The sequence below is a fragment of the Ambystoma mexicanum genome, chromosome 1p (assembly GCF_040938575.1).
Source record: "Ambystoma mexicanum isolate Mex_15411 chromosome 1p, UKY_AmexF1_1, whole genome shotgun sequence".
NCBI classification, from domain to species: Eukaryota; Metazoa; Chordata; class Amphibia; order Caudata; family Ambystomatidae; genus Ambystoma; species Ambystoma mexicanum.
This window is the reverse complement of record NC_090921.1, coordinates 36,464,137-36,752,494: the sequence shown is the minus strand read 5'-3', so window position 1 is coordinate 36,752,494 and position 288,358 is coordinate 36,464,137. Positions and strand designations below refer to the sequence as shown.

Here is a 288,358-nt window from a genome sequence, read left to right as displayed (position 1 = left end):
AGTACCGCGCATGGTCCTCTCTCTTGCGGGTCTGGTTAGCTCCTGTAACCGTTTACTAGGAGGTCTGGGAGTATGCGATACAACTCTGAGAGTTTTCAAATCGTTACCCAACAGTACGCGTCCTGGTACCTCACTCTGTATGCTGACAGGTATCTTCACAGTCATGTCGTTACACTGGATGAGAACTGGTAATTGGGGAAGCATCTGCACAGGCCCTCCAGCTAACTTGGTGAGGCGTTTGGGTGCCTTAGCAACATCCTCGGCCTGAAAAAACGATTTGTCCACCACAGTTATGCTGGCCCCAGTGTCCCTAATGGCAGGAGTCTCCTAACCATTCACCTGGACACTGTCCTTATAATACTCTTTAGTATTATCGGGGATAGAATTATAGACATCTAAATTCTGTTGTTCCCACAACCCCAGAGAGACTAAAGAAACGCTGGCTGAGACTCCAATGGGTTTGTCAGCTAGCAGTAGAAAGTTTCCACTTGCCATTTGGACTTCCTCCTCTGGAGCGAAGGCTAAGGAGACAAGCTGGACCCCTGAAGGTTTACCCTTAAATCTGGGATCTCCTTTCACGTGGTCAGTCGAGCCACAAACAAAGCATTTACCGAATGCTTTCTGGAATGGTGGCTTGTTCTGACCTCCTTCCGGTTTGGCACCAGAAGACACACTATTCTGCGGTGGTTTTCCTTGTGGCTTACCCTTTTGGTTTTGTTTGGGGCCCTCTTTGGAATTTGAGTTATTAGAATTCTCTTTTGAGTCTTTTTTAGGCTGTTTTCCCTCATCCTTTTTCTGAGTTGCCCCAGAATCCTTATGAGTAGCCCTGTTGGCAACCCATAAGTCAGCAGCCTTAGCTAGCTTCTGGGAATCTAATTCCTTCGAATCAGCCAAGTGCTGTCTGAGCTCAGGAGAACAGGCATCATAAATAGACTCCAACATAAAAAGATTCCTCATACCCTCATAAGTGTTCACTTTGTAACCCTTAATCCATCCCTCTAAGTTGTTCAACCCTTCACTCACCCAGGTAGCCCAAGGGGTACCATCATGCTTTTTGAGGGTTCTAAACCTCTTAAGATACTGGGAAGGGGTCTTCCCGAATCTAGCTATCAAAGCTAGTTTCACACTTTCGTAATCCGTCTTATCCGCCTCCCCCAACTCCATTACCACATCAGTCGCAACAGGAGGGAGCCTAGAGAACAACCAGGGAAGTAAATAATTCCCGGTGATGTCCTGGAGCCCATGATTGTACTCAAACAGTTTTAACCAATCCAACACATCCAATCTCGGGTCATACATACCCACTAATTCCTTCGGCATCCGGGGTCTTTTGGGACTGGAGCTCCTAGAGGAACCAGAGGAGAGTGAAGCATTTTCCATAGACAACTTTTTCATCTCTAACTCGTGATTAAGTTCTATTTCCCTGAGTCTGAACTCAGCTTGCTTCTGCTCAACCTGGGCATTCATCCGTCTGAACTCGAGCTCTTGGTTTTTCGTTCAGATTGAGCCAAGAACCGTTTGTATTCTAATTCGAGCTTCATTTTTTCGAGTTCAAAATAAGCAGGGTTACATGTGGGACCTGGTATGGGCCCCGTAGGTACAGCTGGTAAGACAGGTAGAGGAGCAGGGGAGACAGTTTCGTTAGCCTCTCCTTCCTCTTCAGCCTCTTCATCGCTATCATCAGAATTACGATTTAGATCAACATCATCACTGTTATCTACATTTGCTGGAGAAATTGGTTCCTCTGAACCAGTACCTTTGGTTCGCCAGCAATCTCTCTATTAGTTCTAACTTCTTGCCTCTTACAGGAAGATTCCCTTGCCTACAGAGAGCTCGCAAACTCTCAGTATTTTCACCGGACAAGGACTCTTGACTGTAAGCTTCCATCGCAGACATGTTTTTGAAAGTTGCTTTTTAGTGCTAAACTTTGTGGTTAGTTATCCTAAAGTGTCAAAAAGCACTCTAAACTGTTGTTAGGGAGAATTCTCTGTTTAGGCTGAATTTCCCTACCTAGTGAGTCCCCCAGCAGCTTTGCTGGATTTCTGGGTTTATTTTTTCTCCCCTGCCCAGAGTGAGACTCTTTTACCCTCACTCTTGGACATGTTGAAGTGTGTTTTCTTGGTTAAACCTTGTGTTGAATGGGCTATGGGGTCTTTTACTCCATAGGGCCTCATGTATTTTTGTGATGTGGGTTACACAGCACCCTCTGTGCCGTGACCCAGGGGTGTCCTAGGGACTCCCCAACATAGACTCCATATCCTGGGACTGACTACTGTCTCCCAGGGCATGTAAAGTCACCAAAGACTTTGCTAGTCTTGAATCCTGAACAGAACCAGTACAAACCATCATATTGTGGACGTACTGGCTGGGGCAATTCGATTGCCCCAGGGTCTGTTAGTCAAGGGGGCACGTCTCCGTCCCCCCTGATCGAGTTTTGGCTGGTGGCAGTGGAAACTACGTTTTATATTCGACCGCGAATATTTTCCTATGGGATTTCCCATTGTTTTAGGCTAACACATTTAATTATTTATTTACGGTAGCCTTAAACATACCGCCGGTTTATATATTTATTATTATAACTCCGGTTGGGATTTTTTGCCAAAACTTGATTCTAAAAATGGCGTTGGTGTTCGCCTCTGTAACTCTGACCCAAAGTGGAGCCCTTTGTTCCACTTTTGGCGGGCTTCTCCACAGAAGCCCTCCAAAGTGGTGCCACTCTGTCTGGGGTACTTAGGAGGGGTGGAGGGGGATTTAGGCACCCTGGACTGAGTTACCTTGGTAACTCAAGTCGCACTCCGTCCTGATTGGCCCAAGTGGTGAGCCGGCCGGCTCACCACTTAGCATGTTTGAGTGACAGCTAGGCTGGGTGAATGGGGGTTTGCTGCATAAAAGCAGGGCTTTGGGGACTGGAACTTCAGAAGTCGCCACAGGACCAAGAATCCGACGAGGGAAGAGCTGAGCCGACCTGCTTCGACGACACCACCCGGTGGAGCCCTGCTGAACCGTCTCACCACTTTTCCCGACGACCGAGGAGAACCCTTAACGGAGTGGCTCCTTCCCTTGACTGGTGGGGACAACCAGTTTTCGCCTCATTTTCGCTTCTCGAGGTATCTCGTGGCCGCCTTGCCAGTGCCAAGCACCCCGGCAACCGGAACCCCACCACTTTTACCCCAACCACGAAAATCGGTACAACCCTTTAACCGGAGGACTCCGCGGCTGGTTTCTTCCCGGGCAGTGCAACGACCTTCTTCTTCTGCTCTTCAGCGAGAACTTCTTCTCCCCTGACCGACGTCGAGCCTTGCTGCCACTGCCTGGAACAACTGCCACTGCTGGAGGACCCTTTCCGCTTAAGGTACTGTGTTCCGCCTGGCTTCCCTTGCCACCGACTGTACGGGGTAGATTTAGCCCCCGGCTTTCGAACCTGGGAGTGCCTGGAATACCCTGGCTAAACTTCTAAGCCACTCTAAACTCTTTCTAACTCTTTGCAAGACTTTGAATCCCTAATAACAGTGTGATCTTGGGCACATTTTCGCTCCGGCTACTCTAAGAGTGGGCCCTGCCTAGTGACTTTTGCTCACCTGTGACTTTGTGCTTCTTTGAGTCTATTGCAAGTGTTCTGGACCTTAGAGTGGTGTGTTTAACCCATTTCTGTTTCTTTTTATCCCTTCCTTGAACCTACTAGAGTGTCATCTAACGTTAAGCGCTCACCTCTGTTTTAATTATGTGGTGTTAACCTAGAGTTGTCTAGATAGGAGTAAGGGTTGAAACTGCTTTCATTATAACTGTGTTGGAAGTGTTTTTACCATACTGTGCTAGAGTGTCTTCAACTTATGTGTTCTTGAAAATAAATAACTATATACTTTTGAAACCAAGCTCTGGTCAGTGTTTGCTTGTGCTATTGTGTCTGAGTACATATTGTGTATACTTTGCATACTGCCTAACTCTTCTTGAGGGAAGTCTGACTGCTCAGCCACAGCTACCAAGTAAATCTGGGTGGTGCGGACTGCTACCAAGTGGGTTTACTGCTATACCTGTAGTCTTAAATCTTTTGCAGTGTTCCCCAAGGGAACTGCACAGGTTTCTGCCTAACACTGGTGTACAGCGGTGGGATTTGTATTGAGTATACATTTTATTGTGCTCTAGATACCTTAGTGCAACTAACCACAAAGCTTAGCACTGTAAAAGTAATCCTCTAACATGTCAGTTATAGAAAGCTATAGTCAAGAGTCCCTTGCAGCCAAAACTGCTGATTGTTTAAGAGTGCTCTGTAAACATAAGGATCTCCTGACTAAGGGCAAGAAAATGGAGCTGATTGAAAGATTGTTAGCTAACCAAAGTCTGGGTGATGGTTCAGAGGAACCTACCACTCCAGCAACTGTAGATGACAGTATTGAAATTAACATGGAGCAAAATGTTGATGATTCTGAGGAAGAGTCAGAAGAGGAGGGTGAGGCTGTTGTGACTGTCCCCCCTAGGCCTCTGCCTGCTCTACCTGCTGTACCTACTGGACCTTTACCAGGTCCCACATTTAGTCCTCAGTACTTTGAACTGGAGAAAATGAAACTAGAATTGGAGTATAAGAAACTTAATGCTCAAACTGACAAAGAACTAAGGCTAAGGGAAATGGAGCTCAAGTATGACTTAGAAATGAAGAAATTATCTGTTGAAAATGCTTCTCTCTCTGGCTCATCTAGAAGTTCCAGTCCTAAAAGACCCCGGATGCCTAAAGAATTGGTTGGTATGTATGAGCCTAAGTTGGATGTGTTGGATTGGTTGTCTCTGTTTGAATATAATCATGGGCTCCAGAACATCACAGGAAATGACTTACTCACCTGGTTGTTCTCTAGGCTTCCCCCTGTTGCAACTGATGTGGTAATGGAGTTGGGGAGGAGGATAGGAAAGAGTATGAATGTGTGAAACTAGCTCTGATAGCTAGATTTGGGAAGATCCCTTCCAAGTATCTTAAGAGGTTTAGAACCCTCAAAAAGCATGATGGTACCCCTTGGGCTACCTGGGTGAGTGAAGGGTTGAAAAACTTAGAGGGATGGATTAAGGGTTACAAGGTGAACACTTATGAAGGTATGAAGAATTTGTTTATGCTGGAGACTATTTATGATGCCTGCTCTCCTGAGCTCAGACAACACTTGGCTGATTCCAAGGAATTAGATTCCCGGAAGCTAGCTAGGGCTGCTGACTTGTGGGTTGCCAACAGGGCCACTCACAAGGACTCTGGGGTAACTCAGAAGAGGGATGGGGAGAAACAGCCTAAAACAGACTCCAAAGAGAATTCTAATAATTCCTATCCCAAAGAGGGCCCCAAACCACAAAATAACCAGGGTAAGCCACATGGGAAACCTAGTCAGGCTACTGTACCTTCTGGCCACAAGCCAGAAGGAGGTCAGAACAAGCCACCCTTCCAGAGAGCATTTGGACAATGCTATGTCTGTCAGGGTACTGACCATATCAAAGGAGATCCCAAGTGCAAGGGTAAACCTGCAGGGATCAGCACAGTCTCCTTAGCCTTCACTCCTGAGGATGAAGTACAGATGGCTAGTGCCCACTTTGAACTCTTTGCTGAAGAACCCTTGGGTCTTCAAGCAACTGTAAACTTAGAGCCTATGGGTCTGGTTAGTCCCCAGAATAGGGTTGTGTATAACTCCCTACCTGTTAACTCTAAGGTATATTATGTGGACAGTGTTCTTGTCAATGGCCAGGATACTCCTGCCAGGAGAGACACTGGGGCCAGCAGAACAGTAGTGGATGAAAGCTTCTTTCAACCTGAGGATGTGGCCAAAGCACCCAAAGGTCCCACTAAGATGTCTGGAGGCCCTGCCCAAATGGTTCCTATTCTACCAGCCCTCATTCAATGTAACAACATGACAGTAAGGATCCCTGTCAGTGTTCAGGCTGAGGTACCTGGGAAGGTCCTGTTAGGGAATGACCTAAGAACTCTAGGAGTAGTGTCACATACCCCCAGGCCTCCCAGTATGGAGAAGCAGAACTTAACCAAATTGGCTAGAAAGGCTACCTTGAAGGACCCTTCTAAGCCTGTGGGACCCTCTACTGAGAACCCCACTACAAGCCCTGGTGTTAGTAAGTTGACCTCTAGCCCAGGCACCTTTCAGGATAGTATGCTAGGAACATGGGAGCCCCAACCAAGCTCCATCCTTGTTCCCCTAGTCTCAGAGTCTCTGACTCCCCCTACTTCTGAGGAAAAGGTGGATAGACCAACTAGGCCCCTATCTGGACCTGAGAGAACTGGTAATTCTCAGTGCTGGTGGAAAACCAGAAAAGAAAAGTCTAAGGCCAAAAACCTTCAGACTGTTGGACCTTCTACTGAAGACCCCAACTCAAATCCTAATATTAGGGGGGAAACTCCTAAAATAGGTAAGGGTAGATCTAAGAGGAAGGGGAAGCAGGTACATTGCCTAACCCCAACCCCTCCAACCAAGAGGCCTAAGACCCAACCTGCTCCCACAAGAGAGGTGGTGAGGAACCTTGGAGGCCCCTCTAGATCTAAGGGAATCCTTTATAAGGACCCCTTGAAAAAGCCTTACATAGGTTCAGAAGTTGTACCAACTTCTGAGGGACTGGTCAACCAGATCCCCTATAACAAAAAGACTGATGTTCCTCAAAGGGTCTGTAGGTCCGTTAGCTTGCAAAAGAAAACCTTTGAGTTCTCCATTGAACATAGGTCAGGGTGTCACCATCAAAATGCTGATGGACTCTCTAGGATGTATATCATCGACTAGAGGTATGAGGTTCATCCAGGAGTGGATTAAATCCTCCTGTCCCTTAGTCTGGGGGGGGCGAGTGTTAGGGAGAATTCTCTGTTTAGGCTGAATTTCCCTACCTAGTGAGTCCCCCAGCAGCTTTGCTGGATTTCTGGGTTTATTTTTTCTCCCCTGCCCAGAGTGAGACTCTTTTACCCTCACTCTTGGACATGTTGAAGTGTGTTTTCTTGGTTAAACCTTGTGTTGAATGGGCTATGGGGTCTTTTACTCCATAGGGCCTCATGTATTTTTGTGATGTGGGTTACACAGCACCCTCTGTGCCGTGACCCAGGGGTGTCCTAGGGACTCCCCAACATAGACTCCATATCCTGGGACTGACTACTGTCTCCCAGGGCATGTAAAGTCACCAAAGACTTTGCTAGTCTTGAATCCTGAACAGAACCAGTACAAACCATCATATTGTGGACGTACTGGCTGGGGCAATTCGATTGCCCCAGGGTCTGTTAGTCAAGGGGGCACGTCTCCGTCCCCCCTGATCGAGTTTTGGCTGGTGGCAGTGGAAACTACGTTTTATATTCGACCGCGAATATTTTCCTATGGGATTTCCCATTGTTTTAGGCTAACACATTTAATTATTTATTTACGGTAGCCTTAAACATACCGCCGGTTTATATATTTATTATTATAACTCCGGTTGGGATTTTTTGCCAAAACTTGATTCTAAAAATGGCGTTGGTGTTCGCCTCTGTAACTCTGACCCAAAGTGGAGCCCTTTGTTCCACTTTTGGCGGGCTTCTCCACAGAAGCCCTCCAAAGTGGTGCCACTCTGTCTGGGGTACTTAGGAGGGGTGGAGGGGGATTTAGGCACCCTGGACTGAGTTACCTTGGTAACTCAAGTCGCACTCCGTCCTGATTGGCCCAAGTGGTGAGCCGGCCGGCTCACCACTTAGCATGTTTGAGTGACAGCTAGGCTGGGTGAATGGGGGTTTGCTGCATAAAAGCAGGGCTTTGGGGACTGGAACTTCAGAAGTCGCCACAGGACCAAGAATCCGACGAGGGAAGAGCTGAGCCGACCTGCTTCGACGACACCACCCGATGGAGCCCTGCTGAACCGTCTCACCACTTTTCCCGACGACCGAGGAGAACCCTTAACGGAGTGGCTCCTTCCCTTGACTGGTGGGGACAACCAGTTTTCGCCTCATTTTCGCTTCTCGAGGTATCTCGTGGCCGCCTTGCCAGTGCCAAGCACCCCGGCAACCGGAACCCCACCACTTTTACCCCAACCACGAAAATCGGTACAACCCTTTAACCGGAGGACTCCGCGGCTGGTTTCTTCCCGGGCAGTGCAACGACCTTCTTCTTCTGCTCTTCAGCGAGAACTTCTTCTCCCCTGACCGACGTCGAGCCTTGCTGCCACTGCCTGGAACAACTGCCACTGCTGGAGGACCCTTTCCGCTTAAGGTACTGTGTTCCGCCTGGCTTCCCTTGCCACCGACTGTACGGGGTAGATTTAGCCCCCGGCTTTCGAACCTGGGAGTGCCTGGAATACCCTGGCTAAACTTCTAAGCCACTCTAAACTCTTTCTAACTCTTTGCAAGACTTTGAATCCCTAATAACAGTGTGATCTTGGGCACATTTTCGCTCCGGCTACTCTAAGAGTGGGCCCTGCCTAGTGACTTTTGCTCACCTGTGACTTTGTGCTTCTTTGAGTCTATTGCAAGTGTTCTGGACCTTAGAGTGGTGTGTTTAACCCATTTCTGTTTCTTTTTATCCCTTCCTTGAACCTACTAGAGTGTCATCTAACGTTAAGCGCTCACCTCTGTTTTAATTATGTGGTGTTAACCTAGAGTTGTCTAGATAGGAGTAAGGGTTGAAAGTGCTTTCATTATAACTGTGTTGGAAGTGTTTTTACCATACTGTGCTAGAGTGTCTTCAACTTATGTGTTCTTGAAAATAAATAACTATATACTTTTGAAACCAAGCTCTGGTCAGTGTTTGCTTGTGCTATTGTGTCTGAGTACATATTGTGTATACTTTGCATACTGCCTAACTCTTCTTGAGGGAAGTCTGACTGCTCAGCCACAGCTACCAAGTAAATCTGGGTGGTGCGGACTGCTACCAAGTGGGTTTACTGCTATACCTGTAGTCTTAAATCTTTTGCAGTGTTCCCCAAGGGAACTGCACAGGTTTCTGCCTAACAACTGTATACTCGATACAAATCCCACCAATGTACACCAGTGTTAGGCGGAAACCTGTGCAGTTCCCTCTGGGACCACTGCAAAAGATTTAGGACTACAGGTGTTTGGCAGTAAACCCACTTGGTAGCAGTCTGTACCACACAGTTTCACTTGGTAGCTGTGGCTGAGCAGTCAGACTTCCCTCAAGAAGAGTTAAGCAGTATGTGGAGTATACAATATAGGGAAATTCTTCACAGTAAGACAAGCAACCACGCAACGAGGCTCAGTGTAAAGATATTAAGGTATTTATTTATAACGAAACATCTATCAAAAACACTATGGCACTATCACGGCAAACAAGTCAAATACAATTACTCTACAAAGAAGAAACGATCAATCCCCCTAACAATATTTCGGCAAGTCTAGGTTCTACCGGCACCACTTATTTGCAGACAGAGGTGTATGCCTCAACCTAGATGACACTCTAATATTAGTTAGGACGGGAGAGAAAAATAAGCAGGTTACGAAATCAACACAGTTCAATACTTCACGGGAAAAAAATGCAAGGCAAGAAGGCAAGAACCACAATAGATCATAAAGTTCGTAGCAAATTGTTATTGGAAGATTGAACCAGTTCAGAACAATACGTGAGAAAGCTTGGAGGCGACCCACCGAAAAGGAGAGGATTAAGACACCTCACTCAAACCGATCGAAAGGGAAGCCAGGCGGACACGGTACCTTGTTGTGGAGGGCAGCTCCGGCGGGGGCAGTTGTTCCTGGTGGTGGATGCACGTCGGGTCTTTGCCAAGAGTAGAGATGATCTTGTCGTCGAAGAAAAGTGAAGTCCGGTGCACCACCAGGGAAGAGACCAGCCGCGGAGTGCTCTGTCACAAGGCACCACCTTTTGGTCGCGGTACAGGGGTTAGTGGCTATCCGGTTGCCGAGGTGCTCTGCACGGGCAATTCGACCACTGCGTCCTGAGGCGAAGAAAAAGCAAAGGGGACTGGTTGTTCCCACCAGTCAGGGGAAGAGACTCTCCGGCAGGGAGATCTCCTCTGTCGTCGGGAAGTGGTGAGTCGGTTCCGCAGGGCTCCACCGGAGGTGTCGTCGTTGCAGGTCGGCTCAGCTTTACCCTCGTCGGATTCTTAGGTCCTGTGGCGACTTCTGAAGATCCAGTCCCAAAATAACTGCTTTTATGCAGAAAACCCCCATTCATTCAGCCTAGCTGTCAATCAACACATGCTAAGTGGTGAGCGGGGAGGCTCACCACTTCGGCCAATCACACCAGAGTGCGACCGGAGATGGCAAGGCAACTCGGTCCAGGGTACCTAAACCCCCTCCCACAGCACTGTGGTAACCCAGACAGAATGGCACCACTTTGGAGGGTCTCTGTACAGAGGCCTGCCAAAAGTGGAACAAAGGGCTCAAACTTTGGTTTAGGAGTCACAGAGACGAACACAAACGCCATTTTAAAAACCAAGTTCTGGCAGAAAATACCATCCGATAGACTTATTTAAGATAAGTAGACCGGTGGTATGTTAGAGATTAACGAGAAACAGTATCAATCTCCAACAATGGGACGAATCCCATAGGGTTATGCTCGGGGTCGAACATAACAAGTAGTTTCCACTGCCACCAGCCAAAACTCGACGAATGGCGACGGGACAGTGCCCCCTCGAGTAACAGATCGAGGAGTAATCGATTTACCCCTACTAGTACGTCTACAATAGGATTGTTTGTACTAGTTCTGTTAGTAAATTTAGGTCTAGTAAAGCCAATGGTGACTTTACATGCCCGGGGAGACAGTAGTCAGTCCCCGGGTATGGAGTCTATGATGGAGGTCTGCTAGGACGCCCCAGTGTTACGGCACGTAGGGTGCGGTGTAACACACATAGAAAAACATATGAGACCCTATGGAGTAAAAGACCCCATAGCCCATAGAACACATTGACATTCAAAGGAATTACACACATTCATGTCCAAGAGTGGGAGAAAAAGAGTCTCACTCTTGGCAGGATGGAAAAAAACAAACTCCAGAAATCCAGCAAAGCTGCTGGGGGACTCACTAGGTTAGGAAATTCAGCCTAAACAGAGAATTCTCCCTAACAGCGTTCCCAGCCTGTTATTATTGGTCCTCATCTACACAGCCTTTACACTAATGCGCGTTCCCAGCCTGTTATTATTGGTCCTCATCTACACAGCCTATACACTAATGTGCGTTCCCAGCCTGTTATTATTGGTCCTCATCTACACAGCCTTTACACTAATGCGCGTTCCCAGCCTGTTATTATTGGTCCTCATCTACACAGCCTTTACACTAATGCGCGTTCCCAGCCTGTTCTTATTGGTCCTCATCTACACAGCCTTTACACTAATGTGCGTTCCCAGCCTGTTATTATTGGTCCTCATCTACACAGCCTTTACACTAATGCGCGTTCCCAGCCTGGTATTATTGGTCCTCATCTACACAGCCTTTACACTAATGCGCGTTCCCAGCCTGTTATTATTGGTCCTCATCTACACAGCCTATACACTAATGCGCGTTCCCAGCCTGTTATTATTGATCCTCATCCACACAGCCTTTACTCTAATGCGCGTTCCCAGCCTGTTATTATTGGTCCTCATCTACACATCTACACAGCCTTTACTCTAACACGCGTTCCCAGCCTGTTATTATTGGTCCTCATCTACACAGCCTTTACTCTAATGCGCATTCCCAGCCTGTTATTATTGGTCCTCATCTACACAGCCTTTACACTAATGCGCGTTCCCAGCCTGTTATTATTGGTCCTCATCTACACAGCCTTTACACTAATGCGCGTTCCCAGCCTGTTATTATTGGTCCTCATCTACACATCTACACAGCCTTTACACTAATGCGCGTTCCCAGCCTGTTATTATTGGTCCTCATCTACACAGCCTTTACACTAATGCGCGTTCCCATCCTGTTATTATTGGTCCTCATCTACACATCTACACAGCCTTTACTCTAATGCGCGTTCCCAGCCTGTTATTATTGGTCCTCATCTACACAGCCTTTACTCTAATGCGCGTTCCCAGCCTGTTATTATTGGTCCTCATCTACACAGCCTTTACACTAATGCGCGTTCCCAGCCTGTTCTTATTGGTCCTCATCCGCACATCTACACAGCCTTTACACTAATGCGCGTTCCCAGCCTGTTATTATTGGTCCTCATCTACACATCTACACAGCCTTTACACTAACGCGCGTTCCCAGCCTGTTATTATTGGTCCTCATCTACACATCTACACAGCCTTTACTCTAACGCGCGTTCACAGCCTGTTATTATTGGTCCTCCTCGGCACATCTACACAGCCTTTACACTAATGCGTGTTCCCAGACTGTTATTATTGGTCCTCATCCGCACATCTACACAGCCTTTACTCTAACGCGCGTGCCCAGCCTGTTATTATTGGTCCTCATCTGCACAGCCTTTAGACTAATGCGCGTCCCAGCCTGTTATTATTGGTCCTCATCTACACAGCCTTTACTCTAATGCGCGTCCCCAGCCTGTTATTATTGGTCCTCATCTACACAGCCTTTACTCTAACGCACGTTCCCAGCCTGTTATTATTGGTCCTCATCTGCACATCTACACAGCCTTTACACTAATGCGTGTTCCCAGACAGTTATTATTGGTCCTCATCTACACATCTACACAGCCTTTACTCTAACGCGTGTTCCCAGCCTGTTATTATTGGTCCTCATCTACACAGCCTTTACACTAATGCGCGTTCCCAGCCTGTTATTATTGGTCCTCATCCGCACATCTACACAGCCTTTACACTAATGCGCATTCCCAGCCTGTTATTATTGGTCCTCATCCGCACATCTACACAGCCTTTACACTAATGCGCGTTCCCAGCCTGTTATTATTGGTCCTCATCCGCACATCTACACAGCCTTTACACTAATGCGTGTTCCCAGCCTGTTATTATTGGTCCTCATCCGCACATCTACACAGCCTTTACACTAATGCGCATTCCCAGCCTGTTATTATTGGTCCTCCTCGGCACATCTACACAGCCTTTACTCTAATGCGCGTTCCCAGCCTGTTATTATTGGTCCTCATCTACACAGCCTTTACTCTAACGTGCGTTCCCAGCCTGTTATTATTGGTCCATCGCATCTAAACAGCCTTTACTCTAATGCGCGTTCCGATCCTGTTATTATTGGTCCTCACCCGCACATCTACACAGCCTTTACACTAATGCGCGTTACCAGCCTGTTATTATTGGTCCTCATCCGCACATCTACACAGCATTTAGACTAATGCGCGTTCCCAGCCTGTTATTATTGGTTCGCCTCGGCACATCTACACAGCCTTTACTCTAATGCGCGTTCCCAGCCTGTTATTATTGGTCCTCATCCGCACATCTACACAGCCTTTACACTAATGTGCGTTCCCAGACTGTTATTATTGGTCCTCATCCGCACATCTACGAAGCCTTTAGACTAATGCGCGTTCCCAGCCTGTTATTATTGGTCCTCATCTACACAGCCTTTACTCTAATGCACGTTCCCAGCCTGTTATTATTGGTCCTCATCTACACAGCCTTTACTCTAATGCGCGTTTCCAGCCTGTTATTTTAATGTGCATTCCCAGCCTGTTATTATTGGTCCTCATCCGCAAATCTACGCAGCCTTTACTCTAATGCGCGTTCCCAGCCTGTTATTATTGGTCCTCCTCGGCACATCTACACAGCCTTTACTCTTATGCGCGTTCCCAGCCTGTTATTATTGGTCCTCATCCGCACATCTACACAGCATTTAGACTAATGCGCATTCCCAGCCTGTTATTATTGGTCCTCACCCGCACATCTACACAGCCTTTACACTAATGCGCGTTCCCAGCCTGTTATTATTGGTCCTCATCCACACATCTACACAGCCTTTAGACTAATGCGCGTTCCCAGCCTGTTATTATTGGTCCTCATCAACACAGCCTTTACTCTAATGCGCGTTCCCAGCCTGATATTATTGGTCCTCATCCGCACATCTACCCAGCCTTTACTCTAATGCGCGTTCCCAGTCTGTTATTATTGGTCCTCATCTATACAGCCTTTATTCTAATGAGCGTTCCCAGCCTGTTATTATTGGTACTCAGACGCACATCTGCACAGCCTTTACTCTAATGCACGTTCCCAGCCTGTTATTATTGATCCTCATCTACACAGCCTTTACTCTAATGCGCGTTCCCAGCCTGTTATTATTGGTCCTCATCTGCACATCTACAGAGCCTTTACTCTAATGCGCATTCCCAGCCTGTTATTATTGGTCCTCATCTACACAGCCTTTACTCTAATGCCCGTTCCCAGCATGTTATTATTGGTCCTCAGACGTACATCTACACAGCCTTTACTCTAATGCGTGTTCCCAGCCTGTTATTATTGGTCCTCATCTACACAGCCTTTACTCTAAGGCGCGTTCCCAGCCTGTTATTATTGATCCTCATCCACACATCTACACAGCCTTTACTCTAATGCGCGTTCCCAGCCTGTTATTATTGGTCCGCATCTACACAGCCTTTACACTAATGCGCGTTCCCAGCCTGTTATTATTGGTCCTCAGACGTACATCTACACAGCCTTTACTCTAATGCGCTTTCCCATCCTGTTAATATTGGTCATCATCTACACAGCCTTTACACTAATGCGCGTTCCCAGCCTGTTATTATTGGTCCTCATCTACACAGCCTTTACACTAATGCGCGTTCCCAGCCTGTTATTATTGGTCGTCATCTACACAGCCTTTAAACTAATGCGCGTTCGCAGCCTGTTATTATTGGTCCTCATCTACACCGCCTTTACACTAATGCGCGTTCCCAGCCTGTTATTATTGGTCCTCACCCGCACATCTACACAACCTTTACACTAATGCGCGTTCCCAGCCTATTATTGGTCCTCATCTACACAGCCTTTACACAAATGCGCGTTCCCAGCCTGTTATTATTGGTCCTCATCTACACATCTACACAGCCTTTACACTAACGCGCGTTCCCAGCCTGTTATTATTGGTCCTCATCTACACATCTACACAGCCTTTACTCTAACGCGCGTTCACAGCCTGTTATTATTGGTCCTCCTCGGCACATCTACACAGCCTTTACACTAATGCGCGTTCCCAGACTGTTATTATTGGTCCTCATCCGCACATCTACACAGCCTTTACTCTAACGCGTGTGCCCAGCCTGTTATTATTGGTCCTCATCTACACAGCCTTTAGACTAATGCGCGTTCCCAGCCTGTTATTATTGGTCCTCATCTACACAGCCTTTACTCTAACGCGCGTCCCCAGCCTGTTATTATTGGTCCTCATCTACACATCTACACAACCTTTACTCTAACGCACGTTCCCAGCCTGTTATTATTGGTCCTCATCTGCACATCTACACAGCCTTTACACTAATGCGTGTTCCCAGACTGTTATTATTGGTCCTCATCTACACATCTACACAGCCTTTACTCTAACGCGCGTTCCCAGCCTGTTATTATTGGTCCTAATCTACACAGCCTTTACACTAATGCGCGTTCCCAGCCTGTTATTATTGGTCCTCATCCGCACATATACACAGCCTTTACAGTAATGCTCATTCCCAGCCTGTTATTATTGGTCCTCCTCGGCACATCTACACAGCCTTTACTCTAATGCGCGTTCCCAGCCTGTTATTATTGGTCCTCATCTACACAGCCTTTACTCTAACGTGCGTTCCCAACCTGTTATTATTGGTCCATCGCGTCTAAACAGCCTTTACTCTAATGCGTGTTCCCAGACTGTTATTATTGGTCCTCATCTACACATCTACACAGCCTTTACTCTAACGCGCGTTCCCAGCCTGTTATTATTGGTCCTCATCTACACAGCCTTTACACTAATGCGCGTTCCCAGCCTGTTATTATTGGTCCTCATCCGCACATCTACACAGCCTTTACAGTAATGCTCATTCCCAGCCTGTTATTATTGGTCCTCACCCGCACATCTACACAGCCTTTACACTAATGCGCGTTCCCAGCCTGTTATTATTGGTCCTCATCCGCACATCTACACAGCATTTAGACTAATGCGCGTTCCCAGCCTGTTATTATTGGTTCGCCTCGGCACATCTACACAGCCTTTACTCTAATGCGCGTTCCCAGACTGTTATTATTGGTCCTCATCCGCACATCTACACAGCCTTTACTCTAATGCACATTCCCAGCCTGTTATTATTGGTCCTCATCTACACAGCCTTTACACTAATGCGCGTTCCCTCTGGGACCACTGCAAAAGATTTAGGACTACAGGTGTTTGGCAGTAAACCCACTTGGTAGCAGTCTGTACCACACAGTTTCACTTGGTAGCTGTGGCTGAGCAGTCAGACTTCCCTCAAGAAGAGTTAAGCAGTATGTGGAGTATACAATATAGGGAAATTCTTCACAGTAAGACAAGCAACCATGCAACGAGGCTCAGTGTAAAGATATTAAGGTATTTATTTATAACGAAACATCTATCTAAAACACTATGGCACTATCACGGCAAACAAGTCAAATACAATTACTCTACGAAGAAGAAACGATCAATCCCCCTAACAATATTTCGACAAGTCTAGGTTCTACCGGCACCACTTATTTGCAGACAGAGGTGTATGCCTCAACCTAGATGACACTCTAATATTAGTTAGGACGGGAGAGAAAAATAAGCAGGTTACGAAATCAACACAGTTCAATACTTCACGGGAAAAAAATGCAAGGCAAGAAGGCAAGAACCACAATAGATCATAAAGTTCAGCGGCCAGGCCCACTCGGAGAGAGGCAAGGCGATATGTCCCAAAAGTCTCTAGTGGAAATGCGTTCGAGTCTTTGTAGCAAATTGTTATTGGAAGATTGAACCAGTTCAGAACAATACGTGAGAAAGCTTGGAGGCGACCCACCGGAAAGGAGAGGATTAAGACACCTCACTCGAACCGATCGAAAGGGAAGCCAGGCGGACACGGTACCTTGTTGTGGAGGGCAGCTCCGGCGGGGGCAGTTGTTCCTGGTGGTGGATGCACGTCGGGTCTTTGCCAAGAGTGGAGATGATCTCATCGTCGAAGAAAAGTGAAGTCCGGTGCACCACCAGGGAAGAGACCAGCTGCGGAGTGCTCCGTCACAAGGCACCACCTTTTGGTCGCGGTACAGGGGTTAGTGGCTATCCGGTTGCCGAGGTGCTCTGCACGGGCAATTCGACCACTGCATCCTGAGGCGAAGAAAAAGCAAAGGGGACCGGTTGTTCCCACCAGTCAGGGGAAGAGACTCTCCGGCAGGGAGATCTCCTCTGTCGTCGGGAAGTGGTGAGTCGGTTCCGCAGGGCTCCACCGGAGGTGTCGTCGTTGCAGGTCGGCTCAGCTTTACTCTCGTCGGATTCTTAGGTCCTGTGGCGACTTCTGAAGATCCAGTCCCAAAAGCCCTGCTTTTATGCAGAAAACCCCCATTCATTCAGCCTAGCTGTCAATCAACACATGCTAAGTGGTGAGCGGGGAGGCTCGCCACTTGGGCCAATCACACCAGAGTGCGACCGGAGTTGGCAAGGCAACATTGTCCAGGGTGCCTAAACCCCCTCCCACACCCCTGTGGTAACCCAGACAGAATGGCACCACTTTTCGACTGTGCAACTAACCCTGTACCTGCTCAGCCAGGGCAACCACAATCTATGGCAAGTGCAACTCATCACCAGTTAAGGAAGTGAACCAGAACACAGCCAGTAAAGGCATGGTCTAGTAAAAAATGTTATTGTCCCAACGGGTTGGCCATGTTTTTTTAAGCCTAAGTGGCTCGATTTTAGAAAACTTTCCTATGGACCGTACCCGAGTTTTCGTCCATTAAACGCACGCGAAAACAAGCACCAGGGAGCCGCCATTTTCTGATAATCCTATCTTTTCCCCGATCGCCCTGGCTGACCTGCTTTTGCGGCACTAAATCAATTCCCCCGCCCCTGAGCCTGTCATCAGCAGACTCGTACCGCCATTTCCCAACGCCAAAGCACATCTTGTGTCAACATTCGCTGCGCTTCAGCTAATGACGTGTCGCCATGGAAATTGCAGAACGCCTCTCTCCTCAATAGGTATAAACAGACCGTTTCACAACACACAGCAGCAGATTTTCGAATCCATTCCTCTCTCTGTGTTACTTTGAGTATTCTGTGACTCGTTTCAGTGCTCTGGTCAGCTACCTTCGCCGCTTGTAGCACGTGTGAACAGATATCAGTACTAACGCTATAAATTATTTTAGTTTGTTTAACACACAATGGATACAATAATGCCCTACATGTACGAGCCCGAGTATACCGAGGAGGAACTACTGGGAAGGGAAGCACGCGAAAACGATGGGGGTTCGGACGGCAGTTGGCAGGACGAATCAACAGATGAAGAGCCTGGGCCTAGTCGAATGGACGGCGTCTCCACCTGGTGCACATGCAATCGGTGCGAGCTAATGCCAACTGAGGACGAGAACTGCTGCTGCCGAGAAAACTCGGGATGCCTGGCCTACATTTCGGAAGGCGAGCCACGACCGCAATGCATCACCGAGCTGCCAGACTTCAGGGCAGCCTGCCTCACACGGGCCGTGTTGAGAATAATGATGGTGCTTATGCACGAACTTCGAGCAACTGTTCGTCCTCGTAATCCGAGTAACGAGTAAGTATACTCTGCTTGTCATGCCACTCCTATTTCATGTTCTTCTACTATATCCAAAATTACATCTACATATCATTGTAACGCATGTAAGTCATTCAATAGTGTGCATTGTCTAGATAGCATTTGTCCGTGTAAAATGCCATTAGTTACAAGAATTTTCATTGACAACAAACGTTTATTAAACTCATCTGGGTCATTTAAAAACAGTTTGTTTCATTCCTTTTCACAGGTGGTACAGGCTGGTGGCCTATCGTTCCTTTACATGGTGGCTTCACGGGAGGCTTGGACACCGCGTTCGAAGAGTGATACCCGCCTGCAACCTGACCTGTATAATCTTTAAAGTCTTGAATTTTTGTGTCATGAAAATAAGATACAAAATAAAACACCACATATATTTTAACAACGTTTGTCTCGATTTTTTAAATGAATCAAGTGTGTCTCCATTCAAGGATGGACGTCAGACACCTGTGCAGGGTGGTCACTATCTATCTAAGCTAACATAACATATTCTCGATAATGCATGCACTAAATAACACTTGTTCAAAGTCGTTCAGTCGGTTATGTCTCTATAAAAGTCACACATATATCTATACTAACAATTACCATTGGATTATACAGGCCCTAGGCTCTTGGCCACTATAATACACCGGTTGAAGTGTGGGTCTGTGCTCACAAGAATCTCCGGTATGTGGCATTTGTTAATGATAAGCATCGATATACTATCATTCATATAAAGGCGATATACTGTATATTGATATAAAGGCGGTTCGCGCCGGTGGATGCGCGCTGGCATGGGGGGCTGTGACGGGCGCAAACGGCCAAGGTGCCAAACTACATGTACACTTCAAAAGGTGTCCCACGCCAAGGGGCCATCGATCACATGGCCTCCTCAGACCCCGTGTCTCCAGGCAGGCCTCCCCTGAGGCAGGCCGCCCCCCTGCAATCCACATAAGTGTGTCTCCATTCAGCAGTCTTCCTGTGCCTTATCTGCACGCCCCAGGGCCATCCATCCCACCCCCCTCTATCAGAGGCGGTTCACACCCGGGGATGAGCGCTAGCATGGGGGGCTGTCCGGGGCGCGAAAGGCCAAGGTGCCAAACTACATGTACACTTCAAAAGGTGTCCCACGCCAAGGGGCCATCGGTCACATGGCCTCCTCAGACCCCGTGTCTCCAGGCAGGCCTCCCCTGAGGCAGGCCGCCCCCCTAATACCACAACATAGATACGTCATTCATTCACAAACACACCCCAGTTTCTAATACTTTAAAAACCACTCGATATGTCTCATGAGAACATCTTTGTGCTTTGCAAGTCAACTCTTGAACATGCTACCTGGGAACCACTGAGATCTATGCTAATCTGCTTGTCGTCGTGCTCTCCGTGAGCTCTGTGACCGACCGCTTCGAGCATACCCATCAGTGCGCTACCTGTGGCCATCCACCTATTCTCCCGCAACATACTGCTCTGCTTGCTGAACCCAACTGTTTGTTGGTCAAGGTAAGGCCATGTATCCTGGTTATATTTTGCAGACTTTTAAATTTCTATCTATTTTCCAGTAGAGTACAAAATAGTGCTATGTTCATTGGTCTCATTGGTATTGACTTCAGTTTCCATTGCTATGCTATCAATAGATCTATTTATTTTCATCTGTGACTATTGTGATTGAATTGCATCCTTCGGGGGTCCAGTCAATAATGTTAGCATGTTTCCTTCTCGTGCAAGACAGAACATCCAAGGGACGAGTCACATGTTCAGATTTCAGTCACATCAATTATACATTTCTGCAACTTATGCAAATACTTAGCCGCACATAATGAACTGGTATAGTTCCTGCGACCAAAACAAACCTTGCATTGATCATTGTATGATTCATTTGCTTTTGTATCAAATCTTTACTCTGAAGATTGCATAATAATGTCGATATTTACTTTTCAGATTCATCAACAATGCCTGCCTGTTCGATTAGCGGTTGCCCTTCGAAGACTCATGCGAAATCTGAAGGAACTACAATGCATGTATTCCCGAAACTGTTGATCGAATAAGAGAATGGGTCAGACATTGCGGATATCCACTGGATGAGCTGGAAAGTAGAGTCCAACAAGTCTTACAGGACAAGAGGGGTGATCGATACCGCATCTGCAGCCGGCACTTTTCCTTGGACATGTACACAACTTCTTGGGTAACGAAGAAGAATAAACGGCGAACGACACGGAAATTGCGCGAAAACGCTATTCCCACTCTATTCGTCCACATTCCGCCACCGGTGAGTCAAGTGTCCGGATTTAGCATTAAGCCTTGCGGTAGTGTGTAGCCGAATGGATTAATAGATATTGTAGGTGTTCTATCCCTTGTAATAATTTCGATATTGATATGAGTGTATACTTTTTTGAATAATGACATTTATCAATATATTCTTTTTCGATTTCATAACCCACAAACGCAATGTATATATATGGGGACAGGGAACTGTGCTGTATTGAGCATTTTTCAAGTATTCTGTTGGCTTACATGGCTATTTTTAATATTGGCATTTCATTATCAATCATTAATTGACCTTTACAACTTCTTGACTATCCCGTGAATCTGAAGCAAGAACATTCTACATCCTTGACGTGGTCGCAGTTATCAACCACTTCTAGTGCGTATCAGGTAATCTTACTAGGCTAATCCGTTACAGACTTGTTTTATGCATGTCAAGTAATAGTTTTATTCTATCGTGTAAATATTTTACAGAATGTTTGGTTACTGCTTTCCAATTAATATACACCTTAGTTATCGTCCACTGGTGTTTGTTTTCAGTTATAATTAGTGTTATCCATACTAATGCAAGTATTGTCTTTCAGGGAGATGCTGAAGTGTCCGCCACATCTACAACATTTCTAGATGTTCCTCACCAGCAGGAGGTATGGATACTGACAGCTCCATCGAGCGTCATCATCAGAGCTGGAATTCTTGTCGTTTGATTGTTCTACACAATGTTTCATTCGTGGTTAGCCATTGATATGTACCTGTGCTGTCGACCCCAGGTGTATTTTATGTTTTCGCAATTGTAATCCTCACTAATGCAAGTACTATGTTTCAGGCAGTTGATGGAGCGTCAACCCCTGCACTTGATGCAGAGCCTGACATTCAAGTAATTCCAGGGGAAGTGGAAGCGGGACCATGCGTATACGAATCGGCGCAACAGCTTTCGGAAGTGCGCACTACATTTGCAACATCCATAGATATTCTTCAGCAGCACGAGGTATGGATAATGACAGCTCCATCATGCGTGATCATATAACGTGATTCCATTTGCTATACTTTCTTCCCTATTAACGCAAGTGCTGTGTTTCAGGGAGACGACGGAGCTTCCACCACAATCACAACATCTCATTTAGATGATGCAGATGTAAAGGAATCGTTGAAATGTGATCATATCTGGATTTTCCTTGATTCTTTTGGACAATGCATCATTTGCGGTTATCTCTTTATATGTACCTGTGTTGTCGACCCCAAGTGTGTGTTGTGTTTCCAATATTGAAAAGCATACTAATGCAAGTACTGTGTTTCAGGGAGATGCGGATGCCTCCTCTCCAAAACAACCATTCATGGCAGTCCATGCAGAGCCAGAGGTATGGATACTGACAGTTCCATCGAAATAGATCATCACTGGTCGAATACTTGTCCTTTGATTGTTGCACACAATGTTTAAATCGTATTTGGCTATTGAGATGTACCTGTGTGTTCGTCCTTACGTGTGTTTTATGCTAACAATATTTTGATACATAGTAATGAAAGTACTATGTTTCAGGGAGACGATGGAGCCTCATTCCGTGCTGTCTATGCGGATACAGAAAATATAGTCCTTGCAGCGCAAGAGGAAGGGAGGACATGCGGAAACGAATCGGAGCTACAGCATGCAGATGTTGAAGGTCGAGTCAAAAAAGTTGCAAAGAAAAAAAAACAAAAAAAGGTTAGTTACAAACAGTTCATAACTTTAAAAACATTTTTGTGGTGGGGACTATTTTATGTTTTTTTCCAGTCAATTCTACTACACTCCATCTTGTGTTTAAACTGAACATCCCTTTTCCAATATCTCCTCCAGTTACCGGTGGGTGTCAGAACTATACACACACAGACAGTGAAGCGAATGAGAGATGTGGCTTGCCAGACCGTGTACACTATGGAGGAACTATTAATTGAGGCGAGGCGTGTTCAGGCTCGAGATGCTCATGTCCAATGGTCAGAACATGAATTAACTGTGTTTGGAGACTACAGCAAAGTTGCATTGGACCATAGCTACAGTGCGACCGGACCACCACAAGAAGATGTTATTGAATGTATTGAAGATAGCTCTGAAGTAGTTGCAGATCAATTTACACAATCTACACCCGCCAAAAATTTGCCACCAAAAACCTGTCGACATTGTTGTGTTCTCCCATCAATGTTGAAGTAATAGATGTTGAAATGACAGTGAATGAACCAGCCGCAGCATCCATAGACGCATCAGAACTTGATATCAGCGATATTACTTTCCAATGTGTTGAAATCTCCGCAACGTCACAGGCCGAAACAACGTTGACGCAGGATGACAGTCTAATGAAAGAGAGCAAATACATTGTATTCGACAGTTGTTTGATGGAAATTATAATTATGCTGAAATGTGTGCGTTCCATTAGAGGGAATGTATGTGGGAAGCCATTGATTAATGTGACTCGTCAAATAAAAGTAACGTCAAAATAAATGCCGCCTGTAGATTAAATCATAGGTTCTCATGGTCTGCACAACCAATGCTGGGGAAAAGCCAGCAGGCAATCTACTGTGTGCAGCTGCATCACATTTTAGTGGCTCCAGTTTTAGAAAGTTAGAGGCTTTCTTTCAGTTTGTGGGACTCCATTTCATTTCTAAAGCGCTGTACTACACATACCAATGTGATTATCTGTTTCCGGCCATTAGTGATGCTTGGAAAATTGAACAATTGTCTCTAGCAAGTACATTCGAAGGCAAACGATTCAGGCTAGCCGGCGATGGACAGTGCGATAGCCCTGGATTTTCTGCCAAGTACTGCACCTACCACTTTCAGGACATGGATAGTAAGAAAATTGTGAGTTCGGTGGTCGTGCAGGTAACACAATGTACATCGTCAGTGGCCATGGAGAAACTAGGATTTATAAAATCAGTGGAACATCTACAATCGAGGGGGATGCACACCGACCTCATAGCCACGGATAGACACGTTTCAATTGCCAAGACAATGAGAGAGCAGTTCCCACATATTAAACATCAATTTGACGTATGGCATCTTGCTAAATCAATCAATAAGAAAATCTCGGCTGCAGGAAAAAAAAAAACGGTTTTGAAAGTATTTTGCAGTGGTCACATTCTATCACCAACCATCTTTGGTGGAGCTCAAAAACTTGTGAGGGGTCAGTGGAAATACTACTTGAAAAATGGCGGTCACTGATGCACCACTGTACCAACGTTCACCGCTGGACAGCAAATGAACATTTCCACCAATGTGAACATGGCCCTTTGTCCCCAGAGGAGGCACAGAAGAAGAAATGGTTGATTCCATCTTCACCGACACACAAAGCCATGGAGAAGATTGTTTTCGACAAAACTCTATCAAGAGATTTGAGAGGACTGACAGAATTCTGTCACACAGGAGATTTGGAGGTGTTCCACAATATGTGCCTAAAGTACAGGCCAAAGCGCTTGCATTTTAGCTTTCGGGGCATGAAACATTGCACTCTACTAGCGGTCTTGGCCCATAACAGCAATGTCGGACGTGAACAATCTAGGACTAGGGGTAAAGTAAGGATGCCTCGCTACACTAAGGTGTTTTCAAAACGAAGTAAGCAATGGGTGATCAAACCAGTCTATGATGAAATGCAGTTCGACTTTGTGAAAGGCCTTATTGTTGCTGTGTTAGAGAAGCACAGATATGGAATTTTGGACGTTTCTGTACAGAGCAGTGATCCATTGCCACCGAACATTGCGACTGTGCCATGCCCCCCCGATGCACAGCTGATTGTGAAGTACAAATCCCGGTTTAAATAATTGCAATAAGATTGTCTTTTTGTAAATAAATGTTATTGTACAGTGTACCTGTAAACCTAACCCCTAACTTCACCATCATGGGTGGCGAACAAGCTGGGTGTCATCTTTGAATTCTCTCTATTCACCTCACATATGTGTATGTATATATTTTTCTCATGTCTCATCTCATGTAAATGTAAATGCTGCGCACTGTTAACAGAGGGGAGGCTTGTGTATTGCAAATAATAAAACAAACAAACAATAAATCTCACTTTTAACTCAACTCCTGTGGTACTTTATACTTTTCCTGACCTTCCGCCAAAAATTAAATGTCTCAATTTGGGCTGCGAAGCTCGCAGACAACGGTGACAAAATTGGGGCACTTAGAAAGCGCCAGCCAAGCGGGCGGTGGCATTTGGGAGAGAAGCCAGTTCCCATTTGCACATTGAGGCGCACTACATAGACGGATTCTAAACTTCAAGTTCTCATAGATGCCTATACTACGTGATGTTGCAAATAAAGAATGCGAAGGACAGCGCCCAGATGAGGCCCACAAGTCGCACTGGAAGTAGAAGGGTCTATTGTTTTTTGACCTTGAGACAGGGACCATGCCGAAAGAACTACATTTGAAGGGAGTGCGCAATAACGTAAGAGACGATAAGGCAGAAAATTCAGAAACTAGACCGAGTTTCAGTTTTAGGTCAGTATACGAATAATCATTGTTAAGAGCACGGTCCGTTTTACAGACTGCATTACGAAGAGACACAATGGAAATTTCAAATATAATTTAAGTAAATCTTTACACGCCTTTATACCGGAATGAAGATTTAATGAATGGATGCATGAATAAATGAATGAATGAAGAGCTAGGAAAAGCAAGTAAAACTGTTCGTAGTGGACACATGGGCATGCAGGTCCACTGGTCTCACCGATCTCGCTCCATGGCCCAGCCACTTTTCCCTGCACTACGGGACTGTCTCTGTATCCTTCAGCCCCTTCTCCCGGCATTTACCTTGCACTTGCCACCAGATGGCCCTATTATTTAATTTGTATTCAACTAACCTTGTACAGCCCATCCCCATGCGCGATCAGAAAGACACCTGGCCTAGTAGGATCGTTGTCTGTCTGCCCTTGTTCCCCACCTGCCTCGTCACGCCTTGAAACACTTGAGTATAGGCGCGTTACAAATGCCATATCATATCATTCCTCACGCATGTAGACTGTCGTTTATCATTGTGTGTTGGCCTCGATTTATCTCGTTACTTTTCGCATTGATTTTAGAGACGAACATACTCCATTGAACTACCCTTGCAAGCAAATAGTTTCTGATCGGCGGTAATAAATAAAATGAGTAATATTAATGAAGTTCAGCTAGCGAGACTAATTATCATTTTTTGTTTTCATAACAGGTATTTGATCCCTTACTGCCACTGCCATCTGTTTGAGACACCGGCGGATGGATTCTTCAGCAGACACCTGCAGATTTGTGTCAACAACTGGAGCACGATCACCATATTATGGGACGATCGCCAAGGGCCCACATGCCCTTAAGCTGTACTAGTGGCTAGAAGCAACATAACAACCTTTAGGCTGGACTAGTGCCTAGTTGATGGAACAGCCTTGCGGTTCACCGCGCTTCCAAAGTGATTCTTTTTACGAAAATGAACACACTGTGTACCATAAAGGAACACCGCGTGACTCAAGATGAAATGGAACAGTTATTGCGGATACAGATAAAAGAAAATAAATGGCTTCCGGAGTTCATATGGCAATTGCTGAATATTCTCTAAACATTTAATGCCAAATAAATGTACTTTACCAAATGTACTGTGTTGCTGTTTCATTTTAAAGTACAGTTCCATATTCTGAATTGTGGCGCGCTGTGTTGTGAGTTGATCTGTGTTGGTTTCCGGGTTCTGTGTGGAGTCGCGCAGAAGACGACTGGGCGCGTTTGCCTACGCAGCCCAGTAACATCACGGGGAGAGGCGGGGAATATGAATGTTTTGATAATGTCAGGCTCAGGGGCGAGGGAATTGATTTAGTGCCGCAAAAGCAGGTCAGCCAGGGCGATCGGTGAAAAGATAGGATTATCAGAAACTGGCGGCTCCCTGGTGTTTGTTTTCGCGTGCGTTTTATGGACGAAAACTCGGGTAAGGCCCATAGGAAAGTTTTCTAAAATCGAGCCACTTAGGCTTAAAAAAACATGGCCGACCCGTTGGGACAATAAAAATGTTTACTAGACCATGCCTTTAATTTCTTTTAAGTTCATCTTTATGCTGTAACAACTCTCTCTGTCCTCACCTTTACACCAACCACCGTACAACTTGCCTTGCATTCTCTACTAGTGTTCTCTGTTCGCATTCCACACCCATAACATTCCCCCTGCTGGCATTCCTAACACTGTACGGAGTCCCCCTTTCTTCTAGAGGACTTTATTCCCATGGCCACTTTCCGTATTCTAATATTACTCAACTAGTGTTGTATTGCCAAGTGTGAATAGTTCAGTTAGTCCCCCTCTAGTGCTCTATATGAGCATGGGTTGACCCTCCTAGGATTGATGACGCATTGGCCCTATTGGGCATGAAGATTTGTTTGCTCTCCTTGCCAGAAAGACCATTTGTCTGTCTTGGGCTTGTAGACAAAGATAGGCCCTTTCAGGGGCCAGAAACTGATGATGTGATGCATTGGCAGGGCCAGAAACCGAAGAGAGGCCCACTCAGCTTGGTGTTGAGAGTTAAGTTGGTTTACCCAGGGTACTGCACTCGTCCTAGTCTTTCCACTACCCCTCTCTACTTTTGATGGGGTAGTTATTAGGTTAAGATGTACAACCGGGCGCCAACCAGCATACTTCTTAACAGACTCAGGCCTTCTTCCACAGCATTTACCTTATTGCACTTCTTCCTTCCTCCACCTTCCTTTTCTTCCTCAGTACCTCTCCCAAAATGTTCCTCTTTTGGTGGCCCTCATCTTTCTACACTGATTTTGTCTGTACCTTTTAAACTGTTCTCCAAGTAATTTCCTCCTTTCTCTGGTGTCTCACCTTCCATCTCTCCTTTTCCCCCTTGCTAGTTTTCCCCCCTTCACACTGCTCTTACCTTTCCCCTCATTTGACGCATCTTCACCATCCTCTCCCATCCACCTCAAGTTTTACTCTCCTTCCACCCCCTTCGCCTTCCTTCTTCCTCTTTTACTCCGCTCTTTACTGCAACATTTTTTTGCAACTCCCATACTAGGCCTTCTACCAAAGCCTCCCTGTATAGTCCTGTCCCTTTTGATACTGGAAAAGGAAGTGTGTTAATGAATGTGCCCAAGTCCTTGTGTGTACGTGACAAAGTGATTGGCTTTCTGAGTAACTCACCATCTTCAGATCTAGCGATTTGTATCAGTTATAAATTGTCAGCTGCCAACTTGAAGTCAAGCAGCGCTTTCATGGTAGCTGCCTGACCCCATCATGGTGCCTCCTGCAGGCAGCTGTACAATAACTCTGCCAACCTTGAATCGCCTCATCTGCCAACTTCATTGCATACCCAAGCTCAAGTATGTCTTTTCCACAGTCCATCCTGCAGACTGTGTATTCAAATGTACTTTTAATGGGATCAAAGACGATACCCACAGATCTTTTGGCCTTCTAATGCAGAGTTGTTCATTCTTCAAAACTCTACCAGGTCCTGAATTACAGACTGGTACCTGGCAAAGGATAACGTGTATGCTGGCAATTATCTTTCTCAAGGTAGAGCCCCCCCCATGGTCTCGTAGCTCCATTCCTATGTGTCCACCTAGAAACATGGTCAAAGTTCTCTCCTTTTTTTTATGGCGTCACTCAGCTCATTGTTGTACTCAATATGTAATTCTTTTCATTGACAGTTTCATATTTTTAGTCATGTATATGCCATGAAAGTATTTATATTGTAAAAGTAGGCCTTATTTTCATTTATTATATTACTAGAGTTATCAGTTCATGGTTTAAGATTTATTATAGCCATTTAATTGGACCAAAGTGATCATAGCCATTGGCATAATTATGGATCTGTGTGTTCAAATTGAACATGAACTAGTTCAATTTTTTCCAAATGTTTTGGACCGAAGTTTTTTTAATGTCAGATTTTGGGGTAGGTCGCCCCGCCACCATCTTACACAATCCAATATGGCCTGACCCCAACCCACCATCTACCTTCGGTGGTTTAAAAAATGTAAAGAAAATGAGGGGAAGGGGCAGGGGATTTTCAACCAGTTGGGAGGCGGCGTGGGGGACAGTCGACCAAAATCCATAAACCTATAATTATATGGTTAAATTGTGTTATGGTCACTAATAGTCTTAATAAAAATCGGCCCCTAGGAAGGGGCAAATGTGTTTTTACTGGGGTGTGAGGGTCACTAGACCACCAGGGATGGCTTGAAAGGGGGCGGTGATCAGAGCGTGATAGTTATGATTTGTTTTTGCTGGGCTGAACATAGCTAATTAATGTTTTTTGTTTTGTTTGCAGGTTTCTTTACGCAAGGAGCTCCAACGTTATGCGAGTAGTTTTTTATTCTACGGGATTGGGCAGTTTGGGAGGTATTTTGCTGGGCTGGGACACAAATGCAGGGTCAGGCCACAAATTCCCCCCATGCCAGCAAAACATTGGTGTTTCCCTGGGAGCGGCTGTCTCCCATGTGGGTTGACTGTCTGCAAGCCCAGGCTGCACCTCTGGCTGTGCTGCGTTACAGATTTCGCCTCCGGGGAGGAATGGAGACCTTGCCAGGGCTCCCCAGAACTACAGCTGGACTTGGGGACAGCCACCCAAGGCCAGGGGCATCACCCCGACCTTCCTGGAGCTCTGGCTGGACGGCATTACAGCTTCTCCCTCTGTGAAAGGAAAGGGACCCTGCCAGGGCTCCCTGGGACAGCCGCTGTGCTCGAGGACGGTAGACCCACATGGGAAACGAATGCCTAAGGCCAGGGATAGCACCCCCAACTGTGCTGGAGCTCTGGCTGGGTTTGGTTACAGCTTCACCCTCTGGAAAGGACATGGACCCTGCCGAGGCTCCCTGGAACCCCTGCTGGGTTTGTGGACAGTCAAACCACACTAGGGACAGCCACCCATCGCCAGGGACAGCACCCCTGACCGTCCTGGAGCTTTGGGTTGACCTGCATTATACAATTTCTCTCCGTGAAGGGGAACCTGCCGGGCCCCCTACGGCTGTCACAGCACTTGGGGATGGTGGACTCACATGGGCGACAGATGCCGAAGGCCGGGGACATCACCTCCAGCCGTCTTGGAGTTTTGGCTGGGCTGCATTGCAGCTTTTCCCTTCATTTTGGAGGTATTGGCATACTGCCAGGGCTGGTGGGGGAAAGCTGTAACAGAGGCCAGTCAGAGCTCCAAGATGGTTGGAGGTGATGTCCCCGGCCTTGGGCGGCTATCTCCCATGTGGGTTGAATGTCCCACAGTTCAGCAGCGGTTCCAGGAAGAGTCCCACTCCCTCAGAGAAGGTGACCCTGTCAGGGCTCCCTGGGATAGCCGCTGCACTTTGGAGATAGTCACTCCATATGGGAGACAGCTGCCCAAGACCAGGAACATTACCCCCAACTATCCTGGAGCTCTGGCTGGCCTGTTACAGCTTCCTCCTTTGGGGAAAGGTTGGGGACCCTCCCGGGGCACCCTGGGAGTGCAGCTGCGCTTGGGGATGGTGGACCCACATGGTAGAGTCAGCCAAGGCCAATCACCCCGACCATCCTGGAGCTCTGGCTAGGCAGCATTACAGAATTCCCCCTCAGGGAACAGACGGAGACCCTGCTGGTGCTACTTGAGACTGCCGTTGGACTTGGGGACGGTCAACACTTTCTTTTTCACCCAGGTAAGTACACCCACACATGAGGTACTGTTTTCATCCAGACACCTGTGGGAAGGTAGGACATGTGTTGTTGGCGGTATGTTTCAGTAGTTTCCAGGTTGGAAATGTCTGAAAATTGTGTTTTTTCCCCTAAATTTCAGACTTTGCCAGGCTTTTGGGCAGTAAACTCTAGGGCAATTTCAGACCTCTGTGGGTTCCTATGGGAGTCTGCTCTCCTGAAACACTTGTGTTACCAGTGGTTTAGCCTTTTCCATTTGCACCCAGGTAGGTGCACCCACATATGAGGTACAGTTTTCATCAGGACACATGTGGGAATGTAGAAACATTTGTTTTCTCTTGGTTTTCATAACATTTTCATACATTTGCTACTGCACTTTGTTACACAACCCTTTCATTTCCCAAATGTGAACTACATGTAGTTGCTGATTTAGGCACTGTATGCTTCTGTAACCAACTCAAGTCACCTACCCTTCATAAGGTCTGCCCGTGCTCTTTCAAAAATGGTATGTTTGCCATTCCTCACATTAATTTTCCTTATTTACACATGCTAAGTATGTCTGTTTAGGCCGTCGGCATACAATTCCTGTGTACCATGGCTCAGTTTGTGGCTTGTAGTATTGCTTGTTTTGTGAAACAATACAAAAAATATGCAATTTCCTAACTGGAAAAGTCAGGGGAATGTAGCTGGGCATTGCTTTCCTCAATATTCACAGAAGCCATTACCTTACAGGTCCAACCATGTCCAGCACATACCTTCTTTTAACTGTTAGTTTTTAAACCTTTCCCCAAACTATGGGCATTTTCCCTACATAGATGTAGCCTGACCTGCACAAATCAGCCTTTCCTAAACTTGGAATTTGGTCTACTTTTCAGAAATGTATGCCTTGGTCTTCCCTTTGAGCTTTCCTACCCTCCTCTTCCATTTCTGTCCACGCATGGACTATTGGGGGGGGGGGGGAGGGATAAACCCGCATAGATCTCGGATGGTAACTTTATAAAAAAAATGTTTTTTGGTTTCCACTCAACCTGTTCTTGAAACAGACATCCTCATCAATTTCTACTTAACACTAACAAGATGTCCAGAATTGAAAAAACAATGGCACCATCTGTTCCCACTAGATCCAGAAATAACATCACACCAGACAATATCCTACCCTTGCTCCTCCCAACCATCAATGCCTTGCCATTTGATTCTGACTCAGACACCATGGTTAAAATATACAACGACACCATGGCCATAGCCATGGACACCATCGCCCCACTGAAAAACTATAAAAATAAACAACAATCCCACCTTAATACTTGGTTCACCCCCCATCTAAAAGAACTGAGACTGGGAAAAAGGAAGCTTAAAGCTGTATGGCAACACTCCCCTACAGCTGAAAATAAACTTAAACTGAAATTGTGCGCTACACATTATAAGAAAGCAATCATCCAAGCTAAAAAAGAATAACGACCGAATTTCCAAAGCATGCTCCAATACAAAGGAACTATTCGCAATCTTGCGAGAACTCGAATCCCCCGTATCACCACCTGATAACGTACCCAAAGACAAGCAATGGTGTACCAATATCCAAAACGCCCTCGCTAATAAAGTAAAAACACTACAATCAAAAATTGCTATAAAAAAAGCCTTGCTCCCTCTTAGTGAAATTACCAGCACGCCCACGCTCAAACCTAGCCTAACACCCTTCAAATTCTCTAAAGTTTCCACACATGAAACTGAAAAAATCATTGCCTCACTAAAACCATCCAATTGCAAAGGTGATCACTGCCCGACCCAGATAATCAAGGATGCCGCTAGAGACCTTGCCCCCTTTGTCACTAAACTCATCAATGCCTCCTTCTCATCTAGCACCGTCCCAAGCAGCTTCAAAGAGTCCTGGGTTCTCCCCCTGCTTAAAAAACAAACCTTAGACCCCTCCATCCCCACCAACTATAGGCCCATCACTACTGTCCCTTTCCTCCTGAAGATAATTGACAGAGTGGCCTATCTCCAAATCCAAAAATACCTGGAGACTTACCAACTCCTCGGCACTCGTCAATCGAGCTTCAGACCGCATTACGGCACTGAGACCGCCCTTATAGATCTCAAAGCCCAAATTGACGAGCTCAACGATAAAAAGGAAATACAGCTATGCTACTCCTCCTTGATCTGTCACCGGCTTTTGACCTAGTGGACCACGCAGTACTCTGCAAACACCTAGCATCAGCCGCCCACTTCTCAAGTGAAGCCATAGCCTGGATCCAATCCTTTCTCGACAACAGAAGCATGCAAGTCTTCTCCACCTTAGACCCGGCAGACCCTATCCAGACAACATGTGGAGTCCCACAGGACTCTTGTTTGTCGCCAACGATGTGTAATATCTTTACTAAACCTCTATTCGACAAATTGGACAGACTGGGTGTCACCTACACAAATTATGCAGACGACACCCAGATCCTCATCCCCCTTTCGGGAAATTTCACTATGGATACAGCTTTAGTAAACAAAATGTACACCCTCATTCAGGCATGGATGGCAACCCATGGCCTCTGCCTGAATGATGAAAAAACAGAGATCCTCATTCTAGGCTCACCCAACAACCTAAAAAAACTTGATTCCAACTACAGCTCCTTCAATATCGATGGCAATATAATCCCCGTCGCCAAAGAGGTGAAAACCCTCGGTTTCTATTTGGACTCCACTTTGTCCCTAAGGAAACAAGTGAACTCCCTGGCCTCATCCACAGCCTATACCGGTAAACTTATTAAAGCATGCAGACCCTTCCTCTCACCAGCTAGCTGCATTATCCTAGCCAATGCACTAATCCTCTCAAAACTGGATTACTGCAATGCACTTTTTGCAGGCACAAATAAATACATCATCAATAAACTTCAAACCCTACAAAACAATGCGCTCAGAACGGCCCTGAACCTCCCAGCTAGAGAGCACATCTCGAATGTGTGGAGAAAATACAACTGGCTAAAAATTAGCGATAGGATCACCTTCAAAATTGTCACACTAACATTCAAATGTCTGAACAATGCGCCCCCCGCCCCCCATACCTTAGGGATAGAATAATAAGAAAAACCATGACCAACCAGAACAGCCAGCTCTTTCTGCCTCCAAACCCCTAGATTCCGACTAAAAGAAACAGGAGGTAATAGCTTCCCCGTGCAATCAGTCCAGTACTGGAACGCCCTACCAGTTGAACTAGGAAGGGACCAGCCCTACAGCAGCTTCAGGCACAATACCCGCACCTGGCTTTGACGCAATGACCTTGAAACCGGTGACCCTGAGCATTGTGACCTGATGACACACATACCCCTCCACTCTTACATGTAAAATGTACATAATGTATTTACTGTGTTACCTTTCCACCCTTACATGTAAAGAATGTACATAATGTAATTACTGTATACAATTTATGTTACCAACAACCTGTAATATGCAACCTGTAACCAAGTTCTAAGCATTCTTGTTATTCTGTGCGCCCAGCTACCCAAGGGTTTTCGGGCGCCCTATAAATAAACAAACAAAAGCCTGGAAAATGGCAAATTCAGCAAAGCAAACCATTTCTTCCTAGCTCTTACAAGGAAACAACCACAGGCTTCTTTGTACATCATTTTATTGGAATTTTCTGAAAAAACACAAAATTTGCTCCCTTTTTGGTTATTTTCTCTAAACTAGTATTCCTAGGTGGCGTTATGGCCACCTACATGTGGGAAGAAAGGGGGCCAAATGTGGGTGAGATATCACATGTAAAATAAAGTTACAAGGAATTGAATGGTGACATACTGAAACCACCAAAAAAAGGCTTGGCATGGGGGGCATTGGCAGTTAAGGGGTTAAAAACAAAACACATTAGCTTAAAGAAATAAATAGACAATTGGGTAATTGAAGTGTTTTTATTATGCCAAGTGCTTACACTGTAAAGCAACAAATAATACATATACATGTGTAAACCAAAGATCAAATTGGTGGAGGCATATGGAGTGAACCTGCTTTACCTGGGGGACTGGAAGAAAAAAAAGCCGAACAGTGAAACATTTATGGAAAAACAGTTCTCATAACTGCATGTGCAAGAATTGGATATCAGAAAAAGTAAACTTTATTATTGCAAATGTTCACAATCTTTTGTCACAATATTTCCTGTAAGGGCTCAACAGATATCACGACTTCACACTTTCAGCAGGGGCGTGCTGATAACACAGTGCCAGAGGTTTGTGACGCAATTATCGATCTATACATTATTTTCTTTTCATAATGGTGCTGTAGTGTGAACAAGTACAGATAAACTATAGATAACTAAAGATCTCAGAAAGAACATTTCCAAGCTAACAATGTCACAAAAAATATGGATTTATAGGACAGTGAACATGAAAAGCAACTCACACTACCTAAAATAAAAAATGCGATTAGAGTGGAAGGAACTCGGAAACACTTGACACTTTTCTCAAGCACACCTGGCACTTTTTTAATCGCTTATACTCTGCACTTTAGTCTGCCATTTCCAATAGTTACGATTTGCCTTGAAGTAATATGGTTCTGCTTTCACTTTATGACGCATTTTGCACACACCACTTTTATATGGATGTATAATGGATTTATATGTACAAGGCAGTTTTGTCAGTATTTAATATCAGGCATTTAGCAACCGGAGTGGCCGAGCAGGAATGTACAAACAGAATTTGGCCTGTAGCTATTCTGCCCCCGTTCCATAAAAGGCATGATGAACTAGACATTAGCCCTTGATCTGAATGGGCTTGGCCACGGGTAGCCAATGAAGATGGTGCACACAGAGTAATGTGAGCACAACTAGGTGCAGTGTAAGTGGCTACTCTGGCTGCAGAGTTCTGCAGGACCTGAAGGTGCCATAAGAAGTATACAGTTTGTGCCAGAAATAGGGCGTTGGAGTGGTCCACAGAGGACATAACAAGTAAGGCCACAACAGGGGCACGTAACTGAGAAAGGAGTAAACAAAGAACCTTACTAAGGGGTTTTCAGTTGAAGATAGCCCCTTTGACATACTGGACTTATCAGAGATTCCGCAGACAGAAAAGACAATATATTTACCCCTAAAGATGGCCAAAAAGAGGAAGTCCAAAAGGCATAGGAAGGAGGGCCCAACACCAACACCTCAATTGTTTCCCCTGAAACAGATATTACACATCCATGCACCCACAGCTTCGATACAGGCCCTAAACCTGGTTGCTGTCTCGACAAGAGAGATCTAAATGGACCAGGATATGTGTCATCTGTTAAAAATAACATTGGAAGCCGTGAGAGCAGATAAGCTTGGTAAGAGGTTTCACGTACATGTTAAACAAAACCTGGAAGATGGAGGAAACCTGAGGGACTCCACATCTCAAGGCAGACGGCACAGAGTGAAAAGGGGGGATGGCAATCGACTGTTCGGTTAGAGAGAAACAAAGAAAAATCAGGAAAGAAAAGCACCAGAAAAGCCAGCCCAGATGACAATGGTCAACAGTATCAAAGGCGGCAGATAAGTCAAGTAATAAGCACCGACGCTGCCCAAGTCGTGCAGCCAAGCCACATCGCCAACATTGGAGACCAGCACCCCCTGTGTGCCATGTACTGGATGAAAAATTGATCGAGAAGTGAGGAAGAAGAAAGATTACTCAAGAAAGGGCAGACGAAGGCTTCAAGAAGCTTCATAAGAAGATTCCAAGATGGCCCCCGTGACCACTCCACCATGAGGAGCTCGCTCCTCCCCGGCCACCCGAAAAAGGAGCAATAAGCAGCGTTAAAAACAAGACCCTAGGGCAGCAAAAGCAAAGGGGATGACCCGTGAACCGAGTGGTCCCCAAGAAAACACCAACTGGAGCTTTTGGGGGCAGAGTGAGCGGACCCGAGGCCTCCAGCAGCGATGCCTGTGTGGGGACTGGCAGTCGAGCTGGAGGAGATCAGAGAGAACCCACAGGGGTGGTGCAGTAGATACAAGGTGCCCATTCAGTCACAGAAACATAGGCGAGACTGGGAGTGTGAGCGGACTACCGCAGGTCCCAGCGGCCGACCTGGGGGAGACAAAGCTGCCGGACCAGCGCGCCCGCCGGGACCAATGGCGCAAGCACCGTAGTGCGGAAATCCAGCAGAGCTGGCGCGGCACGGACACCCAGCTACAAATGCGAGGGAGCGGTTAGTATTCCCCTGAAATCCTGTGCCTGCCTCTGCCCCATACAGCAAGCCCGGCTCCACGCGGCGCAGGGCCACCATGAGCTGTGATGCGCCCCAACTGGCGGAGGATAAGCAGGCATAATTAAGGGAGTTGGCAGCCATGAAGCAGGCACACGCAAGACGCTCCCTTCCCAAACAATGGACATGGAGGTTTATGAAAGCATCTGCCCCAGCGCACCATAACCTACACTTGGAAGCGGAAGCCCTACGGCAGGAGACCCGCAGCATACCCGGACCCAGACAAAGGCCCAAGCCCATACCATTCAGCAACATCAGAGGCAAACTGCAGTAATAGAAGCGTGGCAGCACTAAGTCTCCTGCAGCACCCCCCGCTAACGGGCAGGGAAGGAACCCGGGGGAGGGGTGGGCGACGCATGCTCCCAACCCCCAGCATTTGACTCTGCAGGAGAGCGCTACTTCGCTTCACCGCCCACCCTTATGAAAACTAGCCCTGCCATGCAAGATTAACCAAGAAGGAACCTCCAGGGGGACAAGAGTGTACTTACAGGCTCAGGAGCGGTGGGAGCCCAGGGGCACCCCAGGAAGAAATTCAAGAAGCTCCTGGGCTCCAGGCCAGTGTGACACTGCGACCATGACCACTTTCACCTTTGAGCGTACTAGCCCCACGGCCCCCAGGGGGCAACCAACCCAGGCTCTAAAGGGGAGCTAGACCCCCACTGCACACAGGAAGGAGAGAGAAGCATCCCCTTCATACGGAACAACTGGCCAATACCCCAGGGTCAAGAAGAACCTCAGAGGCTTGGGAAGAAGCCCCCTACAGTATGGTGCAGGCAGGCACTCGCCAGCACAAGGCAATGTTGCACAACAAGCGCAAGGAGGCCAAAAAGGGCCCCTCAAGGGCCAAGATCTCAAGAAAACAGGAAGGGACCCTCAGCTATGGAGAAATGAGGGGGAAGCCCCGGAGGAAGAGGATCCAGCGGTGACAGGGAGGCAGCAGTCAGAGGAACCCCTGACGCTGACACAGGGGCAAGAGGTCACGAGTAAGGTACTGCAACAGTGCTTTAAGGCATTCAGTGACCAAATGATGGCTACCCTTCAGACACAATTAAGCCTAATATGCACAGAACTTGCACAATCCCTGCAGCAAATCGAAGGCGACAGTTGAATTGATACAAATGAAAACGCCATTCAAGAACTCAAACACCTGGAAAATAGATGTATTAGCGAAGCAGCAGGCCTAGCGACACACAACCTGGAGCTCCAAGCCAAGGGCTTGGAGAACCACTTGCAAAGGTCCAACATCAGGCTGAAGGGGCTGCCAGAAAGTGTGAGCGATGCCGACCTTAGGGAAACAATGCAGCACATGTTCAAAGATTTGCTGCACATGGCTGGGGGAGAAATTCTTATAGATAGATTTCAATGCGTGGGTCCGCAGCGAGAAGAACCCAGGGCCAGGCCAAGAGAATTGGTGATGGCTTTACAGCAATACGACCAAAACGAATTGATCCTCCAAGCGGCGAGGAAAGCAACCCTGATAAAGGTGAACAGCGCCGTCATAGAACTTTTCCAGGACCTAGCCAAATCCATACTAACAATGAGGAGGCAAATGGGCCCAGTGACCAAAGCCCTTGCCAAAGCCCAGATAAGATCCAGGTGGACATTCCCCTTTGGAATGGTCTTCAAGTGGGAAGGGCACCAACACCACATCACCACGTTGGATGAGGGACCCAAGTTCCTGAATATTGAAGAAGAAGGGGATGCAGGGGTAGGAAATAATAGGAGGCCAGAACATGAAGGCCACCAAGAGAAGCCATGGGAGTGGAGGAGAGTAGAGAGGTCAAAGACAAGGCGCAAACAATTGCGGGGTCCAGGTGGGCAGCAACCGAATCCCCAGGCTGAATAGACTGTCCACTTAACAGCAGCGGTGGGTTAAGACCCGATGGGGTTACAAGGGGAATGTCAGCCTAAGGGTCGGCTCCGGGAGACGGGTGGGTGACGGATCTTGGAAACAGGGGAGAGCAGAGGAATGGATCTCCCTGCACAGTTATTCTCCGGGATGGGAACTAGATCCGGCAACCTCGTCCTAGGTGTTACGGCCTGCCGATGTTACGGCCTGGGGAAGTTACGGCCTGCCGATGTTACGGCCTGGGGAAGTTGAGCCGAGTCCAGCCAGAAGGGGCGATGTTACAGCCTGGGGAAGTTTAGCCGAGTCCAGCCGGAGGGGGAGAGAGGGAAGGTAGGGTGGGGCAGGGGGCTTAAATCGAGGGGGATTGCTTCAACATGGTTACTCTCAGGGCATAACGAGGTATGGGTAGCGGGAAAAGGGATCCAAATACTAAAGCTCAATGTTAGAGGACTAAACACACCGACTAAAGAGACGTAAACTGGAGAACCACCTCCAGGATACCAAGCCCGACATTGTGACGCTCCAGGAGACCCATATCAGTAAGACAGACACAGAAAGAAGTTGAGAGGGTACACCCAGGTTCTGCAGGCCAACGACAAGAGCAAAGCTTGAGGGGTCCTCATAGCATTTAGACACCTACGTGAAGTCGAAATAATAGGCACAAATGCCCACAAGGAAGGTAGATTGCTCTTTGTCCAGCTACAATGGGGGGGCTTTCACAATCACCACAGTGTACGCCCCCAACTCAGGGCAGGACAGATACTTGCAGGGGGTTTTGGAGATGCTAGACCAGTTTACACCAGGCCAGCTAATACTGACAGGGGATTTTAACTTGGCGTGGCGTCCATCCACGGACAGAAGCATGGACAGGACACCCACATCTAAAGGCCCATCTAGTAAATTACAGGCTAGTATAACAGAATGGCATCAGCAGATACATGGCATGAACTAAAAGGGGACTCCAAGGGGTATACTTACTACTCACATGTGCACCGATCATTCTCAAGAATTTATTACATATGGGTTTTCGGTGACACTGCTTGGCCAAGTACGGATCATAGAAAGGGAATCCATAGCCATGCCCGACCACACTCCCATGCAGGAATCCAATGGAAGAAAGGGGGGGCGGGTTTCTGGAAGTGGCAGTTCCCCTGCTATCTGCTGAGAGATGAAGTAATTTGCGATTAGATGCACAAGTCCATCCGCAACTTCTTTGGGGGAAAATAAGACCCTGGACGTGCAGGAACATATAGTATGGGACGCCTTTAAGGCAACCATGCGGGGGATGCTCATAGCAAAGCAGGCATCTTGAGCCAAACAGGAGAAGGCCTTCCAGGTGGACCTAGAACAGCGCTTAAAAGGGGTAATGGAGACCGATACAGGGGTAATGATCAGGAGAGAGTATAGGCATATCAAAGGGCAAATCAATATCCTTCTAGCTAAACAAGCAGTAACAATCGTTCCTATTCTTGAGGCAGAAGTATTACCTCCAGGCAGGTAGGTTAAGCAGAAGGAGGTGCAAGGTACAATACGCCACATTCAGATGGTGGAGGGACAGGAAACCACACATACAGAAGAGTTCATGCAGGCATTCACAGAGTTCTATACGAGCCTCTACTCTACGGAGGCACCAGGGAGTGACCTTCAAAAGGCCTTCTTAAAATCTTGCAGGCTAAAAAGATTAGAACAGAGCCAGCGCGACGCTTTAGAAGGGACGATTACCTAAAACGAGGTCCGTGCAGCTATCCAATCACTACAACCAAATAAAGCCCCAGGCCCGTACGGGTACCACGCCACATTCTATAAAGCATTCCATACCACATTAGTCCCGTTAATGACATCCCTGTTCAACTCCTTCTCCAATACAGGCCACATCTCCCAGTCCATGGAGGAGGCCAAGGCAATTGTCCCTAAGCCAAACACGAAACAAACCCTCTGTAGCTCCTACCGCCCTAATAAACCTCAATGCCAAAATCTTTACAAAAATTCTAAGATCTAGAATGGATAAAGTAATCCCCGACCTGATCCACCCAGATCAGGCAGGCTTTGTCAAGGGGAGAAAAAAGTTTGACATTGTTAGGCGAATATCCCACCTGATAGAGTAGTCAAACAAGGCAGTCCTGAGGGCGGGGGTGTTAGCGCTAGAAGGCATTCGACCAAGTCAAATGGTCATTCTTGTTTGCTACCATGGAGGTTATGAGGTTTGGCCCGGGCCTTCTCCACCTGGTCAAAGCCAACTATAGAGCACCACTTATCAGGCTAGCCATCAATGGGCATGTCTCCCAGGCGATAAGGGTCATTAGGGGTACTAAGCAGGGCTGCCCATGTCACAATTCATGTACACAAACGTTCCCAAACCCTTCCTAGCTAGAATTAGACAGGAGAGGGAATAAAGGGGATTACGTTCGGAGGGGAAGAACATAAGGCAATGGCCTTTGCCGACAACCTCCTGGTCATGTTAACAGACATGGACACTTCCCTCCAGAGGTTAACGGCACTCCTAGGGGAATTTGGCAGAGTGGGAAACCTGAAGACCAACAACCAAAAATCTGAACTAATGGTGCTTCAAGAAGGCACGCCATCAGAATCATCAGATACAGGGCAATTTGCACAGGCAGAGGGATCCCTTCGATACCTGGGGGTGACAATAACCAGTACCCTAGAGGATATGTACCAATCAAACTATCCCCACCTGTTGGAAACTCAAGACCTGGCTGGGAGAGAGGAGGCTCCTTAACATATCATGTATGGGCCGCATGTCATTAAACAGATAATTTTCCCTAGAGCGTTATATTATTTTCAGGCTCTCCCCCCTGGCGGTCCCCCCAAAAAAATCTTCAAAACCCGAATAAACTAGTACGCAACTATATCTGGCAAGAGAAAAGACAGAGGGTGGCCTTGAGGGTCATGGTCCCTCCCACGGGGGCATGGGAAATGGGAGTTCCGAACTTTCAAATGGACTACCAATGAGCAGCTCAATTGAGGGTCATCCGAAACTGGTTCAATGGGCATCCCGACAGCATCTGGCAAAGGAGGGATAGGGCAGTGGTGGAAAAGGCCCCTAAACGAGGTCCTGTGGTGTCCAAGAGCAGACAGCCCCCCCCCCAACATGTACAGGAGACGAATTACAGCCCTGGTGGGGATAAATAGGATCTGATGGTTAAAAAAAAAAAATCAAAGATCATGCCCTACCCATCTCTGTTCACTCGCCTATTCCGCAACCGACGGTTTACCCCAGGGCTAGAGAAAGGAGCATATGCTAGGTGGGAAAAAGTAGGCAGTATTCGTGCAAGGGACAGGAGGTTAAGTCATTCCAGCTCTGCAAACAAACCATGTGTTTGTGGGAGAATATGGACTGCTATGCTGAACTGCGGCACTGGCTCTCTTCTTGAGATATGAAACAATCCACTACCAGAGAATTCACTCCTCTAGAAAGGTACTTGCTAACACATTTTGGTGATAGAGGAATGATTAGTAAAATGTACAAATTATTCACAATGCCAGAGGCACAGGTCCAGTGGCCCTATATGAAACAATGGGCAGACACACTGCCCCTCCCGATCTCTGAAGAACAGTGGTGGGAAGTGTGGCAGCGAATCCCCAAATTAATGAGAGGGATGCAGATCAGTGAAATGTAGACCAGGATACTGGTGCAGTGACACCTAATACCGAAGAAGCTACATAAAATAAACCCCTCAGTATCACAGATGTTTAGGCATGGCTGCAAAGAAGTAGGCACGTGGCTCCATGTCTGGTGGTCCTGCCCCATCCATAAACTGTTCTGGGGAGTGGTCAACAAAGAAATGAAAGCCATCTTTGGTCCCCCAATACGGAGAGAACATGGAGAAGCTATGCTGAGCCCGAGTGACGTGCTGAACACACTCCTGACTAAACCACAGAGGGAAGCATATGGTCCTAGCTGGTGGCCCTCACCCTAATTGTGCAAAAGTGGAAACAAACCACAATCCCCAGCGAACAGGAATGGATAGCAAAAATGTGACATTACACTTCACTGGAATGGGGGACATACACTAGACAGGGGGATTAAGCTAAATTCAAGAACGAGTGGGACACTGTCCTGAACTTCCTGCACAAAGACTACCGTGAACAATGGTGTCCTCAGAGAGTAAGACTATTAGGTATACTATAGACTACGGCCCGTTATACCCTGTACATTCGCCTCAGAAGATATGCAGCGCAGTGATCTAGAGGGAGAGGGGGGGTGGGGACAGGGGAGGTCGCCGGGAAGAGGTTTGTTAATGTTAAAAACTTTAAAATGGCAATACAAATAATGTAAAAAAAAACTCATACGAAATTGATGAAGCAAAATGGGATGAAAATTTGCTAGGACAAGAGGCCAGGGAGGAGGCAGTGCCGCCTGTCCTACCCGCAGCGAGACTGCTCAGTGCCCCGTCTAGCTTTCCCACTTGGGAGTCGGCCGAGACCATCAGGGATTTGAAAACGAAACAAAAAAGCAAAAATCCAAGATCTCAGCCCGGGAAGCCTGCTCGCCGCCTGCAGCAGCACGGCTTCCCATGGGAACAGAGGCAGGCAGCACCGCCGCCGGCCCACACGGCCGATCCCGCTCATCCTTCCCCGACCCCCTCCGCCGCTCCCCTTTCAGGGGCCGGACGGATAGGCGGGCCAGAGACAGCACATGCAGGGGAGTGGGGGGGGGGGAATCGCTATAGTCTTCAAGCCCCAGCCCGGCCGCATGGGGCTGATCTCCAGGTACCTGGGCAACAGGGAAGGTTGCCCGCTGTGCCGGCGGCCCTGGCCATTGCTCGCCCACGGACACGGGGGCCGGAACCTCAACGCCCTCATGCAACCATGGGTCACGGCTGGGGTGGTGTCCCTTGAGGACGGCCGGGCTTGCCTCTGCTCCCGGCTGCTCCTACTTGTGACTTTGCTGCTGACCGGAATGCGCTCATCAACGCCCGCCTGCTGGCGTTTCAGGATGGAGGAGCGTGCCCCTTCGGCTCAGGGGCCAGCTCGGTGAGGAGCCGCTAAGGACTGCCTCTCTCCGGTGGGGGGACGTCCCCGGCAGGCTAACCCAACCCATACGACTTAATTCCTCTAGATAGTCAAATTTGATAGTCTTCTTGCCGCTGCGCCAGGGCCATTGCCGACCCCGGTGGGCCGATCCAAGGACCTCACTAAATCATCCAATCGGTAGTAGCGATGGGCAGTGTGTACAAAGGGCAGGGACTTAACGCAAGTTTATGACCCGCACTTACTGGAAATTCCTTGTTCATGGGAAATCATTTCAATCCCCAATCCCTATCACAAACGGGGTTCTGCGGGTTAGCTGCACCTGTCTGCGAAGGGTAGACAAACGATGATCGGTTCAGTGTAGCACGCGTGCAGCCCCGGACATCTAAGGCCATCACAGACTTGTTATTGATCAATCTAGTGTGAAATGTCACTAGTCCTTCTAAGAAGTTGAACCCTGACCGCTGGGGGGAGGGGAGTGAGGGGTTGCATATCTAGTTAGCACGGAGGAGTCTTGTTAGTTATCGGAATTAACCAGACAAATCGTTCCACCAGCTAAGAATGGCCATGCACCACCACCCACGGAATCGAGAAAGAACTATCAATCTGTCAATCCTTTCTGTGTCCGGGCTGGGTGAGGTTTCCTGGTAGTGCCCTTTCGTCAATTCCTTTAAGTTTCAGCTTTGCAACCATACTCTCCGGGAACCCAAAGAGGCTGCTCAGCGGGTCATGGGAAAAATGCAGCCAGATCGCTAGTCTGCATAGTTTATGGTCAGAGCCTTCGAACCTCAGACTTTCGTTCTTGATTAATGAAAACATTCTTGGCTACTGCTTTCGCTTTGGTTCGTCTTGCGCCGGTCCAAGAATTTCACCTGTAGTGGCACAATACGAGTGCCCCCGGCCGTCTCACGGACCCAGTTCTGAAAACCAACAAAATAAAACCAGAGTCCTATTCCATTATTCCTAGCTGAAGTATTCAGGCAACCAGCCTGCTTTGAACACTCACATTATTTCAAAGTAAACGCTTCAGAATCCCCAGGACACTCAGGCAAGAGCTTCATGGGGGAGACAAGGAGCAGGGGCTGGGACACGCGGTAGCTCACCTCGCCGCAGACCGCCAGCTGGATCCCAAGATCCAACTATGAGTTTTTTAACTGCAGCAACTTTAATATATGCTATTGGATCTGGAATTACCGTGGCTGCTGGCCGTCCAATGGGTACTCGTTAAAGGATTTAAAGTGTACTCATTCCAATTACAGTGCCTTCAAAGAGCCCTGTATTGTTTTTCATCACTACCTCCCGGAGTCGAGAGTGGGTAATTTGCGCGCCTGCTGCCCTCCGTTTCTAAGGCTCCCTCTCCAGAATCGAACACTGATTCGCCATTACACATGGTCACCATGGTAGGCACAGAATTACCATTGAAAGTTGACAGGGCACACATCCAAATGCATCGTCGTCGTCATGGGGATGTGCGATCAGCCCAAGGTTATCTAGCGTCACCAAAGGGGCTGGCGAGCCGGTCTGATAAATGCACGCATCCTGGAAGGTCTGCACTCGTCGGCATGTATTAGCTTTAGAGTTCCCACAGTTATCCAAGTAACAGATGGGGCGATCAAAGGAACCATAACTGATTTAATGAGCCATTCGCAGTTTCACTGTACCGGCCGTGCGTACTTACACGTGCATGGCTTAATCTTTGAGACAAGCATATGCTACTGGCAGGATCAACCAGGTGGCCACACCTGCTGGAGAGTGGCAATGGGGGGGCTGCACGCCCGCCTCAGAGCCGACCTTCGCACCCTCTGGGTCTATATGCAGGACCAGAGCGTCAAAGAGGGTCCCGCAACACGTGCGTCAGTTGGACAGGTCAGTCACACAGGCGCCGGCGGCACGGCCTGCTCTGCCACGTGGTGGGTGGGAGGGACTCAGGCACAACTTGAAGCGGTAGGGGGTTTGGCGACAGAGGGGGTCAGCACCCCACGGAAGGTGTGTTCCAAACTGCTGGAGAAACATGCTTGGTGGAGGAGGGGCCGCGTTGTGGCTTGCAGGGGGACCCCATCCACTCTGATCTAACCAGTTGGGAGATGCCAGGCTGCTCTGACCACTTGGGAGCTGCCGGGCTGTTCGCCCTTTGCTCTGCTCAGTGGGGAGAGCCGCCCAAATGAGGGGGCCCTCCCAGAGGGGAGCATACCATTGCCACAGTCCCAAGGCAGGTGGAAGCGAATTGCTTGAAACAGCCGAGGCTGGCCAAGCAGTCCAACCCTAGACGGACCAAGTGCACAAAATCGATCCCATGGAGTGCTCAGAAGAGTGCCCCCAGCAGGACAGTCTCTGCTGGAGGTGCGGTAGTTTTGCCACAGACCCCGGGTCGGGCAGCGAGAACGAAGAGGAGCACAGACAGGTCCCCCTCACCCAGTCTATTAGTAATCCGGAGGAAGGTGACTAAGCTTTCTTGTAATTTGTGTACCCAGAGTCCCAGAGTGGGACCTCTCAGCAAAAGTGTCCGGGCTCCTTATAGACCCAACTGGGGAACATTTTTAAATTGACCTCCATCAGGACTTCCAGAGCAGCCCGGCCATCTTGTCCTTGCAGTCATTTCTATTGCCAACGACCAGATGGCCGGGCTAGGAGAGCGGCCATCTGGTAGGGCAATACATTCCAATGGGCCTGGATGGGAAGGGCCTTTGGCCCCCCGCCTGACAAAGGATCGGCAGGTCCCCAAGGGCATGGGCCAGCACCAATGGTCACCCTCGAGGTCTGGCCAGGACACCTTGGAGCTTTCCCCCCTCCACATAAGAGGTTTCTCGCCCGCCTTGGAACTTATCCCTCCGGTGAGGGACAGTCAACCCACACGTGAGACAGGCGCCCAAGGCTGGGGGGCAGCACTCTCCTGGAGCTCTGGCCAGTCCCCCCCTTTGAGCCTCTACCACCACATTAGAGGCTTTCCCTCCGGGACTAACACACACTTTGGAACTCAAGGCCAGCAATTGTGAGTGCATTTACCCCAACATGGAGGAAAGGGACCTGCTAAAGGCACCCCGTCTTGTACTTGACCCCTGGCTGTGGTTCCTAGGTAGGGACAGTGGGAATCTAGTTCATCCATTCATGCGCGTCACTTATTGGATGACAAGGCTTTTGGCTACCTTAAGAGAGTCATAGTTACTCTCGCCTTTACCTGCGCTTCATTGAATTTCTTCACTTTGACATTCAGAGCACTGGGCAGACATCACATTGCGTCAACACCCACCTCAGGCCTTCGCAATGCTTCATTTTAAATAAACAGTCAGATTCTCCTGGTCCACACCATTTCTAAGTCAGCTGCTAGGCATCAGCCTAGGCAGAATGTCAGGCCCGAACCCTGGGAGGGGAACGGAGAGAGGCGACCACTGCAGCTGTGGCAATCCACAGGCAGGGCCTGGCTCGCAACCAGAGTTGGCACCGCCCCCGGGAGGGGGTTAGGGGGGGAGGGATGAGACGCCTCCTCCAGCCGCGGCGCACGGCCTGCCCCACTACCCAGCCCGACCGACCCAGTCCTCCGAGCCAATCCTTATCCCGAAGTTACAGATCTGACTTGCCAAATTCCCTTACCTACATTGTTCCAACATGCCAGAGGCTGTTCACCATGGAGAACTGCTGCGGATATGGGTACGGCCCAGCACGAGATTTACATCATCTCCCCCGGATTTTCAAGGACCAGCGAGAGCCCACCGCACGCCACCGGAACCGCAATGCTTTCCAAGGCTCGGGCCCCCCTCTCAGGGCGAACCCATTCCAGGGTGCCCTGCCCTTCACAAAGAAAAGAGAACCCTCCTTGGCGGATTCCGACTTCCATATATCAAACAACACCTTTACTGGGGTCTGATGAGCATCGGCATCGGGCGCCTTAACTCTGCATTTGGTTCATCCTGCAGCGCCTGTTCTGCTTAACAAAGTTGCCCACTGGGCACTTGCATTCAATGCCTAGCTCCACGCCAGTGAGACGGGCTTCGTACAAATTAGGTTGAAATCATTTTTGCCCCAAGAGCTCTAATCATTCCCTTTACCAGATAAAACTGTGGTTTCCGTCTGCCAGCTATCCTGAGGGGAAACTCCAGAGGGAGCCAGCTACTAGATGGTTCGATTAGTCTTTTGTCTCTATTCCCAGGTCAGACGACCGATTTACACATCAGGACCGCTAGGGACCTCCACCAGGCCTTGATCACCATCTTTCGGGTCCTATCACAGACGCTCATGCTCCATCTCCCTGAGAACGGGCGAGACGGTTCAGTGGTGCGCCCCCCGCGACAGGATCCCACTGCAATCGGCACGCGCTGGCCATCACCTTCTTTGCACTACAGGGTTTCATTCGGCCCTCCTACTTGTGCACATGTTAAGACTCCTCAGACTCCTGGCACCCTTTGTGGGGCTCCCCATCCAGCAGCACAACGTGGTCGGTGCGCACTGAGGACAGTCCACCACAGTCGCATCGGGAGCCCCGTCTCGCGTCGCCGCACCAGCGACACCCAAAGGGGCCAGGACGGTTGCCGGAGAAGGGCACAGCAGCGGTCAATCTCCCTCAGCCCAGCAAAACTGCTGTCAGGGGGCTGTAACACTCTCTGCCGGAGCAGAGAGCCACCTGCCCCCTGGGGCCTTCCCAGCCCGTCGCGGTGCACCGCCACAGAGGAAATGTGCTCTGCAGGGGCCGGGTCTGCCCGGGCCACAGTCCCGCAATGGCATCCACCGTTCCAGGCGACCGACCTGCCTGCCATGTTGAATCCTGTGGGTGGACTGCACAGACCCCACCAGTTTACACCTCTACGGTTTCACAACCTCTTGAACTCTCTCTTCAAAGTTCTTATCAACTTTCCCTTACAGTACTTGTTAACCATCTATCTCGCGCACGTGTTTAGCCTTAGATGGAGTTTACCACAGGCTTTGGGATGCATTCCCAAGCAACCTGACTCCAAAAAGACCTGATCCCGGCGTGCCAAAGTCAGCTACCGGCCTAACAGCGTCTGCGGGGTGAGACTCGATCAGAAGGACTTTAGTCCCTTGAGCGATACCGGGGAGTCGATCCTCTGTACGCCACATTTCCCACACCTGCCGATGAACGGGGATTCGGCGCTGGGCTCTTCCCTTTTCACTTTTTTACTGAGGGAATCCTGGTTAGTTTCTTTTCCTCTGCTTAGTAATACATTCAGCAGGTCACCACATCTGATCTGAGGCCGTAGTCGGGGGGAGCACAAGGCTCAGGGCAGCTGGCCTCAGGCCTGTACGGGGGGTTATTCCCCAGCCCTGTACCTCTGGCGCAGCAGAGTGTGCGCTGTCCCGACCTCCGGCCGAAGCCCACATGGTTGCAAGGCCCGTGCTCCATGGCCATCCTGCGCCGGTAGTCGCTGGACACCAAAGACAGCCACACACAGCATGGCAAGGTGCAGGAGAGGCAGTCTGTGGCGAGACAGCCCAGTGCCCTGTCCAGCTCAGCCGAGACCATTGTGGTTTAACCTCGATGCCCGTTGTGTAAGCCTGCCGCGCCATGGCTCAGGGCTCACGCCATGGCTCAGGGCTCGCGCCTGGCGTGCTGGGCCCATGTCTGCCTGGGGAAGCGCCCTTTGAGAGAAGTCAGGTTTCCCTTGGCTCCCGGCTGCCCCCTTTTGAGGCTTCACTGCTGACCGGGGTGCACGTACCAATGCCCACCCACTGGCCGGTCAGAAAGTGGAGTGCATAGCCCCGGCCAGCGCAGCGGCCTGCTTGGTGACGAGAGGGGGCCGCACAGGGCTTCCTTTCTGGTGCATGGTTGGGGACATCCCCAGCAGGTTAACCCAACCCTGCCAGGTGTCCCCCATCCATCTGCTGGGTTGCGGTCTCCCCAATGGTGGAAGGGAATCCCCGCTCACTGGCGCCTGGTTGCCCACGCACCCCGGACCTATCTGCGAGAGGTGCCCCGGGCTGTGTGGGTGCACGCCTGGGATGCAACAGAGGTCGGGCCGCAGCTCTCCCTCCGGCTGCTCCGCTGTTCATGTTCCTTCATGCCCCCACTCACAAGCAGATACCCCAGCCCTACATGTCCCAATTCACACTCAAATGCCCCATTTCGCCTTCCAAACACATTTTCATCAGCTCTGACCAGCCGGCATCCTATTGGCTGCTGCCGGATTGACCCGCCTCCCATAAAGGCTGCCGTGCCTGCATGATTCCATCCAATCCGCTGGGAACTGTTGAGGCAATCACGTGACCCAAAATATGGTCGCGTTGGGTATGGGTGGGCCCTGGCTCCAGGCGTCTTCCAGCCGCGATCCGTGGCTCGCTGAAGGGCTGATCGCCCCCCTTCCTTGTCAGGGAGGGTCTCCGTTCCCCTCCCGTCCCTAGGCCTGGGATCTCTCACGGGCGAATGCGGCAGCGACGCGCCGCGTCCCCGAGCAACGGCCCGCCCTCCGGCAGGTAAGTGCAACGGTGACACGCCGCGTCGCCGAGCATCGGCTCGGGCTTCCCCGCTGCCGGCGCAGGCGACCGCCGCGAGAGGAGCGGTCGGTCCGCTGCCTCGGCTCTTGGTGCCCCCAGACCCAGGTGCGCCCATCACCCCCTGCGGGGGCCAATGCGCATCCCGACACCCTCCCTCCAGACCCACGCCACTGTGTCCCCATCGTTCCCTCCAGACCCAGACCACTGTATGCCATCCCTCCCTCTTGACCCACACCACTGTATGCCATCCCTCCCTCTTGACCCACACCACGGTGTCCCTATCCCACCCTCCAGACCCACACCACTGTGTCCCTACCCCTCCCTCCAGACCCGCACCACTGTGTCCCTACTCCTCCCTCCAGACACGCACCACTGTGTCCCTATCCCTCCCTCCAGACACACACCAGTGTCCCTATCCCACCCTACAGACCCACACCAGTGTTCCTACCCCACCCTCCAGACCCGCACCACTGTGTCCCTACCGCTCCCTCCAGACACGCACCACTGTGTCCCTACCCCTCCCTCCAGACACGCAACACTGTGTCCCTATGCCTCTCTCCAGACCCGCACCACTGTGTCCCTATGCCTCCCTCCAGACATGCACCACTGTGTCCCTATCCCTCCCTCCAGACCGACACCACTGTGTCCCTATGCCTCTCTCCAGACCCACACCACTGTGTCCCTATCCCTCACTCCAGACCCACACCAGTGTCCCTATGCCTCCCTCCCTACACCACTGTGCCCCTATTCCTCCCTCCCCACTGTTTCCCTACCTGTGAGGAATGAGGGCTGGAGGGGCACGGGAGTGACACGTTTTGTCTCCTAAACATCCTAAGGCAAGTGTGGAGGTAAGACTACAACGCCCACCAAGCCGCGGGAGGTTTGTAGTTCAGGCCACGGGCACATGTCACGTGCACGTTGCCAGCTGCAGTGATTACGGGCAGCATAAAGGGCAAGGGCGCGTGAATCAGGTGTGGCTTATTAATGATCTGGGTGCGGTTGGTGTGAGGAGCAGGTCGGCGGAGCACTGCGGAGCCGTGGACGGCAAGGCTCTGTCCCTTTGAATACGAAGCTGCTCCGCCCGATGGACCATTGAAGACGCCAGGGCTCGCTCACCCTGTACAGAGCAGGCCTACCGGTTGCGGCTCACGGCGTGCTACCAATACTCTGAGGAGTCCCGCGGGGTCCTCGGAGATCAGATAAGTGCTGAAACCATTGCTGGGTGGGGGCTCATTTATGTACGTGCTTTCACTCGCATTGAACTGGTGCTTTGCAATCACGGAAGGTCTGAGTTGATTGCTAACAGTTGGTTTTCTTAATATGATGCAAGGACTTCACGGAATGCTTATGTGGGCAGAATCTCCATCGAGTACTATTCACTCCGGGTCACAAGAGTACCCGCTCTAGTGGGAGATGAAGAGCATTAGCTTGCCTGTTTAAACTTCAATGATATGAATTTACATGTTTATGTATCGCAGCAAGCTTGCCCTACGGGCCATGTGTTTTGTCCTTCATTTATGGGGAAATTTCCCATGTCCTGTGTTCATCCCGCTTGCTACTACATGCGAATACTTGGTTCTCTGTGTTTGTTCTGAAGTCAAGTGCATACGTATCAAGGTGCGTCTTGGTCTATGCTACAGGATGTTCAGGTATTAGGAAACAGGTATCAGATAGGAAGGGTTTTTCCCCAGTGCTTCCCCCTACCTATCCAATTTAGGTTTGCCCTAACCCTTATCCGGTTTTCCTAACTTCCCCACCCCATCCACAACCTCTCTCTAACGCCTCTTCCCCCCATTGGCTGCCACGTGGTGTCCTGTGCATTACTTCAGGCACTTGTGCCAACCACGGTGGGTGGGTCGAATTCATTCGGCTTCTATGGTTCGGGGGAGAGTGTTGATTCCTCTCCTCCATCACTGTGTGTTCTGACACTATCCCTCCTTACGCCACTGTGTCCCCATCCCTCCTTACGCCACTGTGTCCCCATCCCTCCTTACGCCAGTGTCCCCATCCCTCCTTACACCACTGTGTCCCTATCCCTCCCTCCAGACCCACACCACTGTTTCCCTATTCCTCCCTCCAGACCCACACAACTGTGTCCCCATCTCTCCCTCCAGACCCACACCACTATGTCCCTATCCCTCCCTTCAGACCCACCCCTAGACCCGCACTACTGCGGCCCAACCGTCCCGGTCCCCAGACCAGCACCACTGTGCCCCAAGCCTTCCCGGTACCCAGACCTGCACCACTGTGCCCCAACCCTCCCTCCAGACTCGCACCATTGTACCCCAACACTCCCCCCAGACCCACACCACCGTGTCCCTAACCCTTCCTCCAGACCCACACAACTGTGTCCCTATCTCTCCCTCCAGACCCACACCACTGTCCCCAACCCTCCTTCCAGACCCACACCATGTCCCTATCCCTCCCTCCAGACCCACCAATGTGCCCCAAACCTGTCCCTAGACCTGCACTACTGCGCCCCAACCCTCCCTGTCTTCAGACCCGCACCACTGTGCCCCAACCCTCCCACTCTCCAGACCCGCACCACTGCGCCCCAACCCTCCAAGTCTCCAGACCCACACCAGTGTCCCTATGCCTCTCTCCAGACCCACACCACTGTGTCCCCATTCCTCACTCCAGACCCACACCACTGTGTCCCTATCTCTCCCTTCAGACCCACTGTGCCCCATCCCGCCCAAACCAATGTGCCCCCACCATGTCCCTCCAGAGCCACACCAATATGCCATCCCAACCCACACCGCCGTCCAGTCCCACTATGCCCCATCCCTCCCATCAAACCCACACAAATGTGCCCCTACCACCTCCCCCCAGAGCCACACCAATATGCCATACTACCCTCCCAACCCACAAATAGATGACCCATGCCACCCTCGAGACCCACTGTGCTCATCCCTCTCCCAGATCCACACCAATGTGCCCCATCCCAGCAGACCTACACCAGCATGCCCTATCCAACCATTGAGGCCCCACCAAGATGCCCCTTCCCCTTCCCCTTGCAACAGATGTTCAGCCGCAGTCGACCCCTCTAAACCCACCCGTCTTAAAGAGACCCTCATGAAAGATGAAATCACTCCATGAGCCCCCGCCACCACCTGTCTCCCTGTTCCTTTTCTTAGCCCTCCACACGTTTCATGATGAACAGCTGAACGTGATTTTAAAATAAACGTAATTTCCCGCTCCCCTGTGGGAATCTGGGGGTGTCTATCTCGGAAGAAAATGCTAATTGTATTGGCAGCCAGAGCCTTGCCCAGACAAGACCAAGTCCGACGCTCCAGGACCTCGTAGAAACGTTTCCGGCCTTCAAAATGAAATGCCCACCCCAAGCCGAGGGCATTCAGGCCGGCACCGGCACCGGCAGCCTTCCCGCACGCTGCATCCCCGGCCGGCCGAGCAGGAAAGCGCCCGGAAGCGCGTCACTGCTGCGCCCGGAACCACAGGGATGACGTCAGAGGTCACGTGAGGGAAGAGGGGGCGGGCCGCTGCTAGGGTCCTCCCCTTCCGGGTGTCCCCGCGGGTCGCAGGCTCCTGACGCCTTCTTCCCCTCCCTCCCTCCCAGCGCTGGAGAGGTAAGGAGAGCCCCCCCCCCCACCCCGCAGGGAGGCGCTGCCCGCCCGGGGTGGAAGGGGGTGCGGCCAGCGCGCCCCTCTGCCCGGCTGCCTGCCATTGGCTCTGCGTGGGGGTCTGGGGGCCGTCAGCCACAGGGCGCAGCGCTGAAGTGTGGCCCCTGCCCTCCACTATGGGCGTGCCTGGCGAGGGCCCCCCCCCCCAGCACCCCGAACGCTCGTGTCCACACACGCCTCTTCTTCACTCACTGCGCCGCCTGCAGACGGGGGGCCCCACCAGTATTTCCTCAACATATGATGTGAGGCCTCTCACTGCTGAGCATGTGCAGCGGCTCTAACGCCGCCCGAGATTCAGGGGGTGGGAGAGCTGCAGAGACCGAGATTCAGGGGGTGGGAGAGCTGCAGAGCCCGAGATTCAGGGGTTTGGGAGAGCTGCAGAGCCCGAGATTCAGGGGGTGGGAGAGCTGCAGAGCCCGAGATTCAGGGGGTGGGAGAGCTGCAGAGCCTGAGATTCAGGGGGTGGATGAGCTGCCGAGCCCGAGATTCAGGGGGTGGGAGAGCTGCAGAGCCTGAGATTCAGGGGGTGGATGAGATGCCGAGCCCGAGATTCAGGGGGTGGGAGAGCTGCAGAGCCCGAGATTCAGGGGGTGGGAGAGCTGCAGAGCCCGAGATTCAGGGGTTTGGGAGAGCTGCAGAGCCCGAGATTCAGGGGGTGGGAGAGCTGCAGAGCCCGAGATTCAGGGGGTGGGAGAGCTGCAGAGCCTGAGATTCAGGGGGTGGATGAGCTGCCGAGCCCGAGATTCAGGGGGTGGGAGAGCTGCAGAGCCTGAGATTCAGGGGGTGGATGAGATGCCGAGCCCGAGATTCAGGGGGTGGGAGAGCTGCAGAGCCTGAGATTCAGGGGGTGGGAGAGCTGCAGAGCCCGAGATTCAGGGGGTGGGAGAGCTGCAGAGCCCGAGATTCAGGGGTTTGGGAGAGCTGCCGAGCCCGAGATTCAGGGGTTTGGGAGAGCTGCAGAGCCCGAGATTCAGGGGTTGGGAGAGCTGCCGAGCCCGAGATTAAGGGGGTGGGAGAGCTGCCGAGCCCGAGATTCAGGGGGTGGGAGAGCTGCAGAGCCCGAGATTCAGGGGGTGGGAGAGCTGCCCAGCCTGAGATTGAGAGGGTGGGAGAGCTGCCCAGCCTGAGATTGAGAGGGTGGGAGAGCTGCAGAGCCCGAGATTCAGGGGGTGGGAGAGCTGCAGAGCCCGAGATTCAGGGGGTGGGAGAGCTGCAGAGCCCGAGATTCAGGGGGTGGGAGAGCTGCAGAGCCCGAGATTCAAGCGGTGGGAGAGCTGCAGAGCCCGAGATTCAGGGTGCGGGAGAGTTGCCGAGCCCGAGATTCAGGGTGCGGGAGAGCTGCCGAGCCCGAGATTCAGGGGGTGGGAGAGCTGCCGAGCCCGAGATTCAGGGGGTGGGAGAGCTGCAGAGCCCGAGATTCAGGGGGCGGGAGAGCTGCCCAGCCTGAGATTGAGAGGGTGGGAGAGCTGCAGAGCCTGAGATTCAGGGGGTGGGAGAGCTGCAGAGCCCGAGATTCAGGGGGTGGGAGAGCTGCAGAGCCCGAGATTCAGGGTGCGGGAGAGCTGCCGAGCCCGAGATTCAGGGGGTGGGAGAGCTGCAGAGCCCGAGATTCAGGGGGTGGGAGAGCTGCAGAGCCCGAGATTCAGGGGGTGGGAGAGCTGCAGAGCCCGAGATTCAGGGGGTGGGAGAGCTGCAGAGCCCGAGATTCAAGCGGTGGGAGAGCTGCAGAGCCCGAGATTCAGGGTGCGGGAGAGTTGCCGAGCCCGAGATTCAGGGTGCGGGAGAGCTGCCGAGCCCGAGATTCAGGGGGTGGGAGAGCTGCCGAGCCCGAGATTCAGGGGGTGGGAGAGCTGCAGAGCCCGAGATTCAGGGGGTGGGAGAGCTGCCCAGCCTGAGATTGAGAGGGTGGGAGAGCTGCAGAGCCCGAGATTCAGGGGTTGGGAGAGCTGCAGAGCCCGAGATTCAGGGGGTGGGAGAGCTGCAGAGCCCGAGATTCAGGGGGTGGGAGAGCTGCAGAGCCCGAGATTCAGGGGGTGGGAGAGCTGCAGAGCCCGAGATTCAGGGGGTGGGAGAGCTGCAGAGCCCGAGATTCAGGGGGTGGGAGAGCTGCAGAGTCCGAGATTCAGGGGGTGGGAGAGCTGCAGAGCCCGAGATTCAGGGGGTGGGAGAGCTGCAGAGCCCGAGATTCAGGGGGTGGGAGAGCTGCAGAGCCCGAGATTCAGGGGGTGGGAGAGCTGCAGAGCCCGAGATTCAGGGGGTGGGAGAGCTGCAGAGCCCGAGATTCAGGCGGTGGGAGAGCTGCAGAGCCCGAGATTCAGGGGGTGGGAGAGCTGCAGAGCCCGAGATTCAGGGTGCGGGAGAGTTGCCGAGCCCGAGATTCAGGGTGCGGGAGAGCTGCCGAGCCCGAGATTCAGGGGGTGGGAGAGCTGCCGAGCCCGAGATTCAGGGGGTGGGAGAGCTGCAGAGCCCGAGATTCAGGGGGTGGGAGAGCTGCCCAGCCTGAGATTGAGAGGGTGGGAGAGCTGCAGAGCCCGAGATTCAGGGGGTGGGAGAGCTGCAGAGCCCGAGATTCGGGGGGTGGGAGAGCTGCAGAGCCCGAGATTCAGGGTGCGGGAGAGCTGCCGAGCCCGAGATTCAGGGGGTGGGAGAGCTGCAGAGCCCGAGATTCAGGGGGTGGGAGAGCTGCAGAGCCCGAGATTCAGGGGGCGGGAGAGCTGCCGAGCCTGAGATTCAGGGGGTGGGAGAGCTGCCGAGCCCGAGGTTCAGGGGGCGGGAGAGCTGCCGAGCCCGAGATTCAGGGGACGGGAGAGCTGCAGAGCCTGAGATTCAGGGGGTGGGAGAGCTGCAGAGCCCGAGATTCAGGGGGTGGGAGAGCTGCAGAGCCCGAGATTCAGGGGGTGGGAGAGCTGCAGAGCCCGAGATTCAGGGGGTGGGAGAGCTGCAGAGCCCGAGATTCAGGCGGTGGGAGAGCTGCAGAGCCCGAGATTCAGGGTGCGGGAGAGCTGCCGAGCCCGAGATTCAGGGTGCGGGAGAGCTGCCGAGCCCGAGATTCAGGGTGCGGGAGAGCTGCCGAGCCCGAGATTCAGGGTGCGGGAGAGCTGCAGAGCCTGAGATTCAGGGGGTGGGAGAGCTGCAGAGCCCGAGATTCAGGGGGTGGGAGAGCTGCAGAGCCCGAGATTCAGGGGGTGAGAGAGCTGCCCAGCCTGAGATTGAGAGGGTGGGAGAGCTGCAGAGCCCGAGATTCAGGGGGTGGGAGAGCTGCAGAGCCCGATATTCAGGGGGTGGGAGAGCTGCAGAGACCGAGATTCAGGGGGTGGGAGAGCTGCAGAGCCCGAGATTCAGGGGGTTGGAGAGCTGCCCAGCCTGAGATTGAGAGGGTGGGAGAGCTGCAGAGCCCGAGATTCAGGGTGCGGGAGAGCTGCCGAGCCCGAGATTCAGGGTGCGGGAGAGCTGTCGAGCCCGAGATTCAGGGTGCGGGAGAGCTGCAGAGCCTGAGATTCAGGGGGTGGGAGAGCTGCCGAGCCTGAGATTCAGGGGGTGGGAGAGCTGCCGAGCCCGAGATTCAGGGGGCGGGAGAGCTGCCGAGCCCGAGATTCAGGGGGCGGGAGAGCTGCAGAGCCTGAGATTCAGGGGGCGGGAGAGCTGCAGAGCCCGAGATTCAGGGGGTGGGAGAGCTGCAGAGCCCGAGATTCAGGGGGTGGGAGAGCTGCAGAGTCAGAGATTCAGGGGGTGGGAGAGCTGCAGAGCCCTAGATTCAGGGGGTGGGAGAGCTGCAGAGCCCGAGATTCAGGCGGTGGGAGAGCTGCAGAGCCCGAGATTCAGGGGGTGGGAGAGCTGCCGAGCCCGAGATTCAGGGTGCGGGAGAGCTGCCGAGCCCGAGATTCAGGGTGCGGGAGAGCTGCCGAGCCCGAGATTCAGGGTGCGGGAGAGCTGCAGAGCCTGAGATTCAGGGGGTGGGAGAGCTGCAGAGCCTGAGATTCAGGGGGTGGGAGAGCTGCAGAGCCCGAGATTCAGGGGGTGGGAGAGCTGCAGAGCCCGAGATTCAGGGGGTGGGAGAGCTGCAGAGCCCGAGATTCAGGGGGTGAGAGAGCTTCCCAGCCTGAGATTGAGAGGGTGGGAGAGCTGCAGAGCCCGAGATTCAGGGGGTGGGAGAGCTGCAGAGACCGAGATTCAGGGGGTGGGAGAGCTGCAGAGACCGAGATTCAGGGGGTGGGAGAGCTGCAGAGCCCGAGATTCAGGGGGTGGGAGAGCTGCAGAGCCCGAGATTCAGGGGGTGGGAGAGCTGCAGAGCCCGAGATTCAGGGGGTGGGAGAGCTGAGGAGCCCGAGATTCAGGGGGTGGATGAGCTGCAGAGCCTGAGATTCAGGGGGTGGGAGAGCTGCAGAGCCTGAGATTCAGGGGGTGGGAGAGCTGCAGAGCCCGAGATTCAGGGGGTGGGAGAGCTGCCCAGCCTGAGATTCAGGGGGTGGGAGAGCTGCAGAGCCTGAGATTCAGGGGGTGGAAGAGCTGCAGAGCCCGAGATTGAGGGTGCGGGAGAGCTGCCGAGCCTTAGTTTGAGGGTGTGGGAGAGCTGCCGAGCCCGAGATTCAGGGGGTGGGAGAGCTGCAGAGCCCGAGATTCAGGGGGTAGGAGAGCTGCAGAGCCCGAGATTCAGGGGGTGGGAGAGCTGCCCAGCCTGAGATTCAGGGGGTGGGAGAGCTGCCCAGCCTGAGATTCAGGGGGTGGGAGAGCTGCCCAGCCTGAGATTCAGGGGGTGGGGGAGCTGCAGAGCCTGAGATTCAGGGTGCGGGAGAGCTGCCGAGCCCGAGATTCAGGGTGCGGGAGAGCTGCAGAGCCTGAGATTCAGGGGGTGGGAGAGCTGCAGAGCCCGAGATTCAGGGGGTGGGAGAGCTGCAGAGCCCGAGATTCAGGGGGTGAGAGAGCTGCCCAGCCTGAGATTGAGAGGGTGGGAGAGCTGCAGAGCCCGAGATTCAGGGGGTGGGAGAGCTGCAGAGCCCGATATTCAGGGGGTGGGAGAGCTGCAGAGACCGAGATTCAGGGGGTGGGAGAGCTGCAGAGCCCGAGATTCAGGGGGTTGGAGAGCTGCCCAGCCTGAGATTGAGAGGGTGGGAGAGCTGCAGAGCCCGAGATTCAGGGTGCGGGAGAGCTGCCGAGCCCGAGATTCAGGGTGCGGGAGAGCTGTCGAGCCCGAGATTCAGGGTGCGGGAGAGCTGCAGAGCCTGAGATTCAGGGGGTGGGAGAGCTGCCGAGCCCGAGAATCAGGGGGTGGGAGAGCTGCCGAGCCCGAGATTCAGGGGGCGGGAGAGCTGCCGAGCCCGAGATTCAGGGGGCGGGAGAGCTGCAGAGCCTGAGATTCAGGGGGCGGGAGAGCTGCAGAGCCCGAGATTCAGGGGGTGGGAGAGCTGCAGAGCCCGAGATTCAGGGGGTGGGAGAGCTGCAGAGTCAGAGATTCAGGGGGTGGGAGAGCTGCAGAGCCCTAGATTCAGGGGGTGGGAGAGCTGCAGAGCCCGAGATTCAGGCGGTGGGAGAGCTGCAGAGCCCGAGATTCAGGGGGTGGGAGAGCTGCCGAGCCCGAGATTCAGGGTGCGGGAGAGCTGCCGAGCCCGAGATTCAGGGTGCGGGAGAGCTGCCGAGCCCGAGATTCAGGGTGCGGGAGAGCTGCAGAGCCTGAGATTCAGGGGGTGGGAGAGCTGCAGAGCCTGAGATTCAGGGGGTGGGAGAGCTGCAGAGCCCGAGATTCAGTTGGTGGGAGAGCTGCAGAGCCCGAGATTCAGGGGGTGGGAGAGCTGCAGAGCCCGAGATTCAGGGGGTGAGAGAGCTTCCCAGCCTGAGATTGAGAGGGTGGGAGAGCTGCAGAGCCCGAGATTCAGGGGGTGGGAGAGCTGCAGAGACCGAGATTCAGGGGGTGGGAGAGCTGCAGAGACCGAGATTCAGGGGGTGGGAGAGCTGCAGAGCCCGAGATTCAGGGGGTGGGAGAGCTGCAGAGCCCGAGATTCAGGGGGTGGGAGAGCTGCAGAGCCCGAGATTCAGGGGGTGGGAGAGCTGAGGAGCCCGAGATTCAGGGGGTGGATGAGCTGCAGAGCCTGAGATTCAGGGGGTGGGAGAGCTGCAGAGCCTGAGATTCAGGGGGTGGGAGAGCTGCAGAGCCCGAGATTCAGGGGGTGGGAGAGCTGCCCAGCCTGAGATTCAGGGGGTGGGAGAGCTGCAGAGCCTGAGATTCAGGGGGTGGAAGAGCTGCAGAGCCCGAGATTGAGGGTGCGGGAGAGCTGCCGAGCCTTAGTTTGAGGGTGTGGGAGAGCTGCCGAGCCCGAGATTCAGGGGGTGGGAGAGCTGCAGAGCCCGAGATTCAGGGGGTAGGAGAGCTGCAGAGCCCGAGATTCAGGGGGTGGGAGAGCTGCCCAGCCTGAGATTCAGGGGGTGGGAGAGCTGCCCAGCCTGAGATTCAGGGGGTGGGAGAGCTGCCCAGCCTGAGATTCAGGGGGTGGGGGAGCTGCAGAGCCTGAGATTCAGGGGGTGGGAGAGCTGCAGAGCCTGAGATTCAGGGGGCGGGAGAGCTGCCGAGCCCGAGATTCAGGGGGCGGGAGAGCTGCCGAGCCCGAGATTCAGGGGGCGGGAGAGCTGCAGAGCCTGAGATTCAGGGGGTGGGAGAGCTGCAGAGCCCGAGATTCAGGGGGTGGGAGAGCTGCAGAGCCCGAGATTCAAGGGGTGGGAGAGCTGCAGAGCCCGAGATTCAGGGGGTGGTAGAGCTGCAGAGCCCGAGATTCAGGGGGTGGGAGAGCTGCAGAGCCCGAGATTCAGGGGGTGGGAGAGCTGCAGAGCCCGAGATTCAGGGTGCGGGAGAGCTGCCGAGCCCGAGATTCAGGGGGTGGGAGAGCTGCCGAGCCCGAGATTCAGGGGGTGGGAGAGCTGCCGAGCCCGAGATTCAGGGGGTGGGAGAGCTGCAGAGCCCGAGATTCAAGCGGTGGGAGAGCTGCAGAGCCCGAGATTCAGGGTGCGGGAGAGTTGCCGAGCCCGAGATTCAGGGTGCGGGAGAGCTGCCGAGCCCGAGATTCAGGGGGTGGGAGAGCTGCCGAGCCCGAGATTCAGGGGGTGGGAGAGCTGCAGAGCCCGAGATTCAGGGGGCGGGAGAGCTGCCCAGCCTGAGATTGAGAGGGTGGGAGAGCTGCAGAGCCTGAGATTCAGGGGGTGGGAGAGCTGCAGAGCCCGAGATTCAGGGGGTGGGAGAGCTGCAGAGCCCGAGATTCAGGGTGCGGGAGAGCTGCCGAGCCCGAGATTCAGGGGGTGGGAGAGCTGCAGAGCCCGAGATTCAGGGGGTGGGAGAGCTGCAGAGCCCGAGATTCAGGGGGTGGGAGAGCTGCAGAGCCCGAGATTCAGGGGGTGGGAGAGCTGCAGAGCCCGAGATTCAAGCGGTGGGAGAGCTGCAGAGCCCGAGATTCAGGGTGCGGGAGAGTTGCCGAGCCCGAGATTCAGGGTGCGGGAGAGCTGCCGAGCCCGAGATTCAGGGGGTGGGAGAGCTGCCGAGCCCGAGATTCAGGGGGTGGGAGAGCTGCAGAGCCCGAGATTCAGGGGGTGGGAGAGCTGCCCAGCCTGAGATTGAGAGGGTGGGAGAGCTGCAGAGCCCGAGATTCAGGGGTTGGGAGAGCTGCAGAGCCCGAGATTCAGGGGGTGGGAGAGCTGCAGAGCCCGAGATTCAGGGGGTGGGAGAGCTGCAGAGCCCGAGATTCAGGGGGTGGGAGAGCTGCAGAGCCCGAGATTCAGGGGGTGGGAGAGCTGCAGAGCCCGAGATTCAGGGGGTGGGAGAGCTGCAGAGTCCGAGATTCAGGGGGTGGGAGAGCTGCAGAGCCCGAGATTCAGGGGGTGGGAGAGCTGCAGAGCCCGAGATTCAGGGGGTGGGAGAGCTGCAGAGCCCGAGATTCAGGGGGTGGGAGAGCTGCAGAGCCCGAGATTCAGGGGGTGGGAGAGCTGCAGAGCCCGAGATTCAGGCGGTGGGAGAGCTGCAGAGCCCGAGATTCAGGGGGTGGGAGAGCTGCAGAGCCCGAGATTCAGGGTGCGGGAGAGTTGCCGAGCCCGAGATTCAGGGTGCGGGAGAGCTGCCGAGCCCGAGATTCAGGGGGTGGGAGAGCTGCCGAGCCCGAGATTCAGGGGGTGGGAGAGCTGCAGAGCCCGAGATTCAGGGGGTGGGAGAGCTGCCCAGCCTGAGATTGAGAGGGTGGGAGAGCTGCAGAGCCCGAGATTCAGGGGGTGGGAGAGCTGCAGAGCCCGAGATTCGGGGGGTGGGAGAGCTGCAGAGCCCGAGATTCAGGGTGCGGGAGAGCTGCCGAGCCCGAGATTCAGGGGGTGGGAGAGCTGCAGAGCCCGAGATTCAGGGGGTGGGAGAGCTGCAGAGCCCGAGATTCAGGGGGCGGGAGAGCTGCCGAGCCTGAGATTCAGGGGGTGGGAGAGCTGCCGAGCCCGAGGTTCAGGGGGCGGGAGAGCTGCCGAGCCCGAGATTCAGGGGACGGGAGAGCTGCAGAGCCTGAGATTCAGGGGGTGGGAGAGCTGCAGAGCCCGAGATTCAGGGGGTGGGAGAGCTGCAGAGCCCGAGATTCAGGGGGTGGGAGAGCTGCAGAGCCCGAGATTCAGGGGGTGGGAGAGCTGCAGAGCCCGAGATTCAGGCGGTGGGAGAGCTGCAGAGCCCGAGATTCAGGGTGCGGGAGAGCTGCCGAGCCCGAGATTCAGGGTGCGGGAGAGCTGCCGAGCCCGAGATTCAGGGTGCGGGAGAGCTGCCGAGCCCGAGATTCAGGGTGCGGGAGAGCTGCAGAGCCTGAGATTCAGGGGGTGGGAGAGCTGCAGAGCCCGAGATTCAGGGGGTGGGAGAGCTGCAGAGCCCGAGATTCAGGGGGTGAGAGAGCTGCCCAGCCTGAGATTGAGAGGGTGGGAGAGCTGCAGAGCCCGAGATTCAGGGGGTGGGAGAGCTGCAGAGCCCGATATTCAGGGGGTGGGAGAGCTGCAGAGACCGAGATTCAGGGGGTGGGAGAGCTGCAGAGCCCGAGATTCAGGGGGTTGGAGAGCTGCCCAGCCTGAGATTGAGAGGGTGGGAGAGCTGCAGAGCCCGAGATTCAGGGTGCGGGAGAGCTGCCGAGCCCGAGATTCAGGGTGCGGGAGAGCTGTCGAGCCCGAGATTCAGGGTGCGGGAGAGCTGCAGAGCCTGAGATTCAGGGGGTGGGAGAGCTGCCGAGCCTGAGATTCAGGGGGTGGGAGAGCTGCCGAGCCCGAGATTCAGGGGGCGGGAGAGCTGCCGAGCCCGAGATTCAGGGGGCGGGAGAGCTGCAGAGCCTGAGATTCAGGGGGCGGGAGAGCTGCAGAGCCCGAGATTCAGGGGGTGGGAGAGCTGCAGAGCCCGAGATTCAGGGGGTGGGAGAGCTGCAGAGTCAGAGATTCAGGGGGTGGGAGAGCTGCAGAGCCCTAGATTCAGGGGGTGGGAGAGCTGCAGAGCCCGAGATTCAGGCGGTGGGAGAGCTGCAGAGCCCGAGATTCAGGGGGTGGGAGAGCTGCCGAGCCCGAGATTCAGGGTGCGGGAGAGCTGCCGAGCCCGAGATTCAGGGTGCGGGAGAGCTGCCGAGCCCGAGATTCAGGGTGCGGGAGAGCTGCAGAGCCTGAGATTCAGGGGGTGGGAGAGCTGCAGAGCCTGAGATTCAGGGGGTGGGAGAGCTGCAGAGCCCGAGATTCAGGGGGTGGGAGAGCTGCAGAGCCCGAGATTCAGGGGGTGGGAGAGCTGCAGAGCCCGAGATTCAGGGGGTGAGAGAGCTTCCCAGCCTGAGATTGAGAGGGTGGGAGAGCTGCAGAGCCCGAGATTCAGGGGGTGGGAGAGCTGCAGAGACCGAGATTCAGGGGGTGGGAGAGCTGCAGAGACCGAGATTCAGGGGGTGGGAGAGCTGCAGAGCCCGAGATTCAGGGGGTGGGAGAGCTGCAGAGCCCGAGATTCAGGGGGTGGGAGAGCTGCAGAGCCCGAGATTCAGGGGGTGGGAGAGCTGAGGAGCCCGAGATTCAGGGGGTGGATGAGCTGCAGAGCCTGAGATTCAGGGGGTGGGAGAGCTGCAGAGCCTGAGATTCAGGGGGTGGGAGAGCTGCAGAGCCCGAGATTCAGGGGGTGGGAGAGCTGCCCAGCCTGAGATTCAGGGGGTGGGAGAGCTGCAGAGCCTGAGATTCAGGGGGTGGAAGAGCTGCAGAGCCCGAGATTGAGGGTGCGGGAGAGCTGCCGAGCCTTAGTTTGAGGGTGTGGGAGAGCTGCCGAGCCCGAGATTCAGGGGGTGGGAGAGCTGCAGAGCCCGAGATTCAGGGGGTAGGAGAGCTGCAGAGCCCGAGATTCAGGGGGTGGGAGAGCTGCCCAGCCTGAGATTCAGGGGGTGGGAGAGCTGCCCAGCCTGAGATTCAGGGGGTGGGAGAGCTGCCCAGCCTGAGATTCAGGGGGTGGGGGAGCTGCAGAGCCTGAGATTCAGGGTGCGGGAGAGCTGCCGAGCCCGAGATTCAGGGTGCGGGAGAGCTGCAGAGCCTGAGATTCAGGGGGTGGGAGAGCTGCAGAGCCCGAGATTCAGGGGGTGGGAGAGCTGCAGAGCCCGAGATTCAGGGGGTGAGAGAGCTGCCCAGCCTGAGATTGAGAGGGTGGGAGAGCTGCAGAGCCCGAGATTCAGGGGGTGGGAGAGCTGCAGAGCCCGATATTCAGGGGGTGGGAGAGCTGCAGAGACCGAGATTCAGGGGGTGGGAGAGCTGCAGAGCCCGAGATTCAGGGGGTTGGAGAGCTGCCCAGCCTGAGATTGAGAGGGTGGGAGAGCTGCAGAGCCCGAGATTCAGGGTGCGGGAGAGCTGCCGAGCCCGAGATTCAGGGTGCGGGAGAGCTGTCGAGCCCGAGATTCAGGGTGCGGGAGAGCTGCAGAGCCTGAGATTCAGGGGGTGGGAGAGCTGCCGAGCCCGAGATTCAGGGGGTGGGAGAGCTGCCGAGCCCGAGATTCAGGGGGCGGGAGAGCTGCCGAGCCCGAGATTCAGGGGGCGGGAGAGCTGCAGAGCCTGAGATTCAGGGGGCGGGAGAGCTGCAGAGCCCGAGATTCAGGGGGTGGGAGAGCTGCAGAGCCCGAGATTCAGGGGGTGGGAGAGCTGCAGAGTCAGAGATTCAGGGGGTGGGAGAGCTGCAGAGCCCTAGATTCAGGGGGTGGGAGAGCTGCAGAGCCCGAGATTCAGGCGGTGGGAGAGCTGCAGAGCCCGAGATTCAGGGGGTGGGAGAGCTGCCGAGCCCGAGATTCAGGGTGCGGGAGAGCTGCCGAGCCCGAGATTCAGGGTGCGGGAGAGCTGCCGAGCCCGAGATTCAGGGTGCGGGAGAGCTGCAGAGCCTGAGATTCAGGGGGTGGGAGAGCTGCAGAGCCTGAGATTCAGGGGGTGGGAGAGCTGCAGAGCCCGAGATTCAGTTGGTGGGAGAGCTGCAGAGCCCGAGATTCAGGGGGTGGGAGAGCTGCAGAGCCCGAGATTCAGGGGGTGAGAGAGCTTCCCAGCCTGAGATTGAGAGGGTGGGAGAGCTGCAGAGCCCGAGATTCAGGGGGTGGGAGAGCTGCAGAGACCGAGATTCAGGGGGTGGGAGAGCTGCAGAGACCGAGATTCAGGGGGTGGGAGAGCTGCAGAGCCCGAGATTCAGGGGGTGGGAGAGCTGCAGAGCCCGAGATTCAGGGGGTGGGAGAGCTGCAGAGCCCGAGATTCAGGGGGTGGGAGAGCTGAGGAGCCCGAGATTCAGGGGGTGGATGAGCTGCAGAGCCTGAGATTCAGGGGGTGGGAGAGCTGCAGAGCCTGAGATTCAGGGGGTGGGAGAGCTGCAGAGCCCGAGATTCAGGGGGTGGGAGAGCTGCCCAGCCTGAGATTCAGGGGGTGGGAGAGCTGCAGAGCCTGAGATTCAGGGGGTGGAAGAGCTGCAGAGCCCGAGATTGAGGGTGCGGGAGAGCTGCCGAGCCTTAGTTTGAGGGTGTGGGAGAGCTGCCGAGCCCGAGATTCAGGGGGTGGGAGAGCTGCAGAGCCCGAGATTCAGGGGGTAGGAGAGCTGCAGAGCCCGAGATTCAGGGGGTGGGAGAGCTGCCCAGCCTGAGATTCAGGGGGTGGGAGAGCTGCCCAGCCTGAGATTCAGGGGGTGGGAGAGCTGCCCAGCCTGAGATTCAGGGGGTGGGGGAGCTGCAGAGCCTGAGATTCAGGGGGTGGGAGAGCTGCAGAGCCTGAGATTCAGGGGGCGGGAGAGCTGCCGAGCCCGAGATTCAGGGGGCGGGAGAGCTGCCGAGCCCGAGATTCAGGGGGCGGGAGAGCTGCAGAGCCTGAGATTCAGGGGGTGGGAGAGCTGCAGAGCCCGAGATTCAGGGGGTGGGAGAGCTGCAGAGCCCGAGATTCAAGGGGTGGGAGAGCTGCAGAGCCCGAGATTCAGGGGGTGGTAGAGCTGCAGAGCCCGAGATTCAGGGGGTGGGAGAGCTGCAGAGCCCGAGATTCAGGGGGTGGGAGAGCTGCAGAGCCCGAGATTCAGGGTGCGGGAGAGCTGCCGAGCCCGAGATTCAGGGGGTGGGAGAGCTGCCGAGCCCGAGATTCAGGGGGTGGGAGAGCTGCCGAGCCCGAGATTCAGGGGGTGGGAGAGCTGCAGAGCCTGAGATTCAGGGGGTGGGAGAGCTGCAGAGCCCGAGATTCAGGGGGTGGGAGAGCTGCAGAGCCCGAGATTCAGGGGGTGGGAGAGCTGCAGAGCCCAAGATTCAGGGGGTGAGAGAGCTGCCCAGCCTGAGATTGAGAGGGTGGGAGAGCTGCAGAGCCCGAGATTCAGGGGGTGGGAGAGCTGCAGAGCCCGAGATTCAGGGGGTGGGAGAGCTGCCCAGCCTGAGATTGAGGGTGTGGGAGAGTTGCCTATCCCGAGATTGAGGGTGTGGGAGAGCTGCCGATCCCGAGATTGAGGGTGTGGGAGAGCTGCCGAGCCTGCGATTGGGGGTGTGGGAGAGCTGCCGAGCCCGCGGTTGGGGGTGTGGGAGAGCTGCCCAGCCCGAGATTGAAGGTGTGGGAGAGCTGCCCAGCCCGAGATTGAAGGTGTGGGAGAGCTGCCGAGATTGAGGGTGTGGGAGCGCTGCCGAGCCGGAGAATGAGGGTATGGGAGAGCTGCCGAGCCCGAGATTCAAGGTGTTGGAGATTTAGGGTGTGGGAGAGCTGCCGAGCCCGAGATTCAAGGTGTTGGAGATTTAGGGTGTGGGAGAGCTGCCGAGCCCGAGATTGAGGGTGTGGGAGAGCTGCCGAGCCTGAGATTGAGGGTGTGGGAGAGCTGCCGAGCCTGAGATTGAGGGTGTGGGAGAGCTGCAGAGCCCGAGATTGAGGGTGTGGGAGAGCTGCCGAACCCGAGATTGAGGGTGTGGGAGAGCTGCCCAGGCCACACGTGCCCCTGCTGATGAACCGTAACTGTTCTAAATCCACCCAAGTAGAGACTGGACACCTGCTCTTTCTTTACCCTACACCGAAGGAAGTCACACTTGCAGTAAACCTGATGACCCTGCAGCACATGCATTTCATGTCTGTGCACTTAGCCCATGGGTGCACAACATACGGCCCGCCATGCCATTATGTCCGACCCGTGAGGCCGAACAACTTTCCTAATGGAGGGCGTCCCGCAAGCAGCACCGGCCACCCTCCATTAGGAAAGTCTTTGTTGTCTTCCGGGCCGGACAAAACACTGGCCCTCATTGGCTCAGCCCACACGAACCACGCAGCTCCTACGAGCCACATAGTGCGTGTGTGCTGCACCAATGGAGGGCCAGCACTACGGCTGGCGTGGTCTATAAGGCTTGATGCCGGAAGGCATTTCAGCCTTGCCAAGCCAGCCGTGGTGCCGCTCGATTTACCTCGCCAGTCTTCCAGCACGTCTCCGGTAAGTGGTCTGTTTGCTTGTGTTTGAGTGTCGGGTCTGTTCTGCTGTATGTTTGTGTTGTGTATGTTGAGATGTGGGGGGGTGTCGGGAGTGCATGAATGTTTGTTTTTGAATGTGTTGTGTATGTTGAGATGCAGGGGTGGAGGGTGTGCATGAATGTTTGTTTTTCAATGCTTGTGTTGTGTATGTTGAGATGCAGGGGAGGGGGGGGTGTCGGGAGTGCATGAATGTTTGTTTTTGAATGCTTGTGTTGAGATGCGGGCTTGGGGGTGGTGTCGGGTGTGCATGAATGTTTATTTTTGAATGTTAGTGGTTAGTGTTGTGTATGTTGAGTTGGGGGGTGTCGGGTGTGCATTAATGTTTGTTTTTGTATGTTTGTGTTGTGTATGTTGAGATGCGGGGTGGAGGGGTGTCGGGTGTGCTTGAATGTTTGTTTTTGTATGTTTGTGTTGTGTATGTCGAGATGCAGGGGTGGAGGGGTGTCGCGAGTGCATGAATGTTTGTTTTTGAATGCTTGTGTTGTGTATGTTGAGATGCAGGGGTGGAGGGGTGTCTGGTGTGCATGAATGTTTGTTTTTGTATGTTTGTGTTGTGTATGAGATGCGGGGGTGGAGGGGTGTCAGGTGTGCATGAATGTTTGTTTTTGAATGTTTGTGTTGTGTATGTCGAGATGCGGGGGTGGAGGGGTGTCGGGAGTGCATGAATGTTTGTTTTTGTATGTTTGTGTTGTGTATGAGATGCGGGGGTGGAGGGGTGTCAGGTGTGCATGAATGTTTGTTTTTGAATGTTTGTGTTGTGTATGTCGAGATGCGGGGGTGGAGGGGTGTCGGGAGTGCATGAATGTTTGTTTTTGAATGCTTGTGTTGAGATGCGGGCTTGGGGGTGGTGTCGGGTGTGCATGAATGTTTATTTTTGAATGTTAGTGGTTAGTGTTGTGTATGTTGAGTTGGGGGGTGTCGGGTGTGCATTAATGTTTGTTTTTGTATGTTTGTGTTGTGTATGTTGAGATGCGGGGTGGAGGGGTGTCGGGTGTGCTTGAATGTTTGTTTTTGTATGTTTGTGTTGTGTATGTCGAGATGCAGGGGTGGAGGGGTGTCGCGAGTGCATGAATGTTTGTTTTTGAATGCTTGTGTTGTGTATGTTGAGATGCAGGGGTGGAGGGGTGTCTGGTGTGCATGAATGTTTGTTTTTGTATGTTTGTGTTGTGTATGAGATGCGGGGGTGGAGGGGTGTCAGGTGTGCATGAATGTTTGTTTTTGAATGTTTGTGTTGTGTATGTCGAGATGCGGGGGTGGAGGGGTGTCGGGAGTGCATGAATGTTTGTTTTTGTATGTTTGTGTTGTGTATGAGATGCGGGGGTGGAGGGGTGTCAGGTGTGCATGAATGTTTGTTTTTGAATGTTTGTGTTGTGTATGTCGAGATGCGGGGGTGGAGGGGTGTCGGGAGTGCATGAATGTTTGTTTTTGAATGCTTGTGTTGTGTATGTTGAGATGGGGGTGTCGGGTGTGCATTAATGTTTGTGTTGTGTATGTTGAGATGCGGGGCTGGAGGGGTGTCGGGTGTGCATTAATGTTTGTGTTGTGTATGTTGAGATGCGGGGTGGAGGGGTGTCGGGTGTGCATGAATGTTTGTTTTTGTATGTTTGTGTTGTGTATGTTGAGATGCATAGCCATAGGATGAGAATATGTAGGCAGACAACTATTTGTTGGAAGGGGGAAAAGGTACTTGGTTGTAGTGTCAAGAAATAAGCAGTGCACTATATCCCTACTAGCTGTGACTGTTAAGGATGCTGGCGAAGGTCAATGTGCTTGGTTTCAACCTTTCCTGCCACTCTTCTGTAGCAATCCTAATGCTTTCCAGTCTGATTTCTCCCTAGATCATATAGGGCATGGGTCTACAACCTGCTGCTCTCTACAAGTCTTGGACTACTTCCAGGATCCCTGCCCCTTCTCTGATTCGCATGAGACCGTCTAGTCCAAACCCTCTGGAGAGCCAAAGGTTGCGTACCCCTGGTATGGGATTTCTCCCCACACAACGTGCCATCCTAATCCTTTCTAGTCTGGTTCCTTGTGGTACTATAGGATGTCATCCCACCCATCTTGACGCTGTTAATAAAGGTGCTTGAACTATACTTCTGAAAGTCCACTACAGCTCCCAACTTACCTTCTGAACAGCTGCAATTCCTTGATCGACAGGCTGATCTAGGGGTTGTTGAGCGTTAGATCAATCGCTGGGCCTCCATATGCCACGGCCGTCCTATTCTGGCAAAAGTGAGTGGTCCCTACCAGACTGTGGAGCGGGAGGCCAACAGGACCAGGAGCTGTGGCAGGTGGTTGTCAGCCTATCTCCAGTATGTCAGTAGATCATCTCATTCCCCCTGTGGAGGGAATACCGCAACTGATAGTAGTAAACAACTGGCTATACACGCTGCACAGAAACTGACCCCAAAGGCAGGGCTTAGCACCATGTAACGTAGGCAAGGCTCTCCAGATTCCGCACCATGTCCTGTAAGTATTCTGTAAACATTGGGGTCCAGACACTGACCCCAAAGGCAGGGCTCAGCACCATACAACACAGGCAAGGTTCTGTGAACATTGGGTCCAGACACTGACTCCAGAGGCAGGGCTAAGTTCCATTTTCTGTACATATTCTGTAAACCTTGCTGCCCCGACTGACCCAAGGCACAGGACTCTGCAACCCTTTACCAAATAAACAGATGGGCCCTCTGCAGATATTGCTACAAGTCCTTTAAGTTCAGGTGGTTCTGATCTACGTGAGAAGCTCACAGAAGAGAGCACCTTATGGCAATCGAACACTAGATCTCTCCTTTCATTTCTGTCTTAACCTATGCATGCTTTTGCTTTGCCTGTACACTTGGCCTTATTGTTCTTTAAACATCTTTTGAACCCAGGGGTGGGCAGTACCACCATATTTCACCAGATCTCTTGCATGGATAATCGGGTGCAACATTTGCATTTGCAGGAGAGAGATAAAACATAGGGACACATGAACAGCAATTATCCATTGTCTTTATTTAATGATTACAAATGCCCCTTGTTTCTCTGGCCCTTCTTTTGCCATAATTGTAATTGTTGTATCTTTTCCCCCCATCCAGAAGCCCGAGTTTGGACAGCAGAGTATTTACATGGAGAGAAGGAACGCGCAGCGCTCGTCTGAGCTTGTGGGAGCAGCACCACCAGCCGGTCGTGTTCGTAGCATGTCTGCTGTAAGAGCCATGCCCGAGATTCTCTTCCAACCTAAAGACTCTGAAAGGCTGGGGGCTGAAGTCTGGGGAGGGGCAGTACATCAAGAGCTTGGGAAGCTTCCAATGTCAGAAACTATAGCTCGGGATCTCTCCCAAATCCCACAATGGATCAGTAGGTCCGTGCCCCCTACAAGGCATGTCCCCAATACAGATATCTTACCCACGCTGCAGCAGCTACATGCAAAAATGGATCACTTGCAGAATACCATGCAGGACATACCCCTTAAAGTTGCAGAGGTTATGGAACAAATCTGGCGAACAAAGGGCCAAGAATTCCTGAAAAACCGTGTAACATCTGTGGAGATGGTGAGTCCAGCAATGGACAGAGACTATGATCGACATGCATTTCCTCCAGCAGGGGAACCAAGCATCTGTCTTCAACAAGCATTTAATTGGCCTTTCCAACCGAAGCAGTGCTTAAAACCAGTGATTACTGATGAGCAGAGCCAGAAGAAGCAGTGCATGCAACCAGGGATTACTGATGGGCAGAGCCAACAGAACCAGTGCATACAACCATCTGTTGCCGATTGGCGTTGCCAACAAGAGAGCCACGCTATACAGCCAAGATTTTCTGGTGGACACAACCAAGAGGAGAATCTGTGTACTCAACCAGTGCTTACTGATGGGCAGAACGAACAGCACAACCAATGCATAGAACCACTGTTTGCCAATTTTGATTGTCATCAACCGAGCCAGGCTGTAAAGCCAACCCAAGCAGCATTTACAGATGGGCAGAACACTGTTCAAAGGCTCAAGCTTGAACCATTGAGTCCTGAAGAGAAGTGGCAAGAGGAGAAACAAGCCCTACAACAAACCTTTCAGTATGAACAGGGTTCAGATCATATCTACGAGTTGGATCCATGGTGTTCTAATGAACAGGGTCCAGCCGAGCCTTCAAAATCCCTGGGATCTGAAACTCTTCCCGCTGATGAACCTACTTTGATAGACTCTTTGGCAAGAAGAAATGGAAACCTAGGAATGCCCCTGTTGAAAGCCACCCCAGGTATGTTTCTATTCCTCATAATGATGTCAACAGAGGCTGTAATTGAGATTGTTGCACCTTTAACGCACCTTTCTGGCTTTAAGAGTGTTATCCCCTGAGCTTTGCAGGCACAGTCCCCTTATCCCCAGTCTTTCTTGACAAAGCAACAGGATCCAAAGCACGGTATGGGAGGTAGACATGGGTTCGGCGGAATGTAGAGAACAAGGGGCTCACAGGAAGGGTCTGTGGTGCTTCATGGAGAGGATATGGGGAAATATGTGCCGGGTACAGGGTAGTCTAAAGGCCAGATAGGATTTGCAGTGTTGTAGGGGGCAGGGCAAAGTACAGACATTCAGGTAATTGAAAGATTGTAGGGTGAACACTCCTGCATCAGGTATGGAATTGTCTATTGCTGATTTGATACAGGCAGACAGTTGGCGTGCCACATTTTCTGGTGCTAACAGCGTAGCTATTGTCATGCTATATTATCATATTTCGTAGGAAACCCAAGTCTGAGTGGGTGGGTCCTGAGCCTGGTCACACTGCCCGACATGTTTTATGGTAAATATATATCCCTGTTAAACTGGAGAAGCAGGGTCTCAAGTCTCCGTTTTCTCCCCATGATTTCTCCGGATGATTTGGGTTTTTTGGTATGGATATGTGAGGGTGAACTGAAATGATCCATCAAACCAATTGGGGGAATGTCTTCCGCTTCCCCAGGCAATGATGGTACGACTAAATGAATCCTTCGGTCAAGAAAGTCCCTCGATGTGATTTACAGGATGTGAGGTCTGAGCCCCATCAATCCAGATCTGGATACCAAAATCTGTGTTGGCAGCATTAGACAGCAGTGTGATGCTGATATAGCTGTTAAGTAATAATGCTAGTCCAGAGGCCTAGTATATGTTGTCCTTTGTTACCCTGAGGAGGAAGGCCTTAATGTCCTCTGCCCTGATTATCCCATTTGTAAGGCTTTCCATTGCAGCGGCATGCTATTTTGCATTGTGTTATGTTGTGAAACATTATGAAAGTCCTCAATAAACACTGATGCTGTCCTCGCCCTACTGACGAAAGCTAAAATGTCTGCAATACTGAAAAGGGCTGAGCCCTCACCATGGCCGTCTAGTGATCGATGGGCAACATTCCTGATCGTCCTACGCCAAATCCAAAGGCACTCCGAGATTACCCTGATCCTTCTCATTTGCCAGTCTGGCGACAGACCAACTAGAGAAACGCAGACCACCGTAATTGATATCTTTGAAACCTTGGACAATAGCATTTCTGGTGTACTATTCCCATTGAACTTGCCAGCTGCCTATGACACGTATCATGCACAACACCTTTCTACTCTCTACAAGTGTAAGCTAAACGGCCCTTAGTTGGTTCGAATCTATCCAAGTAGAATATGGAAAATTGGCCCCTAGATCTCCATCCCACCAACTTCACTACACGTGGGATCCCCAAGCATCTGCAATATTACCTGGAACCCGTAAGCAAGCTCCTTGAATATTTGCCCTCCATATTCCTGTGCTTAACTTCTGGCCCCTAAAGAGCCACCTAAAGCCCATTCCTCCTGCATATCCCGGATCCAAGATTGGATGTCAGTCTTCGTCTCAACCTTCCCTTCCTCTGACATTCGGCTTCTGCCCAAAGCCCTACATCACAAAGCTCCTCAAACAGCTGCAGATGGACCCGAGCAGACAAGCTCACCCTCTGGGTATGAACACGTCACGCAACACTTTACACCCACAAGTGGATTGCCATAGATCAGCTGATCAACTTTACGATTCTTTGCCTTACCCACCCAACCATACTTGGTCTCACCGTAGAGTACACAAGGAAGCAGTTCAAACCCTGAGCACATCCAAGAAAGCACAGATCAAGAATAGTCTGATCACCATCTCCAGAGTCCAGACGTCCAGAAAAGGTGTGAAAAGGTCCTCTGTCAATCGACCGAGGAACAGCCTCCCTGAATGCACAAAATCCCATCAGAACCACCATGGGAAATTAAGAAAAGAGCTTTAAAGCCACCTTCTCAAGATGGCCTTCATGCCTGCACTCGTACCAATGAGTGAGGTAAGAGCAGGGCACCAGACCTAACCATGAGAGCCCCGCACTCACTCACCTCCTTAACTCAACTTTTGCCTGGAGCGATGGGTCGCAGGTTGCCATGTCCTGGACAGTGATCAACAAACCAGAGGTCCTGCTCCATAGTGTTTCTATACGTCAGTCTGCCACGGCCGGCAAGCAAAACAATGACGCAGTTGCCAAGGTCCCAGATGGTGCGCCAGGTGAGGCTGTTAGTCTGAAAACAAATCTACCTTTGGCCTAGTCTCCGGATCTACCTTGGGGGGGGGGGGGGGGAGGGGTGGTGGACCACTATGCCCCCCCTGCTCTTGTATCTCAGGGCGATTGTGCACTGTGTTACTCCCAAATTGCTATGCTATGGACACACAAACATAACCTGTTACCATAACCCTAAGAATAGACGCAAGATACAACATACACAACCAACCAAACGCTAAGAAATGGCACAAGAAATAAGATAATGGACACAAACGTCTCAGCATTCCTCTCCAATCCACACCACACATCACTCTCTCTCTCTTAGACAATCCCTGTCTGATTTCCCCTTCTATCAAACCAAAAGCTCTGTGTGAATGTCTGTCCTAATTCCCCATTGCACGTGTCTTATTCAGATCAATTAGGCATATTCAATCAATCAGCAATACTCCCCTCTGCATGTGCAAGCTTCCCAATCTCGTGTCTCTCCTCTCCAGCTCCCTTTGCCAGTCTGGTCACTCGAACTGCCTCAAGCCTCTGCCAAGCTCATCTGATCTCCTGCCAACTCTCTGCCAGATCGATCTCATCAGCTCTCATCAGAATGCTTCCCCAAGCTGCATGTCAATACCAAACCAAACGTCTCCCTCAATGGCACTGCTTCCTTTTCATTCCCAAACGCCTCTCCATGTACATTTAATCACTCCTCAACCCTCACCCTTGGATATACTATTCAATGACGTACATAAATCTTTATGGTTACAATCTCTCTTAGCTAAGATTCACTCTTTCTGTCAACCAGCATTTCTAAATCCGGACAGCGCCTGGAAGTCTGTGTACGCATCTCTTGTTCTATCCCCAGTCACTGTGTGTTCTGTCATCGTGACATTTCAGCCTATCTTGTAAATGATATCTGTGTTACGTGTTACCATCCTCCCATATCCCATATTTCTCCATTCACTGTCAGCTCTCAGCTTCTGAAATCCCTCTATCCGTGTCTCTCTGTCCAAAGCTCCTCGCTCCCTGCATGCCCCCACCTTCATGCCTGTCTGCGAACCCAGTGCCTGATAAAGCCAGCACCTCTCCTGTGCTCTACTAAGGCAAGAGTCACGTAATATCTGTCTGCCAACCAAACTGTTTACTCATTCCTCGTACCAGTGTAACGTAAAACATTCTTCGCTGTGGCGCTGCTCTTGTGTCTCTTCAGGATGGCTTAAGAGCAATCTACATGCATTCTAGCATTTACTTTTTCTCTCACAACCCAAGCGCTCTACCATAGCTCCATGCATACTCTAAGTGCACACTCGTGCGTGTCTCTAGTGCATGCATAATAACATATGTCTTAACATGTCTCTACAAGGCACTTAATATATAACAGGCCTCTTCTCTAGCAAACCAAATGGCTGAATAATATGGATAACAAATGTCACTACTAATCAGAATGAATGATGGATATCCCTAAATGAGTCATTCATTTCTAATGATTCACTAAATGAGTAATGGATTACTGATGATAACATACCAGGCTTATTCATATAATATCTGGTTCACAAGGCAGGCCGAGGGGCAACTACACTAACTGACTTATTTGGAGGGTCCTGGATCTTATGCCCACCAGCCTGTCTTCTCCTCTCCTCTTTTCAACTCTACATGTTTATTCCACCTCCCTCACAGACTGGGGATAAACTCTAACCTATACCAACGTCAATATTAAGTACCTCACCTTCAAGTTCGTTAACCATGCTTTCATTCCAGCTTTCCCCTTGCTCTTCTTAACCTCTTTCTCAAGACTTCCCTCCATGATGTGATCCCCCCACCGCCAGCTGTCCCCCCGTGATGTGTGCCCCCTCTGTCCCCCTGTGATGCCCCCTCTGTCCCCCTGTGATGCGTGTGATGCCCCCACCCCCTGTATCCCACTGTGCTGTGATGCCCCATCCCCTCTGTCCCCCCATGAGTGTGATGCAGCCCCCACCTCCTCTGTCCCCTGAGATGCGTGTGATGTGCCCCCACCCCCCTATGTCCCCCTGTGATCTGTGTGATGGCCCCCCACCCCTTCTGTCCCCCCGTGACACGTGAGATGCCCCCACCCCATACTGTACTCCCATGATGCGTGATGCCCCCACCCCCTCTGTCCCCCATGATGTGTGATGCCCCCACCCCCTACTGTAATCCCCTGATGCGAGTGATGTCCCCCACCTCCTCTGTCCCCCTGTGATGCCCCCCACACTCCATCTGTCCCCTGTGGTGTGTTATGCACCCCTCTTTCTCCGCCCGTAATGTGAGTGATGCCCCCGCCCCTCTGTCTCCCCGCGATGCAAGTGATACCCCCACTCCCTCTGTATGCGTGCAATCCCCCCCCCCCCTCTATTGAGGCTGGCTGCTTTGTGTGGATTTTGGCACCATACGTTATCAGTTGTCACCATTCATTACGGTTCGAAAGCCTGCATCAGTATCAATACAATGCGTCTGCTCTGTTCTGTGGATGCCTGTAGTCACCATTCGTGCTCGCTGTGGGTTTAAAACAGTGATATTTTTTTCTCCCATAGACATTTCTGGTAACCCATCAGACCCCCATCCCCACTCTCTCCCTTACTTTACGCCGCGACACAATTCACTGTGTGCCGCCAACTCCTCCATTCCTCTGCGAGGCCGTTTCCCTTGATTTAATGTACATGAGAATTGGCGCTGCAGGGTCCTTTTTTAAAATTTTTAATTCTTTTGTACCTTTATTGTTTAGGTCGTGGGGTACACCCCCACAACCACTGATGCTATTATAGTGAACAAGGGTACTACCGCAATCCCCGCTTCCCTTGTTCACTATAATAGCACTGAATGGGATATATATTCAAAATCTTCGGCTGTTCATAATTTCCTTCCAGCCAACAATTCGAATAAATATCCCATTTGGTTTTGTTATTCCGTTCATTTATACGGATTCCTTTGTTCTTATACTTTCCTCCTTTGCACCATCACTCCACTTCAATACCCGCCCCATTAATGTCCCTTCCCCAAGATCTTCCTTTTCTACTCCCAACATTCTTGATACTCGCCAGCCCCCACACCCCCCAATCTCCTGTTTCTCCTCCACCTACTTTTCTTTGTGGATGTTTATTAACCTCCTTCACTATCTCTGCCCACCTCTCTCCCACTCCTTGCTTCACACTCTTTCGAACTCCTCCTTCTTCCTCTAGCCTTGTCAAAAGTCGCCTCTGTGCTTGGCAGGTTAGCGGGTGCGCCCTAGACTTGTTTTGTTCTACTGGAAAATTGGACCAATCTTACCACTGCATCCTCTGTTGTGTCGGGGCGCCTCCCATTGAGGTGAATGGAAGTGCCGTTCTACAAGTGTTGCAGCTGTAGGGAAACATTGGCTTCCTTTTTGTCAAATTGTTGTCTGGCTTCCTACCTTTGTATCATAACCACTGGGCTCACCTTTATACAGTGGAGCCCTCCTACAGTAAATGCTTCTTTGTTCCCTCTGATAGTGATCCTGGAGAGAAACGCAGACCAATTAACTTCACTTCAGTGGCTTTTTGAAGCCAGTCAACTTTGGCAAAAAGGCAAGAATGAGGTAGGAGTGGATGAATAACTTCCTTCCTTTTGGGGTTTTCCTGGGGGATTAAACTATGCTTTTCCTCTCACAGCGGCAGAAGGCAAAGGTGGCAATCACTGAGGCAAACCCAAACACAGTCGCTAGGAACGTCGGGGCAAGTGCATCCACCGGTGCTTTCATTAAGGCTGTGTCCGACTTGTTCTCCCGACCCTGTGTAACTGTAACCTGTCTTCCCTGCCTGTAACCCTCTCTATTTGCCCACTCCATGGCATTCCAAGAGTGTCCCTAATATGCTGTCCAAATTGAACCCCATCACGACATGCCCGTGATGTTGTTCAACGCTTCATTTGTGCTATATGAAACCCAGCACATGCATGCATGCATACATACAGGACCAGAACGCTGAAGCTTAGGCCCGCAACGCCCCATTGGTGCTATATGAAACCCAGCACATGCATGCATACAGGACCAGAACGCTGATGTGTAGGCCCACAACACTCCATTTGTGCTATATAAAACCCAGCACATACATACATAGAGGACCAGAACGCTGAAGCTTAGGCCCGCAACGCCCCATTGGTGCTATATGAAACCCAGCACATGCATGCATACAGGACCAGAACGCTGATGTGTAAGCCCACAACACTCCATTTGTGCTATATAAAACCCAGCACATGCATACGTACAGGATCAGAACGCTGAAGCTTAGACCCGCAACGCCCCATTGGTGCTATATGAAACCCAGCACATGCATGCATACAGGACCAGAACGCTGAAGCGTAGGCCCACAACGCCCCATTGGTGCTATATGAAACCCAGCACATGCACATGCATGCATACAGGACCAGAACGCTGAAGCGTAGGCCCACAACGCTCCATTGGTGCTATATGAAACCCAGCACATGCATGCATGCATCAGGACCAGAACGCTGAATCGTAGGCCCACAACGCTCCATTTGTGCTATATGAAACCCAGCACATGCATGCATACAGGACCAGAACGCTGAAGTGTAGGCCCACAACGCCCCATTTGTGCTATATGAAACCCAGCACATGCATGCATGCATGCATGCATGCATGCATGCATACATACAGGACCAGAATGCTGAAGCGTAGGCCCACAATGCCCCATTGGTGCTATATGAAACCCATCACATGCGCATACAGGACCAGAACGCTGAAGTGTAGGCCCACAATGCCCCATTGGTGCTATATGAAACCCAGCACATGCATACATACATACAGGACCAGAACGCTGAAGCGTAGGCCCACAGCGCCCCATTTGTGCTATAAGAAACCCAGCACATGCATGCATACATGCATACAGGACCAGAACGCTGAAGCGTAGGCCAACAACGCTCCATTGGTGCTATATGAAACCCAGCGCATGCATACATACATACAGGACCAGAACGCTGAAGTGTAGGCCCACAACTCTCCATTTGTGCTATATGAAACCCAGCACATGCATACATTCATACAGGACCAGAACGCAAAGCGTAGGCCCACAACGCCCCATTGGTGCTATATGAAACCCAGCACATGCATGCATGTATACAGGACCAGAACGCTGAAGCGTAGGCCCACAACGCCCCATTGGTGCTATATGAAACCCAGCGCATGCATACATACAGGACCAGAACGCTGAAGCGTAGGCCCACAACGCTCCATTTGTGCTATATGAAACCCAGCACATGCATACATACAGGACCAGAACGCTGAAGCGTAGGCCCACAACGCTCCATTTGTGCTATATGAAACCCAGCACATGCATACATACAGGACCAGAACGCTGAAGCGTAGGCCCACAACGCCCCATTGGTGCTATATGAAACCCAGCACATGCATGCATGCATACAGGACCAGAACGCTGAAGCGTAGGCCCACGTTTCTCCATTTGTGCTATATAAAACCCAGCGCATGCATACATACAGGACCAGAACGCTGAAGCGTAGGCCCACAATGCTCCATTTGTGCTATATAAAACCCAGCACATGCATGCATACAGGACCAGAACGCTGAAGCGTAGGCCCACATTTCTCCATTTGTGCTATATGAAACCCAGCGCATGCATACATACAGGACCAGAACGCTGAAGCGTAGGCCCACAACGCTCCATTTGTGCTATATAAAACCCAGCACATGCATACATACATGACCAGAACGCTGAAGCTTAGGCCCGCAACGCCCCATTTGTGCTATTTGAAACACAGCGCATGCATGCATGCATACAGGACCAGAACGCTGAAGTGTTGGCCCACAACGCTCCATTTGTGCTATATGAAACCCAGCGCATGCATACATACAGGAACAGAACGCTGAAGCGTAGGCCCACAACGCTCCATTTGTGCTATATGAAACCCAGCACATGCATGCATGTATGCATGCATACAGGACCAGAACGCTCCATTTGAAATAATTACCCATTACCATTTCTCGTCGTGAAGACATTGTTTTTCCCTGTATACTCTCCATTATATTCACAATTCCTCCCTTTGCTTCTTCATCACGCTCGGTCTCTTCCAGGAGTATATATCATTTCTATACGATCTGTGAATGTGAGGAACATTTTCTCAGTATGAACCTTTAGGGAATTGCTGTAGCACTCGGTGACAGCACCAGCAGAGACAGCAAGCGGTTACAGTTTCATTGGCAATTACATTTACTATGGTCCACATATGTGGGTCCACTCATTTGAATATCTGGGTGACTTAACATCGTAAATCCTTCAACATGTAAAGGATGACTCTTCCATGATCTAGCGCTTTTTCATTTTCACATGTTACTTCAGCGCATACAGTTCACGCCTGACATTCGCAATCTTTTGCATCTGAGTCTTCAGGTCTAGAAGCTTAATGAAACAATATAGCAGTATGCATGACCAGCGTGGTGATTCGCAAGGTGTCGTCACTTCCCCTGAGGCTAGGAATGTGCGGCCACTATTCAATACAGCAGCATGCATGACCAGTGTGATGATTCGCAAGGTGTCGTCACTTCCCCTGAGGCTAGGGATGTGCGGCCACTATTCAATACAGCAGCATGCATGACCAGTGTGATGATTCGCAAGGTGTCGTCACTTCCCCTGAGGCTAGGAATGTGCGGCCACTATTCAATACAGCAGCATGCATGACCAGTATGATGATTCGCAAGGTGTCGTCACTTGCCCCGAGGCTAGGAATGTGCAGCCACTATTCAATACAGCAGCATGCATGACCAGTGTGGTGATTCGCAAGGTGTCGTCACTTCCCCGGAGGCTAGGAATGTGTGGCCACTATTCAATACAGCAGCATGCATGACCAGTGTGATGATTTGCAAGGTGTCGTCACTTCCCCTGAGGCTAGGGATGTGCGGCCACTATTCAATACAGCAGCATGCATGACCAGTGTGATGATTCGCAAGGTGTCGTCCCTTCCCATGAGGCTAGGGATGTGCGGCCACTAAAACAATACAGCAGTATGATGATTCGCAAGGTGTTGTCACTTCCCCTGAGGCTAGGAATGTGCGGCCACTATTCAATACAGCAGCATGCATGACCAGTGTGATGATTCACAAGGTGTCGTCACTTCCCCTGAGGCTAGGGATGTGCAGCCACTAAAACGATACTGCAGTATACATGACCAGTGTGATGATTCGCAAGGTGTCGACACTTCCCCTGAGGCTAGGGATGTGCGGCCACTAAAACAATACAGCACTATGCATGACCAGTGTGATGATTCGCAAGGTGTCGTCACTTCCCATGAGGCTAGGGATGTGCGGCCACTATTCAATACAGCACTATGCATGACCAGTGTGATGATTCGCAAGGTTTCGTCACTTCCCCTGAGGCTAGGGATGTGCGGCCACTAAAACAATACAGCACTATGCATGACCAGTGTGATGATTGGCAAGGTGTCGTCACTTCCCATGAGGCTAGGGATGTGCAGCCACTATTCAATAGTCTCCCTAGGGGTGTTTAAGTTATTTATAAATGTTTGCACAGCAAACAAGCAGTTCAACATAAAAGAACACGAGGTGTAAACAAGGCATAGGGCTCACAACATGGCAGCTTTCCATACATTTACATCATATACCATCATTGTCGAAAACACCAAGGCGTGAAAATAAGGTACTCTAGTTCTTTGTTTCGCACAAATTGCCAGTTCAGAGAAACCATTGTCATGCATATGGGAAAACTATAAAGTAACATTACCCAGCTAAAGGAGGTGTAACCATCAGAAGAGCTCCACCGGTAAATACCAGCATACTTTGTGACACACTTAACTCTCAATCTATGTGGTCTTGCGGCCTACTTCTGAGAAAATTCTTAAATGATTCCCAAATATTACTGGGTATAGACCTCGCTGATAGTAAAGAGCAGTACTTCAATTCTGAGCCACACCACCATGGCAGATCTGACAACCACTTAACCGTGGGCAAGGAAGGGCTCGACCAAAGTTATCATACACATAGATCATAGTTTCTAGCCCCTTTAGAAATCCCTGCAGCCACCCAGACAGACTGAACAATGTTTCACTGGGGACATCATGCTCAATCATTTGGCCCGTCATAACTACTACTTGCTCCCAAAATGCAAAAGCTTTGGGCACCCCACATCATATGCAGGAACCCTGCACCACTTTCTTTACATCTGGGGCCTTTACCATCTGCCGCTCCATCAAACTTCACCTGCCTGGAACGGGAAATAACATAACATTGTCCTTTAGTCGACATAAGGTCATCGGGATACATTATAAAAATATCAAATGCATTAATATCACATAATTGATTATCACAAATACACATAAAAACAGATAAAAAACGCATGGCATGTCTGCTAAAAAAACAATACTTAAACAACTGGAAATATATGCTCTATGCAGAATCTTATATTGAATTAATTTAAACCTTGTATTGAGTCCAGAGATTGACATCTATATCAAATCCAACATCCGACGTCCACCTCAATCTACAAGGCAAAACTTCACTGGGAGAGCTTTGCACACCATTTGATGGACAATAGAAACCACCCTCCGCGAGTGAGCCGGTTTAAGACTGTATTATTATAATAATTCCTGAGACCAAGTTCGACAAGCTACTCAAATCCGGTAATATTGGAATAGTACCCTGAAATCACAACCCAACTTTGCTTCAACTTGCCCCATCAGGATTAAAATCATGCATAGGATTGATTTCCAGCAGCGACCAAGTGGATGTTATTGTGTATCGCCTGCTGGATCCAACCATTGCATGGCCCATACGCACAATTTCGGTGTGTACAGTGTTTGTATCTGCAGCCGCTTATTCGGTCTCCTCCATGCAGAGAGCATACACATCACAGGGTCAAACCTACATTAGGCATCTGCCTTCCCGGTCACAAGGGCATGAACAGACTGCCTCTCTATCTGTACATGTGGAAATGGTTGCGAGCCTGGCCTCCAGAATGATGCAAATGAGATCCGAGCCGCCATATAATATAGTTGAGCATTTAGCCCCCAAGTCCCCCCATCCCCCGAGTCATACGGCCTAGTCAAAGTTTCCCATCGAACTCCAGGTGTTTTCGGATACCAGGAAAGCCTTACCAACCATGATCTACGGTCTTTAAATAATATGACCTCAGGCCACACAGGAATGTTAAAAACAATATAGCTGTTTAGGAAGCATTACCATTTTCAGCTAGGGAGAGTGGAAGAGCATTCCATCACTCCGCATATTCCAGATGATTGTCTCCCAACAGTGTAGACCTATTCCAACTGACCCTAATGCCCAAGTATAGAACAAATGTCTGTTCTCATAGGAAGAGTCCCATACCCTGTGGTTTCGCGGTCCCATCGGCCAATGGGAACAAAATAGACTTGGTCCAGTTAAACTGTAGGCCGGACGTTTTACCAAAGTTGTCAATCTGCTAAGTAAGGGCAGATAGATTGCACTCAGGATCATTGATGTCAGCATAAAGTGAGATAAACATCTGCACTCCCCCAAATGCAAGACCTTGCTGCAGATGTAACATCCGTAAGTTGTCAACCAGCGGCTCGTTGGCAACCGCAAACGGGAGCAGTGATAATGGGCACCTTTGGCGCGTTCCTCGGCCCACTGGGAACGAGACTGTGCATTTACCAAATAATCCTATTTGTGCTGTAACATTGTAGTATAACAGATTAACACATTTCAAAAATAATATGGAACCCGACCCTCTCCAGGACCATGAAGAAGTATTCCTCTGACATTGAGTCGAATAACTTCTCCCTATCTAATGGCACGTCTAGAGCTTGCACTTCAGGGTCAACTGTGCTAGTATTGTGAATAATAGGCGCAGATTGAGGGCCGTAGAGCAGTCTGTAACAAAGCCTGACTGAGCCATGTGTACAATTGACCTGTAGGAGGCACAGTCTGTGGGATCTTTACCCAATTTTACAATTGGGGATGACACCCTCCCACATTGTGGAGGGCATACAGCCAGACCGCAGCACCTCCTGACAAACCTCCAACAAGTATCCTTCCATACTGGATGCACACTCTGCTGTAATGTCATCCGAACCAGGTGCCTTAGAGGATGGGAGGTCCCTGTGTGCTGCTAGGAGGTCATCAGTAGTAATAGGGGCATCAAATGCTCCTTTAGCCGCACTGTCAAGGGTAGCGTGTGGTGAAAGGGACATTGTGTAGAAATGAGTGCTGTGCTTCCGAGTCGGGGGGGCCTCACGGTGTGCATACAACTTCTCATAGAACTCACCCAGGATCAATTCGGGTTCTGGCTGAAAGGACCCATCCCCCACTCTAATCACAGTGATGTCCACCAGGCCTCTCATCACGCAACAAGTACGCAGGGATCGGAATTAGGATTCGTTTACCAGGAGCAAAAAGCAGCTCCCGGGTATCGGGCATAAACTGTTAAGCAGGAGCTACCTCTGGAGAACCAGCAGCTAGCAGAGCAAATCTAATTTTGCACAAGATGCAATCTCTAACTAGTTCATGCTTTATTCTCCAGTATGCTTTACATGTCCCTTAGGTGTGTTCTTTATTCTCCTTATTGCACATTTCCAAACTTGCAGTCAATCTCACACAGCTAGCCATCTTGCCCTGGGAGTCAGAAATATCTTAATCACTAAATCCTCCAACACGAATGACCTCCGCCCCGGGGAATGATGCAACCGCGTTGCAGGAAGGAGGAGGCATTTCTTTGTAGCATGCACTAAATCGGGCCCTACTAGAATGGACTCGATACAGCCTGTGGTCCAGATAGGATTTTGGAGTGAGTATTTTACTCCCAATTTTTGGAATTAGAGAGTAAGTCCAATTTCAAGAAAGTAAAAATTATTTTCCCCTAGCGCAAGAGTAAAGTGTCTGACAACTACCCAATTTGTGTGTAAAATTAAAACTTTGTTCGAAAACATTGAGAAAACCGCTGTATTTCATAGTGGTTCTAAATAAGTTATTGCACCTGTGGAAAACATTTCCCCCACACAAGAACCTTACAGATGCATGCTACCCAGCTTCATCTTCATGATACTTGGGCACAAACTCTGTTAAATGCTACTACAAATGCCAGCTGGTTACATCGGGTGATTTCATAAATCAAGTCCCTCACTCTACCAGCATCACTTCTCTGCCTCTCAGGCCTACTGTTGCTGCCTGGCACTACCTTCTCGACAGACAGTCCATGTTTTTGCTCCATCTCTCCTTCCCTTTGCTACTTTGTCTCTCACTGTCTGATGCTCTGCTTGTCACCCTTCAGTGTTGCGATGCCACACTTTGCGGTCAGTTTCTGTCACTCTGCCTTTCCAATCTCTGCATTCTATTGTTGCTTTTCCCCTCCTATATCTCACTGTATTGGTTGATATAACTTCCTCTCTCATGTGATTACTCTGGCTATATCTGTTTTTTCATTTTCTCGGTTGAGGTTGCTACTCCTTTTGATTGTCTTTCTTGCACTGTCTGTTCTGTTTTCGGCCTGCCCTTCAATAGTCTTGCTTTTATATTTCCATCTCTACCCACCTGCTGTTGATCTGTTTTATTTTACTGTCTCCAAATGTGTCTCTTGCTATGCTTCTATCCCTCACTCCTATTATGATATGATATATTTTATTTATATCACGCTCATACAAAGCTGTATGTTTTTGGCCTATTATTAACTGTTTCCCTTCTCACTTTCTTTGTTGCCCTATCATGTAGCTCATTGCTCTCTTTCTGTTGCTCGAATTCTGTTTTGGATTGTCTAGTATGTTCTCCGTCCCTCCCACCCCCTCCCCCCACCACACCTTTGTTCTTCTGCATTGCTTAGGTTCAGAGTTGCTCTTCCTCTCCTGTTTTTCTGTTTGTCTTTTAACATAGCACCAATAAATATCCAAAAAAGCTGAACATGCCCTTTCTATTTAAAAATCTAGTGCAGCTCTGTTGTGCTCTTACCTGGCCCTGTTCATAGACATACCAGTTCCCAGCTAATCCTGCAAAATTGGACTAGAGAGGCAAAACATAAAACTCACAAGAACCAATAAAGATGATTATAACAATGCTTGTTACAGGCCGTTTATTATACCATATGCACGTTCAGAGATCGCTATATCAACTATATACTTGCACACTCATGAATAGAATAAGACACCAAATAAACAAAAGGTTTCATCTTAGCCTCTGCAACACTACTTAGTCCCACAGCAGGTAGGCACAAGAGATCACACGCAATAACGGGGGACTGTGCGGAGCGGAATGTCCTCCCTTGCAGCGAGACTACTTTACCCGGGATCCAAGGTCTGGCTGGTCTCCTGCTTATAAGCCTCTTTTATTCTTATGGGGTCTTTTCCCCACCTCTCTTTGTTATGGCTGCCCTCAGCCGAAGAGCAGCTCATAAGTGTTGGTGGCAAAGTGGAAAAATCCAGTCAGAAGTGGAAAAACGTAGCTCTCTTCTCCTCGCATTCATTCCCAGCACCCCTTATCACTGCACCTACAATGCGCTCCGACTCCCTTTCCAGTTTGTCCTTCAGTGGAGAATACCAGAACTATTCCCTGCAGTGAGCTCCTTCGATAATATTTGTTTGACCTTGCTCTGCCTTTGCTACCAAGTTGTCAGCGGATTCTGCTGAGCTTGCAAAACCTGCCAACGGCCTATGCCTTATTTGTCAGATGAAAAGTGAGTGTCCAAAAATGGCCGCGGACCGGCACCATATTGTTTTAGCACACACCCATTACACGCCACCCCTTGGACAATCACTTTATATAATATGCAGGAGGAAGGTCTGGAGGTACCCACAATCGCTTCAGTATATTCCATAAAAGTGACATAAGTAGCACAAAAACAGGGATGACTTTTTTGTTATCTTTCTAAAGATAGTTGTCCTTCTGTAGCAATATAGCACCCAGATTTCGGCATATATGGCACAGCTTATTTTTGTGTGGGTGTAGTGCCCAGCTCACATTTTGCAGGGACAAAGTTCCCTGCTCACTTTGTAGCAGTCTCAGGTTTGTTGCCCTATTTGGTCTCTGGGGTTTTGCTGCATCTCTCAAGACTATTAGTTCTCTCTAGGCATGCCATGTAGTTTTCCCAGGTCTGCTCCCTGTTCTGGCTGAACCCCTGGGTTCTTATGCCTGCTGTACTGTTTTTCCCATCTGCTCTAAATGACTCCTGCCCTGAAACTAAATTCCTCAGGCCTTTTACAGTCCTCCTCCTCCTGCTGCTTGTGTGTCAAAGCAACGTATTGGTAGGTTTTGTTTCTGTGCTTTCTGGTTGGCTTATGCATGTTTTGAGCCCTTCCATGGCTCCATAGTGGTCCTCCATTGCATTAAAGGCCTCTGACACTATCTTAGTATCAGATGGAAGTCCTTCCTTCCTTCTCAGCTCTCCTGTTTCCTTAATGGCCTCTGCTCCAGCCTCCCTTCCTACTTTGGCATTTCCAACCCCTTGGGAGCACTCGGTGCACTGGAACACTTCATGCAGATCCCACCTGGCATACAGGATGCCATGGTGAGAGCCGGTAAGCTGCAGCTCTCTGCCAACTCCCAGTCTCCTACGGTCGCATGTGACTGGCGGGCCCCTTTGTTCTGATTTGCAAGGATACGTTCAGTGTCCTGAGTGCTTAAACCTTGATTCGCCGTCTATTGCCATCTCGGTGATGCTGGATCTGTCAGCAGTCTTTGACACTGTGGAAAAAAACATCTCATCACGCCTGTCGGAAGGATCAGTGCAGGCCATTAACTGGTTCAAGTCATTGTTAGCGAGCTGCAATCAAAAGTTGAAAGTTGGAGGTTTCCTGTCGGATGCACTACAACAGAATTGCAGTCGTCCTTATCGCCACTTTTAAGATCTATATACAAGCACTTATGTGAATTCTGAGAAAACGCAATGTCGATTTTCAATCTTAACGCAGGCGATAAACAAATCTATATGAAATTGGGTCATTCTGAGGCATCTTGCTACCAAGTGGGTGTTTAGAGAAAGTGGGACAGAGGATGATTTGGAATCGGTTACAGTTGAATCCAAGCAAGACAGAGTTGGCTTTGTTTGGCTCTCCGCATTTGCTGACTCCGTGTTTTCTGGGCTCTAATTTGAATTATGTTTGGAAGATCAAGAATTTGGGCTGCATCTGGCAATCGAATCTTGTGGGCAATAGCCAGTTGGTAGCTAAATGTCAGTCCATATTCTACTCCTTGCTTCTCCTGCACCCGGCATTTCCATACATCCCGCATCACGAACATGTCATGGTGGTGGGGACTTTATTCCCCTCTAAACTGGACTATGGTAACTGCTTTCTAGCAGGCATACCAAAAGGACAGCTTGATAAAGTTCAGAAAGCCCAAAAGCTTGCAGTAGACTTCTCTTTAAAGTCCTGAAAGCTAAGCATATTTCAGACTTGCGCTGATCTACATTGCCTTCTGGTTAAAGAGAGAATACACCACAAGCTAGTGTGGTTGGTTTACTAATGCTTGCATAGTCCTGTCCCCACCTATTTAGCGCAGAAGCTGATCTGATAGAAACCGACTCGATTCTTAGGTTCATCTGATAAGTTGTTTCTGGTCATTGCTCCTCCTCGTTGTTCCACCAGAGGAGACGGATGCTTTTCAGTGCATGGACCAAGATTCTGAAACGCCATTCCCTGGAGGATCCGCAATCTGAACGAGTTGACTCTGTTCTGGAAAGCACTAAAGACTCCCCTGTTTCATTTATATAGTTTGGCTTCCAGGATCAACTAGGCTTCTGGTTAGAAATGTTTTGCCTTTTTTAAAAGATCTGCTGTTAATTTGGCCCGTTCTCTCGCAATACAAGTAATTCAATTCAATTGCCATGGGGTTTCTGCCGCCAACCTCATGAAGAGATGAGGACTCCCTTCCAGGTCTATCTGACTTGAAGAGGGGCCAAGGTCTAGGAGTGGGACTTTGTGGGTTCCACTTTTGGCTGTCTAAACGTTGCTGTCTGCTCTGGCACAGTGACCCTGCTGGTCTGGGACTTGGTCATGATGCTGAAATAGTTAAATATCCCAAATCACTATACTAGCATTACTGCCTCTGGCGTGACCAGGGGCACCACACAATGGCATCAGCCAGCAAGGAACTGATTTAGTACTTGCGTGTTGCATTGATACTAGCTCGCTTATCCTAAGATGCATGCGCTTGATAGTGTGAACAGCAGTCTCGCACGTGTGTATCTCATATAATAAAGAAGCAAAATGTGCACTATCCATTGGCTATTGATAATGGACTTGTGGCGAGTAAGAAATGGTATGCTGCGTTATGTATAAAATTGAGGTGGCAAGTGACTTTTTGTCTAGCTAGTAGTAGCTTGCAATTTGAAATTTCAAAATATAAAAGTAGGATAGTTCATATGAGTCCAATCACACATTCCATAATGCCACCTAGGAGCCATTGCTGAAGTTCACCTCCAGTGTTGAGCCATATCGGCAAGGCATTGTGGGTAAGCAAATTAGCACAAATGCAAGCCTTTTTCTCCAGGAAATTGTCTTTGACTTAGAGGGCAGAGCGCCTTTATACACAGCTTAATGGAACCAAGACATTTGCAAGGCTGGCAGGACATCTACATAGCTGGTTTCCCCCTTGTTGGGGATCATCGGTGCCGCATAGTCCTCAGTGCCGTATAGTCCTGGCAGCCTTGTGTTTGGAGCATTGTGGCATGTATGCATTACACCAAGGAAGTTATGGTGGTGGGTTAGAAAGGCTTGAAAACCCCCCTTTTACCTTATAATATATTCCTAGCAAAGCCTGTGTTGTGCTGAGCAGAAGGCCGAAATCCTGTCTATGCCCTATGCCACAGGTTCTAACTAAACTGATTTGGATCTCCTTCCTAAATGGGACTCCAAAGCTGGAGCAATTGTATGGATTACTTGTGTCCTTGGACAAGACTGGTTTTTAACACGAGGACCCTGCGTCTGTCTGTCTTTACTGAATGTCTTCTTTGCAAAGCTATAATCAAGAGCAACATGTGGGGTACATAACCTGACTAGGAAACATGGTTGCTTGAGGCTGAAGGGAGTTGTAGTTCACTACTAAAACAAATCAGTTTGTTAGATATCGAGATCCATTAGGCACCACTTAATCCCTGGGGTCTCTGGAATAACTGTAATGTTTCAGAATATACACTGTGCATAATATCCACAATTCAGTATATTGTCCTGTCCGCACGGTTTGCCCTGCACAACTATACCATTTGGGTCCATGTGTTGTCAGAGAGATGGACTTTAGTGTTATAAGACGAGACCCTGGACAGCGCTTAATTCTCGACAGTGCATTTAGCATTTTTAGGCGGCTTTGGGTCTAAGATTCCTTTCCTACATTTCTTCCGAGGGACAGAGAGAGCAATGCCATCACTCAGAATTCTGCAGTTTGAGGGGGGTAACCGGGACATTAAATAGCCTTTAGTATGTGTGATGGCAGAAAATAATTGGAACTTCTCCTTCTTCAACAGAAAATGCAGACATTACAGAAGCGGAAAGCCTGAACATGAACCTCGGAAGTCTGGCTATCCAGGGGCGGAAGAGCATTCCCTCAGCAGATGGACAAGTCCCATCCGACACAGACTCCCATAAATGTACATACTGCGAGAAGAACTTCCTCCAACGCTCTCAACTCATGATACATCTAAAGATGCACAGGAATGAGAAAGTGTTAGCCTGCAGTGTCTGTGACAAGTGCTTCATTACCAAATCTAGGCTACTTAATCACAAGAGATGCCACATGGATGGAAGACTGTATAAGTGCACAGAGTGTGACAAAAGCTTCACTCAGCACTCACAACTGTGCAAACATCAACAATCCCACACAGACGAGAGGCCATACCAATGTTCACAGTGTGAGAAACGCTTCTCTCGGATCGGAAACCTGCACACTCATCAGATTATTCACTCTGGGAAGAAGCCCTTCGAGTGCACGGAATGTGGTAAGCGTTTCAATAAGACGTCAAACTTGAAGATGCATCGTAGGATACACTCTGGAGAAAAGCCATACAAGTGCACGGAATGTGGTAAACAATTTACTCAGAGGTCACACCTGATGTCACATCAGAGAGTGCACGCCAGGTAGTAACTCTGAGCTTGATTACCACCAAACCAAGCCGTTCTAAATGTTGAATACTTCTGCTGTGATATGGGCAGACCTGTAACTGAGCACTCAAAACTATAGCAGAGCAGTCACTGTGGAGCTGGCGCCTACACTGCAAGGCAGCAACAGTGGGTGTAGGGCAAAGGAATAAACTGCACGTCTACCTCATTATCTCTCCTGTGGCGGTGGTGGCTCAGTGGAAACTCCAGTTCCAGAACTACAGCAGCAGCCGGTGCAAAATGCACCAAGTGACAGTCTGCAGTATTAGATACTGCACTGGGCACCTGAAGATTAAAAGGAAGCGATGCTCTGCTGTTTAAGAGCAGGCCGTTATCCAAAATATGCACATTTTAGTTATTTTGTATTGCTTATAGCACAAACCAAACCTTGTTCCAGAGTTGTCCATCGCTGTTGAATCCAGAACCTGGGGTCGGACGAGCTAGGGAGGATCACCTGGGTAGAGGGACCTCAGGGGTTGGGAAGGAGGAACCCGAAGGTGAGACATGGTATCCCCCTTTTCCCAACACCCCCTGCCCGCCATTCCCTCCGCCTTCATGGGCTATTATGAGTCCTATCCCGTTACCCCCTCCCCTTTTCCAACATGTACCACGATAAAGAGGAGACGTCTGAGAACATGGAAAAGGGAATTAAACACATTACCCCATTTCCTACACCAACATGTGTATCCCCCTTTCTTGACAGTCATTTACCTGATCTATCCACAATCCCTAAGGAACACTACAACTCCCATAATTCCCTTTCCCCACTGAGTTAACCATTTACTGAGACAAAGAAGAGACAACCAGGAGTGATGAAGATTACCCATAAGGATAACTTTGAAGAAAGGAAGGTACCAACAGAAGCAGGCCTAACCTAACTACATTATGACTGTGTCCCACTAACAAGACCAGGCAGGGTCAGGCATGGGATCACAATCACCAACACCTGAAGCCCGTTAACTGCCTAACAAGGTATACAAGGTGGGGCCAGAAACAACAATTAGAACAAACTGGACCAGGAGAGCCAGGAAGCAGGAGAAGAAACCTGGAAAGTCCGGAGGAGAGCGGAGTGGCAAAGCCCTGGCCCACTGTGCATCAGGGGCCGCAGCGTAGCTAGGGAGCCGTGTCACCAGAATGCCTGTGCATACGGCAGCCTGCTGGTCGTGTCCGGCGCATTGCTCGTTTACCTGGACCTGCTACAGAAGCCCAGAGAGGAAGCAAATTAGAACCCGACCCAACGCAGACTGAAGCGGAATCCCAACCAGAGGAGCACAACGACCAGTGAGTTTTCTAATGTGGAGAGAAACCCGGTGCGCATGTGTAGTTGAAACCGTAAACAAAGAAAGAATGCAAGCGGCATAAGAGGGAATCATTTTCACAAATTCAATCTCCCAAGGTCGCTGAAAGGAAAAGATGTCGTTGAGGGGAGCTAGCGAAGTGGGAGCAAAATTGAGTTGTTGAAATAAAGACCAAGATAAAAGGCATTATAGGACTTGCAGTTTGAGAAACGGCAAGATTAAAAAAATAATGCAACATGGAGGTGAAAGAAGGAAAGATGTACGCGTGCAAGAGGATTGGAGAAAGAAAGACATAAAAGAACGAGAATGACCCGAAGCCAAGAGGGTGAGAGAAACCCGAAACCTACGTGGCTGAAAGTGACCCAACAAAGAAATAGGACACAAAGTATTGTTTGAAGGATAAAGAGCGCCTAGGGTGTGATCCTGTTTGGGAACTGTTGGTGAACTCTAAGTTATCAAGTGCCAGAGGCACGATATTGAAAGAGTCAAGATGTCGGGGTGGTCCCGCACAGGGCTGAGCAATACTGTGCGTTTGTCAAAAGTCTGTGATACGAAAAGGTACTGAGAGTTGTTTAACTATTGAGGGAAAGCTAAGACCAGTGTTATACAAAGTAGTGTCAAGAAAACGGAACTTGTCAAAGTGCTAAGGTGCACATTTGAGGAAAGATTAAAACCATATTGAAATACAATGACCAGAATGCAGCAAGTCTGGGGAAGGGGGCCCGGAGTATCAAGAAGAGGAAATTATGTAATGGGAATTACTAAAATTTGAAAATGATAAAAGATCCAGTAGGAAAAGTGTTAAAACGGAATTGTGTTATGCTAGAGGATTGAATCTGGCGAGGGAGGCCTGAGAGAAGTATATGAACTGTCCTTTTGTGAACTGTCTGGAAGCAGAGTAAGACAACTGTTGAGCTGCCTTTTTTGATAACTGTTTGGAACAAACTGAACTTTTGGAGATCCTGAGCAGCTTGAAAGTGGGGAAGGGAGCTAAGAGGAGGCTCCATTACCATCCTGATATTCTTTTGAGACAATTATATACTTCACCCAATACCCTACATATTAAGTTAGGAAGTGAGGGCAAGCATAGTTTGACAGACGGATTCTTTTATTTTGACAGACGTTTGGACTATTCTTTCTTTATTTTAATGGTCAAGACTCCTCCCATTTAGAAACAGGGCAAGTTAGACATTCTTCAAACCCCATTTCTATAAATAAAGGTTTTGGAAGGTTGCATCCTTGTGTTATGTCTACCTCTGAGCACCTTGCCTTTCTCACATACTATGTACAAAGACACGAGGATTCATAGTGTAGACTGGTGAACTTTCAAATGTTTGGGCTGTGCGCATCCATGCAAGCAAATGGAGCAAGACCATTGCCCCTCCATACCCTCCAAGTGTTGTATTAAATGGGGCCTATTGTGCTGTTTGACACTGCTTCCTTTGCCAAAAGGCGTCCATTTTGTAAGCTGTTCTCGAATGCCACTCATGGAATACTCCGAAAGTTGAGTGACTGCGGTTTCATCCTGACTGTCTCTTGGACATTTCATGGGTGCTGGGCTGCTCTCAAAAAGAAGCATTTGATTAAAATGGGGGCGAATTGTGAATTTTAGAACAGAATGCTCCAACCTGTAATTATAGTACTCCTTCCCGCCCTCCTTCCTTCCCACTATGGGGTTCCACCTGCAGGCACAACAAAGTACCTATTTTATGGTGCATTAGAAAATGCTTCAATTTTGATGCATTGCTCATATGCACATGTTTGTACAGGTGCCGTCCGCAGCCTTACCCCCTCATTCCTTTTCTCTGTGCCCTATGGAATAGAGCTCTCGGTTTTGCACCCTGAAGAAGTAGGTGCCCACTGTGAATCCCCATTCTGTTGGCATGGAGTGGTTGGGCCCGGCACATCGGCAGGACCGCTGTTGGTGTTGTGACACATTGTCGCTGTGGCGTGCTGAAGTTAGGATTCGGTTATAGAGGTGGTATCTTAGTCTGATGCTTTATTTAAAGAAAGAAGAAAACACCATCCTTTCCCGAGCTCTAGAGGGTTGTCCTACCCAACCAAGAAATATCTTGGGTGCTCGTCGTCAGGGTGGAAGTCCAAATGAATGTGTCTCTCGTTCCAAAAATCTCCTTTACTCTAGCCCTACCACTAAACAGAAAACTACCCTAGATAGTACCCGGGGAAGAACTCCCTTTTCCTGGCTCAACAAGTCCGACTCTCTCTTGACATTTAGCTTTAGCTTCTGATTCAACAAAGGCAACCCGGGAGAATGGCTTCCTTCTCCTGATTCCATGGTTCAAGTGTTCCTCTATCAGTTTCTCTCCGTAGTTCTTATGAGCCCCTCTAGTTCCCTCCAGGCTTCTCCGAGGGGTCTCTTTAATAGCTTTCAACTGAGGGAGATTACTCCCCTTATCTTCTTTACTTTGAATATCTTGTGAATAATCACCAATGCAAGGAAAACCACTCCTTGTGTGGTTTTCCAATTTAATACTGCTTTCATTAATACTGGAAGGATGGAGATCACTCCCAATACTTTATTCACAATTGTTATCCTCAATGCAATTACTGAGACAAGGGCGATCACTCCCGAGGCTTTCTTAACAATTCTTGTTCTCAATACAATACTTTTGCCCACCTCTTCCCCACAGGTTTTATAGTGTATCTATTGTCCCTCCTAGCCTGCAAGCCATTGGTTGCCTCCCATTTTCTGCTGCAGGGCTCGGGTGCCCGGCCACATCATGAAGGCCAGTACTCTCCAGCCTCAGGGGCTACACGTTTGTCCGCCAGGGGCAAGTGGTGTGCTTCGGGGGGCTTACTGGTTCTTCGTGGGGTATTCGATTGCCTCTGTCCCCTGAGACGCTGACTGCTTCTTCCTTGCTGCTTCGTAACGTTTGCTGTTTGCCCAGCAAACCTGTCTCTCTTGCTGCTTTCATCACTATACCTCTACAGCTATGTGCGTTGCTGGCTCTCTCCATTTCTGCCCAGTTAACAGACCGAACGCTCCACCTTCCTGAGGTCATGCCACCTCTGACTTCCTTCCAGCTCAGGTGCAGGTCGTTTTCCTTCTGGACAGCGAAGGGCCGCCTGACCTCTCTCCAGCGTCCTCCCGACTGTGGGCTTGCTGCTCAGGATCCCTTCCTCCTTCCCACGTTCGACCCTACCAGGCTCTGCACGCTTCACACTTAGGTTCTCTCCCAGTACTGAGCCCTTAATTGCTTTTCATATTATTGGACTGGGACCTCCCCAGCTGAATGGCATAGTCTGCCGTTTGGCTCATTTGTGTACTCTTCCTGCCTCCTCTGGGCCACCTCATCCCAGCGCTTTCTGTATTTGGCAAAGGAGTAGTTTGTACGACGCCTTTAATCTTATGAGACATGGTGAAGGGTTTTGCAGGAAGAAAGGGAAGGAGTCTTACAATATGTGAAAGGTATGAAATGAGAGGGGGACACAAAGTTGTAATGTTTTCAACATTAGACATGTCATTAAAGTAAAATGGTTTGGCTAAAGACCTTTCTTTCCATAACTTTGTCCTACTAACACGCCTAACCTCGCCCCCCTTTTTTTATCCAGATCCGCGAGAGCACCAGTGGACCACTCCGGTGGTGATGGTGCTCTGTACCAATATCCTTTAACATTCACATCCTATGAAACCAACTAAAGCTCAGTCGGTCAGTCGACTGTCCTTGTGTCCAAAACCTATCTGAACCTCACACTAAAAATGAATGTCAAAATGTGCAAGGTAAATGTCTGTTTTTAAATTCAGTAAAAAGTATTCAACCCGTGTAAATTTAACCAAAAACTCCTTGTATCCAGGCGATGATTCCCGTCCACTGAATTGCTTCAGGTAGAATATAGAAAGTGTTCAGTTCAGACAGTAGTTAAGAGTCGTAGAAAAGGTCGCATTCACATTACACTTCATTAAGGTGAAGTATGCTCATAAAACTACACACTTGTAGCTTTTCTTCACAAATTCTCAACATAAAGTTTCAATGTGCAAAAACAGAAAAGAAATAAAGTTGTACTAGGAAAGGGGTTTCCCTTGACCTAGATTTCTACTGGTGATTTGAATGTCACTTTCTAATAGTTCAAATCTACTCAAGAGGGATGAGCCTTCCTTTGAGTTTCCTCTAAGCACACAGTTCTTCAATTTTTCCTTCTCTCTACTCCTGGTGTACTCTCCTGCCAGGGTATTTTGTAATCTTCTTATCAATTCTTAGAAAGGGGGATGTCTTCTTCCTTTTTCCATTCACTTGTCATTGTCACAATTTCAGATTTACTTTTCCTTTCACTCATCGTTTACTCTCCTGCCAGGATATAACTTCGCTTCACCTTCTCACTCCTGGTTGGCTCCCTTGCCATGGATCGCTTCACTTCTCTATTCACTCCTTTCTTGATTGTGAGTCCAAGACACACTGTGTGCCTGGTTCACTAACCAGCCTGGTTCACTAGCCCGCCAGAACTTTCCCTTTCCTTGGTCACTCTTTCTTTCATCCACAAAATTGTTTCTCCAAAATTGGGCCAATACCCTTCTCTTATCAAAGTTTGTTTTAGTTTCCGCTTCACTTTTCAAATATTGGGTCCTGAACCCTTGTTCAACACTGTTCACATTTATAACATTGTTTGCATTTGTTTTAAGTTCTTTACCAGCTTCAGTTGTGCTGTTGTGCTGAAAACTCGATGCAGCACTCGCCCTCAGGTGCTCTTTCACTTCGCCTTCCTCGGCTTTCGGTTGCTCTAGCTGCCTGCAGGCATTCAACAATGCCTTTCCATCGGCTCAGTTACTCTGCACATTCTCTCTGACAGCCTCTGCATTGCCTTTAACCGTCTACTAATTTCTGGAGTTGTGACGGTATGCAGTGATAAAATCGCGGCAAAAAAGTCACCTGTACAAAAAAGTGTGGCAAAAATGCTGTGGTTTGACCCGTTAAAGGTGTACCCCATTACACCGTTTAAGGGGAGCAGGGGTTGCGGGGGTGTCCCGAAGCTCCCCTTAAATGGTACAATGGGTCCAGGGGTTGCAGGGGTGTCCTCTGCATCCTTTACATGGATTGCGCCGGCAAACCACAGCCTTTTTGCTGCGATATTTTGTGTCCACAGCCTTTTTGCCACGATTTTAACACATGAAACTGTTCTGACTAGCATCAGAACAAGTTACAAAGTGTTTCTCCTTCGTGACAGCCTCCCCGCTGTCTTTTACCTTCTGTTCGCCAGTGGTGTTCTGACCGGCGACAGAACAGGTCTTTGCTTCTCCCGACACCTCTGATCAGCTGTGTCCATTTAAAACTTCCCTGCACTGCTTAACTATTTCCAAAGACTAGAATGCAGCGTTGTATTACCGCTTCTGGTTAGCTTCATTGTTTGTGAGGAAAGGACATCCTCCCATGTGCTTCCCTTGGATCTTCCTCGCATGTGGCCAGGGAAAGGCCATCCCTCTTGGATCCCGACCCCGGGGGAGGATATGCGAGGGAGGCTCACCTGATGGAGGGACCTTGTGGAGTGGGTGTCTTCGGGTGAGACATGAACCCTGCCCTCACTCTGCCTTCATAGGTTGTCATAGGTTGTCAGCCTTTACCTCTTTCATGCATACCAACTGTACCACAGTACTTTCCCTTTAAGACATGGAAGAGGCAACTAAGAGTTATGCACTCTTCCATTCATTCACACCACGTTGGTACTGGAACGAGTAAGGGAACTATGGAGGAATATCATTGGAATGGTAGACCTGTCCTGCGAATAGTTTCAACTATAGTCAGGCAAAGGACTTGCACCTGCAATCTGTTAAAGACCCACAGGCGTATAAAATAGAGACCCGCATCAGAAGCGGAAAATCCCACCTGGAGAGACGGATGCGGCTCGCAGAACCGGAGCTGGCAGTAGAGGGCCCTTGAAAAGAAAGCTGTGTGTTGCAGAAGGGTGAGGGAGGCGCTGGGGCCTGTGCAGGCTATGAGCGAGTGGAGATACCTACAGTCCGCTGTGCCGTGTGTCCACAGCTGGAGCTGTGAGACACGGAGGGCTCCAGACTGCCACAGGCCGCTGCAGCAAGGTTTGAAAGGTAGCGAGTGCTGCTCGGCGAAGCTCCCGAATAACACAAGCAGAGTGAGGATATGCCGAAAAGAAGAAAGACGAGCAGCCGTACACCAGCGAGTGTGAGAAAGGGGAACAGTCATCCCGGGGCACTCTGTGGCAGGAAAAGGGGCATTTGAAAATGCAGAATGAACTGAAACTTGTAATAAGTATGTTTGAAGACCAAATTGAGGAATTCTGAATACCGAACAAGCTGCAAAGTACTATTAAGGATGCAACCAGAATTAATGAATGCCAAAATAAAGGAAATATATGAAAAGTAGATGAAAACGGACGACGAATGAAAGCAAAGTGATGATTGCTTATGAACAAAAGAAAAGCAAGTAAAGAGACGTATGAACAGAGTGGAAAGCAAGTGATGAGCCTTAATGGTTAAGGTGGAAAAGGATGAACACCACGGAGTGAGTTGTGTGAAATACACGTTGTGGCAAAGCCAAGAGACTGCCAAGGAGAAACAGAATTTAATGTTGATGGGAAATGGTTTAAAGAGAGAAAATGGGTGTTGGTAAGAAAGACCAAGGGGAACAAATAAGTATAACAATGTGCTAAGGGTTATCCGTTGGATGACCTGTAACGGGTGGACCGTGTGGCCCGACAACTGCGCCTTGACCGAGTGACTCCCTACTTGGAAATCCAAGATACAGAAGTTGTATTGTACAAGTGCTGAAGTCATTGAAGAAAAGAAACTGTGTGAACTATTGAAAAGCCTGGATGCTGACAGTTAAAATGGAAATTGTTATTGAAAGTCAAGTGATTTTTGAACTGATTGGGAAAGGGAACCCCCGAGACCTTTAACTATTTTGAACTTGGGGACGGGGAAGCTGGAAAACAAGCCAGGCGCTGGAAGAAACTGAGCACTTTATTTGGAACACTGTTTCTTTTGTTGCTTACATCCCCACACATTGTATAGTTTTAGTAGTTTTGGGCAAGTATGGGTTTGGGAACACATACAGACTTTTGAGGTGGATTTCATGACAGACTGCCCTTAACGTTAGGTAGGGAAATCCCACTTTAGCATAGGGCAATTAAGACCTTACGCCACCCTGACATCAAATAAAAATAAAGCATTTTTCTTTAGATGGGGTATCTGTTGTCTGTGTCTTACTTCATGATGCCTTCACATGTTCCATCCATCTTCCTCCTCTCGGTAGTAAAAAGGGACGGGGGATGTAAATGGGGTGGTTGGTTGGGAAATGTGGTTGCAAACTAATTTTGATCCAGTGTTTTCCTGTCTCCCTGGTGTGTCCGTCCCCCTAAGTGTTCCTTTGGCAGATGGCCACCCCCAGGGTCAGAATTGGGTAGCGTCTGCCTTTCCCTGGCCACGTAAAAGAGAAGCTTCCTCCCAGAGAATCCGTGATGTTATCAGATTCGTCACAGGGCCCTCAACTCTGATCCATGGGTCCTGTCTGCTGACAGAGCAGGTCTTACTCTGTCTGTACCTCTCACACCTGCTCTTTCCTTACTTTCCCTTCCTTCCTCTCTTTTTTACTCCAACTCTCCTCTTTCTCTCCCCCTCTGTCTGCCCCATCCAATATTCTTCTGTCTACTGCTATGCTCCGTCTCCCTCTATTACTCTCTTCACCTCTCTATTACTCTCCCTCCACCACTCTACTACACGCTTCCTCCACTGCTTTCCCACTACTCTCTGCTCTCATCCCACTACTCTTTATTCTCCCCCACTACTCTCTTCTCTCCTTACATTACTCTCCTCCCCTCCTGCTACTGTGTGCTCCCTCTACACTACACTCCTCCTTTTCTCAGTCACCCTCCTTTCACTCTGTCATTCACTTTTCTAACTTACTCTCAATTGCTCCACCTACTCTTGCACATAACCTCGGTCACTCCCTTCACTCAACATACACACACTTTCACACTGTAGTAACGCTCTCTCACCAACCAATACCTCACCTTGCACCCACACTGTGTATGTTTCCTCCATGCCCTGCTCCACTGTCCTTACTCTAGCTGATCTCTCGGTCCGCCTTCTCCTCTTGACATCACCCTAACAACCCACACTCTCTTGTCTTTCTTGCTGCCTTTTCTCCTCCTCCCCTTTTTTTGGTTCTGTTTCAGCTGGGATCCGAGGCCAATCTCTGGGCAGATGAGAAACTATAAAGTAGCCTTTAAGCCCCTCCCCTTTTCAAACACGGGTTTGCCAGTTTTCTGCAAAGGCAGCCTGCTATAGTCATTCAATTTCAAAGTTTGAATTCTTTATTGAAAACGTCTGGATTGCATGACATTCCGCTAGTGTTCTGTCCGCCACAGCATCACTCGCTTGTGAGCAGTATGATCGGGTCTCTGCCGCAAAGAATCCTGATCTCGGCAGTCCTGAGAGACGAGGGAGAAAGCAGTGGCTAGCGTGGGGCAAGCAAAGGTGGTTCTTTGTAATATCAGCCAAGTAGAAGGGGCACAGACTGGGACCCTCTCAAAATCTCTCTCCACAGCTCTGGCGCAATACTGACTCTGGCAAACACCCTGCTAGGCTGCTGCCTCAGGTTGAGAGGGGTCCCCCATCAGGTTTCTAACCCTGTCGCATGTACAAGAGCTACCAGATGGGCTTGTGCACTGTTCTGTTTCTCTCTTCTTTTTGAATCTCCTTGGAATGATTCAAGTGGCTTACAGCAGATCTGGTTAACTCTGTCTGGTAGATTGATTCTTCTCTGTCAATTCAAAGTTGCATACCTGCATGTTCTTAATTGGGGGCCTCATTGGCTCCTTCTGCGGTTTTCATTTTCATTGTGGACGTGTCAATTGTATTAAGTGTTCCTGTTTGGGCTCAACTGGGCTCCCCACATGTTTGCACAGATGCCGGTACTGGCAACCTTTTTCAGATGGGGAGTGCGGTGCAGCAGGGGGATGCATCCACATTTATCTCTACCATGACTAACGGCTGGTCAGTGAGTCCAATGCCTCAGTTGACATTGATTGGCTTTGTTTGGGACACTCACCAAGCCAGGGATTCTCTTACGGCAAACAGACTATGGAACTTCATCAAGACTTTTGAGACCACAGCCTGGTGATTTTAGAGGTTCCTGGGGATCATACCCCTTGTGTATTATCGGTGTCTCGTTCCAGGTTCAGGATGAGAATGGCTCAACTCTACCTTGATTTGGCCTAGTCCCAAGCATCTCAGGCTCAGTCGGCAGGGTTACAGAATACTCCGTTTATTGTTCTGGATCTGATGCAGCGGAATGACTGCTCCAATCAGATAGAAGTGGGGTTTGTGGACCCTCTTCCTTCCTTGACCAGCAAAACAAATAGTTCCTTGTTGGGTTGGGGAGCAAACCTGGGCAACTTCCAGGTAGACTAACTGTGCGACCCCAAGAAACGAGCCTGCCTTAACATTGTGCTCAAGCTCCAAGCCATCTTCTATGCCCTGAGGGATATGCACACAATCAACCAGGATTTGCGTTTTATTTGGGCAGACACTGGGGCTCCATTGTGGATGGTCCATCCATTCCCTGGGAGTATCTGACTTTCCCCTGATCCAGAGTTCCCAGGAAGTTCATGGAGACAGCTTTGTGCATGATGAAACTAGTGGCTTCCTTGTCTGCAAGGTTCTGATTTTCAGATCTGAAGAGGTTAGCCCACACACTTCAAATCAGGCTACTCCTGAGGCCGTACCTTCTGTCGCAGAAAGAGGGGAAGAGTATGGCACACCTCCCCTCAATACCTTCAGTTGTTGGCCTTGTTCTTGCTGAGGAAGTGACTCTCGGACACTTGGGGTTGTCCAAGAAAAATTAGGATGTTGCCACAGCAACCTGGCACTTTTCTAGGATGCGGTATAAGAGCAAAAGGGTAGGGTTTTTGCCATTAGTGCCTCGACCAGCAGATCAACTCCTTGTGCGAAGTGATCCCAGTTTTCCTTCTTGTCTGTCCTAGCCTTCTCTGAGTTGGGGTTGAAACTTGCTGTGCTTACTTACTTACTGGTGGACTCATTCTCTATCCCATGTGGTGACGGAGCAGCACTTCTAATTGCTCCAGTGTCTGTCTCCTCCATTCAGAGGTCCCCATGCTAGTTTTTTTTAAAAACCTTTATTTAATTCTGACATGGCATTTAGACAATAAACAGACCTAATATATACATACTTTTGGATATTTGGATGAACATTACTGACATAAACAGTTTTGTTAATGGAGAAAGTTGTTACTCACTAATAGTCTTTCTAGTTGTCTTCTTGGTCTGAGCTTGATGCCTGGGCTTGTAAATTCGATCTCAGTGGGGCCCATATGTCCTTGGGTCTGGAGTGGGGTTGTACTCCTTGTACGTACATCTCCTCGCTTTCTTGCATGATGGCCAGCTGTCTAAGCCACGTTTTGGAGCGTGGGGGAGGAGGTAGATTTCCAGTTCAGGAGTATTAGTCTCTTGGCTATCGCTCCTGCCACTGCAAACAGTCTGCATGTCTTAGTTGAAGCCTTTCCGATGTCTTCAAATAAGTATTTTTGTGGGGTTGCTGGTATGTGGATCTTCAGTATGTCGCTTATCTTCTCCGCCACATCTATCTAGAACTGGTGAATCGGAGGGCAGTTCCAATACATGTGCATTGTGTCTGCTTCGATTGCCCCGCATTTGGGGCATCTTGGTTGTGTAGTGGGATCAAATTTGGCCATTTTTCTTGGGGTGATGTGCAGTTGATTGAGGATCTTGTATTGTATTAGGCGGAAGTTCGTGTTGATGGAGATGGCTTTAGTATACCTACAATAATGCGTCCATTGTTCACTGATATGAATGTTAAGATCTTCCTCCCACTTGGTTCGCATTGCGTTGGCTTAGGGGGTATGCACTTGTACCTTCTTGTATATTTCGGAGACGCTGCTTCTGAACCCTTCTGTTGTAAGAAGATCTGCAAGGAATTTATGTACCAGGGTTTCCGTCGGAAATGATAGCCAAATTGCTTTGCATGCCGCTCTCAGTCGATGATACTGCAATGTTGGGATCAGGCCTTTACCTGTTCTCTCCTGTAGTTCTAACATAATGATGAATTGTCCTTCAGGGAAAAGGTCCCCCAATCTGGCTCCACGTTCCGGGTCCCAGCGATTCTGTATGGTGCGATCTAGGGTCGGTTTGAGATTGTGGTATGCCCATAACGGGGTGTGCGGCCAGTAGGGCATGTCGCATTGGACTCTTTTTAGGATCTGCATCCATGCTCCGTAGTCCCGCCGTAGTCCGCGCCTACCCTTTCTTCCTTGACTTTCGTAAATAGCATACCCCGTAGGTCACTTGGGGCCACAGCGAACTCCTCAGCGTGGATATGTGCATGTTGTTCAGTGTCTTTGAACCAGAATCTGGCAAACTGGGCTTGTGCCGCATAGTAGTAAAGCAAGTAATCCGGTGCTGCTAGGCCCCCTGTGTCATAATGCTCGCACAACTTGGTCCAACTGGCCCTGAGTGTGTTTCCACCCCATATAAAGTGCTTGCTACTCCTCTGTAGGTTTTCGAAGAATTTACGGCCTGGCCATATGGGCATTCCTCCCAAGAGATATAACACTTTGGGGACGATCACCATCTTTAGTAAGGATATCCGGCCGTACATGGATAACGGGAGTTTCGTCCAGAGGTTAAGCTTAGTTTCAATTTGTGTCAATAGTGGGCCATAGATATTTGAATATAGTGTGCTTTTATCCGTTGCCATGATAATTCCCAGTTATCTGGCAGTGGTGGGTGATCAGTGGAACTGGGTCATTGATTCTGTTCGTGAGACGGCTTTGGTTAAGGGTATTATTTCGGACTTAATTTGGATTATCTTATATCAGGAGTATTTTGTGAATTCCGCAATGTCTTGCATGATCGGGGGTAGATGTGTTTCTGGGTCTCGGACATATAGCATGGTGCCATCTGCGTATAGTGAGATTAATTGAGGTCTAACCATGATGCGTATCCCCCTCCAGGCGTGTTTGGTTCGCAAGAATGCTGCCATTCCCTCTATTGTGAGTGAAAATATTAGCGGGGACAGGGGGCATCCTTGTCTCATTCCTCTCTGCAGTTCGAAGGTATCGGAGATTGTCGTGTTGGTTCTGACTGATTCTTTTTTTTAGGTTTTTTTTAGGATGTCGTACATGAATCTCCAGGAGATGGAGTCAAACGCCTTCTTGGCATCTAGGGTTACTGCAATAGTTTTCTTTTCCGGATCCATTTGTGATGAAATCACAAAGAATCTACAGAGATTCAGGGCAGTGGAGCGAGATGGGATGCAACCGGACTGGTCCGGGTGAATCAATTTATTCATGTACGGATTGTTTGTTGGTGATGGCTTTGGCTATAATTTTTGCATCCACGTTGATGAGGGATAGGGGTCTGTAGGAGGAGGGATCGTGGGGTGGTTTGTGTGATTCAGCAGAAACGATATTATGGCCTCTCGTAGCGTTGGTGGTAGCGTTCCCCTCTCCAGCGATTCCTCCCATACTTTCAGGAGTAGAGGTGCTAGTTCCTGGGCGAATGCTTTGTATAAGTCTGTCGTGATGCCGTCTGCACCTGGCACTTTTCCCATCTTTAAGTCTTTAATAGCTTGAGCTATGTCCTCTTCTGTGAGCGGTATGTCTAGGGCTAATTTGTCTTCTTCAGTGAGTTGCGGGAGTGGGTAGGAGTCCCAAGTGTTGCTGTAGTTCATCTAGTGTTTTCTGGTCTTTGTTCTGGTATAGTTCCTTGTAGTATTTTGAGAAACACTTCATTCATCTCCTTCTGGTTCGTAAGTGTTATTCCCTGCTCATCTGTGATACTGGTTATTTGCCCTTGTCCTATTTCCGACCTAATTAAGCTGGCCAGGAGTTTTCCTGATTTGTTAGCCTCACCGTACCTCCTGGCTCTGACTGGACGCATCATGCAATACACCTCTTGATCCGCTAGCGTTTTGAACATTTCTGTGACTTCATGTAGGGGGTTCAGTGTGCTTCACCCCGGGGCACAGGTGTATGCTTCTTCTGCCTCCTTTATGCGGGTTTCGGTATGTGTCAAATTTGAGCGGATCTCTTGCAGTTTACGTGTACTGTGGCAATCAGCAGCCCTCTCAGCCATGCCTTAAACGTTTCCCATACTGTGGTGTATGACGACACGGAACCTTCATTGCGCTCGAAAAAGACTGTTATTTCCGTGCGGAGTGTTTCCACCAGTTTTGCGGCGGCATCCTCCACATTCGAGGGGCTCATGGTGCGGAGTCAAGAAACATAGCTAGGATGACTGTGGAATGGTCTGAGAGGGTGCGGGGCAATATAGTACATTATTGAGTATTTTGGATACAATCCGTGGAGCATAGCCAGTAGTCCATGCGGGAGCTCGACCCATGCATGTATGAGTGGAATGTGAAGTGTGTTTGTGTGGGTGGAGTACTCTCCAAGTATCAGATAGTGGCAGTAGGCACATGGCCTGCTTGATAGTTGCTGCTGCCTTCGTCTCTTTTCGATTACCGGTGGTGGTTCTATCCCTCTCGGGGTCTAGGATGGTGTTGAAGTCCCCACCCCAGATCACTTTTTCCGCTCCTACGGGTAATATCAGCATCAGTATCTGGTGGTAGAACTCCGGGTTGTCTAAGTTGGGGCCATAGGTATTGAGGAGTATCATGTCCTGTCTGTGGAGCGTTCCCCATATAATCACATATCTACCTTCTGGATTCGCATTTGGTTTTAGTTATCACGAAGCCTACCCTTCGGTGAATAATTATCGCTGTCCTTCTGGATTGTGAAGAATAATCAGTGGTAGTCACCTGGTAACCCCAAGCGCGGCTGAGGGAAATTACCACCTTTTCCGTTGCACGCGTTTCTTGTAAAAAGAGGATATCAATACGATGTCTAGCGGCAAAGGCCATGATTTTCCTGGTTTTGATTGGATTGGACAGGCCTCTTGCGTTCCAGGACATGAGCCTAGTGCTCTTTATTTTATCTTGGGTGGCCATTCATTCTAATCTTTGGGATGTGTTCATCGTCTGCGTTTTTAGAGTATAGGTCTTTCAGGTTTTGCCTTGCCAGGTTTTTATAGTCTACTTGAAGTAAACTAGGTTTTTGTATTTTGTAACAAACTTTTATAACACTAAACCCAACTCCTGAACTGGATCTTTTGTTTGAGTTCCTTGGTGCGGATGTGTGTAATTATTTTGAACCAGTCTTAACCAGGCAACAGGCCTGTAGCGTTTCCCTCCCTCCTCCCTCACCCCCCCCCCCCCCCATCGGGCGGTGTATCCCTATAAACCAATCGCAACTTTGCAAGGTGTGGTGGGCTGTGACCTGTTTTCTTCTCCGGAGTCGTGGCTGATAGTTGCTTATTTTGTTGGTGCGTTAACTTTCAATATTCGTTTCTGTACTTGGGTGAGTAGGTTTGGAATCTCAGGTACCATTTTGGGCTGCCGGAATGTGCTGTTCAATGTATGCCCTGGCCTCTTCAGGTGTCTCAAAGAATTGTTTTGCCATTGTGTTGTACCCGTAGTTTGGCTGGAAACAGCATTGCGTATACTATCTTTCTTTCTTTATATCAGTGCCTTTTTTATTGGGTCAAAGGATCGCCTCGTAGCCTGGACTCCTGATGAGAAGTCTGGGTAAATGTGGGTGAGATTGGAGTCGTAGGACAGGGGTGCGTGTTCCCGTGCCAATTTGAGGCTGAGATCTCAGTCCCGGTAATTTAGTATTCTTGCTATGATTGTTCGGGGTGGTGTGCCTGGTTTAGGCGAAGGAGCGAGGGTTCTGTGCGCCCTTTCGACTAATAACTGCTTCGAGAATGGAGCCTCGGGGAACAAAGAGCGCAGCATGTCTTCAATAAAGTGTTCAATGGGAGTTCTGCTACTACGACCACCCTTGTATTATTTCGGCGTGAGCGAGATTCTAAATCTTCCCATTTGTTTTGGATGGTTTTAATGTCTTTCTGGATCTGTTCTAAAGTTTCGTTCTGTCCGGCAGATGTATCTTCAAGGATAGATACTCTTCTGCAACTCTGGAGTTGACATTTCTGATATCAGCTTGTATGGCCGTAATGTTCTCGCCTATGTCATCAAGTTTGGATTTGATTGCTAAGAAGCCCTTCTCCATTTCTGCCATATATGGGGTCATGTTTTGTTCTGACGGTTTTAAAGCGGGGGCCCCCCTGGATGGGTGCTTGGGCAGATTCCGGAGCTGACGTGGAGGTATTCGCAAACGCATCCATGGGGCCTCGCCTTTTGTTTTCCGTGCCTCCCATCAATCTTGTGTGTTGGCCCCGGTTCCTCCTCGTATCTCGATGTTGGGGGGGTGTTTCAGAGCGCAATGTGCAGGATCTTTGAAAATAGCCCACTTCTGGGAGCAGCCGCACTCGTTGGGTTGGAGTGATTCCTCCTAATCTTGTTGGTGAGAATCTGGGGTGCTGGTATTCAGCGCTGTGTGCTTTGGTCTACGGTGGCAGATGGAGCGCTAATCCGCCCCCCGCTGATAGAGCAGATGCCCCCCCCCCCTGGAGTAGTAGTGTCTGGTGCAGTGTTTTTGTCTTAGTCTCTTTACAAGGGTGTGGGTGACGTTTATTCTGTAGGCTGCCTTATAGTTTGTATAATCTTCGTGAATTAATGGGGGGGTGAATCACCTTCCCCTCACATACCTCGTAGCTTCTGAGTCCAGTCTGTTTTATCCCTCGCTGCTGGGGGAGTGCGGTACTAGGATTCCGTTGTTGCACCGTGGCTCTACCCCAGGCGTCGAAGTCTCGCTGGGTGGGGGGGTTTATCTCAACTCATGTTCACCAAGGTTGATTATGGGTGGGGGCGGTCCGCTGCAGCCAGGGGCCCGTCTCTCCCCTTCCAGTGGGCGTCGGTTCGGGCCGCGGGAGACACGGCTCGCCGCAAGCTCTGCCTCCTTGCAGGCCGCACCGCGTCTCACCCGCAGTCCAGGGCTCCAACGTTCTCGCGCCTCCCTCCGGGATCCTGTCTCCAGGCAGTGTAGGTAGCGTAGGCACGGATGTCTGTCCGCCGTCGGGTTTTCAGGGGATGTTAGGCTGTTCCCCCGGTCGCGGTCGGGCCGGCATTCACCCTCTTCCTCTCGATGCGCCGTTGTTGGCGCGCAGCGTCCCACCCGTTAACCAGGGTTGCGGTTATATGGACTTCTGTTCTTCGGGCTCCCAGCACCGATTTTGCCCCTGATTTGGACCGGGTGAGTCGGCTGCTGGTGAATCGTTTCAGTTGGGTCTTCAATAGTGGCGCACCAAGGCAGGATTTCCGATAGAGGATTTCTGTCAGCCATGGAGCTCACAGGTTAAGCGGCCATTTTGTTTGGCGCACAACACCGCCCCCCCCCCGTCCCCATGCTACTTGAGACCTTAATATTGTTCCCACAGCTCAAGCCCATAAACCATTTAAACCCATGGCCACAGTGGCTTGGAAGACTGTCTGATTAGTGGCCAATACTCGACCGAAAGGGTGAGTGAGCTGCAGAACCTTTTACTACATTCCACAAGGAAAGGAGAAGGAGGTGCTTCCTAAAGTAATGTCGCACTTTAACATTATCTGGAAGATTTCCCTTCAGGTCTTTTTCCCTAATCTTTCCAGAAGGAGAAAGGACTTTGCATAATCTGGACGTCTGTGTCCAGCAGCAGGAGTCAGGTTAATTTCTCTACAGCTGTAGAAAAACGGCTAGAGAAGCAAGAATACCTTCTCTCATGGCAAGGGTCACAGGGCGTGCCTATATCGCAGACAGATTCATTAAAAGGTCTGGGAGCCCCTCTACCGAGAACAAACACAGCCAAATAAGATGTTCTTTGGGAAGGTGCCCACTCGGGAGGGTCTACAACCACATTTTAGCTCACTCTATCTTTCACAGAGGAGAAATACCCCTTTGCATATCAGTCTGGTCCCACACACTTTGCTAGTCCAGCACCGAAATGCTAGGCAATTCTCCTCTGAACAAGAGTATGAACAGCAACCCCAGTCACGTGTGTTGGCCTAGTGAGGCCTCATCAGTGAGGGGAAGCAGTGTCTCTCTAAGCACAGTGAGCAAGGGGTTCACGTCTGGATTACTCTATACATTAAACAAGGGTGTGGGAGCTTCTCTACTGAGAACGAAAATGGGTCAAATACCCTGTTCTTTGAATTTCTCCCATTTGGGAGGGTCTACACCTCGTTTTAGCGCACTGCACCCTTTCACAAAGGAGAAATGTCCATTTGCAGATCCATCTAATCCGACCCGCTTGGCCAGTCCAGCACGGAAATGTTATGGAAATCCTCCTCTGAACAAGAGGGCACCAACGGCAACCCCAGACTCGTGTTCCTGCCTAGACGGGCCTCATCAGTGAGGTGAAACTGTGCCTATTTATATATACCGGACCGAGACTGGCGTCGCCACCGCACGGCCTAATGGTCCATATAATTCAGGCAATCCATGAGGTGCCTGCACAGCTCTACTGCATCCATTACTAAACATGGCTGTGCTGCTCTTCCCTGCATACAGCTGCACAAAGAGTATAAAATACTGTTAATTTTGACAGTTCACTCTTTTTTTGTTTTTTAATACAATTTACACATTTTAATGTATCTTTGTTGCATTGTTTCTCTTCCCTCAAGAAATCGACCCTCATAGCTGCCTTTATTGTCTTTCCAGGCAAATACTAGTCATTCTAAGTATTGAAAGTGTATCGGTTGCTGTGTTACTGTTTATGCACCCATTATTTTTCCTGTGTACTCGCCATTATATTCAGTTTCATCATTTGCTGCTTCCTCACACCCAGTGTCTTCGCGGAGTTTAATCTCTATACAGCCTATCAATAGAGGTAACTTTTTCTCAGTATGAACCTTCATGGAATTGCTAACGCTCATTTGGTGGCAGCACCAGAAAATTAAGTGATAGCAATTTAAATTACAATGACTGCAGTTACTATGGCCACATATGTGGGTCCTCTACAGAACGTAGGATATCCTTCAACGTGCAAAGAGTGACTGTTCTCTTTTTCACAGGTCACTTGCAGCGCTTACAGTTCACACCTGACATTCTCAACCTTTTGCATCTGAGGCTCTAGGTCTAGAAGCTTATCGAAACAATACAGCAGTATGGATGATCAGTCGCAACTAATTCCGTATCCCAGTGCTGCAGACCAGTAAATGTTGTGCTTCTCTATATCATTGGTGATGAAGAGTTGGGTTTAGTTTGTCGTCAAGTCCTTTGCCTCACTTCCCTAGTAAATGTGTCCTTCAGTAGTCAATACATGGCCTGGTCTTGCTTGGTCCATAACCTGAAGCAGCAGTGCTTCCCTCTGCCACATAGTTAATTTATTTCCCAGTCCAATTTACATGCCTCGCTTCACTTTGAGAACAGTCAACATATAGCGACTTGGTTTCATGGGAACCTGGATTTCCCTGATATTGTGATGAATAAATCCTTCCCATCCTCGGCCAGTCCACAAGCCAGGTAATTTCTTCCGCTGGAGGCCATGCCCAACTTGATGGGCCCATAAGCACGGGAGGAGTACTGCGCTCTTGCGATATCAAAATGATAACTAGAATATTTCCAATGGTTCCGCCCGGGCCGCCAGGGCCGCCTCTCAGCGGGCTCTCGTGAGGCTTCATTGTAGCGCTGGCCAGAACAAGTGAGAGATATCATCTCGTATCGCTCCCAGCTGGTCGATAAGCTGTCCAACTAGATTTTGCGCCCTGCAAAGGTGGTGTTAAATATGGGACTCATTAGGACATTCTGTACAATGCGACTTGAATCTCTGATCACATGGAGCGCTCTCATGTTCTCATCCCTGCCACCTCCTCTAGCTGAACTAGCCTTTCCTTGTTAACTTGCCCCCGATATACATTCCAAGCAGACGCTAATGACCTGACCCCATCACAAATATGACCTTTGTGCTCCCTTTGCTTCCTGCCTTTATCTGCCAGCATATCCTTTGCTGCGCCAGGCGTGTTGCATCTCCTGTAGATTGATTTGGAAAGTTAGATGTCATGTGAAGGTTCAATAGTTGGAAGAATTGCATTGAGCCTAATGTTCCATTGGCTAGTGAAAGGTTTTCACGGGACGTCCCATTACTCAGCTTTTTGTACCATGACTTTTGGCTTTCCAGGACAATAGTCTCTGTTAAAAGTTTGTTCTTGGTGGGCGATGCGGGACACAAAGCACATGTTGCATCATGGTATACAGAACGGACGGTGCAGGCAGGCAGTTTTATCTATATGGACAGTTGATCCTCCATGTGGGCGAGCATGTGGCATCTCCCTTTTGTGTATCATGCACAGACATCATCCCTTGGATGCATGTGATAAGCTCCTTACCGTGAAATAATGCCTCCATCTTCACCTTCTCTGTTGGCACATTTGCTGTACCGTTGATCATTGTGATGAGTCCAGGGAGTTTGTTTCCTCTCCCCAAGGTTTGTCCACCTCCTTTGGGACTAGGCGGGTGAGCTGGCTGGGCTTAATAGACCTCTAGCGGACAGGGCAAGCAGGATCCCCCTGGGGGTGCCCCCCTTAGAGGACAGGCAATCATTAAAAAGGAATGTTATTCTCCCTTTGTTGGCTACATGGATAATGATATATGAACTCAGTTTCCAATGCGTATGCCAAAGGTTGGTATGGTTTCTGACCTTGTTCAGCCACCATCCTCAAACTGACCGGAGAATTCAATTTAAAATTTATAAATCACAATTGCAAAAGGATCAAGTAGAGAAAGCATCTTGGCGCAGACTTTAAAATCCAAACACCAAAGACTGATAAATTAGGAGGCTATTTTTGGAAAAGGGAGGTTTTTAATTGCTTGCTGAGCTGTAGAAGAGGATCACTTTTGCGGATATCAGTTGGCCACATATTCCAAGCTTGTGGTCCCGCAATAGAAAACCTCTGTCATCACGGTAGAGCAATTGAGACTGCGGGACAAACCGGGTATTTTGCTGTTGGGAACAAAAAGGACGGTTTGGTTGATAGACAACAATTTAGGATGAATGATAGGGAGGGGCCAGGTTGTGGAGCCACTTAAAAACCAGACGGTTTTAAAACGGATCCTCTGCTGCACTGGGAGCCAATGAAGATGTATTTTATTTATTTGAATTTATAGAGCACACTAACAGCCCAAAGGCATCGAGGCGCTGGTCCAGGGGAGAAATCATAGTTACAAGGTATATCTACTGGTTACAGGAAGGCGTAGCGTTGAAGGTGAGAACATCAACAATAACAGTATTGACAGTAATTACAAGAGTTGTGTAGTAAATGGTAGGTAGAAAAAGCGTTTGGGGGAGTAGAGTAGCAGGTTCACTTGAAGAGCAGGGTCTTGATTGCTTTGTGGAAGGTTACGTGTGAAGTTATCCATCTGAGGTGTGGTGGTAGAGCATTCCAATGGGCAACCGTAATAAAGGGAAAGCTAGAACCTCCTGCGCCTGTCCGAAGGACCTTGGGTAGATTCGGTTTGTGTAGGGGGTTCTGGTCGGTTTGGTAGAGTGTGGTCTGGAGATTCTTTCGAATCGGTAAAGGGGGGGCTGTGTGATGCAGGCATTTGTGAGTGATGGCGAGGGTTTTGAAGAGGACCCTTTCTTTGATAGGGAGCCAGTTGCCCGACAGAGGTTATATGGTCTTGTTTGGGAATGCCAATGGCAGCTCTGAGCGCGTTGTTTTGGACAACCTGGAGTTTTCCGATGTTGTTCGAGGAAGTCCCGGCTAGGAGGGAGTTGCACTAGTCCAGATGGGATCCAATTATGGCTCTGGCTATGGTTAAAATGTTTTCTTTGGAGAGGAAGGGTCTGGCAGCAGTGGAAAGTTTGGCGTGGTAGGCTGCTGCGGACGTAATTGCGTTAACCTGTCTTGACATGGAATGATTGGAGTCCAGGTACACCCCCAGTGTTTTGACAATTTGGGAAACAGGGATTTGAACATTGTCGATAGTGAATGCGCTGTATTTGTCGTCAGGTTTCTTTAGTGTTTCTGGGGATCTGATTAGGAAGAGTTCTGTTTTGAACCCCACCCCATTTAGACAGAGCCAGTTTTCCACCATCCATGATTGGATGGTGGCGTAGATTGAGTTGATAGTTTTGGTGTCAGTTTTGTAGACAGCTGAGTGGGATGAGTACCTGCGTATCATCCTCGTAGTTCGTGTAGGTGACGCCTAGGGCCTCAAGGATGAGAAAAAGTGGCCTTGTGAAAATATTGTAGAGGGTGGGGGAAATGCAGGAGCCCCTCGGTCCGCCACATTTTAAAATGTTGGGGTGTGCACAGCCTTGGTCTGAGAAGACCTTCATTGCTCTGTCTTTGAGGAATGCGGAGATCCAGGCTATGGCATTGGGGGAGAAGTTGGCGGCAGAAGATAAGTGGTGACTGAGAGTGTCATGATCAACGAGGCCGAAGGCAGCCGACCAGTCTAAAAGGAGGAAGTGAGCTGGTTTGCCTTTGTCTCTGATGTCATTCATTTGATTCTTGAGATCTAGTAGTGCTGTTTCGGTCCCGTTATCTGGCCGGAAGCCGGACGAGGCGGTGACCAAAAAGTTTATTATCTTCTACGAATTTATGTACTTGGAGATATGTTGCTTTATCGAAGATCTTTAATAGAAACCGAACAGTGGTGATGGGTCTGTTGTTCCCAGGGTTAGTAGGGTCAAGTGTAGGTTTCTTTAGGAGAGGGGGAACCCAGGCTTCCTTCAGGCAAGTTGGGAAATGCCTGTTACGCTCACCTGGTCTCTGCAGGGATGTTGGGGTACGGTTGGAGCCCTCCCTGGACTTTGCTCCCCTGGATCAGACTACTTCCCCAGCTGCTGTAGTGTGGGCTGCTCTGGTGGCTGGCACTGCCCCTGAGAGAATACGAGAGGCAGTAAGAATGCTGTGGTTGGATTGTGATTTCCTTCAAACCCTTAGTTCCAGAATGAGGTGAGCATGCGTTTAACCATATAGTCTCACCTGTTTTCTTGTAAGGATGAGCTCTCCGTCCTGCTTCTCATCAGCATGGGTGCCTTTGATGGACCTAGTTGCTTCACTGGTCCGTGTGCGTGGCGGCCCAGACTGGCTGTAACCGCACCACTTTGAAGGTAAGTGTTCTTAATAATGATTATTGCCCATATCCGTTTGCAATGTCTTTTTCCCTTGGTTATTGTCTGTAACCCTTGTAATGTCTTTTCTCTCCCCAATAGGTGTGAAGATGGCCACGCAGAGTCGCGGTGTTGAAAGCGGGTCCAAATGGTGCCAGAGGGGGTTGCGAGGTTCCCAATTAGAAGGTAAGTTGGTTTTCAAGGTCGAACGCAAGTCTTTTATGTGTTGTGCGACCAAGGGTAAGATATTTATGCAGTCTCTAATCTTGTGTCCTTTTCTCTTGCAGAGATGGACTAGAGGCGTCAGATGGGAAGCAGCTATCCGAAGGCCTGCCAGCGATTGATTGATGGATGGATCTGTGAGGATGCTGGGCGAGGAGAAGAGTTCCTGCATAGCTAGAAGCCCGGAACAGGTGAGGAGCGCCCCGACTCCGATGACGATGGGAATCGGGTAAGATGCGATGCACTGAAAGCGATGGGATTGCAGGAGACAGGTAAGATGCACGTTCGGCGATGGTTTTGCTGGAGTCAGGTAAGCTGCGCGTCGAGCGGTGGTATAGCTGGAGTCAGGTAAGCTGCGCGCTGGAGATATACTGCAACCTGGCGAGATGTGTGCTGCGATGATGAGCTGGAAACAGGTAAGAGAGCTTCAGGCGGCGGTAAGCGTTACGCTGCACAAAGCAGACTAACGTGAATCGCTTGCATGCGCGTGGGGCTGGCTTAAATAACCTGGTCCCATCCACTCCCCTTTAGCCCCGCCTTGTGGCCCCACCTTGCCACTCCCAGAAACTGCTGCGCGTGCTCCCCAATGTTTCCTAATGGCCACGCCCGGCCTAGATGCACGTGCCCCAGACACACTTTATTATGAGCCTGGCGCCAAAGGCGCCAGGACTGGGTCCATTTGGACCCTCTAGATCAGGGGTGTACAACTGATTTTGACAGTGGGCCGAAAGTACCTTACATGAGGGCTATAGTGGGCCGAAAAGTAAATGTGGGCGGGGCGGTAGGCGGGGCGTGGCAGGAGGCTTTTTAAACCCCCAATTTGTACTAAACACATGGAAAAAGAATGTTTTTGAGGGGTAACGATTTTTATTTGCATTTCAAACTTACATTTTGTACTACACATTTTCCATTGTTATAATGTATTTCTATTTAGTTATTGTATCTCGCCTGTTTAATTAACGTATATATATATTTTATTGACCCTAGATTGGACATGCTGTTATTTTGGACTGCTACAGTTTGCTATTTAGGTTGCCCAAGAGGAGTATGGCCTTCGTTGAGTCAGGTTTCCTCAAAAAGCCAAATATGAACATCTCGTAACTGTGCATGTTTTAGCTTTATTATTGGGTTCACTAACACTATGCCCCATGGCCCCCTCACCCCCAACCAAACACTATGCCCCATGTCCCTCACCCCCAACAAAACACTATGCCCCATGGCCCCCTCACCCCCAACCAAACCCTATGCCCCATGGCCCCCTCACCCCAACCAAACACTATGCCCCATGTCCCTCACCCCTAACCAAACACTATGCCCCATGGCCCCCTCACCCCCAACCAAACACTATGCCCCAAGGCGCCCTTACACCCAACCAAACATTATGCCCCATGGCACTCTCACCCCCAACCAAACACTATGCCCCATGGCCCCTTACACCCAACCAAACACAATGCCCTATGGCCCCCTCACCCCCAACCAAACACTATGCCCCATACAGACCTGAACCCCACCCCCCAACTCAGCACACACTCTCAAGCATGCACCCATACAGACACGAACCCCCCAACCCCCAACTCAGCACACACACTCTCAAGCATGCACCCATACAGACACGAACCCCCACCCCCCAACTCAGCACACACACAAACATGCACCCATAAAGACCCGAACCCCCACCCCCCAACTCCAAATCCCCCACCCCCCAACTCAGCACACACACTCTCAAGCATGCACCCATACAGACACGAACCCCCACCAAACACTATGCCCCATGGCCCCCTTACACCCAACCAAACGCAATGCCCTATGGCCCCCTCACCCCCAACCAAACACTATGCCCCATACAGACCCGAACCCCCACCCCCCAACTCAGCACACACTCTCACGCATGCACCCATACAGACACGAACCCCCCACCCCCCAACTCAGCACACACTCTCAAGCATGCACCCATAAAGACCCGAACCCCCCACCCCCAAATCCCCCACCCCCCAACTCAGCACACACACTCTCAAGCATGCACCCATACAGATATGAACCCTCACGCCCCCAACTCAGCACACACACAAACATGCACCCATACAGACCCAAACCCCCCCACCCCCCAAATCAGCACTCTCAAACAAGCACCCATACAGACCCGAACCCCCACCCCCCAACTCAGCACAGACACAAACATGCACCCATAAAGACCCGAACCCCCACCCCCCCAACTCCAAACCCCCCAACCCCCCAACTCAGCACACACACACTCTCAAGCATGCACCCATACAGACACAAACCCCCACCCCCCAACTCAGCACACAAAAAACATTCAAATCAAAACATTCATACACATCCGACAACCCCCCCACCCCGCATCTCAACATACACACAAAATACATTCAAATCCAAACATTCATACACATCCGACACCCCCGCATCTCAACATACACACAAAATACATTCAAATCCAAACATTCATACACATCCGACACCCCCTCCACCCCCGCATCTCAACATACACACAAAATACATTCAAATACAAACATTCATACACATCCCACACCCCCCCGCCCCCGCATCTCAACATACACACAAAATACATTCAAATCCAAACATTCATACACATCCGACACACCCACACAAACATAAAGCAAAACAAACCCGACACACCAACACAAACAGACCACTTACCGGAGATGTGCTGGAAGGCAGGCAGGTAAGCGGCAGGTAAGCTGGAACGCTGGAATCGTACTACGGCTGGCGTGGTCCAAGCTGAAATACCTTCCGGCATCAAGCCTTATGGACCACGCCAGCCGTAGTGCTGGCCCTCCATTGGTGCAGCACACACGCACTATGTGGCTCGTAGGAGCGACGTGGTGCGTGTGTGTGCTGAGCCAATGAGGGCCAGTGTTTTGTCCGGCCCGGAAGACAACAAAGACTTTCCTAATGGAGGGCGGCCTAATGTATATTGCCATTCATGCCTTATTTGCTGCGACCTGTACCAGACAAAACTGCCAGTTACGCCAGCATTGCTCCTCAGCACATATAAGCCTTGGCGACCAATTGAATGCCAATTGTATTATTTTTTTTTACTTCACTGTAATGTATGATTTGTGCCTTGCATGCCTGCATTGTTGGTTTTGCTCTTTAGTGCATATGACATCAGGTGATGATAGATATGACTGTACTGCACGCTCCATTTTCTGCCATACATGCCTTAAATCATAGCAACACAAGCACTGCTCCTTAACCTATGCTAGTCTAAGTACTGTACCACTAGTAGCCTCTCATACCAATGACCCTAGCATTATCCATAAGATGCACAGTCATGCGTATGTTACTCCCTATTATAGCTACGTAACTACGTATATGCCCATTGTGGCCCTGTTATGACCGGCTCTTGGTCATAGGGTTCACTCCAAGGGACACTCAGGATACACAGGCCAGGTACGCATAGTGGTTACTTTATTAGCTTCTTAGGTTACAGGATCAGATGTCAACAAGTCATTAGGAGATAAAGAGGAAAGGGACAGGAGCCCACTGGCTCCCACCACCCGGGCTCACTTAATCTAACTGCCTGGGTTAGAACCCATTCAACTCCAAACATTCTAATCTCACACTCCAGACTCACAGCCTACATTCTGATGGTGACATCAATCCTGGATCAGCACACATGCAAGTATAAGAGCCAACCCTAACACCTTTCCTACAACAAACAAACACACCTCAAACACATACTTAGAGGAGGCAACCCTAACACCTCCTCCTCTTGCATAAAGAACAACACACTCTTTCACAACAGCAAGACACACCTCACTCTCAGCAGAGTTCCGCTAACCCCAGAGATTGAACAAACAGGCGTAACTAACATCCTACGACAGTCCCAGCCGCCACAACTAACAGTCCTAACCAATCAAAACATCACAAATCACCTTCCGTTCCCCTCTTCCACAAAGGAACCTCGAACTGTCACTTTCGAGCACTAACCGCCCACCTCGGCAAACAAACCAAAACACTACCAAGACCAACCAAACACAAAGCTCCTTCTGTTCCTCTCTGCCACAAAGGAACCTCGAACTGCCACTTCCGAGCACTAACTCCCAAAACCGGGAAAAACCAGGTACTGTTGTAACTGCGCGAGATACTTACTAACAACCCAACAATCTACCCGGGTCACCAAGAAACCACAGTCACAACTCATGCCACTGTCAAATCCAATCCAAAATTCAAGCAACACAGACACACCTAATCACCAGTCACTCACCTCATCATACCAATAAAGAAACACAACCAGCTGTCACTAAACAACCACCACCAGCATAACGCTACAAATGTTGGCCAGACAAATGAGCCCTTCAAAACCAAATAAACACCCCAAAGTGAACACAGCTGCAGATGAAACGTTGCCAGGCTTCTGAAATTAATCAAGAGCGGACTCAAGAACAATTCCAAAAGTCACCTAACGGTAAAAGAAAACACTAAATGCAATGTCACGTGCATCTTCAGAATTCCAAGAAATCCCTGGACCTTAACAACTCCAAGGTCACCAAAAACATCAAAGCTTCACACAGCTTCAAGTAAACTCTGCAGAGCTACACACCATCAAAAACAACATAGAAGCTTCACACAGCTTCAGGCACTAGTCCCCTCCTAGATGCCTCTGGACTGCTCCGCAGAGCCACAAGCCAAAACAACATAAAAGCTTCACTAAGCTTCACGTGAATTCCTCAGAGCCACCAATCATCACAACAACACAGCTTTGCAAAGCTTATAGTACTAGTCTCCTACTAGATACCTCTGTACCCCACAGAGTCACTAACCAATTCATCAAAGCTCCCACAAGCTTCTATACTAGCCTACCACTAGTAACATCACTGACCCCGCAAGGCCTCAAAACACCAAACACCCCCAACTCCGCAGAGTCCCCTGACCAACCCTGGTCATGTACCTCAATTAAAACACATTCCAAAAAGCCCCAAAAGATTTAAAAACCAAACACTGGTCATGCACCAACACTAAAACATTCACATACTACTCCAACACACACATGAAACTCAGGATGTTCAAAATACAGTCAACCCCCACATAGAATTTTAACTGCTAAGGAGCGCTGCAGTCACTCTAGCAGTCATCATGGGTTGCACATCCATACACACACAAACAAAACATCACGCCTACAATGCCTCAAAAATGGTTATAGTAAGCATTGCAATGACATATCAATAATCACATTATAAATTGCAGATCTCATTTCCTAAAAGTCCATGTTGCCAAAGCATGGGCAACTCTAAATGCTGAAATGACTCAAAGATTGTGGTAACCATTAATGACCAACATCACTCTTATTGTGCTTTAAGATCACAAATCTCACACCACACACAAACAAGCAAAACATAGTCTTAGGATGATCAGAACATTGAAACATAGTACATCCAAGTCACATTTTCTAAAAGTCCATGTCGCCATTAAACAGGTAACCTAATATGCTAAAATTTCTCAAAACGTTATACTAAGCATAATAGGATCAACACCCTTTGATTGTCCACCTCAATCAACCTCATATGTGCCAATCACACACAACCCCTGTCACAACACAAATGTGGAAACCAACTTTAAATGAGACCTAAACGTCCATGTTGCCAACTGGGGCCAACTCTAAAACCAACCTGCAATGCCTCAAAATGGTTACATCTAAAATAAAATGCATCTCCTATTCTCAGTGCAACATCATTCTCACTAATACTTCTCATGTTAATTCACTACTAATGCACAACAGTACTCTACTTGCCACATCGTTGCTCAATCCATTATGACATTTTACTTTTAAATGAAACTCCAAAATTTCTTCTGCAAGCATAAACTAATCATCCCCAAAAACTACTATCATACCCAAACCCAAACAGTAACCATTTTCTCATTGCATGGTCCCCACCTCAGACCAAATCAGCATAGCGTCTATTCTCATTAAAACCTTTAGCCTCCAGGTGCATAAAAGGCACAATTACGCTTACTTGGCATGGAAATTACACTTCCCCTTTTTAAATAATGCTGGCATAGTCACTCAGGAAATGGTGGCACACTTGGGCAGTCTCATGCAACCCTGCCAATGTCTCCTCATGTACCAGGGGGCCTGTTCCTGGCAGACTCCAACAGGCCATCCTTGCCCCAGGCTCCATGGGGCAGGATGCTTCTGACACCCCTGGGTGGTCGCCTGCAACAGCCCTGGGGGCTGACTAAAGCAGTACTTGGTGGCTGACTCAAACAGCCCTGGGTGCTTTCCATTTCTCCAGACTCTTGGACAGCCTCTAATGACTCCTGGCCTCAAACAGGGCACTCTCCCTTCTTCCCAGGGGTCTCCTCTGACAGGCTGTCCCTTCCAGCCCTGGGTGATTTCCATTTCTCCAGACTCTTGGACAGCCTCTAATGACTCCTGGCCTCAAAGAGGGCACTCTCCCTTCTTCCCAGGGGTCTCCTCTGACAGGCTGTCCCTTCCAGCCCTGGGTGATTTCCATTTCTCCAGACTCTTGGACAGCCTCTAATGACTCCTGGCCTCAAAGAGGGCACTCTACCTTCTTCCCAGGGGTCTCCTCTGACAGGCTGTCCCTTCCAGCCCTGGGTGGACTGGCTCAAACAGCCCTGGGTGGTGGGTGCAACCAGTCTATGGGGGGCAGTGGGCTCTCCCTCTCTCCTTTCATTTACTTGTCCTCTTGCCTGCACCCCCCGCAGCAGAGTCTCTTCTCCTCTCTCACATGACATCACACAGGTACCTGCATCTCCTTTTGCTTCACTTGGTGTCCACTCCAAGGTCCTCCTTCACCATACCTTGGCCCATCCTCGTCGCCAATTGTTATGACCGGCTCTTGGTCATAGGGTTCACTCCAAGGGACACTCAGGATACACAGGCCAGGTACGCATAGTGGTTACTTTATTAGCTTCTTAGGTTACAGGATCAGATGTCAACAAGTCATTAGGAGATAAAGAGGAAAGGGACAGGAGCCCACTGGCTCCCACCACCCGGGCTCACTTAATCTAACTGCCTGGGTTAGAACCCATTCAACTCCAAACATTCTAATCTCACACTCCAGACTCACAGCCTACATTCTGATGGTGACATCAATCCTGGATCAGCACACAAGCAAGTATAAGAGCCAACCCTAACACCTTTCCTACAACAAACAAACACACCTCAAACACATACTTAGAGGAGGCAACCCTAACAGGCCCCTATTACAAGTAGTCACCTACTACCATTTACTATGTACCCTAACTCCACTCCCAGAACGCCAAGTGTCCGCATATCCATGGCATTAAGCCTACCCTAATCGAACCACATACCACCCACAGGTTTCCTAGCTCCCTGTCTGCCAACAACACTTAAAGCGTCACTTATCACACTTCTGAGTCTGCCCCCTTCGGACCTTACACCTCCACTAGGCTCCCCACATCACTATCCACCGACGACTCTTAATCCTGCAGCACTTATAGTAACACCCAAAGACAACCCTACTCGCATCACACCCACCATAAGGCATAGCCAAGCTATTTTAGTACATACAACCAACTTGCCATGCCCAATAAAATACAGGAATTCTAGATTAGGCTCCAGGTTCACTCTACTACACACCTCGTCCACTCCCAAACATGCTGCCAATGCAACCAACTCCTTAAAGAAATCCGTAGTTAATGAACCTAGACCCAAATGCAACCCCTCACAATCCAAATGTATATTGGACAGCTCCCCCTCCTCGATCAAAGGCGCTGCCATCAATGCTAGATCATTGCCAGCCCATGCGTTCGACATTGCTGACTACATAACACACATGACCTCGACTTTCTAGCTATTACTGAGACCTGGCTCCATGCCGCATCTGGACCCTCTCTCGCTCTTGCTATCCCTGACAAATACTCTATCATCCGTCATGACCGAGATCCCAATCTAACTAAAGGTGTGGGTATCGCCTAGGCTTAAGGATCATTGCCAACCAAACCCTGCCCTCAGCAGAATTATCCATCAATCTCACCATCCCACACAATCACCATCTATCTTATCAATAGACCCGCTGGCCCCAGGTCCACATTCCAAGATGATATCTCTCTACTATCGACCAACATCAAGACAAAATCCCAAGTTATCCTCATGGATGATCTGAATTTAGGCTTTTAGGACCCCACAGACTAAAAGGCACATGCTCTTGCTGACACTACCTCAGAAATTGGATTCCTACACCGCATAACTGAACCAACACATAATAGAGGCCGAACTGTAGACTGGTTAGCTGACCTCAATTGCGACACAAATATCCTGTCTAATACACCTTGTGCATGGTCAGACCACCACCTTATATCTTTCATCATAAAAGAAGGAAACCAACACACCCTTGCTCCTCCCATGAGGACTAGAAACAAATGCAATGTGACAGCTGAGAAACTATTGCCTCTTCTTGAACCTTTTATCAACTCCTCTACGACACTGACAGATCCTACTACCTTAGTCGACCTTTATAATCACACTACTCAATGCCATTAACACAATAGCCCCACTAAAACCGCGCGAATCCAAACCAAGGGTGCACCTAAACTCATGGTACACCCAGCACCTCAGATCCCTACGGAAACTGAAAAGAAACGCAGAAGCTCTTTGGAGAAGTCTCCCTTCAACAGATAACAAGGATAATTTACTTCTCCAAGCAACAAGCTTGTGGCAGATCACTCTCTTCAGCAGGGGCCTCTCTCTGGAACAGCCTTCCTGCCTCCCTGAAACTCGAGGAATAGCATCTCCGGTTCCGGAAACACCTCAAAACCTTCCTCTTTGCTTCTGCTTTCTCTCCTCCCCTCCCTTGCTGAATTCTTGGCCGAAATTGCACTGGTTACCTGGCCACCCTTTTGTTATCTGGCCCAGGCCCGTCAATTACCCACCTGCACTGCCTCCCTGGCAACCCCTGCACTTGGGGACCGTTTCTCTGTATCCCTTCAGTCCCCTACCAGCACTGACGTCTGCACTTCCTTGCACTTGTCACTAGCTGGCTGTTATGTGTCATAATTATTCCACTTCCCATGTACTGCACTTCTCCTCTCCCTTCCCCCTGCGCACTTTTCCCTCCCCCCCCCTTCCCATGCACTTGCGCGATCTGAATGACACCTGGCCTAGTGGGATTGTTGTCTGTCCTCCCTTTGTCCCCCCCCCCTTCACCTCGTCGCGCCTTGAAACACTTGTGTATAGGCGCGTTATAAATGCCATATCATATCAATTTCTTACTAGCTTCCATCAATTATAAAGAAGCTATTATCCAAGCCAAAAAAGACAATTGCAATGATCGCATAACCAAAGTAAAATCTAGCACCAAGGAACTTTTCAACATCCTCAAAGAACTAGAATCGCCTGCCCCACAACCCGACGCATGCACTAAAGATATAGCGTGGTGCCCTAATATTCAGAAAGCTTTAAAAGATACATTCCCAATGTTTTAAAGTAAAATAGAATGCATCTCCAATGCATTACACTTAAGCCCACTACTCCAGACTGTAATAATCACACCCAATTTCACTTATCCCCCCAATCCATTAAAAAGGTTGAGGACATTATCACAAATCTAAAACCTTCCAATTGCCAGGGAGTTATCTGCCCCGCTCCTATCATTAAAGAGGCCCCTTTTACCACATCCATTATCAATACATCTTTCAAATCCAGCATTGTACCTAATAACCTAAAAGATGCCTGGGTACTTCTGTTTCTAAAAAAGCCAACGCTCGACCCAAACAATCCATCCAACCTTAGACCCATCACCACAGTACTTTTTCTGCAGAACATTCGGGATCGAGCAGCCTATCTGCAGATTCAACAACCTCTTGATTCCCTTAATCTACCTGGTCTTAGACAATCCGGGTTTAGACCCAGACACAAGACTGAAACTGCGTTAATGGACCTCAAGACTCAAATCCAAGCCCTCAAAGACCAAGGCAGAATGGCCCTTCTCCTAGACTTGTCGGCAGCATTCAACCTTGTCAACCACAAAGTCCTCTGCAACCAGCGTACGCTTGGATCCAGTCCTTCCTTAATAATAGATCCTTGAATCTTTGCACCTTCAGCCTCTGCAGAACCAACACCGGTCACTTGCGGTGTCCCCCAAGGGTCCTGCATGTCGCCAACATTATATGAAGACACTGTTTGATGACTTTGAATATCTGGGTGTCACATACACCAATTACGCTGATGACACTCAGATACTCACACCTAACACTGGTGACTATGTTACAGACAGCAAAACACTCAATGACATTTACCTTATCATACAATCCTGGATGTCTAAGCATGGACTCTGTCTTAATGATTAAACAGAGCTGCTCCTCCTTGGTTCCCCTGCTAACCTGAACAAACTAGATGAACAATGTACCTCCTTCAACATTGATGGCAACTTAATCAAAATCTCTAAAGATGTAAAAACCTTAGGTATTTGCATATATTCTGCCTTCTCATTAACAAGCCAAACTAATGCTATTACCTCCTCCTTGGCCTATACTTGTAAACTAATCACTGCTCGCAAACCATTCATAACTATGGCAAATTGCGTCACATTAGCTAGAGCTTTAGTCCTGTCAAAACTTGACTACTGCAATGCACTATATCTAGGAACCACTCAACGGAACCTAAACAAAATGCAAGTCATCCAAAACAACGCCATCCTATCAGCCATGCATATCCCGAGATACCAGCACCTCTCGAAAATCGGACACAACCTGAACAGGCTCTCCGTCAAGCAAAGAATTGCATTTAAAACCCTGTCACTCACTCGCAGGTGTCTTGCTGACCTTGCACCTAAATACTTTACCAACAGTCTCATACGCAATATACCAGCCCGTCCCACTAGATCCGCTCAGACACATTGCCTCAAGATCCCCACGTTCAATCTACAAACAGCAGGAGGGTCTAGTTTCCCCGTTCTCGCTGCCAAAAGCTGGAACGCCCTCTCCTTACCTCAAAGATCAGAACCTGTCTGCCATTTGTTTAGAAAAAATGTCAAATCCTGGCTACACGAGCAAGACTGTAGCGACTCATCATGACATTAGCTGCCCTGAACTGTTATGCTCTGATACTAGATCTGTTATTTGTATAGATAAATGTAACTGTATTCATGTAATATTGTAAAGTGTTGTGTAATTCTGTAACTTGTAAGATAATCGCCCAGATGCCACAGGGCTTGGTGCGCTCTACAAATAAGTTAAACTAAATCTAAATATGGTGAAGATCTCTTTAGAGTCTGACTTCGCATTGGATATTCTAGAGTGGAAGTAACTTTGGCTTTGATGACAGCAAGTTTGTATTATTTGGCTATTTTATTGAATTCTTATTTCGTGGAGTCAGTGGGTTTGGCTTTCCATCTGGAGAGCGCTTCTCTTTTCCTGGTGCCTAGCGTAAGGAGTTCAGGGATGTACCAGGAGTTTGAGTGCTTGGTATGCTTAGCTTTCCTAGAGGTGAGAGGGGCGATGGGAGTTTACAGCTTCAGTGATAATACCATTGAATGTTTGTGCTAGCGACCCGGGGCTACTGGAGGCGCTCTATGATACTTGGCCACAGAATAACCTTTTGGTGTTGAATAGAGAAGCCTCACAGCTGCATTTTTAGCTACCTGTAAATGCTGGATTTGGTTGGAGGGAATGCCCATAGAAGGGCTTACAATAGTGTAATTTAGAATTGACTAAGGCCCCATCTACCGCTGGATGATCTTTTGCGACAATAAGGGGCAAAAGAGGCTGCAGAAATGTATGTTGAAATTAGAGATTTTGCGGATTACAATTTAAATTGTCTTGCTAGGTGCATCCAAGATTATTCACTTTGTTAGAAAAGGTAGTTGGGACCCCATAGACTGCTGGATAAGGGGACACAAGGCATCATTATTGGCTGTTTTTTTTCTTTGGTACAAAGACAATAATCTCGGCTTTGGAAGGATTTAACAGAAGATTTGTTTTCTAAAATCCAGTTCTTTATCTTGCACGCACAGGATAGTACACGCTCCACTGCTTCAAGAGTGTGATTTGTCCATACATAGATTTGGGTATCGTCGGCGTATGAGTGTTAGCTCAGGTTAAACTAGTAGAAGATACTCGGCAGTGGGTGAATATAGATGTTGAATAACAATGGATACAAAGATGAAGACTGAGGCACACCGCACACGGACGTTAGAGCATTAGAGCAGTGTGGGGCCATTTTGACTTACTGAGTACGGTCCGACAGAAACAAAGTGAACCATTTCAAAGCGTCCTTGGATACCCGAACCAACAAAGTCAGGCTTGTGATGAGAATGTTGAAATCAACAGTGTCGAAGGCCGCCGATAAGTCCAGCATGCTGATATTGCGCTCGTCAGTGGCCCTCAAAGTGTCCCAGACAGAAACGAGTGCTGTTTCAGTACCATGACCTGGTCAGAATCATGATTGATTTAAATCAAAGTTCCCATGTTAGTCCAAAAAACACTGCATCTGTGTAGTGACCATTTTATTTTAGGATGTCGCATGGCCAAAGAAGGCTGGCAATAGGCTGAACGTTTGATAGCACCCTGTGATCTGATGTCTTGAATGAGAGATGGTTTTTTAAGATCTGTTGGAGTATGACCTTGAGCCAGCGAGGCTTTGATGAAAGTAGACATACACCCACTCAGTGTATGTCGTCTGGCCAGATAAGCAGGAATAGGATCATAGTTGAGGTTAGTTGGCTTCAATTTAGAGGTGAGCTTGGCGAACACTTCTGGGCTGACAAAGGAAAACACAAAGCCGGAGGATGTCTGATTGGCTGTTGAATCAGTGTTCGGTTGCAATATAGGGGTGTCCAGACTAACCAGTTGAGAATCCATGTTTAACAGGATGATATTAATTGCATCCATAAAGAAGTCATTGAATACATTCACCAGCCGAGGCGAAGGGGAAAGGTGAGGAGTAGTGCATAAAGGAGAGGCTAGACACTCTATAGCTGTAAAAAGGAGTAGAGCACTGTGGTTCTGAGGACACTCGGATGTGGCTGAGAGAATACCTTGTTTATAGATGTTCAAGGCTGTTTTGCAGCCTGATGATCTCTAGAATTTCTAGCCTTTCGCCATTGTTTTTCCTTTCGGTGAATCATTACAACATTGATTATTCTTAATTCTTCAGTTTATCAAGAACTTTAAGGAGAACAATGAAGTAGCAGTTCTTCTGTAATGTCATATTAGACTGATAAAAATCGGGACATTTTAGGTCCGCCAGTAAAGGGGTTAGTCCATCAATAATTGATCACTTGTCATGGCGTTGTTTTTTCTGCGTAACAGTGACAGGTGGGGACTTACTGGGGGTTCTCATAAAGAATAGGGATGGAAAATACACCAGCACTATGGCTAGACCATACAACGGGTATATTTTCTTGATAACACACAATTTTGCCTCTAAATATCACAGGGTTCTGTGAGGTTGTTGAAGGATCCTTAGCTATCGCAATACCAAGGGGTGTCATTTTGTCCCTTGGCCTCCTTGGCTATCACAACGCCAAGGGGCCTGGTTTCTTCCCTTGGCCGCCTTAGGTTTTCACAATGCCAAGGGGTATGGTTTCTTCCCTTGGTGGTTTTAGGCTTGCACAACTCACAATGCCAAGGGGTATGGATTCTTCCCTTGGCCTTCTTAGGTTTACACAATGCCAAGGGGTATGGATTCTTCCCTTGGCCTTCTTAGGTTTACACAATGCCAAGGGGTATGGATATGGATTCTTCCCTTGGCCTTCTTAGGTTTACACAATGCCAAGGGGTATGGTTTCTTCCCTTAGCCTCCTTAGGTTTTCACAATGCCAGGGGGTATGGTTTCTTCCCTTAGCCTCCTTAGGTTTTCACAATGCCAGGGGGTATGGTTTCTTCCCTTAGCCTCCTTAGGTTTTCACAATGCCAAGGGGTATGGTTTCTTCCCTTGTCCTTCTTAGGCTTTCACAATACCAAGGGGGGTATCATTTCGTCCCTTGGCCTCCTTGGCTATCACAACGCCAAGGGGCCTGGTTTCTTCCCTTGGCCGTCTTAGGCTTTCACTACTCACAATGCCAAGGTGTAAGGTGTCTTCCCTATCCCGCATTAGGCTTTTACAATGCCAAGTGGTCTGGCTTCTTCCCTTGGCTGCCTTAGACTTTCACAACTCACAAAGCCTCAAGGGGTATGGTTTCTTCCCTTCGCCTTCTTAGGCTTTCAAAACTCACAATTCCAAGGGGTATGTTTACTACCCTTGGCCGCCTTAGGCTTTCACAATGCCAAGGGGTATGGTTTTGTCCCTTGGTCTTCTTAGGCTTTCACAACTCACAATGCCAGGGGCTATGGTTTCTTCCTTTTGCGTTATGCTTTTGTACTGCAGCTTTCCTTTGAATTTACCAATGAAAAATTCAAAAGTAATCCAAAAAGGAGTGTACGCCAGGAAAGAAGTAACCGTTTTATTAAGGGCCCGAGATGCAGCTGGGACAGCAATATTCAAACGGTACGCAGAACAGACCTGCATGAAAAGACACTGTCAAAAGAAACCCCCCTAAGTCTCATCTAAACTAATTCACATCAAAGCATACTGATACAGTTGACATGTCCTTTTGAAATAAGATCATTAGGTGAACACAACATTCTCCTATATTTGAACATGCATTAGTCTGTGACAATAGGATCCTGGAAAGCGTACCACACCACCCTAGACCACCACCGTGACGTCATAGTCCAACCCACAACTCCCACATCATGAAGCCAAGGGATTGAAACATTTGGCATTACCAGCAGATCTTTTTTCATCTGCTGCCGATCATCCCCTTTTCTGCTTCCCATGAGAACACTACCGATCATGACACTGATGGAGCCTTGAGCCAAAGATAAGTTGATGTTTAAATGTTGCATCTTAACACCTTGACCTGCTTCCCTGAGTTGTACTGAAGGGCAATTTGAAACTGCCAGGATGCAAGCTTCATAACTGATATGCTGAATTATTAATGGAGGTTATGATCACTGCACTTCTCCTACCTCTTGTGAGCCCAGCTTGTGACCTCGAAAGTATCCTAAGCTGTTCATTCCTTTCCTCTCGCTCATCCCTGGGAACGTGTACTTTTGCAATGTGCTCTCAGCACCAGTGGCTGCTACGTTAAATTAAAACATGAGTTATTTTCTACTAAAGTGGCATGCTTTGAGACATGTTTACAGTGCCTCTTTCTAATGTTAAACCCTGCATACTTACCTGCAACCTATCTTTATCGTTTTTTTAATCTACTTATAATTCAATTGTTTAGAATTATTTAGCTGTAAATGAGACGTGCTCCCCTTTTAGTGGCTATTCCCGCAACTGATATGCAGGCTCCATTTCCCTGCAAAACTTGCATTTTCACTATATTATTCCGCCCTGTTATTGATTTATCAGTAGCACTCTTCTTTCCCCTCCTCTGTCCCTCTTCTGCTACTCCATTGTTATGAAGCAATATCTTTTTTTACCTTGTCATGTAACCCCCACATTCTTCCCAACTATCAACGGTTTCCCCCACCCATATACACGCCTGTCCATCCTTAAGACATGATATCCAAAATTGCTTGTAATTTCCTGAATCTTCAGGCTGTTTTGTGATCCAATCACCAATATTGTCCCCTGTATGTTCCCCAATTAGTTCATTAGAACCCTTTGCTTCCTTATTAACCATGTCAACACACAGGGGCAGCATACACCTTCCTCTTTGTTTGTTAGTATAAAGTCTCAAAATACTTTTGCCAATGTAGAAGGTGGCAAGCATGAAGACCAACGCAGGGACAGTCACTTTAAACATTCCTTAGAGCCAAGTCAACACCCAGGCAAAAAGGGTGTCCAGCCAAGTGTGTGTTAGCACTCCATTTGCTTCATTTCACATCTTCTCATGGAGTGTCTGTATTTCATTTACAGCAGCTTGCAAAGTTCCATTTGGTGCATCTCCATCGGGTACTACCGTGCAGCAACTGCTGCCAAATATTGAACAAAGCACCACATCCCCTACATGGCAGTGAGTAAATCCAAAACGCAGCGATTCTGAACTGCCAGCAGGCGTAGTGCCCTTAGTTCTTCCTTTAATGCATTCCGGCCTTTTGCTGTTGGGTTTGCCAGTCGCAGTAACTCGTACTGCGTTAACTGCAACCATTTAGCATTGGCAGCAGTCTGCATTTCTGGTAACAATAAGGAAACAAAAGAAAGTGGTCGCTTTTGAGAATAACCGGTACTCCATTGGAATTGCTGCTAGGCCTTCTGCATTCTTTTCTGACCAATAGTTATTGCCATGTTTCCTTCTGCTATGCACTTCTTGCATTGCTTGTTCCTTATCGTGCTGTAACACTTTCTCTTTCAGCTCAGTTGATTGAACGCCCCATATTATTGTAGCCTCTCTGCACCACCAGGGCAGGACTGTGCAGTGTGAGATGTGCACAAAGACTGCACCAATCAGGAGGGAGCTGGGGGTAGGCCTTCGATCAACAGGCCCACCATACATCCATGATTGCAACTGTCCCCTGCGCCAGCGCTGAACTCGTCACCTTCGCACAGCCGTGGTTATTTATTTATTGTGTATTTGTTAGGTGCTTATACAGTAAGTCAATTCTGTTTCAAAGCATCCACAGGGCAACAGGGAGCGAACATGGGATTGAAAACAATGATTACAGTGGAAGATAAAAAAACAACCCTACTATGCCTTGTGAGTATTCAGACCCAGAATAGCATATGCCCTGCTAAATTCTTACCTGCCCTCCACCATCACCAAGGATTTCAGAACTGTCCTCCAAACCTCACAACAAGAATAGATCACCCAGCCATCACTCACGCCACACGCCCCCTGACACCATCCAAACCGCCCTCCCACAAAGCACATCCCTGTGAAACCCGATGCTGCAGCCCGCACACCCAGATGACTACACCTTGACATACCCACGCTCACAACAACCACAGCATGGTTGGACACACACCCCCTGCGCAATCCTCAAGCAACATACGCACACAAGCTCAGCCTGCCCTCCGCGGGCCTCTCGACTTGAATTTATCCGACCAACCAAGCATACTTCAGATGAGCCCCATCAATGACACAACACTGCACACGGCAACTAGTTACATATGCCAGCTCCTCCGCCCCCCTGCCGCAGCACATAACCTTTGAGCGCCTGCCAGGAGCCAATGCAACTGACTTAACACTTCCAGAGTCAAGGGAGAGGGGGTTGAAGATGCACACCACTAATTCAGATATCAAAAGTAAGTGATACTTTAAGGCCAAATGTGGGTAACTTAAGGGTGCGGGGGAGGAAAAGTGGCCCTGGCACAGGGCTACCTAGATAAACGAAGGAAAAAGAGGATCCAAACTGGAACCCTCCCGTCCCCTGCACACCGTAATGATGCTTCTGTATACTGTAGTACTGATGCAATTTTCTCTGATTTCCATATCCACGTCTAGGAAGTGTAGATGCGGTGCCCCTATCTCCATGGTGAATTTGATGTTGTCATGGATGTTGTTCATATAGTTGAAAAAGGAGTCCAGTTCGTCGCGTGTTGCACATCAGATGCCGAAAATGTCATCTATGTAGCGTTTCCACATCAGGATCTTATATGACCATTCAGGGTGATCCAGTATATGTTGATGTTCAAATCTGTACATGAATGTATTAGCATAAACTGGTGCCATGGAGGAACCCATGGATGTGCCCGTTATCTGTAAGTAGAATCTGCCTTGGAACCTGAAGTAACTGTTGTAGAGTATTGTTTCCAGGAGTTTCAAGATCAAGTTGTTGTTTCCCGTGTTGTGGTGGTTGTTGGAAATTAACCATTGAACTGCTGATATGCCTTCCTTGTGTGGGATTGACATATACAGGCTGCACACGTCCATGGTAAAAATTATGCATTCAGAGCTCAGTGCTGTTATGTTCTGGATCAGTCGTGTCTCTCAGATAGGTAGGAGTTTCTTGGACAAGTTTTTGAAGTGATCTGTCCACATAGATGGCCAGTGGGTCGAAAATGCTGTCTGTGCCAGCTACGATGGGTCTCAATGGAGGGTTGGTGGGGTTCTTGTGAATCTTGGGGACACCGTAAAAGACCGGAGTGACAGGGTGTTGGTTAAGTAGGAATTCTCCTGCCTTATTGTTGATCCACTTGTTGTCAATTGCTTCGTCAATGATGTGTGTGATGAGTCCTAATTTTTTGTATTGGGTCTCCATCCAGTTTGAAATAGGTATTGTCATCGTTGAGGAGGGTCAGGCATTTGGTTGTATAATCATCTGTCCATTATGACTATGGCACCTCCTTTGTCGGCGGCTTGATGGTTATTGCTTCATCCTTGGCTAGTGTTTCAATGTGTTCGAGTTGGCATTTTTTTGACATTGCTAGGTGTAGTTTTCTGGTAATTGATCCTTTCTAGGTCTTTGAACACATTCTTCTCAAATAAGTTGAGCATGGAATTCTGTGTATACGGGTCGAAATTGCTCTTAGGTCGAAATTCTAACGTGTCGGTTTCTGGGGAGGATGATTCCTCTTCCCTGTCTGTATTGAAAAAGAGTCTTAGCCGCAGCTTCCTCATTAGTCTATGGAGACATACTTGTTCTTCAAAGAGTTTGTCCTTTTCCATTGAAATTCATAGAAATATATTCTTAGACTGTAAACTCATTGATATTGTGATTAAGGCGTCGTTCAGACGCATCATTACGGTGTGCAGGGTACGGGAGGGTTCCAGTTTGGATCCTCTTTTTCCTTCCTTTGGTTAACCCTACCAGAGACCATCTTCACCCAATCCCTCAGACCCCTGGGCCTATACACCAACCATTCAACCAAAGCAACAAGGGGCCCTGCCAGGATCTACTACGTTATATACACTCTCAAACTGCTTCACAGCTGCCCCTATGGCAGAGTAGCCATAGACTATGCTCCAGAACTACACCCAACACCCCCCTCCCCTACTACCCGGCACCCACAGGGTTCTGGAATGAACACCTAGGCGAACGCTCCTGATGCAGGGCCCCAGTCAAGCTAGATCTTGATACTCTATAATCCTGAAGCCTAACTCCAAGACCCCAACCTACATCAAACAGCACCCACCTAATGTCCCAAATAACCTTTATGCATTCCCAAGCGCTTTAAGTAGCCCCACCCCCATTCCTCCCCTTGAATCGCACCCTCACTCCAACACCACTTTATAGGGTCCTTACCTAGCGAAGAAAAAGCCCAACCGCTCGCACACAATTACCCAGAGGCTCACAAAACAGGCCAGCCCCTACAAGCTGTGCTCATTAATGCCAGATCTTTACCTGCGCACTCCACTGACATCAACAACCTCATATGCACATTAGAGCTCGACTTCCTAGCCATTACCGAAACCTGGCTACATGAAGCCTCAGGTCCTGCCCTATCTCTAGCGCTACTAGAAGGATACTCAATAATGAGATGTGACACAATAAATACACAGGGATGCGAAGTTGCTATCATACACAAAGAAAGCCTCCTCATCAGACCCATTTACACAGTGTCTAAAGGCAGCTATGAATGCCTCACTCCTAAACTGACTAGAACACCCTCGGACACATCACCATTCATGTCATCTACTGCCAAACCCAAACCCCCCACACCCCCCCAGCTTCTCGGATATCAGTCACCTGATAGGGGAGAGCCATAAACCGACCTCAAGAGTATTACTCCTAGGCTACCTAAACCTAGGGCTCCCCGATGCGACAGATAAAACAGCTTCCAGTGTTGTTAACGCCCTCTCAGACTTGAGCTTCCATCACCGAGCCTCGGCACCTACCCACTCCAAAGGAAGAACCCTTGACTGGGTTGCCAACCTCAACAATCAAATTGCCATCACCGCCAGCAAACATATCCCCTGGTCGGACCACCACCTTCTTTCATTCTCCCCGTAATGACACCTATGCAATCGACTGCACCCTCTAGTGCCCGCAGCACCAAGAAGATTACCAAGACTTGCTAGCCGCTTCCTACTCCCTCTGTCTAGGGAAAATATCGCCTCTGCTGACCCTCTGCAACTTGCCAATCTTTATACAAGCACACTCACGAAATCTATCAACACCATAGCGCCACTCATCTCAAGAAAGCCCAAACCAAAAGACCACCACAACTCTTGGTTCACAGAAGCCCTGTTATCTCTACGCTCCATGAAAAGGCAAGCGGAAGTCGTATGGAGGAAAAACCCTTCAGGACTATCAAAACTTGCATTCCTTAACCTGGCAAAAGAATATAAAGTAGCCATCATCTAGGACAAAACAGATACCTACAACTCCAGAGTAGCCAGAGCCAACCCGAACGCACAAGAGCTATTTAAAATGCTAAGAGAGCTTGAATCCCCCACAACACCGCCCTCCGCTATCCTCAAAGTCGAAACCTGATCTACCAACATCCAAGATGCCATGAGAAACAAAATTGGTCTTTGCTAGGAAAAAAATGCCCTGAAACTCAGTCAGAACTATCTCTGAATCAGAAACGTCCAACATCATTAAAAACCTTAAACCCTCCTGATGTTTAGGCAATATTTGTCCAGCCACCATCATCAAAGACTGCACCCCCCACCTAGTCCCCTTTAGCACCAACTTTATTAACGCCTCCTTTACTACTAACAGAGTCCCCGCCAGCCTAAAAGAGGCATGGGTCCCCCCTGTACTAAAAAAGCCTTCACTTGACCGCTCTCTGCCAAGCAACTATCTCCCAGTCACCACCTTCCCATTCTTACTCAAAATACTAAACAGGGCATACAATCAGATTCAAAGCTGTTTAAAATCTACCCTCATTGTGGGAACATTCAAATCAGGATTAAAACCAGGACACAGCACAGAATCAGCTCTGCTTTATGTATACTGGTTGATGAGTTTCGCTTAACCAGGTAATGCATGTGTACGTTTTCCCCAAACTTCCCTGCAACTGTCATTCACCTTAGAGGCCACACTTTGTTCGACTCCCATCAAACCTTCAACACGACATTGCATTATTCCCCCCTTCCATTTTGCTCCATACCACACTGCTCCCTTTGTTCTCAACATTGATCTTGTGTGGCACCAGGGAAGGCTATGTCCCTGTCCGTACACTGCAGTTGTTTGCGCTCATTAAGCATCTGTTCACTCCCTTTTAGAACCTTCAGTTATAAATTCTATTACCAGCTTTTTTGTTTCATTGTTTTGGGCCATGCAATCGAGTTGCACATAGTTGTCTGCATACACTTCTCCCCTTCATCCACCCACTGAACAGATGCACTTGTATCTTGTAAAATACCCCTACCATTGCAGAGGGATAGGGGCATTAAGCATCCTGCTTCTCATATGATATGGCTGGGGGCAGGAAGCGCTTGGGGATCAGTGGGAAAACTTAACGTGTGCCATTTGCTCTTTCTCTTCCAAACGTAACATTTAATCCTGCACCAGACGTTGCCAGATTTTGGGTCCTGCCCTTTTTCAGTGTCATGATCGAGCTCTTCTTCATTTAAAACACTTCTTTTGTTTCTCTTCACATTATTTTTTCCTTTCGTTAAAAGAACACAATAACCATATTAGTCCTATACTAGTCAACACTATCATTAAAACCATCAAAAATTCACAAATTGTTTGTTTGTCTATCAAAACATTGTCCTGAAAATTCCCCCTCCTTCTCAATCTGTTGGTTTTCTGTAAAGTCTTATAGTTGAAAATAAAGTGAATCAAAGTTGTTCTACTTCCCATCACGTTGCGCTATGCCCCTCTGGGGAGCTGGTGCTCTTGTCCATGCGCACGTCACTGATGTGAACCCATCCTTTGCGTCTGACCTTGCCCGCTGTTGGTGTGGCATAAGTCATGATGTGTGGCCCAGTGAAGCATTCTTCCTTCCAATTCCAAGTGTGATTTTATTTTTTATTTTTTTGAAGAGCACCTTATCAGCAGGGCATAGAAGTGCTGCGTGTGAAAGTCCCTTATTGGATCATCTCTCTGTTTAGTTTGTGTCCTTGTGTTGCTCTGTTGGGATATATATTTAAGGGACTTGGTGAGTTCAGTAAGTTATACATGGAACTCCTTCCCCAAGATGTTAGCAGGTGAATTGGCATCCGGAATTGTACGTGCCAGAGATCTTTATCCCACTCCCCCCACTACCGTGGCCCACAGCTCCAGAAATCTCACTACAGAATGCTTAGCCCCCCTTCTTAGCTCACTCCTACCCAAACCCCCTTTGCTCAAAGACCCTATCATGCTTGCCAACCTATACATGGAAACACTAGCTGCAGCCATCTACACCATAGCACCACTAAAGCCCTGCAAACCTAAACCGTCTACTCATGGTTTACTTCCGAACTCCAAACACTTCGCACCAACAAGCTGGTAGCTGAAACAAACTGGAAGAAATCGTCATCGGAGGCCAGCAAGCTTCTGTACACAACAGCCGCTAATCTCTACAAAGAAAAACCCATCATTGCTGCCAAGTCCTCCACCTACAATGCTTGCATTTCAAATGCCATATCTAACACTTGTGAGATTTTCATAATTCTCAGAGAATTAAAAACGCCTACCACCCCTCCCACCACCTTAACCAAAGATGACACATGGTGTTCTGACATCCAAAATGCCATGCTCGCCAAAATTGAAACCTTCAAGAGAAAATTGAAACTGAAGAAGCCACACAATCCAACCCTCTCTAAGTGGACCACCCCCTCCACTGACCACTGGCTGGACCTTCTTTTGTTTCACTACTACAATGTCTCTGAAGTAGAAGTCAAAGCCATCCTTAAAGGCCTCAAGCCCTCTTGCTGCGAGGGCGACATTTGTCCTGTGAATCTCATAAGAGTGCTCAGACCTCCTTGCCACTAATCATTACCTTCTTCATCAAAGCTTTCTTCTCCACTGACATAGTCCCCTCCCCACCCACCCTCAAAGAAACCTGGGTTCTCCCTCTTATCAAAAAACCCTCACTTGACCCTGTAATCTCCACCAACTACCGCCCAATCACAACTGCCCCCTTCTTACTTACAATCCTCAACAGAGCAGCCTATCTACAAATCCAAAGTCCCCTTTAAATCAACCAAATCTTGGGCATGCACCAATCTGGCTTCTACCCAAGCCATGGCACTGAATCGGCTCTCATCGACATCCAAATTGATGAAATCAGGGATGAAGGTAACTTGGCTGCCTTCAGCCTTGTCAGCAGCTACCCACCTCTGCCAACTTCTCTCCCAATTCCTCAGCCTGGCTAGCTTCCTTCCTTCCTTCCTAGGGAACAGATCCATCGGGGTATTTGAAGAAAATGCCAGTGCACCACCATCACCCATCTCCCCTAGAGTTCTGCAAGGAGCCTGTGTGTCACCAACTTTGTATAACATATTCCCCAAACCATTATTCACACTCCTTGACTCCATTGGCTTATCCTATACAAACTATGCAGACGACACTCAGATCCTACTCCCCCCTCTCTCGAAATGACCAGGAATACACTGTCTCTCTCAACTCGGTTTACGTGACAATCCAATCATGGATGGCCACAAACCGACTATGCCTTAACGATGCAACGCTTCTCATAGTGCCCCCCCTCAGTAATAAAAAAACAAAGCCCCCAATACTCATCCTTCAACATTGATAAAGTAGTAATCCCTATCTCTCCTGTAGTGAAAACACTTGGTGTATATCTTGATGTGTCGCTATCGCTAAGACAAGTGAGCGCCATTGCCTCCAGTGCAGCCTATACAACCAAGTTAATCTATGTCGCTAGATCTTTCCTCTCCTCATACGTTTGCCTGACTTTAGCCCGAGCCACCCTAGGGTCTAGACTTGACTACAATGCCCTTTTCTCAGGTACCACAGATGCCAATATTCGGAAAATGCAGATCATTCAGAATAACACTCCTAGAGCTGCGCTTAAGATCCCCAAAGCTGACCACATCACTGCAATGAGAAAACTTGCCCACTGGCTCCCTATTTGTGAGCGGATTATCTTTAAAACTCTCTCTAGCACGCACAGAAGCCTGTCCAAAGATGCCCTCCCCCTACTTATCCCAAAAAATCATCAAAGTATCCTCTGCCATATAGATCAGAGCAGCTTATGCCCACTGCATCACCCAACCCAAATTCAAGCGGGCAAAAGCTGGGGATTCTAGCTTCCCAAATTTGCTCCCAAGCAGTGGAACATACTCTCCGGGCCGAACAGTTTTACTGGACCTTCAGGAAAGTGGAAAAACCTTGGAAACAAAGAATGTACGTCAATTGAGAACTCGCACCACGTTTTTGTACGGACCTCCTGTGTAGCTGGCTTTATGTAACAGCGCCTTGATGCCCAGGGGCTTAGTGCGCTGTACAAATGGAAACCTAAATATAGGCGCATGCATTCTCCAGCCAGTGGCCATTCCATGTGGAGCGAGATGTTGATCATCACCGGGTGTAATGCACAAAGCAAAGGGAGCAAGAGGCAAGCAGTAAAGCCAGGACTTGCCAAGCATAGAGGTTAGCTTTGCTTGGCTGCTGTTTAGTAAGCCATTAATTCGTTCAGCCACACCATTGGCCTGAGGGCGTTAAATGGTACATAGTTTGTGTCTGATTCCTAAGATTGCAGTTATCTCTCCAATCAAATCATTTGCAAAATGCTGACCATTGTCTGCCTAAAGTTAATCTGGGATTCCCCATCTTCGAAACAACTCCCTTATTAGGAACGTAGCCACTGAGCGGGCATCATTCCGGACACTGGGACCAACCACAAGCCAATGTGAAACAGACACAGTACAACAAGCATATACCTGTAAGAGGTAAATCTGTCTTGCATGGTCGATATGCAAGAGTTGGATGGGCCCCTACGGATGCGTCAAAGTGTGCCCAGTTGCGAACATCTGACATGTCATACAATTATTTACATATTCAGCCACATAAATTTGTCACAACCCAATCCTCACTTATCCCTGCAGCCACATGCTCTTTCGATGCATGGGCAGGGTAGTGAAGCTGTTCCAGAGCCACGTTCAATAACATTTTTGGCATTACCACCTTGCCGGTGCTGTCCTGTCGCCTCCGCAATCTGTTGGTGACAGGGAGCACCCAATTTTCTTTCACAGCTCTTTTTCACCCTGTGGTGCTTCTCCCTGTAATTCTATTATCTGTATCATTTGTGTCACATTAAACCTTTCAGGTAGTACGTCTTGTACTTTTGCTGGTTTCACTAATGCTTTTAAAGACACCTTTTCCTTCTTGCCAGGTAACAGCACATGTGATCTTACTGGCAAATATGCTGCTTCTTTTGCTTCCTTGTCTGCCCTTACCCTGTTATATAAAATCTTGCCCTCCAGTGTGGGCTTTGCACTTTTATTATTGCCAATTCCACCAGGAGTGTTAGCATTTCCAGCAATTTACTTAGTAGTGATGCATGTTGCACTGGTGTGCCATCGTCTCCTGAACCCTCTCATCTCCCTTCTTGCTAATCCTAATTGTACTGTAGATGTAACGTAGAATCAGAAAATATATTTACTGCTTGTCCTTCGGACATGTTGAGTGCCTCAATTAATTCCATTAACTCGGCTGCCTGTGCAGAGTAATGTGCTGGCAGCTGTGTCTGGGAATACACCTCCCCATCCTCATGTATTCTAGTTTGGTGCCCTACTACTGCTGAACCAGTGTGTTTTCCCTCTGAATTTGGGTCAATACTCGATGAACCATCAATAAAGAACATGTCCCCACCATCAATCACTTCCTCCTTAAACATGGGGTTCCCTTGCCTCCTGTCCATGCATGCTACACAGTCATGTGCATAGTCTCCTTCCTCTATTACTTCTGCAATGAATTCTGCTGGGTTAACTGTCCTGCATCTGACCATTTCTATTGCAGGATTTGTAAATATGATTTCATACCCTGATGCTCTCTGAGTTGTCAATGTGGATTTGGGCCTTTCTGTATTGCAAACAATGAATGCTCCACATATAACACTACTGGACATCCCATTATTATTGGCAAAGCTTTTTCAATTCCAAATGCAACGGCAGCAAGTGCCTGCTCACAAGGGAAGTGTCCCTGTATTACTGCATCCAATGTCCCACTGTAAAATACCAATGACTTGTGTCCCTTCTTTTGTGTCCATACGGCAGTCATTACTTTCCCATCCGAGTGAGAAAACAAATGAAACTTCTCTTTGTAATTAGGCGTTGCTAACATGGGTGCATGTGTCAGTTAATTTTTGAGTTCAACAAAATTCTCATTCATTTCAGCTGTCCATTTTTATCTTACTTTTGTTTTTCTGAGCTTCCTTAAGTGTCTGTACTAGTTATCTGGTGCATGTGGAGTAATCAAAAACCCATGCTCTGCAATAGTTGTAAGTCCCAGAATCGGTTGCATTTCTTTCAATGTCTCTGGTTGGGCTGCTTTATATATTGCTTCAACCCTTTCTGGTGTTATTCTCCCATCAGCTGATACAATCTGCCCTAAGTAAACCACTTCTGTTTGACAATACTGCAATGTTTATCTGTCCACTTTGTATCCCTTGTCAGCCAGTAATGTGAACAGTGTTATTGAATCCTGCCTGCATTCATCTTCGGTTGTGCTGCACACTAGAAGATCGTCCACATATTGGATTATTGTACTTGCTACCTGCAAACTACTGCAATCCATAAACTCGGTAAGATATCTTGAGTCTGGATGCAGGGCCATTGAGAAGAAACCATTCTTCAAATCCACTATTATGAAGTGAAGTAGTGTGCCTCTGCTGGGATGCTGCAGAAAATAATTGCTGGATTTGGAACCAGTGGAAATTCTGCTTCAATCATGTGGTTAAGAGGGCAGAGATCCTGTATGAAACGCCACACCCCAACCTTTGATTTATGTAAATTGGATATATGGCCTTGTGTCATAGTGATGTGGATTCCTGTATGATACCTTGCGGCCATAAAGCATTCAGTGTCTCATATATGCTCTTGTCTGCTTCTCGTGAGAGGGGGTATTGCTTCACTTGTGGTAGCAGTGCCCCTACCTTTTATCTTAATGTGGACTGTCCATGCCCCTTTCATTATTTCCACATTATGGGGTCCTATGGTCCATACATTCTTTGGTACTTTCTTCAAATCTTACTGCATATACTTTCTCTCTTTTCCTGCTAGTTGTGTCATCAGTGGTATTGCTCTGTCCTTTATCTGAACTGGATATGGAACGTGTAATTTGAAAACCACCTCTTCTTCCTCATCATCTTTTGTAGCAAAAAACTCCTTGGGCCTCATCATGAGTTGGGCGGTAGCCCTTAAATGCTGTGGTAATGGGGTTACTGCCGCATCCAAGGGTCCACCCAATCATGACCGCTGGGGGTAAACATGCTGGGAAAATGCTGATTTTTGCTGCAATTACTGCGTGGTAATACCACTGGTGGTAATTACATCAAAAATTCCCCATTGGACCCAATGGGGAATAACGTTTACCACCCAACTCGTGATCCGGCAGTAATACCACCGACTGGGTGGGCGGTAGCGCAAATAAAGTTGGGCAGTAGTCCAGTCGGGATCCTTGTCTGTTACTGCCATCAGTGTTAGTGTGGGGTCTATGCACAATATTGATCGCCACTCCATGTTATCATCTGTGGCAACCAATAAATCAAGTCTAGCAGTGTGTGTATGTCTGGTGCGATAGCCAAGGGGCATTGTGGTCTGAATATGAATTCATTTGACAGTCGAAAGACCTTCCCTTGTGTTCCCGGCACCCACCTTTAGAAGTATCTGGACCCTGCACAAAAACACCTCTGTGTGTATGGGTCTCCCTCTCTGTGCTGTGTGCATAGTATGCCTGCATCAGTACTGCCACCCTAGTTAGCTACATTCCAGGAGTGCTGCACACCATGCCTTTTTCTGTAAATGAAATTTTGGCGTTTAGTTTGCTTAGCACGTCTCTTCCCAATGTTAATGGGTGTGATTTTGTAATATAAAAGTGGTGCTACAGTGTACTGCATCCCTGTTGTCAATGGTAGATCGTTTGTTTTGAATAATCCCCGAAATGCCTTTTGTCCAATTTCTTGTTGGATAATGGGCACCCCCTTCTTTTATACAGGATCTAGTTGCTCCAAGTATCTTTTAGAAAGGAGAAGTCCCTTCGCCCCGTTATGAACTACTACATCGGGCTCCTCTTCCGGGTCTTCAGTTACTGCTAGGACAGGACACACTCGTACTTCCCGTGGGCACCCCTTTTGATAAAATGTGTTGCTCAAAGATGTGAAAGGATTCCCTCCCACCACTGTGACCCTGGTAAACTGTGGAACCCCATTCTGTCCCAATATTCACCCTTTCTTGTGTGTGTGTCTGCGCTGGTACCCGCAGTATACTTCCGGTACCCTGTGATCCAGCTACCATTCCCCCTTGTGCTGTTGCTTCTCCCTGTGTTGGCGAGACTTGTGTGGTACCGGCTGCACTTGCTTTTGCGGCACTAATTGTGCCTGAGGTCGTGTGTATGTCTGTACGTACTGGTCTGTACGTACGGCTGCTTTCGCTGTATCTCCCCTTGCTGTTCTGCTTGTTAAAGAAATGGGCACGTTTGAACAAAATGACTGAAATTCCCACAAACAAAGCACCGTCCTCCAAACCAGGGCGCCATTCCTTTATATCCAAACCCCCTATCCCTTGAATAATATCCCCTTCCTGACTCATATTGTCCACTGTACATGTTTGCTCCAACTCCCTGTACAAACCCAGGCGGTTGCATATTCATAAATCCAGGCTGCTGTTGTATCTGTTTCCCCCCCACCCCCACTTTGGGGTATATGGTGCCTGTGTATATCCCTCTTGTTGTACTACTGTAGTGACTGCAAGCCCCACATGTTGGGCGGGCGGGGCATTGACACGTCCTGTGAGTACTGCCCCTTCCATGCTTATTTTTGCCAGTTTTTTTCTGCACTCGTTTATTTTCTGATTTCATTTAGTTGTCCACTGCAAACACATGGTGGCAACAGTAAAGAGAGACACAAGTGATCACAGTTCAACATGTTTATTAAACCTTATATGTGGGTTGGAAAAACACCTAATCTAGCCTAAAACTAAGGTGGGAGCAAGCTGCGGGCATCAAATTATAATAAGGCAGTCCTAGTGGCGTCTTGGCAAATTAAAGGGCCTATACTAAGAACAAACGATTGCCAATCCTTACGCTACATACAAACAAAAAGTGTTGGATAGGGTTCACAGGAAAGAACTAAGTGTTCACAAATATTTAGTCAGGAAGCAGTGATCGAGTCTCCCTTCCCCATGTTTTAGCAGGGGATAAGGTAGAACTCTGGAGCACGACGCACGCTCAACCTTTCCCAGCCCAAGCTAACAGTTCCGCTCTCAGTTTATCAGGGCCTTCGGTGGGTAAGTCTCTTTTCTATCAAAAGTAGTATCTTGCCTCGGAGGACCTGATGTCATCAGCTTGTACGTTGGGTGATATCTCATCACCCTTGGATCCCCCTCGTTCGGGCTCAGATCTACAAGAAGTTTTCAATCAGTATCAGGCCCTTCGGTAATCGAGCTTCTGGCTTCCTAGGGTCTGATCAGTTCCCAAAATTATTATACAAAAAATCAACACTGCTTCCAAAGTTCTTCTTTGACTGTCTCTATTTGCGTTTGGTTGATAGTTCTTCACCCCTGGGTTCCCCCTCGTTCGGGCTCAGATCCCTTTAATTGTTAGCCTCCCTCACCATTCCCTATGGCTTTCAACACAATCTTCATCAATAACGCTCACAAATGCCCTTTTAAGCAGTTCACTGTAGACATCCCTCTGTCGGGTTCACTCTTGCCAACTTCAACATTCGCTACCCTTAGTTTAACAATCATCTGTCGGTCAAAGGCCATTTTTGGAGTTGGTAGATACCCTGCAACAGAAGTATGCTACTTTACTTATATTAGGTGATTTTAACATTAAAATAAACAATCCATTATCCTCCAGCTCAGTTCCTAGATTCCATGGCTGATCTGGGGCTTCTACAATTGATTTCTGAGCTCACGCATATACATGGTAGGGGTCTAGATGTTATATTTACTGACAAACATTCAATCAGATCCTATGAGACCAGTAATCTGGTCTGATCAGTATCTCATTCCATTTCATATTATGAATATTTTAGGCCTCCTCGTTCTCGTCCCACTGCTAGTTTGCGTCACACCTGGCAGGAGGTGGATTGTAAGTTAATGGTAACCTCTGTTATTGAGAAGTGCAATTCAGCCCTAGTGCTTGATCTGCCCTTCCTGCCTCAAACTTGACTGCAAGTGGCTGATGCAGTTGCTCCTCTTAAACCTACCTATCCTCGCAAAAGTCCATCTGCACCCTGGTTCTCAGAGAGCGGAAAGTCTCCCGGCTAGAAATAAGGCAGGCAGAGAGAAAATGGCAGAGGAGTTATGAGATGCAGGAGAAACTATGCTTTCAGAAACTGACCCAGAGATGTCCCAAGGCTATCAATCTCGCCAAGCAAGCTTTTTTTTTTACTAATAAGGTTTTATCAGCTCTTAATACAAAGAACTGTTCACAGTGGTGAAATCTTTTACTTCTACTGCTTCTACCTCGCCTGGAATAGCCCCCTCCCAGGCACTATGCGATTCCTTCTCTAAATTTTTTATTATAAAGGTCTCGGGTATCCGTGAACAGGACGCATTAACTCTTCTGCGAATATACACACGGATATAAGCCAAATCGATATAGATTCCTAGCATTCTTGGTCTGACTTTCCAGAATTTTCAACAACAGATGTGCTTAGTGCTATTAATAGGTTGAAATCAGCTGCTCCATCAGATCCTATCCCTGTATTAGTCCTGAAGGAAGTTCTTCCTACAGTGATCTCTTTGGTGACTAGTCAATGGCTCCTTTCAGCAGGGGACTATCTGCCCCGAACTGAAACAAGCCATCTCTTCTGAAGAAGCCCCTATTAGTCCCCTTGGTTCGGGCCAATCATCAACCTATTTCACGTCTCCAGTTTCTTAAGAAATTATTAGAATGGTTGTTGTCACCTCTACTGTCTTTGTTTCTAGAACACTCCTTTGAATCTGGTTTCCGGCCCGGGTGGGGCACTGTAGAGTGTCCTGGTGTTTGTGATGGATGATCTCACCCTGATGGCAGATCGGGATGGAGTAGGGGCACCGAGATTGTTAGATCATTCAGTAACATTTGACACAGTTTAACACTCCATCCTGTTATCCCGCCTAGCAGCAGCATGCCTCTCAGGAACCATTCTGGCCTGGGCCTCTTCCTTTCAATCGGGTCGTGGACAATCGCTTTCTCTGCCTCTTTTTCTGTCAGTCTCTCATGCTCTATCTAGTGGTGTCCCCCAGGGTTCCGCCATGTCCCTTCTTCTATTTAACATCTACGTTGAGCTGCTTGTTGCCCTCATCCGCTCTCAACGGCTTCAAATGCTATGCCGACGACACTCGGATCCTGGTGAGGACTTGGGTGTCTCTCCTCATCACTATCGATGGTATTTTGGAAGGTGTTGGAATGCTCTACCTCCGTAGGTACATGGAAGAGTGTGGAATCACGTTACCTTGTTTTAGGGTAGGGAGATGAGGGAGGATATGGGATGTTTGGGGTATACAGCGTTCTTCCATGATAATCATCCCCAGTTCCATAGTGGGGGGGGTCTCCCTCCCATGAGATCCACCCGCTGAGTACCATCCCCACAGGGACTATCGGGTAGCTGCCTCACCTCCCTGACCTCATGGAAAGGGGCTCTGCTTAGGGAAGCAGGGGCGACATCCTGGGATTCGTCACACTCCAGACAATGACTGCCAACGTGCGTAGCCAAATTTTAAAGTAGTGAGAGATAGTGCAATTGCAAGATGTCCTAAAACTTGATGCAGAGTCATCAACCATATCACACCATATATTAAAATCACCCAAAACAATCATATTGGAAGGCATCGACATCATTAGGAAAAGAACTAGCAGGTCCTGGAGCTCTGTAACATATATAATACGCTGGCACAATTCATAGGGAGATAAGAAGAGAAGTTTACATGCAAAGGTTTCAGATGCTTTGTCCCAATTCAAAGTACAAAAATTAAGCAATTCCAAGGAGAATTTAGCAACAATAGCAATACCTCTCCCTCCAGAACAGGACATAAGCCCTCCCCCTCGCTTCAAGGAGGAAGCAGAACCCATCCGCATTGGTGAAAGGGAACACAGATGGCCACAGAGCCACACAGAAGGATGCTCCTCCGAGGTGTGTCCTGAAGCCACGAGCCGATACCTGATGTGGTCGTGTGACCCGCAGTGGAGCCACGGGAAGCCAGGCTAACAAGCCACAACAGAGATGCAGGACATTTAAAGCTGCAGGCTCAGCGGAGGGAGCTGGAGCCCCTTAACTGTAGTGGAGCTGCCACCAAAATCCTGTTGCTGAAAGGCACGAAGGGCGTGTCCGCTCTCACAGCGATGAGGAACACCAAAACGAGGGAGACAACGTCACTTCTGGTATAGAGATCCTGGTGGTCTACAAAGTGCCCTCCATGCTTTGGGATGTGGTCAGGATGCCTAAACACTTACATACCCCACATTACTTGCTTGCATTACAGCTTCTGGCTGGACCAGGTTCCACACAATGGTAACAGTCAGTAGGCAACTGATGTAGTACTTGTGATGTGTTATTTCAGCCATTACTATTGATTATTGATCTATTCTAGTAGTTTATTGTTCATTGTTCTATGGTGCACACGCTAGGTCCCATTTATTGTCAGAGATGGACTTTACTATTATAAGCAAGAGATCTCGTACACCGCTGCATTCTCCACTGTGCATTTTTAGGCAGCTTTAGTTCCAAGGTTCTTTTCATTCCTGCATTTCATCCGAGGGACAGAGACCAATGCAATCACTCAGAATTCTGCAGTGTGTGAGGTGGTGATGGGTCAAAAATGCAGCTTTCACTACATTCATTTGGCTTTTAACATGTGTGATGGCAGAAAATAACTGGAACTTCTGCTTCTTCAACAGAGTATGGAGCCATTACTGAAACTGAAAGCCTGAAAATGAGCCTCAAAAGATTGGCTATTCAGAGGAAGAAGAGAAATCCTTCAGGAGATGGAGAAGTCCCATCCGACAAAGTGGTACAGAAAATAACAGACTCTGAAAAAACCCAAATGCTCTGTACATGCACTGAATGTGGGGAAAGCTTCAAAGACCGGGGCAGCTTCCTAAGGCATCAGAGTAGTCACTCTAGACCCCATAAGTGTACAGACTGTGAGGAGAGCTTCATCCAGCGATCCCAACTCTTGACACATTTGAAGACGCACAGGAATGAGAACATGTTTGCCTGCAGTGCCTGTGACAAGTGCTTCACTCACAGATCCAGTCTAGCCATTCACAAGAGATGCCACATGGATGAAAGACTGTATAAGTGCACAGTGTGTGACAAAAGCTTCATGCAGCGCTCACAACTATGCAAACATCAACGATCCCACACAGGCGAGAGGCCGTACCAATGTTCACAGTGCGAGAAACGTTTCTCTCAAATCGGAAACCTGCACAATCATCAGATGATCCACTCTGGGGAGAAGCCCTTCGAGTGCACGGAATGTGGTAAGCGTTTCAATAAGATGTCAAACTTGAAGATGCATCGTAGGATACACTCTGGAGAAAAGCCATACAAGTGCACGGAATGTGGTAAACAATTTACTCAGAGGTCACACCTGATGACGCATCAGAGATTGCACGTTGGGTAGTAACTCCGAGCTTGATTACCACCAAACCAAGCCGTTCTAAATGTTGAACACTTCTGCTGTGATATGGGCAGACCTGCAACTGAGCACTCAAAACTACAGCAGAGCAGTCACTCTGGAGCTGGCGCCTACACTGCAAGGCAGCAACAGTGGGTGTAGGGCAAAGGGATAAACTGCACGGCTACCTCATTATCTCTCCTGTGGCGGTGGTGGCTCAGTGGAAACTCCAGTTCCAGAACTACAGCAGCAGCCGGTGCAAAATGCACCAAGTGACAGTCTGCAGTATTAGATACTGCACTGGGCACCTGAAGATTAAAAGGAAGCGATGCTCTGCTGTTTAAGAGCAGGCCGTTATCCAAAATATGCACATTTTATTTATTTTGTATTGCTTATAGCACAAACCAAACCTTGTTCCAGAGTGGCAGAGCACTTTACAACATCCAGAGTGGCAGAGCACTTTACAACAGGGGAGTGCCAGCATTGACTTACGAATAGAGAATCGAGTTCATCTAACAACCAGGAGATACAAACACGAAAAGTAGAGACAAACCAAGAGAAATTGGAAATAAAGAGGTGGCGAGAGAAATGACAAGAATATTGGTGACCTTTTCAAATGTTAGGGCTGTACATATTCATCTCCCAATATTGAATCAAGCAAGCCAATGGAGCAAGACCAAGGCCCTGCCATTTTATACGGTGTTCTGGAACGTTGAGTGACTCCAGTGTGATTCAACCGTCGCTGGACCATTTCATGGGAGGTGGTCTCCTCCTAAAAAGAAGCATTTGATTAAAACGGGGGCATATTATGAATTTTAGAGCAGAATGCCCAAACGGTTCCATGTGATTACAACAAGAACAAGAATAACAAATAAAACATTCAAAACCCTAAACTAATGGAAAATACTGAATTTCTCGTTTTTTTTAAACTGGGGGGTGGTGGTCCTCTTAGTCCACCCCATATATATTTTACATTAAAATATCAGGAACTTTCATTCTTTTACGGTTGTTTAAAAAGTTGTTCATTGTTCCAAATTCGTTATTATCACTGTATACCGCCCCAAACTGTAATTCTAGTACTCCTGCCTTCCTACTTGTGTATGGTTCCTTTCGCGGGCACATGAAAGTAACCATTTTATGATGCATTAAAAATGCTTCAATTTTGATGTATTCCCCATATGCCTGTGTTTGTGCAGGTGCTGTCTGCAGCCTTACCCCCTCAGTCCATTTCTCCATGCCAGATGGATTGGAGCTCTCATTGCTGCTCTCCTTTTTTTTTTTTTATATTTATTATTTTTTTTAGCTCTTCTTTTTCTACTTTTCAGTCCTATTCTCGTGGGCCTGACCCACCGGCCCCTGGCGTCGCCTATGCTGAGTAAGGTTGGTTTTGCGGCATGCGCATGCTGTCGGCAGTAGGTGCCCACCATGGATCTCCATTCAGTCTGCCTGTAGTGCTTGAGTCTGGCTCCTCCAAGAGGGTGGACAGACGGGAGTAACGGCAGCAGCAATTCCCCATAGGATTACCAAGGAATAGCGGCTGAGGCGGTTTAAGAAGCCTGAGAAGATGGTGCAGAAAGACACTAAATGGCAACCACTTCTATTGGTGCGTCTGTCACGCCGGAGGCTACTGTGCCTTCCGACCTTTGTGGGGAAGCAGACAATCCCTAGGGAGCCACAATCCACTTTGCACCGGGGGTTTCTTACTTTTGTGCAACAGGTGCTGTGGATGGCACTGACAAGAATGTTGTTGCCCCTTCACCCCGTGGTCATGTTTCTGCCTTCTTCCTCCCCTCTGATCTTTCCTGATGTATGGTTATCGGGAGGACCTGCATGGGTCCAGGTTCTGTCCACCCGGGGCTGTCTAGCTAAGTCACATCAGCACTCTTCCGAGGACCGATTCTTCACAAACCTCTAAGGCTTAATGCACTCCTCAACATTGTGGGGCTTCTTTTGTGCCATTGTTTGGGAGATGTTGCCACCACAGCTGTAGTCCCGGCCAATCTGTTTTTTCCCACTGCAACTTTCATGCCTGTGACAAGTGTGTAAATCCCAGCATCGTCAGCAGCTGCTCTTCCTGTGGCACCTACTGTCATGCCTGCGCCATGGGCGCATACATTTACGATCAATATGGACTTTATTTTCCATTTGCGAGACTTTGGTGCTTTTCTATTTTTCCCAACAAACTACACTTACCACAATGCACTTGGCTATAACCATCTATTCCTGGCCATTCCTATTCGCCATCTTCGGAACTACAATCCCCAGAAGCCCCAGGGATTTGCTCTGCTTCCACCAGCTAAGGAACAGAGAGGGAGGTGGCCGATTGTCTGCAGGTGTGCTTAGCCAGGTGCGACCAATTAGCCTGCCTCTGTGCTGGGCTGGGCGGTATAAATGCTGCTGCCTGCAGGGGCTCACTCTCTTGCATTAGGAGTTTTTCCGGCACCTTGTTGCTTCGAGCTACGGATCTTGTATGCGGTTCCTCCTTACTCCGGCTTTGGATCCAGTGTCCTGCCGGGATCTCTACATTGCAGCTGATCACGCTCTGCTGCTTTCCAGCCTCCGCCCTTGTGCTGCCGGGCTCTCTGCTTTGCAGCCGATCTCACTCTACTGCTTTCCAGCCTCCGCCTGTGCCCTTCCGGGTTTCTGCCTTGCAGCCGATCACGCTCTGCTGCTATCTTCCGCGCTGGTCTTCCAGACTCCTCCTCTGCAGCCTGCCTCACACCGGCTGCCTACAGCCCTTGTCCTCTGGGCTCCCTGCTCTGCAGCCTGCCTCGCTCCGGCTGCCTACAGCCCTTGTCCTCTGGGCTCCCTGCTCTGCAGCCTGCCTCACTCCGGCTGCCTACAGCCCTTGTCCTCTGGGCTCCCTGCTCTGCAGCCTGCTTCACTCCGGCTGCCTACAGCCCTTGTCCTCTGGGCTCCCTGCTCTGCAGCCTGTCTCACTCCGGCTGCCTACAGCCCTTGTCCTCTGGGCTTCCTACCTTGCAGCTTACAGTCCTCTGCAGCCTTCTACGGTCAGCGGCCCTGCTCCTCTGAGCTTACTCCTTGCTGCCCGGTCCTTCTGGCTCCTTGCCGCGCAGCCTGCTTCTCTCCGCTACCAACAGCCCTTGTACTCGGGGCTTCCTACCTTGTAGCCGATCACGCTCCGCTGCTTGCTACCTACCTTTGTCCACTGTGTTCTCAGCCTAGCAGCCCTCTACAGTCCTCTGCAGCCTTCTACGGTCAGCGGCCCTGTCCTCAGGGCTAACTCCTTGCTGCCCGGCCCCCTCTGGGCTACTTGCCGTGCAGCCTTCTTTACTCCGCTGCCCTAAGCCCTTTCCCTCTGGGCTCTCTACCTTACAGCCCTGCTCCTGTGGGCTTGCTCATTTCTTTCCTGCTCCTCTGAGCTCTCAACCTTGTTCCTTACTGTCCTCTGCTATCCAATCCTGTTACACGACTTTCCCTTCATTTCCTTCTGCTAGTTTGCTATCAACTTCCTTTTCCTGGATTTGTCTGTAAGTATCTTCTCTTGTACTGTTTGTAGACCCTTTTGTACAGAGCTTGTCTGTTGGTTTCCATCAGGCAACCTCTGCCCCTTCCCTTGTCTCGTTTCTACTTTACAAACACCCATAGCTGTCGTTACAAGCCATGAGCAAACAGCGTGGGCCTCTGTTATAGCAAACTGTGCAGAAAGCTAGAGTTTTTCCTAAGGTCCGTGGAATACCCTTTTCCTATATCTGCATACACCCCTAGAGGGAATCCATTCGGTTGGACCTTATTCCTTGCTACACTTGACTACTCTTCGTTCTCATTACTTTCAGCTGTGTGTGTACTTATCTGTCCACCTTACTTCGGCACAACCACCCAAAACCCTTCCTGGGTGTCCTGTGCCTCTCTTTACAGGGTGTCATCCCGTGACACCTACACAGTTATCATCAGGGCAGCAGCCACTGGCGTCGGCCCCGGTGCAGCATCCTTTGCCCTGGACTTCCACCTGTGTCCCCACCGGTTCCAACCCCCTCATCCTCCACCTCCATCCTACCCTCTGTCCACCGCAGATTTATGAGACACAGGTGATGACCTGGAGGAAGACTTGCCGTTGTGTGCAAGGGCCTTTCAGAAGTGGGTGGTAGGGTTTCTGGAGTTCCAGATCATCCCCAGGCCAGAGAGTGCTTTGGCAGAAATGGAAGCTCTGGCAGGACTACTGCCCTCTCATTCAGGAAAATCATTAGGCGTCCCCGTGCAAAAAGATGTCATGGCGGAGGCTCTTAAACTTTGGCAAAAAACCCAATTGGTGTCGGTGGTCTATAGGAAGATCAGTATGAAGTGTCATCCCCTGCCCTCTGTCTGCTTGCCTGGCCTCTCGGACTCGGCTCTTGTCTTCAGTTGTCGCTGTGGCTACCTTCCAACCGAACCCCTTGGCTGGCACATCTACAGCCTCTATCCTGGGAAAAGAGGCATTGCGCCTTGACGCTTATGAGTGTAGCGTAAACTGACACTCTGCCTTGCAGCTCAGGCATGGCATTAGCTTGGCTCTTCTAGCAGCCACCAACAAGACTGTGGCAGGAACTACCTGAATTTCAGAGGTTTCTGCCTGTGGACAAGCATGAGGTATTTAGTTTGAGACTTGGCGAGACATTTTGAGCAGAACGTCTTGCTATTGGCAGTTGATCATGTCGACACTTCAGCCAGGAGTATGCTTGTAGGAGTGGATTTGAGGAGACAGATCTATTTATGGGCCACTAAATCTGTCTTGGGTGTTCTGGATCAGACCATGGAGCTCCCATTTCAGGGCTCTGGCCTCTTCCATTCGTCTACTGAAGAAAATAACAAGCATGCAAATGGACACATCACTGGCAGCTTTGACAAAGCCAGCACAGACACCCTGTTCATCTTCTCAAAAAGCCCAACGGGGCAGATCTCACTATTTCAGGGGCCTTAATGGGTTTGCGGAGAGGAAAGCTGGGCAAGCCAACCATTCCCCCTCTCAGCAGAGGAAGAAGCAGACCACGACCTCCAGACGCTTCTTCAAGGGGCCTTCTCTCATCCCTTCATCAGATTCAAAACCTAATCTATGACGTATGGTTTCCTCTCACTCCTCTCCAATGGAAGGGAGTCTCATTCCACCTGCATGAATGGACGGACCTTACCTCGGATCCCTGGGTCCTGCCAGTTGCCATAGCAGGTTATCGCCTGCCCCTTTTTCTGGTTCCTCGCGGGGAAACGACTACTGCTGCAGCTGAGAGTACTATTTTTAGCTCTGAGGTTCCGAAGGTGCAGGACATCTAGGCAATTGAGGTTTAGTCTCCCCAGAGGGGGCAGGTTATGTTCCAGACTGTTCACTGTGTGTCACAGATTATCCCAAGAACAGTCCAACTCTGGATGACGGTTCAAGCGTTTTAATCGCATGTTTTAATCGAATTCTCTTAAGAACCGTCCTGTTCTCTCCTCTTCCCCGGGTCCATCTCCATCTTTGCCCAGACTTACCTAAATCTCATGGTAGTCATTAGAGATTTGTATCCCCTTCTGTCTAAGGATCTGGCTGGCTAGTGGTGAAGGCTTAAAGGCAACCTCTTTCTCTTGCTTCCTCCTAGGTCTTTTAGGTGTATCATAATCATTCCCACAAAAAGAATGATTTTAAGAAGTGGTTCCTTCCAATCACCGAGTGTGATGTCCCTCCACATTTATCTCTAGCATGACTACCGGCTAGTCAGTGAGTCCAGTGCCTCGGCTGACTTTCATTAGCTTTGATTGTGACACTCATCAAGCCAGGGTTTTCTTACAGAGGACAGACTATAGGACCTTATCAAGACTTTTCTGGTAGTACAGTTACCACAGCCTGCGTCTTTTCGTTGTCTCGTGCCAGGCTTAAGAAAGATGAGAATGGATCAACTTGCTCTCGCTTCGGTCTAGTCCCAGGCATCTCATGCTCAATTGACAGGGTTGCTGAATAAGCTATTTCTCGTGTCGGATCTGTTGCAGTGGGGCAATTGCTAGAATCATATCAGGAATTGGGTTTGTGGACCCTCTTCCTTCCTTAACAAGCAACACAGATTGTTCCATGTTAGGTTGGGGAGCAATCCTGAGCAACGTCCAGGTAAACAAACTCTGCGGCCTGTAAGGGTGCAGAAGTAAGACTCAGACACAATGGTGGCATTGCTTTGGGTAAAGACTTTTATTAATTAAAAGTGGATTGGAAAAAAGCTACGAGGGGTTTTCCTACCTCGAAGGAAACTAGTGTAATTATCACGATGTCCAAAACAAAAAAAGTCTGTTTATACATTTAATATTACACATTGACAACAAAATGTAATACAATAACACAATGTTCAAAGAATACTTATGCAATTCCATCATATTAACTTTATCCATAAAGAACAATCAAGAATTGAAATTAAAATGAGAGAGAAAGGAAGAAAAGAATAAAAAAATTAAATAAAACAAATTAAAATAAAATACAAATAAAAATTGTTAAACCTCTCCTAGACTACAATAAATAACTAAGCATAGAGATCATTACATGCTCCCCAAATCCTCTCATATTTGTCAAGTTGCTCCTTTGCTTTAAAGGACACCCTCTCTCTCCTGGATAGCAGGCACAAACCTTGCAACCAATCCTCAGTATTCTGAGAAGCATCACTTTTCCAAAATTTTAAAATTTGCTTTTTAGCTAGGAGAAGGGCTCTATATAACCAGAACATTTTGCTGTTAGACAATCCAATACCTAATGGAATTAAACCTAGCACACCAAGGAGAGGCTCTCTAGGTATAGGTAAGCCCAAGACTAATTCCATCCTCTGGAAAACACTATCCCAAAATATCTGTATTTTTCGACATAACCACAACATATGGAGCGTGCTACCCACCTCTCTATTACAGTTCCAACAGGTGTTTACAGCACTCAACTTGCAATATTTCATTCTCAACGGTGACCAGTATAGGTAGTGATTAATTCATTGTTGTGTATACCTCAAATCCAAATCCACCTTATACTTAACAGGACCCGCACACACACGATTCCATTCAAAATCTGATAATGAATTATTCAAATCAGAGTCCTAGTTTGCCCTACCACATTGTGGAACCACCTGGGACGCAGAAGGTGTAATAAGCTTATACAAGGTAGACGCAGATAAAGGTACAGACTTAGAAAGAAGGAAAATCGCGGCGGTGCATGTATAGCAGCATTCAACGGCAAAAACAATAAACCAAAAAAGCTCCTTCAAAGCATTATAGCGACAAATCTCAGTTGCTTTGAGCTTATATTTAAAGTATAGAAACTCAGTCAACCATATTCTGACCATTAAAGACCTGCCCAATTCTCCAAATACCTGCATTTTGCCACGTGACCCATGATATAACCTTATTATTCTGCTTAACAGCCTGATTTTTCCATGGACACGAATCTTCACACAATAAAAACTTTTCACCCCGGATCTCATTACCTTTATGCCATTCCTTCACAACGTGTTTTATCAAAGGTGGAGTGGTATCAATCGGTAATCTTTTATCCATGAACAAAAGCATGTCTAGTGGCGTGGGAGAGCTAATTCCTTTTCAATTTTAATCCAAACCATGCCATTAATCTCTGCATCTGCCAACCAATGATGCAGTGCACGCAAAGTAAAAGCCGAATGATAACGCCTTATATCAGGAAAACCAAACCCACCCAGATGTACTGGTTTATGTAAAATATCTTTCGGAATTCGCGCCCTATTTCCTTCACCCCATAGAAACCTGCTCATAGACTTATTAATACCCATCAACACACTATTTGAAAGTGGCAGGGGAAGCATGCTAAAAACATACAAAAATTTCGGAAGAAGTGGCATTTTAACTACACTAACTTTACCCCATAGAGTCAGTTTCAACTTCTCTAATTTGCAACAAAGCTTATCTATTTCTGTAACCTTCAAGCGAATATTTACATGAATTCCCAAATATTTAAGACCCGAATCGGCCCACATCTCCCGAGCAATATCAAACAACCCCCTATGACATGCCGCAGAAATTGGATAAATCAAAGTTTTGGCAACATTAACTTTGTAATTAGAAAATCTACCAAATTCCTGCAAAGTCAGTAGGAGCTCAGGGTAAGACTGTTCAGGGATTGAGACCAGAACTAGGAGATCATCTGCATATAAAAGGACTTTCGATACATATTCTCCAAAAGGAATACCCATTATATTAGGGTTATTTCTAAGCATAATGGTAAGGGGCTCAATAAACAAATAAAAAAAAATAGTGGGGACAAAGGGCATCCCTGCCTACTACCTTTCTGAATTTGGAAACAATCAGATCGACTAAACGCTTTAGCACCTCCATATAGGGTTCTGATCCACAATTAATTTTAAGCAGAATCTGGCGTAAAAAACCCAACTCACCCTATCAAACACTTTCTCTGCATCGATACTAATCGCCGCATGTGCATCAGCTGAATGTCTCTTGAGATAAATAACATCGAGGAGCTTGCGCACGTTATCACTACTATTCCTTCCACACCCAAAACCCGTTTGGTTTCTATGAACAAGGTTTGGTAGTAAACCATTCAATCTTCTTGCAAACATTTTTGACAAAATTTTAACATCCACATTCAAGAGTGATATAGGCCGATAGTTCCCACATAATGATGGATTTTTCCCTGGTTTTGTTATGACCGTTATTAATGCCGTCTGCATTGATTCAGCAACTGTTTCATTTTCTAGCATTTCTGTATAGAACTTTACAAGAAAAGGCGATAAATTATGACTCAAGGTCTTATAAAAATCTATGGGAAAACCATCTAGGCCAGGACATTTAGCATTTGCCAAAGCATGGATGGAATCTTGAACTTCCTCTATTGTTAAAGGCGCATCCAGGCCTAATCTTTCTTGCTCGGTAAGCCCCGGCATATCTACTGTACTCAAGAAATCATTAATTTCCGTTTCAGAGACTGTTATATCATCCGTATACAACGAGGCATAATATTGCTTAAATACCTCACAAATTTCCACATTCTTTCTCCTCTTCATTCCTCTTTCATCCATAATAAGAAGCACCTGCTTATTATTCTCTCTCTGCCGTATGCGGCTTGCTAACAAAGCCCCAGATTTTTCACCCCTCTCCCAGAAAGCTTGCCTCGAATAGAAAATGAGCTTTTCTGCCTTATGATGAAGCTCACACTCTAAGGCACGTTTTGCTCGAGTCACGGCCAACATGTTCTCATCACTGGGACAGCCACAATAACGCACCTCACACTCTTTATAATCATCCTCTAGTTCAACCATAAACCGTTCCCGTTGACTTTTACGATAAGACGCAAAGCTTATAATTCTACCTCGCAATGTTGCCTTCAATGCATCCCAGACCGTTGTTAAAGAGTCCACTGATCGCAAGTTATCCTGCAAAAACAGCGATATTTCTGTTTCTAGGTGTTTCACAAACTCGCAGTCCATAAGCAACTGTGTATTCAAACGCCATTGCCTTTTAGGCCTCAAACCACAATCCTCCTCTTCCAATGTCATTGTTACTGGCGCATGATCCGAAATTACAACCTCCCCAATTGAAGCATTACAAATGTCCCCACACAAACTCCTACTAACAAGGAAAAAATCAATACGCGAAGACGTACCATGAGCCAATGAATGAAAAGTATATTTACTACTTTTTTCATTATAATCCCGCCAAATATCATGCAAATCCCACTTGTCAAGCAGTCTTATAAGTCCTCTCCTTGCTTTTGACTCCGCAGAGGAGTTAGCCTGAGTAGTCTTATCTTTAACCATATCAGTTGTGGCATTGAAGTCCCCTCCAACTACAATATCCGTACAATCTAAGTTAGCTAAAACTCCATCCAATTTCTCAAAGAATATATCCTGATTCACATTGGGCGCATAAATATTCAATATTACCATGCATCTATTCTCAATGTGTAGTTTCAGAGCCACATACCTCCCTTCCTGATCAATACATACAGTATCAGTTCTATATCTTATACCCTTCTTGAAGAGAATGAACACACCACGAGAGTTACTTGCAAAATAGCTTGAAAACTCCTTTACATACAAACCATTTAAAATATACCCCACTTGATCTCCTCTTTAATGAGTCTCTTGCAGAAATACAATATCCGGTTTGTGCCTACTTATCATTGACCATACTTCCCGCCGCTTAATAGGATTATTGACACCCTTGACATTCCAACTCATAAAAGTTATATTTGCTGCCATAATCTCAGATGAATTAGAATTTTAGGGTCAGATAAGATGCTCCTTTCGACAATCCCCCTTCATCACTGAGCATATATTCACTTTTATTCTCCGGGCCCCCATCCTTCTCCTATACCTTGCCTTCACTCTCCCCATTTTGATAGACTACACTAACCAAGGCATTATAATCAATCATCTCTACATATAAGGAACATACTAGGAAATCAAATGAAAAAGGACAAGAAATAAAACAGAAGCAAATAAAATGACAACTACAAAATAAACAAAACATAAAGGTTACAGGAAAGGGCATATAAAACCAAATATTGACCATTATTAACCAAACTAGACTTATTTATTCGCTCATTAAGAAACTTAAATAGAACTAACATAACCTGCGCAGCAATAAGCCAGCAACCATACCACAACCAAATATGCATAGCAGTCCCATGCAGTAACATATTAATACCTAATAAGCCTACCCCTTATAAGTTGTATAATTTACAATGAAACCGAGCCTTATAATATCACACACTCTATGCACAATCAACATTACATCCATTTAAAGATCATAGTACCAAAGCAATGCAAGTAATCACATTCACTAACCTTCCCATACTTTACGTGGCATCATCTACATACTCGCATACATATGTGAACTGTCTAATTCCCCCTGTCCAAATCCAATCACTACATTAGATTATTAATTTGCCCCTTCCTCCAGGTATTATCCTTCTCGAAGTGTATGAATATCTTGCTTTCTAAACTCTTTGAATTACTCTCCTCACACAGAACTGAAAGCCACCATAACCATTCAATTAATATTTAATTCCCTAGAAATGCACACCATGCATTCCCTGGGCTTGTAACTCATAGCCGACAAAACCTAACAGCAACATCCCTCATCAAGCAACAACCTGCTCATATTTTATGACGGATAGCTAAAAGCCTTTGACACAGAGTATTACACCGCCTCAACATTGGTAATATGGAAATGATGCATCCCCTATCCCACCAGTGTGCACTGAAACAATGCCTCCAGGGAACTGCTTCAGTAATATAAAACCACAGACATAGTATGTATATATATATTTCTGAGGCTTGTGGAATCTGCTTAGATCACATGCTGTGCATAGGCCGACATCTAGTGGAAGCTGCGGAGTATTACAGTTTGTTTTTCGAAAGTCGAAAATGGGCGTCGACACAGGCGTGCCAGTAATACTATCCCTAGTGTGACGTCCACTGTACCCAAGATCCCTCACGCGTGTAGGATCCTCAGATTGTTTTTTTCCGCCATACTGGTCGGAAGCATCTTGCGGAGTTCCCTGGCCTTAGCCATACTTTTGCTGTTATTATAATTTTAATTCTTATTCATTCCCTTCCCCACCCCAACGTCGACCCTCAACCTCGACGACGGCTGGAGAAGTCATCGACCGTCGACTGCTGCACGACGGATCTGGGCCTCGGTAGGCCGCTGGCCTCGGCCCGGGCCTAGTAGGCCGCTGGCCTCGGCCCTTACAAGTAGGGAGAGTGGGGGGTGGTACATACTCTTCACTCTTGATATATAGTTACATTTATATATATTCCTACACTTAGCAGCCCGCTGCCTTAAGGTGCGTATGGAGGGTACCCCTTTTCAATTCTGCCCCAAGTGCAATCGCAAATACCCTTGGGTCGACAGGCACGCCACGTGCAATCTCTGCTTGCCGAGGGATCACCCCGAAGCGAACTGCAGAGCGTGTAGTAGGTTTAAACCTAAGACACTTAAGGACCGTTCGACAAAGCGTTGGGCCCACCACGCCAGGCAGGAGGCCATGGCAGCGGAGGGCGCCTTCAGCGATGGCAGCGACGCCGTACTTTCGGACGGCGAGGGCATTACGGCGTCGAAAGACAGCCGACGAGCGCAGGTCCCCGACCTCGGAAGGTCGTCCGGCAAGGCGGCTATGGGGAAGACCCCCGGCGACGCAAGCGCTACACACCTAACACACACTAAACACACTAAGACCAACCGGACCTCGACGACGTCGACTTCCCGGAAAGAGGCACAAAAAGAACGGTCCGACTCGGTGTCCTCTGGGCGCTCTCGATCGAGATCGCCTCACGACGCAAGGCAATCATCCACTCTTGCCAAGAGTGCCTCGCTACACACACTAACGGAAGTTCGATCGTCGGGAGACGAAGACGACTTCCACCCCCAGGCCGCGCTCCAAGATACCGAGACCGCGGTTAACATCAGTGAGGCCCCACGCCCGAAGCACACAGATACCTCTCCAGACCCTCGACGCCAGGCGTCGAAAGTCTCTGGGGCCCCCAAGGGACAGGGAAAACATTTTTCCACGCACGGAGAAGGGGGGAAACAGCGGAAAGCACAGCCTTCCACCCCTGTAAAGCCTAAGCAGACAAGCAAACACAAGTCTACCCTTGAAAATAAATCACCTGCTAAAGTAATACCCTGTTCCAGGGAATGGTCCAGTGAAGACATAGACAGGGTTATGTCTAGGATGTCTTCCTTGGCTGATTTTTATGATAAGAACCCAGAACACTTTCTTTCATATAACCCTCAAGGGGCCACACCCTCAGGCTCCTCCGATCCTATCCCGCTAAGTAAAGAGCCCCGGGTCGAAAGACCTGAACCCTTCAAGGTTCAGCCTTACTCCACTCCATATTCTACTCCACTCCCCAGTTATCAGGGACAAGTTTTCCCTGAAGAGGACCAGGAGTTTGCATTTATGGAAGAACAAACCGGGACAGATTACTATGCAGAGGATGAGGACCTGGAGGAGGGAGAAGATGAGCAGGAAATTTACAGAGTAGATTCCCCAGTACAAAGCGAAGCCCCAGTTACTGACTCTCCAGTTGATAACCAGCCCCTCCTTAACGAGGTTCTCGCTCGAGCAGCGGAACACTTCCACATCGACACCCACGGTGTACAGGAGGAAAGGGACTTCGCGGAGGAGTTTGTAGGAGAGAGAAGACCGGTCGCTCAGACCATCCCTATCCTCAAATCCATCCAACGAAGAATAGATCCTTCCCTGGTGAATCCTAACCTCACCAGAGCTGTCAACCCCAGAATTGAAAAGATTTTCCGGGCAGCCCAGTCTGACCCTCTGTATATAAAGGGACATCTTAAACCAGATTCCCTAGTGGTGACCAACACTAGAAAGAGGGCTGGCACGCCCTTATCTTCATCAGAAGCTCCTCCCGACAAGGAGAGCAAAAAACTTTACGGGTTTGGCAGAAAGGTAGCCTCAACGTCCGCCTACCAAGCAAGGATTGCGAATTCCACCACCCTGTTGGCTAGTTACAATTGCCATCAATGGGAAGAAGTCGCGGCGCTCATTGCCTCTGCTCCAGAACCGTTAAAGGGCCAGCTGGCTCGGATCTCGGCAGAGGGGAGAGCCGTGTCTGGTTGCATTTTAAAAGCAACTTTCGACGCCGCTGACAACGCAGGGAGATTGATAGCAGAAGGTACTGTTATCAAGAGACATGCGTGGTTACGGCAGTCGGGATTCAAGACAGAAACCCAGGCTTCTTTAATAGACAAGCCAGTGGAACCCGACCTATTGTTTGGGAAAGCGGTCGAAGACGCACTTAAAAATGCCAAAGATGAATATGAGACTCTCAAATCCCTTGGCCAGCTTACCAACAAACCCCCTAACCAGAGGGGGAACAATAATTTTCGTCGCCCACGCGGCCAAAATTCACAAAGAGGCAACTATGCCCAGGGACAAGGTACACAATGGAATAACAACCAGCAGTCTACCCAGAGTTACGGCAGGGGTAACAAGAGAGGTCGTGGAAGAGGCAGAGGCAGCCCCAACAAGGGCGGGGGCACGCCTCCACCAAAACAGTGACGCTCAGTTCAGGGTCCCTTGCCACGCAACCCCAGTAGGGGGACGCATTTCCACCTTCACCCAGGCTTGGGAAGGGATCACCTCAGACAGATGGGTGCTGTCAACAGTATCCGCAGGATATTGTATAGAACTACTGCAGCGTCCCCGGAATCATCCTCCACGACAAAGAGTGCACTCCCTAGAGCATCAAAGGATCCTTCTCGAGGAGATCGCCATTCTGCTAGAAAAGGACGCGATAGAACTCGTCCCAGGACACCAGGTAAACAAGGGTATCTATTCAACTTACTTCCTTGTGCCAAAGAAAGATTTGACAATGCGCCCAGTATTGGACTTACGGCCTGCCAACAAATATGTCAAGCCCCAAAAATTCCGTATGACCACGCTACAAGAGGTAATCCCCCTCCTAAAAAAGGGGGATTACATGGCAACCTTGGATATGAAAGATGCTTATTTTCATATTTCCATGCTCCCAGCGCACAAAAAGTACTTGCGCTTCAAGGTGGACAGTCGCCACTACCAATTCAAGGTACTGCCCTTCGGGATAGCTTCAGCACCAAGGGTATTCACCAAGGTACTGGCGGTGGCGGCTGCACACCTACGCAGGGAAGCAATCCCGGTGTACCCTTATCTGGACGACTGGCTCATAACGGGGGAAACCCCAGGAATTTGCAGGTCAAACATTCAGAGGACTATCGACCTCCTCCACGAATTAGGCTTCTCCATCAACGAGAAAAAGTCAAGTCTGGTGCCAAGCACCTCAAAACAGTTTCTAGGAGCTATCCTAGATACTCAGAAAGGATTGACCTTCCCTTCGGAAGAGAGAATTCGGAATATACTTCTGCAAATTCCGCATTATCAGTCAGGTCAACAGATAACAGTACGCAAAGCTATGCGGTTACTGGGCATGATGGCGTCATGCATTTACCTGGTCCCCCACGCGCGTCTGCGCATGCGTCCCATGCAGGAATGGTTGGCGAAACAGTGGTCTCAGGCAAGTGGTCATTGGGACGATCTAGTGGTCGTTTCGCCAACACTCGTACAGAGCCTACACTGGTGGACAAGAGAGAATCTCGCAAAGGGGAAACCCTTTTACGATCCCGAAGTACAAGCCGTGGTGACTACAGATGCATGCCTGACTGGGTGGGGAGCTCACCATCTCCACCACACAGCTCAGGGTCTCTGGTCTCACTCAGTAGCCAAGAACCACATCAATCTGCTAGAGCTTCTGGCAGTATTCCGAGCGCTAAGGGCGTTCGAGCCCCATCTACTGAACTTGTCGGTGCAGATCAGAACGGACAGCACGACAGCCATGTTCTATCTGAACAAGCAAGGGGGGACTCGTTCGCCAAATCTGTCCAAGCTTGCCCAGAAAATATGGATATGGGCACTCAGACGGAACATCTTCCTGTCATCGCAACATGTTCCAGGGGAGCTCAATTCCCTAGCGGATGCTCTAAGCAGAAACTCCCTCCCAGAAGAACACGAATGGGTCCTTCACAGAGACGTAGTAGAAGATCTCTTCTCTCAGTGGGGTTTCCCCACTATAGACCTATTCGCCACAAGCGAAAACAAACAATGCCCAGGATTTGCATCCAGGTTCCCCCAGCCGGACTCCCAAGGGAATGCCCTGTGGATGAACTGGTCAGGGATGTTTGCGTACGCTTTTCCACCAACTCCTCTCATCAGGAAGGTGGTGTACAAGATGAACAAGGAATCTATGACGCTCATCCTAGTTGCTCCCATGTGGGCGAGACAACCATGGTTTCCACACCTACGCAGGATGGCGGTGTGCGAACCCATCAGACTCCCAGCCTGGTACAACCTACTGTCCCAGCAACAGGGTCAAACAGTGCATCAGGAACCCAACTCTATGAACCTAGCAGCATGGCTCCTGAAGTCATAGAGTTTGGACATCTCAAATTACCACAGAGGTGTATGGACATTCTAAAGGAGTCCAGGAAACCAAATACAAGGCACTGTTACTTTGATAAGTGGAAAAGATTCGTTATCTGGTGCCAGAATAAACAAATCAACCCGGTTGATTGCACTCCTTCCAACGTTGTGACATACATGCTCCACCTGCTGGATGCAGGGTTGGTTTTTAACTCGCTGAAAGTACACCTGGCAGCCCTCTCGGCTTACACCACATCCCATAACAAGGTCTCGTGGTGGAAAGTACCAGTGGTTAAAGCCTTCATGGAAGGAGTAAAGAGACTTCACCCTCCTATTTCGAACCCACCGCCAGGATGGGACCTCAACGTGGTGCTAGCTAAGCTCATGGGACCCCCATTCGAACCCATGCATAAAAGTAGTCTCAAACACCTGACTTATAAAACGGCCTTCTTAGTAGCCATTACCTCCATAAGAAGGGTCAGTGAAATTCAGGCTCTGTCAGTGCAGGATCCTTTCTTTACTATCCACAAGGACAAACTGGTTTTACGCACACACCCTAGGTTCTCACCTAAATTCATATCCAAGTTCCATGTAAACCAGTCCATCGAGCTTCCGGCTTTCTTCCAGAACCCGCAAAGCTCGGCTGAGGTGAAACTACACACCCTAGATGTGCGTAGGGCGGTCCTATACTATGTAAATAAAACCAGACCGCTAAGGAAAACAGATCAACTGTTTGTCTCCGTAGCTACAGGCAGAGAGGGGGATCGCGTCTCTAAGGGCGCTATCTCGAAGTGGATTATCAACTGTATACAGCTGTGTTACTCTCTTTCTGACAAGACTCTGCCTTTTACGCCAAGGGCCCACTCTACTAGAGGCATTGGTGCCACTCTGGCTTTCATTGCAAATGTTCCCCTCGACACCATTTGCAAAGCGGCTACTTGGAGCTCTATTCACACTTTTACTCAGCATTACTGCATTGACACTCATTCCAAGACAGATACACAAGTGGGACAAGCGGTTCTAAGACACCTGTTTGCTCATGACCCTTCTCACATCCCACCTCCTTCTTCTGATACTGCTCGCTAATCTATGCACAGCATGTGATCTAAGCAGATTCCACAAGCCTCAGAAGGGATACATTACTCACCGTAATCGTATTTCTGATGCTTGTATCTGCTTAGATTCACATGCGACCCACCCTTCCTCCCCTCCGAGAGAAGGCGCATGATTGCTTGTAGTCTTACCTTTTCTGTCTATCTGCTTGGATTATCTGTACTCACGCTACTCCTCATGCTTCCTCATGTCAGAAAAAATACAATCTGAGGATCCTACACGCGTGAGGGATCTTGGGTACAGTGGACGTCACACTAGGGATAGTATTACTGGCACGCCTGTGTCGACGCCCATTTTCGACTTTCGAAAAACAAACTGTAATACTCCGCAGCTTCCACTAGATGTCGGCCTATGCACAGCATGTGAATCTAAGCAGATACAAGCATCAGAAATACGATTACGGTGAGTAATGTATCCCATATATCTGTCCAAAATACTCACTATAATGTAAAGGACCTTCAAGAATCCACTGCCACAATTAGGCTAATGAATCATAATGCATTTAAGGGCATTCTAACAACCTCAAATCCGTGCAAGCATTATAGCTAATGGTTGTATAGTGCAATAAAACAAAAGGCATACAACCACATATTGAAGTTGAAAAGAGCATCAGGGCAAGAGGCCACAGAAGAGACTAACACTACAATACCCCCACAGTCATGTAAACCCCACTATATGTTCTATAAGTCATCTTTAACAACCACACCATATAAACAGACATAACTTAAAGAAAGAGCCATAGTTATTTCTCCCATTTACATTGTTTCATCTAACTGCAAATAATATCCTTCTTGCACAGTCTGCCATAACATTACACCATGCATTCTAACATTCTGTGCTTAAATACCATATCCCTTTATACACCTTTGCTATTAAAGTGCACCTTCAAAGCCAAAGTATAGAAGAGAGTCAAACGCTAATGTGTCATGGAGTCTCACATTCCAAATGACTCTTTCCTCCAACAAAGATAAGTATTTTCAGTTTTTCTAACATCAGCACCATAATATACATTACTACCACGATAACTGTATTATAATTTGTACAGACTGAAAAGATGAATGTCATCCATGTCACATGCCACTTATTGTGCAGTACAGTATGTATATGGCGCCTGGCGCTTATCCATGACACTTAAAATAAAAGCTTCCAAGCAACATAGGCTAGTATTTTGAGCTGAGCTATTATCCTTCTCATGCACTTCAGCCCCTCTCCTTAATTTATCCACCCTTGCATCTTCTGTAAGGGATATATACGCTATGAGTAACCATACATTTCAAAATAATACTGCTCATTCTAGGAAGTAGCTGCAGGACAAATAAGGAAGTATTCCAAAATCCGGCCATATGATGAGAAACCTTTGCTTTTTCTGTAAATACCTCAGTCTGATCGGACAGGATGCATTGCTGCATACTCTTATCCACTTCAAAAGTATGTCACTAATAACTAACCGTATATACTGTGCTAAAATAAAAACAACAACCTGGCCTTTCAAGTCATTCCAGTCACATTAATACCATTTTTCAAGTCTGTGATATTCATTTTTTTGCTAAGAGCCAGTGTCAGAATGCTGGAACTGGTAACTGTATACTCGTATAATCATGTGGCCCTGATGCTTTCTTCCTTGTATGCGTTCCTCACTTCTAATAACGTATCTCCGCTCTTGGCTCCTTCAACTTCCCTGCAGGCACACACATGAATTCAGGGGTGAACAATGCATATGACGCGGGCTTTCCAACAAAAAATGAAAATAAAGGCACAACTTGAGTTATCTCCCCAGACCGCTTCCCGTCCTCTGCAGCACTTCACCTCAACATTCTATTTTGCTTGGCATAAAAGTTGGTTAGCAATGTCTCCAGTCTTGCCGCAATAAAAACTGCAACCAATAACATGTCTTTATATATATATATATGCGTTTGCCCGAACAACACAGCATTCCGCAATAATCAAAGTTCCACACTGCCCTCAGGATACGCAGATCAGACCAGCTGTACCGGGTCTTCCATATTCCGCACAAAGAAATATCTACTGGCACGCCCAGCACTCTGCTAAACTCTGCTTTCGCCCCTAACTGCCATTGCGAACACATTTAAACTACGTTCATGAGAGCGAATTGAATCGGTGAAGAAGTAGAACACTCTGTGCAGGAACGTTGACATCTCCAGCATTACGCAGTATGCATTATATATGTAGCGTGTTCTTTGCCAACCAATCTGAGTGCCTACGTCGTCATCCGGGCATCCAAATGAGAGGAATTTGAGCCATGTTGATTTCTCTTCTCTTCCTGTTGTGTGTACTGGAGGAAGGGACCCTCAAAAACCTCACACAATTCACAAACATATTTAAACATGTCGTTTTCCCAACGGCAAAATTGCGATTAAAAAATAAACACTTACATTAAACCTAACCCTATTAATATTAATAAAAAAAATGACAAGTTGAAATTTAAACACAGGCCAAACAAATTCCTACTCAATATTTCTTCCTGTTGGCATTCGGCAGCTTCTCCTGGGTAGGGCTCAAGCCCCTTAGAAAGGACATTGCTTTTAGGTGATCCGAAAACGAATGTACCACACCATCCACATTAACTCTCAGAACAGCTGGATAAACCATATAATAGGTTCCTTTTTTATCTCTTGCAAGTCTTTTAGCCTCTGTAAACAATTTTCTTTGTCTCACTATTTCTTTGCTGAAGTCATTAAACAACATAATAGTGCACTTTTCACCCCATTTAAGCACACCCAGTTCCCTTGATCTTTTTAGTAGCATTTCCTTTACAGGATACCTTAAAAACCTCACCAGAAAGGCACGAGGGGGTTGACCGGCACCAGGTTTTGGAGCAAGTGTACGATGTGCTCGCTCCATTTCCAAGACTTTTCCTGGGGGTAAATCCAACAGCTTTGGCAGTACTTTCTGCAAAAAGTCCATAGGCCGACCATTTTCCACTCCCTCTGGAAAACCAGTTATCCTCAAATTAGATCTTCTACAATAATTGTCTTGTTCAGAGATCCTTTTGTTCGCCATTTCCAAAAGTCCTGTAAGGGTAGATACTCTTCCCTCTAAAGCCAGCAATCTGTCTTCAGATCCTGAGACCCTAGTTCCCAGTTCTTCAGTGCGCATTTTAACCATAGATTGATATTTTTTCATTTCCAATACGGTTTGCTTGATCTTTCCTATAGAGAGAGTACAACTCCATCCATGATTTCAGTTAGTCTTCAGGAGACTGGCCTTCAGGTCTAGTTCCAAGCAGACTCTTCATTTCCATCTCTAACTCTCTTTGATGGCTGTGAGTCTCCATGTAGAGTATCAGAAGGCCCCTCTTCATCTTCACTCCCAATTCTTGACCTCCTGAAAGAGGGAACATTTACCATTTCAACCGGATCTGCCATATTATGTATATATTCTATATCAGTAATGTTGGTTTGGCAGGAGCAGAGCTCTCAAGCTGCCATTGCTGCAACTGCCAGTTCTAGAATCTCAAAACCTACTTCTGACTCTAACACTAACAATCTAAAGTAACTGAACAAGGATGATCTGTTCTCAAAGTCCTTGTGTTTTCAACCAACAGAAAAGTTCCCAGTCTCTTGTAACAAAAAGTGATGTCAAATAATGTTCCAAAATCCAAGATGCTAAGGTTACGGTCATGCTCCTTTCCCCTAGACTTCTTCTCGTCTTATGCCCATTACTGGAGGGCTCCTGAGTCCTTTTGGTTACGTGTCACTAAGCAATTCACAAGGGAATACGTTTTGTGTTCACACTTCTTTATCCTACCAACTTGGCACAGTTTGCTATCAAGCATAGGATTCTTTCTATAAGTTCCAAGGTTCTTGACCATCTTATTCTTAAACTCTCAAACGGGTGCCGGCCCCAGACTCGCTATGTTTTAAAGGGCTAGGCTCACTTTCCTGCCAAGCAAGTGTTAGCTCATGTAATGTCTCTCTTTCTCTCACAGGGTCCTAGATCCTCTTAGGTTTTGTCACTTTATACTTTACTTTCTCACACGGGTGCAGGTCCCAGACTCAGACTATAGTGTTGTCTGCTTGGTTTACTTTCCTGCCAAGCATACAATTCCTCCTTATTTACTTCTTTTATCATCCGGGTCCCAGACCCTCTTATTCTTGATTCCTTATTTGAGTGCGGATCCCAGACTCGCATTGTATCTGTGTGGCTCACTCTCCTGCCAAGAATACAACTCTTCCTGGTTTGCTTTGTTTGCACTCCGGGTCCCAGACTCTCTTATTCTCAACCTCTTATTTGGGCGCGGGTCCCAGACTTGTACTGTATCATTGTATCTGCTTGGTTCACTCTCTTGCCAAGTGTACAACTCTTCGTGCATTGCTTCAGGGTCCTAGACCCTATTCTCCCAGCTTCTGGCTTCTACCAGTTGCTTCCCCAGATCTCTGGCACCTCTCGGGCAACCTGCATACCTGTTTGCTTCCTTGTCATAAGTTTGGGTGGTTCCCTGGCAGCTGAGTCCCTTCTCGAGGCTCCGGTAGCGTTCGGGTATCCAGTGGGGTCTGTAGCAGCTCTGCAGGCTTCTGACCCTTCCCGGCTTCTTGTTCTCCTTCTCTTGCGCTTTTCAGAGGCCTGGGACGCTCCGAGAATTCGCTCGGCAGCAACATGAGTAGTCCTCTCTTCTTGGACTATGTTTGGGTTCTCTTCTTCCTTTGGTTACTGCTTCCCTTGCGGCTCTTGTCAGCTGCTCCTGTGCGTGGCTCCCGCGCTGTTCCTCCTTGGATGATTGCTCTCCTTCTTCCGCATCCCAACTGATTTGCTTTGAAACTCCCACGTAGGACTGCTGTACTGCTTTGGGCCAATCACTTTCGTTGAGAAGCTAGGGTGTTCACTCTGCTTCTGTAAAGTGATGCTTGGACTTCGGTCATCATCTTCCGTCACAGTGCCATTTTCGAAATTATATGCATTATACTTTGTACTTTCTGATCTTTCAGTCGTGTCATGTGTGTTAGGTTGAATGACTTGTCAACAAACCACATTGGCTATTTCCAGAAAGGGTGGGAGGTTAGGGTTGGATAAGGGGTTGAGCGTATTAAAGCGGGGTTATACCACACTCTCTGATAATTGTCTTCCCCAATCCCATAGATGGATCCCTCCCCCATGTGACCCTCCCTTGGTGAACCACCCCAGGGGGATTATTGTACTGTGGATGCACTGCCCGGTCCCCATGGGAGAAGACACCATCCTCAGATTCTCCACAGACCTCAAACAGCGAGCCTGCCTCATCAGTGTGCTCTAACTCCAAGCCATCTTCTATGTCCGGGGTGATATCCACACAATCGTCCGGGGCGCTTGCGTTAGGTGGTGACAAACATTAGGACTGCTGTGTTCTACCTGAACAAGCCGAGCAGAACCAGGTCCCTGCAACTCGCAATGTTGGCCTTAGAGGTGTGGCAGTGGGCCATGGAACAAGAGGTTCATGTGCAGACCTTTAATTTGCCAGGGGAAGACACTCTTCCTGGCTGACTCCCTCAGTGGATTGGAAGCTACAGTTCATGATTTGGTCTTTCACCCTGAGGTGGTACAGGACCTGTTTGCAAGGTGTGGCTCTCCTCTGGTGGATGCATTTGCTTCCCCACTCATTGCAAAGTCCGGCCGACAGGGAGAGGCTCCCCTCTTGAGTATAAGGACTCCCTTTCCATCACAGCACTCTGTAAATCCCTTTCTAAGGAGTTACTCAGAACCCCTAATGAACACACTATCTTGACAAATCAGTCTGTTATTGTAATGTCCCTAAGAAATCATTTTCTTAGGAAAATAATATTGTGAAGAAGAAGAAGACCCAGTGGTTGGCAGCCAACCCCACCGGGATAAATTATATTGACAAAGGAGTATGTACTCCTTCAAGGAAAGAGACAAATTACTATGTAGCTAAGCTGGGGAGAACCCAGCGTTGTAGGATAAAGAGAGAAGGACAAGTGCAAAAGAGTATTGAGACCCCGGAAGGGTAAACCTGGGCTGGAGAAGAGGCTGGGAGACGCAGAGGGGACCTTGGGTGTTGCTTGAAGATGGAATCCATTTTAAAATTCTTTGCCTGATTTGTAAATGTCTCAACAATCTGGCACCGTCGTACTTGGCTGCGAAATTGACGAGATATTGGGCACCGCGTGAGTACATCAACCTCCGTTGACACATTTTTATTGGTGGTGCATTCTTCCCACTATGTGTCCAAGGGAGAGGGGCAGTTTTCACTATATGGACCTAAGCCAGTGGTCTTCAACCTGTTTTGGCCTGGGCCCCTCCTGAGCAAAGTTTGGGCAGGCCGGGCCCCCCCAAAAGTGCCAGATGGACAGTATGTAGATATTGCTATGAACTTTTGCGTGCTGTCACCGTACCCTACTCCCAGTACAGACCCTGGGCCCTCCCACCCTACTCCCACCACTATCCCAGTGCTGCAGCCCATCCTGCTCCCACCACAGTCCCATAAAACAAGCATACACATTTAAATAAAAAATAAATCTCCATAAGCGTACCTTCTGCAGGGGCCTGGGCGTGGTTGCTAAAATGCCCCGCTCCAGGTTGCTCTGCCTGTATGTGCGAGGAGGCGCAGGAGCACCCCCTCACACATACATACATGCAGTGCCCCAGCCAGCATTTTCAATGAGCTATGCAAGGCTGGTGAAGCAAAACACCCACAGCGTTGCATGGCTCAGTGATCATGTGCGGCTGGGGAAATGAACTGTCAAAGGCAAACAGTGTTTCCCTTTGACAGTTCAGCCAGCCCAGGAACACTCCTTCAGCTGGAAAAAGCAGCTGAGGGAGTGCTCAGCGTTTCACTGGGCTGGCTCCTTAGATCCTCCATAATGGGTGAGGTGGCCAGTGGGTGGACGCCCCCCTCACCCGTTATGGATGAGCTGGCAGGCTTGGAATGGCCTATAGGGCAATAGGGCAATGACCGTACCAAAAATGCTAGTGTAGGCCAGTCAAAATGGGCCACTTATTTGGCCAATGTGGGCCAGTTTGAGGAGTTAGTTGACTATGCAGCTAGTAGTTTTGGCCATTGTTGCTGAATAATATTCTTTAAATATCACCATTTGTTTACATTTGAACAAAAAACAAACCCTTGGGTACTATTCAAACAGTCTGTGACCTAAAGGATTGAATATCCATTTGCAACTGCTGGCCATTTTTTCATTGGTGCCTAAGACCGTTTTATGGTCCAGTCTGACCATGTGAGCTGCCCCTTCCCATTTCCTCCAATCTAAAAAAAATAAATAAAAATGTTTTACTCATTTCATGCTCGGCTCTGGTGCCCCCCCTGGGATGTGGCCACGCCCCCCTGGGGGCGCGCCCCACAGTTTGAAGACCTCTGACCTAAACTCTAGAACAGCCTTCCACTGGAGTTAAAAACAAAGGATTCCCTTACTCAGTTTCGCAAAGCGCTGAAAAACGTTCCTTTTAAACCATTTTGTAGATGGTGTTAATACATTTTTCTGTTCATATGCAGTGGTATAAGGGCATACCCTCCGTTACCTGAGAATGTCTGCGTCTATATGCGGTTAATTACGCTCAGTTTGCACGTTGTAACTGCCTCAAAATCAAATAAAAATGTCAAATTCCGAGCATTGATTAAGAAACTAAATTCAAGACTGTGGAACGAATGCGTTCATGCTTGTATCCTGGCTTTTTCCAGCAGACGATGCAGTGATCCTGGAAAAAGAATCTTACACCACTGACATTACTGTGCTGTCTTCTGTGAAAAAGATTGCCTTCCCACATGCTGGTGGTATTGTGTAGCCCATTGTCTGATGTTTATTTTTAAATGGGCCATTTGAGTCAAAGGGGCCTGGACAGAGGAGAGAGGACCAGATAATCGCAGGCCTTTGGCAAGCATATTTTAAGGTCTGCTCCTTTGACTCAAACGGTTTAATCTTTTGTACAATTGAAAGGTTTTTCTGAACTTTTATATATAATAATTTCACAAGCCTGTGTTTTGGGTGTACTTAAAACTTTATAATACAAGGCAATGAAGCTAGAATCATTCATATTTTGCATAACACGCTTCCATTTTGTTTTTTAAATTGCTATGCTGGATTATTTGATTTGTGTACTTTCCAAGACAGTTCTATCACCAGGGGATTATTTTAGTTCATGGTAAGAACTGGAAAACAGCAGCTAAGTGCAGAAATTGTGGAGTGGGCACATAACCCAACTTGACCGATTAACCGATGTGTGATCCTTGACAACTCATTTCATCTTGCTTTACCTAACTTGTCAAAATTGCTAGTCCCTAAACTTTCAGAATTCTGACCCTTCAGAGTGATTTTTGTTCCCAGGGCGTGATCTTCAAAATAGCCTCACTCATGGTTTCACTGGCTGCAGTGTTGCTTCCTCTTTAATACTAGTGAGCTATATTGCACACCAAAGCTACTTATTGGTTTGCTCTCTAATGGCAGCACTACTTGAAAACCACCTCCCTCTTCTAATGTGGTCTTCCTGGATACGAACACCTTCCTGGTAACTTCTAATCTTCACCCTCTATGTATGGTCTGCTATGTGTAGCTCCCTCCTTGCTTCCAACTGGTCTCCTCTATCGATGCTTGAGCTCTTTTGCATTCCATGAGGCATGAGTCTTCTGTCCTGTATTATGTGCTCCGTGCTCTGGTAGCTTTCTCCTTTCTTCCAACGGGTCGATGCTTGAGCACTTTAGCATTCTCAAGGCAGCTAATCTGACACATCTCTGACGTCTCTTAAAAAGTCAAATTTATTACTGAACCTCCTTAGAGGAACCTTTCCTCTCCTTCTCTCAGAAGCTCGCTGTCTCCAGAGCCCTGGTTCTCTCGAAGCTGGACTACTGTAACAGCCTCTTTCTAAAGCTACCTGCCTCCACTCTCCGCCCTCTACAACTAATCCAGAACAGGACTGCAAGACTTGTCCTTGGCCTCAAGCCCTGGGATCGTATCTCTCCAGCTCTGAAATCCCTTCATTGGCTGCCTGTGGATGCAAGGATTAAATTTAAAACCCTCTGTCCACAAGGCTTTGTGGGGCCTGGGTCCAAAATATCTTCAACTATCCCTCCGTAAATACCTCCCCTCTCGAACCCTTCGGCTTCAGCTTCACCTCTAGGGCACAGGGCTACAGGCGGTATGCTCCTTATGGCAGGGGAGCGCAGCTTTGTCCGGCCAGGCAAGGGCAGAAGCCTTTCTTGTGCTCCAGAAGGGGCAGAGAGGCTACTAAATGCCAACAAGCAGTGTCGGCGGCGGGGGTGACCCAGACTTCGAAGCCGCTTTGATTTCCCCTCTCACAACGCACCAGTTGGTGGACAGTTGACAGAGCATTTGCTCCTGTACCAGGTAATTACTTCTGATGCCTGGGCTCTTCAGCTCATTCAGTGGGGTTACTGTCTGCCATTTTTAATAAAACTTCTGCACAGATTCCCGCCACCCCAATCAAACAGGGACAGGATCTCCAGGAAGAACTGAGAGCCCTGTTGTTGAAGGGTGCTGTGTAAGACGTACCGCCTGAGCAGAGGGGATCGGGATGGTATTCCCGGTATTTCTTGGTACACAAAAAGGGAGGAGGTCTCCGCCCCATTCTGGACCTCAGGGCCTCGTACAAGTGCCCAAGGAAAGACAAATTCAGGATGGTGACGTTGAGAGACATTCTCCACGCTCTCGAACTGCCGGGACTGGCTAGTGTCAATGGACCTAACGGATGCTTATTTCCATGTGCTGAACCATCAGATGCACAGGAAGTTCCAAAGGTTCACCATAGGGGATATGCACTATCAGTTCAAGGTGCGTCCCTTTGGTCTAACCTCTGCCCCAAGAGTCTTCACCAAGCTCATGGCGGTAGTTGCGGCTCACCTCAGGAGATCCGGCGTCCACGTATTTCCATATCTGGATGACTGGCTGATCTGAGAGAAGTCTGCAGTGCAGGTCTTGTCCCATTTAGAGGGTGCCTGTTTGTGGCTGCACAGGCTGGTCTTCTCCCAGAATTTAAAGAAGTCCCAAATGATGCCGACCCAGAGGCTCCAGTTCATTGGAGCAGTCCTAGACACCCGGGTTGGTAAACCCTTCCCTCCTGAAGAGAGAGTTGTTGGCGGGACACAAATGGTTGACGTGTTCCAGGATCATGCCACTCTACCAGCGGCTTCCTTCCGCCGCCTCTTAGGTCTGATGGCCTCCTACATTTTCTGAGTGCCCGATGCCAGGTTGCACATCTGATCCCTGCAGTGGCTCCTGAGGGGTCAGTGGTCTCAGTATCTCGGCACTCTCTCGGATCTCCTCGGGGTGTCCGATGAGTGGTCAACGACCTGTCTTGGTGGGTGAACACCAACAGTCTCTTGGTGGGGGAACCCTTCTGGCCTCTGCGGCCTCAGACCTGGGTGGTCACGGATGCATCTCTGAAGGTTTGGGATGCTCACTGCGAGGATTTGCAGGTGAGCGATCTTTGTTGAGCAATGGAAGCAAGGTGGCACATCAACAGGCTAGAGTTGCGAGCTATCAGGTTTGCCCCTAATGCATTTGCTCCGTCTCGGCAGGGGAAGCATGTGCTCATTCTGATGGGCAACATGGTAACAATGCACTCAACAAACAAGGTGGTGTGCAGAGAGGATGATGGTTTGGTTCTGGTTACTGGAGAACCAGATCTCAGTCTCAGCAGGGCGGCACAGAAAACAGCTTGGCAGATGCTCTAAGCAGGCAAGGCACGGTCTCACACAAGTGGGAAGTGTCCCAGGAAGTCCTAGAGGAGGTCTTCCATATATGGGGTATTCCAGCAGCATGTCAGTTTGCTACCGAAATCCAACAGGAAGTGCAGACAGTTTTGCTCCAGGGAATTCCCAGCGAACGGTACATTGAGGTACGCGTTTCTGGTGGATTGGATCTTCCTTCTCCATTGCGCTTTCCCTCTGATTCCCGTCATTCCATGGGTTCTCCAGAGGTTGAAGAGGTTTCGAGCGACCATGATCTTTATCGCCCTGGACTAGGCGAGGATAATGTGGTACTCCGACCTCTTGGATCTGTCCACCTTTCTGGTTGCCTCGTTGGCCGTATCTCCTAACCCAGTCGGAAGGTCGTATACTCCACCCGACACCGGAATCTCTCAACCTACATGCATGGCTCTTGAGAGGATGAGGTATGATGACTGGGACCTCCCTGAGGAAGTGCTTGAAGTGTTGCGGCTGCATTCAGATCTTTGTACATGTGCAGGTGGAGAACATCTGAGGCGTGGTGCAGGGAACACGAGATTGACCCCATCTCTTGCCCCACCACTACAGTGATGGAGTTCGTTCTGTCACTGGCCTCTGCAGGCCTTCAGGTCGCCACAGTCAAAGGATATTTGGCGGCCTTGTCTGTGTTTAAGAGATCCCCGGATCAAGGTTCATTTTTTACGATCAAGATAATGGCAAAATTCCTAAAGGGCCTTGTAAATAAGTTCCCGTCAACTCCCATTGTTGTCCCGGATTGGGACCTTAATCTGGTTCTTACATTTCTAATGACGACGCCCTTTGAGCCTATGCATACGTGTCACTTAACACTTCTCTCTTAGAAAACGGCCTTTTTGGTGGCTATTACATCCGCAAAGGGGGGTGAGCGAGCTGCAGGCCTTATGCTTTAAGCAACCTTTGCTGTATTTTTTCTGGGAGAAAGTCTCACTCAGGGTAATGCCTAGCTTCCTCCCCATAGTTGTAATCCATCGACCTTCCGGTCTTCTATCTATTACATCCCCTAGACACTAAAAGGGCGTTAAGTTATTATACTGCGAGGACGGCTGAATTCAGAAGAGCTGACCTGCTCTTCAGGGCTTTTTGCTTAGCCCGCAAGGGTCTGCCCATAACTAAGCAAACTGTATCCCATTGGATCATTTTCTGTATAGCGGAATGATACCAGTCCGCTGGAAAGTAATTACCAGCAAACATCAGGGCCCATTTGACAAGGGGCGTCTCTATACCACAGCATTACATAGGGGAGTGTCTGTTCGGGATATTAATTGCACTGCAACATGGTTGTCTCTTCATACCTTCACTAAACACTACAGTCTGGATGTGGCTCGTAAGGCTGATGGGCGTTTTGGCAAGGCAGTGCTGCAAAACTTCTTAGTTTAACTTTCTTCCTGCCTCCTTAATCTACTCCTTTGGAAGTCTATCAGATGAGTAATCTGCAGGAGAAAAGCAATCCATTGAAGGAGGAATGATTTACCGTAATGTTCTTTCTATGGATTCTTCTCCCGCAGATTCCTCCCCTCCCCTCCCATCCATACCTGCTCAAAGCCGGTGGTTGGTGCACATCTTCTCTTTCATGTTGACTTGGTGATGGTCCTCAGTGTCTGTTTTGTGTTCTTTCTGCCACATGTTTAAAAAAAAAAGAGGGTGAGGTGGGGTTTGTCACTACTTGTTGTTGTCTGTTGCAAATTCTTCCTCCTTTGGAGGTTTATGGTTATTTTATTTTTTAAGTGCTCATCAGCCCGTTGTTCTCTATGTGTTCCTGTGCAGCGTGATATGCTTGGGGAAAAATAGAGGAAACGGAAGTGTGGGGTGTAGTGACGAGGTATTTATACGACGCCTGACGTTACGTCCAGAGCCGACGACCAGATGGCGAGAAAGACAAATCGGCGATCTGGTCGAGGTCCATTATGCCCCCTGTCAAAAATGTTCCAAAGCAGCAGAGCTGGATGGAATATCTATCGGATGAGGAATCTGCGGGAGAAGAATCCATAGAAAGAACATTACGGTAAGTAATTTCTCCTTTGGTTCATCTTGGCTTCTCAGTCTCAGTATGCCTCTGTATCAGGACCATGGCCTTTTCCTTCAGCATTCGCCTGTCTCTGTACCACAGCTGGCTCCGCTGCGCAAAGCGACCCCGTCTTTCGCATATGTTTTCCCCTCCTCCACTCAAGGGTTGTTGGCCCTTTATTCTTGCTCCTGTAATAAGAGGGGATGTATTGTTCACCATAGTTTATTATTATGATGGTATTTATTGAGTGCAGACCTAGCTTAGAGAAGCAACACAGTGTCTTTTTGAGGTATACGCTAGGTTTTGGCAAACGGGTGTAAAGTTCATCATTACCTAGAGCCAAACACAGAAAAGTATTGTCTGTATTATCTTGAGCCGCACACATAGAGTTATAGTCTGGATTACTGACTCCCATGTAGGCAGACAACATCTGGTCCATAGGGAGTTCCCTATGGGAATGGGAGTCCTTTTCCCTTGGAAGGGAATCACTCAGAGTGGTCTTGCTTTCCCAAACCCTAGGCAGGGGTTTGCTTAGCAGGCGTTCTTCCCTTTAGGGTCTCCAGATCCGTCATAGCAGGTACATCCCTCCCTACCTCTGTAGAACTCAGCAGACATCAATACTGCAATAGCCTCCTCCTTGGTCTCCCTCAGTACTCCTTTCAACCGGCTAATGTTGTCATGGGCACTCTTGTCATCATTACATTCTCAACATCCATCTCATCCTTTTGCCACCAAACTGTGCTTGGAAGGGACTCACTGTGGAAGGGTGTAGAGAAGGATCTGCAGGCCATAGGAAGTCTGTGCCACCTTGGAAGGGACTCACTGTGGCAGGGCGTAGAGCAGGATCTGCAGGCCATAGGAAGTCTGTGCCACCTTGGAAGGGACTCACTGTGGCAGAGCGTAGAGCAGGATCTGCAGGCCATAGGAAGTCTGTGCCACCTTGGAAGGGACTCACTGTGGCAGAGCATAGAGCAGGATCTGTAGGCCATAGGAAGTCTGTTCCACCTTGGAAGGGACTCACTGTGGCAGAGCGTAGAGCAGGATCTGCAGGCCATAGGAAGTCTGTGCCACCTTGGAAGGGACTCACTGTGGCAGAGCGTAGAGGAGGATCTGCAGGCCATAGGAAGTCTGTGCCACCTTGGAAGGGACTCACTGTGGCAGAGCGTAGAGCAGGATCTGCAGGCCATAGGAAGTCTGTGCCACCTTGGAAGGGACTCACTGTGGCAGAGCGTAGAGCAGGATCTGCAGGCCATAGGAAGTCTGTGCCACCTTGGAAGGGACTCACTGGCAGAGCGTAGAGGAGGATCTGCAGGCCATAGGAAGTCTGTGCCACCTTGGAAGGGACTCACTGTGGCAGAGCGTAGAGCAGGATCTGCAGGCCATAGGAAGTCTGTGCCACCTTGGAAGGGACTCACTGTGGCAGAGCGTAGAGCAGGATCTGCAGGCCATAGGAAGTCTGTGCCACCTTGGAAGGGACTCACTGTGGCAGAGCGTAGAGCAGGATCTGCAGGCCATAGGAAGTCTGTGCCACCTTGGAAGGGACTCACTGTGGCAGAGCGTAGAGCAGGATCTGCAGGCCATAGGAAGTCTGTGCCACCTTGGAAGGGACTCACTGTGGCAGAGCGTAGAGCAGGATCTGCAGGCCATAGGAAGTCTGTGCCACCTTGGAAGGGACTCACTGTGGCAGAGCGTAGAGCAGGATCTGCAGGCCATAGGAAGTCTGTGCCACCTTGGAAGGGACTCACTGTGGCAGAGCAGGATCTGCAGGCCATAGGAAGTCTGTGCCACCTTGGAAGGGACTCACTGTGGCAGAGCGTAGAGCAGGATCTGCAGGCCATAGGAAGTCTGTTCCACCATGGAAGGGACTCACTGTGGCAGAGCGTAGAGCAGGATCTGCAGGCCATAGGAAGTCTGTGCCACCTTGGAAGGGACTCACTGTGGCAGAGCATAGAGCAGGATCTGTAGGCCATAGGAAGTCTGTTCCACCTTGGAAGGGACTCACTGTGGCAGAGCGTAGAGCAGGATCTGCAGGCCATAGGAAGTCTGTGCCACCTTGGAAGGGACTCACTGTGGCAGAGCGTAGAGCAGGATCTGCAGGCCATAGGAAGTCTGTGCCACCTTGGAAAAGACTCACTGTGGCAGAGCATAGAGCAGGATCTGCAGGCCATAGGAAGTCTGTTCCACCTTGGAAGGGACTCGCTGTGGCAGAGCGTAGAGCAGGATCTGCAGGCCATAGGAAGTCTGTGCCACCTTGGAAGGGACTCGCTGTGGCAGAGCATAGAGCAGGATCTGTAGGCCATAGGAAGTCTGTGCCACCTTGGAAGGGACTCACTGTGGCAGAGCAGGATCTGCAGGCCATAGGAAGTCTGTGCCACCTTGGAAGGGACTCACTGTGGCAGAGCGTAGAGCAGGATCTGCAGGCCATAGGAAGTCTGTGCCACCTTGGAAGGGACTCACTGTGGCAGAGCGTAGAGCAGGATCTGCAGGCCATAGGAAGTCTGTGCCACCTTGGAAGGGACTCACTGTGGCAGAGCGTAGAGCAGGATCTGCAGGCCATAGGAAGTCTGTGCCACCTTGGAAGGGACTCACTGTGGCAGGGCGTAGAGCAGGATCTGCAGGCCATAGGAAGTCTGTGCCACCTTGGAAGGGACTCACTGTGGCAGAGCGTAGAGCAGGATCTGCAGGCCATAGGAAGTCTGTGCCACCTTGGAAGGGACTCACTGTGGCAGAGCGTAGAGCAGGATCTGCAGGCCATAGGAAGTCTGTGCCACCTTGGAAGGGACTCACTGTGGCAGAGCGTAGAGCAGGATCTGCAGGCCATAGGAAGTCTGTGCCACTGTACTGAGATTATTCCTTCTGACTCAAACGGGGATAAGTCACAATAGGAACAGTCAGCAGGGAACTTATTCAGTATCTCTCATGTGTCATTGCAGTAAATCAAAGTATGTGCACAACACTGTTGTGAGCAGCTGGGAACCACGCGTGCACTGCCCTCTTGCTCCCAGGGCTTCAATGTGTCGCAGAGCACAGTGCCAATGTCCTGACTATGCCACAGTAGTCACACTAAACTGACTGGCCCTCACTAGCCTCAATAGAACTGCCTTCTCCGGTTACTGAGCTTTTCTTGAAACAAGGAGCCCACTTCCAGGTTTACATTGCAAAGTGATGTACAAGGCTTCCTCAGAGGTATGGAAGTTGCACTTCCCTGATAAGACAACAAGAGCCATTGCACCCAATGTATCCCCAGTTGCGCCTGGCATAATATAAATGTTAAACAAGTGTATTGTAATACGTTATTGTTTTTTGGTTATGGAGTGCAATGTCATAACCTTCTCACTCAGGTTATGTCACTGATACACAGAAAGGGTAAGTCGTGAGACATATTTACGGGTTAGTAGCTTATTTAGCACCTAGAAATCACGGCACTAGATCTGTGCCCTGGGGGCTGAGGCTGCTGATATCGGAGCATAAAGCAACATTGGGTCCTCTATCAGCCAGCATTATTTAAAACAATTCTCTTCAAAGCATCAGGGACAGTGGAATTGTTCACCAAAACCAAAGAATCAGAATCTATCCATCGTAGAAAAAAGAAATACTTAGCTCAGTTGTCAGATGACACATGATGAAAAGGGTTGGCAGATGCAGTGTTGGTCATTAATTAACAAGTAAGCCGGGCCCCAACGAAGGCAGACAACAAAGGCTCCTGTCCCAAGCCTGTCGGAGCCGTGAGAAGTGGAGAAACACTGAACTCTGCTAGGTGACTTTACATCTGAAAGTGTGAATTAACGTTGTGTTCCACCGTCTATGCGGGCGCTTAATCAGCCTGTTTGGCTTTACATACAACCTCTTCCCGCTGTTTGGATCAATGCCAGCATCACTTGTAGTATATAGTTTCACTTAGATGGCTCATCGCCATATTGCATAGCCCCTTACTCACTCCATTAATCAGGCGTGCCATAGCTTCTTTTATGCTCCTGTCTTTTATAGCCGACCTGTACTATTGTGTAATACGGCTCACACTCTAACTGGAAAAGAGGTAGCGCTCATTGTTATCCAGTTAAGCACCCCACGCCATCAGGTTTTCTCCTATTATACTGCTGTGTTGTGTTTGCTTGATAAGTCTACTCCCATAGTACCCTAAGACTAGCCATCCATGAAGGCCGCCCCCCAGTACACAAATGTTTATGAATTGTTAACAAAACGTTATATAGGACTTCCTAAGAACTCTTTTAGTGGAACTGGTGTATCTATTAAAGGCCCCCTTTGGGGAATAATGCATGACTCGTCAATACTTGAACTAGGATATTGCGCATTTTATTTTTACTTCGCTTCATTCTAATGTTCAATTCTAGCTACGGCGCATTGTCTTGCGCCCCTGACCAAATTTACAGCCAGCTATCAACACGGCCATAATTAGTATATGCGTCAGCGACTGAAAACGACACACCATCCAATATGTACGCTCTCAGTTATCTTCCCAAGCCGCTGGCAAAGTGGCGCCGGAGACAGCTAACCATCCCTCATGCTGTTCAACCACTGATACGGCTCCAACTCAACTTAGTGCTGGGAGGCCATTCCGTATTATAGATGAGGCTATACTTTGCACAGGAGGTGCATTTATCCCAGTGGATAATGGTCTTGTCAGATTGGGCTGCCACCGACACCAACCCCCTCCCTGGTCCCACCCCTTTTCTACCCAATACCTCCTCTTTTCAGTCCACTCTGGCCCAGAGCAGCACACAGGGCACAGACCGCAACAAGTCAGTGATGACTACAGCCGCCCCTTTAAAGACCTCGCCAATTTCAGCATGTTACACCACCCCTAACAATAATGTGGACTATTATGCACAACCTAGCTCCAGACCAATATCACCCCCCCCCCATCACTTGGTGGCCCATTTTGGGAATCACCAGGCTAAGTAGATTACGAGCTCGAACCTCCCACCACTATCTGACTAGTCCTTTCATAATGGCTACACATCACACGCAAACGCAAAAGCCATGCCCCATACTACAACCTAATGATTCAATATTACAACGTAATACTGTGACTGAACAACACACTCTTACTAAGACCTTACAGCCCCAGTCTATAGTCCTCCCCCCCCCCAAAAGCCTATTCCAGAGCCGCCTCATAGCATTAAAGGTGCACTGCTAAAGGTACGTTCACTTAGAGCTCACGCCATCGAGACCAACAACCATATTGTAGACCAATAATTGGACTTACTAGTTGGAACTGAAACCTGGCTGCACCAAGCCTCAGGCCCTCTACTAGCACTGACCATCCCTCCAGGATTCAATATCCTTATGACCGATAGACTAAATGCACAGGGAGCCGGAGTGGCCATAATAGCCAAAACCAACCTGCAATTTAGATCCTGCCCACTGGACTCAATAGAAGGTTATGAACTACTCTTTGTTAAAAATCGCTACAAACCCTAAAACTACAATCAACATCCTGGTTATCTATAGAGCACCTAACAACAACCACCCTGAATCGGATATCCCACTCCTCCTTACTCCCTACCTCAAACCTAACACTAGATTTATAATACTTGGGGACATTAACCTAGGCTTTAATGACAAACAAGACCATAACCCTAATGCTCTCTATGCCTCTCACAGCTAGTCAATGCCCCCACTCATGAGAAGGGCAGAGTATTAGACTGGATACTCATATCTCAATAGAATCTATTGTACCAGTCGATTGGATGGACCACCTTCTTATTATTTTTACTCTAACCAGCAACGAGAAACTCCACCCCACACCTATCATAATGGACACTGTTGAGACAAGAATCATTTGGAATCAGACAGCAGGCAGCCTCGCCCCCATACTGAAGGAAGCCCTTTCCACTAACAACCCTCTCGAGCGACAGTCCCAGCTCTCTTGCAGACATCTATCATAAATGCCTAAAAACGACCATCGATTCCTTAGACCCACTTAAAACCAAAACACAACGTCCTGACAAACGCACACATTTTTGGTTCAATGAAGAACTTGTGCTACTTTGGCGTAATAAAAGATCCCTGGAACACATCCATAAAAATCTCTCACCATTGACTCTGCCAAAGCATTCCTAGAAACAAACCAAACATACAAAGCAGCCATCATAGCACACGAAGCCAACGCCCTGAACCCCCGCATAAGCAATGCCTCCTCAAATTCTAAAGAGCTCTTTTCAATACTCAGAGAACTGGAAAATCATGTCCCAGTCTCTAAAATACAAGTGCTTCAAGGCAAAATCTCCTCCAAAAAAAAGCTCTTGGCTAACAAAAACACATCCCCACCAACTATAGACAGAACCAGTGATAACGCAAATACCCAATTCCATTTCACCCCAGTAAGACAAGACCAATTGCTAGACATCTCCAAATTAAAACCCTCCAATTGTAAAGTAGAGAGTTTCCCAGCTCACCTAGTCAAATTGTGTGCCCCTACGCTCGCTCCCATCATCACCAAATTTGTTAACGCCTCCTTCAGCACAAACACCGTCCCTACCAATATCAAGTAAGCCTGGGTGACCCTGCTCCTAAAACAAACCTCACTGGACTCAACAGTGCCCATGAACTACCACCCCATTACTACTGAAAATAATTGATAAAATAGCCTATTCTCAAATTCAATCTCACCTCAAACAGAACCATCTCCTCGGAGCTAGACAATCTGGCTTTCGGCCCAACCACAGCACCGAAACGGCTCTTCTGGACTTTAAAATCCAGATTGACTCCATTAGAGACACTGGCAACCTCTGCATTCTTTTTAGATGTGTCCGCTGCATTCAACCTAGTTGATCATGACAAACTATGTGCCACACTGGCCAACGATTTTCATTTCTCACAAGAAGCCACCATATGGGTATCTTCCCAAATACCTTCCTTCTCGGGCTCTTCCCTCATTTGCCTCCATCTCCCTCAGGGTCAGCCGCTTCTCCAAGCAATGAGTTGGTGGTCTATCTCTCTCTTCGGCAGAGGGGCCTCCCTCTGGAACAGCCTTCCTGCCTCCCTGAAACTTGAGGAGAACCATTTCCGGTTCCGGAAACACCTCAAAACCTTCCTCTTTGCTTCTGCTTTCTCTGCCTCTCTCCCCTGCTGACATTCCTGGCCGAAACAGCACTGGTCACCAGGCCACCCTTTCTGATCCTGGGGCCAGGCCCAGCCTTTTGCACACCTGCCCTGCCTCCCTGGCAACCCCGCACTTAGGGACTGTTTTTTCTGTATTCCTACAGTCCCCCTACCAGCACTTATGTCTGCTCTTACCTTGCACTTGCCACCATCAGGCCGCTTTTATTTATCGTATTTATTCTTCTATCCCATGTACTGCACTTTTCCCCTCTCCCTTCCTCCAGGCACTTTTCCCTTTCTCCCTACCCTTGCACTTGCGCGATCTCAATGACACCTGGCCTAGTAGGATCGTTGTCTGTCTTCCCACTGTTACCCCTCCCTGGTCTCGTCGCGCCTTTATACACATGTGTATAGGCGCGTTATAAATGCTATATCCTATCATATCATGGGTCAAATCCTTCCTTGCTGACCGCACATCCCGTGTCAACATTGGTAAGGAAGCTTCAGGCTCTTTCCCAGTACCACTAGGAGTACCGCAAGGATCCTGGCTGTCGCCTACTTTCTACAATGCTTACACAAAGCTACTATTCGCTGCTCTGGATTCCATGGGTGTCATCTACACAAATTTTGCTGATGACACCCAGATCCTCATCCCCATCACGGCAACTATGATCAGGATACACTCACGATCAACAAAATGTATACAATAATTCAAAACTGGATGGCTATTAACAGCATCTGCCCCAACGATGAGAAAATGGAAATAATAATTGTGGGCTCCCCAGCCAAAATCAATGCCCTCCACTCCAACTACTCATCAATCACCATTGATGGTACACCCATTCTATTCCTCAAGCAGGTTAAAACCATAGGTGTCTACTTAGACACTAACTTAACAATGTCTAAACACGCGAACGCCCTTTCCTCGGCCACCTCTTACACATCTAAACTGATTGCTTTAAGTCGACAATTCCTCACGCCGCACAACTCTACTACCCTAGCTTGGGCTCTCATTTTATCGGAAGTTAGATTACTGCAATGTACTATTGCTAGGTACCTCAAACGCCAATTTGTCCAATTTGCAATTGCTGCAAAATAAAGCGCTGCGAGCAGCCCTTGGACTAAAAAAATTGGACCACATTTCTACTACCAGGAGGGAAGTCCACTGGCTACCCATAAATGCCAGAATCATATACAAAACAGTCTGTGTCGCCCATAAATGTCTTGCCAAGAAGGCACCCATACATCTCAATAACACTGTCACCCTAAACAAGACATAGAGAGCACTAAGATCAAATAAGAATGCACATCTTTGTTCCATGTTACAGAGCTGGGGGAAGTAGCTTCTCAGTAATGGCTCCAATAATCTGGAGTACACTCCCACTACACGCTAGAAATGACTGTTTCAAGAAGTCTTTAAAAACCTGGCTATTCAACACATTTTATTCCACTGCCACCTCCTCCCCCACCCCCACCCCATCCACAGATAGGATTAGGCAGCTTCCTCTTCCCACTCCTACCCATTGCTGCACAATCCAGCGCCAACCTACTTTTTTTTCATGTTCTACTTCTGTTTTAACGAACTGTATCCTGTAAATTGTTTTAATGAAGGTCGAACCCTGGTTATGTCCATTTGTAAATGTAGTGTGAATCCCACTGTGCTTATATATGCAAGATGTCTGTAACTACCCTGTGACCCCTCCGGATTCCCACTGTGCTTATATATGCAAGATGTCTGTAACTACCCTGTGACCCCTCCGGATTCCCACTGTGCTTATATATGCAAGATGTCTGTAACAACCATGTGACCCCTCCGGATTCCCACTGTGCTTATATATGCAAGATGTCTGTAACTACCCTGTGACCCCTCCGGATTCCCACTGTGCTTATATATGCAAGATGTCTGTAACAACCCTGTGACCCCTCCGGATTCCCACTGTGCTTATATATGCAAGATGTCTGTAACTACCCTGTGACCCCTCCGGATTCCCACTGTGCTTATATATGCAAGATGTCTGTAACTACCCTGTGACCCCTCCGGATTCCCACTGTGCTTATATATGCAAGATGTCTGTAACTACCCTGTGACCCCTCCGGATTCCCACTGTGCTTATATATGCAAGATGTCTGTAACTACCCTGTGACCCCTCCGGATTCCCACTGTGCTTATATATGCAAGATGTCTAACTACCCTGTGACCCCTCCGGATTCCCACTGTGCTTATATATGCAAGATGTCTGTAACTACCCTGTGACCCCTCCGGATTCCCACTGTGCTTATATATGCAAGATGTCTGTAACTACCCTGTGACCCCTCCGGATTCCCACTGTGCTTATATATGCAAGATGTCTGTAACTACCATGTGACCCCTCCGGATTCCCACTGTGCTTATATATGCAAGATGTCTGTAACTACCCTGTGACCCCTCCGGATTCCCACTGTGCTTATATATGCAAGATGTCTGTAACTACCCTGTGACCCCTCCGGATTCCCACTGTGCTTATATATGCAAGATGTCTGTAACTACCCTGTGACCCCTCCGGATTCCCACTGTGCTTATATATGCAAGATGTCTGTAACTACCCTGTGACCCCTCCGGATTCCCACTGTGCTTATATATGCAAGATGTCTGTAACTACCCTGTGACCCCTCTGGATTCCCACTGTGCTTATATATGCAAGATGTCTGTAACTACCCTGTGACCCCTCCGGATTCCCACTGTGCTTATATATGCAAGATGTCTGTAACTACCATGTGACCCCTCCGGATTCCCACTGTGCTTATATATGCAAGATGTCTGTAACTACCCTGTGACCCCTCCGGATTCCCACTGTGCTTATATATGCAAGATGTCTGTAACTACCCTGTGACCCCTCTGGATTCCCACTGTGCTTATATTTGCAAGATGTCTGTAACTACCCTGTGACCCCTCCGGATTCCCACTGTGCTTATATATGCAAGATGTCTGTAACTACCCTGTGACCCCTCCGGATTCCCACTGTGCTTATATATACAAGATGTCTGTAACTACCCTGTGACCCCTCCGGATTCCCACTGTGCTTATATATGCAAGATGTCTGTAACTACCCTGTGACCCCTCCGGATTCCCACTGTGCTTATATATGCAAGATGTCTGTAACTACCCTGTGACGCCTCCGGATTCCCACTGTGCTTATATTTGCAAGATGTCTGTAACTACCCTGTGACCCCTCTGGATTCCCACTGTGCTTATATATTCAAGATGTCTGTAACTACCCTGTGACCCCTCCGGATTCCCACTGTGCTTATATATGCAAGATGTCTGTAACTACCCTGTGACCCCTCCGGATTCCCACTGTGCTTATATATGCAAGATGTCTGTAACTACCCTGTGACCCCTCCGGATTCCCACTGTGCTTATATATGCAAGATGTCTGTAACTACCCTGTGACCCCTCTGGATTCCCACTGTGCTTATATATTCAAGATGTCTGTAACTACCCTGTGACCCCTCCGGATTCCCACTGTGCTTATATATGCAAGATGTCTGTAACTACCCTGTGACCCCTCCGGATTCCCACTGTGCTTATATATGCAAGATGTCTGTAACTACCCTGTGACCCCTCTGGATTCCCACTGTGCTTATATTTGCAAGATGTCTGTAACTACCCTGTGACGCCTCCGGATTTGGGCGTATAATAAATGCAATAAATAAATATGGTCAACTGAATTAATAATTTGTTAAATAGCAAGGGGTGTTAGAACAAGATTTCTTTCATGTATATTTATATGCAATAGAGGTCTTCAATTATTTTGATAAGCTTGGAGGAGACGGCACCCTCGGATAAGGTTAGGCAGCAGCAGTTGGGGAAAGCATTTTAGTTCAAAACAATGCGTTTTTTAAAATCTTTGTTTTACAAATCAATCTGGCACAATTGCATGATTTGGAGCATGTGTTATGCTAAGGTACGCGTCCCTTTAGTTCATCCTTTGAAGATGGTGCAGAAGGTACCAAGATCCAGAAGTGTTCTAAGAAACAAAGCCACATTTTATTGACATGTGGAGTCTGTCATAGTGGTCATCTGATTGTATCTGTAACTGGACTGCTTATATGCATTCTACACTGGTGTGTGCATGGACTTCTAGACAATCTTAATCCTTAGTGTACTGTGTCAGACAGAGCTTAGCCTTGTGAGTGCATGTATGCATTCATTACTTGGATTTCTGTTCCAAAGGTGTGGGTGGAGGAACACCTTCTCTGTATTCTCAGTGCAGACGTTTCTGTGGTAGGCAGCCTGTTAGAAGCTCGTGTTCGGTGCCTAACATTCTCCTATGTATGGTGTACAATTTGGTGATCAATACATTGTTTTGTGGTTTATGCATTAGTAAGCAGGTATGAAGATGGCTTTGATGGCAGCCTCTATCCCATGCTGGTGTAATTGCCACACTCAGAACTCTCTCTGCACTCATACTGGGGTTCCGTCTGTGACATTGCTCAATGGCGCTTACAGTACTATGATGAATCCTGCAGAGTCCTCACAGAATCCCAGCCTAAAGTCTCCTCCCAGGTGGCCAGGGCAAGTCAGCCGATACCTGATCCTAACCCTGGGGGTGGTATTAGCCAGGTGGATCACCTGGAAGGAGAAGTCCACCAGGGGAATATGGTGGTTCTGTTAGGAGGGACGTAGTATTGATATTCTTCGAAAGGTGAGGTTTCTAGAATACTGAAATAATGGCGTGTTGTCAGAGTAAGGCTCCCCTTCCCAAAAGCACCCAAAGTATTAGCAGTAAAAATACATATAGTTAGCATGGGAATCTAACATGTAAGAATCAAACCATCAATACCATTGCTTCTGATAAGTGTGATTCCCCCTTGCGTTTGAGCTGTGAAATCAAAAACCAACCAATAATTCCTCGAAAGCCCTTCCCTACAGGTATATTCTATAAACAGAGTAAGTTAGATGAGGTTAGAATTGAAGCCTTTGATGAAAGGATCCAGAACATTAGAGATTTCAAATCCCATAATGCCCTAGGTACTGGGACGAGGCAGAGGGTCTGAGGCACAGAACCGCAGTATGCAGTCTACTGTTTCTAATGGCCCACACCTGAGCCAGACTTTTATTATTTAGCACCCTTTCAGGTGCAGGCCAGTAGAAGCAGTAGGAGAAGTAGTCGGCAGTCGTTTATGCAGCAGAGGCAGCGAAACGAAGATGCTGCGTCTGCCGATGCGTTTGTAGTGGATTATGGTGCAGAGCGTTGTAGGAGTTTGAAGCCTCTAGTGCAGAGATTGCGCAGCAGAAAACGGTGCTGTGACAGGCTACCCCGTGGCAGAGAGAAGCTCTCCTTATCCTGTGCCCTACTCTGGTGGCTGGCGTGCACTGGAGAACGCGAGGAGCAGCTCAGGGTCCTGTTGTGTATGGCGTGGCCACGGGAACATAACCATAGCTGTCAGAAGCTCCAGACCATATAAAACGAAGACGTTGCTGCAGCAGCGAGTTGAGCGGACTCGCTGGGAGAGACCAGTGAGTTGGCCTTTCATCAGTGACCCCGTGGTGCTCCGCAATAGAGCAGTGGTTGCTTGCAAATGTTTTGAATGCCGTACTAATGAAAGTATTTTTAGCGCAATACTCCTATTGAGATGAAACGAGAGGAGAACGGAACGTTTGCAACTATCATTGCCCAAGCAAAGAGGGGCCAATAGTTAAGAAAAACTGTAACTATCGCCCAAGTAAAGAGAGGGCAATATTGAAGCAAGATTATAACCAACATTGGCAAAGTAAAGAGGAGGCAATATTTAAACCAGATAACAACTAGCATAGCCTAAGCTAACGAAAAGTAATTCCCAATAAAAAGGGAAACAGCTTTCTTAAAGAGCGAAACTTGAATAAGGGACATTACCAGCAGTTTCCTGGTGTGATACTATGAACCCAAAGGTGGCTGGAGAGAAGCCCTCCTTGTGGAAGACATCAATTGAGAGAGGAAAATAACCTGCATTGCATGTAGCAAACAGATCAGTGGAACAAACAGCCTCAATGGGTGTTGTATCCTTATATTTGTAGGAGTTTTATCCTGGCAGGTGAGTATACCAGGAACAGGATTATTGGTGGTAGTCCTGGCAGGGTAGTGGACCAGGAAGGAAATATTGAAGTACTGCATTGTGGTGAAAGGCTGTGGTGGAATGAAAGTGGCAAGGCCACGTATGTGTTTGAAAACATTGTTGTTTATAAAGAATAAATCAAGGAGGAGAGAGCATATTAAAATATTCATTGGCAGTATGAAAATAAAGCCTTTAATGTGAAGTAGATGTCTTTTTCGAAGAAGAGAAGTTATATTGAAAGTGTGAAGACAAAGACTTTTGATTTGATGAACAAGGGCTTGTGGCCATTTTATTCTGAAGAGTGGTGAACCGTGTTTAATCCTAAAACAATCCAAGTGAAACCCTCGCAGAAGGAAGGAAATGTGTGTAGGAAGCAGAATTTGACTATTGAAAGGAACTTTAATCATTAGAACTTTCATTTGGAAAATCCTGTATAAATCCTGGGGAAGAGGATCCGACCCTGGTTACAAGGAGACTTAGTTATAAAGTTTGTGTTTGAGTATAACTGTTGAGTTTGAACAGCCATATAAAGACCTGTATGATTTTGTTGTATGTATAAGTGTGAGGGTTAGATATCTTTTGATGTTAGTGTTTTTTCCATTAGTGTTAGTTTGTAGTACAGGCACAGAAATCCTTGTTAGGTTAGGGTAAAGCATGGTGTTTGTCACACCCTTATAACTTAATAAAATGGCCACTTGTGTGACCTGTATCAAGTTGTCCACCACGCATTTCTGACCCCTCACAGTACCCAGACACAAAGCATGAAATTGAGATATAACAAACACAGTGGCGTTTCTCATTTTGGAGTCTGATGGTACCGCAGTGACTGTAATTCATCCAACCTCCAAATGGTGATCCTGCCATGGTAATTCCTCTGTCTTGGTGGTAAAGTCAGAAGTTGGCAGTGTAGTAAAATTGGCGGTAATCCTGCTACCACCATTTCTTTTCATACTTTGCCAAACTAGTAATGAGGCCTTAGTGGTTTGGTCTGACAGTTGGGCATATAGTGCACATAAAGATAGATTGTAAATATAATTTTCTTTGATCAAATACAGAAAAATCCCACAACCATGATTTCTAAGATTTAAAAGGCCAAGTACTATGACTGAATGCATGTTAAATAGTTCATATGGGAAAGTATTGATCCAATTCCAAGTAAAAGTGTATTCACGCTAGATCCGATGAAGTAAAAATCAGAATAGAATAGAAACAAAGGGGCCGCTTCAGAAAAACATATTTATGAGTGACCTAAAAACCTAATAAACTGTTGTGATCAGAAAGATTTCACTGCATGATAAGGAAAGAGGCATGTTAAATGAACGTGGTCCCACCTTCTTAGAATGCTGCCTTGTGATTATAACTCTATTGACTTGGAGTAGTTGTCACATCCTTGCGGCTACAGGAATTCACAGTGGTGACTAGTTCCAGAGTTCACTCTGTTATACACGTCTTTCTCTTCACTGTTGGACTGACCTGGCTCCCTCCATTACATGTGGATGCCATTTAGGGCAACGAGGGGGGAAGGAGACCCTGGAAAGCTCTACGTTCTCCAGCTTGGGTGTCATGACGCCAATCAGGTAGGCATGGCATGTTATGTTATAGGTGCTTATAAAGTGCCGGCAGCCCACAGGCATCAGCGCGCGTGTGTCAATGTGACTGACCCTCCCGCTCACATGAACACATGCTCTTGGGCTCGAGGATCGGCTGTTTGCACCGTCTACTACCCTTTCACCTCCATGCCCTAAGCGGCTGCTACTTTCTCCCGTTTCAGCAACTGCTGCCTCTGTTTTTTATTCTACGTACAGCATTTATGATTAAAATGGTTATGCAATGAAATCAGTGCAGAATCACTGAAATGCAGAAGTATGTAGTTCTATTTGTTTTAGATTTTGCATTTCTATGATGCTTTCTATCTATTGCTATATTTTATCTAAGTGTCACGAAAAAGCATCTGTTCGGTAAGGCTCCTGTGTCGCTAGTGCAGAGAGGATCCGCTTTCCAGTTCATTCATGAACCTTCAGGGTGTGTGTTGGCCCAAAATAACTGTCCTTTCTGATTCTTTCTTGCAGACAATGGGGATAATACCAAGAATGAAAACCAGAAACTAACCCCTAGAACAGGGGATATCCAGAAGAAAAAGATGCATCCTATGAAAGATGGACACAGTCCATGTGATAAGGTGACAGCAAAATCCCATATGCCCTGCACAAGCACAGAAGGTGGGGAAAGCTTTACCAGCCAACCCAGCCTCCTAAGGCAACAGAGTAGCCTTGTGGGGCCACCTAAGTGTACGTACTGCAAGAAGACGTTTATGCAGCTCTCCCAACTCACAACGCATCTGAAGAGCCACGTGAAGGCGAATATGTTTGCCTGCTACACTTGCGGCAAGTGCTTCTCCAACACAGCTAGCCTGGCCACTCACAAGAGATCCCATATGGGCGAGAGACCCTATAAGACATCAGACCCTGAAACCCATCAGAGATCTTACCATTGTACGGAGTGCAAGAAAAGCTTCACTCACCGCTCGTCTCTGACTAAACATCAGAAATCCCATACAGGCGAGAGACCATACCAGTGTACAGAGTGCGATAAAAGATTCACCCAGATCGGAAACCTGAAGATTCATCAGAGGATCCACACTGGGGAGAAGCCCTTCAAGTGCATGGAATGTGGTAAACAGTTTAATCAGATGTCAAACCTGTTGACACATCAGAGGATACATTCTGGAGAGAAGCCCTACAAGTGCAGAGAATGTGGGAAGAATTTTACCAGTGCATCAAACCTGCTGACACACAAGAGGATACATTCTGGAGAAAAGCCCTACGGGTGCTTGGAATGTGGTAAGCGCTTTGTTCAGACATCAGACCTGCGGAGACATGAGAGGGTACATTCCAGAGAGAAGCCCTTTGAGTGCACGGTATGTTGTAAACACTTTAGTGGGGTTTCATATCTGAAGGTACATCAAAAATTGCACGCATGCAAGTTACTCAAAGGTAGGTTACAACAGAATTGAGCCCTTATAAATGAGTGACTTTCCTGCTAAGAAACAGATAGACTAGCAACTGAAAAGCATCTGTGCCCAAACCTACAGGATCGAAGACATTTCTGTGCTGCCTCCGAAACCGTTCAGCAATCACAGTGACTACAGGACAAAACTGAAAATATGTGGACCACGGCACATGTACCTCATTATCTCTCCTGCGAGGTCGGCCTGCGTAAACTCCTCTTAAAGAGCCAAAGCAGCAGCCGAACCAAAAAGAACTGTGTCAGGAAATATGAAAACTATGCACTGGGCACCTGAAGATAACAACGAACCAAGTATCCCAACATGCACTGTCCCAGGAATAAAGTTTATTCCTCTCATTGAATAGGAATCTTGCAAGGTATGAAGACTTGGAGAATTAGGTAAAGGAGAGGGAAAGAAGCAATAGAGGTGTAACAATAAGAAAAACATCACTTAAGAAAATGGAACAACAAGGAGGGAGCGGCCGCCTGTATTGTTCAAATGCAGAGAATATTCATAGAAATTATCATATTTGTGGGGCATATATAGCTTCCCAGAAGGGGGTAAGACCAACTCCACCCTCACCGCAGGGCTATTAGTGAAGCGGATCCCCATGGCCCCCCCTCCATGTTACGTGAGCAAGACCACTCCACCCTCAACCCAGGGTTATTAGTGAAGCGGATCCCCCATTCCCCCCATGTTAAGTGAGCAAGACCAACTCAACCCAGGGTTATTAGTGAAGCGGATCCCCCATTCCCCCCATGTTAAGTGAGCAAGACCAACTCAACCCAGGGTTATTAGTGAAGCGGATCCCCATGCCCCCCCTCCATGTTAAGTGAGCAAGACCAACTCAACCCAGGGCTATTAGGAAGCGGATCTCCATGCCCCCCCCCTCCATGTTAAGTGTGCAAGACCAACTCCACCCTCACCCCAGCGTTATTAGTGTAGCCGATCTCCATGCCCCCCCTCCATGTTAAGTGAGCAAGACCAACTCCACCCGCACCCCACGGTTATTAGTGAAGCAGATCCCCATGCCCCCCCCCCTCCATGTTAAGTGAGCAAGACCAACTCAACCCAGGGTTATTAGTGAAGCGGATCCCCATGCCCCCCCTCCATGTTAAGTGAGCAAGACCAACTCCACCCTCAACCCAGGGCTATTAGTGAAGCCGATCTCCATGCCCCCCCTCCATGTTAAGTGAGCAAGAGCACTCCACCCTCACCCCAGGGCTATTAGTGAAGCGGATCTCCATGCCCCCACCCTCCATGTTAAGTGAGCAAGACCAACTCCACCCGCACCCCAGGGTTATTAGTGAAGCCGATCTCCATGCCCCCCCACCATGTTAAGTGTGCAAGACCAACTCCACCCTCACCCCAGCGTTATTAGTGAAGCCGATCTCCATGCCCCCCCTCATTGTTAAGTGAGCAAGACCAACTCCCCCCGCACCCCAGGGTTATTAGTGAAGCAGATCCCCATGCCCCCCCCTCCATGTTAAGTGAGCAAGACCAACTCTACCCTCACCCCAGCGTTATTAGTGAAGCCGATCTCCATGCCCCCCCCTCCATGTTAAGTGAGCAAGACCAACTCCACCCTCAACCCAGGGTTATTAGTGAAGCAGATCCCCCATACCTCCCCCCTCCTCCATGTTAAGTGAGCAAGTCCACTCCACCCTCACCCCAGTGCTATTAGTGAAGCCGATCTCCATGCCCCCCGCCATGTTAAGTGAGCAAGACCAACTCTACCCTCACCCCAGCGTTATTAGTGAAGCCGATCTCCATGCCCCCCGCCATGTTAAGTGAGCAAGACCAACTCTACCCTCACCCCAGCGTTATTAGTGAAGCGGATCTCCATGCCCCCCCTCCATGTTAAGTGAGCAAGACCAACTCCACCCTCACCCCAGGGCTATTAGAGAAGCGGATCTCCATGCCCCCCCCGCCATGTTAAGTGAGCAAGACCAACTCCACCCTCACCCCAGGGCTATTAGTGAAGCCGATCTCCATGCCCCCGCCATGTTAAGTGAGCAAGACCAACTCTACCCTCACCCCAACGTTATTAGTGAAGCCGATCTCCATGCCCCCGCCATGTTAAGTGAGCAAGACCAACTCTACCCTCACCCCAGCGTTATTAGTGAAGCCGATCTCCATGCCCCCCGCCATGTTAAGTGAGCAAGACCAACTCTACCCTCACCCCAGCGTTATTAGTGAAGCCGATCTCCATGCCCCCCCCTCCATGTTAAGTGAGCAAGACCAACTCCACCCTCACCCCAGGGCTATTAGTGAAGCGGATCTCCATGCCCCCCCGCAATGTTAAGTGAGCAAGACCAACTCTACCCTCACCCCAGCGTTATTAGTGAAGCCGATCTCCATGCCCCCCGCCATGTTAAGTGAGCAAGACCAACTCCACCCTCACCCCAGGGCTATTAGTGAAGCCGATCTCCATGCCCCCCGCCATGTTAAGTGAGCAAGACCAACTCTACCCTCACCCCAGCGTTATTAGTGAAGCCGATCTCCATGCCCCACCTCCATGTTAAGTGAGCAAGACCAACTCTACCCTCACCCCAGCGTTATTAGTGAAGCCGATCTCCATGCCCCCCCACCATGTTAAGTGAGCAAGAGCACTCCACCCTCACCCCAGGGCTATTAGTGAAGCAGATCTCCATGCCCCCCCGCCATGTTAAGTGAGCAAGACCAACTCTACCCTCACCCCAGCGTTATTAGTGAAGCCGATCTCCATGCCCCCCCCTCCATGTTAAGTGAGCAAGACCAACTATACCCTCACCCCAGCGTTATTAGTGAAGCCGATCTCCATGCCCCACCCTGCATGTTAAGTGAGCAAGACCAACTCAACCCTCACCCCAGGGCTATTAGAGAAGCGGATCTCCATGCCCCCCTCCATGTTAAGTGAGCAAGACCAACTCTACCCTCACCCCAGCGTTATTAGTGAAGCCGATCTCCATGCCCCCCCGCCATGTTAAGTGAGCAAGAGCACTCCACCCTCACCCCAGGGCTATTAGTGAAGCAGATCTCCATTCCCCCACGCCATGTTAAGTGAGCAAGACCAACTCTACCCTCACCCCATCGTTATTAGTGAAGCCGATCTCCATGCCCCCCCTCCATGTTAAGTGTGCAAGACCAACTCTACCCTCACCCCAGCGTTATTAGTGAAGCCGATCTCCATGCCCCCCCTCCATGTTAAGTGAGCAAGAGCACTCCAGCCTCACCCCAGGGCTATTAGTGAAGCGGATCTCCATTCCCCCACGCCATGTTAAGTGAGCAAGACCAACTCTACCCTCACCCCAGTGTTATTAGTGAAGCCGATCTCCATGCCCCCCCCCCCTCCATGTTAAGTGAGCAAGACCAACTCCACCCTCACCCCAGGGCTATAAGTGAAGCGGATCTCCATTCCCCCACGCCATGTTAAGTGAGCAAGACCAACTCTACCCTCACCCCAGCGTTATTAGTGAAGCCGATCTCCATGCCCTCCCTCCATGTTAAGTGAGCAAGACCAACTCTACCCTCACCCCAGCGTTATTAGTGAAGCCGATCTCCATGCCCCCCCACCATGTTAAGTGAGCAAGACCAACTCTACCCTCCACCCCAGCGTTATTAGTGAAGCCGATCTCCATGCCCCCCCCTCCATGTTAAGTGAGCAAGACCAACTCCACCCTCAACCCAGGGTTATTAGTGAAGCCGATCTCCATGCCCCCCCCTCCATGTTAAGTGAGCAAGACCAACTCTACCCTCACCCCAGCGTTATTAGTGAAGCCGATCTCCATGCCCCCCCACCATGTTAAGTGAGCAAGACCAACTCTACCCTCCACCCCAGCGTTATTAGTGAAGCCGATCTCCATGCCCCCCTCCATGTTAAGTGAGCAAGACCAACTCCACCCTCACCCCAGCATTATTAGTGAAGCCGATCCCCATGCCCCCCCGCCATGTTAAGTGAGCAAGACCAACTCTACCCTCACCCCAGCGTTATTAGTGAAGCAGATCCCCCATACCTCCCCCCTCCATGTTAAGTGAGCAAGACCAACTCTACCCTCCACCCCAGGGCTATTAGTGAAGCGGATCTCCATGCCCCCCCACCGTGTTAAGTGAGCAAGACCAACTCTACCCTCCACCCCAGCGTTATTAGTGAAGCCGATCTCCATGCCACCCCCTCCATGTTAAGTGAGCAAGACCAACTCCACCCTCACCCCAGGGTTATTAGAGAAGCCGATCTCCATGCCCCCCCGCCATGTTAAGTGAGCAAGACCAACTCTACCCTCACCCCAGGGCTATTAGTGAAGCGGATCTCCATGCCCCCCCTCCATGTTAAGTGAGCAAGACCAACTCTACCCTCACCCCAGCGTTATTAGTGAAGCCGATCTCCATGCCCCCCTCCATGTTAAGTGAGCAAGACCAACTCTACCCTCACCCCAGCGTTATTAGTGAAGCCGATCTCCATGCCCCCCGCCATGTTAAGTGAGCAAGACCAACTCCACCCTCAACCCAGGGTTATTAGTGAAGCGGATCTCCATGCCCCCCCACCCCTCCATGTTAAGTGAGCAAGACCACTCCACCCTCACCCCAGGGTTATTAGTGAAGCAGATCCCTTTGCACCCCCTCTCCATGTTAAGTGAGCAAGACCAACTCCACCCTCACCCCAGGGTTATTAGTGAAGCCGATCTCCATGCCCCCCCTCCATGTTAAGTGAGCAAGACCAACTCCACCCTCACCCCAGGGTTATTAGAGAAGCGGATCTCCATGCCCCCTGCCATGTTAGGTGAGCAAGACCAACTCCACCCTCACCCCAGGGTTATTAGTGAAGCCGATCTCCATGCCCCCCCTCCATGTTAAGTGAGCAAGACCAACTCCACCCTCACCCCAGGGTTATTAGAGAAGCGGATCTTCATGCCCCCCGCCATGTTAAGTGAGCAAGACCAACTCCACCCTCACCCCAGGGTTATTAGAGAAGCGGATCTCCATGCCCCCCCCCCGCCATGTTAAGTGAGCAAGACCAACTCCACCCTCACCCCAGGGCTATTAGTGAAGCGGATCTCCATGCCCCCCCCCATGTTAAGTGAGCAGGACCAACTCCACCCTCACCCCAGGGTTATTAGTGAAGCCGATCTCCATGCCCCCCCACCCTGTTAAGTGAGCAAGACCAACTCTACCCTCCACCCCAGCGTTATTAGTGAAGCCGATCTCCATGCCCCCCCCTCCATGTTAAGTGAGCAAGACCAACTCCACCCTCACCCCAGGGTTATTAGAGAAGCGGATCTCCATGCCCCCCACCATGTTAAGTGAGCAAGACCAACTCCACCCTCACCCCAGGGTTATTAGTGAAGCAGATCCCTTTGCACCCCCTCTCCATGTTAAGTGAGCAAGACCAACTCCACACGCATCCCAGGGTTATTAGAGAAGCGGATCTCCATGCCCCCCACCATGTTAAGTGAGCAAGACCAACTCCACCCTCACCCCAGGGTTATTAGTGAAGCAGATCCCTTTGCACCCCCTCTCCATGTTAAGTGAGCAAGACCAACTCCACACGCATCCCAGGGTTATTAGTGAAGCAGATCCCTTTGCACCCCCTCTCCATGTTTAGTGAGCAAGACCAACTCCACCCTCACCCCAGGGTTCTTAGTGAAGTGGCTACTCATGCCCCCCCCCTCCATGTTAAGTGAGCAGGACCACTCCCCCCTCCACCCAGGGTTATTAGTGAAGCAGATCCCCATGCCCCCCCTCCATGTTAAGTGAGCAAGACCACTCCACCCTCAACCCAGGGTTATTAGTGAAGCAGATCCCCCATACCTCCCCCCTCCTCCATGTTAAGTGAGCAAGAGTACTCCACCCTCAACCCAGGGTTATTAGTGAAGCAGATCCCCCATACCTCCCCCCTCCTCCATGTTAAGTGAGCAAGAGCACTCCACCCTCAACCCAGGGTTATTAGTGAAGCAGATCCCCCATAACTCCCCCCTCCTCCATGTTAAGTGAGCAAGAGCACTCCACCTTCAACCCAGGGTTATTAGTGAAGCGGATCCCCATGCCCCCCCCCTCCTCCATGTTAAGTGAGCAAGACCAACTCCACCCAAGGTTATTAGTGAGGCGGAACCCCGTGCCCCCCAAGTTAAGTGAGCAAGACCAACTCCACCCCCAACCCATGGTTATAAATGAAGCAAATCTCCATGTTAAGTAAGCAAGACCAACTCCACCCAGAGTTATTAGTGAGGCGGAACCCCGTGATCCCCCCGCCCTCCCAGTTTAAGTGAGCAAGACCAACTCCACCCCCAACCCAGGGTTATTAGTGAAACAAATCCACATGCCCCCACTACAATTATTATTAAGTGGGTTTGTTTTGTTGGTGGTTTTTTGTAATGCAATTTACCACAAATGTGTCTAAAAGGAGGCTGTTTTTGCTTCTCGTGGGCCACGTGTGAAATATTGCAACTCTTTAGTAGCTATTGAGTGACTTGAAGGTGGGAGGGATGTGTCGGGGGTGGGGGGGATGTTGCCTAAGAAAACCTTTGAATAAAATGGTTGTACATGGTGAATGTTTGATGTAATACCCCCATACAAATGGCTCCGTATGCCTGGAGCAACCTTCAGTGAGAGCAGGACCAGCGCGGGCTATTTGAATTGATGGAATTGTGAAGATTAGCTCCTAGAAGAACTTGGAGAGTAGCCAATGCACTATCCACCCTGCTCCTCACCAACACAGCACTCAAACACTATACACACGCCCATTGGGCTAGCCAAATTATACACAAGCACACAACCACCATAAGTAAACCCCTGAAACTGGACTCCTATGGATACAACAAGCCAGTACGCACAACCCCAACTTAAATACCAGCCGATCTACACATAAGACACACCACAACATAACAAGCATTTGGATAAAAAACAACCCAGGCATTGGGTCTTACCCGTACGGATAGAACAAGCCAGTGCACACAACCAACCATCTGCAAGTCAAAATATGGTGGCTGTGTAGGCCGAGAGTGGCGGGCAGCAGAAGTGACAGTGCCGCATGCAGGAAGGCTTGAATGGCAGCAGGCGCCAACAGGATATCATATCGAGGTGGTAGTGGATCCTGAATCCAGGAGCAGCTGCCATATCTGGAGGAGTAACACAGACTCAGAACTGCATGGCGATGTCTGTTGCCTGTAATGGAATGTGTCTCCACGGCAGCCACTTACACCGGGCAAGTCTAACAAAACATCATGCACATACAACACAACAATGGTGTTGAGAAGTGTATTGAAACAGGTTTCAATATCAGCACGAGTCAGGTAATGAACACATTAAATGATAAAGGGGTGGTTATACCTGCCGTGATTAAGGCTCTCACTGAATTATAGGAAAGTAAATGTTTAACTAAATTATCTGGAATATTCCTAATGTTGAGGCAGGCGTTAGATCTAATAGCTTTCTTCATAGGCCCAAATTCCTGCATGTGAATTCCATGGGCCTGCAACAGTAATCGTCATTAGAAGATTGTGTGGATGCAATTACAAGGGGAGTGACAAGTGTAAAAAGTGCAATTTAAACAGGGAGGTTGATGAGGCAAACATCACAGCATTGCAACTGAAGGCTTCAAACTTTCTACTCACATCTTTAGTACAATCATGTGACAAAATGTCCAAAGAATCCATTAAAAACACTGGTTATTTGGAGGAAACTATTTTATTGCTCAAATGTGGCAGCAAAGATGAGCCCTTGATCGTTTTGAAGTACTGTATTGGGAAGAAAGTAATCATTATGGCTTTTACCCCTGCTGTAAGGGCGGACATGGCCGGTAATGGCCTGCCAGCGCGAGGGCCTCAGCGAGGGATGTTAAATTTTACTACTGGCCAGGTCTATCCCCCACTGCAGGAGTGAAAGCCAGTCGGATCCCCGGGTTTATCTGGAGAGCAAGTGTTTTTTTTTCCCTCGGGCGATTGGCTATGCAAGCGACACAAATCACTGGAGGAAACAAAACAAGATAGCCGCCGCCATAGGGAAAAGGGACTAAGTCCCTTTGTCATTTCTATGGTGGCGGCCAGAAGCGAGAGGAGCGCTGGGATCGGAGCACATAGCTCTGGTTCAGCAGGTAAGTGGGGAGGGGAGTGGGAAGGGGTTGGGTTTGTTATGGGGGTTGGAGAGGTGAGGAGGCAACAGGAAGAGGCTCACTGTTGACTCCCTACTTTAAAAAAAAGATGGTGCCAACTGGGGCTTGGTCTCGGCTGGAACAGTGGGCAGAGAATGTATATTCGCACCCGCTGTTCCAGCCACCTGATTGGCTGAGCACCCTTCTTCGGGTGTGAATTTTCAATATTAGCTACTCAGACAGTGCTTTCCTTTGCCTACTCTTGATAAAATAGGTAATGTGACTTTGAATATGGGAGATAACCAGACAATCACTGGAACGCACATGGAGTTAACATATCCACTAACAACAAAATAAAGCATGTGTACGAAAGAAAACTAAAATGAGGCACACATTGAGACAGCTAATGGAGGTATTTGCTACGATAGAGCAACAAACTAGAGCTTGTAAGATTTTAATATAGCAACTGGGTAAAGTCACATTAATCAAAAAAAGCCAACTGGCAAGCTATTTCCTACATATTATATGGCTTAACCACATGTGGAAATGCTGGCTTCTTGTGGATGGCATTAAGGCCCAGCAGGCAGAGAGCCAATGTATTCCAGCAAATGTATGGTAGCAATATTGAACTGGAAGCTATGAAACGCATTCATGAAAATGTCTTCCTGGCAATGGGGACTGATAGTTGTGATGAATCTGATGGACCCAACACTGTCTTTCTGGTGGTGGCTTCCTCCCATGTGGCATGGGGACAAAAGCTGCAACCTGATCTTGACCCTGGGGGTGGCTATCTGAGGGAGGATTACATGGGAGTAGACAGCTACCCAAGGGGAGTGGGGTTATCCACGGATGAGACATGGTATCCCCCTTTTTCTAAACAGGATGAATCGCCCCACAGAGCATCTTAATGGCCTATTTTGGTTCCTTCGTTGTTTCCCCAAAAGGAGAGTACTGCAACTTTATTAAACAAGTCTTTAGAACAGTTCTCAAACCTTGACATGTTGAAACCATTCCTACAACATTTTTGTGCAAGTTGATAAAAACAAAACTACCGTTCCCAGAAACACCTTACCACTGCAACGAAGAAGAGCAATGCAGATCAGAGGCAGCCTCGAGCACATGCAACGCTCTAGTTGTTGTGAGCATCCACCTGTGCCTGGGACGTTTAAAACAAGGTCACAAGAAGGAATGGCAGACTGCTGGAAGGAACGGGCTGCAGCCCCTCAAGAGGCCGGAGAACGGAAAGAGGTATATTGGAGCCAACCGGCTCATGTGGTGAACGAAACGAGAAGACACAGAGAAGCTGTCAAGCGGGAACACCAGAAGCGAGAAAGATGCTCCTGGGCGTTTGCCGGTGGACGACCGCAAAGAGACACTTACCAGGAAGCAGCGGGGAAAGTAGAAGCCTAGTCAGCAACATGAACATTGAAGACCGAATTGGAAATAATCCAGCGGCTGTCATCGGTGAAAGGCAGACCAGGCAGGAGACGGCGCGAATAGCCGGTGAGCCTACCCTGAGATGAAGGGAGCAGCAGAGCCTATTGGCAGGCACACTATATGTTAAATATCGAACAATGTAAATTGGGCGAAAAGAAAGCATTTCTTGATACTGAAAGCGAGAATGCATGTTTGTTTAAGAAAATAATCTTTCATTGACATAGCACATTACCATATAGTTGTAAGGGAATACGAGATTTGAAGTGTGGGTGAAACAGAATTGAGGAAATAGACTCTGAAATAAATGAATTAGCCGAAAAATCTACACTAATAATCTATCAAAGGTGGAGTCACAGAGAGATACAAGAAGCCCTGGCAGATGAATATACTAGGCAGTCACAAGTATATGAAGCAAGAAACTCTGGCAGGAGAGTATACCAGGTATTTGCAAATATATGATCCAAGTAGCCCTGGCAGGAGAGTATACCAGGCAGTTGCCAGAGCATGTGAAACATTAAGCCCTGGCAAAAACTTATACTGGGCAGTTGCAAGTGTGTGCAGGAAGAAGCCCTGGTAGAAGAATATACCGGGCATTGCAAGCGTGTGAAACTAGAGAAAACCCTGGCAGGAGAAAATACCAGGTAGTCTTACAATCTGAAGGTCAAAATTAGATACAAAGGTGTCTTTGATATTTGAACAAGTGGAAAAGATAAAAGTCACTACTGTTAAGAAATTATAAAGAAGAATCCAGTGGAAAGGTGAGACCCTCTCGGTTACAGCACTTTGTACTTAAAATAATGTTATATTATGTTGATTTATACCACGCACTGCTACCATCCTTGTGCAGTCTCTTGGCGCTCACATGGCTCTGCAAGAGAAGTGGGTGGGGTGTGTTAGTGAGGATAGGTTGATGGGATAAGTTCAAAACCAGGAGAATCTGGCATTTGTGTGCATTGTCTTGTATGTGAGAATTGGTTGAGAGGCTCTGCTTGTTGTAACCATAGGGATTGGACTCAGTGCCTCTGAAGTGTGTTAGTATTTTATGTTGGGTGTGTGGGTAGTATGCGGTTAGGGTGGCGGTACAGTTGTGCATGCTGGTTAGTTGTATCCATAAGGGAAGTCCAGTGTCGCGGATGTCTGTTAGGTGTTTGATTGAGTTGTGTTGGTGTGCGTTGGTGTGTAGTGTGGATGGGTTATGGATTATGTGCAATGGTATGTTCCGTCTAAGATTATCTCTCAGAGAATTAGTTGAGAATTAGTTGAGTGTGAGAATTAGATTAATGCTAGTTGTGTCTGTGTAGTGTGGCTAGCCCATAGTCGTGTGTAATGGTGTAGGTTATGTTGGAGGAGCAGGAAAGGGGGGTATTGGTTAGTACATCCGTTAGTTTGGACAGTGCCTCGGAAGTATGCTGTTGGTTGCCGCTCAATGGTACCTTCCAACACTTGTGGTTGCGTTCCGTCGGCCAGCCCTGCCTCCTCTCCAAGCATGGAGGCTAACTTCCCCACAGTTCTTCTGAGGGGAAAATGGTTGGTTGTACCTAGAATGTTACTAATTAATCTGCATGGATTAGTCAGAGCAATTTCTCTTTGCTCTGTTGTGCGGTTGGCTGCTAAATGGACACCCGGCTGGCATTGCAATACATTTGGGGAAGTGGTATGCTACTGAGCTACCCTAGTTATCTAGGTGAGACATGGTTAGTCTAATGATTTGAATGTTTAAATTATTCATACTTTTTTCCTGAACAAAAGGAAGAGACAAGAATCACTTTTGTCCATAAATGATGAAAAGAATCCAGGGGAATGGTCATACCCTCTGAATCAAGGAACTATAACCTTGAGAGATTTTGGGCCTCATTATGAGTGTGGCGGTAAGGGGTTAACGGTGCCGGTAAGGATGCCGTTGCCGTTAACCCCTTAGCGGGACCAGCTAATGGACCAGGGAGCTAATAACGGTCCCGTTATTAGCTCCCTCCCCATTCCAATTGAGCCGTATGGGGGCTCGAATGGGAATGGAAATGGGGATGGGTATTTTGAATGGGGACTTACCGGGTCCTCCAAGGTTGGAATGACCCCTAAGTCCCTGTGATGCTGGAAATGCATCGGAGGGACAGGGCCTCCGTATCCTTGTCCTTTACTGCTTTTTATCATGTGTTCTATCATGTTTACCGTGCAGGAGTTCATGTGGGACACCTGGCGGTGCAGCTCTCTCTCTTTTGGTTTGGTGAACAGACCCATGAGATACCCTTGGGGCACCCATGGGTAGGGTTACTACTCTGTGCCCCTAGTGTATGTTTTTGGGCACCTGTGTGTGACACACAGAGCAGGGTACGGGCTGGTGGCAGCTCCGTGCTGAAATGACTACTGCCCTGAGGGTCCTCCATTTTGGGATGCCCAGGCCCTGTCCTTGGAATCGGTAGATTCTGGATGGAAACAAAATGGCCCCCCTGGCCTCTTGCCTTCCATCACCTGTTACCTTGATCTTCCCGAAGTCCCGGCAAGCCCTGCCTCTGTCCCTTCCCCCTGACTGGTTGTTGGGTGGAAGTTCTGTATATGGTAGTGTGGGGAAGTGCTGACCAGACTGGCTGGAGCCTTCTCAACGACCGTATGTTGTGGGTACACCTGTGGGTGGGACCTGAGTGAATGGAGTGTGTGACGAATATAGATTCTATGTTGTGGCTGTCTAGTATCTGGTGGTTGACACAATGGTTGAGACAGCCCTGCCCGAAACCGGTATGAATGCAGCTTGGGGTGTTGAGTGGCTCGGTACTTGTCCCAATACACATAACTTGTTGTGAGTGTCTGGAGAGAAGTGAATGGCTTGAAAGCCTCGTGTGCCTGATTGGCTGCCTGCCTGCATGAATGCCCATAGCCGTGATTGGATGCTTGAGTGTGACCCAGCTGAATGAATGGGAGATCAACAGTATATCTGCGGACCTCTCACTACTAGGAATCGTGTTCAGAAGCTGAAGTCTACTACGACGAGTAACTGAAGCAGCTGAAGCTTGATCCTGAAGCCCTGATGAACGAGAAGAATTGCTGTTGCTCTCCTTCACAATCTGAAAGCTGCTGTGCTTTAAGAACTGACCCAGAGAGGACCTGGTAAGGTGCCCTCTGCCCGAGCTATGAGGGACCATCGTGCACAGCTGATCTTTGCCTAAGCTCCCTGGTAGACAGGCCGTCGACAGGCTGCTGTCCCGATACGGGGATTCCTGCGAAACTCCAAGGAGAAGCGCCGGACTACTGTCCGCCACTGTCGCCGACTGCTGTCGCCGACTGGAGCCGCCGTGTTCCCGCTGCCTAAGAACTTCATTGATCCAATGACGCTCTCATCCGCATCGTCGCTGCTGGATCCTGCTGGAGAAGGCCCGACCGTCGACGCGCCAAGGAGCATCCACCGGTGGGTTTCCTGCCACCCAAAGACCACAGAGACGCCAACGACTCAACGCCCTTGCTGGGCCACAGTTCTTAAACTCTTTGCGGTCCAACTCTATCGACACCGAGGTGCCCCGCACACCTCTCCCTGGCATGACGTTTACGCTTCCCCGTCAACGAGCTCAGCTAGGAACGACGCGGCCACTTCACCGTCGTAGCTCGACCTGTTCTCCGTTGGAAGTTCGACGACCCGTGACTCCTGCCTGAAAGGAAGGACACTCAAGAAGGGTTGTCGATTTCCCCGATGAGGAATGCTACAATGCTGTCATGATCTCTGCTTCCAAAAGGCCAGGACTTACCCAACTCCCTTGGAAGCAGACCCACAACCCAGGTTCCGAGTGCCAGCCAGTCCCAATTGGGACCGTTTGGACCCTGTCCTGGCGCCAGTGGCGCCAGGCTCATAAATATGCCCAGTCCCAGCGCTGCAAGCGCCGGGCTCATAATGCTTGGGTGGACTTACCTGCAGCAGACCATGCTGCTTACTTACCTGCCAGTTGAACCCCTGATCCTCTTCTGTTTGGGACTACTTTTGCTGTTGGGTGGGGCAGGAGCCACTCCCTAGGTTCAGAACACTGGAACTCTTCTGGAAAGCAGGAACTCTTTTCTTACCTAGGCGTGGCTGTGGAAGGAGACATCTAAGCACTACAGGAGGCTATTTAAACCACACCCGATGGATGAATCTTGCTTTGCGTTATTCTGCATCCTCTGCAGCAGAACGCTCATCGTGTCTTCTGCATCTGATCCTGGGCCTAAAGGAAAAAGGCTTACCATCCTGAATCCAGTCTTCAGCAACATCTATAAAGACAAGAAAGAACAAGTTAGCACTACGGTCTTCAGTGACAGCTCATCTCTTACCTGGTCCATCGGCTGTCATCAACGCCTCGCACTGCATTCCGGCATCTGAAAGACAAAAGCTTACCAACTCTTCGCACGCTCCGGAGGCCTTCGGCGCTGCATCCCGCATCTGTAAGACAAAAGAAGGTGCGTTTAAAGACATTGGGTAACGTTAAATACTCACGTGCCATTACTCCATCCACGCCGAACTCAGTGGGCATTCCGGCATCCTTCAGCAGCTCCGAACTGGTACCTGCAAAATAAAAGGACAGTTAGTGCGCATCGTGAAGCAAGCAACAAGCGCTTACTTACGCGCTTCCAGGCACTTCTATTCCGCATACGGGTCCATCCTCAACTCACTTCAGCCAGTCAACCGCCATCGCCGGAACCCTGCAAAATAAGAGACAGCATTACAAAAGACTTTTAAAGACATTTGAAATACTCGGAACTCACCGTTCGTGAAGTAAATGACGGACAGCAGTCCTCCGAAGTCAAGAGGCCTGTGCTACCTATCCAGTGAAGAAACTGGTTACAGCACCCTGCCCCGAGGCAGATGGAGAGCTCGGCGTTCACTTACCTAAGGTGAGAGCGTTAACCTTTGGGGTTCTACAGGAGAGGAGAAAAGGAAAGAGATAGGGACACCCCAATAACCCCAGTTCATTAATCCCATATTTTCTATCTGCAGACATCTTACTCTTCGAGTCAGGCATACAGTGCACAGAGGTCCAGCCCAAAGAGCCAACCGGGTGCTACACATCACTTTTGAAGATACGGTAGTCGCCCAGTCAAGACCGGCGCCTCTGCGAGAATCAGGTGAGCGTTACAAATGCCAGGTACTTTGGGGTTGCAGAACTATTGGAAAGTCTAGTGTGAACAATATATGGACTGGGTTTTTATCTTTCTTCTACAGGTTGCCCAGGTGGGGGGATCTCCACACAGAACTGTGTCTAGTGGTAGGGGCCAGTATTCTGCCAATTGTTCAACCATCTTGCTTTCCCTCTTCTCTCTACTGCTGGTTTCCTCTTTATTCTGATCTGTGTGTCATTCTGACCATATGCACTTTAATGAGATCTAATAACGTTAGTGGTACCACTTTAGAAACTGTGTATATTTACCATTGCTGATTTTCGGAGTACAAAGTGAGTTATCGTGATATTGTATATACCTTTGAACATTAATAATATAAAAACTGTGTTGTAACCGATACAGGGTGTAGACATTCCTTTGCGGGTGCTTGGGGACTACCCTGTACTTAAGAACCAGCTTGCATCACCTCCTGAGAAGCTGGGCCTTGATTGCTCATCCATTGCTACCGTAATAGAGAATCTTGGCAGGGGTCTCTGTGCCTCCCCTCTACCATAAAGAGAGCGGAAGTGCAGACCCCCCCCCTCCAGTCTTTACAGCTGGTGGCAGCGGTGGGATGCTTATGGTTTTAAGACTCAGTGTATAACCATGCCACTTACGAAGGATATCTGCACTTTATTAAATTAAGGTTTAGCCGTGTACAAGATAACTGCATTACAAGCAATGGAATCTATTGCGAATGGTAAATTGACTCAGATGAGCTTAGAGGCTCTCCAGAGTGCTTGTGAAGCCAGGGAATTAGACTTTGTGGATAAGTCTAGGGCTGAGCTGATAGATGCCCTGGTGGACTACCAGATCGATTGTGAAACTCTTGAAGGGGGGGAATGCAACCAATGAGGACTCTACACCGGGGGTTGTCGCCGAATCTGATTCTGGGAATACCACCTTTCCTGCTGCCGCTGTTCCAAACCCCAGCAGTTCTTTAGAGCTTGAGTTATTGAGGATGAAGTTGGCCTTTGAGTATCGCAAGTTGGAACTAGATGCTGAGTTTAGGAAAGAGGAGTTGGTACTGAACTCAAAGACAAGGACACTGAATGTCAGCGAATCCAGCTAGAGAAAGCTCGAGTGGAGACTTCAGCGAAACCAGTTGAGAGTGTCAGGTACCCAGCAACCAAGTTCATGAACGATTTGGTTGCTGTGTATGCGGAGGGTTCTGATATCCTCCAATGGATTGAAGCGTTTGAAATGGCTTGTGCAATTCACGATGTTGATAAGAGAGAATGGGCTAAGTTTTATGGGCTAAGTGTTTGTTAAGCAGAGTGCATCAAACTGGATAAGACTGTATTCTGAAACTGAGTGTTGAAGAAAGGGGTCAGTATGAGTGCATGAAGTCTGCCTTAACCGCAGAGTTTGGCAAAACGCCTACCCAATATCTTAAACTGTTCAGGGATTTTAAGAAACGAGAGAATGTGTCTTGGGTTGACTGGGTGAGTGCTGCGCACATGAACATGATGGGGTGGATTGATGGTTACAAAGTGAAAACGTTTGTCGAATTATCTCACCTCTTGTGTTTTGAGCATTTTTCCGGAAGCCTGTTCACCAGAGCGGCGTCAGTATGTTGGTGATCAGCACATTTTGGACCCCTTTGAGCTGGCTAGGTTGGCTGACAAGTGGGTTTCCCACCGGGTGTCCCCTAAGGACTCCAGTGGGAAGGACAAAGAAAAGGGGGCCTCTCAGAAAACTGAGGAGTCCCAAAAGCAATCACAGTCGGGTAAACCAAAACCTTCCTCTCCGAAGGCCCAAAAACCTAGTGGGGATAAGTCTGTTGTGGGTGGGAGTAAGAGTAGTGGTCCGCCTGCTGCAAAGCAGGGTCCCAGTGGCTCCAGTACCGTACCCCGCACTCCTGGCACTTGTTGGGATTGTGGGGCTCTGGACCACCGAAGGGGTGACCCCAAGTGTAAGGGTATGGGTAAGGCACTTGGAGTCCAGGCTGCCAGCCTGACCTACCCCGTACCTGAGGTGAGGGCACTGTCCTCCCCTCCTCTACTGGGATCACCTTCGGTGCTCCTGTAGAGATTTCCGTAGTGTCCCTTGGGGCCTGGGACCAGTACGCAGAAGTACTGGCGACTATCCCACAACCACAAAACACTCATAGGTTTTTGAGAAGTGTTCTCTTGAATGGCCAACCTTCTACTGGTTTGAGAGACACTGGGGCAAGCATAATAGTGCTGGACAGGACCCTGCTCAAGCCAGAGGACTATGTAGGTGCTCCTCTGTGAACCACCAGGTTAGCTGGTGGGCCTCCCAAATTATCACCTGTTGCCTTAGTCAACATTACGATTGGAGACAAGACAGCAAAGCTTCCGGTCCTGGTTCAGGACAACGTGCCTGCGAACATTTTGTTGGGAAACGATTTGGTCGAGTTGGGGATGTTCACGGACGATCTACCCCTGGCTGCTGTGGCGGTCACCCGATCGCAGGTCACACAGGATCCTGCTGCGAGCCCGGCACCCTTGCCTACGGGGAAACCCAAGGTACGAAAGAAACGGAGGAGTAACAAGGCCGCACCTGTGGAGGGAGCCCCTGCTCTTCCCGCAGTTCCGACAGCACCCATTGGGATCCATGCTCTGGACGGGCTGGGTCCAGTGGTAAATCCTGTCTCAACTCCTGTGGGAGACGAGCTAGAAGACTTTTCTGTGGGAGAGGCTCTTAACCCGGAGGATCATCCCGACCTTCAATGCTTGCTGGCTGAAGGGGGACCCTCCCGGGCGGACTTCTGTAAGGGACAGAGAGAGTGCCACTCTCTTGAGGGTCTGAGGAAACAGGCCCTGTCCCAGGCACAAGGAGAAGTGCCTAGGACATTTTGGATTTATTGGGAGAGTGAGCCCACTAAGCCTGAACCTGGGGCCCTCAAGAGGTTCCCCAGGTTTACATGCCCTTCCTGCTGCAGTTGGCGCATGAGGTGCCCTTGGCTGGTCATCTTGGTACCAAGAAGACTAAGCAGAGGCTCTCTGCCCATTTCTACTAGCCACGGATGGGAGTAGAAGTGGAGTCCCACTGCAGGACCTGCCCAACCTGTCAGTTGTCTGGCAATACTGGAGGCAGAGTCCTCGCCCCACTGCAACCATTGCCAGTGGTTGGCACACCGTTTGAGAGGGTGGGCATCAACATCATCGGCCCCCTTGACCCTCCCACGTCGGGTGGACATCGGTTCATCCTAGTCTTGGTAGATCATGCCACTAGGTACCCTGAGGCTATACCCCTTCAGACGGTTATGGCCAAGGTGGTTTCCAGGGCTCTGCTGGGCATTTTCACCCGTGTTGGATTCCCTAAGGAGGTTGTCTCTGATAGAGCATCCAACTTCATGTCGAGTTACATGAAAACCATGTGGAAAGAATGCGGGGTAACCTATATGTTCTCCTCCTCCTACCACCCCCAGACCAATGGTCTGGTTGAGAGATTTAATAAAACTCTCAAAGGCATGCTAGGTGCTTTGGAAGAGCCCCTAAGGAAGAAGTGGGATCTTCTTATGCCATGCCTGCTGTTTGCCTACAGAGAGGTACCTCCAGAGGGTGTTGGTTTCAGTCCCTTTGAGTTACTCTTTGGACATCCCGTGAGGGTGCCCCTTGCCTTAATCAGAGAAGGTTGGGAGGCCACTCCTCCAGGTCCCGCCAAGCAAGTGGGGGACTATGTGTTAGGCCTCAGACGGAGGATGACACAGATGATGGGTCAAGCAACAGCGAATCTTAAGGCCAGGCAGGAATTGAATATGTACTGGCATGACCTTAAAGCATCGGAAGCGGACTGGACTCCGGGACAGGAGGTCCTCGTGATGGAGCCTACCAAGCCTCGGGCTTTGGCAGATAAATGGACTGGACCCTTCAGGATAATCTCCAAGATGGGCGAGGTCAATTATCTGGTTGACATGGGAGCCTCGGGGGTAGCTCCTGAGGTATTCCATGTTAATAGGCTCAAGCCTTTCCACAGGCGAGCCGAAGTCTCCTGTCTCTTGCTAGCTTCAGAGCAAGAAGAGGATGAGAGTGAGCCCCTTCCTGATTTGCTGCATAGCAACCCTCAAGATGGCTCAGTGGAGGGAGTACATCTCTCTCCCGATCTGACGACAGAGCAGCAGAAGGCCTGCAGGATTTTGCTCCGGCAGTACGCCGCTCTGTTCTCGCTGACACCAGGCCTTACACCGTGGTGTAGGCACAAGATTGACACTGGTGACAGTGTGCCTGTCAAAAGCAGGTGCTACCGTATGTCAGATACCGTCAAGAACCACATCCAGGCTGAGGTCGCCAAGATGTTGGATCTGGGTGTTATTGAACCCTCAACCAGTCCCAGGTCCAGTCCCGTGGTACTTGTCCCCAAGGCAAGTTCCCAGGCAGGTACCAAGGATTGGAGGTTCTGTGTGGACTACCGAGGAGTCAATGCCGTCACCAAAACTGACGCGCACCCATTGCCCAGGGCTGATGAGCTTGTGGACACCATAGGTGCTGGCAAATTTGTGAGCACTTTTGACCTTACCTCAGGCTATTGGCAAATAGCTCTGACAGACCATGCCAAGAAAAAGACAGCATTCTGAACACCAGAGGGGACTCTACCAGTTTGGAGTCATGTCTTTCGGGTTGAAGAACTCCCCTGCCACTTTTCAGAGATTATTCAACCATGCTCTCAGTGGGCTAGAAGCCTTTTGCGTGGCTTACTTAGACGACATTGCCGTCTACAGTTCCACCTGGGAAGAGCATTTGACTCATCTGGATAAAGTGTTGCAGGCGTTAAAAAGGGCTAACCTCACTATCGAGGCCACTAAGTGCCAGATGGCTCAGGGGAAAGTCACATATCTTGGTCGTGAGGTAGGAGGGGGTCAAATCCAACCCATCCCCAGTAAAGTACAGGATGTACAGGACTGGGAGACTCCCACTACTCAAACCCAGGTGAGAGCCTTTTTGGGCCTCACTGGGTAGTATCGCAATTTCATGACAGACTATGGAACCATAGCTGCATCCCTGAGAGCGTTGACTTTGCCCAAACAACCTAGCAAGGTTAATTGGACTGAGGACTGTCAGAGGGCCTTTGATGGCTTGAAAGGAAGTCTGTGTAGGGCACCCGTGCTGTGTGCGCCTGATTACAGCAAGCCCTTTATCGTTCAAACTGACGCCTTCGACACCGGAATTGGAGCAGTCTTGTTCCAGTTAGATGACAAAGGAAGAGAACATCCGATCATATTCATCAGTAGACAACTTAAGAGTAGGGAACTTAGGTGGGCTACTGTTGAAAAGGAATGTTTTGGTATAGTTTGGAGCCTTATGCGTTTTAGACCCTACCTTACCGGATCTACCTTCAAGGTCCAAACCGATCATAAGCCCCTGAAGTGGCTTATGCAGATGAAGGGTGAAAACCCAAAACTCCAAAACTGCTCAGGTGGTCCATTAGTCTGCAAGGACTAAACTTTACCATTGAGCACAGACCAGGGAAGAGTCACAATAACGCAGATGGCCTTTCCAGAAGCTATGTTGATCGTCTGGATGAGGGTGCCTATCCCGTGGGAGATTAGGCACCCTAATGTCAGTCTGGGGGGGCGACTGTGATGCTGGAAATGCATCGGAGGGACAGGGCCTCCGTATCCTTGTCCTTTACTGCTTTTTATCATGTGTTCTGTCATGTTTTCTGCGCAGGAGTTCATGTGGGACACCTGGTGGTGCAGCTCTCTCTCTCTTTTGGTTTGTTGAACAGACCCATGGGATACCCTTATGGCACCCATGGGTAGGAGTACAACCATGTGCCCCTTGTGTATGTTTTTGGGCACCTGTGTGTGACCCACAGAGCAGGGTATGGGCTGGTGGCAGCTCTGTGCTGAAATGACTAGTGCCCTGAGCGTCCTCCATTTTGGGATGCCCAGGCCCTGTCATTGGAATCGGTAGATTCCGGATGGAGACAAAATGGCCCTCATGGCCTCTTTCCTTCCATCACCTGTTACCTTGATCTTCCCGAAGTCCCGGGAAGCCCTGCTTCTATCCCTTCCCCCTGACTGGCTGTTGGGTGGAAGTTCCGTATATGGTAGTGTGGGGAAGAGCCGACCAGACTGACTGGAGCCTTCTCAACGACCGTATGTTGTGGGTACGCCTGTGGGTGGGACCTGCGTGAATGGAGTGTGTGACGAATATACATTCTATTTTGCGGCTGTCTAGTATCTTGTGGTTGACACAATGGTTGAGACAGCCCTGCCCGAAACCGGTATGAATGCAGCTTGGAGTGTTGAATGGCTCGGTCCTTGTCCCAGTACACATAACTTGTTGTGAGTGTCTGGAGAGAAGTGAATGGCCTGAAAGCCTTGTGTGCCTGATTGGCTGCCTGACTGCATGAATGCCCGTAATCGTGATTGGATGCTTGAGTGTGACCCAGCGGAATGAATGGGAGTTCAACAGTATATCTGGGGACCTCTCACTACTAGGAATCGTGTTCAGAAGCTGAAGTCCACTACGACGAATAACTGGAGTAACTTAAGCTTGATCCTCAAGCCCTGCTGGATGAGAAGAATTGCTGTTGCTCTCTTTCACAATCTGAAAGCTGCTGTGCTTCAAAAACTAACCCAGAGAGGACCTGTTAAAGCGCCCTCTTCTCGAGCTACGAGGGACCATCGCGCACAGCTGATCGTTGCCTAAGCTCCCTGGTAGACAGACCTTCGACAGGCTGCCGACCCGATACAGTGATTGCTGCGGAACTCCAAGGAGAAGCGCCCGGACTGCTGTCCGCCACTGTCGCCCACCGCCGTCGCCGACTGTAGCCAACGTGCTCCCGTTGCCTAAGAACTTCATTGATCCAAGGACGCTCTCATCCGCATCGTCGCTGCTGTATCTTGCTGGAGAAGGCCGACAGTCGACGCGCCAAGGAGCATCCACCGGTGGGTTTCCTGCCAGCCAAAGACCACAGAGACGCCGATGACTCGACGCCCTTGCTGGGCCACAGTTCTTCAACTCTTTGCGGTCCAGAACTATCGACACCGAGGTGCCCCGCACAGCTCTTCCTGGCAGGACGTTTACACTTCTCCATCAATGAGCACCGCTAGGAACGACGCAGCTACTTCACCGTCATAGCTCTACCTGTTCTCCGTCGGATGTTCAACGACCCGTGACTCCTGCCTGAAAGGGAGGACACTCAAGAAGGGTTGTCGATTTCCCTGATGAGGAACGCAACAACACCAGGTACTTTGGGGTTGCAGAACTATTGGAAAGTCTAGTGTGAACAATATAGGGACTGGGCTTGTATCTTTCTTCTAGAGGTTGCCCAGGTGGGGGGATCTCCACACAGAACTGTGTCTAGTGGTAGGGGCCAGTATTCTGCCAATTGTTCAACCATCTTGCTTTCCCTCCTCTCTCTACTGCTGGTTTCCTCTTTATTCTGATCTGTGTGTCATTCTGACTGTATGCACTTTAATGAGATCTAATAACGTTAGTGGTACCACTTTAGAAACTGTGTATATTTACCATTGCTGATTTTCGGAGTACAAAGTGAGTTATTGTGATATTGTATATACCTTTGAACATTAATTATATAAAGACTGTGTTGTAACCGATACAGTGTGTGGACATTCCTGAGAAGTTAGGCCTTGATTGCACGTCCATTGCTACCGTAATAGAGAATCTTGGCAAGGGTCTCTGTGCCTCCCCTCTACCATATAGAATGCCGAAGTGCAGACCCCCCTTCCGGTCTTTACAGTCCCCATTCAGATAACCCGGACACGAGTTTGGAGGCAGCCATGGCGCTAATAGCACCATGGCTGCCTCCAAACTCGTAATGACCCCCTTTTATGTTGGTGTTATTCATTTCATTTTGAACACTTTTGAAGAACTTAAAGCCAAAGCCATTATCCTTTTCACCTAAGATTTATTTCATTAGAATGTGAGAGTCAGAATAGTATTTTGGACACAGAACAGTTTTGGTTTGGACTCTAACCTAACCGTTCCTTCATTTTTGGTTTAGGTAAGGAAACACCTCTAGCAGAGGGACAGCGAGGCATTTTGCCAACCCCTTTATTTTGATTAATAAGTCTTAAGCCAAAACCATATACATATGTGTCTGAGTTTGATTTTTGACCCCTCACATAGTACATCGGATAGTTAAGGCCACCAGTTAAGTAAATGTACTCCCTGCAACATGGGCATAAAACATAATCATACTAATGGACACTGAGCTGAAGAGCGACCAGCTGCCAGTCATGCTAGATGCACCCGCAAACATATTACACGTGCACCTTTTCCTTTAAAAGAACTTAATCAGTGGCTAAAGACATCTCAAATATTGCCTAAAATAAGCTTAGATATGCACATGCTATGATTTTCAATGTGATGGTGTTATGAAATATTATTCAGATAGCACCAGGCTGCTGTAATCAAGTGTTGTATTTTGCATTTGTTGATTATTCCTGTCAGGAATAGGGTCTGGGGCAAGCCTAAACGACAATATTGTAGGAAATAGGGAAATAACTACGATTCCCAGGATGCTTAGAAGCGCAATGTAGTCCCGGATTCGCACTAAGAGACAGCTGGAGTTCATTACTGGTGTATTTAGCCGTTGACCGCCCTGGCACAGGGGTTGATAATTAATGTAATGCAGCACGGGCGGCCACGACGGCGTGTGTGAGGAACGCAAGAGGAAGAGCGAGTGATTTATGTCCATGAAGGCGGACAAAGGCTTTCGGCAGAAAAGGAGAGCGTCTGGCCCGAGCATGGTTAACCTTGCTGGTTAACTTGGGAGGCAACGCGAGCATTCGCGCAGCTCTCCCCATATCTCCTGGGCCACAGCGGTGAACAATTCCTCCCTCTCAGACCGCTGCCTTTGCTTCTATACGCGGGAGCTGCTCCACGGGGCGGCGGCGTTTTCACGGCGTCATATCAGATCGTCCGGGTGTACTTGTGAGTCACCCGGACTCGAAGATAAGTATCCTGATACGTGTTTGTTTATATTGGCAAGAATTATGTTTACTTGATACGTTAAAAGACTCAATTAAGTTTGGCAAGCCCACGGGTTGTATGTAACATTATCTCCAGGAAAGATATGAGGCAATATTTACCGCAGGTACATTTCTCCTGAGAGATAAAGGGCAAGACTGTTCATTCCGATTCTGAAGGGAAAACTTGGGTTATGTTACTGCTTCTGTTTGCTCATGTTCAATGTCAGCCCTTGGGGCCATGTGTATGTTGACTTCATGTAAGGGAGTTGCCCTTGTATGTGCCATGCAGTTTGTATCGCTCTTGTCCGCTATGTGTTAGCTACATGTTCTACTACACGGTCATAAGTATGGTCATGGTATAGAGTAATTAAGAACCCTAAGCACTTAGGAGGCTAGTAAGACAGGTAGTATCAAGTAGGAAGTACTAGGCTATATTTTGGTTCAGGATTAAGTATTGTATTGCAAATGCATGTTGTCTGTTCCCTACCTTTCCTTTGTCATTCCACCCCCTTTCCCTAACTCCGTCTTCCCCCCATTGGCTGCCACATGGTTATCTGTGTATTTCCATTCAGAGGCCCGTGCCAACCACGGTGGGAGGGTCGATCTATTCGGCTTCTGTGGTTCGGGAGAGGGGGTTGAAACCCAGTCTCCTTATTAGACTTGACAATTCCACTCTCTCTGATCATGATATACATAAGAGGGTTTGGGAAAAACTATGTAAGTGGTGAATTCCCCCTGCATATGAACGCCGCTCACAGGTTAGAATGAATGTAAGGGTGCCCTGAGTAATAACAGCAGATGATTTAATGGACTTTATTCAGTCTACGTCTAGCAGATATGACAAACTCATTATCTGAGATTATAACTATTCTCAGTTGGCACCCATCCAGGGCTCGAAGACTCATTACAAGGATGATATTGTCCTGCTGGTTTATGTTCCGATTCGCTTGCAATGAAATCTAACCGGCCTGTATAATTATTCAGAAATATTCAGATTACAATCAATAGGGATAAAAAGATTATTTTTAAATAAAAAAAGACAAAAGAAATATATACACTTGGTATTTGGCTGCTAAAGAAATTGTTTAAAAAGTTATAAATATCTCTGTTTATATTGTATATGTCATGATGCCTACCCCCGGAGCACCAGGCCAGTTCCCAGCACCCCCGGGAGCAGGCATCATGCCCCCAGGTAAAAGCCCAGCGGCCCCTTATAGGGGCTCTTTGGACTCTGTCCTGGCGCCTTCGGCGCCAGGCTCATGTTGGACATCAGTCCTGGCGCCATAGGCGCCAGGCTCATAAAGGAAGGTGTTATGTGCACTTACCTGATGCAGACCATGCTGCAAGATTCAGGCCTCCTCGATACCTGAAAGGGACTATTTTTTCATTGGGACTATTTTGCCACTCGGGCGTGGCCAGGGAAGGATACTTACCTGGAACTACTTTGGTCGCTATTTAAGCCACGCCCAGACAGTAGCTCATGCTTCGCGTTGTTCTGCATCCAAGCAGCTGAACGCTCACCGTGTCTGCTCCTGCATCTGGTCTCCAGCCACGCCCGCCTCGATCCTGGAACATCTGTAAGGAAAGAAGAGAAGAGAAAGGTGAAAACCAAGAATTTTATCAAACTTCTTACCTGCATCCGGAACCTTCACGCCAGCGTTCCTGAGAAAAGACTTTCATTTAAAAGCACCGCGTTGCTCGCTGCAGTGCCGCGCTTCACTTACTTGTCCTCGGGAGTTCTTCTGGCTCCACCGCGACTGTCTGCACCGGTCGCCACATATCTGCGCCTAGGGGAGAGAAGAAGAGACAAAAGGTGAGCAGAAGGAACATATGAGGAAAGCCTAATTTTCCGCCATAACACTTAGCGGTCTTCTGTTGGTGGACCATTCCTCATTTCGGGTCGGCACCGCTTCTGTCATGACTTCAGTCGGGCGGCGTTTCTTTACTTTATGGAGATGCCATTAACGGTTCCACCACGTCTGACGGCCGTCATAGAGCACCGCTCTAGTGTTTATCCAAGGTGGCCGCCGGCATTTACTACAGCTGGCTCACTGTGGCGTTCCTCGCGTTGCACCTTCACTGTGTCCTTTCGACTTGAAGGTAACGCTTGTTTTTCCCCCTACGTGTGTTCTCTCCATTGATTCTTCCCTTGGCCTGTCTCCCCTTGGTTCCCTTTTGCTGTTTGCTGTTTCTCCGGTGCTGCTCCATTCCGGTCTCTCTCTCCGTTCCCTCTCCTCTCAGCCCTTCAGCCTGGCTGCTCTCGCCCATGCTTCTCCACCCTTTTTGCCTGGGCGCACTTAGTTCCTTATTTCCTGGAGCTATTTTCCTTTGCGAGCCTTACTGACTATTTCTTGTGCACTTACCACGGCTGTTCTCTGGCAGTCCTTCAGCCCACTTGTGAGTCTCCTCTGATCCCTCCTCTGGATCCTATTGAGCCGCTCTACACTGAAGGATCGTTCTCCTGGTCTCATCGTTGCTACGGACACTTTCATCAGAACAACTGCTGCAGGTTTTTTTCTGCCTTTTTGGGCTTTTTCCCTGCTCAGGGGCCGGCTCCCGGGAGTCCCCGCTGTTCGTGTTCCCTAGTTACCCGACAGTGTGGCATCCCAGGGAACTCGCCCCTACTTACGTCAAAAGAAGGAAGCAAAGAAGACTGATAAAGCACAGACCCGAAGACGTCCTGGAAGAAGGCCGGAACTACAGGACAGGTCCACAGACGATTCAGGTGAGGAGGAAGGAGGGGATAGTTCGACCAACCCGGATACCCCTGACAGAGTGCAACGCCAAAGGACCCCCATGGCTTCTCTTGAGCAGTACCAAGAATTGGTGGCAGCCATTCAGGGGCTTACCGTAGAAGTGCAATCACTCCGGTCCGAAAATCAGTCTCTGTGACAACAGGTAGCAGCTTGTGAGGATGCCCGTGGAGATCTACCTCTCCTTCCCTTACCTTGCGGGAAGTTCGACGGAGATCCAAAGACATTGAAGGTATTCTTGGATGCCTGTCAGTTATATTTCACCTTCCGCCCTTGTACTTATGAGACCACCAAGGCCAAGGTGGGTTTCCTAGTGTCTAATTTAACGGGGAATGCCTTGGCATGGGCTTCACCGTTGGTATTACAGGCTGATCCAGCTACTGCTAATTCTGATCTGTTTGTGCAACTCCTAAAGTCTCGCTTTGACCGACCCGAGGTACAGTATGCCTCTTATGAAGCAATCCTCGATATCAGACAGGGCCCGCACGATGTACAGACTTATGTTACCTCATTCATGCAGCTTGCCACAAATGCCGGATGGCCTGATTCTGCTCAACAGACTTTGTTTCGTCGCGGCTTGCATGAAGACATAAAGGATGAACTGGCACGTATTGCACGACCTCAGACGTTTCAGGAACTAGTGTCCCTCGCTCTTCAGATCGAGTATAGGTTGGGAGAAAGAAGACAAGAAAGGAGACGTCCACGACCTTCTCCCTCAACCTTCTCCCCGAACCCTTCTAGGGAACATCCAGCCTCATCTACTGGGGAGGAACCGATGCAAATAGGCACCACCCGAGGACCTTTAACAGCCGAAGAGAAGAAGAGAGTTAGGCCTCTGCATGTATTGCGGTTCTAGCAAACATCTGCTCCGTAACTGCCCTGAGGTTCCTCCACGCCGCCAGGGAAACGATTCACCCCGAACCTAAACAGGGATAGGTCCGGGGGTGTTGAGATGAATCCCTGTACCAACGCTTTGACTCCTCTACCCCGTGAAGACAATCGTCTGATGGTATTTCAGGTTAAACTGTCCCGGGATTCCTCTACCTTCTGGGAGGCCTTAGCCATGTTGGACTGTGGGGCAGTGGGGAATTTCATCGATGTAACCTGGGCTCAAGAGAATGATGTGCCCATCGTCCCGAAGAACCTACCCATTCCGGTGGAAGGGGTGGATGGCCAGCCTCTGTCCTCAGGACCTATTACTCAAGAGACTCTGCCACTTCGGGTCAAATTGTTTCAACATCAGGAGGAAATGGCATTCGATCTCATTAAAGCAGCGCATTTTCCGGTGCTCCTCGGGATCCCGTGGCTGCGTAAACACAATCCGATGATCGATTGGTCAAACAATACTATACAGTTCCAGTCGCATCTTTGTCTTAATGAATGTCTAAACAACAAGTACCCCCTTGACTCCCTGCGGAAGAGTGATTCCGTGCTGACAGCTTCACTCCATCATGTACCGGAACACTATCAAGAGTAAGCAGAGGTCTTCATGGACAAGCAACCTCACTCCCTTCCTCCTCACAGAAGAGAAGACTGCACCATTGAGATCCTACCTGATGCGTCTGTTCCTTTTGGAAGGATGTTTCCCCTATCTTTACCCGAGCGGAAAGCTCTTAAGGAATACCTAGACTGTAATCTACAGAATGGACTCATCCAGGAATCCAAATCACCCGCTGGAGCATCGCTATTCTTCATACCGAAGAAGGGATCATCGGAACTCCGTCCTTGTATCGACTACCGGGGCCTAAATCGCCTTACCGTTAAAGACCGTTATCCTATGCCGCTCATTAAAGAGATATTAGAAGCTGTCCAAGGTGCGTCTGTCTTCACAAAATTGGATCTTAGGGGTGCGTACCACCTGCTCCGTATAAGACAGGGTGATGAATGGAAAACGGCATTTAGGACCCCGCTAGGGCATTTTGAGTATCGAGTTATGCCTTTTGGTTTGGTAAACGCACCTGCTATATTCCAGCGCTTTATGGATAAATTGTTTGCCAAACTCCTATTCTCTTCAGTGGTGGTGTACTTGGATGACATCCATATTTACTCTTCATCTCTTCCTGAACATAGAAGACAGGTCCGGCAAGTACTGGAACGTCTACGGGAAAACAAGCTATTGGTAAAGCCTGAAAAGTGTGTCTTCGAGGCCCGTTCGGTGTCTTATTTGGGTTTTATCCTTTCCCATGAGGGCATTCGTATGGATCCCTGTAAAATACAAGCAGTCGCCCATTGGTCAGCTCCAAGAAACGTTAAGGAAGTACAACGTTTCCTCGGTCTGGCCAATTTCTATCGCCAATTTATTTCAGGCTTCTCCAATATGCTTCTTCCTATCACATCACTCTTGAAGAAGGGCGTTATCTTCACTTGGACACAAGAAGCGGATTCTGCTTTCCAAGCTTTAAAGGAGGCATTTACCTCGGCTCCCATATTGGTACAACCGGATCAACTTTTTCCATTCATAGTAGAGACGGATGCCTCAGGAGGAGCCATAGGTGCTGCTCTCTTGCAAAAGGGCAAGGACGGACTTGAACATCCTGTGGCTTATTATTCAAAGACTTTGTCACCCAGTGAAAGGAATTATTCTGTCATCGAAAGGGAGCTGTTGGCTATCAAACATGCCTGTGAAGAATGGCGTCATCTTCTTCAGGGAGCCATGCATAAGTTTACAGTCCGTACCGACCACAGTAATCTTCGTATTCTCCAACAGATGGAATGTCGCAATGCTAGACATGCTTGTTGGGCATATATTTTCTCTCAGTTTGACTTTGTGATTACCTATCTACCTGGCAAACAGAATATTGTAGCTGATGCCCTGTCACGCAATCATGGTTCGGACTATGAAGCAGATTCTAGCCACAAATTATTGTTAGCGGGCAAAGAGATTCGGACGGTGGCAAATACTTTTCTACGCGAAGTCCAGTGCGTACAACACAGTGCACTGATGAAGACAGAAGTAGCATCCGAATTGGAAGAAAGAGAGGGGATCCTTTTCAAGGGTCAAGCCTTGTACCTACCCAACAAGAAACACCAAAGACTGGCCCTTTCATGGTGTCATGATTCGCCAATGGCCGGTCATAAGGGCATTCGAGCCACCAAAGATCTGGTGTCCAGACTGTTTTGATGGCCAGGTTGGAACCGAGACGTACATTCTTATGTAGCTACCTGTGCCATCTGTGCTACCAATAAGTATCATTCATCCAAACCCTTAGGTCTTCTGCAACAGGAACCTGCTCCCAAACAACCGTGGACCCACGTTTCTACAGACTTTATTGTGGACCTGCCTAATTCTGAAGGGAACACCGTCATCATGGTGACTGTGGACTCTCTAAGCAAACTGGCTCACTTCACTCCCTTGAAAGGATTACCTACAGCCACTGAGACAGCCAAGACCTTCCTGAAAGAAATAGTGTGGCTTCATGGCCTTCCAGAGACCGTGGTGTCCGATCGAGGCCCCCAATTCACTTCCCAGTTTTGGGTGCCCTCTGTAAACAACTAGGGATTCAACGAGCCCTTTCATCTGGGTTCCATCCACAAAGCAACGGGCAGACGGAAAGGCTCAATCACACGCTAGAACAATATCTTCGATGTTTCTGTAGCAGAAAGCAAGATGACTGGAATGCCTTTCTCCCTATGGCTGAGTTCACCTATAACAATACCAAACATTCAGCCATAAATATGTCTCCCTTTTTCTGCACATTTGGTTACCATCCGAAACATCTGCCATTGGCAGAAATCCATCCCTCAAAATCACCCGCTCTTCACCACCTCCTGAAGGAAATCAAAAAAGGTGGGTTTCCTAGTGTCTAATTTAACGGGGAATGCCTTGGCATGGGCTTCACCGTTGGTATTACAGGCTGATCCAGCTACTGCTAATTCTGATCTGTTTGTGCAACTCCTAAAGTCTCGCTTTGACCGACCCGAGGTACAGTATGCCTCTTATGAAGCAATCCTCGATATCAGACAGGGCCCGCACGATGTACAGACTTATGTTACCTCCTTCATGCAGCTTGCCACAAATGCCGGATGGCCTGATTCTGCTCAACAGACTTTGTTTCGTCGCGGCTTGCATGAAGACATAAAGGATGAACTGGCACGTATTGCACAACCTCAGACGTTTCAGGAACTAGTGTCCCTCGCTCTTCAGATCGAGTATAGGTTGGGAGAAAGAAGGCAAGAAAGGAGACGTCCACGACCTTCTCCCTCAACCTTCTCCCCGAACCCTTCTAGGGAACATCCAGCCTTATCTACTGGGGAGGAACCGATGCAAATAGGCACCACCCGAGGACCTTTAACAGCCGAAGAGAAGAAGAGAAGAAGAGAGTTAGGCCTCTGCATGTATTGCGGTTCTAGCAAACATCTGCTCCGTAACTGCCCTGAGGTTCCTCCACGCCGCCAGGGAAACGATTCACCCCGAACCTAAAAAGGGATAGGTCCGGGGGTGTTGAGATGAATCCCTGTACCAACGCTTTGACTCCTCTACCCCGTGAAGACAATCGTCTGATGGTATTTCAGGTTAAACTGTCCCGGGATTCCTCTACCTTCTGGGAGGCCTTAGCCATGTTGGACTGTGGGGCAGTGGGGAATTTCATCGATGTAACCTGGGCTCAAGAGAATGATGTGCCCATCGTCCCGAAGAACCTACCCATTCCGGTGGAAGGGGTGGATGGCCAGCCTCTGTCCTCAGGACCTATTACTCAAGAGACTCTGCCACTTCGGGTCAAATTGTTTCAACATCAGGAGGAAATGGCATTCGATCTCATTAAAGCAGCGCATTTTCCGGTGATCCTCGGGATCCCGTGGCTGCGTAAACACAATCCGATGATCGATTGGTCAAACAATACTATACAGTTCCAGTCGCATCTTTGTCTTAATGAATGTCTAAACAACAAGTACCCCCTTGACTCCCTGCGGAAGAGTGATTCCGTGCTGACAGCTTCACTCCATCATGTACTGGAACACTATCAAGAGTAAGCAGAGGTCTTCATGGACAAGCAACCTCACTCCCTTCCTCCTCACAGAAGAGAAGACTGCACCATTGAGATCCTACCTGATGCGTCTGTTCCTTTTGGAAGGATGTTTCCCCTATCTTTACCCGAACAGAAAGCTCTTAAGGAATACCTAGACTGTAATCTACAGAATGGACTCATCCAGGAATCCAAATCACCCGCTGGAGCATCGCTATTCTTCATACCGAAGAAGGGATCATCGGAACTCCGTCCTTGTATCGACTACCGGGGCCTAAATCGCCTTACCGTTAAAGACCGTTATCCTATGCCGCTCATTAAAGAGATATTAGAAGCTGTCCAAGGTGCGTCTGTCTTCACAAAATTGGATCTTAGGGGTGCGTACCACCTGCTCCGTATAAGACATGGTGATGAATGGAAAACGGCATTTAGGACCCCGCTAGGGCATTTTGAGTATCGAGTTATGCCTTTCGGTTTGGTAAACGCACCTGCTATATTCCAGCGCTTTATGGATAAATTGTTTGCCAAACTCCTATTCTCTTCAGTGGTGGTGTACTTGGATGACATCCATATTTACTCTTCATCTCTTCCTGAACATAGAAGACAGGTCCGGCAAGTACTGGAACGTCTACGGGAAAACAAGCTATTGGTAAAGCCTGAAAAGTGTGTCTTCGAGGCCCGTTCGGTGTCTTATTTGGGTTTTATCCTTTCCCATGAGGGCATTCGTATGGATCCCTGTAAAATACAAGCAGTCGCCCATTGGTCAGCTCCAAGAAACGTTAAGGAAGTACAACGTTTCCTCGGTCTGGCCAATTTCTATCGCCAATTTATTTCAGGCTTCTCCAATATGCTTCTTCCTATCACATCACTCTTGAAGAAGGGCGTTATCTTCACTTGGACACAAGAAGCGGATTCTGCTTTCCAAGCTTTAAAGGAGGCATTTACCTCGGCTCCCATATTGGTACAACCGGATCAACTTTTTCCATTCATAGTAGAGACGGATGCCTCAGGAGGAGCCATAGGTGCTGCTCTCTTGCAAAAGGGCAAGGACGGACTTGAACATCCTGTGGCTTATTATTCAAAGACTTTGTCACCCAGTGAAAGGAATTATTCTGTCATCGAAAGGGAGCTGTTGGCTATCAAACATGCCTGTGAAGAATGGCGTCATCTTCTTCAGGGAGCCATGCATAAGTTTACAGTCCGTACCGACCACAGTAATCTTCGTATTCTCCAACAGATGGAATGTCGCAATGCTAGACATGCTTGTTGGGCATATATTTTCTCTCAGTTTGACTTTGTGATTACCTATCTACCTGGCAAACAGAATATTGTAGCTGATGCCCTGTCACGCAATCATGGTTCGGACTATGAAGCAGATTCTAGCCACAAATTATTGTTAGCGGGCAAAGAGATTCGGACGGTGGCAAATACTTTTCTACGCGAAGTCCAGTGCGTACAACACAGTGCACTGATGAAGACAGAAGTAGCATCCGAATTGGAAGAAAGAGAGGGGATCCTTTTCAAGGGTCAAGCCTTGTACCTACCCAACAAGAAACACCAAAGACTGGCCCTTTCATGGTGTCATGATTCGCCAATGGCCGGTCATAAGGGCATTCGAGCCACCAAAGATCTGGTGTCCAGACTGTTTTGATGGCCAGGTTGGAACCGAGACGTACATTCTTATGTAGCTACCTGTGCCATCTGTGCTACCAATAAGTATCATTCATCCAAACCCTTAGGTCTTCTGCAACAGGAACCTGCTCCCAAACAACCGTGGACCCCCGTTTCTACAGACTTTATTGTGGACCTGCCTAATTCTGAAGGGAACACCGTCATCATGGTGACTGTGGACTCTCTAAGCAAACTGGCTCACTTCACTCCCTTGAAAGGATTACCTACAGCCACTGAGACAGCCAAGACCTTCCTGAAAGAAATAGTGTGGCTTCATGGCCTTCCAGAGACCGTGGTGTCCGATGGAGGCCCCCAATTCACTTCCCAGTTTTGGGTGCCCTCTGTAAACAACTAGGGATTCAACGAGCCCTTTCATCTGGGTTCCATCCACAAAGCAACGGGCAGACGGAAAGGCTCAATCACACGCTGGAACAATATCTTCGATGTTTCTGTAGCAGAAAGCAAGATGACTGGAATGCCTTTCTCCCTATGGCTGAGTTCACCTATAACAATACCAAACATTCAGCCATAAATATGTCTCCCTTTTTCTGCACATTTGGTTACCATCCGAAACATCTGCCATTGGCAGAAATCCATCCCTCAAAATCACCCGCTCTTCACCACCTCCTGAAGGAAATCAAAGACACCCATGCGCTAGCCAGTGAAACCTTGGACGCTAGCTGTCATGCTTATAAAATATGGGCTGACAAGAAGTGGAAGGCTGCACCTTCTTGGTCGGAAGGTGATAAGGTTTGGTTAGCCACTAAATTTTTACCTCGCTGGACACACATAGGGAAATTTGCACCAAGATATATCGGACCCTTTCAAATCAAGAAGAAGGTAAACCCTGTTGCATTTCGCCTTCAGTTACCTCCCTCCCTCAAACAGGTGCATCCCGTGTTCCATACCTCCCTTTTGAAGCCTTACCTTCCGGATCCATATAAGAGAAGATCTAAGAGGCGATCTAATGATGTGCCGTCTGAACCAGCTGAATATGAGGTGTCACATCTGGTAGATTCCCGCTACCATCACAGTATTCTACAATATTTGGTTCACTGGAAGGGTTATCCCATCAAAGAACGGACATGGGAACCCGTGAGACACATTCACGCCCCTCGACTCATTAGAAAGTTTCACAGACTGTATCCGGGCAAGCCTGGGGGCCCCCCATGTAGAAGGGGGCATACTGTCATGACTTCAGTCGGGCTGCGTTTCTTTACCTTATGGAGATGCCATTAACGGTTCCACCACGTCTGACGGCCGTCATAGAGCACCGCTCTAGTGTTTATCCAAGATGGCCGCCGGCATTTACTACAGCCGGCTCACTGTGGCGTTCCTCGCGTTGCACCTTCACTGTGTCCTTTCGACTTGAAGGTAACACTTGTTTTTCCCCCTACGTGTGTTCTCTCCATTGATTCTTCCCTTGGCCTGTCTCCCCTTGGTTCCCTTTTGCTGTTTGCTGTTTCTCCGGTGCTGCTCCGTTCCGGTCTCTCTCTCCGTTCCCTCTCCTCTCAGCCCTTCAGCCTGGCTGCTCTCGCCCATGCTTCTCCACCCTTTTTGCCTGGGCGCACTTAGTTCCTTATTTCCTGGAGCTATTTTCCTTTGCGAGCCTTACTGACTATTTCTTGTGCACTTACCACGGCTGTTCTCTGGCAGTCCTTCAGCCCACTTGTGAGTCTCCTCTGATCCCTCCTCTGGATCCTATTGAGCCGCTCTACACTGAAGGATCGTTCTCCTAGTCTCATCATTGCTACGGACACTTTCACCAGAACAACTGCTGCAGGTTTTTTTCTGCCTTTTTGGGCTTTTTCCCTGCTCAGGGGCCGGCTCCCGGGAGTCCCCGCTGTTCGTGTTCCCTAGTTACCCGACAGTGTGGCATCCCAGGGAGCTCGCCCCTACTTACGTCAAAAGAAGGAAGCAAAGAAGATTGATAAAGCACAGACCCGAAGACGTCCTGGAAGAAGGCTGGAACTACAGGACAGGTCCACAGACGATTCAGGTGAGGAGGAAGGAGGGGATAGTTCGACCAACCCGGATACCCCTGACAGCTTCGTTGGCAGGTACCGCACCCCGGCCCCTATGGGGAAGGGACAAAAGACATTACTGGAGGAATATAAAGACATTAAGAGGGATCGCCCCCATCGCTAACTCACCTGAGTTTACCATCGGCAATTCAATCCCTCAACGCATCGCCTTCATTCTGCACCTGAAATAAAGGACAGATCACAGGTTAGGAAGGCAACAGAAAAGGAGGCTCAACACTTGAACTTTTGTAATCTTCATACTTACCGCGTTCCGCTCGGAAAAGTCAAGTGGATTTTGACAGCGCCATTCTGAAAACCAGTAAAGTAACTGGACAAACACGCGCCCCTGCACCAGAAGCAGGATGGAGAGTTCATCCTTTCAAACCATAAGGTGAGCTTCAACCGGGGATTTCGGAGGAAGTTAGAGAAGAACGAAGGGGGGAAGGGAGGAGCAAGCACACTATTCTGCAGACTGTTAATCCCCTTTCTCATCTGCAGAAGGATATTCCTACGGACCAGACAAGCAAGATTTGAGGGTCCTGTTCAGTCAGTGCTCCGAGTTCTGCGCATCACGCTCGAAGAGGCCACAGCAACCCAGACCAGACCAGCGCCTCCGTGGGAGTCAGGTGAGCGTTACAGAACGCGAAGCCTTCCTACAAATTCCCACCCAGGCGCTATGGAAACTTCTGAGACTGATCAGTTGGCCCAACTACTGGGGGAATTACGGGCCGAAGTACACGCCGCTCGTCAAGAGACTAATGCTCTCAGGAGGGAAGTAATTGTATCAAAGGAAAGAACTGATGACCTGGCTAGACAGTTTTTGCAAGGTCAAGCTGGACACACTCCTCTACCCGGTTCCGGGGGGAACCCCGCTCCTGTGGTTCCCAGAAACCCTGTGCAGATTAATCTACCTGGAAACATGCCGCTGGCCCCACCCGAACGCTTTGCTGGGGACCCCAAACGATTCGCCGTATTCATGATTCAGTGTCGTTTGCACTTCCTATGCAGACCTGGGGCCTTCCCTAATGACCAGACCAAGGTAGCCTGTGTATTGTCATATCTCAGCGGCTGTGCTGCCGATTGGTCAGTTCCACTGGTTACTCAAGATGACCCGATTCTCTGTGATTTTCAAGGATTTCAAGCAAGCATGGAAAAGTTATTTGCTCGACACTCTCAGGGGCAGGCTCTGGATGACGAACTCCTATCCCTGCGACAGGGCAATCAGGACCTCCTATCCTACATTGCAACCTTTAATAGACTAATTGTGGAAACTGGGTGGCCAGAGGATAAAAGAATCGCGTTATTTTATCGAGGTCTACGTGGAGAACTTAAAGATGTCCTGGCCCAAGTTGTAAATCCGCCCCAAGAATGCACAGAATATATAGACTTAGTGGTTCAATTGGATCACAGACTTCAAAACAGAAAAGCAGATCGGTCAAAGTTTGAGACCCGGGTGTTGGTCAAGACCCACGCTAACCCCAAGGGTGCTGATGTCTCTGAGCCTATGCAAATCGGAGGGGTTAAAGGACCTTTAACTCAAAAAGAACGTGAAAGAAGACGGCAGATGCAATTATGTCTTTATTGTGGGTCCTCTGGACACTTTCTACGAGATTGCCCAGCAAAACCGCCCAAGAAGGGCTGCTGATAAAAACCATGAAGACTCTGTTTCGGGAAACGACCACGCCCGACAAGCGTAGGGGTCCGCTTGCCGAGCTTGAAAACTAACTCTCAGACCTCGCATTTTATTGTGCCAATGGTCCCCGTAGATCCGGAACAGCCTAAGCGGTTACATGCAATAAAGGCATACATCGATAGTGGGGCTATAGGAAATTATGTGGATCGTGAATTGGTCTCTAGGATTAACCTCCCTCTGCGTCCTAAAACCAGCAAAGATGTCATCACCACAGTCGATGGAACCGAAATTGCCTCTGGACCGGTAACACATTCCACTGCTGAGGTGACACTTATAGGTCCGGACGGCCATCGGGAGGAAGTTGTGTTTGATGTAATCAAGGCTCCACAGTTTCAGGTTATTCTCGGAATCCCTTGGTTAGAGACACATAATCCTCGAATTGATTGGCGAGCGAAGAGAATAACCTTCCCGGATTGCCGGATTGTGCACAAACCTGTGACCCAGAAAATCTGAAGATTAGTCTAGCGTCTGTAACCTCTGTCTCCATGCAACTACCCCCGGAATACCAAGACTTTCAGGACGTCTTCCAAAAGGAACAGGCCAACATGTTACCTCCCCACAGATTGTACGATTGCCAAATCGATCTGGTGCCCGGTGCACAACCCCCTTGTAGCAGGATTTATGCCCTTACTGAACCTGAGAATCTGCATTTGAGACAATATTTAGATCAATACCTAGCCAATGGTTTCATTCGCCCGTCAAAGTCTCCGGCATCCTCGGCTTTGTTCTTCGTGCCCAAAAAAGAAGGCGACCTTAGAACTTGTATCGACTACCACGCATTGAACCAGATAACTGTTAAAAACCGTTACCCTCTGCCTCTGATCCCTGAACTCCTTGACCAGGTGAAGGACGCTTGTGTATACACCAAGTTAGATCTCCGGGGGGCTTATCATCTGGTGCGAGTAAAAGAAGGCGACGAATGGAAAACGGCCTTCCGTACAAAATATGGATTATTCGAATACCTGGTGATGCCTTTCGGGTTGTGCAACGCGCCTGCTGCCTTCCAATTCTTCATGAACGGTGTCCTTCGGGAACTCATCGATGTTTGTGTTGTCGTATATATCGATGACATTCTTGTGTACTCCTCTTCGGAATCTGATCACAGAAAGCATGTCAGGGCCGTCCTTGAGAAATTGCGCCAGCACAAACTGTTTGCAAAGCTGGAAAAGTGCGTTTTACATACCACCGAGGTTGAGTTTCTTGGATTCATCCTGACACCTAAAGGGGTCCGAATGGACTCACGAAAAGTGGATGCCATCCTCAAATGGCCATCACCTAGTTCGGTGAAAGGTGTCCAAAGCATGCTTGGTTTTGCTAATTTTTATTGCAGATTTATCCCGGAATTTTCACATGTGGTACAACCCATCACTTCACTCTTGTGAAACAATAAACTCTTCGAATGGACCAAGGAAGCCGAACAGGCCTTTCAGGAATTGAAAGCTAAATTCATGTCCGCACCTATTTTGAAGCACCCGCGTCCCGATCTCCCTTATATAATCGAAACCGACGTGTCCAGCTTAGCCATGGGAGCTGTCCTGTCTCAGAGAGACCCTGAAACCAACCAACTGCACCCCGTAGCATTTTGGTCCAGAAAGTTCTCGCCGCCTGAGGTAAATTATGCAATCACCGACAAGGAATTATTAGCCATTAAGTCCGCCTTTAAGGCTTGGCGGCATTATCTTCTTGGCGCCAGGCATACCATCACCGTGATCACTGATCACCGAAACTTACAATATTTAAAAACTGCCAAGGCTCAATCATCACGTCAGCTCCGATGGGCTTTGTTCTTTGCTGAGTTCGATTTTGTTATCACTTACCGCCCCGGCTGTAAGAATGGCAAAGCGGACGCGCTACCTCGAATAGGAATGGGAGATATAGACACAAACTCAGAACCTGTGCCGATAATTCCCAAACAAAGAATTTTGGGGATAACGTCTTTACAAACCCTTGAAGACATTCAAGCACGAGTAAAACAACTCCTGGACTCTACAGCCTTGCAGGATTGGATCCAAAGGGGGTCTTACTTTTCGGTCAACGATGGCCTACCTTACTTCTAAGGACGCTTATTTCTGCCAGAAAAGGATTTGCAAGAACTGGTTATTTCCCGTCATCATGATACCCTGATGGAAGGACATCCTGGCATTGCCAAAACTGAGGAAAAAATTAAATGACAATTCTGGTGGCCTACCTGGTGAAAGGATATTAAATCTTTCGTGATGTCCTGTGGAGTTTGCGCCCAAAACAAAGGCCAAAAGACAAAACCCGCCGGTCTTCTTCAGCCTTTAGAAATTCCACCAGCACCTTGGCACACCTTGTCACTAGATATTATCACGGACCTGCCCCCTTGTAATGGATACAATACTATTCTGGTTGTGGTGGATTTATTTTCCAAGATGGCCCATTTTATTCTGTTGAAAGGATTACCTTCAGCTTCTGTCCTAGCCAAGGAATTCCTCGAAAATATCATCCGTTTGCATGGATTCCCGTCCATACTAGTCTCCGACCGGGGAAGCCAGTTTATTTCTCATTTTTGGAGAAAGTGTTGTCAACTGGCACAAATCGACGTAAGACTCTCAACCAGCCACCACCCACAGACCGATGGTCAGACGGAGAGAACGAACCAGACCCTTGAACAATACCTACGATGTATGTTGCACCAATCGGAGGGTAATTGGAAGGATATTTTATGGGTGGCCGAATATGCATACAATAACTCGGTACACTCTGGAACTGGACAAAGCCCCTTTTACACCCTATATGGACATCACCCTCGTACTTCAGACCTGGACTCACCTCTGAGCCTTGAAATGCCCGCAGTGGACCATTTGCATTCCACGATAACTCAAGCCTTCAAGGATGCAACTGCACATTTGCAACAAGCGAAAGGGAAATACAAAAAGAATGCGGATCTGCATCAGAGTGAGGCGCCTCCATACCAAATAGGGGATCAAGTAATGTTGGCTACCAAACACTTATTGCTCAAGGGACCTTGAACTTTTAATCCAAGGTATTTGGGCCCTTACTCTATCAAAGCTATAATTAACCCAGTGGCAGTCGAGCTCGATCTACCAACTAACATGCGGATTCACCCCGTTTTTCATGTGTCACTTTTGAAACCAGTGCAACCAGGAACCAGATTAATAAAGCCACCAGAACCAATCCAGATAGATGGGGAGCCTGAATTTGAGGTGAAGAACATTTTGGATTTTAAGATCTCAAAATCAAAACTTTTCTATCTAATTGATTGGAAAGGGTACGGGCCTCAGGAAAGGTCTTGGGAACCCAGCGACCACGTACATGCACCTCGGCTGGTAAAAAGTTCCATCGGAATTTCCCAAACAAACCGAAACCTCCAGAGGGAACGACCTTGGGAGGGGCCTTTGGGGGGAGTGCTGTCATGATGCCTACCTCCGGAGCACCAGGCCAGGGCCAGCACCCCCGGGAGCAGACATCATGCCCCCGGGTAAAAGCCCAGCGGCCCCTTATAGGGGCTCTTTGGACTCTGTCCTGGCACCGTTGGCGCCAGGCTCATGTTGGACATCAGTCCTAGCGCCATAGGCGCCAGGCTCATAAAGGAAGGTGTTTTGTGCACTTACCTGATGCAGACCATGCTGCAAGATTCAGGCCTCCCTGAGACCTGAAAGGGACTATTTTTTCATTGGGACTATTTTGCCACTCGGGCGTGGCCAGGGAAGGATACTTACCTGGAACTACTTTGGGGGCTATTTAAGCCACGCCCAGACAGTAGCTCACGCTTCGCGTTGTTCTGCATCCAAGCAGCTGAACGCTCACTGTGTCTGCTCCTGCATCTGGTCTGCAGCCACGCCCGCCTCGATCCTGGACTTACTATCTGTAAGGAAAGAAGAGAAGAGAAAGGTGAAAACCAAGAATTTTATCAAACTTCTTACCTGCATCCGGAACCTTCATGCCAGCGTTCCTGAGAAAAGACTATCATTTAAAAGCACAGCGTAGCTTGCTGCAGCACCGCTCTTCACTTACCAGTCCTCGGGAGTTCTTCTGGCTCCACCGCGACTGTCTGCACCGGTCGCCACATCTCTGCGCCTAGGGGAGAGAAGAAGAGACAAAAGGTGAGCAGAAGGAACATATGAGGAAAGCCTAATTTTCCGCCATAACACTTACCGATCTTCTGTTGGTGGACCATTCCTCATTTCGGGTCGGCGCCGCTTCGTTGGCAGGTACCGCACCCCGGCCCCTATGGGGAAGGGACAAAAGACATTACTGGAGGAATATAAAGACATTAAGAGGGATCGCCCCCATCGCTAACTCACCTGAGTTTACCATTGGCAATTCAATCCCTCAACGCATCGCCTTCATTCTGCACCTGAAATAAAGGACAGATCACAGGTTAGGAAGGCAACAGAAAAGAAGGTTCATCACTTGAACTTTTGTAATCTTCATACTTACGGCATTCCGCTCGGAAAAGTCAAGTGGATTTTACCAGCGCCATTCTGAAAACCAGTGAAGTAACTGGACAAACACGCGCCCCTACACCATAAGGTGAGCTTCAACCGGGGATTTCGGAGGAAGTTAGAGTAGAACGAAGGGGGTAAGGGGGGAGCAAGCACACTATTCTGCAGACTGTTAATCCCCTTTCTCATCTGCAGAAGGATATTCCTACGGGCCAGACAAGCAAGATTTGAGGGTCCTGTTCAGTCGGTGCTCCGAGTTCTGCGCATCACGCTCGAAGAGGCCACAGCAACCCAGACTAGACCAGCGCCTCCGTGGGAGTCAGGTGAGCGTTACAGTATAGCACTTTGAAGTGGGGTCAATATGTTACAATATATGTAAGAGGGCCAAAATAATGGTTTTAATGCCTTCTATGTTGGCTACAGCTTAAAGCCATAGGTTGAAGCTTTATGTAACAGTATACCAATAATTTTATTTGGCTGCAGAATATGGGATTTTCATCAATGCAAACTAACAAAGAAAATTGAGGATAAGTGTGTGAACCTTTAATCGGTCTCCTTCAGCGAATCCCAATGGAGTTGATATGGGTCGAATTGCTGTCTACCAACTACTGACTCGCTTGCCAAGTGGCATGTTTAACACGTTAACATTAAAGTTATGGCTCCTTTTACATAGTACTTTAAACTCTTCTATCAAGAGTGAATTAATAGCCAGTTGTAAAACTGGGACAGGCATCCTTATTTATCATTGTGATAAACAAAATGCTCTTTGTTACTAAGAAATCTAAAAGTGGATGGCAATGGCACTGAAGATGTTCATATGGTAAGAGGATGAATTGGAATGAAGATTCCTGCGGGTATCTTAAGCAGAATAATGAACATAAGTTCTGCAAGACTGTCCCAAGTAGGGACATTTGTTTTCTTCTCCAAAAAGAATAGGACATATATGTGGTTGTAGTTTAACCTGCTGCTGTCTGTGAGAAACCTAAGGGAGAACCTATTCTCCCAAGTAGATCCCAAGAATCCCTTATCCGGGTGAGCAGGACACGACCATCGCTATTGGATCCAGTTCCTGGGGGTGGACCAGTGAGGGAGGATCACCTGGGTAGGGGAGCCCGACATTATGCACTGGGGAATACCCCAGGCGAGATGTGGTTTTACACCGGGGAAGCAGGCGAGGAGGATGAAGTCCCTGCAGCTTTTATAGTCTGATCCAAAATAAATTATTTTCTGAACTCCCAGTCTGCTTTTATAAAACATTACAGTTACACAATCCCCCCTATTCATTTCATGTCAATAAGCCTGGCCCTTCCCTTGACAGACCTCCAAACTCTTATTTTACTGGTGTTTCCAATGAATTTCATAAACACTACAATTCTCACCCTTCCGGATAGGGTGTGGGCTAATGAACTAGGAGACGGAAAGAATCCCCAAGGGAATACAAGGGCTATAAATCCCTATGAGAGCTCGCCATATTGTCCCAATTGTGAGGCCAGGCAATGAACCTTAATTACACACACCTGACTTCCATCAGACTTCACCAAACGGATGAAAGGCGGAGCATGAAAGTACAATCTGAGCAAGGCAATATACACGAGGAGGCGCCAATTTGAAACAAGGCAGCGAGATTGGAGAGGACGACAAGAAGGGAAATGCCTTTGCCCTTTTCAAAACAGAACTGCGATTTTCAATAAGCCTCAAGGAAAAGAAACTTAAGACCAGGGATTGCAGCTGAGAAAATGGTGTAACATGTGTCAAAGGTACACGGGCCCTCCCGCATTGATAGCCCAGGAGGTAAGAAGCGATAGCCACTGTGGTACTATCCTTGATTCCAACAGTAAAGCAACATCAACGAGTTCAAGAGTCGGGAGAAACTGATAGCAGGCCGGACTGTGTTTATGCTCAAGGTTGCAAGCAACAACATTGTATGAACAAAGAACTTATATGTGATTGAACTTTAAGAAAACCCAGCTAAGCACCAGATACAGAGTGGTCTGCCGCCACGTGGGTGACATTCAACCCTCAATACTCTATGGTAACTTTCACCAAAAAGGATACAAGTAGGTTAAATAAAGGATACACGAAGGATCCGGGTCTTTCTTCTAAACCTTCAGTGAAGAATCCTTTCCATTGATTCCACTCACTGAAGTAATATACAGCCAGAGTGAACCTCATCCACTAAAGGATGAGGTTCTGATCTAACTTTGTCAGTACCCAAGCGTGACAATGCATCAGCTTTGAATACTTCACGTGAAGGACAGTAGGTAATCTGGAAGTCAAACTGAGTAAAGAACGCATGCCATCTGGCTTGACGTGCAGTTAGACATTTCATTGTCTTGAAAGCTCGGAGGTTATGATGATCTGAATATATCGTCACCGGATGTTTAGCTCCTAAGAGATGGTGACGCCACTCTTGTAGAGCGTCTTTGATCGCTAGGAGTTCTTGTTCCGTAACCGTATAATTGCGTTTGTACGGATTAAGTTTGCGTGAATAAAAAGTCACAGGATGCTCTTCATTACTGTCTGGACAGATTTGAGAAAGGATGGCCCCTACTGCAATATTAGAATAGTCCGCTTCTACAAAAAATGGCAGATTGATGTCAGGATGTTGTAAAACAGGAGCAGTGGTAAAGGCCTCCTTCAAGGCTTCAAATGAACTCTGTGCTTCTTTGTTCCAGCCAAATGACAGTTTGGAACTGGTGAGAGCTGTTAAAGGCGCTACCGTCTGAGAGAAAGACTTGATAAAGCGCCGGTAAAAATTGGCGAATACTAAAAAGGACTGCAAAGCTTTTGTATTGTTGGGTATCCGCCAGTTCAAAATGGCCTTAACCTTAGAATTACTCATACGTACTCCTGTACTTGTGATGTCATAACCCAAGGATTCAACCTCATGAGTATGAAACACACACTTTTCAGCCTTCACAAACAATTTGTGCTCTCGTAGTCAGCTTAGCTCTTGAGTGACATGATCTATATGCTCTTGGAGTGATGAAGAATAAATGAGGATATCATCTAAATAGATGACCACAAACTGGTCTAGAAAGTCTCGTAAAATGTCATTCATAAAAAACTGAAAAGTAGCAGGGGCATTGCATAATCTGAATGGCATAACAAGGTACTCATAAAGTCCATATCGAGTCTTGAAAGCAGTTTTCCATTCATCACCCTCACAAATGCGTACCAGGTTGTATGCCCCTCTGAGATCTAACTTTGGGAAAATGATTGATGAGCCCAATTGGTCTAACAATACACTCATTAATGGTAATGGATACTGAGTTTTGACAGTTATATTGTTGAGGGCTCTATAGTCAATACAAGGTCTAAGATCTCCCTCCTTTCTGGATACCATGCCTTCCTTACACTTCTTACCTAATCACCAGGGCATGGAAGGGAATAGGCTGTAGATTCTGTGATGGAGAGAAGGTATGTGAAACCACTAAGCATCGTTTGCTGTATAGAGAAGGTATGTGAAACCACTTAGCATCTTTTGCTGTATTGAGAAGATATGTGAAACAAGTAAGCATATTTTGCTGTATTGAGAAGGTTTGTGAAACCACTGAGCATCGTTTGCTGTATTGAGAAGATATGTGAAACCACAAAGCATCTTTTGCTGTATTGAGAAGTTATGTGAAACCACTAAGAATTGTTTGCTGTATTGAGATGATATGTGAAACCACTAAGCATTGTTTGCTTTTTTTTAATTATTTTATTTTTGTTATAGAATTGTTTTAGTTGATATTTCAACTTTTTCAATTATGTTTACATACAAATAAAAATACATAGTGTCACACTTAATTCATTGTTTTAAGCAGAAGGTGGTTATAGCTAGTCATAATTAGACATACTCAAAGATAGATAGATAAATGAGCAGCAATTGCAGTCACAATAATTCGGTATAGTAGAATTTGATACCTTAAATGTTAACAGAGTGGTTTGGTCTGCCATTATTAAAAGAACATAAAAACATAGAAATTGATTCAATGTAGACATATGATACTTGATTTCTAAAATCTAAGTTAAAAACACAGTTTTGCAAACAGTAGGACAGGGGATGTTAGCTAAATCTTAGGTCACAACATCGCTAAATAACGCCCACAATGATAGCAGGATTACTTTCAAGGATTGAACAGTACTATGTCATTGATGAGGTGACGGCGCATGGTCCATATCCTGTACCTGAATGACTGTATCAATTGACTGTGCAATCGCGTTTGGTCTATCTCCAGATTCAGGTGCCTTAAAATGTGTATTGTAGCTATATTCAGGGATACGTTAGTTGCATTGAACACTGTTATCCACATCTGGTATTTTGCCAATTGGGAGTGGTGTTTGAGATGGTTATAGAAGTAAGAGAGTCTAGGTTGTAATCGAGCCGTACATTCAGAAATTAGATGTTGTAAAGACTCTTCATGCTCTGAGGAGTTGCAGAGTCTACATGTGGCGATGATGATTTTAGTCTTGTTGAATTTAGCTCATCTAATTCTAGTTGGCCATAGATCAAAGCGTAGCTGCATGATTGACATTGCATAGATTGAATTAGGGAATTTACTTAAATAATGAGCGACTGAGTGAAGTGGTTTGTCAATGAATGCTCCGGCTTTAAACGCTTTATAAGTGTTACATGATTCACATGTGTTTCTCCAATCCCACCATCCTAGTTTTGTCTTTGCCATGTCTGGATAATCTAATAGAAGACTAGTGGAGATGTCAGCAGATTCAAGAATAGATTGTAAGATTGTCTTCCAATTTTGTTAAGGTCCAGGTAATGAAGATGTGAGTGTGAGGTTGAACTGAAAACAAGTTTTTGGCTGAAGAGGAGGAGATTATGCATTTTCTATATGTAGCAATGATTTTCCAATATATGTGAGCTACAGGGGATAGGAGGCTGAATTCAAACCTAATCATAGTAATTGGGGTAGAGAGGGGTAATGAAAGAATAGATTTCCACAAGGCCCCTTCTAGTAACTCCCATCTTGGGGAGTTCTGGGAAAGCTTAGTCTGGGCACCGTAGGTGATAATTGAATGACCTTGCGTTTGTAAAACATTATCACTGGGTTAAGAGTGAATTTACTGTATTTCCTTTGTATAGCTTTAGCTTGGGTGGTTAAGAGTTTCATTCTGTTTCTAAATTGAGTCTTATATGGCTGGTCTGATGGATGGGTATTGAGGTTGACTCCGAGGTATTTATATTCTGTGGTTTGCATAAGGGAGGAAACTGATATCCTCCAGTTGAACTTCTATCCTGATTTGGGGAGAGAATGTTGACTTTCTTTGTAGTGTCTAAAATGACTAAGTCGTCCGCATAGAGTAACCATGATACTTCTGTGGGGCCCAGTTTTGGGGGAACAAGTGGACCGCTTCAAGGGCAAGGCTCACATCTTTAATATAAAAATTAAAAGGAATGGAGGCAAATATGCAGCTTTGCTTAAGATCGATAAAAGTTTGATTCAGTTGCGTCAAAAGGCCTTCAGTGTGGCCTCCAGTAAAGGGGGAGGTGTCGCCATAATCACTCGGGAATCCCTCAACACCAGCAACTAAAAACTACTGAAGCTGACAAGCTATCAGTACAAATATCTCCATCTCCAAATGACACCATAACACTCCACACTGTGTATCAGCCCCCGGGCCCCACACCCGACTTCCAATCCAACATCATCCATACATTAGGAGCTAACCTTAAAACAAATACAAGAGCCATCCTTCTAGGTGACCTCAACTTAGGCTACAAAGACCCCAAAGACAAGGAAGGCTCTGCCCTCTCTAAAGCTCTCCTAGACTTAGGATTCTCTGAGCTAATCAATGACCCCACCGTCATATATTAGATTGGATAGCGGATCACAATTGCGCAGTAGACATAAGTTCCAATACCCCATGGACCGATCACCATCTACTGCACTTCTTCATACCCTCCAAAACAGCTGCCAACCCAAACTCCCCTGCACCAGCCACTATGGCTAGATCCAAGAAACTACTTACCGCAGAAAGAATTATCCCCCTCCTCGACACCTTGGTGCTTGCCCACCCAAATTCCAATGATCCTACAGAACTAGTAGATATCTACAATACCACTCTAAAAAAGGTACTAGACACCATAGCCCCATTGTAACTCAAAGAAGCCAAGCACATTCTACATGGAAACTCTTGGTTCACACAAGAACTCTCGGACACCTGCACTGCTAAAAGAGCAGCACTCCACATCAGTGAAAACCCTTGGGGTTTACCTCGACTCTACCCTAACTATGGACAGGCAAGTCAGCGCCATCTCATCCGCTGCGGCCCTCACCACAAAAATTATTAATGCAGTTTACCCTCCCCTTTCTACAAGCAATCTCCTTAACATTGCGAGAGCCACAATTGGAGCAAACCTTGACTGCTGTAATATCCTTCTCATAGGCACTTCTGCCAATAACATTAACAGACTACAGATTGCACAAAACAACGCCCTCAAAACCGCCCTCAGCATCCCCAAGAGAGAGCACATCTCCCAGGCAAGAAAGGACGCCCATTGGCTCCCAATCAAAGAATGCATAACATTCAAAGCCCTAACCATCACACATAAGTGCCTCGCCAAGACCACCCCAGCCTACCTAGTAGACAGAATACACCAGACTACAGCCCACAGACCTAAACGTGAACAATACTCCCACCTACTATTGGTCCCAGCGTTCAACAGAGCTAAAGCTGGCGGCACCAGCTTTGAAGTATTAGCCCCAATAGCCTGGAACGCACTACCTCTCAACTTAAGAAGCAAATAATCTCTCACAGTGTTCAGAAAGCTGCTAAAAACAAAGTTATTTGACTAAGACCTTTTACAAATGTACTTTCTCCACCCTGTTCCACTGTAACCCTTGGAACTCTTTCTCAACACTGTCACTGAACATATACCAACCTCTTCAGTATCTATGTATTACCTGTCCTACTGTACTAAGTAACTTGCTGTAACAGCGCCACGATGCCTCCGGGCCGCTGGGTGCTTTATAAATTCAAATAAAATAAAAAATAAAAAATAAAATTGTTGTATTTGAGTAAGACTTTTGGATAAAATAAAGGAGAAGAGGAGGGCAATTCGGATCTCGAAGTTTTGTCCACAAGTTTTTGCGAGATATTAGATCAAAGGCCTATTTAAAATCGACTAAGGCCAAAAAGACAGATCTTTTGGTTGAGATGGCTTGTGTTTTAATCATGGATAAAATCTATAAATTTAAAACTGTGCCCACACCTTTCACAAAGCCCGACTGATGTTTGTCAAGTAAGTCATTCTCATCAATCCACCTCATAAAATCGTGCAATATAAGTCTTGCAAATATTTTACCTTGGCCATCTAAAAGGGCAATTGGCCTGTAGTTAGTCGGGTCGTTCCTATTTCCTTTTATGAAAATGGGAATGATGATAGATTCCTACCAGGAGCAAGGAATTTGGCCTTCAGACACGTCTTTTCTGAAAATCATTTCGAGAATAAGGGCCCATTGCTCAGGATGCACTTTGAGAATTGAATTTGTTAGGAGATTGGGGCCAGGAGCTCTAGAAGAGCTCAGGCTCTTAATTATTAGTATGATATCCAAAGTATCGAAAATGAATTCTGCCGAAGAGTATATGAGGGATTGGTTTGTTATAGCAGCTTTATCAGGTCTGCCAAGTAGGGCAGTAAAATGTCGAGTCCCTTGGTTCTCATTTATTGTGTTCAGTTCTATTGACTGATTGGCATTTCTGTTTGAGTTGTTAATTAGGCGCCAAATTTCAGATGGTGATTTTTGTAGAATAGCTCGTAGCATATTCTCTGCATCTTCTTGTTTCTTTAAGGCAATAATCTTCTTGATTTTATTCCTATACCTGGTCTTTAATTTGGACCTTAGTCCTACAGGTGCTGTTACAGCGCTGGCTCTCAGGGCTTGTCGCAGTTCAGTCTTCAAATCGTGAATTGGTGCATAATGAGCGTACTTCTGTTTAAAGGCTTGAGGGTTATTTGTATGGTTTGATTGGAGAATAATGTTTATGTGATCAGTATACCCAGTTCTCACATGGATATTGTTATTTAGCTGATTTTTAGACAGATACTGCGAGAGTGCAGCTATCTGGGGTGGCTTCCACCGTAAGCGATTCCTAGATTCATTTGTTATTAATTGCATTGTGTAGAACCGTGATTCCTGACATTGATGAGGTGTCCAGGAGACGTTGAGTATTTGATGGTCACTCGACTTGTTTGATATGACTTTGAAAGAAGAGATTTGTTTGTTAGCTTGAGATGATATAAAGGCATATTCTAGAATGGATGAACTGGTTCCACGGGACCACGTTAAATGCAAGTGGTTCATCATCGATTGTTGAGCCATTGAGCATGGTAACATTTCTAGTGTCCATGAGTGAGTTCCATTGTGAGGCTCGTGTTTTATAGCGATTGTTATTAGATGGTAAACAGTTCACGTTGAGATCTCCAGCAATTATTGTGGTATGAATAAGAGGATCTTATAGAACCATGTCGAATGCAGATTCGATAGTATCCATACATTGAGAATTGGTAGGTGACAGAGGGTTCCAGTAGACATTTTGAAAAGCAGATTTAGGAAAAAGGGGGTGGGCAGGGTTACTTGAAGAAATTGTTAAAAGTTGAATACCTGAATCCGGTGACATCCAAGGTGCTATATGTAGCTTTGAGTCGAGTTTGACTGCTACCAGTAGCCCGGCTGTAACGCTCACCTGATTCCCACGGAGGCGCTGATCTTGGCAGGAAGGTGTCTGTGACTCGAAAGGTGATGTGCAGAACCCGATGGGCTTCTGGGGTCGAACCTCTTCGCACTGTGTGTCGAACTCGTAGGGTGAGGTTTCTGCAGATGAAAGAATATGGGGGTTAATGGTCTGGGTTGTTCAATGTCCCTCTTCCTCTCTCTCCCTCTCCGTAGAGCCCCCAGGTCAACGTGCTCACCTTAGATAGGTGAATGCTGGGCTCTCCATCTGCGTCTGGTGCAGGGCGCTGTTGCCAGTTCCTTCACTGGTGAAACATGGGCCTCTTGGACTCAGAAGACCGTTACCGTCGTTAACTGCACGAGCGGTGAGTTTCCAGACACCTTTTTAGTCTTTATAGTCTTTAGGTGCAAGGCACGTTAACATTGAACAGGACTTCGTATAATGCTTTTCTCCCTTTTATCTTGCAGGACTCTTGAGGAAGATGGAGTGAAGCGCCTGGAAATGCGTGAGTAAATGCAAGCGCTCTAACTGTCTTTTCCTTGCAGCGTAGTTCGTGCTGAAGAGCAGGCGTTCTATTGCGAAGAGCGCGATGGGCGTAAGTAAATACCTGTCTAATGTCTCTTCTCTTGTCTTTCAGAAGTTGGTTTGCAGCGCCGGAGTCCGCGGAATGTCCGTAAGTAGATACAATGCTTTTATCTCCGCAGGCAGCGATGCAGTGTGAAGAAATCCAGAATTCACGGAGTGCCGGTAAGTAGTGACAATGCTTTTGTCTTCGCAGGCGGAGGTGCAGCGTGCCGAAAATGACCGCAGCCGATGGATCAGGTGAGTAGCACTGCGAGATAAGGCTGCCTTGCTAACCTGCTGTTTCTTGTCTCTGCAGGTGCTGCTGTCGACTGGATGCAGGAATGGTGAGTATGCTTCTTGCAGATTCAGGATGCAGGAATGGTGAGTATGACTCTTGCAGATTCGGGATCGTAAGAAGAAAGGCTGGAACAGACTCGGTGAGCGTTCTGCTGCAGATGCAGAATAACGCAAAGCACGTTTCGTCTATCGGGTGTGGTTTAAATAGCCTTGGAATGATGAGGCGTCTTCCTCCACGGCCCCGCCTAGGTAAGAAAAGAGTTCCAGTTCCAGAAGCTTTCCACTGCTGAATCCAGGGAGTGGAGCTTGCCCCACCCAGGTAAGAAAGTAGTCCCTGTTCACAGAGGACTTCTAAGAGGCTGGTAAGTAAGCAGCATGGTCTGCTGCAGGTAAGTCCACCCAAGCATCTGCACACATATTATGAGCCCGGCGCTTCCAGTGCCGGGACCAGTGACTTTGATGAGCCTGGTGCCACCGGCGCCAGGACAAGGTCCAAAAGGTCCCAGTGGGGACCGGCTGGTGCCTAGGATGAAGGTTAGGGGCCTGCTTCCAAGGACGTTGGGCTGGTACTGGCTCCTTGGAAGCAATGATCATGACAGTACCCCCCCCTCAAGGCCCCTCCTAAGCGTGTCTTCTCCGGGGGTTTTGGCTTGTCGCGGTGATTCAGATGGAATCTCTTAACCAGACGAGGTGCGTGGACATATTCAGAGGGTTCCCAAGACCTTTCCTGGGGGCCGTATCCTTTCCAATCAACCAGATAATATAACTTAGATTTGGAGATCTTGTAGTCTAGAATGTTCTTTACTTCGAATTCGAGTTCTCCGTCTACCAAAACAGGTTCTGGGAGTTCAGCCAATCGGGTTTCTGGTTGTACTGGTTTTAATAAGGAGACATGGAATACTGGATGTATTTTCATATGCGCAGGTAATTCCAATTTGACCGCCACCGGATTAACTATGGTAGAGATGGGGTAAGGTCCAAGGTATCTCGGGTTGAAGGTGCGGGGTCCTTTTAGAGGCAGGTGCTTAGTGGATAACCAGACCTGATCTCCTACTGCGTACTAAGGGGCCTCTTTACGGTGTCGATCTGCTCCCTTTTTGACTTGAGCTTTAGCTCTTTGCAGATGGGCAGTGGCTTCTTTAAAAGCACGGGTAATCTCAGAGTGCAAATGATCCACAGCAGGTGTTTCGAATTCTTGGGGAGGATCCAGATTAGAGGTTCTAGGATGATGTCCGTATAATAGGAAGAAGGGAGTCTTCCCGGTTCCAGAATGAGTCGAATTGTTGTAAGCGTATTCAGCGATCCAAAGAATATCCTTCCAAGGGTTTTCAGTTTGTTGGAGCATGCAACGCAGATATTGCTCTAGAGTCTGATTTGTCCTCTCGGTTTGTCCGTCAGTTTGGGGATGGTGACTGGTTGAAAGTCTTACATCAATTTGGGCTAGACGACAGCAACTTCGCCAAAAGTGGGAGATGAATTGACTTCCCCTATCGGAGATTAAAACCGAGGGAAAACCGTGTAACCGAACAATGTTTTCTAAGAATTCTCGAGCCAATACCGAAGCCGAAGGTAGGCCCTTCAGGGGAATGAAGTGAGCCATCTTGGAGAATAGATCCACGATTACTAAAATGGTATTATACCCTGAGCATGGAGGTAAGTCCGTGATGAAATCCATGGACAGGGTATGCCATGGACAGGGAGGAATATCCAGAGGGTGTAACAGGCCGGCTGGTTTCTCCTTCTGACTTTTATTCTGGGCACACACACCGCAGGAGATTACAAAGTCTCTAATATCCTTCTTCCATGATGGCCACCAGAAATGTCTCTTGATCTTTTCCATGGTTTTGGTAATGCCAGGATGACCCTCCATTAGAGAGTCGTGATAACAGGAAATTACTTGTTTTTGTATTTTCTCACAGGGCAAGTACAATCACCCTTGGAAATATGGTAAGTCTTGATCCACTGAGAATTCTTTTCCCTTTAATTGCCAGTCCTGCAAATCGGCCGGAGTTAGGAGTGACTTGACTGTAGTCTTGATGTCTTCAAAGGATTGAGCGTTGACCAACCCCAAAAGCCTTTGTTCTGGGATTATGGGTATTGGTTCTGGATTGGTCAAATGTTCATCAACTCCCATCCGCGAGAGGGCATCTGCTTTTCCGTTTTTACTGCCGGGTCGATAAGTAATTATAAAGTCAAACTCAGCCAGAAACAGAGCCCAACGAAGCTGTCTGGAAGACTGAGCTTTGGCCGTCTTCAGATATTGTAGATTGCGGTGATCAGTCATTACGGTGACTGTGTGTCTGGCTCTCAAAAGATAATGCCGCCAGGCTTTAAAGGCCGATCTGATAGCTCAAAGTTCCTTGTCTGTAATTGAATAGTTGATCTCGGAAGCCGAGAATTTGCGAGACCAAAAGGCTACTGGATGTAATTGGTGTGTGACCGGATCTCTTTGTGATGACACTGCCCCCATAGCAAGACTAGAAGCATCCGTTTCCACGATGTAGGGGAGTTCTGGGCGAGGATGTTTTAGAACAGGAGCAGAAATGAATTTAGCTTTTAAGTCCTGAAAAGCTTGTTCTGCTTCTGTAGACCATTCAAAACGTTTGTTCTTCTTTAACAGAGCGGTGATGGGCTGGACTATCCGAGAGAATTCAGGAATGAATCTGCGGTAAAAGTTAGCGAAGCCTAACATGCTTTGAACTCCTTTTACCGAGGTTGGTGATGGCCACTTGATGATTGCATCGACCTTCTTTGAATCCATATGAACCCCATTAGGTGACAATATGAATCCCAAGAACTCAACTTCAGTTACGTTGAAAACGCATTTTTCAAGCTTGGCAAAAAGGTTATGTTGATGCAGTCTCTCGAGAACCTTTTTAACGTGTTTCTGATGTTCCTCTTCAGATGATGAATAGACAAGGATGTCATCAATGTAGACAACAACACACACATCTATGAGTTCTCTAAGGACATCGTTCATAAAATACTGGAAAGCGGCAGGAGCGTTACAAAGTCCAAAGGGCATCACTTGATATTCGAATAGCCCATACTTGGTGCGAAAGGCCGTCTTCCACTCATCGCCTTCTTTTATTCGTACCAAGTGGTAGGCTCCTCTGAGATCCAACTTTGTATATATGCATGCTTCTTTGACTTGGTCCAGGAGTTCAGGGATCAAAGGTAACGGGTATCTGTTTTTAACGGTGATTTGATTCAGGGCGCGGTAATCCAGACACCTTTTTAGTCTTTATAGTCTTTAGGTGCAAGGCACGTTAACATTGAACAGGACTTCGTATAATGCTTTTCTCCCTTTTGTCTTGCAGGACTCTTGAGGAAGATGGAGTGAAGCGCCTGGAAATGCGTGAGTAAATGCATGTCTTTTCCTTGCAGCATAGTTCGTGCTGAAGAGCAGGCGTTCTATTACGAAGAAGAACGCGATGGGCGTAAGTAAATACCTGTCTAATGTCTCTTCTCTTGTCTTTCAGAAGTTGGTTTGCAGCGCCGTAGTCCGCGGAATGTCCGTAAGTAGATACAATGCTTTTATCTCCGCAGGCGGCGATGCAGTGTGAAGAAATCCAGAATTCACGGAGTGCCGGTAAGTAGTGACAATGCTTTTGTCTTCGCAGGCGGAGGTGCAGCGTGCCGAAAATGACCACAGCCGATGGATCAGGTGAGTAGCACTGCGAGATAAGGCTGCCTTGCTAACCTGCTGTTTCTTGTCTCTGCAGGTGCTGCTGTCGACTGGATGCAGGAATGGTGAGTATTCTTCTTGCAGATTCAGGATGCAGGAATGGTGAGTATGACTCTTGCAGATTCGGGATCGTAAGAAGAAAGGCTGGAACAGACTCGGTGAGCGTTCTGCTGCAGATGCAGAATAACGCGAAGCACGTTTCGTCTATCGGGTGTGGTTTAAATAGCCTTGGAGTGATGAGGCGTCTTCCTCCACGGCCCCGCCTAGGTAAGAAAAGAGTTCCAGTTCCAGAAGCTTTCCAGTGCTGAATCCAGGGAGTGGAGCTTGCCCCACCCAGGTAAGAAAGTAGTCCCTGTTCACAGAGGACCTCTAAGAGGCTGGTAAGTAAGCAGCATGGTCTGCTGCAGGTAAGTCCACCCAAGCATCTGCACACATATTATGAGCCCGGCGCTTCCAGTGCCGGGACCGATGATTCTGATGAGACTGGTGTCACCAGCGCCAGGACATGGTCCAAAAGGTCCCCGTGGGGACCGGCTGGTGCCTAGTATTAGGGTTAGGGGCCTGCTTCCAAGGACGTTGGGCTGGTCCTGGCTCCTTGGAAGCAGTGATCATGACACCGGCAGCTGGACATACTCTAGGCCCTTTTTTGCCTGTAATCCTTGCTACTTGATGATTATGCCAAATGGGCTCAGTCGTGAGCCACGTTTCTTGTAACATAATGATGTCATAGGATTTCAAGACATTGACCTTTAAGCCTAAAAGATGGGAAAAGCCTGTGGTGTTCCAGACAGCTAGTGAACATGAGTGTGTGGGGTGATTGCAAGAAATCTAGTAGTGATTGGTCTTGGTGGAAGTCTGACGGATTTCCCTTATCCGGGTCCATTTAGACTGTGGTTGGACTGAGTTGGTCGAAGCCTGTTGAGATTGGCAATCCAAACTATTGTTCGCGTTGCATCTGCAAGTAGGTCACACCGGGTCTGGTAAAGAAAAATTGGGACCAGGTGGTGGGAAATGCAGAGCTATAGAGCAAGGTCTTTCAACTGGGGCTAACAAGGGTGGTTGGTTTCTTTTTTCTAGAAATAGCCTGTCTTTTCAGGATGTCCCTTGTTTGCTATATCAGTTTTTTAACAATCTTGGATGGTATTAATATTTCCACTGTGTCCTGGTTATTGGGAATGATGTACATCGCTGAATCTATGTCACTCGAACACATGGATTCCAGTTCAGGGATGGTTTGAAGAATTGCTAGTAAAGTGGATCTGTTAGATAGACGGTGTTGAGTCTATCTAGCATAGTGAGGACTAAGGTATCGGAATCAAGTAAAGCAGTGCTGGTGTATTCTGCATTGGAGTTTATTGCACCCGGGTTTGAAATTGCAGACGGTGGCTGATCTGAAGGAGCACGATTTGTAAAGTTCGGGTGAGCAAAAGAGGTGACATTATGGTGAAGAACCTATTTTTGGGCTTCATTTGCTGAACACCATGTTCTCCATGTTGAGGAAGGGAGATAATGGGCTGTTGACGGAGAGGTTGGTCATAAGGCGTGCTTTATGAAGGATTCTGCTCTTGGTATTTGTACGAAGTCGAGTGATGATGATCATTAGTCAAAACTATAGTGCCGTGGTTAGCTAGCAGGGCACTACGGTGGTTAGATGCCATATTTTCTGAAGAGCCTACTTCATGTCCTGTGCTCTGAAGCTCATGGGTGGTTGTGCGTTTCTGCTCCATGGTCTTAATGGATGTGTAGGGTAGATCTATGTTGACGGAAAAAAAAGGTTTGTCTGGGGTTGTGCGACACAGTGATATTACTATGTAGGCTGTGGTGGATAATCCTGGTGATAGGCAAGGAGGGGGTGGAATAAACAGAGAGGTTCTAGGTCAGGTTGTTCATGAGGCATATCACGTGTATCAGCATCAGGTATACTCACATGTGGAATAACGAGATCAATCTTACCTTGAGCTGGAGAGGAGGGACAGTCTCCGGTGGATGCACTTCCAGAAGTGATTCTTCTTGGATGTGAAATACAGGTGTCTCGTTGGATGCCACATGAGAATTTTTGGATGGGATAGTTGAATACATTTCTTTGGTTGTTGATTGCCTTTTTTCTTCTGTTGCTGTCCTACATTTTTTGGTTTCTTTACTGTTTCAACTATCAGTAGAGAGTTAGATGTTTTTTTTCTTAGTTTTTCTTGCTCTTTGCTCAGGGCGAAAGACATATAGGGCAGGGTTTTCCTGCGAGATTTCAATAACTTCAGGAGAAGGGTGAGGTAGGGAAGAGTGTCGGCCGGAATGGAACTTGGTGGCGTGGTGGTAGTAGGGACGCGGTCTTCGTCCACTAAGTCACTCACTCTCCTCAGTTCAGCCGGGCTCAAGGTTGGATGTAATAATATATCCACAAGTTTTTCCCTCACATCTGAGGTTGAATGATTAGCTGGGATTTTTTAAATTAGGTTAGTGGCAATCCAGTCCATTTTAGCATTTACAGTATTCATAGATGCTTTTTGATCAAGAATTTCGTAAAGCTTTACTAGTTGAAAAATGCTTGCATTAATAGCTGTGAGGGTGGCATATAGGGCCGGACTGGCAGTTGGTGGGAAACCAACTGAAGGTCTTCGGTTGGGCTTCATAAATGACGTAACTAGTGAAGAGTCCGAATCTGACCTTGAAGTGTTTTTCATTGAGTCTTCGTAGGGAAATATGCTTGGCGATGTGGAAAGTCTCATAGTCTTATTTGGGTGGACAGACGAGTGTTGGTGCCTTGCAGCATGTCGCGTTGAATGGTTTGTGAATAGAGCCGGGGGATTGCCGAGGTGTCTAGAGTGTGGACTATGGCTGAGGTCCTGGTATTAGGGAGAGCTTCTGCAGTCGGAGCGCGAAAGGTTTCAGATTTGCCGAGTTGAGCAGGCGGGGTATTGTAAGCCTGCATTGTGAGGTCTGAGATCGGGGCATTGGTCACCAGGGCTGAGTGCGGAGGGATGGAACAGACAGAAGTGGACATAGGCAGTGGAGTAACTTTGCTGAAAATGTTGGGGGGGGACATGACATCTGAAGAAAAGGTGCCCCAGCCAAATGAATGGGGACAAAATGGTGTGCCATGAAAGTTGGGGGGGGGGGAAAACACTCCTGTCCCCCCCTAAAATTACTCCAATGGACACAGGCATATTATCATAGAAAGGAGAAGCAGGGTTGAAGTCAGGGTGCAGTGCTGTACCTTCTCTAGACACGAGGAAGGTTCTAATGTCTGAATTGTGAAGGTCTCTTCTTGACAGATGAAGGCCAGCACATGACGGGTGATTCAAGCTCCGGTTAGGCGAAGCCACCGAAAATGCCAGGATAGAATGGCATACAGTTGGAGGTGGGGGGCGGCGGGGCATGCCTGATGTGAGTTTGAACGAGGACATGTAGCGAGCTTGTAAGCGGGACTAGAAGAAGTGTTTTCAGGGGATATGCTGGGTGAACAAGGAGATAAGAATAAGATGGAAAAAGATGATAGTTAAGGCATTCAGGCAAAAATAAAAGGGAGTGGTGGGTTTATGACTCAGACTTACTAACGAGTGTGGGGAGTGCGCAACACTGCGATGCTGTGGACCAGCAGTTAACACTGGTGGGGCACTTTAACGGGTGCATACGCACAGCTGCGCGCAGAAATCTGGTTTTATGCGGTCCACGTAATAAGGGGGTGGGGGCTCCAAGTGTCCAAATGGAGAATGATGATCCAAAGAGAATTTTTTTACAGTTAATGCACAGAGTAGCAGAGGAGCAGGGTTCTCAGCAGAACAGCAGTCTATAAAGAAAACGGGTTTGCTTTATAGAGAAGGTATGTGAAACCACTAAGTATCTTTTGCTGTATTGACAAGGTATGTGAAACCACTAAGCATCTTTTGCTTTATTGACAAGGTATGTGAAACCACTAAGCATCTTTTGCTGTATTGACAAGGTATGTGAAACCACTAAGCATCTTTTGCTGTATTGAGAAGATATGTGAAACCACTAAGCTTCTTTTGCTGTATTGAGAAGGTATGTGAAACCACTAAGCATCTTTTGCTGTATTGAGAAGGTATGTGAAACCACTAAGCATCTTATGCTGTATTGAGAAGGTATGTGAAACCACTAAGCATCTTTTGCTGTATTGAGAAGGTATGTGAAACCACTAAGCATCTTTTGCTGTATTCAGAAGATATGTGAAACCGCTAAGCATTGTTTGCTGTATTTAGAAGATGTGAGACCTCTAAGCATTGTTTGCTATATTGAGAAGATATGTGAAACCACTAAGCATCTGTTGCTGTATTGAACCGATATATGAAACCACTCATCTTTTGCTATTTTTGAGAAGATATGTGAAACCACTAAGCATATTTTGCTGTATTGAGAAGGTATGTGAAACCACTAAGCATCTTTTGCTGTATTGAGAAGGTATGTGAAACCACTAAGCATCTTTTGCTGTATTGAGAAGGTATGCAAAACCACTAAGCATCTTTTGCTGTATTGAGAAGGTATGTGAAACCACTAAGCATCTTTTGCTGTATTGAGAAGGTATGTGAAAACCACTAAGCATCTTTTGCTGTATTGAGAAGGTATGTGAAACCAATAAGCATCTTTTGCTGTATTGAGAAGGTATGTGAAACCACTAAGCATCTTTTGCTGTATTGAGAAGGTATGTGAAACCACTAAGCATCTTTTGCTGTATTGACAAGGTAAGTGAAACCACTAAGCATCTTTTGCTGTATTGACAAGGTATGTGAAACCACTAAGCATATTTTGCTGTATTGACAAGGTATGTGAAACCACTAAGCATGCACTTTTACCCTTTCCCTTTCCCATGCACTTGCACGTTCTCAGTGTCACTGTGCCTAGTAAGATCATTGTTGTCCCCTGTCCCCCTCCCCACCCCTCCCTTGCCTTGTTGCGCTCTGAAACACTTGTGTACGAGCGCGATACAAATAAAATATCATATCATATCATTGCTTGCTTTATATAGAAGGTATGTGAAACCACTAAGCATTGTTTGCTGCATTGAGAAGGTATGTGAAACCACTAAGCATCTTTTACTGTATTGACAAGGTATGTGAAACCACTAAGCATCTTTTGCTGTATTGACAAGGTGTGTGAAACCACTAAGCATCTTTTGCTGTATTGACAAGGTATGTGAAACCCCTAAGCATGCACTTTTACCCTTTCCCTTTCCCATGCACTTGCACGTTCTCAGTGTCACTGTGCCTAGTAAGATCATTGTTGTCCCCTGTTCCCCTCCCTTGCCTTGTTGCGCTCTGAAACACTTGTGTACGAGCGCGATACAAATAAAATATCATATCATATCATTGCTTGCTTTATATAGAAGGTATGTGAAACCACTAAGCATTGTTTGCTGCATTGAGAAGGTATGTGAAACCACTAAGCATCTTCTGCTGTATTGAGAAGATAAGTGAAACCAGAAAGCATCTTTTGCTGTATTGAGAAGGTATGTGAAACCACTAAGCATTGTTTGCTGTACTGAGAAGGTATGTGAAACCACTAAATATTGTTTGCTGTATTGAGAGGGTATATGAAACCACTAAGCATCTTTTGCTGTATTGAGAAGGTATGTGAAACCACTGAGCATTGTTTGCAGTATTGAGAAGGTATGAGAAACCACTAAGCTTCTTTTGCTGTATTGAGAAGGTATGAGAAACCACTAAGCTTCTTTTGCTGTATTGAGAAGGTATGTGAAACCACTAAGCAGCTTTTGCTGTATTGAGAAGGTATGTGAAACCACTAAGCAGCTTTTGCTGTATTGAGAAGGTATGTGAAACCACTAAATATTGTTTGCTGTATTGAGAGGGTATATGAAACCACTAAGCATCTTTTGCTGTATTGAGAAGGTATGTGAAACCACTGAGCATTGTTTGCAGTATTGAGAAGGTATGAGAAACCACTAAGCTTCTTTTGCTGTATTGAGAAGTTATGAGAAACCACTAAGCTTCTTTTGCTGTATTGAGAAGGTATGTGAAAGCACTAAGCAGCTTTTGCTGTATTGAGAAGGTATGTGAAACCACTAAGCAGCTTTTGCTGTATTGAGAAGGTATTTGAAACCACTAAGCAGCTTTTGCTGTTTTGAGAAGGTATGTGAAACCAATAAGCAGCTTTTGCTGTATTGAGAAGGTATGTGAAACCACTAAGCAGCTTTTGCTGTATTGAGAAGGTATGTGAAACCACTAAGCAGCTTTTGCTGTATTGAGAAGGTATGTGAAACCACTAAGCAGCTTTTGCTGTATTGAGAAGGTATGTGAAACCACTAAGCAGCTTTTGCTGTTTTGAGAAGGTCTGTGAAACCAATAAGCATTGTGATCTGTCCTGTGAGAAACCTGAGGGTATCCTCCCAAGTGGATCTCAGGAATCGCTTATTCAGGTAGCCAGCGAAGGGCTGTCGCTTTCAGATCCAAAACCTGGGGGTGGGCGAGCGAGGGAGGGTCACCTAGGTAGGGGAGCCCGGGGTTATGCTTGGGGGAATGCCCCAGGTGAGATGCAGTATAATACCAGGGAAGAAAGTGAGGAGGGTTAAATCCCTGAAGCTTTTGTAGGCTGCTCCAAATCCACCCCATTCCTTCCAATAACTCTCCCTTATCCAAAGCCAACAAACCATCCTCCTATGGTAAATCCTTTAAAACCCCAAACCCCAGTGACTTGGGAAACTACATCTCCCAGGATCCCGGTCTTTCTGTTACCTACCCAAACACTCCCAGTCATTCTCTTTCCCGTCCCTATGATTATTTTTTCCCGCACTCACTATCTGCACGGACAACACACTACCATTCCCACAATCCCCCCTGTTCAGATAACGATAAAAACTCTGGTCATTTTTGTTTGTTTCACAAACCCTACCAATCTTACCCTCCTGGGTTTACCAAAACCCCTACTATGAAGGATATCATTCCTGATGTCACCCTTACCTTTTGCTACCCGAACCCTTTCTCCTGATACGAAAGACAACAGACTAACCAACTTCTTTCTTATGACACCTTTTCCCCATCTTCCCCCCTAGCACACTCAGAAAATCTAACCCCCTCTTTTTCCAATATGAACAAGTTTGTGCACTGTGATACAAACGGACTAATGTTAAAACTAATTAACTGACATGTCCCAACCCAAGGGTCAGGCAGAGTCAGACAATTAACCCAAATCACACACACCTGACAGCCCTTTCCTTTCCCCACAGGGATAAAAGGTGGGGCACATGAGCACAGCAGACTGCACGACATAAGAGCAAACTCAGCACGGCATAAGAGCAAACTCAGCACGGCATAAGAGCAAACTCAGCACGGCATAAGAGCAAACGCAGCACGGCATTTGAAGAGAAAGAGAAAGACGGCGCATACCGAGAGGGTGACAAGGAGAGAATCAACCTTTCCCTTTCCAAGGGAAGGAATAATATGTCTGCGAACAATAGCCAGCGTGTGTTGCAGCAGATGTCAATGGTACGCAGGACCCTCCTCCGCTGAAGACTAAGCCGGGGAGAGACGCTGTTCTCCATGGTACCTACATTGACTCGAAGGATAAGGAAAGCAAAGCGGTTCATCACAGCCGGTGAGTCGAGGGGAGAATTAATAAGAAACGGAACTGTGTTGAACGAAAAGGATCAAGTGGCTAATTGAACTTTGAACAAAGCACTGTTAGTATTTGAAGGGGGAAAACCAGCAGCAGAGGAGTCTGGCACCATGTGGGTGCTCACTTGGGAAGGTCAGGCGATTACCCGATTATTGAAACTACAATAACCAAAAGGCCTTGGAATAAGGCAAAAAGAGGGTCAAAGTGGCCATAACGGGCAGGGTCGGACTGGGACAAGAAATAGGCCCGGACATCAAAAAAAAGGTGGCCCGCCCCTCGCCTCCAAAAAGTGGCCCACCCAGGGCTACAAAAAAGTGGCTCTCAAACCATCATCCGTGATTCGTGAATTGCGTCAATTCATGACTTTCCAGAAAATGCTACTTATGGAGGTTTCATGTGTCTGTTACATTACAACACAACTCATGAAATAACATAACTTTGCATACAGGTTTGTGACAGGGTCCACAGCTCTGAGGTGCAGGGGTGGAATTAACACAACCTTTCACCTCTTGACAAAACAGGAAGTGGCATCAAATAGCATTGTTCCTAAGTACACTATGAAAAATATGGTTATGATTTCACTAATGTGATATACATTTCATACAAGAATGGATCACCATATGTATCATTAATATCTGTGTGTATAGATCCATATTGTCAAATTACTGTGAATGCAAGCAGACGTCCAAGGCCAAATGATCATATTTATTGTATAGCACTTACGCTTAAGCTCTTTTTTGTAGACCAAATATGCATACAATATCACCCAACCTGTGTTGGTACTTTTTTAAAATCGACCTCAGAAGGATGAAAGGCGGAGATGGTTCTAACCTGCAACCTGCAGATCACACACTCATTGCAGCAGTGAGCGCTCAACTCACTGAGCTATCATATCAGCTATGGTAAAATAAGCAATTATTCTGTAGTGTGGTGTGGATACCATTAATCTGGTAACTGAGATTTGAGGGCAGACCAGTAAAGTTCATCTGCACGTCTGGTGCAAATTTTTCAGGGTGCATGCAACAGAGCGCTGGCCGAACCCACATCTCCAGAGGGACAGTCTCTCTCTCTCTCTCTCTCTCTCTCTCTCTCTCTCTCTCTCTCTCTCTCACACACACACACACACACACACACACACACACACACACACACACACACACACACACACACACACCCCCCCCCCACCCCCCCCCCACCACCCCCCCCCAGCTCATAGAAGCTGTAAAATAATGAATGGCGTTAAGGGAGCAATGCAAACTGAGAGGCACGGTCCCTTAATTTCAGAATTTCCCACCCCGGTATGCAAGTAGGTGTTAATGTGCTCTCTCTCTGCAATGATGTTTGTGGAGAACCCCACATTTCCACTTTAGAGGCAAGTTGTACTGACAACACCCGGGGCATCTCCTAGCCCAACAAAAGAGAACAAGCTGTCAGAAAGTAAGCACGTCGTGGCTTCTACTCACAAAGTTCCAGTACATTCCGGAAAAGGAGGAGTAAACAGTATGCACGTTTCTACCTTGGCATAAACAGACAGTGCAAGGATGGGCATCCATTTCAGGGGCAGCATAGCAGAGAAAGGTGGCAGTTAAGGGCAGGAAACCCATAGCTGATCATTAAAATATGAATGCAGAGTTCGTGGATCAGAAAGCTGAGACTTTTTGGAAGGGAAAATGCCAGTTCCCCGGTCCCCATTGTCATGTTTTTTACTGAATTGTTGTGCACATCATCAGTTCGTCAAATCTACGCCTCAAAATGCGGACTCTACAGAGAGGAAGCTACAAGACCCACGTGAAATCATTTCAAGCAGGAAAGAAATAGTGGCACATTTTCTATCATCTTTTGTGGTAATGAGCGATCACCACTTGACAGAGATTTTGGGATCCCAATTTGGGGGAATTACATTATTTTTTTAATTAATCCACCAGTTGAGGTCAGGAAGGCGTGGGCTATTTGCCACGCAGGCCTTTTGGACCACGTCAAACACATATACTATCACCTAAATAAAACATGCACGAGAAACATATAGGCATAACAAATACATCAATACTCTGCTTCATCAAGGGGTTTAACAAGCCTGAAAGAGCCATGCATCATAAGGTTACCTGAAATCTTGCAGCAGGGAATGGGGTGCTTGCTTACCATATAGGTGTGGATCTTCCATGGCCGGTGTGCGCACCCCTGGCTGTGAGGCTGTAAATTGTGCCTCCTCAATCCCCTTTCAGTTCGGGTCTTCCTGTTTTACTTGCCACAGGTCTGCTCTGAAACTGTTTACATTTCAGTTAAACGAAGGGCAGGAAGTGCTGGCGCCTTATCCACCTGAGATTTCCAGAAGCTCTTTCATCAGAGCGGGCCGCGAGGGAGGGCGCACGAAGAAAGTTATTGCCATGGCTGGGCAGCTGCCACTGTGTTAAACTGATGAGTCCAATAAGTTATGCAGGCATTTTATTTTCTTATGGAAAAGAGGTTTTTCAACAAAGCCATGGTGGTTGCACTACTTGAAATAAATGCCTGTGCTTTCTCCAAATGCTGCATTCATAAGTGCATGCTCGTGCTGTAATTTCTTCGAACCTCACAGCCGTGGTAAAATGGGACCCTTTCTTTAAAGTTCTATGGTGGTTGTGTATAATCATTTTACATGGCAAGATGACTCAGTATAACTGTGCGCTGCTGTTAGTCTTAATTAACAACAGAAAAATAAATGGGCTGTGGTTCACTTTTGATCAATAACGTGAGCCTGCTTCTTTCCCTTCTCGGTGTCTGAGGAATGCTGTCAGTTTAAGAAAAAATCCATTATTTTCTACTACGGTACTGTATGGGCTGCACAATTCGTGCTTGAAGCTCCAATGCGAGTCAGAAAGAGCATCATTTAAATGATTTAGTAATCCCAAAACTGGTGCACAGCAGCACAAGCACTGGCAAATTAGAACAACAAGGTTTATGCGTGCCCGCCAACAAACTAACCTCTGCAGCTCGTCGGATTTATCTTCTTTCCCTTGTGTGCACACCTTCCCCACAACCTCTGCAGGGAGCACTTTGATCCTCTCGGCAAGCAGGCAGTCAGCACTCGAAGTCTCGCTTCCTTTTGAATGCAAAATTCGAAAGGAAGCGAAACGAAACCGAATGCTAAATGGCCTGCTCTGCTCTCTCGCCTGTGGGCACATGGGCACGCTCCACCGGACGGAGAATGTTACTTTTCAGAAATGTTACAAAATAACACCACGCCTGCCCAGGCAGCCCTGCCGGCTGGCCACCCGGCGCAATCAGGCTGAGAACAGAGGCAGTTGAGAGTGGAAATGCTAATGGACACGATTGATTTATTATGTGTGTGTGTGTGTGTGTGACTGATAAATCGGCCCCTAAGTGCTAAATAAAACCGGCCCATATTCCAGTCGGCTCCAATTCTTATCGGCCACGGGCCGATTGGCCGACTGCTCAATCTAACGCTGTACCAGGGGTCTTGCAAAATCCTCTGTACCATTGAAAGTCTTTGACCAATAGATAATTGCAAAGGGAAGTGAATCTCACTTGGTGAAGTGAACACTTGAATTGATCATCGCAAAAGTTGGTGTCACGATTACACAATGAGAGAGTATTGGCACTCTCCCCCGAACCACAGAAGCCAAATGGATACGACCCTCCCACCGTGGTTGGCACGGACGCCTAACTGTCAAGACCACAGGTAGCCACATGTCACCCAATGGGGGCGGGGGAGGGATTAGGGAGAGGTTGTGGATAGGGTGGGCGAGGTTAGGCAAACCGGAAAGAGGTGTAGGAAAAACTTGTTGGGATGGGTAAGGGGAAGCACAGGGAAAAATACATGCACATACTAACAACCTGACCCACTCCTGCTAGCCTTCTCTAGTCTGACCCCTACTGAGTTCTTCACCTCATGTACCAAAAACTCCTGTTACAATAACATGTACCTTACTTCCTATTAACTGCACATATTATGCAGGTCAAACATGTAACATGAAACAAGATGAGCATGGACACATGACAACATTTAGTAAGCAAAATGAGGCAGACTGGGAGATTTTCCCAAATGAATATACAATCACATGGCCCTAGAGGCAGGCAAAAGCAAACATGACATGAACTTAAATCATCTTCGAGGGGATTGGGTGATCCAACGTATTCCATATCTGACATGTAATCACCACAGCTGTGCTGCTTTGGAAACTTTTTTCTGCGTCGATGACGTCGATGCGCCGTCGTCGAGGACCTCCGACGACGTCATCCGATGTGATAAGTAGGACGCACGATGCCCGTAGCCTCAGTTCCGTTTTTTCCGCGAACGTGTTGCTTCGTGAATCTCGGTTAACGCCTCGACTCTTTGGAGTTCTGTTCTTCACGGTTCTTCGAGCCTGTTCGTTTTTGTGAAAATCCTTCGTGTGCAGATGTCTTCTATTTCGTCTTCGACCCCGCGTCCGGGCTTCAAGAAGTGCGAGGAGTGTGGGTCCAAGATGTCGGTGACGGACTCGCACGACGCCTGCCTCTGGTGCCTCGGGGAGGCCCACGACACGGATGACTGTATCGACTGCCAGTCGCTCACGTCCAAAGCCTTACGCGAACGTAAGAAGACGTTGTCGGTAGGTCGGGTGTCCAAGCCCCGGAAGTCAAAGACTGCGGGGCTTTCGACGGATGATTCGAGGGGTGACTCTCCGCTTCATCGTCGGAAGTCTCGTGGGTCTCCTTCTAGGAGTCGGTTTCGCCACTCCTCAGCCTTTTCGAGGCATTCTCAGAAGCGCCGACACCGGTCGTCTTCCAGGTCCTCTTCGGAGGACTCTGCCCGGCACGTCGCTTACCCCACCAGCTGTGCGACGCCGGAGGAATGGGCTTCCTTCGGGAAGAAAATGCTGGCGATACTTGAGTCACAGGGTACTAAGCCGTCCGTGCCCCCGAGTGGGGTCGGTCGTGAGAGGTCGAGAGACACCGCTCGCAAGAGTGGTCGGCACGAGTCACGGGAGAGGTCCCGTTCGGACAAGGAGACTCGTTCTCGACGTACCCGTTCCCGGTCCTCGACGCGTTCGAGACCGTGTGCACCTGTGAGGTCTTCGAGGAAGACATCGACGTCTGAGGCGTCGTGGGCGTCGACAGGCTTTCTCGAGGCTCCGGCTCCGAGGAAGTCGTCGAAGCCGTCGACGCTCAGGTCGTCGAAGGACACGCTCGGGGCTCCGGCTTCGAGGGCTGTGTCGACGCCGCCGATGCTGGCGGCGCTGCCTAGACGTCGACGCCGATCCTCTCGGCGCCGATGCCTGTTCTCTCGACGCCGGCACCGATTCGCTCGACGCCATCGACGCCTTTCATGTCGGAGGTACCCCGTGGCACGGGAGAACCCCCTAGGAAGGCTCTGGTTAAGAGCAAGCACTCTCGGGTGCCTTTTTTTCGCCACCTGGATTATATTTCAGAGGCGGGTGAGGATTCTGATGGCCTGGTTCCTAGTCAGGTTCCAGATGAAATTGTCTCCGGCCATAGTCAGTTTGACGATTTGAGGCAGTCACTGCATGATGCCAGTGGACTGGACACCTCTCCGGAGGTGGAGTTTTGTAGGCCTGAGCCTGGCTCTCATGCCGATTCCTCGTACTGGCACCTTATGGCTAGGGTTTCTGAGTACTTGGGATGGTCTGCTCCCCAGGGGAGTTTGTGCAGGATGATCTAACGGACATCCTTGATGTTGGTCCCCCAACTGACCCGGTACTGCCGTTCCATATGGCTTTACAGAGAAGGATGGCGGCGGCTTGGACTGCTCCGGAGAGTCTCCCGGCGGTGGGCAGATCCTTGTCGCGAAAATACCGTCCAGCCAGTAGCGACCCCTGCTACTTGACCAGGCACCCCACTCCGGAGAGTTTGGTGGTGCAGGCGGCCACGGCCCCGGCAAAGCAGGCGTCGTACCCTACCATCCCTCCTGATAGGGACGACAAACGTTTTGATGGCTGGGCGAAGAAAGTGTTTTCTTCTGGTGGTATGGCGCTTCAGGCAGCCAACTCCATTTGTGCCTTGTCTCGTTTCACACACACTCTGTGGAACTGTGTTGCGTTAGCGGCTGAACATATTCCCGAAGGGGACGAACGGGATGGTTTCCTTGCTATGGTCCAGGATGGTAAGGATGCCATGTGTGAGTCTGTTCAGTCGGGTTTGGACTTAGCTGAATGCGTCAGTAGGTCCATGGCGGCGAGCACCGTGATACGCAGGTTTGCGTGGTTGCGGAAGTCGGGGTTTGCTCCTGATGTGCAGTCCCGGCTCCTCAACATGCCCTTTGACGGTGAACACCTTTTTGGCAGCAAGGCTGACGAGAGCCTTGAGAGGTTGCAGACCTCAAAAGCTGCAGCGAAGTCGTTGGGCGCTGCAGTTCGCCAACCTCCGCCTTTTCATCCTAGGGGACAGCAGTGGAGGGGTGGTTCCTTTCGCTATTACTCGTCCTTCAGTAAAGCGAGAGGAGCTGGCAGTCAAAGAGGCCAACGCAGGGGTACCAGAGGTGGACGACAGGGTACCCGTGGTGCCAAGGCCGCTCGGGCAGTTGTCTCTTTGCCCTCAGGTAACGCCGCAGCCGCTCCCACTCAGTCATGAGGCCATGTCCCATGGTTTGCCGGTTGGGGGAAGGCTGGCGCAGCATCTTGTAGAGTGGCAAGCCATTACTTCAGATGTGTGGGTTCTGGAGATCATAACCCACAGCTACTGTCTTCCCTTTCGGCACAGGCCTCGCGACAATCCAGCGGGGAACCTCTCTTTGCAGAGTCCGGATCCGCTCCTTGCGCAGGAAATTCAAGCCCTGCTGGAGAAAGGCGCCATAGAACTGGTGCCTGTAGCGGAGAGGAACAAGGGATGGTATTCCCCTTATTTTTTGATTTCGAAGAAAGACGGGGGCTTGAGACCCATCATGGACTTGCGCGGTTTGAACAAACTCCTCAGGAAGGACAAGTTCAAGATGGTTACTCTCTCTCAAGTCCTCCAGGCCCTTCAGCTTCAGGACTGGTTGGTGTCACTCGACCTCAAGGATGCTTACTTCCATGTGCCGATCCATCCCAAGCACAAGAAGTACCTGAGGTTCGCCGTTGGCGACTCGCACTTTCAGTTTCGGGTCCTGCTGTTCGGATTGACCTCCGCCCCGAGGGTTTTCACCAAGCTCATGGTGGTGGTGGCAGCGCATCTCAAGCAAGGGGGGATTCACGTCTACCCCTACCTGGACGATTGGTTGATCAGGGGGAGCTCTCCTGAGCAAGTCCTGGATCATCTGTCCGTCACCTGCCACTCCCTTCACAGGCTGGGCTTCTCCCTCAATTTAAAGAAGTCCCATTTGACGCCAACACAGCGGCTCCAGTACATCGGAGCAGTGCTCGACACTTCCCTGGGGCAGTGTTTTCCTCCCCAGGTGAGGGCTCTTCACATTCAGCAGATGGTGCACAAGTTTCGGCATGCCCAGACGCTCCCAGCGTTCGAGTTCTTGAGGTTGCTAGGCCTCATGGCATCCTGCATTCCTCTGGTGCCAGAGGCTCGCCTGCGGATAAGATCTTTGCAATGGGCACTCAAGACGCAATGGTCGCAGTCCTCCGGCAAGATGACGGACCCGGTTCAGGTGCCGCCCTCGGTCGCCCGGGACCTTCTGTGGTGGGCCGTCGAAGGCAACTTGATGAAGGGGGCTCCATTTTGGCTTCCCTGGCCGGAGGGACGATCGTGACGGATGCATCCCTCACGGGATGGGGAGCTCATGCCAACGAGTTGACAGTCAGCGTTCGTTGGTCTCCGTCGGAGTCCAGACTCCATATCAATCTGTTCGAGCTGAGGGCCGTCAGGCTAGCCCTGAAGGCTTTTCTGCCGACTGTGCGAGGAAAGAGTGTCCTGATCCTGACGGACAACACAGTGGCCATGCACTACCTCAACAAAAAGGGGCGGCAGGGTCACTTCCTCTGTGCAGGGAGGCGATGCAGCTCGAGTTCTGGGCCATCCAGCAGGAAGTTTCAATCTCGGCAGTTCATCTGGCGGGAGACGAAAACGTGACGGCGGACGCTCTGAGCAGGCAGAGCGCGATCTCTCACGAGTGGGAGTTGGCTCAGGAGATTCTCCTGGAGATCTTCGCCCTTTGGGGGACACCTCAAGTGGATCTCTTCGCCTCCAGTGTCAACCGGAAGTGCGAAAGGTTTTGCTTGTGGCAATTTCCTCCAAAAGGAGCCTTAGGAGACGCGTTCGTGGTGGAGTGGTCATTCCCGCTGCTGTACGCGTTTCCTCCAGTCCCCGTCATCCTGCAAGTGCTGCGGAGGTTACGGAAGTTCGGTTCCCGGATGATCCTCATTGCCCCGACGTGGGCTCGGAGGATGTGGTACCCGGACCTTCTCGACTTGTCCATCTGCCCTCCACGTCGTCTTCCCTACCGAGACGATCTGCTCTCATGGGAGGGGGGGTCAGGTTCTCCATCCAGAGGTCAGATCCCTCAACCTTCACGCTTGGCTTCTGAAAGGTTGAGGTGTAAGGATTGGGACCTCCCTGAAGACGTGATGGAGGTGTTGCTTTCAGCCCGAAGGCCAGCAACAAAGTCTCTGTACCGTTGCCGTTGGCGTAAGTTCTGCGACTGGTGCAGAGTTCAGAATGTGGATCCTTTTGCATGTGACATCCCCATGGTTCTGTCCTTTTTACTTTCTTTGGCCCACAGGGGCTTGCAAGCGGTACCATTAAAGGTTACCTGGTGGCGCTGTCCATCTTTAAGCGCTCGTCTGAAGAGTGTTCTTACTTTAAAATCTCTTTAATTTCAAAGTTTCTGAAAGGGCTCACTAATGTGTTCCCTCCGTCACCTTTCCTGGTGCCCGGTTGGGATTTAAACCTTGTTCTTAAGTTTCTTATGGGTGCTCCGTTTGAGCCTTTACATTCTTGCCCTTTGAGGCTGTTGACTCTGAAAACTGTGTTTTTAGTTGCGGTAACTTCCACTCGCAGAGTGAGTGAGCTACAGGCACTTTCAGTTAAGCCACCCTTCACTGTATTTCACAAGGACAGGGTTGTCCTTAGAGTTCGTCCTTCTTTTCTTCCGAACGTAGTGACGGAATTTCATTTGGCCCAGAAGGTTGTTCTTCTGGCATTCTATCCTCCTCTGCATCCTGGTAAGGAAGAGGAGAGGCTCCATAGGCTTGATCCTAGGAGAGCTTTGAGCTTTTATGTTTCCTCGCATGTCCCGGGTCAGAGTGGACGATCAACTCTTTATTGGTTACGCTGGAAAGCATTTGGGGCAAGCTGTGACGAAACAGACTTTGTCTCGCTGGATTATTTTGGCCATCTCTGAGTGTTACCGCTTGGCGGGTAAGGACCCACCGGCTGGCTTGCGGGCCCATTCTACCAGGGGTATGGCTGCATCTACTGCCCTGCAGAGGGGTGTTCCTATTCGCAACATCTGTGATGCAGCCACCTGGGCTTCAGTACATACATTTGTACATCACTATTACCTCGATTCCATCCGAGGACAGGATCTGGCCTTTGGCAAGGCGGTCCTTTGCTCTGCTATTTGATTGGCTATTCTAAATTTTGATTCTAAATTCTTTCCCTCCTCCTTGCTCTGGTACTGCTTTGGGAGTCTGTCATAGATATGGAATACGTCGGAGGACCCAATCCCCTCGAAGAACAAGTTACTTTCTTACCTGGTAACGTTCTTTCGATGGGATGGTCCGATGACGTATTCCATATCGCTCCCGCCCTGCCTTCCCCGCTGCAGAATTTCTTTTGCGATTGCAGCTTACGTTCCGCAAGGCTTTGTGTCTGGCAGTTGACTAATGTCACACGTTCTGGGGAAAAATCTACAACTGAGGCTACGGGCGTTGTGCGTCCTACTTATCACATCGGATGACGTCGGACGAGGTCCTCGACGACGGCTCATCGACGCAGGACGCAGACGCCGAAAAAAGTTTCCGAAGCAGCACAGCTGTGGTGATTACATGTCATAGATATGGAATACGTCGTCGGACCATCCCATCGAAAGAACGTTACCAGGTAAGAAAGTAACTTATTCTTCTCAGCCTTAACATGATTGTGCTTGAATTTGTTTGTGTCTATCTGACACATGTTTGCAGAACATACACGTCCGAGACTTAAATTAAAATAACTCCCTCCAACCACTGGGCCTCATTCCGACTTTGGAGGTAACCACGCCGCCATTTGCGGCATGGCTGCCTCCAAAATCGTTCCGACTCCGCCCTGGTGAATGGAGTAATTACCGGTCCATTCCAAGGTTGGAGGGACTGGTAATTCCCCATTCACCAGGGCCCTTCCCCATTCCCATTTGAGCCCCCATAGGGCTCAATGGGAATGGGGAAGGCGCTAAGAACGGTACTGTAAATTACGGTACCGTTATTAGCACTAAAGTCCCTTTGCGGGTCCCGTCCTTAACGCCTGCTAAAAGCAGGCGTTAAGGAAGGACCCGCAAAGGGAACTCGTAGTAGGGCGGTAAGGGTTTAACGGCACCGGTCTCGTTACCGGTGACCGTTAACCCTTAACGCCCTACTCGGAATGAGGCTCAAAGTTCGTACTCCTTCCTTACTTGGAGCGTAATGGTTTTAACACGCACAATTTCCTATAACGATTTGCAAAAAGTAATAACATGTTCCTCCTCGGAACGTAATGGTTTCATAATCACCATGTGCCACATTCACATTGTAACGTATTTGCACAAACAAACATATCCCTCATTGGAGGCGTGGGAGAAAAACGTAATCATGCAGCAAAACACTGACCACAACACAAATACCCTTTATGAAAACAAGCACTGTGCAGCTTTTTGTCCAGGAACCCCACGGGACTATCCTGACGTGAAGATGTTACGCATTGAGAGTGGGCTCCCTGCTAGTCACGGCTGCATGGCCCAGAATCCTTTTCCTCGTGCCCAGTCCTTTGGTGTGCCGTTGCTGCTCCCCTGGAATCCTCTCCTCACACGCTGTAACCGCCCATGCTTACAAAATAATCTGCACCTCGGGCGGGCAGCGGCTAATAAGCAGGCTGCAATTACTTTCGGCTACTACACTGCGCGAATGCGCCAAACTACAAGCAGTGCTGCTGGGAAATGCAGTACCAAAGGCTGATCCAGTTCTACACAGCCTTTCCCTTGCTGTATTGACAACCAATCGTCTCCCATGCTGCAAAACCCCTCATCTGCCCCAGCCCTTAATCCTGACAGTTGGCAAGAGTGAACCCGGTGGAGGGATGCTAACGAGAAGGGGCAGAGTCTAAAGCCCCATAGTGAACTGTTTCATAAAGGTTGACAGTGAGTGAAACCAGCACACTGACGGAAAGGGGCGAAGCCTGAAGTCCCTATGAACAGTGTGTAGAAAGAAGGGAACCGTACTGAGGGGTGTCTGCAGTGAAGTGTTTTGAAAAAGGTGGCCTGAATGAACCCAGCAGAGGGAGGCCGACATACAGGGCTGAAGCCTGTGATACTGTTTAAAAAGACTTTAGAAAAAATAAAAAAAAGACATTAAGATTTGTGAAGCAAGACGTACTACAAGACAAGGGGAAAGGAAGGTTCCCCCTTGTAAATGAGGATCCGAGCTCAGCCGAGGGAGGTCCAGGGGTGAAAAGTCATCACCCCAAGTTCATTGAGAAAGGAACTGTGTAGTTGATTTATTGCATGCAAATTGTGAAGGGTCTGTGCTCAGAAGAGGGGGACCCAGGGGTGAAGCCATCAGCCAAAGTATCCGTGGAACAGAACTTTGTGTTTGTTTGCTGAGAAGATCAGGCTTCAAAGGCAAGAGACTTTTATTGAAAGAGACTTAACCAGATACAAAACTTTTGGCTCGTGCTGGGAAAGCTCGAGTGTGTGCTGTGCTCAGGAAATCCACCTTGTCCCGTGCTCAAAATGTGGGGAAGGGTGAACCCTGGCAAAATCACATCCTGACTTATTCTTTGTGAACACTTCTTTCTTTATTGAAACCCTATCCCACACTCTGTAATTAGCTGTAGGGAATTGGCAATCGTTTTATTTTTGTATGGGCCTTTTACTTTGACAAGATGCCACAAGGACTGCCTTATTTTCATTTGATGGTCGACGCTTGCTCCCATCTTAGATTTAGGTTATCACTTGTGTCTGTCTTTCCTGTTGCCACTATGAGTTCCTTACAGTCCACAGTGAACTATAGGGCCTTCCCCTTCATGTGGCGGTCAGAGCAATAGAATGTTACCTCCCCGAACCAACCAATGAAGTAAAAGGTGAGGATGCAGGAAAGCCACTCGGAACACGCCAGCTAAGAATAAAGGAACAACAGAAGGTTACACATAGCAGGGATGTTATAGCAGAGCAGACTAGTTTTGCACGTGTTTACCTATACTGGTGCGTAGGGAAAAACCAAGGAGATTGGAGACAGGAGAGATCCAATGCAGCAGACAACCTCCCGGACGGAACGAGGGTGCAAACTAGAGAACAAGCAAAGAAAGTCAAGGTCCACGAATCCAAAGGGTAATCCACAGAAGAAATTCATGGGGGAGGCAAGGTCAGCAACAAAAGCAGTCCTTGTCCAGTTCAACAAAGCAAAGAGTAATCCAAGAGAGAAAACAGGAAACAGGCAAAGGGTCAAGTAATTCCAGGAATTGAGTAAACGTAGCGAAACAGGTGCCGGAAACAGTTGAAAGGCACAGAGTAAAGACTTGTTGCTACTTTTATAGGCAGAGTGCCGCAGGAGAACTGAAGTGTTTTGCGTGTCACGTGACACCAACGACATGTCACGTGACTGCCATCAAACACTGAACTGTTGTTTTTGTCACCCCTTAATGCCAGTGCGAGATCTCAGGAGTCTCCAGGGTCTATACAACCATGAGGAGAGCTTCCAAGCGTGGCGGGTGTGTGGCAAGAACCGTCGGCAGGTCATCAGCGACGCAGCAACCCTGTTGTTCTGGATGCAGTGATGGCCATCGGGGGTGAGAAACAGGGTCGGCACCCTGTGTGTATCACAGATCCCCACCCCAATGCCCGAGGACTCTGCGGGCGCTCCGGATGGTCACAATGAAAGTGAGCAACGAGACGCAGTGAATGAACATTGGTAGCAGGTTCCCATGTTCGTTCTTCTGGACCATAACCCTCCCAATCAACAAGATACTGGAGCTGGACTCTAGAGATGCGTGAATCCACAATGGTACGGACCCCTTACTCATCAGCGAAGGATAATGTCAGTGGGGAGGAGGAGAGGACAACCGAGTGCCTTCAGTGTAAGGCCTCAACAACGATGTATGGAAGGCAGGATGGATCCGCCATGGTGCAGGCAGGAGCAGCCAATAAGAGGCAGGATTTATGACACGTTGTATATGATAGGGACCCACAAAACGGGGAAGGAACGTCTTACAACCGGGAATGTGTATTGTGTGGATAGTCATACTTTATCGCTGGGTGTATACATGGGTGCCAGACGGTGATGTCGATTGGCTGACAGACCTTCTCAAGTCTTTGCTTTTCGTAAATGGAGACATGTTAGTGCAGGGATTGTTTGAATGTCATGGATGCAAGCATTGGCAGCAGGAATAGTTGATGGTGGAGAACCCACAATCAGGAGTGTTTGTGGATGTTGGCCGTACAATACATAGAACGGGGAAACCCCTGTCAAGGTATGGGGGCATTGTTATAAGCAAACTCTGCATGTTCCAGCATAGTCGGCTGTGTCTCTTAGTATTTTACACACAGACAACGTAGGTATTGCTCAAGAGTTTGGTTAAGTTGTTCTGTTTGTCTATCCGTTTCTGGGTGGAAGGCTGAGGAAAATCGTGCATCGATGCCCAACATAGATGTTAAAGCTCTCCAAAACTGTGCAGTTTTTGCGAACATCTGCCTGAGATGATGAACGTGGGGAGGCCAAAGAGACAAAAAACAAGACGGAAATAGAAGGTGACCAGGCCGGGTCCCGAGGGGATAACAGCACAAGGAATCAAGCAAGCCATTTTTGTGAAGCTGTCGATCCCAACCCATATAATATCATGTTTATTCAGCATTGGTAGTTCAGTGATGAAATCCATGGCAATCATATACCAAGGTTTGTGCAGGGTGGGCATTACCGTCAGAAGACCCATAGGTTTACCTGTATGACCTTTTCCTTGGGTACAGACCTCACAGGTATTCACATAGTCGATAATATCCTGCTTTATCTCTGGCCAACAACACCAGCGCTGTAACAATAGAATAGTCTTGCTCTGGCCGGGATGGTCCGCAGTCTTAGCATCGTGGGACCATTGTAAAGCCAAATGTTGGGTGCAGGTAGAGGGAAGGAATAAACGCCATTCAAGATAAGGTGTCACACTCTGCCTCTTGTCTCACCTGTTTGTCCGTTGAAGTTGTTTTCTTCTGAGGACTTTCTTTCTTTCTTGTTGTTCGGGACTTGTACAAGTACGGACGAATATCCTCTTTCGCCACTGTGCAGACTGGTTACCAGCCTCGAAGAGATGGTAGACGTTCAGAGTTCCAGGAAGGATCAGGTGAGTATTGATCTAAAGTCCGGGAAGGGTCTGGGAACCAGGAAGGAATCAGGGAACTCGCACAGTACCGAAGGCAGAATGCGAGAACGGTACGGATCAGGGCCGAAGGCTCGGGAAGGAAGAGGTTTGAACAATTCCACAAGCAAGAAGTGCGAGGGGCAGTATTGAGGGATACCAGGAAGGAAATAGGGAACCGCTGACAAACAGGAGGCTAGCACGGGAATAGAGGAAAAGCTAGATACGGACTTGCCGGTAACTCGGAAAGGTAGCGTTGAGACGCACAGAGCCGCGGGGGCGTGTCTGTTTTCTAGGAAGTGGCATGTCTAGCTGAAATACTAGACAGTGGACTTCTCAATGGCGCCGGCCATGTTGGTAGTATACTGGACACGATATTGCGGTGCTTGATGGACCATGTAGTCCATAAAGGGTGGAAACAGTGAATCATGACATAAGGCAGGCCATCCTGATATTCCACATTCCATTTGGATAAGTCGGTAGGATGGTGTAGCACGGACCCCCTAACCAGACCCAGCAGGTGCGGGGACATTTCACACTAGCAAGCAGACAGGGAAGGGTGCAGTACAGTGTCTAGATACACAGGCAACTCCATACGCCCTGACTGGTGGGACAGGGACTCCGCTTTGCCATTCTGGAAGCCAGGACAGTGTCTGCTGCAAAAATCAAATACAGATAAAAACCGATGCCACCGTACCTGCCGATTATTGGAACTCTTAAGAGGCGCCATATCAAGGATGTTATGGTGGTCTGACAATACCGTAACAGGGGGAAATGGTGGCGCTCTAGTCCTTTATTCATATTATAATTGGATATTAATCTTGTATAATTATGTATTCACTTTCCGTCACCATTCTTGAAATGCAGAAGCCATGTCAATTTGTCCACCTGGCCAACATTTTTCACATACACTGTTTTTATTGGTCTTTATATACATTTATCTAAGATTGCTTCTGTACATCACCTATCTATACTGTTTCTCGTTAGTTCCTATTTGTTCTAAGAATGTATAAAATCTTTGAAGATGATGAAAGCAGTGTCTGCAGGTCACGTGGCGAAGGCGAGCTTCCTGTGCTGCCGCTGCCCCCGCAGACCGGAAACAGGAAGTCGCCGCGCATGGAGCAACACCTAGGCCTCTAATGGTCCAAATCCCCTGTCAGCTAGTCCCTCCCCCTCCCCCCTAAACGCCAATCCTCAGCCGCAGGAACTCCCTCCCAATGCACAGCATCCTCCTTGCTACCTCGAATCTCCCACCCTTCGCCGGGGCCCCCCCTCTCCCCCACTGCTGCCCCCCCCACTTCACATCAGACCCCAGGGCGGGCTCTAGGCCAAGCAGGGCTATTTCCCTTTACATGTGTAGTGACAGCAGCAGGTGGCAATACAGGGAAGGCTGCCCCCCCCGCCCCCCCAGGGAGTGACACCCCTCCCTCTTTCATCAGCTAGGATTTCCCTGAGGGGTGTAATAATGTGAGCAAATAGTCACGCGTTATACGCGGGGTAATAATGCTAGTCCGCTCAGCTACCATTGAGTGCTAAAAGGAATCACGTCTGTGCACTCAAACCTTTGTAGATAAGAAATGGCAACAGGGGGTGACTTGCCCAAGGTCACACACGCTCACCCGAGTAGTGTAGCTGAGAGTTCAGACTCTAGACTGCCCCATATCTTTAGCTGTAACTTGAGTATCCTTTTGCTCTTAAGGTATATCACAATAGAGACACTCACAAACTCATCCTCATGTGCACTCCAGCTCGGACCCCAAACTGACCTTTCAGAACATTCATGCAGCAATCATTTAATCACATTCCCTTTAGTTACCATTCTCCCAGCGGGCACAGACCGCCAGCAGGAGCAAGACAGCATCCAGCAGACACATCACTCCCGTGGATGCCGCCAGCAACAACGCTTGGGATTATAAAAATATATAATGATAATATTTATATAGCGCCTTAATCCAAAGCGCTTTACAGAGCACATATTTACACACAATGGCTTCATTACGAGGTTGGTGGTAGTCATGGCGCTATTTGTGCCATGACTACCACCAATAACGGTACCATGGTCGGTCTGGTTGAATTGGGACTTACCGGTCCAGTCCGACCTTGGCAGGACCGGTTAGTCCCCATTCACCAAACCATTCCCATTTGAGCCCCCATCGGGCTCAATGGGAATGGGGAAGTAGCTAATAATGGTCCAGCAATTTGCGGTACCGTTATTAGCTCTGAAGTCCCTTAACGGGTCCCGTCCTTAACACCAGGTCAGACCTGGCGGTAAGGAAGAGACCCGCTAAGGGACCTCGTAGTAGGGCGGTAAAGGATTACCGGCAGCGGTCTCCTTACCGCCCCACTCGGAATAAGGCCCAATATCACGCAAATGGTTAGCAAAAAGAGTAATGTTGGCATTCCACAGAAAATACCTTTTGGTTTGTCAAGTAAGAACATATAAAAATTTGGGGGACGCTATAAAACTTTCCTTGTGTGTTCGACGTTCTAATTGTTTTGAAAGAAGGTGCAACTTTAGGAAGATGCGTTTATAATAAGAATACCCTGATTGCAGCTCTTCTCGTCGAAACCTTAAAACGTTCTGCTTTAAAACAGTGGTTACTCAAATAAACCATCGCTTACAAATGGTGTCTCATTTATACACAGAGCCATTAACGGTGTTCTTGGGCCCCAGCTGTACACATTTGTAAGTAAGGAGGAGTCTGTAAAAGACGAACATAGTGATTTCTTTTTCATATGAGTAAACATAAATATTCCTATTTTGTTAATAATTAAAAGCAACTGCACGTAATTATTCTGGTTAATTTTTACATCACCTGGTCATTGCAAGAGCAGAACCTACAGACATCTCCTTAAAACGCTGTAGATAAGGCACACAGTGAGCTAAAATTACTTGCCCAGAGTCACCACTTCAGTTAAATGGCGAAGCCGATCTAAAAGAATCATGTGTGGGGTCACCCAAGGTTCCATCCTAACACTAATTGGCCTCGATCTATACATAGAATCCTTGGTACCCCCATGTAGCCATCCATGAGTAAGGGCATTGGCCACAGCACAATGCTTGGCTCCACGAATGCCGGCCACCATCCAGAACATGGATATCGTGTGCCTACCCCAAATGTAACCCTAGCAGGGCCCGATTCACCTCATCGTTCCACTCGCAAGCAACTCGTACAAGAATAGCCAGTCAAAGTGCTCCTAGAAGCATTCACTCCACAGCTGTCGAGCTCCACCAAATTCCTGGGCTTCATTGTTGACAGTAAACGTTTCTTCCAAAAGCACGTGGCTGCAGTCAGACCCTCGCAAATCAAACCATTCACCCCCCACCCCCATGAATTTCGCATGGTGTACTAAGTCCTCGTGATCTCACACATCAACAGGGGAAATGCCCTTCTCAATGGAACTCAATGCTGGCAGAGGCACCGAATGCCTCTATCATACTCCAGTACCTCAGAACACTTAACAACCTAGTTCATGCAACAATGACTGCCAGACAAATACAAATCCCACCCACCCTCTACCAACAGGACTGCACTACTGTATAAAATGCCAAGCCCAATGCTGGCACCCGCCCGCCAGCAGCAGCACTGCACTACTGTATAAAATGCCAAGCCCAATGCTGGCACCCGCCCGCCAGCAGCAGCACTGCACTACTGTATAAAATGCCAAGCCCAATGCTGGCACCCGCCCGCCAGCAGCAGCACTGCACTACTGTATAAAATGCCAAGCCCAATGCTGGCGCCCTCCCGCCAGCAGCAGTACTGCACTACTGTATAACATGCCAAGCCCAATGCTGGCCCCCTCCCGCCAGCAGCAGCACTGCACTACTGTATAACATGCCAAGCCCAATGCTGGCACCCTCCCGCTACCAGCAGGACTGCACTACTCTATAAAATGCCAAGCCCAATGCTGGCACCCGCCCGACACCAGCAGTACTACGCTACTGTATAATATCCCAAGCCCAATGTTGGCACCCGCCCGACACCAGCAGCACTGCACTACTGTATAAAATGCCAAGCCCAATGCTGGCCCCCTCCCGCCACCAGCAGTACTACGCTACTGTATAACATGCCAAGCCCAATGCTGGCACCCGCCCGACACCAGCAGCACCGCACTACTGTATAAAATGCCAAGCCCAATGCTGGCACCCGCCCGCCAGCAGCAGCACTGCACTACTGTATAAAATGCCAAGCCCAATGCTGGCACCCGCCCGCCAGCAGCAGCACTGCACTACTGTATAAAATGCCAAGCCCAATGCTGGCGCCCTCCCGCCAGCAGCAGTACTGCACTACTGTATAACATGCCAAGCCCAATGCTGGCCCCCTCCCGCCAGCAGCAGCACTGCACTACTGTATAACATGCCAAGCCCAATGCTGGCACCCTCCCGCTACCAGCAGGACTGCACTACTCTATAAAATGCCAAGCCCAATGCTGGCACCCGCCCGACACCAGCAGTACTACGCTACTGTATAATATCCCAAGCCCAATGTTGGCACCCGCCCGACACCAGCAGCACTGCACTACTGTATAAAATGCCAAGCCCAATGCTGGCCCCCTCCCGCCACCAGCAGTACTACGCTACTGTATAACATGCCAAGCCCAATGCTGGCACCCGCCCGACACCAGCAGCACCGCACTACTGTATAAAATGCCAAGCCCAATGCTGGCACCCGCCCGCCAGCAGCAGCACTGCACTACTGTATAAAATGCCAAGCCCAATGCTGGCGCCCTCCCGCCAGCAGCAGTACTGCACTACTGTATAACATGCCAAGCCCAATGCTGGCCCCCTCCCGCCAGCAGCAGCACTGCACTACTGTATAACATGCCAAGCCCAATGCTGGCACCCTCCCGCTACCAGCAGGACTGCACTACTCTATAAAATGCCAAGCCCAATGCTGGCACCCGCCCGACACCAGCAGTACTACGCTACTGTATAATATCCCAAGCCCAATGTTGGCACCCGCCCGACACCAGCAGCACTGCACTACTGTATAAAATGCCAAGCCCAATGCTGGCCCCCTCCCGCCACCAGCAGTACTACGCTACTGTATAACATGCCAAGCCCAATGCTGGCACCCGCCCGACACCAGCAGCACCGCACTACTGTATAAAATGCCAAGCCCAATGCTGGCGCCCTCCTGCCAGCAGCAGTACTGCACTACTGTATAAAATGCCACGCCCAATGCTGGCACACCCTCCTGACACCAGCAGCAGTACTGCACTACTGTATAACATGCCAAGCCCAATGCTGGCACCCTCCCGACACCAGCAGTACTACGCTACTGTATAAAATGCCAAGCCCAATGCTGGCGCCCTCCTACCAGCAGCAGTACTGCACTACTGTATAAAATGCCACGCCCAATGCTGGCACACCCTCCTGACACCAGCAGCAGTACTGCACTACTGTATAAAATGCCAAGCCAAATGCTGGCACCCTGCCGCCAGCAGCAGTACTGATCTACTGTATAAAATGCCAAGCCCAATGCTGGCACCCTCCCGCCACCAGCAGTACTACGCTACTGTATAACATGCCAAGCCCAATGCTGGCCCCCGCCCGACACCAGCAGCACTGCACTGCTGTATAAAATGCCAAGCCCAATGCTGGCCCCCTCCCGCCAGCAGCAGTACTGCACTACTCTATAAAATGCCAAGCCCAATGCTGGCACCCGCCTGCCAGCAGCAGCACTGCACTACTGTATAAAATGCCAAGCCCAATGCTGGCACCCCCCTGCCAGCAGCAGTACTGCAGTACTGTATAAAATGCCGAGCCCAATGCTGGCACCCGCCTGACACCAGCAGCACTGCACTACTGTATAAAATGCTACGCCCAATGCTGGCACACCCTCCCGACACCAGCAGCAGCACTGCACTACTGTATAACATGCCAAGCCCAATGCTGGCACCCTCCCGACAGCAGCACTGCACTATTGTATAAAATGCCACGGCCAATGCTGGCACACCCTCCCGACACCAGCAGCAGTACTGCACTACTGTATAACATGCCAAGCCCAATGCTGGCACCCTCCCGACACCAGCAGCAGTACTGCACTACTATATAAAATGCCAAGCCCAATGCTGGCATCCTCCCGCTACCAGCAGCAGTACTGCACTACTGTATAAAATGCCAAGCCCAATGCTGGCGCCCGCCCGCCAGCAGCAGCACTGCACTACTGTATAACATGCCAAGCCCAATGCTGGCGCCCGCCCGCCAGCAGCAGCACTGCACTACTGTATAACATGCCAAGCCCAAAGCTGGCGCCCGCCCGCCAGCAGCAGCACTGCACTACTGTATAAAATGCCAAGCCCAATGCTGGCACACCCTCCTGACACCAGCAGCAGTACTGCACTACTGTATAAAATGCCACGCCCAATGCTGGCACACCCTCCTGACACCAGCAGCAGTACTGCACTACTGTATAAAATGCCAAGCCAAATGCTGGCACCCTGCCACCAGCAGCAGTACTGCACTACTGTATAAAATGCCAAGCCCAATGCTGGCACCCTCCCGCCACCAGCAGTACTACGCTAATGTATAACATGCCAAGCCCAATGCTGGCCCCCGCCCGACACCAGCAGCACTGCACTACTGTATAAAATGCCAAGCCCAATGCTGGCCCCCTCCCGCCAGCAGCAGTACTGCACTACTCTATAAAATGCCAAGCCCAATGCTGGCACCCGCCTGCCAGCAGCAGCACTGCACTACTGTATAAAATGCCAAGCCCAATGCTGGCACCCTCCTGCCAGCAGCAGTACTGCAGTACTGTATAAAATGCCGAGCCCAATGCTGGCACCCGCCCGACACCAGCAGCACTGCACTACTGTATAAAATGCTACGCCCAATGCTGGCACACCCTCCCGACACCAGCAGCAGCACTGCACTACTGTATAACATGCCAAGCCCAATGCTGGCACCCTCCCGACAGCAGCACTGCACTATTGTATAAAATGCCACGGCCAATGCTGGCACACCCTCCCGACACCAGCAGCAGTACTGCACTACTGTATAACATGCCAAGCCCAATGCTGGCACCCTCCCGACACCAGCAGCAGTACTGCACTACTGTATAAAATGCCAAGCCCAATGCTGGCACCCTCCCGCTACCAGCAGCAGTACTGCACTACTGTATAAAATGCCAAGCCCAATGCTGGCGCCCGCCCGCCAGCAGCAGCACTGCACTACTGTATAACATGCCAAGCCCAATGCTGGCGCCCGCCCGCCAGCAGCAGCACTGCACTACTGTATAACATGCCAAGCCCAAAGAAGGCGCCCGCCCGCCAGCAGCAGCACTGCACTACTGTATAACATGCCAAGCCCAATGCTGGTGCCCTACCGACACCAGCAGCACTGCACTACTCTATAACATGCCAAGCCCAATGCTGGCACCCTCCCGTTACCAGCAGGACTGCACTACTCTATAAAATGCCAAGCCCAATGCTGGCACCCGCCCGACACCAGCAGTACTACGCTACTGTATAATATGCCAAGCCCAATGTTGGCACCCGCCCGACACCAGCAGCACTACACTACTGTATAAAATGCCAAGCCCAATGCTGGCCCCCTCCCGCCACCAGCAGTACTACGCTACTGTATAACATGCCAAGCCCAATGCTGGCACCCGCCCGACACCAGCAGCACCACACTACTGTATAAAATGCCAAGCCCAATGCTGGCGCCCTCCTGCCAGCAGCAGTACTGCACTACTGTATAAAATGCCACGCCCAATGCTGGCACACCCTCCTGACACCAGCAGCAGTACTGCACTACTGTATAACATGCCAAGCCCAATGCTGGCGCCCTCCCGACACCAGCAGTACTACGCTACTGTATAACATGCCAAGCCCAATGCTGGCACCCGCCTGACACCAGCAGCACCGCACTACTGTATAAAATGCCACGCCCAATGCTGGCACACCCTCCTGACACCAGCAGCAGTACTGCACTACTGTATAAAATGCCAAGCCCAATGCTGGCGCCCTCCTGCCAGCAGCAGTACTGCACTACTGTATAAAAGGCCACGCCCAATGCTGGCACACCCTCCTGACACCAGCAGCAGTACTGCACTACTGTATAAAATGCCAAGCCCAATGCTGGCACCCTCCCGCCACCAGCAGTACTACGCTACTGTATAACATGCCAAGCCCAATGCTGGCCCCCACCCGACACCAGCAGCACTGCACTACTGTATAAAATGCCAAGCCCAATGCTGGCCCCCTCACGCCAGCAGCAGTACTGCACTACTCTATAAAATGCCAAGCCCAATGCTGGCACCCGCCTGCCAGCAGAAGCACTGTACTACTGTATAAAATGCCAAGCCCAATGCTGGCACCCTCCTGCCAGCAGCAGTACTGCAGTACTGTATAAAATGCCGAGCCCAATGCTGGCACCCTCCCGGCACCAGCAGCAGTACTGCACTACTGTATAAAATGCTACGCCCAATGCTGGCACACCCTCCCGACACCAGCAGCAGCACTGCACTACTGTATAACATGCCAAGCCCAATGCTGGCACCCTCCCGACAGCAGCACTGCACTATTGTATAAAATGCCACGGCCAATGCTGGCACACGCTCCCGACACCAGCAGCAGTACTGCCCTACTGTATAACATGCCAAGCCCAATGCTGGTGCCCTCCCGACACCAGCAGCACTGCACTACTGTATAAAATGCCAAGCCCAATGCTGGCTCCCTCCCAACACCAGCAGCACTGCACTACTGTATAAAATGCCAAGCCCAATGCTGGCACCCTCCCGACACCAGCAGCAGTACTGCACTACTGTATAAAATGCCAAGCCCAATGCTGGCACCCTCCCGACACCAGCAGCAGTACTGCACTACTGTATAACATGCCAAGCCCAATGCTGGCACCCTCCCGCTACCAGCAGGACTACACTACTCTATAAAATGCCAAGCCCGATGCTGGCACCCTCCCGCCAGCAGCAGTACTGCAGTACTGTATAAAATGCCAAGCCCAATGCTGGCACCCGCCCGACACCAGCAGCACTGCACTACTGTATAAAATGCCAAGCCCAATGCTGGCACCCTCCTGCCAGCAGCAGTACTGCACTACTGTATAACATGCCAAGCCCAATGCTGGCACCCGCCCGCTAGCAGCAGCACTGCACTACTGTATAAAATGCCAAGCCCAATGCTGGCACCCGCCCGCTAGCAGCAGCACTGCACTACTGTATAAAATGCCAAGCCCAATGCTGGCACCCTCCTGCCAGCAGCAGCACTGCACTACTGTATAACATGCCAAGCCCAATGCTGGCACCCACCCGCCAGCAGCAGCACTGCACTACTGTATAAAATGCCAAGCCCAATGCTGGCACCCGCCCGACACCAGCAGGACTGCACTACTCTATAAAATGCCAAGCCCAATGCTGGCACCCTCCCGGCACCATCAGCACTGCACTACTGTATAAAATGCCAAGCCCAATGCTGGTCCCCTCCCGGCACCAGCAGCAGTACTGCACTACTGTATAACATGCCAAGCCCAGTGCTGGCACCCTTCCGACACCAGCAGCAGTACTGCACTACTGTATAACATGCCAAGCCCAATGCTGGCACCCTCCCGCTACCAGCAGGACTGCACTACTCTTTAAAATGCTAAGCCCAATGCTGGCACCCTCCCGCCAGCAGCAGTACTGCAGTACTGTATAAAATGCCAAGCCCAATGCTGGCACCCGCCCGACACCAGCAGCACTGCACTACTGTATAAAATGCCAAGCCCAATGCTGGCGCCCTCCCGCTACCAGCAGGACTGCACTACTCTATAAAATGCCAAGCCCAAAGCTGGCACCCTCCCGGCACCAGCAGCAGTACTGCACTACTGTATAAAATGCCAAGCCAAATGCTGGCACCCTCCCGCCAGCAGCAGTACTGCACTACTGTATAAAATGCCAAGCCCAATGCTGGCACCCGCCCGCCAGCAGCAGCACTGCACCACTGTATAACATGCCATGCCCAATGCTGGCACCCGCCCGCCAGCAGCAGCACTGCACTACTGTATAAAATGCCAAGCCCAATGCTGGCGCCCTCCCGCTACCAGCAGGACTGCACTACTGTATAAAATGCCATGCCCAATAATGGCACCCTCCCGCCAGCAGCAGTACTGCACTACTGTATAAAATACCAAGCCAAATGCTGGCACCCTCCTGCCAGCAGCAGTACTGCACTACTGTATAACATGCCATGTCCAATGCTGGCACCCGCCCGCCAGCAGCAGCACTGCACTACTGTATAAAATGCCAAGCCCAATGCTGGCACCCGCCCGCCAGCAGCAGCACTGTATAAAATGCCAAGCCCAATGCTGGCACCCGCCCGACACCAGCAGGACTGCACTACTCTATAAAATGCCAAGCCCAATGCTGGCACCCTCCCGGCACCAGCAGCACTGCACTACTGTATAAAATGCCAAGCCCAATGCTGGCACCCTCCCGCCAGCAGCAGTACTGCACTACTGTATGAAATGCCAGGCCCAATGCTGGTCCCCTTCCGCCACCAGCAGTACTGCGCTACTGTATAACATGCCAAGCCCAATGCTGGCACCCTCCCGACACCAGCAGCAGTACTGCACTACTGTATAACATGCCAAGCCCAATGCTGGCACCCTCCCGCTACCAGCAGGACTGCACTACTCTTTAAAATGCCAAGCCCAATGCTGGCACCCTCCCGCCAGAAGCAGTACTGCAGTACTGTATAAAATGCCAAGCCCAATGCTGGCACCCGCCCGACACCAGCAGCACTGCACTACTGTATAAAATGCCAAGCCCAATGCTGGCACCCTCCCGCTACCAGCAGGAATGCACTACTCTATAAAATGCCAAGCCCAAAGCTGGCACCCTCCCGGCACCAGCAGCAGTACTGCACTACTGTATAAAATCCCAAGCCAAATGCTGGCACCCTCCCGCCAGCAGCAGTACTGCACTACTGTATAAAATGCCAAGCCCAATGCTGGCACCCGCCCGCCAGCAGCAGCACTGCACCACTGTATAACATGCCATGCCCAATGCTGGCACCCGCCCGCCAGCAGCAGCACTGCACTACTGTATAAAATGCCAAGCCCAATGCTGGCGCCCTCCCGCTACCAGCAGGACTGCACTACTCTATAAAATGCCATGCCCAATGATGGCACCCTCCCGCCAGCAGCAGTACTGCACTACTGTATAAAATGCCACACCCAATGCTGGCACCCTCCCGCCAGCAGCAGTACTGCACTACTGTATAAAATGCCAAGCCAAATGCTGGCACCCTGCCGCCAGCAGCAGTACTGCACTACTGTATAAAATGCCAAGCCAAACACTGGCACCCTCCCGCCAGCAGCAGTACTGCACTACTGTATAAAATGCCAAGCCAAATGCTGGCACCCTCCCGCCAGCAGCAGTACTGCAGTACTGTATAAAATGCCAAGCCCAATGCTGGCGCCCTCCTGCCAGCAGCAGTACTGCACTACTGTATAAAATGCCACGCCCAATGCTGGCACCCTCCCGGCACCAGCAGCAGTACTGCACTACTGTATAAAATGCCACGCACAATGCTGGCGCCCTCCTGCCAGCAGCAGTACTGCACTACTGTATAAAATGCCACGCCCAATGCTGGCACCCTCCCGGCACCAGCAGCAGTATTGCACTACTGTATAAAATGCCACGCACAATGCTGGCACACCCTCTCATTGTAAGGCTGCTGTTGCGCTAGATTCCTGCTATTAGCAATACAAATAAAGCCAGGATTTTAGAGCCGTCTGCACCTTAAGCACTTGGCCACGTTTCTACTCGGGTCTAGTTCCTAAGTGCATTTGTGAATGCTTGGCTTTCAAGAATACTTCCCTTTTGAAAGATGGTTCCAAATGCAGGAAAATCATACAGTAGCTTGACAGATATGGAAGGGTGCGGATGTCCAGGGGTGTGTTGGTCTGTGGATCTACCTGCACGTGTTCTGGAAGTTTGCCTTGTGTACTCCAGGAAAGCAGCACTACCTGCTCTGCAGTGAGTTCTGATGCAGGCCTCGGGTCTGAAAGCTCTCCAAGCAACCTATCAGGACCATCAGCCAGCCCCCCATTAGTGGATACCACCGAAAAGGTCCTACTTCCAGAATTCTAGTCTTGAAGCACCGTCTGGTGGTGGCCTGTGCCCTCAGCTGTCATTAGTTCCATTACTTCAAGTTGGCCTTCTATCATTAAGGTCATTGTCCTTTAGACCTATGCAGGCCTTTCACTTCCTTATACAGATTTTTGGATGCACTAATCTACTGGTCTCTTTGTACGTTGTCATCCTTACATATACAATGGTTGCCAATATTGTTTTCGCTCATCAATTCAAATTTGTTTTGCAGCAGGTAACCGATTTAAAAAAAAAACCAAAAACAATTCTTTAACATTATTTATTTCAAAATGTTTTTATTAGCTTTTGTGTACAGGCAGTAACATATGTATCAACCGCATCATTTCCTGCATTACATTTTGCCTGTATGCGCCTTCACATGTTATAAACAACAGGTTAACAAGAACAACACAACCTGTCTCCACTTATCTGGGGACAGAGTATACTTACTCTATAGATGGTCAGGGCACCGCGCCTAGGGCGGCAACAGCCGGATGGGGCGCATTGCTTACATCAAGGTTCAGCTGATTTGTAGATGGCCTATAGTTGATCTTGGAGGTTTATCACCTGAGGGATGAAACATATCCCTGGCCAGTGATTTCCAGGCTTCAAGGTTAACCCCTGTATTCTCCTCTGATTTTGTAGCCCCTCTATTTCAAACTCTGGTCTCTGCCTCAGCCCACTGTTCAAACTCCTTATGCCAGCGTGTGTATGGGGCCCCTGGTTGATTTCCAGGCCATCGATATGGATCTTTTAGACAGTATGCATGCCGTGTCCATACATTTTACCACCTGTTTGAACTTGCTATCTCTGGGGTATGACCCCAGCAGGCATTCTTTCGGGCTCCATTTGTATCGCCTTATCCCAGCCCTTCTACAGGCTTGTTCTATTTGTGTCCAGAATTGTTGGATGCGCACAGAACCCCAGAACATGTGCAGTAGTCCTGCTTCCGCGGCACCACACCAGGGGCACAGTGTTTGCGTGTTGCTATTGAATTTAGCTATCCTATGTGGTGTGATATAGGTGTGGTATAGGACATTCAGTTGGATTAGTGGAAAGCAGGTGTTCCTGGACAGCTCCCGGGGGCTCAATAATATTAGTTCCCATTCCCTTTCAGTTTTTACACCCCACAAGTCTGCCTCCCAGCGCTCTTTCATGCTGTGCTCCTGGGGTGGGGTCTGTCTATCAGTAGGCCATATAATTTGGACACTGGTTTCCAGCCATCGCTCAGGTTGTGCATTAGAGCCAATAAGGGGTTAACTGCTGGTTCACCAGGCCATTCCTCCCACCTCCCTTTTGCCGCTTTCCGAAACCTCTGATACTAAAAGAATTGTCCTTTGTGTAGTCCGTCCCTTTCAAGTAGAGATTCAAACTCTCTAAAGGTACCTTCTTCAAACATATCGCCCCAGGTGTAAATACCCCATCTCTCCCAGTGTCTCACCACCGCCAAATCTGTCCTGTCCTTGCAAACATCTGCTCCTGTCGTAATCTCAGGGGAATAGGCTCTCTCGAGTTTCAACAGTGTCAGGGCCCTGTGCCACACCCGCCGCCCCAGCGACATAATCATGGGCGTGTCATCCAAACATTTTAGTGGTCGCCATATTATTTCTTTCAGGTGTGCTGGCGCCACCAGTCTACGCAGCGGCCCTGTTTCTGAAGTCGGTTCATCTGAAAGCCATTTAGATACAAAAGCTAAACTGCGCCGCCAAAAAATATCTCTCTAACTGCGCTGTTGTGTTCCCCCTTCTTTACGGGGTAGGCAGAGAGTAATGAGTGCTAGTTTGCATCGGGCCGCACCCCACAGAATCCCTGTAACAGGGGGGTGTGATGTAGTAGTGGACATTATTGAAATAGTACAGGAACCACGGTAGAATTATCATTTTGGTGATAGCAATCCTGTCCATTAGGGACAGCAGAAACTTAGACCAGAAAGTTATAGACTTTCTTTGTCCCTTCACCACCGCCACAGTGTTCCTTTCATTCATTTTCTTTGACGTGTGCCCTATGTTCGCCCCCAAGTATTTAAATGAGTCCAGCTGCCATTGGAGCCCCACATTCGGCAATTCTTCCATCCCCTTCTCCTTCAGCCCCGCCAGTGGAAATATACAGGACTTTGCCCTGCTGTACCGAATTCCTGACACCTTTGCATAATTGTCAAGTACTTCCAATATCAGTGGCACGTTACAGTGAGGGTCCCTCAGATATATTAACACATCATCTGCGTGGAGCGATACCAGATGGCTATCACCTCCCACCCATATGCCTGCTTCCAGGAATTGTTTCCTGAGATGGATTACTATTGGCTCCAGCCCTAGTACATACAGCATAGGTGACAGCGGGCACCCTTGTCTGGTGCCCCTTTGTATGTTCCAGGCCGACGATACCAGCCTCCCTGACGTAACCCTCTCCACTGGCTCAGTATACAGTATCTTAATCCATTTGCTGAACTGTTCACCAAACCCTCTCAGTTGTGCCAGAAGCCACTCCCAGTACAATGAATCAACCGCTTTTATCGCGTCTTGCGAAACGATTGCATGCTGTGCCTGTGAGTTAGCTGTTTGTGCTATGACCTGTTGTAGTCAACACAAATTCATGGCTGTACTGCGGCCTGGTATGAAACCGTTCTGATCCCCATTTATCAATTCACCGATCACCCTGGACAGCCGTCTTGCCAGAACGGTTGTAAGTATTTTTATATCGTAGTTTAGCATTGCCAATGGCCGATATGAATTGCATTTGTGAGTAGGTTTACCTGGCTTGGGAATCAGAATTACTAGGGTTTCTCTCCTACTCGCTGGGAGAACCCCCTTTTTGTAAGCTTCCTTGTACACCTCTTGCAGCATCGGGAGTAGGATCAGTGCGTATGTCTTATAGAACTCTGGGGGGAGTCCATCGCTCCTGGGAGATTTGCTGGTGGCCAGCGATTTACTTGCCTCGCCTATTTCTTCTGATGATATCTCTAGTTCTAATGCAGCACATTGTGTTCTGCCCAGCATAGGTAAGCATATTTCTTCTAGGGTACCCAGGATGTCCTCCTGGGTTACCGGTTGTTCGTGTCTATAGAGGTGGGAGTAGAACTCGGTAAAGGTATCATTAATTGCCTATTGTGACTTCAGTGTACTGCCCTCGTCGTCTATGAGTTCTGTGGTTAAATGTCTCTGGTTTTCCGTTTTGCACAGCCATTCCAGTAATCTGACTGGTTTGTCCCCCTACGTGTGTGTCCTAGTAGTTATGACCATGTAATCGAATTTCGATAATCTCTCCTAAGCATCCTGGTAGCCACTCCTAGCAACCGCCAGCTGTGACTCTTCGTCTCGGGTGCCCAATGTTTGAGCTTCCATCCGCTCAATGTCTCCCTCCCTTTCCTCTAGTTCCTCCCTTAACTTCCTCCGGATAACGCCTGCACTGGCGCTGACCTCCCCCCTCACTACCACTTTCATTGCCTCCTATACTGTGCTCCAATCCTTCACACTGCCCACGTTTTCCTGCATGTATTCCTCTAATTTCGTTTTGAGCCAGTCTCTAAAGATTTTGTCCGTCAGAGCTTCTGTGGGCATGCGCCACATAGGTATGGGGGTCCTCGGGCCCGCATTTTCCACTCCAATAAGAGCGGTGAATGGTCTGAGATTGACCTGCCTAGGTATTGTGGTGATTCTATTTCCGCCAGTTGGGACCTTCCCACAAATAGTCTATCCTAGTATACAGGCCGTGGGGCAAGGAGAAATATGAATAGCAGCTTTCAGTAAGGTGCAGTTCCCTCCCATACATCTACGAGATCCAGGCTCCATTTCAGCGCATTCCACCTCTGGTCTGAGTACAGGTGGGAGGGATCTATTTAAATCCGGATCTACTACGCAATTATAGTCCTCTCCCCAGATGAAAAATCAATCTCGGTATGGTGTTATCTTAGTGCACATCGTATTAAGGTGGGACGGGATTCCATGATTAGGGAAATAGGAGTTGATTATGCATATTTGATCTTGTTCTATGTGACCCCGTGGTATCCAGTACCTCCCATCCACATCTGACTCCATCCCCAGCAGCCGGAAGGGCAGTACTATAATCATCCACATCTGACTCCATCCCCAGCAGCCGGAAGGGCACGGCAGGGTTCATCCAAGTAAAAACACTCCTAGTGTATTTGGAGTATGCCACCCTATACACCTGTCCCCCCCATAGCTCTTTAACCTTCGCCATCTCCCCCTCCGTGAGATGGGTTTCCTGTAACAATGCAATGGATACCTTTTGTCTGCTGAGAAAGGATTTCACCCGATTTCTGCGCAAGTAAGAGCCCAACCCCCATGCGTTCTATGTTTAATACCTTGATGTTACCCGACATAGTCACATATAGCTGCTTCCCCCATTCCCTCACTGTCTCCTCCCGGCCAGACACTGCCCATACACCTGCCCCTGCTGTCTGTTTCAATATTTCCAACCTCACACTCCCCCCTACCATTTAAAGTAGTATTACCTCTTCATGTGCCTTTTTACGTGAAGAACTTACAACAAACCAAAACTAAACATTCGCGCCCAGCTGCTGCCCTTGTCTTGCAGCGCTCAGACGCCACCGCACCATCATGGCCCATCCGGGCCTTCTTGTGGGAGTTGAACTGCATTGGCAACTGGCCGACTTTAACCTTTCCGTGGATTAGACTTGCGAGCCCAAGGTAAGTGGCCAGTCGTCGCCCTGCCTAATACTGGATTCGTCAACGTAACTGCACTTAGTGCACACACTGTTTTAGCACAACATAATAATCAAGTCAGTAATCGCCACCCTCATCTCATTTCCACCCCCACCCGTGTTAGGTTACAGTTTGTGTGACAGTTTCTTCCCCACCGTCCTGGTTGTTGTGTTCCAACCAAATAGCGGCCGCAGCCGGAGTTTTTAGGAAAATGGGGCGGCCCTTGTAGTTCACCTTTAGCCTAGACGGATACATTAGCATATACTTGATGTTCAGCTGTCTGAGTCTGGCCTTGATCGGCACAAAGGAGTTTCTGGCCCTTTGGATAGCCGGCGTGTAGTCCCGGTATATATCTCGTCGTATTGCACCACCTTCTCTTGAGTACTTGTTACTTACCGCACCTACACAGCTAGGGGCGATTTCGTCCCGAGATAGGTGAAGAGCCACAGAGCAGATTTATTTCAACAGCAAGCCTGATTCAAAACAACCTCCTGGAATACAGGCCTCCTCGACTTGAGGGAACTCTTTTTTTACAATACACCCCTCTGCTGTTTATAGAAGACAGACAAAGTAGTTGATCCCACAAAAGAGCGGGGAACACACACACCGCTTGCAGCAATGCTGTAAAAGGACAAGCATTAAGAGCATCAAAAGCAAATGTACAGACAATATCCCACAAAAGACAGCTATGGGGTACCTGGGTCATTTCTTACTATGGACAGGATGTATGAACCTACAAAAATGGCCAACAGTTACTACTAGGTCTGGAATGGAACAATAACATAAGCCCCCCCTGGTCAAAATTCAACTGAAATACCACAAAAAACATCGACAGGATAAAATAATAAATAGGTAGGTTAGTGTGGGAAATCTACGAAGGGCGTCACCAAGGACGCACTGGTGACGGGATGGTGCACTGGCATCAGAGTCTTCAACGTGCACGTAGCAGGACCAGGGTTTTGTGGTAAATGCAGTACTTTGCGGACGGACTGATGATTCAATTGCAATGGTAAGTATAGAAACAAGAGTAGAGTAGTGGATAGAGGAAAGTTCACAAAAAACAAGTTAGTATTCTTACTGTGAGAAGGAGCAACGGGATTGCAGGAAGTCCGCATTAACGCTGAGGCAGACACAGAAGGCGTGGCGGGTCTTTCACGAAATGCTGAGGTTGACTCAGGAGGCGTTTCAGTGCGAGTAATGAGCCAGATATCCGAAATGAGTGGGCCAGAGCAGGATTGGAATCCTAAGAA

The 288,358-nt window shown here is 48.6% G+C and overlaps 1 protein-coding gene across 3 annotated transcripts; it reads left to right on the top strand.

The window, feature by feature from the left end:
- Positions 1–66,437: 66,437 nt before the first annotated feature.
- On the top strand, positions 66,438–195,149 carry LOC138565466 (uncharacterized). 3 transcript variants are annotated; one of them, XM_069642981.1, is made up of 3 exons: positions 66,438–67,460; positions 70,576–71,728; positions 193,086–195,149. In XM_069642981.1, exons 1-3 carry the CDS (start codon positions 66,984–66,986, stop codon positions 194,027–194,029), a joined length of 2,574 nt encoding a protein of 857 aa, XP_069499082.1. In that variant the 5' UTR covers positions 66,438–66,983; the 3' UTR covers positions 194,030–195,149. The 3 variants fall into 3 exon arrangements, with proteins under 3 accessions (XP_069499082.1, XP_069499083.1, XP_069499084.1); XM_069642982.1 differs by lacking the exon at positions 193,086–195,149 and adding an exon at positions 147,443–149,057 and having other exon boundaries at positions 66,446–67,460; XM_069642983.1 differs by lacking the exon at positions 193,086–195,149 and adding an exon at positions 90,421–93,583 and having other exon boundaries at positions 66,448–67,460.
- The last annotated feature ends 93,209 nt before the right edge of the window (positions 195,150–288,358 follow it).

Excerpts from the sequence above, each read along its gene's own strand:
- LOC138565466 (XM_069642981.1), top strand. The coding sequence starts at position 66,984 with ATGAACCGTAACTGTTCTAAATCCACCCAAGTAGAGACTGGACACCTG. Across the intron at positions 67,461-70,575 it reads AGTCTTCCAGCACGTCTCCG|AAGCCCGAGTTTGGACAGCA; the intron begins GTAAGTGGTCTG and ends CCCCCCATCCAG. Across the intron at positions 71,729-193,085 it reads CCTGTTGAAAGCCACCCCAG|ACAATGGGGATAATACCAAG; the intron begins GTATGTTTCTAT and ends TCTTTCTTGCAG.